This window comes from Myodes glareolus, chromosome 12, assembly GCF_982192425.1.
Source record: "Myodes glareolus chromosome 12, mMyoGla1.1, whole genome shotgun sequence".
Taxonomy (NCBI): Eukaryota; Metazoa; Chordata; class Mammalia; order Rodentia; family Cricetidae; genus Myodes; species Myodes glareolus.
In genome coordinates, this window is record NC_142037.1 from 40,860,219 (window position 1) to 41,148,576 (window position 288,358).

Genomic DNA, 288,358 nt, shown 5'->3' on the forward strand with positions numbered 1-288,358 from the left:
AAATTGGAAAAGAAGTCAAACTTCCACTCTTTGCTGAAGATATGATAGTATACATAAGTCACCCAAAAAAATTCTACCAGAGAACTCCTACAACTGATAAACACCTTCAGTAAGGTAGCAGGATACAAGATTAAGTCAAAAATATTCATCCAGTGGCCCTTCTATATACAGATGATAAACAGGGTGAAAAAGAAATTAGAGAAATATCATCCTTTACAATAGACAGAAATAACATAAAATATTTTGTGGTAACTCTAATCAAACAAGTGAAGGACCTTCATGCCAAGAACTTTAAATCTTTGAGGTAAAAAATCAAAGAAGACATCTCTTGGATAGATAGGAATAACATAGTAAAAATGGCAATCTTACCAAAAGCAAATCTACAGATTCAATGCAATACCCATAAAAATCCCAACAAAATTCTCACAGACCTCCAAAGAACAGTACTCTAGTGCAGGAGAATTGCCTGTGTTCTGTCAATCATGTTTTAAATAAACACTGATTGGCCCAGTAGCCAGGCAGGAAGTAAAGGCAGGGCAATGAAAACAGGAGTATTCTGGGAAAAAGGAAGCTCTTCCCCAGTCCTGCCCAGATCACAGAAGAAGTAGAATGTGACCTGCCCTGCTGAAAAAGGTACCAAGCCATGTGGCTAACATAGATAAGAATAATGGGTTAATATAAGCTACAAGAGCTAATACAAAGCCTGAGCTAATGGGCCAATCAGTTGATAATCTATGGAGACCTCTGTGTGATTTTTTTGGGACTTGCTGGCTGTGGGAATTGGGCAGGACGGAAACCCCAACAAGCAGCCCCTCATGTTATAATACTCAATTTCATATGGCAAAACAAAAACCCAGGATAGCTGAAACACAGGCTACCGAAAGCTGAGACTATAGAAGGATGGAACACTTTGCTGTCTCTTTCTCCTGTCTCACAGATCAATCCAGAAGAAAACAATGACAGAACTATGCAGACACAATGGTCTAAGCTGCTACCCCCACCCCAAATTTGTATGTGGGGCTTCAATACCAGTATAATAGTAGTAAGGAGCCAGGGACTGAAGGATGGCTCAGTTGACAAATACTTGCCATGTTACCACGAGGATCTGAATTTGGACCCCAGCATTTACACAAAAAGTCTGGGCACAGCAGTGCACACCTATAATCCAGGGCTGGAAAGTGGAGACAGGAGGATCCACGGGACTGGCAGCCAACCAATCTAACCAAATTAAGGAGCACTTCATTTAGAGACCCTGTCAAAAAATATGGTAGAGAGTGATGGAGATGGATACTGGGTGCAGAACTCTGGTCTCTGCATGTAGAAATGTGTGTGTGTGTGTGTGTGTGTGTGTGTGTGTGTGTGTATGCGTGCACACACACACGTGCATGTGTGCACGTGTACACACAGCCTCTAGGAAAGCAATTAGTCATGATTAAGGGATTTGTTCCCTTTTAGAAGAGGTTGAAGGCAGCTGCCTTGTCCCTTCCAATACATGACGGTGTTATAGGAAGGTATTCTCTTCAAAGCAGAAAGCTAAATTTCCCCAGACAGTGAATCTGCTAGTGTCTAGCAGGCTTCCCAATCTCCAGAACTTTGAACAAGGGTTCGTGTTGTTTACAGGCTACCTAGCCTGAAGTATTCTTCATAGATGCCTGAACAGGTTATGACAACATCTCATGTCTTAATTAAGAAGCCTCCAAGAGTCCTCTCCTGACGATGCTATATGAAATTGTCACCGGCACTCACAGCTCAGTTCTTCCCGTGACTTTCCTGAGATCACTTTGTGTATGTGCCCACTTGTCTATCACCTGTCTGCCCCATTAGAACGTAAATGCCTCGTCTGTTTTGTTCTTCAACACTCATAATGAAGCCTGGACCATGGTAAATGTGTGGTAAGTAACTGAATAACTAATCAATACAGACTCACTGGTGTGGATCTCATTGGCTTGCTTTTCTCATGAAGTGTAACTTAAGTAGATTGTTTTATATTTTTGGACAGTCTGAAGACAGTATTTTAATTTTTCTTGAATATGTATATATTTATGTACTATACACATACACATATATATTATATAAGACTATATATAAATGAATAGTTCAATTTACTCTAACTCTGTACTCTAAGAATGATGAGATAGGTAAGTGCACACTTACCAACAAGACCATTTCCGTATTGAAAGATGTCAGCCAAGATTACTGGGCAGTCCCCTCTGGCACATGATCATGGAGAAAAACAAATTTGATATATAGGTACTCTTTAGAATTCCAATACAATTTGGAGTAATTCTCTCCACCAGCCCTTTTTCTTTTATCATAGTGCCCTGCCCAGCTTTATCTTACAGTTTCTCTCCTTCCTCCCCTCCCTGCTTCATTGTAATATATCAGGCTTTGATTCATTTGGGGTATGAATATTCATTAATGGTGGAGAATAATTAGCTAGCACAGCAGCAAATCCCTGGAGTCCCTGAAATCAGACAAATGAGCTTAGCTGCAATGATCCTATCGTTCTCCTCTACACTGTGTGACTGTTCATTTTATATGTGAAATTGGCTGGGCCATGGGACTCCCAGGTAGCTGGTAAAAGCGTTCTTTCTTGCTGTGCCTACAAAGAAAGAAGATCCGTGCAGGTGAGTGACATCCGGTCTACTGCGACCAGACACAGCAGAATCCAGAGGTGGAGGAGGCGAGGGTCTTCTGTCTGATCTTAGACTTGCATCATCTTTGCCTCTCTCTCTCTACCTTTTGGCCACTTCTCAGACCTTCAAATGGAAAGTGGATTGAATAAAAATGGCCCCCATGGGCTCATAGGGAGGTAGCATTACTTGAAAGGATTAGGACATGTGACCTTGATGGAGGAAGTGTGTCACTAGGGGCGGGCTTGGAGGTTTCAGAAGCTCAAGTCAGGCCCAATCTTTCTCTTTCTCTCTCTCTCTCTCTCTCTCTCTCTCTCTCTCTCTCTCTCTCTCTCTCTCTCTCCCTCCCTCTCTCCCTCTCTCCTTCCCCCTGATGCCTGCCAATTCAGATGTAGAATTTCCAGGACCATGTTTACCTATGCACAACCATGCTCTCCACCATGATGATAATGGACTAAACCTCTGAACCTGTATATCCAGTCCCATTTCAGTGTTTTCCTTTATAAGAACTGCTCTCTGGTTACGGTATCTCTTCACAGCAATAGAAATCCTAAGATATACAGCCAGTTTCTTGGTTCTCCAACTTGAAGATGACAGATTCTCAGCATGCCTAACTCCATGAGCCAGTTCCTGCTCCTTCTGGTTCTGCTCCAGAGGATAACCCTGTGTTCACTGGAAGGATCAGGGTACCCAGCAGATAGTGGGGGGACACTCCAGCTCCCCACGCTGTGTTACATACATCACTTAGAAGCTCATTCACCTCAGTCAGAAAATCGCCAGCCCAGTTTTCCCGTTCTCTTTTCACTCTGATACCTGAGATGCGGCAGCCATCTTTTCTCACCACGCCCCCACCACGCCTCCACCACGGATGATTAACAACGACAACACTGGAATCTACCAGTGTTGTGCTGTTTAGGACACAGATGTCGAGCATCTGTGGAGACCTCTATCAGCACAGCGCCCAGGTAAAAGCTTCTTTACTTATTGAACTCCAACAAATTAGATTTCTAAAATTGCCACGTTCTCTAACTTCCGCTATGTGGGAGTGGCAGGCGGGGGTGGGGTATCCAAGAACAAAATGTGAAGTCTTTCATAAGCTGACCGTTGGTTGTAATAACTGGTAGCATTGTTTTCTAATATTGATTCTATACCAGCCTAGTTGTGCACATATGATCTTGAAAATGGTTGTTGGCTACCAACTAATAGTCTACAGACTCTAAATAGCTAAAATAACATTAAGTCCTTGGGACCATGGAGGTGGGATAGAGTCACCCCACATCATATAGTACCAGCATCATATAGCACCAGCACTGCATAGTACCAGTATCGTATAGTACCAGCATTGTAGAGTACCAGCAAAATAGAGTACAAGCATCATAGAATACCAGTTCTAACACAGCAATCCTTGCTTCCCTGTCTCTATGTCTAGAGTGCCACACTTCTTCACATCTGCTGTTGTTCAAAAATTCGAAGACAGCTAAGAATTAGAGAATATTTTTTCTTCATATTGATGCATGGGACTTAAATTTTTAGCAAGCAATGCTGATGAAATGTAAATAAGATGCAGGAGCAAGCCTCGAGTTTTTAGCTCTGCCAGCACACATGTGAGCGTTGTACCCTAGCTCCAAATGTTCTCCCGAGTTTCTAATTTACTGAGTACTAACCTGTTCTTGGCATGATGCTGGGTAGAAGGTAACTAATTTTGTCTTCAAGGAACTCTCAGTCTTGAAGGATACACAGATGCAAAGAAAACTGCATCTTGGCAATATTGTCAGGGTTAAGGTAACAGAAGACCTATCCCTAAATATATCCCCTAACCTCTAACCTTAACCGTAACCAACTCCTAACCTTAGCATTAACCTCTAACCCCTAACCTCCAACCTCTAGCCCTAACCCCTAACCTTACACTAATCTCTAGCTCTAACCCCAGAAGAGATGAAGGAAAAGAGCAAATGTGTCATCCTTAGCCTTGAGCTTCTAGATAGATTCCTGAAATAAATGATTTCCAATTGAGCCTTGAAGGATAATTAAGAATCTAAACACATAAACAAGCCTGCTCAAAGGATATTTTAGATACAGAGAATTACAAGGGTGGAGAGTGATACCCAGGGAGCTAGCTGTATTAGTACTGCACAAGGCAAGCTAGCAGATGACAGACCTTCCATGAGGAGAGTGGTCTGAGCATCTTGGAGTCTCTTCTATACATCTTTCCCACATCATGGCACCTGCAACAATTGATGCCCACACGGGATGGGAGGTCGGGAGTGAGACAGTGAGTCTGCTCACAGCGTGGACACTCTGAGCCAAAGGAATCAATATGCCTACACAGCTGTCACTGAACCCATTGTACTAGTGGGAAAGCACACTGAAAGCAATAATGAGCTGTTAAAAGTTAAAAGTACCGAAGAAAGGTTGTGGAATAGCCAGGACTATGTTTTAAATTGCTCACCTAGAACAGGGTAAAAAGAAAAATGGATTAACTTAGGATTTGATCATCATCATTCAGACAAGAGGGGATGAGACCCTAACTGGGTCAGTGACCCAAAAGGAAAAGGACGTGATGGGGAAGAGGGAGGGAGCAATGGAGGGGCCTCAGTTTGTAGAGCGCTTGCTTAGAGTCTTAGGGCTTTCTATTGGTGTGATAAAGACTATGACCTTTGGGGAGGAAAGGGTTGATTTCATCTGGTACTTCCAGGTAACACTGTATCACGAAGAGAAAGCCAAGACAGGAATGGAAGCAGAGTCATGAAGGAATACAATTTACTGGATCGCTCCCCATGGCTTGCTCAACCTGCGTCCTTCTACCACTCAGCCTAAGCCAGTGTGAGTGTTATAGCTCTGGGGCTGCTCAGAAACCCTGGCTTATCAGGAAGCCAGGTTATCCGCAGAGACGCAATAGAAGAGCTCCAAGCCGCAGTAGGGCGGCTCAGCCCTGGAGAAAGAGGTATCAGGAATTGTCAGGAATCCAGGCTACCTGAAGCTGAGGTGCAGTGGGGGATGTGCTCCCCACAGGATGTAACGATCTTGCTCCTGTCCTAGAGAGCCCTTGCAGCTGAGCTCTGCTGTGTTCCCCTACAGGAACGTCCTAGCAGAGTTGTCCTCTTCTCCTGTCACACTCTTCTAAAGGGGAAGCCCCTGTAGACGTGTAGCAATCTCCTCTTTTTTCTGCTCATTCTTTCTATCATTTTGAGGTGACACAATCCAGCGCTATGGCTGTCCCTTCTCACTCTTTCCAGCACATCTTCCTCAGCCCTCCGGCTGTCCTTAGAAGGGAAAAAACCTCTGTGCTCTCTAGTCTCTAGTTGTCACATCCATGAGTCAGGAGTGGCATCTGGAACCATCTACTAAAGAAGTCTAGTGGCACCCCGAGAAGCAATGATGTCAGCGAATTCAGAAAGTCAGGAGAATGTGAGTAACATCTACACTTAAGTCAGAGACCCACAGGAAAGTTTTCGCCCAAAGACATGGACAGAGAATAGTGGGTTTTAAGGAGAGAAGGACCATGATTATATTTTCACACTTATAAGACCAGTCTGGTTACAAGATGGAGAATGTGATCAACTCATAGCTGCAGCTGTCACCCAACAGACACTGGCCAGAGCTGGATTTGACAAGTGCAAATAGATAGACGTGGAAGGTTCTAGGGCTGTCTGGGGGAGATCCTGGAGATGATAATCAGGTGACTGTGTGGATGAGGAGGAGATGGCAAAGGTGAGGATCATCCAAACAGACCCACAGAAAGTAACTGATCACCAAGAAATTCTCTTGTGGTGCATGAGACATTCCCTGGGTAGCAAAGGATCCAGTTCTTAACAAACAATTTGGACTTGGTGTTTCCAAAGGAAGAGTTTCTGAATGGGCTGAGCTGTCTGCAAAGAATAAAGACAGGCTTAGAAAGACAGTGCCATAAATTAAACCACCACTTGTCTTGATGGCACAAAGAATAATGTCACTCGCCCCCAACTCTGTTCTTGGTCACAAAGGCCTTTGCTGGAGTGAACAGATGGGAAGGAACTGATAAGAGCTCAGGTTGGAGAAGACCTGTGTGTGAATGAGGCGTTGGGAGATCCAAGCACACACTTTAAGTTTGCTGAAACCCAACCCATCCCATTGAGAGGTTCCAAAGTGTGAGTGGGAAGAAAACCCATTTCCATCAGCGACTCTCAGCATGGCGTGAAAACAACTGCTTCGCACTGAGTCCTTTCCCATCCGAAACTCAACTGTGCATTGAGAAGCACTGGGAGATCACTCGGTCTCCTCTGTCAGGCACGCTATCCCATCAGCCTCTTCTTTCCTCTGCTTCCCATACTTCCCAGCATACCTCTGGGTAAGCACCAAGTCTGTGGAGACTGCAGTCACTCTGATTTACAGAGACTCCAGAGTGAAGAGAAGAGTGCAAGAATAGAATTTAATCGCCCAGGGCTTCCCTAAGAGTCTTTCTGATATTGATTCTCATTGAGGACTAAAGCTCAAGACGACTGTTACCGTTTAAATGGAGCTTGAGTGTTTTATCCAAGGGGAGGTTTGGTGTTTAGGGTGGCAGTGTTAAAGGGTTGTAGGGCCTTTAAGAGGTAGGAATGTTAAACACTAAATTTGACATGAACATGTAAGGACAAATTCCTATGCTAAAGCACGTTCAGAGGACCATTTCCTTTTGTTTTAGATATAAAATTTTAAAAAGACTTTTTGGAGAAAACTGAGCATGGCCACAGGCATTCCTGCCTGACTTTTAAAGTCACAGGCTCAGCATGTGTCAGAGTGTTCCTGTCCAACATCTTAACTTTTTCAATATGTAGTCCATAACCTTGAGCTATGCATGCCAAGATATAGAACTTCCATATTTCTGAACTATGATCTTAAATTGAACAGGTCCAGAAATAAACTCTTTAACTGAGCATGCTTAGTAATGTGCTTGTCCCTAGAGTGTGTTCCCGTACATACAGACTCCCAGGAAACTGTCCTCATGCATGTTTTATGGGGCCATGGGCTTGGATTACTTTGCAAATAATCTCCATATTCTCCTTTTCAGCTAAAGGTCACAAATCTCTTTCCACTCTTTTATTTCCTGGCCATGATTGTTTGGGTTTTGCCCTCACCGAGATGTGACTTCATGTCTTGTTATAGAACACAGAGAAAGAGTCTCAGGTCATTGGGACTTGTGGGTGGTTTGAATGAGAAGTGATGCCCATAGTCTCAAACCTTTGTGCACTTGGTTCCTAGTTGGTGGCGCTGTTTGGGGAGCTTTGGAGAGCTTTGGGAAGTGCGCCTTGCCTGAGGAAGTGCATCACTGGGGAAGGAAGTGGAGAGCTTAAATCCCCGAGTCACTTCATTTGCTTTGTTTCGAGATGTGTGCTCTCAGCTTCCTATGCCTGCTGCCTGTTGCCTACTGCCATGCTGCTCTGCTATTATGGACCATACTCCCCTGCAACCACATAAACCAAAATACATGGTGTTCTATCACAGCCACAGAAGAGATACAGGACCCCTGGGAAAATTCAACTCTTGTAAGACCTCTTGTAAGACCCTTTGATTAGGTCTCAGGAAAATGAAAGAACAAGCAGGCTGGGCCTCAGCTTCTTTGGTTTGCTGCAAAGTCATTTGATCTCTTTGTATGTACTTCTACCCCTGAACTGTCACCCACCATGAGTTCTCATCCGAGCTGACCCAAGGCTAGCTCCATGCCCCAGGGATTTCTACAGCACTAATATAAACTTATTTTAAATAAGTGCACAGTTTTGTGTCATTATAACAGAAAAAGCAACTCAATGGCGTACCTTACACAGACGGTTTACCTGTTAGAAAGGCCCCCATGAATTCGGGGGCCGTTTCTGTTCTTAGCTAGCTGTTTCAGACTGTAAATATTTCCTGTTGACCCTGACCTTCAACTTATAGCTAGATAAGCCCATGGACAGAACCCAGTCGACTCAGCAAAGCATCGTAGTTGACTGTAGCAACCAAGAAAGCCAGCCAAGCCGATGGCCAAATGATAAAAGAACAGGAAAGGTGGGATGTTCAACTCTCCAAATGCAAAACTTTGAGGCTCAGCTCCAAGACCGACCTTGCAAAGAGAAAGCTTCAGTATTCAATAAGGGCCCAGAGCTGGACTAGAGGCAGACCTAGAATTGGGATGCCTCAAGGAAAACTTCCTATTAGATTGAACAGAAAGGGGCTGGGGAGATGGCTCAGTGGTTAAAAACACTGACTGCTCTTCCAGAAGACCTGGGTTCAATTCCCAGCACCCATACGGCAGCTCACAACTGTCTGTAACTCTAAGATCTGACACCTTCACATAGACATACATGCAGGCAAAATACCAATGTACATAAAATAAAAAAAGTAAGAATATTTTTAAAAAGAATGAACAGTGAGCTCTCACACTGTTCCACCAGGAGTTAGATTCCGCTAGACAATCTGACAGATTGCACTGTGCTGTACAACGAAGCAATGTTCTCAAATAAATCTCCCCTATGCCATAAAAATGGCATCTTATGGCTTGTTTGGCGTGTTTTTCATCCATTTAAGATTCTGCCCGACAGAGAAAGTTGACATGGCTAAATAGTATTAAGTTCTCTGAGCAGTCTCAGTTCATGAGACCATATTCAACTGCTGTATATAGATTAGTCCAAGTTAGATACTGGGGACACAATGCTTAGGAAAGCATGCCTTTTGTCTTCCTGTTGTGTAGGGTAACAGGTTCAATTTGGTTTCATCAAAAGACAAAAGTAACCTCTTCCCAATACACACACACACACACACACACACACACACACACACACTGGGGTTATGTTATTACACTCACTTAAACAGATGTGCTATTTTATGATACCCTGAGTGATGAATTAATTTAACAAACAGAGGAGGAAAAATGACTAAAGCCCAGAGACTCATCAACAAGCAGTTCCCATGTTCAGATTCTGGCGGCGAGAGAAGAACAATGACTGGCTGCCTCCCATCCATCCTTCACTGCCCCCACTGTGTGCAGAGCAAACATGTCCCTGACCAGTGAGAGGAAAACCTCTCCTATGGTCCCCCCTCCTCCGGGATTTCTGATGCTGCTGTGGGGAATAGTACTTGTCAAGTTCTCAAATCTGGAAAACAGGCACCAAAACCACCTTTTGGAGACTAGGAACCTGGCCGTGAGTCTCACAGAAGGAGCCTGACCTGCTCTGCAGTAGAAGGCCCCACTCGGCTTGCCTATCGGTGAGTGTCTAGAATTCCTGTTTCCACGTCTGTTAGAGATGAGAGTGCCCACCACACAGGGTCCTTAGGGTGCCGAGGGTCACAACATGCCAAGGCTTCCAGGAGAGGGGTGGGTTATAGTTCTTGGCTCAGTGTCTAAGGAACTTAGCCAGATTAAAAAAAAATCTATGGACTTTGCAGGCTAACAATGACTCCATGTAGATTCATCAATTTTTATAAATTTTGCTAGGGGACGTTTATGAGTGTGGGCAAAGGTCTACAAGAACTCTGACTTTAAGCTCAATTTTTCTCTAAAGACTAAAGTGTGCCTCACCTCAGCCCCTTGCTTTTTTTCTGTGGTAGCCTAGGTAAGTCCTTAAGTTCACAATCCTCCTGCCTCAGCCTCCCGAGTCCTAAAAATACAGAAATGTACCACCATACCCAGATAAGTCTGTAGAAAGGAGAAAAAGTGCAGGGGTTGAAAGAGAAAGGGGGATTGAATAATAAGGAGGTTGATGAGGAAGGAGGAGAAACGGGGAGGACAGGAGGCAGAAGAGGAAGTAGGAAGTTAAAAGAGTAAGGAGGGCAGAGGACGAGAAGAAGCCCAAACTCGACACTGGGGATGGCTGGCCCCAGCCGCTGCCTTTATTGAGTCTCTGGGTGTAGGATGACCCTTTCTTTGCTGTTCCACAGGCATGCTCTGGGGGTCGCTGAAGGTGAGGAGACAAAGAAGGTTGAGGGGTCTCTCTGGCCTCCTGTGCTCTGCTTGACTGATCTCAGTGTCCACTGCCACGGCCTCAGACCCTGGTGGGCTTCTTGGGGTCTTTGTTGTTCTTGGCTGGCATGAAGGCATACAGCTCTTCAATAAGCATCTCCATCCGGGCTGTGACCTCAGTCACTGTGTCGATGACCAGCCGCTGCTGTAGTTTCAACTTGTTGTTCTCCCACAGGGCCTTGTTCTCCTCCTGGAAGACGCGGTGCACGTGCAGAGCTCGGTTCTCCTCCTGCAGCAGCCGGTTCTCCTCCCTCAGGGCCTGCAGGGCCTGGTTCATCTCCCTCAGCAGCTGCAGAGACTGGGTGCTGTCGCCTAGGTTGGGGGCGACCTTGCCCTCCTCCTCCCCAGATGATAAGTTGTTAACCATCTCCCTCAAAGAACGCAGTGTCTTAGAGTCCTCCTGTGTTGCAGGGGGCCCTTTGGGTTCCTCAAACGCGGCCGAGAGGCCTGGGCTCTGATCTGGCAGAAGCCCAGGGTTATGGGGCTCCTCTTTGGGTGAGGAAATGGGCTTGCTTTCCTCAGCAGAAGTGGCATTGTCTTCTGCCTGGGCCCAGTAGGCCTGCCTCTGTTCCAGCAACTGCTGGAGGGCCCGGTTCTCCTCTCGAATGAGCTGCAGGGTGTTCTCCTTGCTGCGCTGGGCAGACAAGCTGGCGTTCTCTTTCTTCACCGCTTCCTGGGAGGCTGCGTCCTTGTGCAGCAGCGGCGCTGAGGACTGACTCTCCTCTTGGCCCAAAGTGACCTTGTGCTCCTCCCAAAAGACCTGCAGTATCTTGTTCTCCTTGCGGAGGGCCTTGTTCTCGTCCCTCAGGGCCCTGTTCTCATCCCGTAGCGACTTGTTCTCCTCTTGCAGCACGTACTCCTTGGCCAGCCTCTTGTGGTGCAGTTTGTGGTGGAAGGAAGACGAGGGGGAGAAGTATGGGGACTGTAGGCGGCAGGTCTCATTCACCCACCGCCCATCCTGGAAGACAAACATCTCGTCGCTGAGCTGCACTCGGGGAGGGTTGTAGTCCAGTTCCAGGTCCGCCTGGGAGGTGGGGCGCTCCATGGGGTCAAAAGGCACAGAAGAGAAGCGGTTGAGTGGGTAGGAATGTTGGCTGACTACCCTGCGGCTCATCCGGGGCAAGGCGGCCTGCCGGGAGCATCGAGGGGTGCTGTACAAGTTGTGGAGCCTCAGGAAGGGTTCGGTGGTGCCCCTCTGTGGGAGAGAGCGGGAAAGAGTTAACAGAGGAACTGGTAAAGGACCTGCTGGTGGAATACGAGGCCTAGAGGCCCCTCACCTGATCTCCGGGATCCTCATAGGAAACTATAGCCAGCCTTTGTTAGTCGGGGTACCTTTCTTCTTGAACTAATGGATGGATACTGAACCATGACTCCTAGGGGAAATACTGGGCTAACTTCCCCGGCTAAGTGAAGTTGGTGCAGGTAGAAACATAACCAGAGAACTTTAAGGCCATCCTGGTCTGCATAGTTAGGACTACTGGAGTTAGAGAAAGACACTGTCTCTGAAAATGAAAACTCACAGCTAATAAGGTCCAATCATATGGTAGAAACTAAAGGCATGGATTTTAGAATCAACGTTTTTCAAAACCCCTGTCCTTGCTACTTATCAGTTTTAAGAATTTGGGCAAGTTGTGTGACTTTCCGTTTCTAAAATTTGAACTTGGGATAACCACACCTCCGCGAAGAGGGTGTCAGATCCCTCAGAGCAGGGAACTGAAGGCATCCTCAGGCTGCCCAGCTGGTTATCTGGTTGCATTTGGCCTACATAATTCACTTAATTCTCACCACACTGACAAATACAATATTTTTCCAGCTCAAACATCCCTAACCTGAAGAATCTCAGTTCCAAAGTGCTCCAAACTCTGAAGCTTCCTGAGCATCCACGTGATGCCACAAGAGAAAATTCCACACCTGCCTTCCTGCAGAGACACAGGTGCACTAAAACAAGTGCCTGGAATTATTATGATTTGTAGACGACATCCAGATAGATATGGATTTAATGTTTCTGCATGGGCTCCATTCCTGAGAACCTCCCTCCCTTCTGTCTCCATCTAAATATTCAAATATTTTGAAATCCACCCCCCTTTTAGTGGCTTGCCTCCTGAACATAGCATCCATGATGGGTGGTTTTAATCATCAATGTGGCACAACCTACAATCACCTGGAGGGAAAGGATCTCAGTGAGGAATTATCTGGATTGGGATGTCCTGTGAAATACCCATAAGGGGTTTTCTTTTCCTTTTCTTTTCTTTTTGAGGGATTTTCTTGCTTGGGTTAATTGATGTGGAAAGATCCAGACCGTGGTGGGCCACAACTCTCAAGGAGAAATCTTCTTAGATGGAGTTACTGGGGTTGCCGACCTTCCCCCTAAAGAGTTTGGGAACAGGTCTGGACAGCGAGCAGCCAGGCTTAGCTGACATGCACTGCTGTGGTCTGAATGTGTCCTTTATATTTCACAGGCTGGAACTTAATCCCAAAGGTGCGTGCTAATGGTGTTTGAGATGTGAAACCTTTGCAAGGTGGACTGGGTCATGAGGCAACGGATGAACCCATTCATGGGTCAATGGGTTGCTATAGTGGATGAACCCACTCATGGGTCAATGGGCTGTTGTAGGAACATCTTCCACAAAGTGAGTTCTCTGTGGCTTGCTGTATCTCACCAAGTGAAGCCCTCCACCAGGCTGGGACACAATGGAAGGTCCTTGCCAGAAGGTGACCAGCAGCTAGGATAGTGTCACGTCTTGCTCTTTATTCTGTGTGAACTGTCTGGTCTTGGGCACTTTGTTCTAGCAACACTGAAGTCCCTCCCTCCTTCCATGAAAGACGTAGCTGCTACCGCCCAGGCGAGATGTCCACCTGCCCAAGAAAACCCAAGCTAGTTGAACAAGCTTTTAAAGTGACTGCTTTGCCAACACTGTTGAGGGTTAACGAGTAGGGCACGCTCAGCCAGTTGAAGTGCTTTTAATGCACGTGAACCTGAAGGGGACCAGGGTCCTAGAATGAAAAACCACAGTGCTAACTTTCACGGCTGAGTCCCACTGTCATAAAAAAAATAAATAAATAGATAAAATAAACCTCTCACCTCTCTGATGATATGCTAAATAGCTAAATACAATGTTTGCTTTAATAAATGCTAACAGATGAAAAGATAGTTCACAAGGTAAAAGTGATTGGTTTTGATAGACTGTTAATGCTAATAGCAAAGAGAATAAAGAAGATGCCAAAATAAAGAAGATGCTAATTGACAGGCTGTCGTACAATCTTGCTCTGAAGCTATTTCAGCTGGTCTTGCTGTGAGCCAAAGAGGAAGGAGAAAAAAGACAAAGGGAAACTGAGTGGGCACTGGGAAGTAGTGCCAGAGCGCATTCTGATCCAGATGTATTCTGATCCAGATGCATTCTGATCCAGATGTAGAACTCTCATTAATGACCTAACACTAGTCTTTCATTGGTGCTCTAGCACTGAATAACTTAATGAAATGCACGGAGAGCTCACCGGGAGGCTTGAATACCTGGAAGAGTGAGTCTGTGTGTAGAAGGAAATCAGTTGCTTGGACAGAAAATAACACTATGGCCTTCTAAGCTAATGTGCTAGAAGAAAATAGATGTGAAAATGCTCGTGTTCAGTGTGAGGAAGAAAAACGTGAAATCAATAAGACCTGAAAAGACCTAAAGGTGATAACTAGTGAATCATAGCCTTTGCAGTGTGATTGAGAACTCCAGCCACCCAATAGGGTTGGGAGGTGGGAGCCAGAGGTACTGTCATAATTCCCTTCCAAAGGGAATGAACTCAACTCAGGACAAAGCTACCTGGGGCAGAAACATACAGGCAGCCTGGGGGTTAGCGGTAACAGTTCTGGTGAGAGGAGAGGATGCAGACTTCCAGAAGCAAGAAAGAATTAGAGCTAAGACATCACCTGGCCCCACTAAGTATCAGTCACAGGCATGACACTGACCTGGCTTCCATCTCAGCTCTGTCCTTGTGACTAAGCCTCCCATTTCCCAGAGCTGTGAAATCTCTGCTTTGTACTTGTGTGGCCCCTGTGGCCAGACATGACACCATCAACACTCTCTCAGTATCCTTCCTCACCTAGTTTCTCATAGCAATCCTGCTCCCCCCACCCCCAGCATCTCATTTGGGGAAGCACATGAGCGTACAGGCTTCTCTCACAACCCTACAGGTAGGATCAGTTAACATCATTGAGTAATCCATGCCTACCTCCCTACCCAAGACCACCAGTCTAGGGTACCCTGGCAGGTTTCCTGGCTTGTGCCTGTAGCCATCCTGGCAGGAATGAAGATGTTTTAAAGAGATACCTTCCATCCTTCTAGATATCCAATGATTGAAGCAATGGACCCCAAGAAATTTCTCTAGTAGTCTTATATTTGGAGAAGGTAAAGACTGAAGGCTGGTGCCAGCCAGAGAGGAAGACTATCTCTCAGAAGGAGATTTCACAGAGTCGTGATAATTTTTCAGACCACCCTGCAGAAGAGACTTGGGATGACACAGTGATGCTGGGCTGGACCACGCCCAGACCAGGGCTACTTAGCTACACAAACCTCTGTGACTCTAGTTAAACCCAAACTTCCTGTCCAAGATGGACTCGGAGGATCACTAGACCTCCTCGTTACTCCTTCCAGGGTTGCCAAATTGAAGAAATCTCCTCTTCCTGCTTTTCAACACCAGCTGATTGCTTAAGTGACCTTTACGTGACCACTAAGCCTAAGCCTGGCTGGCATACTCAAGGCCACATCTGGCCATGAAAACATCTCCAGGCCCTATCCCATATCCCTCTGTCATCCAAGATCCAAGACCCAAGGTCCCACAGCACAGGAAGTAGGTCTGAGGGGACCAGAACAAACCCAAGACTTCTCAATCCACCTTTTCTCCTTGACCGCTAAGCTGGTGTTGGGAGCTAGGGACAGAAAGTTGCGCCAGGGGTAGATGGATCTTTCTAATCTTTTTATCACGTGACAGTAAGGAAAGGGTGGGGACTTTATGGTGAGAACTGACAGAGGGGAGGACCATACTGAAGATGGTTGGTGTTCATGATCTAGGATCCTGGACTGAATAAAACAAGTTGATCTTCCACGATGTGAGGCAGTGGCCCCACCCCCACAGCTTCCGCTTCACAATGGGCTTATCCCCTGAACCAAGAACCAAAATGAAGACTTCCTCCCTTAACTTGCTACTTGCCAGGTCTTTGGTCACAACAGTGTGAACAGCCATACAACTACTTTCAAATGTTATCTCCAACCCCCTTCCCACTTCCACATCTAGGCCGCTATCTCCTGTCTGCCGCTATGTGCCCAAGGGGCCATGTCCACCCTCATTTTGTCTACTAGGGATCAGATCCAGCCTGGTTCCTTGTCCTCCTATAGGATGGCCAGGGCATAGTTACCTAATGTTCTGGCTTAGCTTTCACGAGCTGAAAGAGGTGTAACTAACAGTGGTTGCTCACCACAATGCTGTAAGGAAAACAAATACCTAGGTTGTCCCTTTCTCCTATAGTTTTGCCTCCTCCTGACCACATTTGCTGAGCCTGCTACAATCACACCAATACAAAACACCAGCTCGAGATCCTTCCTCTTCCGTATGTACCTCCCTAGACCAAACTCTTAGGTCAATTACCTGTGCCTTGGGTCCCTCCATCCTACATTTCACCTCCACTGGCTGCATGACCCTGGTCTTCCAGTGAGCTCTTGGGTGACTCTGGAGAAAGCAAGGCCACCCCTTTGTGACATAGCAGCAGAAGGAACAGTTAACTAAAAGGGGTCCCCCCAAGGCAGCTGCTGTGTGCAGGAGACCTGGGAACCACAAGCTGTCAGGGTTTTAGCCATTCATTTGCCTCAAAAGAAACAAGTTAATGTCCCTCCCCAGTAAACCATCTTGGAGCTATAGCAGCGCTGAATTCTCTTGAGGGCTGCAAAGGGGCCACACGCTGGGGTTTCAACCCCTGGGTTCATTCCCAAGCATTTGGATTCAAGGTCAACTCTAGTTCTCCACAAATACCCAGAGTGGTTATATGCCACCATGCAATGGAGGTGCTCCTTTGGTAAGGTTAGAATTTTCTCATGGTATCATCAAACCTTGAAAGGCTAGCACTGGAGAACCTGACCATCTAACCCAGTCCCCTCATTCAAGACCAGAGGTTCCCAAGGTCCAGAAAGCCCATGTATCTTCCTAGACACATAGCCAGGAAAAAAAACCAATATGACAAGAATTTGAGCAGCTGACTTCTCTGTTCATTCTGTAAGGTTTGGAAACAGGGTTATGCTAGCTAAAATTGGCTAAGTTATATCCTTCCGTGGTTGTCCCTACCTGAGGTAGAATCACATTGATTGGAATCTCTAGGCTTTCCGATCTGGTATCTCTCTTTCTTGTAAAATTTGGCCTGGAGTGCTGAGAAAAAGAAACAAAAAATTAGATTTCTCCTTCCCAACCCATCCTCAGGGCCTCAGTGGCTCACCTGAAATCCATAACTACTCTCTACACATTTATACCCTTCTTACCAATTATATACCTTATAAAAATCTCAGCCCAGTGTATGTGTAGATGTGTAGATGGTACCTGTCCAGAAGTCTTACTGATCACTGAACAAAAATCAAGACAGGGATTAACAGATATAAAAACCTTCCTGCAAGTCTTTGAAGCAGAGATCACTTCAGCTCTTCCTGGTTTTAGACTATCACTTCTATGCCAAGTAAAATTCCATACCAACGTGAGGTGCCAGGTATAGGTCCTATGCATAAACTGGTCGCCAAAACACTCGGAACATTCCAGAGGTGACATCACAGAACAATACGGTGCTTTTCTGAGCTCATGGCTTCCCTCTGAGCATCTCAGGTGGGAACGGGGCTTCTGCGGGAAGGAAGAATCACTGCTGCTGTCTAGCCCGGGTCAGTGTGACACGCAGCAGCCCTAACACCAGCCTTTGTTTGGTCAGCCTCGCTGCCATGCACACCTCACTGCCAGGCTGGCTTGAAACTCTCCACCTCCATTCAAAGGTGGTATCTACTTCAACCATATTACTTAGGAAAGGAGAAACATTAACTGTCCAGACCTGGGGAGGTTTGTTACTACTAAGGGAGTCTTCAGTTCAGTTCCTCTCCAATACTAGGTACATGGACTTAGTATCAGGTCCCAGAAGTTAGGAGCTCAGCCCTGCAAGATGACCTTTACTTCAGGTACCAATCCCAGACCATGGCTACCTATACTTGTAACTGGCTAGCTGTGCAGGGGCTCCCTTGTCCTGCTCCACGGGTTCAATAGTTGTCTCTCAGAACTCAGAAAAGTGCTTTACTTAGGATCACAGCTTTATTATGAAGCATGCACTTCGGAAACAGCCAAATGATAGTGATAAAGAGTGAGGCATTGGAGGGTGATGTTGTAAAGCTTCAGGCCTTCTCTGGACTCACCCACCTCCCAGTATCTTCACCAGTATCTGACTCCTGTTGTCTACAGGAATTTGTGGAGTTTCATTATGTAGACAAATTTAATTAAATCATTGCCTTTGATCATTTAACTAAAGCCAAGTCTTTCCTACTTCCCCAGAGGGGGAAATTTGCTGAAAATTCCAACCTTCAAATCACCTGATTGGTTCCTCTGGCAACCAACCCCATCCCCACCCCCAACCCTGCCGAAGTCATGCACCTAGCATAAACTGATGTGGGTTCCAATGATGTCCTGTCAGGAAATCCCATGGGTTTAAGGAGCCCTGTTCTGGTACAATTATACAATTATATCACATTAAGGCCACAACACCTGGTCCCTCCATCCTTAGTTCTATCAATTCCACAACTTCCAGAGCCCTTCGAGAGAACTCTCTTGTGTTTCCAGAGTCCCAGTTCCATGAAATTTTGGCCCCTTGGGGTAGAAAGAGAGTGATGACCCAAGATGAGCAGCCCCCAGAGATGCTAGAACTGACCCCTTGAGTTCCTAACACCTAAATTACAAGCAAATCTTGGTGTAAGAAAATTCAAATGTACAAAAGCTGAAAGCTACACCTGGAGAAAAATCCAAGTGGCTGATTCCGTTGCCAAAAAAATTATGTCTACAAAGAAATGTCGAGGAAGTTTTTTAAGTGTGTGTGTGTGTGTGTGTGTGTGTGTGTGTGTGTGTACGTACACTGGTGACAACCTTGGGTGTCAGCCCTCAGCTGCCATTCATCCTATATTTTAAGACATTGGCCCTGAACTTGACAAATAGATGAGGTGGGGCCAGTGAGCCCCAGGGATCTTCCTGTATCCACCTTGCCAGCTCTGCCAGACAAGACCAGGAATTTTAGGACTTTTTCTTTTGGGTTTTATAGGTTTTTCTTTTTTGGTTTTGTAGGATTGGGTGACCAAATTCAGGTCCTTAAAACTGCATGGCAGGTACTTCACTGAGCGAGCTACAAGACTTATTTAGCTGATTATGAAATTGTGGTTATAAATGCAGAGCGCTGAATTTGCCATCTTTGCCATTTTTAAGTTTCTCGTTCAGAAGTTTTGAGTATATTCATGTTGCTGTGTAAGAACACTCTAGAATTCTCTCCTCTTGGGAAACTATGACTTCTGTTAAGCACTAATTCTCCCTCTTCCTTCTCACCAGTCCTTGGCAGCCACATTCCTATTTTCTGTTTCTATGATTTAAACTACATTAATGTCTAAGCTAGGGTTTCTATCACTGTGATAAAACACTGTGACCCAAAGCAATCTGGGTTTATTTTATCTTATGCTTTCAGGTAACACTTTATCACTGAGGAAAGTCAGGGCAAGGACAAAGGCAAATCCAATGGAGGAGTGCTGCTTAATGGCTTGCTGGGCATGGGTTCTTACAGCACCCAGGATCGCCAGCCCAGGAGCAGCACCACCCACAGTGAGCTGGGCCACGCCACATCTACCATCTCCACAAGCTTGCCCACAGGCCTGTCTTAGGGAACAGCTTTCTTAATTCTGTTTCATCGTCTTTGATTGTGCAAAGTAGAAAACCCAAACAAACAAACAAACAGCTACCCGGCACAACGAGATGTGTTATGTGCATGGAATTACAGCGTATCGGTCCTTTCATGATTTACCCAAGTTGAAACAAATGCCAAGGTTTCCTTCTTCTGAAAGGCTCGGTGACGTTTCACGGTGTGCAGGTGTCATTTTGGGTAGTGCCTGTCCCCCAACTGCTGCAAATACTTCTGCAGTAAACCTGGGTGTGCAAACATCGCTCTGAGATTCTGCTCTGGATTATTGTGGGTGCATGCCCAGAAGTAAAATTGCTCAATGACAAGGTAATTCCATTTTTACTTTGGGGGGGTACCTCCTCACTGTTGTGCACAGCACCCGTTTTATTTAGCCTTCGCACCAACGGGAGACTTCTCATTTCCCCACACCCTCACCAACACTCGCTGGTCTCAGCGGGCCATAGCTGTGCTGCCTGAAAGCGTGATCCCATTTCTCCTCATGCACATTCCCCACAGAAGCTCCTGTACACCGTTGGATGCTGAAGAGTCTAAAGTCACCGGAAGAACTAATGCCACCAACAAACTGAGGCCTGGAGGAGGCTCCCTGATACAAAATTTGCTCCCATCCCCTTGAGTGGAATGTCTACCGGCTGACACACAATTGGTACTTCTGTTGTGAACGGTCAATAAAGGGTTGTGCCAGAGCCTCTGCTAGGGTCTCTTTGTCTGCTCGCTGGATGGATTGATTTTCACTTTTATTTTTAAAGAAACAGACATTTTACCTGGGCCATTCCAGTCACAGCCTTTCCAGTTGCCCCAAATGCCTGTTATTACTCAGGTTAACGCAACCCTCAATCACACGTGTTCCGCAGACCTCCCAATCAGAGGGCACGACACAGAGGGCAGAGGTAGGCGGGTTTCTAATCTGGACATGTTGAAGAGAGACAAAAGGCAAGCAGGCACCTTAGACTCCCAAGGCTCCTCTGGCCGGCGGCTATCTGATAATCTATTATATGGGGGTCATCCAGCAGCAAGAAGGCTATCAGCAAGCCCAGACTCCTTCCCTTCCTCCAGAAAGCTACACAATCTGAAGTTCTTGGCCAAGTAGCCGGAGGTGGTGGTCAGGTTTATGTTCTGTCTCTTTGTCTTCTCATCTATGGAGAAAGGCACAGGAAGCTCGGCAGGTCTGGTAAGCTTACCTGACACAGTGTACCCCTGGCCTAGGCTGCTCTTTCTGTGGTAAACACTGTGCCCAAAAGTAACCTGACAGGAAAGGGCATATTTGAATTACAAATCCTGATCACAGCGAATTGTTTAGGACAGTCGGGGCAGGAAGTGTGGAGGAATGATGCTTACCCCTTGGCTCACTTCCCCTGGCTTTCTTAACTTGCTTCCTTACACAACCTAGGATTACCTGCCTAGGGGTGGCTCCCACAGTGGCCTGGGCCCTCCTGCACCAATCATGAATCAAGAACACACTCAGAGAAGCACACAGAACAACCTGGTCTGATAGGGACAATTGCACCGTTAAAATTCCCTCTTCCCAGGTGACTATACTTTGTGTCAAATTGATAAAACAACAACACAAACACAGCCCAATTGGCTCCTGTAATGGTTTGGGTAACCCCCATAGGCTCGTATATTTGCATGCTCAGTCCACAGATGATGAGCTATTTGGAAGAATTAGGAGGTGTGACCTTGTTGGAGGAGGTCTGTTGCTGGGGTTGGTCTTTAAACGTCAAAGGCCCACGCCAGACTCTCTCTCTCTCTCTCTTTCTCTCCCTCCCTCCCTCCCTCCATCCCTTTCCTCTCATCTCCTTCCCTCTCCCTCTTCTTCTCTCTCTCCTCTCCCTCCCTTTCTTCTCCCCTCCCCTCCCCTCCCCTCCCTCCCTCCCTCTCTCTCTCTCTCTCTCTCTCTCTCTCATTCTCCTCTCTCTCCCTCTCCCTCCCCTTCCCTCCCCTCCCCCTCCCCTCCCCTCCCCCCCTCCCTTCCCCTCCTCCTCTCCCCCTCCCCATCTCCCCCTCTCCCTCTCCCTCTCCCTCCCTGTCTTCCTCCCTCCCCCCCCTCTCTGATTAGGTTATTAAGCTCTGGGCTACTGCTCCAGCACCATGCCTATCTGCTCCCCACCATGATGAAGATAGATTCACCCTCTGAAACTGTAAGCCCCCAATTAAATGCTTTCTTCTATAAGTTGGCTTGGTCATGGTGCCTCTCCACAGCAATAGAACAGTCACTGAGACAACCCCTGTCAACTTGACACAGCATACATCACTACTTTTTATGTCCATTGGTGTTCTGTCTGCATGTATGTCTGTGTGAGGGTGTCACATGCCCTGGAACTGGAATTACAGACAGCAGTGAGCTACCATGGAGGTGCTGGGTATTGAACCCGGGGCCTTTGGGTAAGCACCCACTGCTCTCAACTGCTGAGCCATCTCTCCAGCCCCAGTGCATCATTATTAAGCCACAACATTTTTAACATGTCCTTTCTTGTTTATCCCCCAAATCTCGTGCCACTATCATAGTATAAAACATGGTTTAGCCTTTAAAGTCTCACAATCTTATAAAAAAATTCACCACTTAGAAATTCAATATTTCTTTAAAATATCTAATATCTAAACCATGGACTCCTATAAAACCAAAAACAAGTGAATTGTTTTTTCCAAGAGGGAAGAAGCAAGGCACAGTTAACAATCAGATAAAAGCAAAACCAAAATCCAACAGAGTTAAAGGGCTCATTGTCCAGTGTCTAGGACCCATTATCATTTATGCTTCCAAGGACTTGGGTAGTTCCACCTCTCTGGATCTGTCAACTGCAGTACAGACAGCTTGCCACACAGGCTCAGGATAGCTCTACTCCATGGACCTGTCATTGTTGGTGGTGGTCACCCCAAGATCCTGGCATCTCATACTCTGGAATTTCCATTACAACTAGGCTGCATCTTCTCCAAGGGCCTCTTTGGGGACTTCGACTCTGCCACACATGCCAAGCCCCAGCTTCTCTCAATGACTGCTTTGCTCCTACAGTGTTCATGTTGCTAAAACTAGTACCACGTGGGAGACATTTAGACATTATCAAGTTTGGTTGCCAGATAGAGATGTAGTCACGTCCCAGGACCACCACCACCGCTGCCGCCACCACCACCCATCACCACCGCCACCGCTGCCGTCACCACCCCACCTCCATCACAGCCTCTGTGTGCTACCCCTAAGGAAATGCAACCCGGAAGACCTTGCCTCAATGATAGTGACCTCTTATTAATTACAGTTGGTTCTTCACTTCCAGCCAACCAGCATCAGTTACCCCAATAAAGCAAAGGGTTCCCTTCCATACATTTTTAATCTGAAATATCACAGAAATGGTCCGGATAGTCATTATTTTCCGCTGAAACATCACAAGCCAGGCCTCCATCATTTGCATTTCTCCCCATATTCTCATCTTTCATGTTCCCACAACAACAGTGTCTTTAGCACTGAACACTTCCAGCCCAAAGTTCCAGAAGCTTCCACAGGCTCGTTGCAATGTTTCATTCTCAGTCTTTTGCCCCTTGGGGTGTCCTGTGCCCTCCTCTTCAGCTGCTTTCTTCAAGACAAGACCCCACCGAGCCTCTTCTTCCTCATCTTCTCCATGCCCTTCATCCCCTTCCTTCATTCTCACCAGCTCCTTCCTCATGCTCCCCGGTTCCTTTCTCTCCTCTTCTGCTTCGTTCCTTACGACTGACTCTTCCTTCTGCTTCTCCTCAGGCCTTTGGCACTCACTCTGACTGCTCCTCCATGCTCGTCTCCAATGTGCTGTGAAGCCAAGTCTGGTAGGAAACTGGGGTCCCAAAGGGAGACTCATAGAGGGAGGACCATGGAGGGTGACGAGGCAGAAACTGGCACAGTGACAGCAGCGACAGTGGTAGAGGCCAAGGTGACTATGAATTCCGAGAGTCACATGTGTGGGAGTATTGGGGAGGTCAGTGGAGGGAGAAGGAGCTCAGAAGTGAGGGGGTGACACTCTCACATCCCAGAAGAAGAGAGACTGCATGCTGGATGTCACCACATGTGACATTCAGACTTGAAGACCTCCATGTACAGCCCTCACGTAACTTTCCAAACCCCCAGATACTAAAAATTCCAACTCTTTCCTGAAATTGATCTGTCTCCTCACTTGACCCAAGAAAGGGGACTTTGATCCAAATGGTGACCAGTGCAGGGGCTGGAGAGATGGCTCACTGCTTAAACACACTGGCTGCTCTTCCAGAGGACCCAGGTTTGATTTCTAGCACTCGCGTGGCGGCTCACAACTGTCTCCGGTTCCATACATACACATATTGGTGTCTTGGGACTGTCCACTCCCCTCCTATCATGGTCCCCTTTTTATTCAGCCAGCAGGACTGATGAAAACACGCAGAGAGACATACAGACAACAATAAAGACAAACGGGGTGGCCATCACACGGACTTAAACCAGGGACTTCTGTGACATCTCACCTTGATCTGTACGTGGAGATTTGGGCTGCACCCAGTCTTTCCTAAGTGTCCTTTCTAGAAGGTATCATACACAGGCTCACCTCCAGAGAAGAGAAATCCAGGAGATTTTCTGGAATCTCCTATTTAGTGTGGAGGTGGTGGGATCCTCTGGGAGTACAGGACTTTCTGGGACCCTAGAATGTCTCAGGGTGTGCACCCCCTAGGAACTGTCTGTTCTCCCTACTGCTGCCCTAGAGGCAGTTCGAGAACCTTGGTCTCAGTCTTTGGTAATCTGACGGTGTCTCTAGAATGTTATAAATCAAGTCTACCAAAGAACACACATGGGCACTCTTGTTTGTTTCTTGTTTGGTTGGTGTTGGTTTTTCCAGACTAGGTTTCTCTGTGTAACAGTCCTGGCTGTCCTGGAACTAGCTCTTATAAACCAGGCTGGCCTGGAACTCAGAGATCCGCCTGTCTCTGCTTCCTGAGTGCTGGGATTAAAGGCCAGCCTGGCTGGAGAGATGGCTCAGCCATTAAAGGCTAGGCTGTACTGGAGGGGTCCAGGGTCTGATAGTAGACCATAGTATGGTTGGTGATAATTCTAGCAATAGTGATAATCTATCATGGGAGAAGTTGTACAAGGCAGGAAGCAAGCATCAAAATAAAATACAGCACAATTAGGGGGTTAACAAGAGGTAGGAGCAAAGAAAAGGGGTTATTGAATCAACCTAATTGTTCAGTGGGTTGGAATTGGTTTCCACATCATTTGATTTTTACATAAAAAGCAACATTCTTCTCCCAATACTACATAAGAGCCATCATGTACAACAGCTATCTAATCTAGGGCCCAGATATTCTCACTTTTTGGAACCACAGTGCAATTACATGTGCTTCCAATCCTTCATATGAGCCAAGTATCAGAGTAAGTTCAGTTTAGTTGAATTCTGAGTTAAGTACCTACCATCCCTGAAGAGGCTACTCAGAAAGATCTGAAGACCTAAATGAAAAGGTTTATTATTGACGTGACATCCTTTGCTGGGCAGGGGTGGCACACGCCTTTAATTCCAGCACTCAGGAGGTAGAGGCTGGTGGATCTCTGAGTACAAAGCCACAGTTACACAGAGAAACCCAGTCTCAAAAATAAATAAGTAAACAAAATATTACTGATTGTAATTTCTAAATCATAATAATCAATATTCAAATTTATGCCCAAAGGATGCAAAAGATTCTGGTAAAGCTTCCCTGTGGAATTTCCACTTCTCCTTGTGTTACTCAGTCATTCTCAGTGGCTAGAAAGGTGAAACTGTTGCACTTGATAATGACAGTGTGTGTGCAACTCTACAAGCAACTAAAAATTACTGCCATATGCTTTGAAAAGAGGAAACTTACACAGTAAAAGAATCTCAATTTAAAAATTACTCATTAGAAGATTTTTGACCCAAAATCAAAACCTACCTAAATGTTCTAGAAAAACATTTTAGACTAAGAATCTTGACATTCTCATCACTGTCAGACCTGGCCATTTCGTAAGGACTGAGGGCAATGTGTGCATCGATCGACAGAAATATTTTTTAGAACTATTTTCAGATTGCCCTCTTCATTGGATATGCTTCTTTCAAAAGCTCTTAGTTACTCATTGTTAAACCACCATCTCTAGCAAGAAGAAGAAAAAGAAAGACTGTGTTTTCTTTCTTTTCAAATGGTTCCAAGATAACACATTGTAAACAGCCACTTGCCAACACAAAAGCCAGCAAGCGAGATGACTGCAAAACTCTCAGTGGCACCAGAGACTTCCAGATCATTCTCTGTATCAATACAAAAGAGACGCTCAAATTTCATGCAAGCCTGTTACTTTTAAAGAGCAGGTCAGCTCCATCTGCATGGTGTTCTGGTGTGTTATCCATTTCCTGCCACGACTTCTCTGTGGCAACAGTTTGATCAGACATAAATCTCTATAACTTTAAATAAATAAATGCCTTGCAAATAAATTTCTCGCATGACACTAACACCCCCCATGCCTCCTGCCTCCTCTTTTAATTCTAGCCAAAGCAGCTACTCCATCAAAAGTTATCTTCAACCACTGCCCCTCTGCGTATCAACTCTAGTAGAGATGTTATTTACAACTGAGAGCATATTTCTCCTGGCATGCTTTCTATAGCTCATTCATAAATTTGTACATTTTTAGTGTCAAAGCAGAAGCTGCATTTATATTTCAGTCAACAGTACAGCCATCACTTCCTGGTTTATTTCCATCGCTCATTCCTTTCCAGTTTTCTCCGCATCCACCAGCAAAACAACCTTTGCAGCAAAGGATGAGAACTCACTCCATTCAATCATTCAGGAACAGCTTATTGAGGGCCTCGAATGAGCCAGCCACTGTCTGAGGAAGTAATGAACACAATTAATTTTTTATAAAGCTACACTCCTATAAAGAAAGGCCAATGATAGACAAGGTCTAGAAATCAAATACAAATTAGTCTGTAGAATCTGCTGAGGTTTGCTTCCAGGACACAAATGCCTTGCTTGCTTAATCAAGATAATCAAAAATAGTAGCTTATAAAATAAAAATGAATACAAAATGACATAGTGTGTGAATTAATCTACCTACATCTTTTATGGTTCAGTCATCTTTAAGTTATTTATAATATCCACCAAACAATGGAAATAGTGATTAGATTAGATTGTTTAGGGGATGGCAAAAAAAAATTCTGTACATTTTCAGTACTCACTCAAAATTTTCCAAATATGTTGTTCTGTGTCTCTTGAGTCCACAAATGTGGAACCAGTATAGGTGGAGGACCAACTTTATATGTCACAAATGTATACCCACAGGCAAATTCAGCCGCCTCCTGAGACAGTGTGAGACAGTGAAGAGGCCTCTGAGCATGTGAGTGGATTGTCTGACCTCTGAGAAGAGCTGCTGGCAGATAAGGCAATAGGAGGAAGTCTCTGAAACAGAAGCCTTACAGAATTGACTAGACCACAGAAGCTAGTCCACGTGGAGGCAGAGTAAGGGGTAGGGAAAAGTCAGAGGGTAGAGGGCAGAGGGCAAAAGGCAGCCCAGGGAAGTGACAGAGGACCGTGAAGGTTAGGGTAGGGATTGTGGTTTTTATCCTGAGTGGCAATGGGAAGTCACTGGAAGGTGTGCTTTGGACGTGGCATGAGTTGACATAGGTAGAAAAGGACTTTTCTGGCCTCAGGGGAGATTAGGCAGCAAAATGGTAAGGCAGGAGCAAAGAACCAGTTCCAATTGTCTAGACCAGACATGAATGCTCATAGTAAGGGTCAGAGGACCTGATCATCAGATTCTGGGTATGTTTTGATGCAGAACCAGTGGGACTTGCTGGAAGTTTAGCTGTAGGGTAAGAGAGAAGGGAGATGGAGGACTACGGAGTTCTAATGTAAGCACTTGAGAAAGGGAAATTCTTGGAGTGGGAGTGGGGCGGGAAGGGAGGTGAAGGTGGGCCAGGCATGGAGATGCAGAATTAAGTTTGGACATGGAGAGACTGTAGATGGGACTGAGAATAGGAGCCAAGTAAAGAGTCCTTCTGTCTGTGTGCTGCTTTCATTGGTTAATGAATAAAGAAACTGCCTTGGCCTAGTTGGTAGAGTGGAACTTAGGTAGGCAGAGAAAACAGAACTGAATGCTGGGAGGAAAAAGGACAGAGAGAGGAGACTCCATGGATCCACCGCTGGAGATAGACATACTGGACCATTGCTGGTAGGCCAGGACCTCGTGGTGATACACAGATTAATAGAAATGGGTTAAATCAAGATGTGAAAGTTAACCAATAAGAGGTTAGAGCAAATGGGCCAAGCAGTGTTTTAATTAATACAATTTCTGTGTGTTTTTTTTGGGGGGGGGGGGGGACTAAGCTAGCTGGGTGGCCAGGACGAACAAGCGGGCCCTCTCTCTCCCTACAACAGAGTCCCTTACAAGAGTCTGGAGTTACAGAAAGGTGTTTGGAATGGAAATATCAATTTTGGATTTGTTAGTGTTCAAATGGAATTAAAAGCCTTGCCTTTAGATTTTTCCGTTCTTCATTTCACATGTGCTTATTATGGAAGCAAGAACTGGTATTCCTCTGGACAAATGCCACTCTTTCTCCCCACTACTAAGTAACAAACACAGAAAAGGCTTCGAAGCACAAATTTCCATTACATTTATTGACATTTTAAAATACTGCATTGTACAGGATTTAGATGACTAAAAAATGGAGTATACCTCTTTATAGCCTTTTCAGAAATGATGACTTCAAATTCTTATTAGCGAGTGTCCCAAGACAACACAGTTAGGTGAGGTTCATCATTGCAGAATATGGAGATAAATCTGTATTTATACGAAACCTAGAAACCTCGTTGTAAAAGAAGCGGATGAGACGCCGCCACTGTGGCCTTTTCTCTTGTCCATTTCGTGTCCCTTGTGATTATATCCTACCCACCCATCTCTTCTCAGAGATCGTAAGCCACATGTCCGTTCTGGGATAAGTGGTCTAGCAATGACCAGATAATATCATTTCTAAATCTACTTTATCTAGCACAAATAAACTTCTACCCATCAACACAATGCTCAGAAAGGAAAGAGATCCTACTCAGTCCTTGCAGAATCTGCTTTTCATGAGGACACTCCCCCTATCAAACAGGGACACTCCTGAGACCTCTCGAAGATGCTAGTGTCATTGAGCTGTGGATTCACAGAGTTCAGTTTCTATTTTCGTTTATTTTTGGTTTTTTAGGAAAAATAATCAATGGAAAATGGGGTTGATGAGATGCCTCGCTACTTAAGAGTACAAGCTGTTTTTGCCTAGGAGCTGGGTTCAGTTCCCAGCACCCACACAATGGCTCACAATTATCTACAACTTCCGTTTCAGGGTATCTGATGTCCTCCTCTAGCTTCAGAGGGCACCAGGCACACCTGTGGTATACAGACATGCATGGGCAGAATACTCACATGCATTTTAAAAATGGAAAAATTAATCAATGATGTGGGATGTCTTTCTGTATATATATTGCTTTTATTGGCTGATGAATAAAGCTATTTCAGCCAGTGGCTTAGCAGAGTAAAGCCGGAAAGGAAACCTGAACAGGGATATAGAAAGAGAACAAGCAGAGTCAAAGAGATGCCATGTAGCCGCCAAAGGAGAAAGATGCCAAAGCATTACCAGTAAGTCACAGCCTCATGGTAATACATAGATTAATAGAAATTAAAATGTAAGAGCTACCTAGGAGTATACTTGACCCACTGGCCAAACAGTGTTGTAATTAATATAGTTTCTGTGTGATTATTTGGGTCCGGGTAGCTGGGAAATGAAAGCACAGTATCCACCTACAAATGGTACCCAACATGATGCTCAAACCCACAACCCTGAGATTAAAAAGTCTCATGCTCTATGAAATTAGAATCATGTCTCTTCCCACACTGGATGGAGTGCTTTGCACATACAGCCTTTGAGAAACTCTGCTCACAAACTGCTTTGATGGAGGCCCTTTCACTGGTAAAGGAAGAAACAAATGAGGCTGCCATCGAGTCAAAATAGGAATGGGCCCCAGCTTCTGAACCAACAGACTCTCACCAACACCTTGGTTCCTACACACCCATTGACACGGAACAAAGACAGAGTCAACATTTAAAACTTAAAGATGAAAACATTCAAAAGCCAAAGTTGTTCAAATTGAAGACTTGTCTGGGGGCTATTTAAAAATTAAATTAAAACTCTGCAAATTTTCTTCTCTGAAGCAATTGGTATTATGTTTTATGGCTTTTGCTGTTGTTTTATGTTCTCCAAGGACTGGGGGAATAGTTCAGTGGATAAAGTGCTCGCCATGCAAGGTCTAGAGTTAAAATCCCCAGAGCCTATGTGAAAGAAGAGTGGACCTGTTGGACAGCCTGTAACCTCAGCACCCAGGGCACAGAGAACCCCAGAGCAACAGACAGCTAGAATAACCACAATTGGTAAGTTCTGGGATCGGCAGAGAGACCCCCTTTTCATATAAGGTGGGGAGCAATCCAAGAGGACTCTCAATGTCAAGAAATCCAAACTTGATGACCCTTTGAAGGAAGCAGCCAGCACTCCATCACTTGAAGCATATTGCCCAGCAACTCCCCAGAAATTAGATTAACACTAGTCCCTTGTATCTGGGTGACTCCGCACTGTAAAGTAGAATTTGTTGACCTGTACTGGTAACACTACAGTGAATGGCTCAGGGTCACCTGCTAATCATGCCTCTGCTTAGCCTCTGTGGAATTCTGGGGCAACTTTCAACAGCCCCAAATGTGGCCTTGAAACTGTGACATAGAAAGAAAATGAGAAACGGTCTGCATATTTTTTCAAGGAGCAAAGACATAATTCATTTAGAAGTCTCGCCGAGAGGGAAAGGAAGCTTCCAGAACCCACTGGATGACAAAGAAATGGCTTCATGCTTTCCCCTGACATAACCTCACCTCCCTAAGAGATCTTCAAGGTCTTATCACTCAGGCCTGGGAGAGTTGGAGCATCTCAGCAGGCTGGGCAGGTCAACTTTGAAAAGAATGAGGAAGCCATTCAAGACAGTCCTCCTCCTAGCTCTGTGTGTGTGTGTGTGTGCGTGTGTGTGTGTGTGTGTGTGTGTGTGTGATATGTCTATGGGTGTTTTGCATGTATGTCTGTATACTATATGGTACTTGGTGCCAATGGAGGGCAGAAGAAAATGTCAGATCTCCTGAAACTAGAGTTATAAATGCTTGTGAGCCCCCATGTGGGTGCTGGGAATCCAATCTGGGGCCTCTAGAAGAATAATTTGCAGTCCTAACCACTAAGCCATCTCTCTAACCCATTAGCTGTGGATTTTGCAGATGTTTCAAGTGGAAACTAAGATAGCTTTTGACTGGACCATATCTCTTCCATCAAGACAGCAAGATCGGCTGTCCCTGGGCTAGGACGCTGGCCTGCCATTACCCTTTAGCTTCCAAATCAGTCAGCCACCTGAAACCCTGAAACGAGTTAAGAAGGTGGGAAGAGAGTAAGCAATGATATTATTCCCTTGCTTTCTCCCTGTGGAGTCACCTCAGCTTGGAAGTGTCCTCATTTGGTCATGTCTCCTGTAGAGGTACCTAACTACCAAACTTTTTTCCTGGGTTCCAGTAGTGTCTTCCTCCTTCCCCCTGCTCCCTCGGATTCCAGGGGTAGACACCACACTGCTATATGCTCTGGGAAGCTGCACTGACTTTAGTTTCCTAGACCCAGCTTTGGAAAGTGTCTTGGTACATACCCTCCTCATATAACCTACTTCAGCCTTCACTGTGTTTCCTGATAATTCCAAAAGGATTGTCAGTATAGTGGAGATGGAGATGGCTTGTTCATTTCCCAGCCACCCAGACCCGAATAATCAAACTGTAGTAATTACAACACTGGCCTACTAGTTCAAGCTTCTTATTAACTAACTCATATCTTAAATTAACCCATTTTTATTAATCTGTGTATCACCGCAAGGCTGTGGCTTACTGGTAAAGGTTCTGGGCATCTTTCTCCTTTGGCAGCTACATGGCATCTCCCCCACTCCTCTCTCTATCTCTCTATCTATCTATCTATCTCTCTATCTGTCTGTCTATCTATCTATCTATCTATCTATCTATCTATCTATCTATCTATCTATCTATCTATCTATCTATCTCTTCCAGCAGCCTGGCTATATTCTGCCCTGCCATAGGCCAAAGCAACATCTTTATTAACCAGTGGTAATAAAACATATTCACAACATACAGAGGGGAATCCCAAATCACTGCAGTCAACATCTGGACCCTGTGATGTGACTTTATAGAAGCAGGAAGTGTAAAACCCAAGGGCTGACTTGGGAAGTCAAATTTTCCATGTTTCCTAGGTCTTTGAGAGCCTCAGAAGAAAACAAATGGCCACTCCAATTTAAGATAAGTCTGGAATGACTTAATCCTGACAGAAGAGTGGAAAGGTACAGAAAAACTATGAATTACTAACAGAGCAAAGTCTGGGAGAGAGACGGTTTTCGGAATCTGTGGGAAGAGAGTGGAAAAGACTGCCATCTTTGAACCAAGGCCGCAAACTGACCACAGCAGGAACTGAGGCAACAGTGTAGTTATCAGCAGTGTCTTCTCACCCTCTGCTCAAACTCAAGAAGCCAGAGAGGCTTCACTACAGTGCCAAGTCCTCACTACAGTGCCAAGTCCACATCTCACTACAGTGCCAAGTCCACATCTTCGCACAAAGACAGGGATGATGTCACGAGTAAACAGAAGAGAACCATCACAGTCCCCAAGTGAGGGGAATGCACAACAGCAGGACCCAGGCAAGAGACATTGATTAAAGTACCACCACCCTCCCAGTTCAGAAGTGATTCCAGGAGTGGAGTTACGTCATCTCTGTTTCCTTAAGATGTGTATCTTTTGTCTGGAGATAAGCAGTTAAGAGCACTTGCTGCTCTCTCAGTAAACGAGGGTTTGGTTCCCAGCACCCACATCGTGGCTCATAACCATCTGTAACTCTGGCTCCAGGAGATCAGATGCCCTCTTCTGGCCTCCTGGGACACAAGGTGCACACGTGGTAACAGACACACACAGATGCGAAATACTCTATCAGGTGAAATTTAAAGATTTTCAAAATTTATCTTAAAAGCTTTCCATGAACAGCCAATATATAGGATCACCCCATTTTATAAGACATTCATTGACCTTGAAGATGTCAAGGGAGGTCACAGAACCTCTTCTCAACACAGACTCAAGCCCGACGGGATCCAGTCACTTAAGAACCTCTATATAGTAATTGCGTTCTGTGCAATTAATTTTAGTATCCTCACTGAGAACGCTTTTATCAAAGAGAGAACTGTGGCCTCAAGGATTAACCCTGACGACAGTTGAGCTTCAGAACAAGATTTAAACATTGGTCATTATTGTCCTTTTACCCTGAGTAAAAATACAAGTAATCACCCCCAAAGAAAGGCACGATTCCTTGAAAACCCCCCACACAAAGCCAGACTCTCAACCCGTGCCCTGCCGTAGTGCCAGTGGCTAAGGCAGACTATATTAGCAAGAGGACTCTTCAGTGGCAATCATGTCATTTGGATATTTCACTTAAAGATCATCCTCCCCGTTATGATCCTTGAAGTAAAACCAAGAAGCGGGGGAATAACCCTGATAGCCTATGCTTGAGCATCTGAGCGTCAGACATGTCTATTAATCCAACACAGTAAAACTCACAAACTCCCGGGAATCCTCACGACACTCTTAAAATTGAAATTCCTCTCCGTGAAACTCCTTTCACCTACATCATTAAGGAAAATTCCATTTTAACTCAGCTCATCACAGAGAGGACATGAAGAAAAGTGTTGGGTCTAGAAATACATACACCAAGACTCCAAGAAGCTGCACAAGGAAGGTCCAACCTGACCCCAGCGTTTGCCTGATCCTGCAGGCTCTGGGTCCAGCAACTGCCCGTTTTCTTACATAATAAAACAGAAGAAACAACTCACACTGTCCAATCTCGTGGCACATCTAAAATCCATGTTGCTTTCTGCAAAAGTGCTTTCCCAGTTAACGCACACACCCAGGTTTAACGAAATTCTGAAAAGAAGAGAGCAGAAAGATGGCTTAGTCAGTAAAGTACTCGCCTTGCAGACACAAGGACCTGAGTCTGATTCTATATCAACCATATGAGAACCCACATGAGAAATCGGGACATGGTGTTGTGCAATTGTGGCCAGATTGTTAGCGAGACGAATGGGGTGGGGGAAGGTTCTGGGCCAAGGAGAGACCCTGTTTCAAAATAAGGTGAAGAACGCTCCTAAAGAGTGACACTAAGGTTGTACTCTGACCTCCACATGCATGTGCATATATGTGCATACACACACACGTTGAAGGTATTACTTATTTTCTTGCACAGTGTATTCATTAGATTTTTTTTTGTTAACTTGACACAAAATAGAGTCACCTTGGAAATTAATTGAGAAATTACTTCCATAAGACTGGACATTTTCTCATTGCTGATATATGCAGGAGGGCCCAACCCACTGTGGGCAGTGCCATGCTTAGGCAGATGGACCTAAGGTGTATATGAAAAGTGGTTGGGCAAGTCAGTACGCAGCATTCCTCTGGGGTCTCTACTTCAGTTTCTGCTTCCAGGTTCCTGCCTTGAGCTCCTGCCCTCGGCTTCCCTTAGCAATGGAGTGTGTGCTGTATAAGATGAAATAAGCCCTTTCCTTCTCAATCTGCTTTTGGTCAGTGTTTTATCGCAGCAGCGCAGAAGTAAGCTGGAAAATACGGGTGAGGTAACCAAAAGGCTGCATTTGGCCGCGGACGCTGGAACTGGAAAGGGTACGTTGATCTATACAGTGAATGGATTGGTGTGACTGGACTCCGGGGGCCTGTTCATTGGCAGGCTATTAATCTTCCATGTGGCCTTGAGCCAGAGCTTTTAAATGTCTCCTGCCAATTTCTTGGCATGAAGGACAGAAATGAAATATGCCTCTCTATCAGAGCGAAAAATTCCTTTCGGTTGCTGTATCCCACAGTAGCCAATATTTGCGTCCCTCTTTGCGATAAAATGTTGCTTGCAATGAGTGAGAGACCAAATGGTTGTCAAGAGGCACTTAAGTTTCGCGCAGAGAGTGGGCTTTAAAAGCACTCACACACAGGGGCTGAAAGGGCAGGTGCTTAAGAAACAGTTCTGCTTTTTCCTAATAACAAGAAAATTGGCTTTGGCGGGTTAACAATCCTTTCTTCTTAATCCCTAATAACTGTCTGTGACCCTTCTCTTCTGCCAGGAATCCCCTGCATTTACCTCTATGGCAAAGGCAGTGTCTTAGGGTTACTACTGCTGAGATGAAACACAATAGCCAAAGCAACTTGGGAAGGGCAGGGTTTATTTGGCTTGCATTTTCAGGGGACAGTCCATCACTGAAGGAAGTCAAGTCAGGAACTCAGACAGAGCAGGAACCTGGAGACAGAAGCTGATGGCAGAGGCCATAGAGGGGCATTGCTTACTGGCTTGCTTCTCATGGTTTGCTCAGTCTGCTTTCTTTCTCTTTCTCTCTTTTCCTGTTTTCATTCTTTCTCTTTCTTTTTATTTTTTTTTTTTTTGAAACAGGGTTTCTCTGTGTAGCTCCGGCTGTCCTGAAACTCACTCTGCAGACCAGGCTGGCCTTGAACTCAGAGATCCACCTGCCTCTGCCTCCCAAGTGCTGCTATTAAAGTTGTGCCCCACCACTGCTGGCTTCAGCCTGCTTTCTTACAGAACCTAGGACCGCCAACCCAGGATGGTACCACCCACAATGGGATAGGCCCCTCCCACATGGATCATTAATTGAGAAAATGCCCTTCAGCTGGATCTTATGGAGGCAGTCTCTCGACTGAAGTTCCCTCCTTTCAGCTAACTCCAGTCTGGGTCAAGCTGACATAAGACTGGCCAGCACAGGCCATCGGCAGGCATGTGCATTATTGTCCCTCCATAGCTTAAGGACACTGCTGGAAAGTAACTGGCCTGAGACTGCGTTCTTCTGTCCCTGTGAGCAGGGCTAAGGTCCTGAGACTGGCTTCCAGCCAAAGCAATGTCCTCAGAGAGACACAGGAACTGAAGATGACTGACTCTCTACTCAGCGGAGGGATCCCTGCCATCCAGCTGAGACACCACACACACTCTCTCCCTCCCGGGAGTCCTTGAACATCACTCCCTTCCTGAGACTCAGTGTGCCTAACTCCCTGGCCTCAGCCCGGGAGAGGTCACCCTGGAAATTAGACTACATGGATTCGCTACTTTTGCCTCACCCTGACCACGGCACCTGACAGAAACGACGAGAGGGAGGGATGGATCCGTTTGAGCTCGGACATGATGGAGCGGCTCAGCTGGCGGCAGTGGAAGTGCGGATGGCGGCTGTTCGCCATCCCAGCAGACCAGGAAGAGAGGCAGGAACCGGGGGCTGAGGAGGCTCGCTCGCTGATTTCTACCAGTTGGCTTCACTTCTCACAGGTCTCACAAGCCCCTCAATCGGCATCACCACATAAAGAACACGTGTTCAAAAGACGAGATGTAAAGCAAAACACTTAGTATTCACCGAACTCCTAATATGCCAACATTGTTCACGCAACAAATATTTTCTTTTCAAGGCTGAGGATCTAATCCAGGGCCCGAACATGCTAGGCAAGCACTCTACAGACCGAACTATATTCCCCTGCCCCATGCAATCTTATTCTCAAGGAAGGAAGAGTCGGCTCCATGTAGCAGAGTAAGAAACTTGGATCAAAGAGATGTGATTTGTGCAAGGTCAACTAGAATTCAGGGGTTCTGAAGATGGAAGCCAGATTTTCTGGCTTGGGTTGCAGGGATGGTGACGTGATTCCATGGATCCTTTGTCCAGACGTCGTGCCCAAAGGAAGCTCCACCTGTCATTCAGCTGTTACCCGCAACCCCAGGCCTTCAACACAGAACATGAGAGTGGCCATGTGCAACCCACCTGCCCATAAAGGGCAGCCTCCACAGGATGCTGAGAATCGTTAAAAAGCAGGAGAAGGAAAGATTTCTCCAAATTGTTTGATCTACATGAATGCATAGGCCATGGGGTATGACCATCTGTCCACTCACTCTCCTTGTGTAGCTGACCACCGGCTGCCAGGTGTCATGCCAGCCAGCCTGGATTAGGTAGTGTAAAACAAGCTCAACATAATTATTCAAATTAGAGCCTTTAATGTTTAATAAAACTAACAGCATAAACTCGGGACACGGAATACACGAATGACCAGAGAGGAAGTAAGAATAAGGTCATTAGTGATCGTGACACAAGCTTGAATCAAGTGTAGTACCTGTTTGCCCGGCAGAGACTCTGTCAACTGGCCATTGCTATCATTGAAAAATTCATGTGCCTGAACACATATGGATCTGTGATCACGTGACCCACCACAGAGAAACCTCACACTCTGTGAATACTGCCCTTCGCTGGTTCCAACCAGACCAGTAAGTACATTTCAGATCTGCTGGCCAGAGATGGGGGGGTACACTGCAGTTCCCACGGCAGCCCCAATGTCCCTCCTGAGAAGGGCCTCCATTTGCCTGTCCCTTCTGTGACAGGACCCCGGCATTTACATCACTCCAGCTTCCCAAGGGGCTCCCAGACTGTCTGAGCTATTGATTGCCTAAGCAATTTCCCACGTAGGGAATTGGAGTTATGGGTAGGTAATTTCCTGTCTTCCTTTGATTGCTGTGTTGCTTGGCTGGCCTGACGGTGATACAAGAGCTGGGTATTTATCTGCAAGATTTGTCAAAACTTGTTAATTGTCAATATGTCTCCCACCGATGTTAAATACAGGATCAGTGGCCGAAAAATCTCACTATGAGAATAAATAAAAGTTCACTTAGCAAGAAAAAAAAAAAAAAAAAAGTTCACAAGCAAGAAAGCTGGAGAAAGGTAGCTTTGCATTATTCCCCCAAGATTCAGTAGGAGTGGGAGACTCCGTGTAGCAAGCATGCACCTTGTTTAGTCCCACCTAAGAAATAGTGCCACTTGGTCTTGAGTCAAAGTTTTGTGACCTACCTTGTATTTTCCAACCTTGTTAGGTTCCAGAGAGATTCAAATGGCTAACTGTGGTGCCTATTAGCATAGCAAAGAGCATGCTGGCCTCTAGGCTCCCTCGGAGTCATTCTGACTGGCATACCCCACACCCTACCCTAAAGTTCTCCAGCCTAGTGTGTATGTGTGTGTGTGTGTGTGTGTGTGTGTGTGTGTGTTTCCTCTACTGGTCATGTTCAGTGTGCTATTTTTTCTCCCTGCTGTGGAACCTTCTAGATACTTCTGGCTGTTCTCTCCCTCATATCTACAATAAAAACCTTCTCCTCGATCATGTTTTTATTTCATTCAAACCTTATTTTCATTATTGAAATATTAGTAGCCCAGAAAGATACACAGCAACTCAACCCGGACATGAAGTGTTGGCAAAACTGTGATTGATTCATAAAAGAGAGGTTCTTGGTGTTATTCCATTGGGACACTTTAAGAACTAACCACGCCCACCCCAGCCACTTTGGACGTCCCTCACCGCCATCTTCTCTCTCTCTCTCTCTCTCTCTCTCTCTCTCTCTCTCTCTCTCTCGTGTGTGTGTGTGTGTGTGTGTGTGTGTGTTTGCGCGTGCGTGTGTTTGTTTCATGTCGTATGTACGTGTGTCTTTGTTCTATGTCTCCCTTTCTTTAAGTAATAAATGTCTAGCTTTATGTATAGCCTTATGTCGATTTACTCTCCCGTCCACCGCATCCAGCCGCCTGACTCTGCCACTCGCCCGGGGACCCTGACTCCCCCGGCCGCATGGCGCTGCCACCCTGGAGATCTTGCGGGGATCCACAGCCACTAGCAGCTGCTCCGCGAGCTGCCCGGGACATCCCAACATCTTATTATTTTAAAAAAGAACAATACTTGGACTTCTCAAGAGCCAAGTGTTGTCCTATGGGAGGAAAAGCAGAGTCTAAAATTCAGGTAAAAGTAATGGCGTTTAGTAGCAAGATCTATCTTCTGGAATAGTGAGAAGGGCAGATGGTAAGATGGACCATGAAGGAGGAAAAGATCCAGAAGAAGGGAGGGATGAAAGGACCAGAGGCGACACAGGACACACTCAGACCAAGTTCTCAGCAGAGGTTTGCCCTGGAGGGACAGAGGGCAGGGAATAGGAGACAGACAGGAGACAGAGGACAAGGAGAATGGGAAGGGGACAAGGGAGAGGGGTAAGGAGTATTTGCCTCTGAAGGACAAAGGACTGCCTCTGGATGGAGAGGAGACAGACATCGTCCTAAAGCAAATGACAGGTTATAAAGGGAAAGGGGGAACACCCCACCCCCACCCCTGTGTTAGCATGAGCTCCTTGTTTTGATTGAATATTATTAATAGGTGATCTAAGAGGAGGCATTTGGTTGCTGGACTTCACTACTGGAGGTGGTCAAATCAAGAATAGACCTTGGTGGGTTTAGGAATGCAATCTAGTGGCTGAGCAAGGAAGAAGGAATGGGAAAAGGCAAGGCCTGCCAGAGCCAGTGATTGCCATAGTCAGGCCTGCTGGCTCCAGTCAATGACCGAAGACCAATCTGTGCTTTCTATAATACTGTCAAGGACCAGACTGGATGTCAGCATCGTGGAGATAGCCACCTAAAAACAGGAAAGCTTTGTCACAACTCCTGGGTTGAGAAGTGTCAGTCCGTCTGGGATCCTGATTTTGCGGCTTTTGGTCCCCGTGGAAAGGACATTTCTTCCTGGCAGCAGCACCTCGTGTGATAAAAACCTGGTGACCAGAAGCAGTGCAGAAGACGCAGGAAGAGGAGAGGCTAGTGTCACCAACCCCCTCTTAAGAACACACCTCCAATGACCTAATACCCACCATCAGGCCCACTCCCTTAAGTGTCCCACCAGCATCTTCTAATAGTACCAAGCTGATGAGGAGCAACTGAGGAGAACCGTCAAGACCTGAACTAGAAGGCCACATTTACCGACATGGCGCCTGTTATTCGTTAGGTGGAATTAGGAATCACCTCCAGTCACACTGAGTGCTCTGCCTTTGCACACAGTTTGGCAGAAGCAGCCTCTGAGAAACTGATGTGGGCTAAGGAAAAACATCATCCTCCCAACAGATAGAGCCCTTCTCCCAACCCCTACAAAGCACCTGCTGTACCCCCACACACACTGTAACCTGGATACCCCAACTGTCCTGCAGCCTGCCACTGTGGCCTCAGCCCCTCTACGACTGTCTGTGCCAGGCTGCCTCTGAGGACCTCCTGTAATTAACCAGGAGCGTTTCAGACCAGTATTTTGACTCATCTCACGGATAGATTTTTCTAAATTATGTGTCAGCATGGAGGTGATTTAAAAAAAAAAAAAGAAAGAAAAAAAAACCACTTAACTCAGCAGCAATTAACAGCAAAGTTTTTAAAGCTTCATTTCCATTTCCCAGGTCTTTAAGAGTCAGAAGTGATATCAGCAGCACCGAAATCAAGTTGTGTTTAGTCCCTGGCTAAAAGGCAGCAAATGTCGTGAGCGGTCGTATGACTAAGGCAATTATTTGTGGGACTTTGCCTTCTCTGTCGCACTTCTGGATGCCTACATTTCTTATACATGCACATTGACTATAAAGGAAAATATATCAGGGTAAAATTTACCTGGAATGGGCCTTGTTCATGGAATACTTAGAACATTCAAGATCTCTGCGCTCTTCTAGAATGTCATCGTGGTGTTTTGAACAACACTTAGGCGTAGTTAATACACCTGCCAGGCACTTTCTAAGAAAGCTAGACATCTGAACGTATTGGCCCTTGGAAAGGTGACTTTCAGACATTTGAAAGCTTCTCTGTCTACTCAGAGAGGCCCAATTAGCAAGAAGTTAGTTATTTCCAGCAACAGAAGGCATTTGATACCACTTCCGGGTCAGAGCCCAGGGACAGACTGCACCCCAGGACAAAATGAACAGTAAAACTGCACGTCAGGGAGAAGACTGGGGTGCCTGAGCCGGAAGACTGTCCTCCATCACCTACTATCACAGGGATTTGGAGGCTGAGGCTCCCTGGTCTCCCACCTGCCAGGCACCAGGCAGGTCAGAGAGCAGGCAATCAGGACAGGAAATGTCCTCTTACACATGTCTCATGCTCATGACATTCTAGAAAAGCTCAGGGATCTTGAATATTATCTTAAATACTCCTTATGAGTAATACCCATTCAGCTAAATAATTATACAGCGTTAGCCTTTGTTCTTCCATCTTTTCTTGGATATAATTTTTATAGCAAGTCACGAGAGAGAGAGAGAGAGAGAGAGAGAGAGAGAGAGAGAGAGAGAGAGAGAGAGGAAACAGAGAAACAATGTTTCTAGAGAACAAAATAACCTTTAAATCAATGATTTTCCATTTTGGAAAAGCCAGTCTCTTACCCCTCCCTGTGTGGACATCCTAATTGAGAAATGTGGATCTGGGGTGACACTCCTCAGTGAGGTGACTAGCATGACACATCAAAGATCATAAAATCTCTGCATCTAAACCCATTCCCTGTGAATCAAGCTGTCTCCACCTCCCAAGGAGAGTTCTCCATCTTTAAAATGAGGACAGAGCCGGCTCTTCTCTGTTACACTCTTGTTATCAGGATCAATGGGGCAACATCTATGAAGTGTTTGAGCTCCTTGGGGGACAGGGCTCTGTAGCTGTAATTATCTTTATTGACAGCAACAAGGAGCTGTGACAGGCTTCTCCTCCCCCTCCCCCCCCACCCCCGTACAATCCCTTGTCTTCCTGCTTGTTCCAGCTTCTCAGGGGCGTTTGGAGCAGGTGATGGATTTCATACCTTGGCTTTGTCCTGCGCCAGGGGGCATGCTTAGCCTTGGTGCCAATAAATAGCCAAAGCTCCGTACAAATGAAGTGCTCACATGTAGAACAGGTCGAAGAAGGCTGAAAAGAACACACAATCGTCAGGGCCAGTAAAGAAACTCCTGATCTGGTGAGGGTCTCTCGTGAGTAGGCGTGCAGCTGCTCTGATCTTAAGATCTGTGTCATGCCCACGGGGCATCATTCTATAGCAACACAGCGTGAGCAGTACAGGCCTCAGACCGCTGGAGCGATTCCGCAGGAAGATAATCCCTTCCCTGGTCAGCATTGCTTGCCTGGGATTCTGTTCTTTATGCTGGCAAAACTAAATGAGGTGCCCATCACCCTTTGATGACTGGATCTGCAAAACTTACATTATCTAAAGGAGAGGCCCGGAATTCAGCCCGTCACCTTTCACTCCACCTCCTGCAGTGGCTACTCTTATTTCATTTATATGATGACTGAGGCTCATTTTCACAGGCAAATTCCTCTTCTGGGAGGTTCTGAGAGTCCCTGACCTGAAGTAATAATGCCCTTTGCAACCCAGGGGCTTTTATGTCTGAATTTGTGAAATATACTGTTGTCTCTGTTTCCTCAGAATTAAAATATTTGTTTTCGGCTGGGGAAATAAACAAAAGAGTTCTCCAGAAGCCACTGAAACATAAAAGATTCATAAAGCCCCTCACAAAGGTCACCTAAGCAGTAGCAACCACTAGGGTCAGAGACCCTTCTAACTGGCTGAACTGTCTGAAGTCCTGCAGAGAGGTCCAGGAGCCACCACCCAGGTTGGAGTGGGATTTTCAGGGGTGCAGCTGCCTTAGCTCACCCATGTTCCTGTAACCCATCACCCACACTGCTGTAAGTCACCTCAGTGTGCTTACAGGTTTACCAAGCTACTTTGGGTGTAATTTTTCTGGTTTATTGTCATTGCCCGATCTGGTGATGCCCTATCTGGGGTAAAGACACTTTTGATCACCTCTCCCCTGGATCTCTACGAAGCACATGCCCTCTGAGTCCTTCTCCAGCCCCTTGGTTTAGACTGTTTGCTCTCAAGATTTTCCAGACATTGAAGAACATTAGAATAAATCCTAAAATCAGATGCCAGTCACTCAGTTCCAGAGAAAACACCTTAGTCTGCAGTTGCAAAAAGTTTGAGCACCACTCATGAGCGATGTTAGCAGTGTTGACATAGCAGCAGAGAATGACCAAAAACTTCAAGAACCAAATGAGATGAGAAGCTTTCAAGTCCCTACCACACAGTCCCAAATAATCACACAGAAATTTATGTTGATTACTGTCTGGCCTATAGTTCAGGCTTATTACTGATGTGGGATGCCCTTCTGTAGGCTATGAATATGTGTTGCTTTTATTGGTTGATGGATAAAGCTGCTTTGGTCTACAGCAGGGCAGAATATAGCTACGTGGGAAATCCAAGCAGAGATACAGGGAGAAAGAGGGCAGGGTCAAGAAGATGCCAGCAGCTGCTGGAGAAGCAAGATGAGAGTGAAAAAGCCATGAGCATCATGGTAAAATATAAACTAATAGAAATTGGTTAATTTAAATGTAAGAGCTAGCCAGTAATAAGCCTGAGCCATCAGTCAAGCAAATATAATTAATATTAAGCCTCTGAATGATTATTTTATAAGTGGATACAGGGACCAGCAGGCAGGAGAGAAACTGATCCAGCAAGACCAGGTGGGACAACAGAAAAACTTGAGGCTACATATTGCTAACTAGCTCTTACATCTAAATTAACCCACTTCTATTCATCTATGTATTGCCATGGGGTTGCAGCTTCTACTGGTCTGCTAGTATGTTGTTTCTTAGATGGCTGCTTGTGTCTCTCTCGACTCTTCCCCTCCTCATCTGAGTTTTCAATTTAATTCTTGCACCTAACCCTATGTTGCCTGGCTATTGGCCAAACAGCTTTTATTATTAACCAATGGGAACGGTACATACTTACAGTGTACAAAAGCATCCCGTAGCAGAGATGGTTTGTAAGTCAGGTTGGGAAAGACTGTAAAGCTTAAGTCAAAAAGAAAAAAAGAAAGAAAGAAAGACACACACACACAGAGAGAGAGAGAGAGAGAGAGAGAGAGAGAGAGAGAGGTGTCTAGCTGCACAAGCAATATATATGGTACTTAGCATCTTGCTTCTAGTGGAACACAGTGAATGTCAGAATATCTGAAACTCCACCGCAGATTTGCGTTAATGCTTAGGAAAGAGGAGGGGAACGGAGAGTGACAAACGTACTTGGAGTCTCACAGACTCATATTTTTGGCTAAATTGCTGGTTTGAGACAGCTCATCGGCTTTGTGAGAACAGGAACTGCAGACTTGTCACTTTCCGCTCGGCGCTAATACAAACTGAGTGATTATCCACGTCTGCCCGCCCCAATCAGCAGCCAGGCTCCTGTTCGTGGCTGTTCTCAGAGCCAGAGAAAAGCCCTCTCCGGGGACTAATGAAAAACTGTCATCAGTCCCGTACAACTGGGTAACGGCGGAATGGCTGCTATAGGCAAGAGGCACCTCGTGCAGAAAGTAGGAGCCTCGCTAGCAGGGAACGGCGTCGGCTGATTGAAGGCCCCTCAAGCCCAGCCTGGGCCTAATAAACTGCTGCTCTTAGTTGGTTCTGTGCTGTGGACTGTGCCCAGGAATCACTGCCTTATCTCCGCCAAGACCAGACTCATTTTGACTCAGGCCATCATTTAAATTGGAAGTACGCCCCCAATATTCTCCCTAATACTTTGAGAGAAAGCTAAGACTGCAGGCCTGTGAACTCTGGTATAGAGGGTCACTGTTGACCTGACTCTATCTGCCCGGGGTAAGATAGAAAGCTGCTTTCTTAGGAATGATCCTACTACCCCGACAGCCATACTATACTGAATGTGCCTCATCCCTGAAGCTAAACTTCCTGAAGTAGGCAAGGCTAGCAGGTAGGGTGCCCTAGGAATCCACCTGCCTCCCCCTCTCCAGTCCTGGGCTATACACATGCGTCACTGTGTCCATGCTCTTTCCATACAGATGCCAGGAGTCAAACTCAGGTCCCCCGTGCTTTCAAGCAAACACTTAACCCCACATGCTCTTCTTAAAAGACTTAAAAACATTTGGAAGTGTTTATTCTTGATGTGTGCTCATGGGCACAAAACACAGCATGGTGAACTCTGTCAGCAGGTGAAACAAAGGCAGGGTTACCTTTCCACATCCTCGAAGTGCGTCTCACTTAGGTAGTTCCAAATCCCTGCTTGTATTTTGTGTCTGGCCCTGCTGTCTGGCTTGTGGAAGGTGAATAAAAGTACAGCTGGATCCCCTTCCCAGTACTGTGATGGCTGTGTTAACAGCTGCAGAACTGAGCCTTGGTCTGTGTGCCATGGACCCGTACTTAGGATACCTCCTCTCTTCTTTCTTGACTCATCACTGGGAATCATATTGATTATTGAAACTAAATTAACTTCTTCAAAATTCATTGACACCAAACCATGTTATCATCAATTGGTGATCTTACTTTTTCTTAGGTTTTTTTCCTAATGTATTCTGTATGTAAGAGCTGGAAGATGGAAGGGGTGTCATAGACTGCTAGTTTCTGGGTTTTCATGGTTGTCATACATATGAATTCCCAGTAGCCAAAGACTCTTGTGACTGCACAAGAGTCAGCCAGTGGATGAAATTAATGTATAGGTAAATTTAATGTATAGGTAAACTGAAGATTGACTGGATCAGTATCAATGAGTTTATATGCTGATTCCACTGAAACTTGACCCGCTGCTAAAACATTGCACAAGAGAAAGACAAAGGCTACATGAGATTCACGGTACACACACCACACGTACACACTCTTGCTGTTTGTGCTTGTCCTGTATCCCAGTTCTGAGCTGACTGAGGCTAAGAGCAATTTCCTTCGGATAGACTCTGTTGGCCTTCCTGGCACGGCATGCCAAATGTCAAAGGGCCAAAAGATTTGGAACATTCTACTGAGGCTTATCTAACATTCCCTGCCCACACTCACTGACTCAATAGTTTCTGGTAGAAGCTCTTAGGCTTTTTAGAATTGCTATGCTGTTCAGTGACTTGCCAATGATTCCTTCCCACGAAAAGAATGATCAATCAAGAGTGGTTTTCTTCAAAGAAAAGAAGAAATCTCACATCCTACTGAGGACAGGCCTCACAGATTCTGATGGAGCCTCCTACAGTCTATGAATAACGGCAGCAACAGCTCTTCAGAAGTTCTGGCTGTCACCGTGGGTGTGTGGTGTCACAGACAAGAGCAGATCAACCCAAAGGCGTCAGGCGGAGCAGTGAGGTGGATAGCCTTTCTATCAATAGAAAGAAGTAGGCTGTAATGCCAGCGAAGGAATGGACTTGCTAACAAGGTGAGAGCAAGCAGCCAGAGAGCAAAAGCGTCCTTCTTCCATGTTCTTATATAGGCTTCCAGCAGAAGGTGTGCCTCAGATTAGAGGTAGACTTTCCCAGCTCAAAAGATCTGGACCGAAGGTGTGTCTTTCTGCCTCAAAGACCCACAGTAGGCAGAGGCAAGAGAATCTCTGTGAGTTCAAGGCCAGGCTGGCCTACAAATTGGGTTCCAGGACATACAGGGAGGGCTGTTACACAGAAAAACTCTGTCTTGAAAATTAAAAAAATAAAATAAAATAAAAATTCTTTAAGATAAGATCTGGATTAGAAGTAAACCTTCCAATTTAAAAATTAAACAAAGATCCCTCACAGATGTGCCCTCCGTTTGGGGGGTTCATGTGGTCAAGTTGACAGCCAAGAGTAGCCATCACAACTTTTCCACAGACATAAGAGTATTTACAGCCACAGTTAATGAACATTTTCGACCTTGTCTAAGTATTGTTGAATGGATATAAGTTATTGGTTTGTGTTTAATTGCTATGCAAGCACTTCAGCAAATTCTGTAATGGTTCTAGTATTTTTCTTTTTCATTCTTTTTTTCTTTTACCAAAAACTCTTTCTAAGAAAATCATAGGGTAAGCAAAAAAAAGGGGGGGCACAGCTTTTTTATTGTTGCTGTTGTTTTGTTTTGTTTTGTTGTATATTTTGAGCCAATCAGCAATGGCACTCAAGCAAGAGCAGAGTAGCTCATTGGGGGAGATGATTGGCAGCTACCTGCATCCTCATTATCTCCTCGGGTTAGTTTCCTTTGCAGAACCGCAAACAAACAACTGGGAAACTCCGAAACCAGAGCCAGCCACATTCTACCTAGTAGCCCAGAACTGATTTAGACAGCATAGCCCAGTTCCCAGATTTCCAGCAGCCCGGCTGTACTACTGATCTCATCTCGTTAACTTACAAAAATACTAGTCCACATTTTGTGTGCCTAATTCCAGGGTCTTGTTTTCTGCCTTCCAGTGGGCTTTTGCTAATCTTTTCTTGCTCTACTTTATTTTGTAACTCTCTGGGTTTTGTCTACTTTGTCTGTTTATCTTACTCCATTCCCCCAAGTCTTAAAGAAAACCATGGAATAGTAACAGTAAGAGGGGCCAACCCATGCACTTGTTGCTTGATTTTAATTAAAGTATCTTTTGTCTTTTATCACTTAGAATAAAATTTGCTGTTGGTTTCAGATTATTGATTCTCGTCATTTTGAAAGAGCTTGGGTATAAGTCACAGACACTTGGCTGAAATTTAAACAGATACTTAGAGGCAGATAATTACTACTGCTGTTTGGCTAGGGCAACAAAATTAGAAGTGGAATATTTGTGACTACGCTGGCCTGTTCCTCCAGCTTGTTGCCACACAGTTACAAAGCGACTACTGCAGCTCCAGACACCACCATCACATTCCAGGTAGAAAAAAAGAGAGAAAGAGATGTCACCAACTGTACGGATCCCTTCGGGTCAGACTGGCAAAGCTTTATTAGGAAACCCACACATACCTCAGGAAGCAGAAGTTAGGCTGCAACGCGTATCTTCAAGAAACCGTGACTTTGCCTATCTAGGCTCACTCACGGACTAAGATAGGGCAAGGAAGATATAAATAGCTTGAAATTCACTAAGCCATGGAAACTACCATTTATTCTCAACCAGCCACACAGTTCCCTCGAGGATGGCTGTGATTCTGTCGGAGACATTCACCATGATTTGATAAGAACACTTTCCCTTTATTGATGGAATAAATTGCGGCAATTGCTTGTGTTTTAAAAAAAAGTATTTCAGTTTTAAAAGTATTTCAGAGTTCAGAGAGTTCCAAGTCTCAGTGAGAACCCCATTCAAGAAATAAAGCGCATGATGTCTGGAAAATGATACAGTTGAGGTGTGCACACAAATGCTCACATTCTTGTATGCAATTATTTCCCTCCAGATAGATAGACAGACAGACAGACAGACAGACAGACAGATAGATAGATAGTGTTCACAGAGGTTCTATCCTGCCCAGTCCCACAGTCATTCAGTCCCAAAGGAATACACAGAGGTCTACATTAATTATAAACTGGTTGGCCTAGTAGCTCAGGCTTCTTATTAACTCTTATAACTTATATTAGCCCATAACTCTTGTTTATGTTAGCCACGTAGCTTGGTACCTTTCTCGGCAAGGCAATCTCATCTTGTTTCCTCTACGGCTGGGTGACAAATGCAGACTGCATTTTTCCTCTTCCCAGAATTCTCCTGTTCTTGTCACCCTGCCTCTACTTCCTGCCTGGTTGCCCTCCTCTACTTCCTACCTGGCTACTGGCCAATCAGAATTTATTTAAAATAATACAAGTGACAGGATAAAAGACCATTGGCCCACAGCAGACAGACAGACAGACAGACAGACAGACAGACAGAGATAGAGACGCGATATAGACTCTCCTGATAGTAGAGAACATGATACTATGTGAGAAAACATCACATTTTAGCTCTGAGTGGATGAACAGTTTAGATTATCTGGACTCTAGATGAAGAAGTTGGGGAAGTGTGTTAGCAAATTCATTGCATTCAATTCTCCTTTTTATTAATGCACAAAACAAGATGGAAATTTATGTCTGAGAGAGCTTGGGAAAAAACCCTTTCAATAATGATTAAATAAAGTTTCAAGTTATTAGAGCATTACAATGTAATTTCATTGGAGCTGGGGTTTTTTCCCCCCTGAGGTGGTAAATAAAATGATGGTGTATTTTGGAATAGAATCTAAAAACCCAAGGAAATATGGTATGTACGTCGGGTGGATGGAAACCTGATTGCAAGAATAATACTGATTGAGAATATATAATCCACTCCCAGAGAAAGTATTTGAAGAAAAGAAAAAGAAGAAAATCAGAATACCAACAGGGAAGAAAAGAATGGCCAGTGGAGAGGCTCCAGGGGTAGCCAAGGAGACTCTGGTGACAGAGAACTGACCCCACAGAGGTTTGTCCACACAGGGCTCCTTTCCTGCTTCCCTAAAAATCCCATCCCTGGGTGGCGGGAGACACATTGCTCCTCTCCAGGCATGCTTTCTGACACTGTGTCTTCAGTTCCTTGCATGGTATTCAAACGGCGGAAGCCACCCCTTTCAGAAAGGTCACGGTGGAGAAGGAGATGGCTCAGTGATTAGAGAACCACCTCACCCACGCCAAGACTTCAGCTCTGATCTCCAGAGCCCACATAAATGCCAGGTGGATGCAGAGGCCTCAGTGAATGGTGGAAGCATGATGGAGGACGGATCCCAACGTCAACCTTGAGCCTTCATATACACATAGGCCCAAATGCATGCAAACCCTCCCCCTGCCCTCGCACAAGCCAACATGCATATACAGCATATGAACATGCATACACACATGCACACAGCATATATATAGACAAAAATAAATAACTAAATAGAACATAGGAAAATGATCAGACCACCCATGCCCCCCTCCTCATTCCCGCCACTGGAATGCAGCTTTTGGAACCATTGTTCCTAAGAACAAAAGGCACTCTGCCTGTGTGAGTTCCTGGGGACAAGAGGACCAGGAGGTTAAGCCTATGGTGACTTAGATATAAACCCTCCCTACCTGAGCTGACTAAGACATTCTTATAAGAACAGCAAAAAAGGGCAATTCCAGCTTCTCGGGGAAACCATGCAGAATGGGCAAGCCCAGAATAATTTAGAGAATGGCACTAGGACCTCTCAGTTCAAATTAGATTCCTCATGAGGAAAGATTAGGTGAGATCACAGAGCAAAAACATTCCATTTGGATCCCTAGCAGATGAGCCCCTCCCCACCCAGGGTAACACGCATTTTTGTCCTGCCTCTCATCTCAGCCAGCCTGTTCGAGAGACAGTTTGCACCGGCGTGCTCTGGAGGCCTTCCCAGTGTTGTTCTTGGCCATGCGTCTACCAGTGAATTCTCCAAGGCATTGCGCTCAAATGTCCCCAAACTTCTGTTGAATGTGAGGTTGCTAGCCACTGTTGCAGAGTATTATTTTAAGATGTGTTACATTTGTTTGTGGTGTGGAACATTTGTTTAATGATGCAAAGATGTGTTGCATTCTTTTATGTTACATTCGTTTAACTCCGTAAAGCTGTGTTACTTTGCCTGTCTAAAACACCTGATGGTCTAATAAAGACCTGAATGACCAATAGCAAGGCAGGAGCAAGGGTAGGTGGGGCTGGCAGGCAGAGAGAATGAATAGGAGAAATCTGGGAGGAAAAAAAAAGTAGAGAACAAGGAGAAAAAGCAAGAGAGAAGAAAAAGCAAAAGAGTAAAAAGTAAGAAAGCAAACCACCAACTACAGGCCACTTTCTCCCATGAAATTCAAGTGACAAAATGTACCTCAAGTGTTTAGGACAGCACCATACATCTACTGTTCTGTCTCTATCCTTCCTTCTCAAGCAAGTCTCAGAATCTTCAGTAGTGGCCTCCTGCTCTTCCACAGGCTTAAGCTGCCATCTTGCCAACAGGATGTGGCAGCTTCAACATGAAGTCTTAGTTTTCCCAGGGGGGTCAGTGTCCTTAGGATTTATGTTTAGCATTAAAAGCCTCATATGAAAACAATTACTTTAGCTCCCAGGGCTTCTGCTCTTTCAGAGAAAAAAAAAAACACAACTCAGGCCAGAGTTTCGGGGCACCCCTGCTACCACAGAAAGTACCCCAACAGATTAGCAGGCCTGGAAGAACTATTCAGGTTCACATCTTCCTTTGTCTAGTTAGCTTGGCTGGCAAAAGCTAAGCTGCCGGGAGACGTTATAAGTTTCAAATTGAGAAGTTAAATCAGTTCTACCCCCAAATCAATAACCAGTAGTCTGGAACTGAAACAGAACAAAGCTTTGCTTTGTCTTGGGGAAAGTAAGCTTCCCAGCTGCCCCTCAAGCAAGCTATGGCTTTAATGGAACAGTAAAAGCATTGCATGAAGAACTCGGAGAAGCTCCAATGACTCCTATGTGATCTCTGAAAGAAATCTGCCGAGGCCTCGTGGGCAGGCACACACTTAGAGAGGGTCGTTTCACCAAGCATTCCCATTCAAGACCCCACCACGTGAACCCTTAATTAATTACGGTTGTCCTAATGTGAAAAATACTTTCATAACAGAGGGGCAACCTATTCTCATACATAAGCCAACCACAAATCAGTCACAACTCCCTAAACGCCACCAAGGAGGTGCTCAATTCGTATCTGTAACGAACTTCCAACGTTGCATAATTTATATCTAAAATTCACTCTCATACATCTGCTAAAATACCCACTCTGACCTTCGCTCCCAATCCCAACTGCATTAAAAAGTGACTATAAATCACGGAGGAACAAGCCCCCCATTGCAGGCCAGCTCTCCGGAAGCCAAACAACTTTCTTCCTTTGATGAGTTCATCATCCCCTTGGATAGGTTATGGAAACCGCTTGCATCTCAGTATAATAACTCAAAGGCTCTTATATTGAGGTCCCCTGTCTACACAGGAGAGCTAAGTGAGCGTGTGGACAAACGGCACAGTTCAGGTTCCAGGGAGATTTACACTCCACCCTGCGTCGAGAGCACGACTCAGGGCCTGCTGGCACTGTGCAGTAGAAATGCCCTCTTGTTTACAGAGCTCAGCTTTCCTCCGCCTCGAAATCTCACGTCCAAGGGCAGCCTGAGAGAACTGCGAACTCGCATTGACTTTGCGTTAGGGCCAAACTGGAAAAGAACCTTACGTTTGCTCTGTTTTTCCAGGGGTATTTAAAAATACTCAGGGCTGGGTATTTTATAGATCAGTGTTAGAGTGCTTGCCTAAAATCACGAGGTCCTGGGTTCAGTCTCCAGCAGAGAAAGAACATAAAGGTTCTCAATCTGGTTGCCCTACTGAGACCGACAATAAGAAGCCATCACTCCAAGTCCCCGTGTGTGTGAAACACCAGAAGCCCTGCAATGAACAGGTACCACAAAAAGATGGAGTTTCTTCCAACAATGCCCAGGAAGAGTTTTGAAAATGATCCAAGAGGAACAATGAGAAGGATCTTCCATCAACTGTTGCCTGAAAGTGGGGCAGCTCGGGATTGTCTACAGCAAATCTGATGTCCATCCAGGGAGGTAAGAGAAGATTCTGGGAAGGCGACCAAGCTTGCTACAGAACGGGACCTCCCCCATGAGTCAGTGTCCAGAGAAAATGTTCTTAGGACGACATTGATCCCCATCAGTGATCCCTCCCCCCAAGGTGAGGAATTTGGTTGAGGTCCTGTCCCCCACAGACCCTAAGGGCCATTATGATGATTGGTTCTTTGCAAATGTAGATATAACTTGTGAGTGTCTCAGCTACAAGTCAAGTTGTTCTGCCTAAAATATTCAGTCAAAATACAAACTACATCTCAGCCACGACATGTAGCACAATTAGGTACGGCCACCAAAGAGTGAGAGATAGCCCACAGCGCTCTCTCTCTCTCTCTCTCTCTCTCTCTCTCTCTCTCTCTCTCTCTCTCTGTCTCTCTCTCTCTTTCTCCTCCTCTTGCTCCATAGTGCATCTCCCTGGCTTCTTTTCCTATTCTTCAGCGCTTACTCTTTCCTTTACATCTTCAGATGTGGTCAATGACTCTGTTTGGTAGAGGCAAGTTAGCAGCACACAGACTTGATGATCACTCTTCTGTTCCTATTGGGATCAGAAAAACATTCCTCCCCTCCTGCCTACAGGACAATTCCTTATGGCCAACTTGGGATCCAGACCCCAAGATATATAAGAGAGCCTTCCCAAATCAAAGAGGCTCTTATATTCTTTGATTGAAGAGCCACCGAAAGAGTAAGAAAAGCAGACATTCAAAATACAAAACAGAAAGCAAGCATCTCAAAACATTTTCCTCGCCTTTAGAAGGTCTAGTCAGATGATATCTGATCATCAAAGTCAACTGCCCTCTGAAGGAGAAAAGAGAAATACAGAGGAGAATCAGAATCAAGAAGCAATGGGGGTGAAAATGTAGCTAAACTCAGTAAGGGCTTGCCTTGCCAGAGTGAGGACCAGAATGAGAACCCCAGAGCCCACATGGAAGGTGCTGGGAGAGACAGCATGAGCTTGGTAACCCCAACCCTTGGGAGGTAGAGGTGGATCCCTGGGCCTTGCTGACCAGCCAGTCTGGCCTAAATAATGAACCCAGGGCCAGGGAGGGTCCTTGTCTCAAAATATAGACAATCCTCCTGGAAAACAACACCAGGGCGTGTCCTCTGGACGCCACACAAATATGCACACAAATACATTTGTACATGCACACAGTAAATAAATTCATAGATAATAAAAATGTAGGCGGGGTCCAAGGCACAAAGGCCTGTGAAAAGGAAGCTGCTAGCAAGGGTTAAAGCATGCCCTGCACCCCTTCCTTAAATGAAGGTGAAACTGGGGCCTGCTGTGTAAGGAGAAAAAAACACACCTAGCAATTGCTAAGAGCTCCTTCAAAACCATCCTCGCTGAAAGATGTTAAAAATAGATTCCGCAGGGTCCGTTTACAGTCACCTGGAGCAAGAAGTGGCAAAAAAAAAGTCACCAGCGAGGCTTAGTGAAAAGCCTTATCCTCCACGCTCATCTGGCTGTGTGGCTAAGTGACAGGCAGTCGCAAGAAAGCAATAGATGGTATCTCCGGATTCTCCATTAGGCTCCGGGTTCTCTTGTTGCCAGCAGCAACCTCAGGACTGGCCTTTGAGTGAGAGACTTGGTGGGTGATGGCTGAAGAGGAAAGAAAGTCGGCTTCGCCTTTGGGAAAGGGGCAGACAGGGAACAGACAACAGGAAGAGAAGCAGGTCAGTTCCAAGGGGGGGGAGGGGGTTTACCCAGCCTGAGTGCCTGGGAATTTGAGGCTAAGCCTTCTGGAGTCACAGGATGGGGATGGGATGGGGGGGGCTGTAGCTGAGTTGGGAAAGTGCCGATCTAGAATCATCCGATTCCAGTGCTGTATAAACCATGCACGGTGGTACCCACCTGTAAACCTGGCCCTTGGAAGGCGGCAGCAGGAAGAACAGGAGTTCAAGGTCATTTGGGGCTACATAAAGAGTTCAAGGTCATTTGGGGTTACTTAAAGAGTTCAAGGCCACCCTGTTCTGTGTGAAACCTTGTCAAAAACAAGCAGAAAAGAGAAACAAAAATAACCATGAATCCCAGAAATAACTCTCTTTGGTATCCTGCCTTTGTCTTTATCTACCACGATTCAGGGCTCCCTCTCTTTGGGTTTGAAAACAGTGCTGACTGAAGTCAATGCTGGGAGAAAAACAAAATCAATCTGTATATTTAACCCTTCTAAAGCTGAGGGCTGCCCCTAGCACCGTTGGCATCCATGTTAACTAAGAGCTCTTCTGAACCTGAAGTCCGATTAATGCCTTTTTAAACTTTCATTCTAAGTTCCTACGTTTGAATAAGATTTCTTAACGAGGAAAGCTAATATCTGTGTAGCAAAGGGACTGTATTGTCACCGTCAGTGGCGCGCATTGACTATTGCTAAAGTGTGCTTTCCCCAGCTTTCTGTAGGTGATGCCAGTGTGCGCCTTTGTCTGCACATATTCACCCTTATCTTCCCTCTTTCGGACACAAGGGCCCCAGTCTGGATGACGAATAGCAATTACCCTATCTGTGGACCACACACAGAGCTTCCTTCCTCTCCGGCTTCCCCTCTGCTAATCACCTGCTGCCTCTTCTAGACCATTGCACTGCTATCACACTACAGGTCCTTAATAATTTATTCTTTATATCGCACTCACTTCCAAACGAGATTTAAATGGTTTAGCATGCAGTTACTCGGCAAATATTTACTGGGAGCTTAAAAGGTTCCAGGAGACAGCCAAGATGGCCAGTGCTTGTAATCCCGGCACTCAGGGACTGAGGCAGGAGGATCAAAAGTTCAAAAGGCCTGGGCTATACAGGAAGACCTTGTCGCAAATAAATTGATAGTTAACATTAATACTATCCAAGGATATACACATGCACGAAGTTCTTCAAGGAGAAGTCTATAAGGTGGGCCAGTGAGATGGCTCAGTGGGGAAAGCCACTAGCCACCAGGCCTGGCTGGCAGCCTGAGTTCACTTCCGGGGACCCGCATGGTGGAAGGAGAGAAAAACAAGCGCCCTATAGTGTGTGAACATGCATGTGAATATGTGTAAACACATACACACAAACACACACACACATACACACACATGCACAAAAATTTATTTGCATGCATGTGAATAAATAAAAAAGCCTAAAGGCAGTGAAAAAATCATCAAGGCGGAAGTACTGAATTAGAGACCCTAAATAAGACAGTAATCATAACGATAACTTTACCTTTTCGATAGTGACGCCAAAAATTATTCAGTGTATATATAATCTTCGTCATGTTGCCTAAAGACATGTAGCTTTGAAATAAAGATGCCTTTCGTCCTTGCATTAGCCTCCAGAGGACTTAATTATGAACTCAGTAAATACATATTGAGTGCCTACTGAGTCCCAGGCATTGTTCTCCATGCCAGGGCACAAAAGAGCAAACACAACAAATGTCCCTGTCCTTGGACCTTGGTCCAGTCAGGTGAGACAGGCACAAATCAAACAGAGAATGTGTCATACAGTGAAATGTGCTATGAGCTCGGAGTGGGCATGTATGCAGTTTAAGGTGATACATACGGGAACATGTGAAGAGGAAGAGGGAGGAGCCATGGGAATGACTTGGGAGGAGTCTTCCAGGCACAAACAAGCAGAGAGGTTCACCCATGAGACTGGGGCATTGCCGGTGGCATAGGTGCCAGTGAGGGGTGACAAGTCAAGAATGGGGCATAGAGGAATCAAAAGGGCAGGCAGGGGGCCAGACAGCCAGAGAAATGAGGTCAGCTTCCAGGCTGCCCTGACTGGAAGTCAGCAAACAGTAACCAGTATGAGTGCCCAGGAATCTAAGGTGAAGCCTTCTGAAGTCACAGAACAGGGAGCAGGTAATAGGCAAGGAACAGGCACAGGGACCTTGAGTTTTATCTTTCCAAGGAGAAGAGCAGCCGTGGTAAGTATGACCTGACATGTTTTAAAGAGTTACTCTATGTTAGCTATAGATGGAGAGAATTGGAAGACCAATTAAGAGGCTCGTGAAATTTTCCAGGGAAGAAAGGAAATGATAAGAAAAATGTCCGGCTGTTGGATGCATATTTGGGTTGAGGAACTAATTACCTTTGGAACCACACTGTGTGTGGAGAGCCCCCAAGGTGTCTCTAGGTGCTGGTCTGAGCAGTGCAGCTGCACTTGACCCGATGGCAGAAACCAGAGAAAGGATAACTTGGGGGAAGGGCCACATGGAACAGCATATTCCTTCTGGACACCCAGGTAGAAAGGCCACGTCAAATGGACAGCCACAGAAAGGCAAACAGTGTCTTTCATGGGTACATCCTTAAGGTAAAACAATGAAACCGATTGATCGCCATTCTCCTCTCAGCCTACAAAGAAACTTCCTTGAAAGTTGAGCAGAGGCGTGGCTAGAAGCAGCCATGCGGTATAGAAAAGTCTGAAAAGATGTTTCATTCAGGAACCTAAGGGGACAGTTTACTGAACCCAGGAGGGCAGACAGCTCATAAGGACCTCCGCCTGCCTCTCCGCCCCTCCCACACTATGATGCCAGGCTTGCCTTTGACAAGAGTGGGCACTACATTGCATTTCTTCTCTGGGACAGGTGGTCCAGCAGCCAGGCTGGTAATCACTACAAAAGGAAGGGACCGATAAATTTCCACCTAGAGCAAAGAACCAATTCATTCTTAATTGAAGGCTAGGTAGTCTCTAGGGCACTTCAAAGACAACCCCCCTTTTCTTTTTATTAAAAAGAGCCATGAAGGGGCTAGAGACACGGCTCGGTGGCTGAGAGGGCTTGACCGTAGTGCAGTTCCTAGACCCCACATCCGTAGTTCCCACCACCTGTCACTGCCATGTACTCTGGCCTCCTCAGGCACCTGCACACATGTAATACACATAAACGCATCAGGCACACGTGTACACATAAGTTAAAAACAATAATTCTTTTGAAAAGAACCGTGAAAGCCTCCAATGGCAGATGAATCCAAGCTGAATGGCCAGATGGCGAGCTAGCGCCGGCAATAACTCAGAATCGCACCAGTTGAGACTTGAGCCTCGGGCGGTGATGTATCTGGCAGGTGTAAGTTAATCCCCTCCTCCAGACATAAATAAGAGTCTGCCCGTGCCTACCAGTCTAGAGAACGCGAGGAGTATGCCATTGTCAGAAGTAGCAGAACTATCAAAAGAATCGATCAGCAATAAAATGGGGAAACATTTTGCTCTTCCGCTGTGGGTCCTAGGACTGTAAAAATATGGGGCTTTTGAAATAACTTAAAATCAGAAACTTAGTCTGTCTTGCTCAATCTGTACCCCCAGCTCCTTCTGATACAATAAAGACACATAGTAGGTGTTTAAAACAATCTTCACAAAGGAATTACCTCATCAATATAAAACACTGAAAATCAAAACCTCTGGGTGCCATGTTTTGGAAGACTTCAGCGAACTATTGCACCAGGCTGTCGGTGAACCCTGAAACGGACCCTGACATGAGAGCTGAGGTCACTGTCTGAAGTGACAGACTTGGAGACATTTCTTGAAGCTGCGTGTGCACACCAAGCACGCTTTTTGCTTAGATTTGTGTAAGAGCAAGAGATGACAGGGGTCTACGGTCATTCTCCCGGGCCAGCTGTTGGCACCGCCCTTGTAGATGCCCAAGGCAGCCTAATTGGTTCTCCATCTCCTTCCCAATAAAACAGGGAGAGAGGGCACAATCCCAAGAACTCTTAATACAGAGATAGCATCCTTTTGTCTCCTGGCTTCAGCTCTGATCCCCAAACCTCAAGATCCTGGCTGGGATTTTCCCCTTCTGTTTTTCTTCCATCTTTTCCATATCCTGGCGTAGAGGGGTAGAAGTGGCCACTTGACCACTTTCTGTTTGTTGCTGTCCACGTGGGTCTATGTCCACAGCAGCTTCTCTGTTTTGCGGTTCCCAGCTCTTCCCAGGATCTGTCCCAGGTCACCAAGAGACCTCAGGAGCCAGGAACAGGCGATAAGCACACGGTCCTCACAATTCTTTACATTACAGATTACCTGCAGATTGTACGGTTTGACTGACTCTCCTTCAAACAAGGAGAGAAACAAAGAATTGCAACTGCAAAGTGAAGTCCAAAACAATTGTTTATTTAGGACGGGAAACCACTCGGAATTATCACACTTCAAGCACCCAGCTCTCTTTCTTATGAAACTTCTGTGCAAACACCAGACCCCAGCCCCAGCACAAAAATAGACTGCAGTCTCACCTCCCCACTCCTCCCAGCTCACCCTACACCAGCCAGTCCACTCAGGGACTCACAGTCTGTGAATTTCCTCTGCCTTGACTCCCGATCAGTCCCACGCATGTGGGCTTTGCTCCCTCGCGGCAACTCTTGGCCCAGGAAGGGCACTCAAAGGGGCAAAGGAGCAGAGGTGACACCTAAGTGCTCAAAGGTGTTGATCCTGGGGACCAGCTCCACGCAGGATGCCCTGAGAGTCACTCGTGCCATCTTTTCACCTCAGCAGCCACACTCCCTCCCACCTCCCCCTCCCTCATCTGGGAATGGCAAGCGGACCGTCCCGAAGGTCCGAAGTGTAGAATGCCTGAAACAGCAGAGAAGCAGTGGCGATGCGTGTTCCGTCCCCATGGTAACAGAGAACGATCCAAACTCGAGATCGGAAGGGTGCAGCTGGCTCGCGGCAGGATCCAAGCTTGGGTAAGAGCTCTGGCCCTGGGCTCCTCCAGCCTTTGGGCCTTGGAGGGGCAGAAGCTCAGGGGAGAGTCTAGAATGGCTCAGAGTCCAGGGATAGCAACGAAGAGACACCAAATACCCAGATCTCTTTGTTGCTCTTTTTCCTCTGGTCCTGTGTTGCTTTGACTTTTCTGTTCCCTGCCTTGACCCCATCCCTCCCATTTGCAAAGGCCAGGCAATGCCCTACTGCTGGAGCTGTAGGAATAAAGGAGGTCTGATCACCCAGAAACCCAGGCCCTGGGGGGCGGGGCGGGCTGGGGGGATCCTCAATCTGAAACTCCAGACTTGCCGAGACCTACACTGTGACTCTAAGCAGGTCACTCAGTTTCCTTCCACCCGCCACGCCCCAGCTCTCACCTCTATCAGGTGAGAGGGAAACAGTCCCCCTACCCAGACTAGGGGAGCAGGGAGACGGAGCTGTGCCCAAGGTTGGCTTTTGACAAGCGTTCTGTACCAAGTGCAGGCTCGAAGTCACGTCCTCCAAACACCAAATTCCAATACATTTGAAATCTTATTTATTAAGAGAGAGAGATTCCTAGGAGATATAGTCTCAACAGGGCACTGAGTGTCTTTTCTAAAAACTGTAGTGATTGGTCCACAAGGGTTCAGGGAAAGTTTGAGATTCTAGTGTTGGTTCCTGGCATGGAATGTGAATCTAGACCAATTCCAGGTATGGATCACAAAACTCACAAAAGTGGGCCATCAGTTGTTCCCCTCAAAAAGGACAGCAGCTATCTTCCACCCAGGGAAATGCAAAAAAACTAAATAAAAGGACTTATACACAGCCCCCCAAAGAAGGCAGTAGTGGGACTTCCTGGCTTTCTCAGAACGCTATAGGGCTCCCCAGTCCATTATAGAAGTGAGATTTCTTCCTCTGCTCCAGCTAGGCTTTCTAAACACCTGCTGCCAGAAGCTCAGTGATCCCCAAGGGGTCTGTGGTTCACTCCACGTCTTCATTAGCTCCCTTTTACCATCTGAGTCCATCACTCATCCCTTGGTTTTTCCCCACTGGGGAAGTTAAGTGGATGAAACATCCCAACCATTTGTAGTTGGTCTCCTGTACGCCTCCCTCTGCAGCTCCTCAGTTCGGTATACAAATCTCTGTTGATAGCTCACAGTAGGCCAGGCCCTGTGGTGAAAAAATCTCTTACAAGTGACGCAGATGTGTCACCATACACGAGGCGTGCAGAAGTACCGTGAGAGAAAGAGACACTTTCTCCACAACAACCTGAATGCAAGAGCCTGGGAGAGCAGGCCTTTTTTGCTGTGCATGCAGGAAGACTGATCATGCAACCTGGCCCTTGCTCTAACTCTGGAGTAATGGTGTCACATGACCTGTCTGAATGCCTGGCCTTTACTACTGCATACTGGCCAGACTGACTCTTAGTACCCGTGTTGGCTATTCCTGAATGTCAACTTGACTATATCTAGAATGAACTCTAATCCAGATATGGAGGGCATACCTGTGATCCTGATCCTGAGGCCGGAAGACAACAGGCCTTTGACGCAGATCTTGAGGCTAGATGACACACACCTTCAATCCAGACCTTGAAGCTGGGAAGCACAAGGTCCACACCTTCTGTTGGATTACTATATAAAGACAATGGAAGATGGAAGAGCATTCTTTGCCTGCTTGCCCTCACCTCCTTCAGCCCGTCCATCCCTTTTCCAAGACCCCAGCAGACCAGCTGGGACTCCCGGCCTCATGGGACGGAGCAGCTCCTAGATTCTTGGACTTTTTCATTCATAGCTAGCCATTGGTGGGTTGCAGCCTGGAAGTCATTCTAACAAATTCCCGTACATACATACATACATACGAGAGAGAGAGAGAGAGAGAGAGAGAGAGAGAGAGAGAGAGAGAGAGATTCATTCTGAAAGTTCCATGACTCTAGAGAGCCCTGACTAATAAATATAATACCAAATGGTGCAACATTCATAACAGAGCCTGTGTTGTGGTTTAAAGGTTAAATGCCCCCGACTTGCTCATGTGTTTGAACACTTGGGTCCCAGCTGGCAGCACTGTTTGAGGAGCTTGGGGAACCTTTGGGACATAGGATCACTAACATAGGTTTTCATTGCCTTGGGCCCAGTCCGTGTTCTCTGCTTCCTGCCAAGGACCCCTGCTGCTGCGGGACTCTCATGCCTTCTTCACCATGATGGACTGATCCCTCTGAAGCCATGAGCCAATATAAATCTTCCCTTAAGTTATATCTATCAAGTATTTTGTCACAGCAATGAGCAAAATAATGAATCCATACCCTTCTGGGCACATCAAGCCTGACAGGAAAGAGGCAGGAGGAGCTTTTAATTAAGTGGCTTGTTTGATGTTCCCAACTCCATTGAAAGGCATCCCACAATTATCCATCCAAGCTCAAGGCTTCCTTTGCACTGAGTCATGGAGAAGCCCTACCTCCCATCTCTCCTAATATGTTTATCAAGAGGGCCCCAAGCAGAAAGCCCTTCACTCTTTCTAGACCCCAGCTGATGGTGTGGATCAACCCAGCCCAGTTGGATTATTTGACTCAATCACTCTCAGGAGCTCAGACCATCCAGAAATACCTGCCTGTGTTCTTCCTGCTCCGCCAAAAATGGGAGGCTAATTTCATTCTGTTTTTCTACACCATCCCTCTTGTGGGGATTTAATTTCGGTCGTCAACTTTCCTGGATTGAAAAATACCTAGAGGTAGCCAAGAGCCCTTCTGTGTTTGTCTGTGAGGATGTTCCCACGGAAGATCTGCATGTGAACCAGTGAAGTAAACAGGAAAATCTGCCTTGAACGTGGGTGCCAGCATCCAGTAGGCTGGAGGCCCCCAGAACACGGAGCTGAAGAAGGTGAAGCCAGCTCTGCTTCTGCCTGACTTGCCCAGCAGGTGCATTTTTCTGCTGCTGTCTCCAGTGGACACCAGACTCCCAGGTCCTCGGCCTTTGAACGCAGACCCCACATACACTTTCTACTGCTTCTCTGCCGAACCCTGGCTTATACACACTCTGACCTCCAATGTGGAACTCAGGATCTATGGCCTTCTGTACGGCTGCCTTGGCCTTTTAGAAGAGGAAGGTGCTGGGTGGTCCTCCTCAAGTCCGGAGCCTGTCCTCAACCCCAAATCCATAAATCTTTTGTCCTGTGTTGTTGTAGTCAGTGGCAAGTTTCAGCTTTTGCTGGTTCACGACTTTTTGTCTTGTTTTCAGAGCTCAGCTAGGTGTATGGTCCACATTCACCCATGGCTGGGCACTCATCGCCCCAGGGGAAGGCAGTCTGCAACCATAATCCTGGTCACAATATCCATACCCTTCACCCAGATCTCATTATCTAATGTCTACAACAGGGAGGGGTTAGCAACCCTGATCAAACCAGCCGTGCAGTCAGCTTTTTTTTTTTTTTCAAGACAGGGTTTCTGTGTGACTTTGTCCTGGAACTAACTCTTGTAGACCAGGCTGGCCTCGAACTCACAAAGATCTGCCTGAAGGCGTGTGCCACCCCCACACCCCCTGGTTTATAGTCAGCTTTTTATAAGAAGCTCAAAAACAAATCCCAGGGGAAAGAAGGCACCTGGCCCAGAACCAAGTAGCTCACAGAACTCTTTGTCTTCATGGCTGCAGGTATTTATGTCCTCAGAGAGGGCCTACTGCCAAGATGGTGTCCCTCAGTGAGCAAGGACACGGAATGATGGGCCTACCAAGGTCGTTTATTCACTGTTCTTCACATTTCCAGCTCCTAGAGCTTCAGACTCTGGTCCCACGCTGAGCTATTCAGCATGCATAAACTCTTTTGCTTGGAGCTGAGAGGAGAACAGCTTCTTAAAACAGGGTCTCATGTATCCCAGGCTGGTCTCAAACTCACTGTGTAACCAACGATGACCTTCTGGCCCTAACCTCCAGAGTGCTGGGACTTCAGGCGTGTGACAGATTTTATGCAATTGGAGGGATCAAACTCAGGGTATTGTGTATGCTAAACAAACAAAATACCAAGTGAGCTACATTCCCAGCACAAGGGACCTGGGTAATCACACGTGGCAGAAGCTCACAAGCCACCCTAAATAGTGTCTCCTTGCACTCGAGTCTACCAGCCTTCCCGACAACTAAACGCTCACTCTCAGATTATAGAAGACCCGTTCCTGACTCCACCCTCCCTCCAACAGGATGATTTGTTTCTCTCTACCCATCCCACACAAACCTAGACCCTTCAACCAAGTCAGCTGCTCTTGACTCTTCAGGAAGCCACAGTCAGGCAGAGAAAGGGAGGAGGAAAGACTAGGATATTGGGCAGTAGCGGCCTAGCCCCTTCCATAAAGGAGCTTCCCTAGGGCAGCCTCTAGCAAGCTTTCAACTAAGTCGGGATTGCGCTTCCTAGGTAGGCTCAGACTCCAGAAGCCAGAGCTGGGGTTGACTGTCCACTGGTTTCCCCAGTGCCTCCTTTTGCAAATATTATGGTTTCAATTCATGATAGAATTATTTTTTCATGCATTTTATAATTGTACTTCGCTGCATTTTAATTTATATTTAATAAACATAATAATTTGAATAAGCAAGTGACTTTCTTGGTGTTCACCTGCAGGTGTGCCTTTGGTAATTGTAGAGTCCCAGAACACAACACAGTGTCTGGCATACAAAACACCTGCATAGAAATTTCTGTAGAAAGAAAGAGGAAAATAAGACAGGTGAAAAGGCTAGGAGGGAACCTGGCAGCTTCTCATCTTCAGGAGCAAGTTGTGTAGGGCCTGATTAAGATACTGAATGATACACTCCCAACTTACAAGTTTTTGAGCAGCTTGGGCGGGGAGGCAAACCCACTAAGCTGCAGTGTGAGGCCAATTCCTGGAAATACCTGTGTTGGGATCAAAAGGCAAATGTGAATGTAGGTCAGGAAGGCAAAGGGAACAGAGGAAGAGAATAAAAGCCACTCCAAGTATCTGCAGCTCAGTGCAGAGCAGAGCGCCCGTGCTGTGTGTGGCTGTGGAGTGGACCCAAGGCGGCTGGCTGCAAGCCCAGGGGGATAGCGAGAGGTAGAAGGCCATGCTGTTTGTTATTCGCTAAGTACAGAGTCTGACACATAGATGGTGGCTGTGATCTTTGTTGTCACGGTTATTTCCAGCAGCGGGGTCATTATTTATTGCTTGTTAGGACTACCTCACAGGTACTGAGCCTCCGTCTCTGGAAATGCAGTGTTTATCACCAGGGAGCCACCTGTCTGGGGTGTGTGTGGACTTGATTCCTGACCCATGGCTTCCCTTATTCTGTAATCCTTGTGATCCGGGGAACAATGCCCCTGTATGTCCCGGCGAATGAAAAACACATTGCTAGCTGAGCAAGCTGCCTTTCCATAAAGCCGTGCGCACCACCGTGCTGGCTGTCGCATGCCTCCTTCAAGAAGCCTCTCTGGAGCAGCTCTTTGATGTTGAAAAAGAAAATTGCTTTGTGCGAAAGCTCCTTTAATCTTATATAGATACAAATGCCTTGTATCTCTGGCGAGATGCCAAACTGCGCTTCATATTTCGGAATTAATCTTATTAAAGAAAGCTTGGCTTAATCCCCACTGCTGTTGCCCAGAGGTGCTGAATAATTCTGCACCTGTGCCTATCGCCGCTCTGCCACGCGCCCTTCCTGGATTCGCTATTGGAAAAAGCGCATCAGCAAGCTGAGGCTGGACAGCAGCTGTCTTGTTTATATCATAGGTATAAAAGGTTCCTTTTAAGTCTTTGTCACGGTTTCTTAAGAAAAAAATGAATGAATGAATGAATGAATGAGTGGGGGAGGGGAAAGAAACGGCAAAGAAAGCTTGCCTGGCATGGAGAATAACAATAAAATAAAGCTACGTCAGTGACTGGGCAATTTAAAGTAACTGTTTATGGTGAAACATGAGTATTGTTCAGGAGCATGGGCTTCATACATGGTCACTAATTGCTGAGTCTTGCTAGATATAAATATATGGAACTTTGACCTTGACCGAATGACCTTCTGTTTCTAAATGTGAATGTGTATCCATCAGCCAAGTTGAAATCATGGCTCCCTCCTGCCTGGTGCACCTTGGGGTTCTCCCCCTCCACCCAGCAAGTGACCCAAACAACAACCACCCGAGATAAATCCTCCCTGTTCTTTCGGACCAGTTCTTGTCACCGCCTACCTTGTTCCAGGCCCTGTTTAAATGATGGCAAGTGACAATGGCAACCAAGAAAGCAAGGCTTGTATTCCGGACCATGTGGGTCCATAAACACAACACTTCAGAGTGGTGTATGCACGTCTTGAAGAAAATAAAACATGATGAGATGCGCAGGGACTAGGAGGAGATGATCCAGCTTCGGATCAGCTGCTGAGGGAAGGCCTCACTGCGAAGATACATCTGGGCTGAGCCAAGCATGTGCAGATCTTTAAGGAGATTAAAAACGTTTCCAGGCAGTGGAGGAAGAGCAGAGACCTAATGTGGAAACAGCTTGCAGGAGAGGGGAAAGGGCTTCCAGGAAAGCAGGTACCAAGGATCAAGACCAACCTTGGCCGGCCTTGGAAGTGGAAGCCATGGGAGAGATTTGAAGTGAGAGAGCAACATGACCTAACTTTCATTTTTAAAGTCCGTGTCTGATTTGTGGAGTACAGGAGCTGAAGCAGAGAGGCCAGTGTAGAAAAGTACACTGTAGAAAACAGGAGCGTGCTGGATCATGTGGACGATCATGTGGGTGATGGGTGGTGGTGGTGGTGATGCTGGGGGCAGTGGTGAATGGTGGTTATGAGTTGTGGTGATGGGTGGTGGTGATGATGATGGTTGGTGGGTGGTACTGGGTGATGGGGAGTGGTAGGTGATTGGTGGTGGTGGTGGTGCTGGGTGGTTCTGGGTGATGGGTGGTGGTGCTGGGTGCTGGTGGGTGGTGGATGGTGGGGGGGGTGGATCCTGAGTATTTCAGAGGAAATAAGATGACCAGGACATACAAAATGGCTTGGGAGAGTGGAAGAGTGCAATCAAGGATTATTTGTGTTTCCCCATCTGCACACAGTGAATTATATCCACTGTTATTTCCATCTCAGTGAAATGTTCACAGCTACCTCTCACCAAAGGAAGAGCCTCTGTTTCTTGAACAGCTATATCCAGGGGTCGGCTCATGCTTGCAAGCATGGTAGCATGCTTGCAGGGCAAACACTAAGGCTTGAGTTCAATACTCAGAACCCACACTGAAAAGAACGGAAAATCTGGTCGTGATGGCATGTACTCATAGTCTCAGGGTTGGGAGAGGTAGACAAAGGCAAGTCCATGGGGCTCAATGGATACCTAGCCTAACTTACTCGGTCAGTTCCTGGCCAGTGAGAGGCTCCATCTCAAAAGCAAGGTGAGCAGATGGCACCTGAATAATAATAGGATCATCCTCTGACCTCTACACACACATCCCATATATGTACACGCACCCACACACATGAATATGCACAAACATACAAAGTATTTATCCCCAAGGAATCTCATTATGTGAGACCAGCTGACCTCAGGCCCACAGAATCCACCTCTCCCTGCATCCCGAACAATGGTATTAAAGGCATTAACCACTCTGGCCATACTAAAAATTTTAAGGTTTATTTTTATTTCTGTTGATGTGCACATATTTGGAGGCTGTTTTCTATGTGTGTGGGCACCCAAGGAGGCCAGAAAAGGGCGCCAGATCCCCTGGAGCTGGAGTGACAGGTGGCTGTGGGTTGCCCAATGTGGGTGCTGGGAACTGACTTTGTGTCCTCTGAAAGAGCAGTAAGGGCTCTAACCATTGAGTAATCCTGCCAGCCTTCCATACTGATTTTCCCATGATGCTTGCTTTTTCACCTCAGCCATCACCAAAACCCATCTTTGGAAAAATTTGTCATCACGGGGGGGGGGGGGGGGGTGGGGGAGATGGCATTTACCTAACACCGCTAGTTCCCATGACGGCTGGCAAATGTTGACTATTCTGCTTCTCTAAGAACCTTAAATTATGCGGTGGCATTCTCATGAATTCTCTGCAATGTCTGGGCATTGATTCTACCACTTGGAGCAAGGGATATTGACAGGGATGTGTGCACAAGAGAGCTGCCCAAGTTTTCGTTGCTTGTTGGACATTCAAAGACAGCTACTGTCCAAAGGAATCGCCTTGGTTAGTTTTCTATTGCTGCATTGAGATACCATGACCAAGGACTTATAAAAGAAACTATCTCACTGGAGCAGGGGTCCAGAGGGTTAGGGTCCATGATGGCACAGTGAAATTATGGTGGTAGGGGCAGCTGAGAACTCACATCCCTAGCAGCAAGCAGGAAGCAGAGAGCTGGCTAGGAATGGCACAGTCTTCTGAAATCTCATAAACCACCTCCAGTGACATACTTTCTCCAGCAAGGCTGTGCTTCCTAACCAGTTCCAACTGGGGACCAAGCATTAAAACACATGAACCTATGGGGCGAGTCTCATTCAAAGCACCATGGAAATTTAAGAAAGTGGTATGCAGGCTGGAGAGGTGGCTCAGCCGTTAAGAGCATTGCCTGCTCTTCCAAAGGTCCTGAGTTCAATTCCCAGCAACCACATGGTGGCTCACAATCATCTGTGATGAGGTCTGGTGCCCTCTTCTGGCTTGCAGGCATACATGCAGACAGAATATTGTATACATAATAAATAAATAAATAAATAAATAGAAAGTGATATGCACTACTAAAACAATATCCTATAGTAGTACAGAAAAATCATGTAATACCCAGTATTACTAATAAGTACAAGGTTCTCTGCCCAATTTCCTGGATAAGTAACCAGAAGGCTGTTTTCTTTCAGTTGCCGCCACTACAGAGTCTCCTGGCTTGGACACAGCTCTCTTCCCAGCATTGTGAGTACTGTGCCCGGAGCATAACTGCCTTGTGTTGGTCTAGCAATCACAGACTCCACAGCCATGGTCTTGAATAATTATCATTGTCCTCTGTGTTAGCCCCACTGGATTCCAGAAATGGCAATGTCCAAATGGTTTCTTCGTGAGGTGGATTTTATTTCCCTATGGAGAAACATTTAAAATGCAGTCCCCATCAAGAACTTGGTGTTAGATACTTAGATGTTACCACCAGCAAGGCAGCCACAGAAATGTTCATATGGAATTAAAATCCTTTATGCAAATTCAGATACCCACAAAGTACTGAAAACTGAATTTTGGGGGGAATTGGCAGCAAATCAACTGACCATGTGACCTTGACCCACTGTAGCTCACTTGGAAGCAAATTCCAACCTGAACTACACAGGACCCTGTAAAGTTCTTTTTTGATCCTATTTATTGTAAAGATTTTGCATGATTGCTGCAGAAATACAAATAAGACCCACTCAGGAGTCCTACCCTGGACCTTTCTAGGGTTGCTCCGCATTTACAATGTGTCTGATGTATTTGAATTTCACAGCACAGCTGGCCACAGGGGCTTCAGACCAGAGGAGCTAGTCTGAGACGCATGGCTAATCTATAAAATCATGAAGGAGGAAAAAGTGTAGAGTCATGTGTGGCAAAAGCAGGGAATTTGTTCAAAATTACACATTTGGATTGGAGCCCAGCCAGGATGTGTAGTTCTCTTTCCAACCCTGGCTATCACTTGTAAGGAGCCATATGTCTGCCGGGCCCTGTTTCAGCTTTGGCATCTCAGCACTCTGGTGGTGTGGACAGGGTGCACACCCAAAATCCAATCCTACCCCAGTCCAAAAGAAAGAAGTCTCAAGTTGAGTGTGCCACCTGTTGTAACATAACTAATGCCCCTGCTTTGTTACTAATACCTTGGAAAGTCTGCAAAGGTTAATTAGGAGGCTTTCTAAGGGACTCTCGAAAATTAGTCTAGCCAACCTCTAACTGAAGATATGTTTTTATGCAAATGAGTTTCGTTTAAGCAAGTAGGAATTCTGTCTACATTATTTGTCTGCTCTTTTACACACTTGCCATGCAAGCCTTCAGATAAGTGAAGGAACCGCTGTTGTGTGACTTTTCCTGGGGAGGCTCGAACAAACGTCCACTATTCTAGATAGGGCATTGGTATCAGATCAGGAAACTGCTCCACCAATGAATGTATTGGGATTACTCACAAAAGGATGAACAAAGACTTACTTGCAGCATCGTGGTGACCAAAAGGCAGCTTTGTCACTAGGAAAGACCACCTAGTGTGGGTGATGACTCCCAAAAGCTTCATCCCACCTTGCAGGTGGATCCCCCAAAGAGTCATCTTCAGAGACCACTGTTGCTTGTATAGGGAGAGTCCTTCTGAGACTTGTAACTTTCTGAGCATCCTGGAGCTTGTAAGTTTAGTGAGCTTCCTGAGTCTTATGAGCTTCCCTCTCCCCTACTGTGTCAATACAGAGGTCTTAGCAACACTGCTGTCCCTAAGAGCTCATCTACTCCTAAATTGAAGGCTTTATCCAGACCTCGGGACTGGACACAGCTAGAACAGAATCCCAGATGTGTTCCTTCACAGCTGTGGTCTATGCAGGTCAACACAACTTCTGAAAGCCTGGGCTTTTTTTTTTTCCTTCCTCATTATCGGATGGATGTAAATTTTTAAGTGAAGAAGAACAATAAAGTAGATACCTTGTTCTGTTATAGAAACATAATTTGTGTTCAGTTAAAAGACAGGGAGCTACTATTCCTGCCTCCCCTGCTCTCACCGTCTTGAACTTTATCAAGGTGGATTGTTGTTTAGCTAGGGCATGTGAAATCAGACATGTGATAACTGAAACCAGTGCCAAGGGAAAAAGAAACCCTAGCAAGAGTTCCTAAGAAGTGTCCTTCTCCAAAGAATTTATCCTCTGTTCCCATGATGACTGGTAATACTACTCGGCCACAGTAGACCTGGGTCCTCCCCCAGTGTGACCACCTGTTACTTGTTTAACCTTGATGGAGTCATTTGATTTCTCTGATCCTTAGATGCTTGAGGGGAGGTGACAGTGTTGACATTACAATAGCCATGGTACATAAAGACAATAGGGCATGTGAAAGTGTCTAGCCAATCAACACACGATATACGGACGCATCATAGAGGGGAATGGGATTGAACTCAAACCCAGAAACAAGAAAAAAAATTCTCTTTTTTTTTTCACAAAAAGAGAATAGAAGGCAAATTTGAGCTGGTCAGTTTGATACTGATGCTGGACACAATTCTAGAACATTCCAGTATAGAGACCTGGGAGAGGCAACAGACAACAGGGTTATGGAAATAAGAAATTGGAGAATTGGAGAAATTGGAGAAGGGAAACCTTGGGGGCATGGAAGTCTCAGTGAGCCTTGGAGGAGGCGCTTCAGGGAGCCCAGGAAAGGGGATTCAAAGAGCTGAGCGGAGGTCTAGAGATTCCACGGAACTTCAGGGAGGCAGGGACAGGAGCCTGAAAAGCTTCACATAGCCAGACAATCCTGAGAACTGTATTCGAGGCCTAATTTGCTCAGGAAAAGAAAACCAGCCGTGTTTTATAGTAAGACCTCCCGATATACTTCAGGGTTTTTTGCTTGCTTGTTTGTTTGATTGTTGGGAAGAAGAGAACTATTTACTCAAACTGCTTTTATCTCTGGTGTCTGTAAATAAAGATTGCAATCACTTGTGATTTCCTTCAAAACTGAACCCTATTTCTACCTCTACGGTGTGGTTACCATCAGGACCCTCAGAGGGTTAAAGGTCTCATAGCATGGCAGCCACAGTAGTGGCAGACCCAAGCCTTGTTGAGGACAACAACCAGCAAGGTGGAGGCCTGCAATCCCTGTCTTTGAACTCTATGACGTGTCCGTCAACAGTTTTAGTGAAGACACAGGAAATAAGGCTGGGAGAGACGAGAAAATGGATGCTGGGGACTGGAGAGCGAGCTCAGCTGTTAAAGGTTAAGACTCACAACAGAAACATCACAAACATGGATGGTGATGCGATGAGACGTTGGACCAGCTCAGGGAGAATGAAGTGTCTCAGTCAGATGAGGAAGGAGGGGAAGCCGAGAGCACTGGGGCAGAACTGAAGACCCAGTTCCCAGACTTTCTCTATGTGGGAGCTCAACAGTTTGTCAGCCCTCCTGCTACACGGTCACCTCCACCTGGGTTCTGGTTCTGTTCCTGACCACTGTGCTAGGAGATTCTCAGCACAGCATTGCACACTCAGAGACCAGGCAGAATGGTGGGAAGGCCTGGTGCCCACACCTCCTGCTAAGTGGGAGAGCTTGAGAAGTTGGGATCACCATGCACACATTCCACATATCTGAGAATTAGCATCACTTGACCCGTGTCAGACAGGAGTCTGAGCACTTGGGTCCTTGCCCTCAGGAACGCACTTTCTGGACAGAAAATATGTGCTCTGAGGAAAAAGAAGAAAGTGGAGCGGGTTGCAGGGATCAGAACTGTGCAGCAGGACAGGGGAGGGTGGACAGGGCAGCTTCAGGAAGAAGGTGCTGGAGGCGGTGAGGGTAGCCAGGTGGAGATCTAGAGCAGCAGCCAGGAGGACCGGGAGAGTTCAGGCACAGTATTGTGGTGACAAGGAATTGCCTCTTGGTATCAAGATACCCAAGACCCGCAACCAAGGGAAATCCTCACACTGCTTCCCAGAATCCTCAGATGATCAGGAAGGTAGACCAGAGGAGACATGGGAGGGGGACATCTGTGGCAGCCAGGTCAGTACACCACGCCCTTGTCCATCTTACTGCCCCCTTCAATCCAAGGCCACCTGAGTTGTATAAAAGAAACCTGTTCGGGGCTGGAGAGATGGCTCCGAGGTTAAGAACACTGGCTGTTCTTCCAGAGGACCTGAGTTTAAATCCCAGCAACCACATGGTGGCTCACAACTGTCTATAATGACATTCTGGGGCCCTCTTATAGCATGTGTATAATAGGTAGATAGATAGATAGATAGATAGATAGATAGATAGATAGATAGATAGATAGATAGATAGAGCAAGAAAAGAAAAGAAAAGAAGAGAAACCTGTTCACCCTTAGGAACCAGCCTGTTTTCCTTACCCCTTTCCCTTGCTCCCCAGACTTGGTTTCCACACAACTTCAAATATTTTTGTCTTCAGTTGATTTCTTTTTTTTTTTTTTTTGATTTTTGAGACAGGGTTTCTCTGTAGTTTTTGGTGCCTGTCCTGGCACTAGCTCTTGTAGACCAGGCTGGCCTCGAACTCACAGAGATCCGCCTGCCTCTGCCTCCCAAGTGCTGGGATTAAAGGCGTGCGCCACCACCGCCCGGCCTCTTCAGTTCATTTCTAAAGCATGAGGCATTCTAGCAAGTCATAGAGCTGTGGCCCCAGTGACAACACAAAGAATAGCTCAAGCGCTGCACATTCCTCCATTCACGGGGGGATTCCTATGGGCCCTGAACCCACAAAACCTCAGTCAGACACAGAGGCCTCTCAGATCATTCCACCAGAAAACAGACTATTCTTCCTCTCGTCCAGTATTGAATCAGCCCTCTGCCGAGGGAGCAGTACTCCGCTCTGTTTGCCTGCCTGTCATAGCTACTTAGGTCTTCTTCATTCATTTCAACCAAGAATGTTCACTTTAGAATAAAACATGAGATCTAAAACTAACCTTACTGGGGGGATATCCATCATCCATTTATCTACTATGCAATGTGTGAGATCTTAGGCCAGAGCATTCGCCGTGACAGCATGTCACATGCTCCCCTAAGTCTATGCACACAAGCAGAAAGCAAGTCTAACAAAGCCCCTAGCACGTGACTGATACCCTCTTTGCTCATTCATTCATTCATCTCATTCGACCCTATCACGTGTACAAAATAAATCTGCCGTGAGCATCTGTGAAAGTGTTGTATAGAAACAGCCTCCATGACAAAACATTAAATCTTAGAAAGGAGCCAAGTAGTTGTGGCGCACGCCTTTAATCCCCTGCACTCAGGAAGGTGGAGGCAGGCGGATCTCTGCGAGTTCGAGGCCAGAGCCTACAGAGCGCATTTCAGGACAGCCAGGGCTTTTGACACAGAGAAACCCTGTTTCCAAAGCCAAGCTGCCTGCAGCTGAGTTGTCTAGAAGGGGTGATTCCCCAACCTACGGAGCTGCCTGCACGTCATGCGATGAACTCCAGCTGTTGCTGGGCTGCAGCGATGCAGCTGTCTTTGAGGCATTTCTTCAAGCGTAGTGTCGCACAGCCTGGGGGGTATGCTCACATGCACGTGTGCAGAGGCCAGAGTAGGATGTTGGGGGTAAGGTCCACTTCTCTACAGGGACCAGAACTCAAGCAGACTGTTAGGAATCAGATCTCCGCATGTTCTCTTTTCTTTTCTCAATGTGGGTAGAGACATGAAAACAGGGGGCTGTGGCCGGGCACATGGCAGGACTCAGGTGATGCTCAGACTCCCTGCTTAGTCAATAAACACAAGCAGCAGTGAAGACAGAGACTGGACAAGCCGTCTCTTCAAAGAACTTACCTCCATCCGGCATCTAGTTCATGTGGGAAAGGTGGACTCCTGCATCTGAGAGAAGCCAGATCTCTCGGCTCCTCATCAGTTCTGAAACTGGAAATGATCACCCCGACTTCTAGAAAACCGTGACTTAAACTGAATGGATGCTGTTAGCTGGACAGGGTGAAGGTCGACATCTCAGGAAGCTGGTCTAGCGATCAATAAACTACAACCACCCATTATAAAATCTCTATTGTGCTGTATTGTATGGTATCGTGTGTATTGTATCGTATGGTTCTGCTGTAGTCACAGGAGTTAACCTGAAGTCTATCCAGCAAGTCAGAGCCACAGGTTGCCTCATACACCAAGCACCAGACTGCTGTTATGATTTTGTTCTGCTGTTAACTTTTATTGCACGTTTGTAAGATAATTGAAATGAAGTGTTGAGAATAATTTTCTCCCTGGCCTTTAAAATGAGAATGCAGCTGGCTGGATCCCTTCTCTCTCCCCTCCCTTTTCTCCAAGTCTTGGGGGTTGGGGGAGAATGGGACGAAAAGACTTGTAACCCTGAGTGGCAGCGTGCTGTAGATAAACGCAATCTGGTCGGTACGGGAGCCTGGCTGATTTCAATTCCTTAAGCAGCTAAGAAGAAATCTCAAAGATGAGCATCTGATGAGCCTATGTATGTGTGCTCTTCACCCATCAGGCTGGACAGACCTGCTGTCAACATACAAACCCCTAAATGAGCAGGCACTAAAATGATATAGATATTATATAGAAAAAATGCAATAAGAGTAAGGGATCTGGGTTCAGTTCCAAGTACAACAAAGGGCAAGGGAAATCCACTGTTGTGGACCAGGGGAGGACCAGGGAGTGTAGCATCATCAGGGGAGGATCAGGGAGTGTAGCATTATTAGGGGAAGACCAGTGAATGTAACATCACCAGGGGAGGACCAGGGAGTGTAACATCATCAGGGGAGGACCCGGGAGCATAACATCATCAGGGGAGGACCAGTGAATGTAACATCATCAGGGGAGGACCAGGGAGTTAACATTAGGGGAGGACCTGAGAGCATAACATCATCGGGGGAGGACCAGTGAATGTAACATCATCAGGGGAGGACCAGGGAGTTGACATCAGGGGAGGACCAGGGAGTGTAACATCAGGATGACATAAGGATGCATGAAAAGTTAAATACCAGGTGCAAGGGGTAATAGTGAAGTGGATGTGACAGGATTCTTGCTGAGGATTCAATATGGCCTGGAGAATGGTGGAGGGTGAGGGCCCAGATCTGATATTGGTGATGATGAGCGCTCAAGAATGGGGACTGTTGCTAACCTCTTAGCAGAGTTCCTGCTACAGTTAAATTTTGTAAAGACCTATGTGGATGAATCTAAAAGAAAGTTCCAGAGCCCTGCTGAAGTTTGATCAGCTAAGGATTCTTTTATTTCTGATTGCTCTCAGCATCCGAAGCTCCAGCTGGAGGCACAAGGAGCTAGTGGGTAGACACTGACAGCAATCCCAGGCAGTACACTTAGGTTTCAAGTCCAATAAAGATGTGTTGGCTTCATCAAACAGGGAGAGTTGTATGTAGATGCAGGTTTAGGTCAGGCATTTCTTGACATTCACCCTTTCCTGAATGGCAGCTGCCTCCATCACACCATCACATACATGATTCATCCCTACCTTCCTCCAAACACCTGCCTGGAAAGACATTAACCAGCGCAGCACCATAAAACGACTCAAAGCAAGTCAACTTTTGGCCGAGCTCCCAGAATCTTCCATCGTCTCTGGTTAGACCCAGGCCACAAGAATCCTCTGGTTTAACTGATGCATTTCCCTAAACACCTTCATATAAATAAGAATAAGGCAACTGTACATTAAGCTTCTGTTCTTACCTCAGCAGACCAGACCAACCATGCTCAGCTTTCATGCTAAATGCTACATAATTGAACAGAATTTTGTTCCCACTGTTGAGTGTTAAACCTAGAGCCCTACATAATCCATGTCAGCCAAGCACTTTGTCATTAACCTACATTCATAGCCTGATATTTTACTTCTTATTTTGAGACAGAGTCTCATTAAGTTGTCCAGGCTGATCCTGAACTCACTATGTAACTCACGGAGGCCTTGAACTTGTGACTACCCAGCCTCAGCCTCCCAAGTAGCTGAGATTACAGACCTGCCAACTAGGGTCCAGCTAGAAGTTAAATTTCAGGGAAGCAGATCTCTAGCGTGGCTGCTCTTTCCTGCTAATAGAGAATTCTAATGGATGGAGTTGATATAGTAAGAAAAGCCCTTCTGCTTCACTCTTACAAAAGAAAAGGAACCCAAAGTGTTGATTCACTGTTCTTGGCACCTGTCTCCCCATTGTCTGTTTCCTTGTTCTACTATAAGACTGTGGGCGGTGGGGGCAGAAGGGGGCAGTTGAGGTGGTGACAGTGGAGTTGGGGGGGGGGTCTTTCTAGGATAGAAGCTGCCCACATTCATGAATCCCAAATAAAAGTCAGTTAGATCTAAACTAAGTGTGTGTGTGTGTGTGTGTGTGTGTGTGTGTAGGCCAGAGGTCATCTTCAGGTGTCATTCTTCATGTTACACATACCTTATTTTTGGAACTAGGATCTCTCTCCTGCCTAGGACATCTACTTGGGTTGTGCCCACTGCCCAGGGAGACTCAGGTCTGGGGTTACAAGTGGACACCACCACACTCATCTTCTCAGTGTGCTCTGGGGTGGAATTCGGGTTCTCCAGCTCTTTATGGATTGAATTTTCTCCTGGTAGTTCTGTCTTTTAAGGCCGCCTATTGTATAGCTATTTCCTTGGACTTAAAACCTTCCCTCTTGAAGAGAAAGTTTTGAAGACTCAAGAAGCAAATGAAACTTAAAAGGTTCACAAGGGCTCAAGGTTACATGAGTAGCGGCGTTTCAATTATATTTTAATAAATAAGGCTCGCCTGAAGATTTGAGAGTAAAACAGCCCCACTGGTCAGCCTTACATACCAGGTAATCATAACACATATCTTTAATCCCAGTAGCCACACTGTTGCCATAGAAACCAGGTAGTGCATGCCTTTAATCCCAGTGGTGCACACCTTTAATCTCAGAACTAAAGAGGAATATAAAATGGGAAGAGATAGCTCTCAGACACAGTCTCATTCTGAGATTCCTGGAGGCAGGATCACCATTTCAGACTGAAGTTGAGGTAAGAGCCAATGGGTGACTGTTTTGCTTTTTGAATCTTCATGTTGAACCCTGATTTCTCTCTCTGAGTTTTTATTAATCGTGCTTCATACATGAACAGTCAGACATTGCTCAGGGAAAGGAGCCCCCCAGCGACTGTGCTCAGCCTGTGAAGATGCCCAGAGCCTGGGATGTAGCTTTTGCGTCATCACTCAGCCTGGAATGGGCTGTTCGGTGATGCAGTTCCTCGGAGTCACTCACTCTCCTGTGATTTATGCCTGGCCCATGATGCTATAATAATCCCCAATAAACACAGTGGCTCACCACGCTGGACTGGAGAAAAAGAGCCTCTCTGTTTTTGTTGGTTGTGTCCATCTGGGGTAAATACATGTTTGTCTCACCTCCCTGGGAAAAGTCACACATCACACTTTACCACAAATTTTTTTTTCCTATCTGGAAGACATTTGTATTTTTATATTTTACCTTACATGTTTTTAAATTTTGTGAGACAGGGTTTCTCTGTGTAGCCCTTGATGTCCTGAACTGCTTCTGTAGACCAGGCTGGCCTCAAACACAGAAATCTGCTGCCTCTGCTTCTAATGCTAGAATTAAAGGTGTGTGCCACCACACCTGGCTTAATTTTTGAGATTATAATATAATTTCATCATTTCCCCCTTCCCTTTCCTCCCTCCAAACTCTCCCATACACTTCTCTTTGCCCTCTTCCAAATTCATAGCCTCTTTTCTCATTGTTATCACACACATATTTCTAAATACATAAATATTACACACATGTTTCTAAATACATAAATACAACCTACCTAGTCTGTTTAAGGTTCTTTGTATGTATGTTTTCAGAACTGACCATTTGGAATTGTATAATCAACTAGCTCATACAAAATTCTTTTGTTGCTGGTTGTTTTTTAGGTTTTGTTTTGTTTTATTTTTATATTTTTTATTTCATTTATTTATTTTACATCCCAACCTCAGTTTCCCCTCCCTCCTCTCTTCCCAATCCTTCCCCCCACCCCATTGTTTTGTTTTTTTGAGACAGGTTCTTTCTACATAGCCCTGGATGTCCTAGAACTCATTCTGTAGACCAGGCTGGCCTCAAACTCACAGAGATCCACCTGCTTCTGCCTCCCCAGTGCTGGGATTAAAGGCGTGTACTGCCATGCTCAGCCACAAAATTGGTTTTTTTTTATTTTACATACCAACCACAGTTTCCCTTTTTTCCCTTCCTCCCCCTCCTACCCACCTACTCCCAACCCACCCTCATCCGTTCCTCAGAAGGGGTAAGGCCTCCCATGGGGAATCAAAAGACCTGGCTCATTCAGTTGAGGCAGGACCAACACCCCCATCCCCTGCATCAAGGCTGAGCAAGGCATTTCACCATATGGAATGGGTTTCAAAAAGTCAGCTCACACACTAGGGATAGATCCTGGTCCCACTGCCAGGGGTTCCAGAAACAACCCAGCCTACAGAACTGTCACCCACACACAGGATCCCCAGCTGTCATCGGTCTAGAGTCTGTAAGCTCCCACGAGTTTGGGTCAACTGACACTGTGGGTTTGCCCATCATGACCTTGACCCCCCCCCCCCATTGCTCATATAATCCCTGTTCCCTCTCTTCGACTTGACTCCTGTAGCTCAGTTTGGTGCTTGGATGTGGATCTCTGCATCTGCTTCCATCAGAACTGAATGAAGGTTCTGTGATGACAGTTAGGGTAGTCACCACTCTGCAGGAGCTTGAGGCGGAGGGCCACATTGCAAACACAGCCAGGAAGCAGAGGGAGAGGAATACTTATTCTTGCTCCTTTCCATGCTGTCGGAACGGGACGCTAGCCTCGGGAATGGAGCTGCCTACTTTCAGGGTGGACCTGCCCAGCTCAATTCATCTAATCTAGATAAACCCTCCCAGGAAAGCCTGGAGGAGCTTTGTCTGCTAGGTGATGCTACATCCTCTCAAGCTGGCATTCAGTATTAACTATCACACCTTCCCTTCTCTTTATTAATTCCTAAATTCAGTTCTCTTCCAAAATGTCATGAAGCTGCCTACCATAGTCTGGGAACAGAGTGAAAGAGGCAAAGTCTTTCTTGGGCCTGACCTCTGAGAAAGAAGGGGGCTAGATAATGCTTGTAGAACAAATTTGGGAACTTGTACCAGGCTGCTGGAGAAATACAGGGTGACTGACACCTCCTGGGCATCCCATCTGGAGCTGGCTGGGCTTCCTTAGCCACAAGCTAGCTGTCTGTAAAGGAGCCCAGCTCCAGGCAGAAGACACAGGCAGATGCTGAAGGCCCTGGAAAATGGGATCTGATTGCATAGCTGGGAAAAGTTTATCGTTTTTGTTGTTGTTGTTATTTTGTTTTTTGAGACACGATTTCTCTGTGTTGCTCTGAATCCTACCCTGGAACTCAATCTGTAGACCAGGTTGGCCTCCAACTCACAGAGATCCACCTGCCTCGGCCTCCCAAGTGCTGGGATTAAAGGCGTGCGCTAGAACAGTTCATTTCTGAGCAGGAACCTGGATGGCGCACCTCTGTTTATTGTGGCCATGAGTATTTCTTAGCAAAGAAATGCAGAAGTTCTCTAGCGGTCCCATCAGCAATCCCCAGCCACGCCTTCACTGGCCAGCCTATCCACTTCATGTTGTGCTGTGTAAATTCCCCTCCACCAGCTACAGAGGGCGAAGCCTCTGGTCCTGTGTAGGGAAGAGGCAGCTCTTCATGCCACCACGCACTTATCTGCACACACAAAGGGTCTCCAGAGACTACTGAAGGAACTGCGTGGACAAATGGATTTCTGTCCTATTCAGTGGGTTTGTACTTACTAACGGGGTTTTATTCCTTTCTTGGCTACCAGGATGGCAAAGCGACGTTGTGACATTACCTTCTGCTAAAAGGACTCGTCTGCTCGTCTGCGTAGGCTTCTCCATCATGTCTGATGACAGTTCACCATCAGAGTCCTCAGGCTCGAGCCCTCCTGTGGCTCCTAAACATCCCACGCTGGCAGCTTCCTTGGACGGAGAGGACAGCGAAGAACTGGACGAAGAGAGTTCACTGGAGGAATCTGTGGGTAGTCTGGAGGATGGTTCGGAGGGGTACGTGGATAACGAAGAGTCTCTGGAGGATGAGGAATCTATGGATGAGGATGAATCTCTGGAGGAGGAGGAGTACCTGGAGGAGGAGGAGTATCTGGAGGAGGAGGATTATCTGGATGAGAAAACATTTCTACAGAGAGAAGCGTATCTGTTTAAAGAAGCATTTGTAGAGGAGAAAACGTACTTAAAAGGAAAAGTGTTTCAGAAACGTAGGAAAAAGGGTGAGTATCTGCAGGGAAGGGTGTCTAGAGAAGCATCTGGAAGGGGGAGAGTATCTGCAGGGAAAGGTTCTAGAGAAGCATCTGGAAGGGACTGCTTAGAATGTCTGCAGCCCAGCCCCTATCTAGAGAGCGTCAGGGAGACTTCAACAGTGTGAAGCGCTTACCTGGCTTGTTTGTCCATCCCTTCTTTTGCTCCTTTGTCTATTGAAACAGGGCTTCAATTATTCCCAAATGACCTCAAATTCACCCTGTAGCCCAGGAGGACCTTGAACATCTATCTGACCCTTCTGCCTCGACCTCCCAAGTGTTGGGGTTACAGCCTGTACATCTGTGTACATGTTCTGAAAAAAACATTCTGCCAACTGAGCAAAGTTCAGTCTATTCACTATAACAGCAACAACATGCACACATGCATGTGCATACAGTTCACATGTGGGTGGATACTGAAGGGCAGCCTTGAGTGTTATCCTTATGAATCTGCTTCCTTTTCCTTTTCTTATATTGTGTATGGTTTCTAAAACACCTGTGATAAAACTTCATCCTCATTCAAAAAGGACAATGTTGTTGCAAAATTTACCACCAAAGATGACGACCATTTCTCATACTCAGTTCTATGCTCCTTAGGCTTACACACACATACATGTGCACATGTAATATACAGACTAATTGTAAGTACATACTTTACTAATAAGATCTTATCCTGTATTGGTTACCAGGATTATAGGTCTTGCCTTTTGGAAAAGGATCTTGCTCTCTGTAATAATTGCTTTCAAGGTACACTTATTTAGGTATTTGTAACTTGTGGTTACAAGTATTATGTTTCATGAATATAATTCTGTATTTTAAAATTTGAAAGCATTGATTTTTCTTTCTAATATTTTTATTTTAACTGACACAACAATTGCACACATTATTGAGTGTGGCATTACAATGCCAGTGTGTAATAATCCGAAGAGGGAGCTGAGAAATCTGCCCTTCATACATGTGTCTCTTCCTTATGGTGGGAATGTTCAAAATCCTCTGCTATCTCTGAAATATCCACCTAATTGCTGTCATTGAAGTTCTCCTACTCGTCTACAGAACATCCAAAGTCATTCCTCTTGTCCACTTGTGCCCATTAACCATCCTCTCCCCGTGGCCTCCACTCACCCATTCACATTCGTCCCAGCTAAACCACAATATTGCTATTCAGTCCCTATTATTGATTGTTCATTGATTCCAATTTTAGTGTTACCTTCTGTCTTATTTTGTTTTGTTGACAGGGTCTGCCTAGTGAGTATAACATTCACTATGTAACTGAGGTTGGCCTCGACTTCAGGGCATCCTGATGCCTCGACTGTCTGAGTCCTGGGATTACAGGTCTATCACCCCTCATTTATTATTACTTTTATAAACAGCCATTTGAGACTGGGAAGTAGTTCCTTTGGTAGAGTGCTTGTCTAGCACCCATGAGCCTTAGATTTGATCCCCTACATCACCTAAACTGGATGTGGTGGCACATGCCTGTAATCACAGCCCTTGATTACATAATAGGGCTATGTATATAGCCTAGGGCAGCATAATCAGAAATTCAAGGTCATCCTCAGCTGCATAATGAGCGTTTTCCAGAACATAGACCTATAATCTAACACTAGGCCCCCAGACTGCTTCCCAAGTCACCTGCTCTGCCCCCTAGAAGGAATAATCTTCCAGTGCTACTGAGTGATGGCTCTCAGCCAAGGACTGATATTTTTCTACAGCACTGCTCCTGTGATGGGCAGCATTGCCTTGAGTCAGGTTCTATTCTGGCAGCAGTAGCCACTGTGCTGTTTGCTAGCTCTGGCTAATGTGTCCTGGCACAGAGACCCATGTGGCCTCTTCCCATGATGTTGTGACTGTATAAGATCTAGTCAAGTACAGAAATGTAAAACCTAGGTCATCTGCAACATCTTGATGTGGATCTATGTAACATGAGGGGCCAGCTTGTTGGGGTTTATGTCCCGCCCGGTACCCCACAGCCAACAAGCCCCAAAGAAAATCACACAGAGATCTCCATAAGTTATAAAACTGATTGGCCAATTAGCTCAGGCTACTTTTTAGCTCTTTTAGCTTACATTAACCCATTGTTCTTATCTATGTTAGCCACATGGCTCAGTACCTTTCACAGCTGGGCAGGTCACATGTTGCTTCTTCAGTAGTCTGGGCTGGACTGTAGAGGGAGCTTCCTGCTTCCCAGAATACTCCTGTTCTCATCCGCCCCACTCTACTTCCTGTCTGGTTGACCCACCTATACTTCCTGCCTGGCCAATCAGCGTTTATTTAAAACATGATTGACAGAATACAGACAATTCTCCCACATCAGATCTAAATTGAGGACTAAACTATTTTTCTGGATCCAGCTTTGTTACCTTCAGCTTTTATCTTCACATCCTCCTGCATCTCATCAGACATAACATCGTGGATTCCAACTACCCTCACAGAAGTTGAGCTGCTGCATTGCAGTAATAACTGCCCTGTGGCTGGGAAAGCCTTCTCTGTGTGTCTCTACCATCAAGCTTCCTCTTGGGATCGAATATCCCTGCTGTCCAAATGCCAGGCGTAATGTTAATACTGAAAAATAGCAACTCGTGCTTTTCTTCTGCACAGTATGGATCAAGCATTCTTAGCACGTCCCCTCTGTGTGCTGGATCTTTGTAAATATCTGACTCGCTGGAGCAGGACAAATACAATGCTGTCAAGTGAATAGAACTGTGTATAAAGCACAGGCTTTGAAAATAAACAACCTGCTAGCAAAAAATCGAAAAAGCACTGAAACACTTGCAGGGGAAGGTTAGAACAGCTCTAATGCCCCGGGAAGAGCTTCTGAGCTATGTATGCAAACCCCAATACCACTCTAGATTATGTAAAACAGGTTGGGGGGGTTGAAAAGAGAATTCTTAGTTTTTTAAAAAGAATTTATATCAAGGGTTTTTAATGTAGACTATTCTTCAACTATCTTTAAGAAATAACTATTGGGGAACACAGTATTAAACAAGAATGCCATCCTGTCCCATAGCAGACATGCAGCAAATTGAATCGACCGATCAGATTTATTTTCTAAAGATACATACATACTCGCACACACACACACACACATACTTATTTTTAATAAAGTAATTGGCATTTAAAAAAAAACCTTAGAAAGAACATCTGAACTACCATCGCTCCTTCTGATTGGCTACTAGGGGTTAGAGGTGGGTCACTAACTTCAAGCAGATTGAGGGGCCCTATCTAGGCCCAGCAGGAAAGAGAACTATTATCAGCTAGTAATGCCTGCCCCTGAATCAGGTGGTAAAGATGAAGTATGAATGCCATTTGTTTATTAGTGGCAGACTGACATCAAGAAGGTTTTTCTTTCTTAGTGGCGTGACTTCTTAGGCCTGGATGACAGCCCTGTCCCACTTATGAGTTACATGAACTTGGACAAGTCCCCTAATCTCTTGTCTTGGTTGGTTTCTTCTCTTGGGGAATAACAATAGCCTCCCTTACAGGATGCATCAGACACACAGTATTCTGAGACAATGTGAAAGTTAGCCATAATCATATTTTATGCTAGTCCCCTGCCACTGACTTATGTGTGACTGATCTTCCAGGGCCACATTTTCCTGCTTTGTGAAATGGATATAGCCAAAAGACAAGGGATCATGAGGCAGGGCAAAAAGAATTGGGAGACGTCTACCCAGGGGCAAGTCACTGTCAGCAATGCCCCTGGACACCATGCCAGGCTCTGGCAATTCTTCATCACTTGAGTTAATGATGACTGTACTTGAAATTCTTGATGTCATATGGTTAAAGACAATCAGACTATTAAGTGACCCCAGTGGTTAAAATTCTGATATATTTCTTGAATCCCAGCACCCTGGAGGAAGAGGCGTGTGGGTGAATCTCTGAGTTTGAGTCTGGTCTACATAGTGAGCTCCAGAACAACCAGGGCTATGTTGAGAGACCCTGGATCCAAAAAGAAAAAAAAATATTCCTAAGCTTAAATATCCACGCCCCTGCTCCACCAGGCACCTTTGCTGCAGGGCCATCCTTTCATCCTGTGGCAGAGGGGCGCTGTGAATACCTACGATTATCAGAGCAAACCTGGATCCTTGTCTGCTTGACAGTTTAAACATCCTAATGTTTAAAGAGAACCATTAAGAGAGAGAACGCTGAGGTGAGACAGAAGCAGAACATTTCTATAACCCAAGTCATCTCGTCCTCACCCTTGGGGACTTAACAAGATATGTTTAATGTAAAGAAAAAAAATGCTGTGTCAGGACCAATAATTCCTTTCTGTTCTCTCCCCGTTTAGAACTCAAGGCAGTTGGTGCAGCAGCAGGCCAGTCCAGTCTTAAAGCAAGGTAATAATCTTTTGCATAAGCCAGGTGAAAAACTCCTTTTCAAAGATGGAGAGAAGTGGAGCAGGTCCCTGAGGAAGGACATTGAGTAAGGAGCTCCTGGAAGTCACCACAGAGCCCACTTGTGCCACAGAGCTCACAGGGGAGGGTTCCAAAGTTGAGCGTCTGAATGCCCAGGATGTCCAGCAATGACAGGACAGGACCTTCTGAGTTTGGATCAAAGTCTAGATCAGGAACAGGTACGAACCAGAGACAGGCGGTAACTAAGGTAATCAGCAAAAGGCTGATAGGCAATGCTCTCCCTGGATAGAAGAGCGGACGGCCAAGGAGAAGTTGCAAGCTATACAGAGGAAGAATCAGCTTGAGCATATTCCCAAGTCTTACTTGAAGAGTGGCTGAAATACTGCAACAGAGGCCGGCACGCCCCAAATGATGAAAACAGAAATGTCTATGGAATAAGCACGTTCTCCTATGTGCCCAGCTCTACCCAAGTGTCCTGGCATGCTATCCTTGTCTTTTGTCATATACCCTGTAATCCCCCCACGAGTGTGCTTACAGAGGCCGGAATGGGCGGTCACCTTCTCCACTGATGAGCTGAATGGACATGAGATTATGAAAACTCACAAGCCCTTTGTGGTGGGGGGCGGTGAGAAGTTGGGGTGAAATCCCTGCTTTACCACAAGTTATAGCTCAGAGCAGCAGGCTGATCCTGACAAGGGAGCCCCCCATTTCTGTTCCGCACTGACCCCTCTGGTCTATATTCCACACCTCTAGGGCCCAGGCAGGGTGGATCTTATGAGACAACACACACACCCCACAGGCCATACACAAACACACCCACAAGGAGTGGCTTGTCAAAGGCACCTCTCCTTCACTTGTTTTGGGAATCGGCTGCAAAGGGGACAGACAGACTGCCTGTCAAGTCTGTCTCACAGCTCCAGCCAGCCAGGCAGGCAGGCACTACAGAGCACCTGCTTTGTCTCCTGGCAGTTGGGTCTTCACCTGGGAGCACTGGCCCAGATGAAGTACTCCACTCACAGGACCAGTTTGGCAAGTATGAAGGGTCTTCTTCCTTCTGATCCTCGCGGGCCACTAGGAAGATGCTTCGCAGGTCGAGAGCATGAGTCATGACCCCAGGTCATTAGGTTCCAAGAGCACAGACCCATCCCATCTTTACCCATATTCCATTGAGAAAATGTTCGATTTCTGGGACCCTACAGAGAACTCTGAGGACCAGAGATGCCTGTGCGGGGTGGGGGGGTGCTTAGGTATCCAGATGTCATTAGGACTGAGTCCCTCAGAGAAGTACCCTACAATTTCTTACCAGACATAGTCACCAATATTTATTGGACCTGTCTCTTTGGGCCTGTCTCTGCCAAGTAGGACAGTGGATATTAAATAATTTCCATGTGGACTCTCCCTTTGAACTTCAGTCTGGACCCAGGGAAAATCCAGATATTCCTGAGAAAGGACATAGCACATTAGAATCGTCCTTCTTGGCCCACAGCTGTGGGGAACCCACACCTTACCCCTTACCAGCCATCTCCCTCTCTAGAGCTTCAGACAGTAGTAAGCCACCTACGGGACACACCTCCATGCTTGATTTTAAACCCCTGGGAAACCGTGGCATGCTAGCCTAGTCTTTCGACATGTTATGACGTGTATTTCTGTGGGTTTCCCACTCCTAAAGCAACTGTGAGGCAGGAGGAGACTCTAAAGACAATAAGCAGGGTTCAGAACCAGGATTGACAGGGAATGTTCTAGAATATTCTGTTGTCAGTGAAGCCATCCACGGGTTTCAGTGAAACAGCAGCTGGCTACATGGAAGGGCACACAGGTCTATTCTCTGTGATCCATAAGCCGGGGCCTCCTCATCTTCTATACTCTGCCACCTGAAACTGGTAGAAGTCGATAGAAGACAAAGAGTAGCTACTGTCTTCCCGACCCCACGGGGCTATACACCTGGGATCCTAACCTGACTTCTGAGTGGAAATTAACCAACCCTTTTGCTTCCCTTTGACAGGAGCCCAGCTCCCAGTAAGGTTCAAGACATCAATCTTCTACCTACCACTTCTTCCATGTCTGACCATAGCTTGAAGTTCGCCACATCGTCTTACTACAGTTTGGCAGGAGCGGGTATCTCTCTGAGAGACAACAGCAGTCAGACGGAATGGCCCTACTATAAGAGCAAGATGGGTAAGGGAAGCTACACCCTACCAGAACCCCAGGGCCAGGTTCCTAGGCCTGAGATGGGAGGAATGGCCTTGAAGTGCACAGGCGCGCGCATGTGCGTGCAGGTGGCTGAGGCTTGAGTGCTGTCCTCTGTCCTTATAACATGACACAGTTCTACGTGATAAGATGCCAAGCCAGACATATTTGTGTAGAAAGTGAACCTCCCTGGCAGTCCTATCGCCCACCATTACACATCCCAGACCCTCTAGGAAGTATCTGCAAAGAGCTGATACAGGCACTGCCTCCGGCCTCCTCTTTGCCCCTGTCAATCTTCCTGTCCTTTGCCCTACAAGCCCAGGCAGCATTTCCCTCAGGGACAAAGGTGCTCCCTTCACAGGTTGCGCTCTGGTTCTTTGAGGCAATAGACCGTGTCCAGATAATTATATGGAGACTAGTCAACAGGGCGAAAGCCACCTCGGACTGTGTCTTGGAATGCAGTTGAGGCTAACGCTAACACAGACCAAACCATCATACAATAAAACACACAGAAGAGATTTCAGGGAGATGGCATCAATGGTCTCAGTTCTCTACCCAACTGAGGTCAAAGGTCCTACCCTCTGGGTCCTAGGGGTGAAAAGCTAAACAGCATCTCTTACCATTTTTAATCCTTAAAGTCCAGCCTTGGTAGGATCGACCCATGGCTGACTCACGGGGTTCCTTCCCATCTGTAACCAAGACAGCAGTAAATTGGATTCCCCGTTTCCTCATCTCCCTGCCTAACCCCTGTCTGCTAAATTTTGTGGCTCAAAGGTGACTAAACAAAATCAGAACCCATTCCAGAAATGGTGGGGACATAGAGGACAGGCCCACACCAGCCACTGGACGCTGGACGTGTTTCCCCAGGCTTAAGGGACTCATTTGGCCCACACATGGATTCTCACAGACTCCCTGAAAACAGGAACTGTGCATAGTTAGTGACCTCTGCAGGAGAACACCGAGCTTTGATCTAAATATGCACAAGCAAGACTCCAAAGGGACTTACCAACTTCCTACTTGTCAACACTAAGCCTGAAAGAATGTGGGAGAGATGGGGACAGAGAGACCGTGTGGGAAGGAAAGACCCAGGATCCGACCATACCATGTGGACACACACCAGAAAGGCCCTCTAAGACCCTTGTGCCTCCTTCACCCACAATGGTTTTAGTATGCATGCTTAACAGATACCGCTCTTGCGTCCGCATTTAGGAGGAAAGCATCATGCTCCTCTGCTCTGTGTGGGCATCTTTTGCAGCTGTGCCTCTTCCCACGGCTGAGTCCTTACAACCATCAGAGGCTGAGCGAACGTTTATGAAGAGCCAGGCATTCCACAGCAAATGTCTACAGGTCAAACACTAATGACATCAGCAGCCACGGGTGCAGACTGTTCGGCAGCCTCCGATAACGGCACACCCAAATTCCTACAGTTGCTCGGAAAGAGAGTCACGAACAAGTCCTCGGGCTGTGGACTCACATATGGTGCCCTGGTTTTAAATCGAAATATCCGAAGCGCTAACAAGGACTGGCAAAGGTCCACACCCACTGCAGAAGAAAGCAATTACCTCTCATGCTTCCTCTGCATTTCCAGTCCCTACAGGAAAAGGGACCGCAACCTGTTGACAGGACGGAACAGGCTTCTGTTGCACACTCTTGTCTTCCAATTCTGTCTCTCTCGGCATTCCAAACAGAATCACTTGCCATCCCTTTTCCGTGCTGCACAAGCAGAGGACATTGTCCCGGGTCTGTCTAAGCCTCTGGGATACCCTGAAACCGCACGGTACTACTGTTCTTATAAACCAGTCTGTATTTCCAATTCTGCTCCAACCCACCCCAGCCCCACGACCATGGAAATGGGTCTAGACATTTCTGAAGTGATAACTCTTTGTGGTTGCCTCCAAGCACCAGACGTTTGTGTATCAGCTCTATTTAGTTGGTCTCTTGTCTGTTCATTCCTAAGCAAACCTTAGGAAGAGGAAGCATCTCTGTTTTCCCAGTAGTCCTGGCAGCAGACAGAGACCGAAACACAAGGAAGAACAAGCAACTGCTGAAAATTCATGGGCATTTTCTTTTCCCTTCTGTCGGTGGATTGTAATCTTTCTGGAGGACTCTGATGGTAGCAGGTCCATGATTAAAAGGTCAACGGATGGAGCAAGTAGAACAGGGCACGGTGGGGAGATTTAGCATCTCTCAGGGCTTCGTGTCCCTGCCAAATACCAGGAGCACATTTATGTCCTAAAAGGCCAAGCTGGCTGAAGAAGGCTGCCCTCTCCAGGGGAAGTCTCTTAGGCCAGGGAAACAAGATCATGTGACCAAGCTAAGCCACGGAGGCAACTTCCAGAGGCAAGCCCATTGTTCCTCCTCCCACACCATCCTGTGAAACAATTTTGAATTACTTTCCATTCTCAGCTTCATCAGAGGTTGTGCACGGACTAAAGTCCCAAATGACACAGAGATGCCCACCAGTGGCATTCCAGGCTGGTTCCATGCTAGAGAGAGAGGCTAGTGAAAGAGCTGTGGCTTCTCCAAGGCAGACGTGTGAGGACACATAGGAACCGGAAGCACAGGTCCAGGACGGTGGGGGCGTGTAAAGTGGAGGAGAGACACACAGGAAGACACCCTGGGGAGAGAAAGACCCCTGATGCCATGGTACACTTCACTGAAGGTTGCTCCACAGTACAGGGGCAGATAAGGACCCGCTTTTTTGGAAGAAAACACTTTCCACTTAATGCAGAAACATAGCAACTGGCAGAAGCAGACCATAGGGTCGAGAGCTTGGGACTGAAAGCCGGCAGTGTAGGTGGAGGTGAGTCCAGGCACAACCCCAGTGTCCTCCACACCAGGCTCAGCAAAGATGCTTATTTCTAGCCCTTATCTGAACCCTTGCCTGAGACGACCTGAAGTCTGCATTCTTAACACAATCCCTGGAAGAGTTAGCAACACGAACAGGGAGAACTGAGGACCTTTTCATTCAACTCAGAATAAATCTCCTGGGGCCAAGGGTCTTGTGTGTGAGGAACTCTTTGTTATAAGATTGTCTGGAACACAAAGGGTCAGAAACAGTACCTTGTATGGCACAGATTTCACTCACAAAACTGTTCAGATAAATCCTTGAAACTTGTTCTCCAGAGGGTGGCAAGTCTGACATGGAAAGAATACTAAAAAGTAGAAAATGCCTCCCGGTCCAGAAGGGAGGACCAGAAAGATGTTTCCATCCCCGAGAGACTGTCTATCTAGACATCCTGCAGGTCGTCAACAAAGGAGACCAGAAATCTAAACAGTGAAGGTAACATCTGTGCTCGGAGAAATCGACTTAGCGCCTGGCACATAGCTGGCAACTGTACATTTGTTAAATGCTTTGGAGAATGTGACTGAACACCACCCCTCTCCCTGGTTTAAGATTAGGTTGTGCTGGTGAAAGAGCCCACCCTACTCCAAAGAAACAGAAGTATATGCAAAGGCACTGTGTTTGAAAATGCGGATGAGCAGGGGAGTGATTCTCTAAGCCACCTGGCAAGAGAGAGGTGGCCAGGGTTGAAAGGCTCCCCAGAGCGAGAACCAGTATGTGTTCGCACAGTGTGCCCTTTGATAGACATGAACTTGAATTCTGTTTTCAGGGCTGGAAATGAAATCCAATAACTTGATCATACTGGATGTGCTCCCCCTAAGTCACTTCCCTGGTCCCTAGTCCTGGATTCCAGAGAGTCACGTGCAGAGGTTAAAAAAACAAATGACGATGTTCCTAGACTTGAACAAACAAAAGTAAATGGTTCTGAACTTGAAGAATGTGGGCAGGCAACTGGATGGAGCTAGAAAACATCATGTTGAGTGAAGTCGCCCAGGCCCAGAAAGACAAATATCATATGTACTCACTCATCAGTGGCTTTTAGACATAAAGCAAAGAAGAAAAAGCCTACTAATCACAATCCCAGAGAATCTAAACAGCAATGAGGACCCTAAGAGAGACATGCGTAGATCAAATCTACATGGTAAGTAGAAAAAGACAAGATCTCCTGAGTAAATTGGGAGCATGAGGACCTTGGGAGACTGTTGAAGGGAAAGGGAGAAGAAGAGAGGGGAGCAGAGAAGAATGTAGAACTCAATAAAAACAATTAAAAAAAAATAATGTGGCCGGGGAAACTAAAACCCAGAAGAAGCATTCCTGTCAAATAATGACAATAATAATAAAATTAAAAACAGGAACTTATGTTGGCCTATCCCAATGTCTACCCCATCTGTGATCTGTTGGAGCACAGGGTAGGGGGATCAGTCCAGCAGACCCAGGGCTGCGAGATCTCCACAACAAAGGGCAGCAATGAGATGTCCAGGAAAAGAATCCCAGTGAGGGCCCAGCATCGTCAATGGTGTCACAGAGACCAGGGACCTCGAAGCAGACCAGTGATTCTTTGAGGTGAATGCCTGAGTGTAAAGATGTATGGAAAAAGGAGTTTACTGCGTGACTCACTGTGTCACTCTGCAGCTTCCATGACAAGAGTTTTCACTTCTTCCTTTTTTTTTCTTAAATTTTATTTTGTTTTATTACGGGGGGGGGGGGGCGGGTAGATGGGTAGATGCAGGCATGATGTGAAAGACACAAGGAATAAACAAAAAATTAAGAAAACAACAACGACAAAAAACAGGAGCTCTGCCTGTCTGTCTGTACACCATGTGTATGCAGTACCCACGGAAGTCAGAGGAGGGCACTGAACCCCTGGAAGAAGACAGACTGAAAGAGTAACCAGTGCTGTGGACCACTCTCCAGACCCAGGGGCTCTGTTAAAATGTAAACTAGACAACAAAGAAGGTTCTAACAGACCTGGCTACACTCCTCTGTGCTAGGGAATGGCAAAGTCAAGTTCCACATCCAGTCTTTCATTTTTACTTCACTGGGAAAGGAAATAAACTTCAGATTAGAAAAAGCACAACAAACCGAAAAAGAAGTGGCAGAAACCAAAGTTGTTCAAAAAGCCAGAAGAGAATGATCCCTGCCACCTTCCAATCTAAACAAAACAGCCCCTAAATATAGGGAGAACAAGAATGGCTCAACCATCTTTCTGGGATCTAAGGGACTTTAAGAAATTGAGGACATGAGCTCATGGCCAATTTAGAACAGATATTGAGAGTAAAATAGCCTCCACAAACCAGTACATAGCAGGGACAATCATTTAGCGTTGGTTGTCATTTTTTGACAAAATGGCCATTGGCAAATAACAATCCCACAGAGTTAAATGCCACCAGGCCTTTAACGCCCAAAGGCTTCTCAGTGTTTGGGGACAAGACAGAGCAAAGTGAGGTGGGCGCTAAAGCAAGACGATGACACGGTGACAGAGAACTGTTGAGGAATTCAAAGCGAGGGGGCTCTTCCCAGGGCACTCTTTGCAAATGTGGAAGGGATATTTCTATTTGTAGGTGACCCAAATTTGATAATATAATCATAGTCTAGATTTCAACAGACAGAAACATAGGCCAGGAGTGAGTTCAGAAAAATACACACTATTAATTTATATCAAATCCTGCTCTGTTAAATCCCCCAACAACACACTAGGGAGGTACGGGTGGAAAGATGTTAGTTCTCTCATTCAACCATATCCCAGTGAGTAAATGGGACAAGAAAAATTACCATAACCACGTGTAACTGGAGGCCCAGCCCAGGATGGTGTGTTCACTTTGAGGGAACACTACATTCTACAAGGGATAAAAGTGTATTAGCTAGGGCTCAGAGGAAAGCTGGGGTTAGGTGAACTTGGAGACACGGTAAGCCACAGAACTGTTGAAGCAAAGCAAAGTGTGCAGTCTGGAAGGTGGTAATTGCTGACAAGCGTTTGGTGGGACACTGCACAAAGATCCAGGGAAACTCCTTACTGTCGTCCCTGTAGAGCTGAGACAGACCTGCTCGAGGCAGAGGAAAGATAACCCCTGTCAATCAAGGCAACTCTGTGGTAGGATGCTTTGCTGGCTAGTTCCATATCAGCTTGACAGGGGCTAGAGTCATTTGTGAAATGGGAACCTCAGTGGAGGAAAAGCCTCTTTAAGATCAGGTCGTGGCCCAGACTATGGAATATTTTCTTAATCAGTGATCAGAGGCAGAGGGCCCAGACCATTGTGGGTGGTTCCATCCCTGAGCTGACGGTCCTGGATTCTTTAAGAAATCAGGCTGAGCAAACCATGAGGAACAAAGCAGTAAGCGGCACCCCTCCCTGGCCTCTGCATCTACTTCTGCCTCCGGGGTCCTGCTTGGTCTGAGTTCCTGTCATGACTTCCTTCAGTGGGCTCGAGTTATGTAAGCCAAAGAAACCCTTTCCTCCCCAAGTTGCTTTTGATCATGATGTTTCACCGTAGCAATAGTAACCCTAACCGAGACAGGTGTGTTTTCTGAACTTAGTGACCTTTGTTTATGGGGGTGTTGGGGCTCATGATAAAAACTAGTAGGTGCTGGCAGTGCGCAGGTCTGAGTCTCCCATCTAAACCCTGAGAGCCTAATGCAAACCCAACCCTCCCATAAATGATGGAGCTATGTGCTTTCTTTCCCTCGTGGGCCTGTTCCTCTTCTGTTGCACGGATGGAATGCAGAGTGTGAGTGTGTATGTGAGGGAGAAAAAGCGTGTGTGTGTGTGTGTGTGTGTGTGTGTGTGTGTGTGTGTGTGTAAGAGAGATTTGTGTGTTATATGCAAATGTGTGGGTAAGAGGGAGTGTGTATATGTATAAGAGTGTTTGTGTGTGTGTGTGAGAGAGAGAGACAGAGTGTGTGTTATGTGTGCATGTGTGGGTAAGGAGTGTGTGTGTATGTATCTGTGTGTACTTGAGTGCACACCTATTTAGGAATAGGAAGAAGACATAATAGCACAAAACCCAAAGGGAGCAGAAACGGGAGTGACATAGTGTGTTTAAAGTCTAAGGAAAAGGCAGTAGAGACAGTGCGAGCTCAGCAGGTCTGCGCTGGCTGGGGTTCCTTCCCTTTATGTTTCTCCCGTGGAGCTCGGAGCATGAGAAAAGCACAGAGGTTTCCTTGCTTTGGTGACAAGAATGCCCCACTGTGCATCCCCACAGCCTGGGAGCCACCTGGCTCTCTGATTCCCACAATAGGATTTAGACCTGTGAGGCCTCCACAGCCTCCACCCGTGTGAGCCCTGTGGTGATGATAAGGGATGGCCAGGGGAGCCCACCGATTTACTGCAGTCTTAAAGCAAGTCACCAAAGCAGTCAAGCAACTATACCCTGCAGCCTCCACCCTTCCCCTCCCTCAAGCAGCCCTTGGGTGCCAAGAACAGCCGTGTACAGACTCCGTGTGTACAACATGGACCCGTTGTGATGACCAAGCCTAAAGTCAGAATGACCACTCTCTCATCTTTTCACAGGAACACCTTTAAGATCAAGATCCATCCTAGATCAAGACTCCTCCTCTGTGCTAACACATAAGAAATCTGGTTTGGAAGGTAATGATTGTTGTGGCTCTAAGCGACTGTAGAAGTTACTAGCCCGGCCACAAGAAGGGTAAGAAGTGCAAAAGTAGCCTGACCCCTGCTGAGGAGTCCTTACTTAGGGCCCAGGGCCAAGGCGTCATCCCAGGAATAGAGCACCAAAGAAAGACACTGAATCCGAGGCAGGGGCATGGATGTTTTGAAAGGAGAGTCAGGTAGGAAGATAATGGTCATCATACATAGCTCATCCAATGCCATCTTTTGTTAACTGAGCAGGACATTGTGAAATGCATAAAAACCCTCTCCAAATTCTAATGAGAAAGAAGAACTAGGGACAAGGGGAAGGGGGCAATGCTTACAGAGTGTCCACTACAGGCCCCAGACCGCGGTGGGCCGAGCGCCTCTCTGCGTGTGCGATCTCACTCTCCATCACCTCCTCTTACCCCCCAGCTTAAGAGGTGATTTTTAAAATTGATTCCCTCGGGGATTAAAAGGTCCACACACGGCAGTAATAATCTCTCCGACTCTTTTCGACATGTGAGGCCAGTAAAACAGAGGAAGGTTAGAGTAAGAGTCCAACTTAACCTATCATTTAGGGATTCCTGCAGAGTGCTGTGGGCTGGGACGGCGGCCCCGGTGAGGGTGAGCGTTTCCCTTGCTAATGAAGCTTATGTCAAGTCCTGGAGGGGAGCCTGGGGACATGCTGGCCCTCAAGCCGCAAACCTCCTGCAGAAGGAGAATTAAGCAGAAGCTAAGACTCTGCAGAGGAAGGCAGAGTGGCCGTGTGGGAAAGGCCAGAAGTCTGTCTCCATCTCCAGAAGCCTTGGTGCAGGGAGGAGCCCCACATTTAAAGTGGGCCCCGGCTGTCACTGTGTCCCTGAGGTCATGGAAGCAGCTTTTCTGAGATGTGCTGTGTCCCCTCATAGACTGACCCAGTGCCACCTTGGTGGAGGAAAGACCTGGCACATCTACATATGAGTCCTTTGTTGCTTTCCGGGTTTATTAGCGAGGGCTAAGCTGACTCCCGTGAGAGACAAAGACAGGAGAAAATCCCAACCTGCACAGCATCCCTTCATCACTTAGCCTGAACGGTGACCCGGAGCCAGGCCCACCAGAAGACAGTTTAGAGACAAAACTGAAGGGAAAGGGTTGAGGCCTGCTGATCTGAAATATGTACCCGTGTCCTGTTCAACACCCATCCACACCTGGTAGCGTGTCCAACAAACTAGTTCAGACTCTCGATGATGCACCCCACCCGCCTCTCTGCAACTCCACATTTAAACTGTTAAATGAGGTTCTTCTCCATCTTTAGTCCGCGGCCACAGCTGTTTCGGAGGAATCTGTTCAAATGTTAATGTGAGACACAATTGTGTTGGAAACAGACTCCCGGGGGAGAGTTCTTCCCTAGTAGCGAGAGTCCTGTTTGAATACAGATTCCGAACGGCTAGGACTGGGAAGGCTGGCTTTCTAACGAGCTCTCTGCGTCTTCTGATGGTCTGCGGATCACAGTCTGGGTGGTCCGACTTTCAGACAGCTTGTAGATCTGTGTCACAGTGGCCCGTCCAGCCTAGCCCTTGCCTCACCTACTTAAGCCATCAAGAAGAGCGGAAGGGTGAAAACAGATCTAAGTTTCCTCTGGGTGTTCCTTAGTTCCTGGGGCAGGGCTGCCCATTGCTCAGAGCTGGCTCTGGGCTAGATGCTGATTTTTCTCCTCCCTCCCCTCATCCGCTGTCAAACAAAACCTTCAGCAACACACCAGAGGGGCCTTACTGGGGACCAGTGCAAGGACCTTGGCAATGGGGTTTTGTGATAGGAGAGAGAGATGGGGTTCAATTGAAAACACACAGCCTTGATGAGCCAGATTCACATCCCGGAAGCAGGCAGAGGTGAGCGGATGGAAACTGTGAAGGAGGCATCAGGGGAAGTGGGGTTCTCACGGAAAGCAAGCCAGAGTAATGAAATCCCTAGCTTGGTAGATTTCCTGAACCCGTGAAGAATCAGGTCCAGGACTGAGATGCTCAGGTCTCAGGGTGTGGAGCTCCCGCCAAACAGACTCAGCGGAGCATTAGCTACAACTAGGTTTCAGAAAGAAGTCAGCAGATGGGTCAAGGAGACGGCTCAGGAGGTAAGTAAACTTTGGCCAAGCTAAGGTTTCTGTCATTGGAATATGGGAATTACTGTTTCTATTCTGTGTGGGAAATGTGGCTGCTCAACCATTTATCACATATTCAAGTGTGCAGCTCTACCAAGAAGAACCTTAATAGAGATGCCCCAAAACAAGGAGGAATCAAAATTCATTCTTAATCAGATGAGAAGGAAAACATGCTATCAGGAACTGTGTGTTGTTGGGCGTTTGGGCTATGTCAGTCCTGGCTTCCGAGCCACCTAAAGACCAGCCTTCCCTGTCCTCACGGCACAGGTGAAGGGTCAGGATGTGAGTGTCATTGCAAGTGGCACAGGTCTTCTGAGACAGGTCCACCTCTTGCTCCTGGCCTGGCACACCCCTCTCCCCACTCTCCATGGGACAGATAATGATCTCATTAGAATGGAAGCAGAGGCCACAGGAAACCCCCAAAGGAACCATTAACTAGAAACAGATTCTGTTGCTCAGTTAAGTCTCAGCCCCGCCACTGCTGTTGACGGTGCTCGGCCAGCACATTAATGAGCTTAATGACCATGCTGGACCCAGCCCTGCTGAGCATCACTGCTTGGTATTCACCTCCTCCTTGCCATAAACGTTCACATCTCCTTCAGTTAGCTCTGGATCATCCAGTAAAGCCTGTTAAAAACAAGCAGCCACTGGTGATGAGGTTTTGCTGAGCTGTCAGGCCCCGGCCAGGCTCACTCCATCTCCAGTGGCCACAGGAGTCAGTGGTGTCCCAGTACAGAGCGTCTTACCCTAGCCGCCTGCCTCGCAGTCTCTGTGTCCGTTCACTCACCTTCCCTCTTGGATGTTTGCCCCAAGGAACTCCTGAATGCTGGTTTGAACCCTGAGGGGTTCTTGTTGGGTGTTCCTAAGTGGTTTTTCAAAACGATTGTAGGAACATGCCATGTTTTTAGTACCCCAGTGCGGGTGGCATGTATGTCCCTGTAAGAGTAATGTGGAAAATGTCTGCCTGTAATTTCTCAGCCACCACAAGCTTGTCTGGATCAAACCACAGGTATGCATTGAGGTCTGCAGACAGAAGGAACCTAGTCAGTCACCCTGTCAGGAGTTTGAAAGAGTAGGAACTTTTTCTACTGAATCCAAAATTAACAGGTGGGAACCGCAAGGAATACCCATGACCCTAAAGGCATAATAAGGGGACAGAATTAAACAAACTAAGACATGCCACTGTCACTTCCCTGGAGACCTAGTTATCCATCTAGAGTCTCTTCCTCCAAGCCACGCCTTAAGAGCCACACCCTCTCAGGAGTGGGGGAGAAAGAGACCAGAGTTATGAATGTCAATTCCACAATTCAATTTGCGCCCCCATCATCCTGAAGGCTTGAAACCCTTCTCCATTTCCTAAACCTCCAGGCTAGGGTTGACCCTGAAATGCAAAAGTACATGCTTTCCAGCTTTTTGGACTGGGGAGCCTTCTTCTAGATTAGCAATGGTGAGCCATAGGCAAGTCTAGAAACCAGCAAATCTCAGAGAACCAGTGGGAGACAGATACGTTCTTGGAACGTCTGAGATAAAACCATTCAGACTAAGTCTCCCTTGCGAATCCACAAGAACCTCTGCAGCTAGCCCCTGCCCTCCATCTCCTCCGCTGGCTCCCCAGTCGCCTTTCTCATGTTCCACACCAGGTACGCAATGCTGTTGCAGTTTTTCAATATGTGTATACACACCTCTTCAGTCCCACGACTGGGCAGCCATTGGGCGGAAGGAGGTGGATAGTACCACCCAGTCCCTAGCCACCTGCCTGCTCTCCACTTTGTCAAACTGACAACATTCACCAGACACCAGGACCACAGCAGCTCCCTGAAGTCGGCCAGTGAAATTACTCATTCCATGCCTATTTTATTATGACCCCCATGGTGAATCTTATGTAATTCGATGAATTTGCATCCTTGGTGATGCTGGTGGTTCTTTTATTGAAACAAGGGTGAGATAATAAATCTATTTCTTTTCTCTCTTTTTTTTTTTTCCTCTTTTCTCTCTGGTTTGGTTTTCCCTCCAAATTTGCTTCCTTTCGGCGTTCCTTCCCAAACTGAAAGCCTCGGAGACCTTCCCTCAAGGGTCCTTTTGGGACACTATAATGAATGGGCCCTTCGACAGGCAAGATGAGGAAAGCTTGGATGTAAGTGGGCAAAACGCAATAGCGCCCTCCCTGGGAGGAGACACCGTTTTCATGTGCTCAGGCAGAGCGGGCCACACTTGGCCGCCTTCCAGAGCATTCCTTGGGACAAGTGGGCTGAGCAGGGAACTCCCATCACAAGCACCTCACCATCTCTGAGCTTTGCCACCAGAGGACATGAAACACAGCCAGACTGACTTGTTTATTGCCTTATGTAGGCTGATTCAGTCTAGATTTTTGAATACTGAAGCTACCTTGTGCACATGATTTTTAAATATTGAAATGGCAAAACAATAAGGCTGGGAAATAATTTTTCAACTCTCCTCCTTCCCTCCCAGAAATAGCTAGTATATAGTGTGCTCTCTGGGCATGTCTGGAAATTTTAATCCATATGAAATATACTTTATTACAATAACACAACTAGCCACTATGAGACCAGAATTACATTCTGTTTCTCACTTTTCCCTTGATAATATATTTTGGAAATCTGTATTTCATTACCTTTTTTTTTTTTTCCAAAACAGGGTTTCTCTGTGTAGCACTGACTGTTCTGGAACTTGCTTTGTAGACTAGGCTGGGCTCGAATTCACAGAGATTTGCCTGTCTCTGCCTTCTGAGTGCTGGGATTAAAGGTGTGCACTGCTGCCGCCCGGCTTCATTACATAGCTTAAACCTCTATTTAACTGGTACCCCATCCCCATCAATCATTGGGTACTTTCTGATATATACACTATATAATACACGTGCACAAGGTGGGGGGCGAGCGCGCATCTGCATCCTTGACTCAAAGAATAATGATAGTTGTGTGTGATAGCCCACACTTGCAACCCCAGCAGCACTGGGGAGGCCGAAGTAGGATAATGAGTTTGGATCAGTCTGGGCTACACTATAAAACCCTATGACCGAAACAAAACAAACAAACAAAACTGGCAAGTTTCCATCCAAATCATTTGTGCCGTTTTGCTTTTCCCAAGAGACTGTGAGAGAGCCCCTCCCCGAGGGTCATCGCCAGGATCCACCTGGTGGAGTAGAAATGGTAGTGTGTTGCTCCTTGCACTTAGCCAGCATGATAATGGGGGCTTTTCCCACTCATGGGCCTCATGTGTCCCTTTTGAGCACCCGGCCGATGTCTCTCGGCTGTCCTTCTCGTCTGCTGCTTACATCTTTCCCTTCCTGGTTTGTAGGGACTTCTTTAATTTATTTCAAGTATCTGGGTGTTTTGTCTGCATGTATGTCTTCATGCCTGATGCTTACAGAGGCCAGACTGAGTGAGATCCACAGGGACTGGAGTTACAGATGGTTGTGAGCCACCATGTGAGTGCTGGGAACCACACCTAGGTCCTCTGGACCTAGCCAGCACTCTTAACCACTGAGTCATCCCTCCAGTCCTGTGGGAACCTTTTAATGCCTGAAAGAATCTAATGCTTTTCTGACATCTGTGTTGTAAAGGTTTTTTTCAGTCTTTGTATTTCAAATCCTTTATGGTATTCTCCATAAAATGGTCATTTTTCATTTTTATGTAGTCTCATTGATCAATATTTTCTCTTATGACTACTAGCTATTATTATATGTTTATTAAAAGGTCTTTTCATGCTCAAAAAGTATTTCATAAATCATTTGGATGTTTCCCTACTTTTATAAGGAATCTTTTTAAAAAAGTATAACTGAGATGTATTTGAATATATATATATATATATATATATATATATATATATATATATATAATTTAGGGGATTCAGCCAGAGCCAGAATGCCCCGAAATGTTGAGAGCCAATTTTGCATTTTTAAAGTCACTCCAGCAGTTTGTAGATGGTGAGTTGCAATGGAGAACCTAAGCACAGGGAGAAAAGCAACTTCACAATTAGTCTAGATGAATAGTAATGATGTCTGGTTGCTTAGGAACATGACATAAGATGCAGTGACACTCAGTAGACAGTAAAGAGGAGAAAATCAGGCTTGCAGATTAAAGAGAACATTTCCACTTGACCCACAGTGAGTGCTAAGCGCCTGTAGGACATCCAGAGAAAGTCCAGATAAAGCGAAGGAGAAAGCTCTTGGTTGGAGAGTTTGGTGTGGAGTCTTGATTAGTTTACTACAGTTCTATAGCAAAGCTCCAAGGAGTGATTGGCTTAAACAGTAGAAGTGTGTTGCCTTTCAGGTCCAGAGGCCAGAAGCCCAAAGTCTCTGAGGGACAGCTGTGCCCCAGGCCTCTCCCCTAGGTTTACAGATGGCATCTTCTCCGGAGTCACTTCACATCTTCTTCTCTCCGTGTCTGTCCTTTAGTGTCTGTCCACCATCCACTTAGATGAGGATCTAAGTCATGTTGGAAGAAGGTTGTAGTTAACGTGGATGTCAACTTGACAGGATCTAGAATGACCTAGAAGACACACCTCAGGCTCTGTCTGTGAGGGATGCTCTCTCCCTAACTGTGAGTGGCTTAATCCGTGGGCTAGGATCCTAGCCTGAAGAAAAGGGAGAGGAGGAGGTGGGCGGCAGTGCTGTATGCCACTCTGCTGCTCAAGGACTGGACTCAGAAGCAGCACCAGGGCACAGACCCCCAAACCCTCCTGACAGGCAGGGTCTTCGGCAGCTCTGTAGCACTGTGACAAAATACCTGAAATGGAGGTTTATTTTGGTTCCCTGTTCTGGAGGCTCACATCTAAGAACATCAGGCTTCTGCCATATCCTGAGCCAGAAGCAAGACGTAGAAGAAGACATAGGTCATGCAACCCCTTTAGGTGGCGTGCCTCCAACTGTCTAACCCCTCACTAAGTCCCATATCTTAAAGGTTCCATAATCACTATGGAGCATACAGCCTTAACATGTGGACCTTTCCACGTGCATTCAACTTCCAAAGTGTGACTCCCAACAATATAACCTGGCAAAACAGGACTTCTCCAAGCAACCCGGTAGAAAGCATGTACGGGCAAGTTTAGCCAGTCTAGGAGAAGGAACCTTTTGAGGGGCTTAAACAGAGAGTGAGTTGAGTCCTAGTGGCATCCAGACACCTCAATTCACTTGTCATTTCTAGTTACTATTGCTTGTTTTTTAATTCTAAGATATGTGCATGTCCCCACAAGTTTTCCTGTGCAAGCTTTTTTTTTTGTTAATTCTAACAACCAGAGATTTACCTAAGAGGGTCTCTGGGCATAGGAGACCTCACCCTGGGGTGCCAAATAAACTTACCATCGCAGAGAGAATAAATAGCTTTGCCCATACGCGGTCACACGCCAGCTTAAATAGAGTGAAGCATCACAGCCTAGATAAGACAAGACCCTTGAGTGAGCCCATTCGCTTGGGTCCAGTACCTGGGAGATGACAGTGGACACTTAGTAAGTACAACTTGGAACATAAAGTGTGCTGAGAGACCACTGACAAGGCAAATGGTCATCCCATCCCTCAGGAAAGACCACGAACCACAAACCATAGTCTTGTAACTGCCCCACATTGTATGTAACTTTGAAAAGTTATATCAGGTTAGTTATTCACTGTAGGAGGCTAGCAAGTTAACCAATAACGTCCATAACGACCTCAGCTTGGAGATGCTCTGGGCACAGGCATGCTCAGTCCCTACCTGCTCTCCAAAAAGTCCACCTTCATCTCTATCAAAACAGTGTGAGAAAGAAACACTGTGAGGAATCACCTGTGGGTCAGCCATAGCAGCACAGCCCTGGGACAGAACAGTCCCTTCAATGAACACATACACAGAGTAAGACCACAACGAAAGCCCCTTCGGATGCCACACTACCCCATACACCGGGGGTTACAAAGCCTTGACCTTGAGTAAATCAGCCATCCCTGGGAGCTTGGTCATGGGTTGGATGCATACTTCAAACATAGAAGTGGGTCTATAACCATCTCCACAGTCAAACCATGAGTTTATGTTCCCAAAAGATTTCTTAGCCTGCAGATACTAATCACATTTCTTCAGGGAATTGGCAGCAGGCAGGAAGAGGGTCCAATAGTAGTGGGAGATTTCTTTATCCTTTGAATTTTTATGTAGTGATGGTGTGTGTGTGTGTGTGTGTGTGTGTGTGTGTGTACCACAGCATGTGTGTACAGGTCAGAGGACACGTCTTGGGAGTTGGTTCTTGCCTTTCTCTTATTGAAGCAGAGTCTTCCTTGCTTTTTCTGCTGTCGTTCTGCAGACTCCATGCTAGTTACCACAAGCTTCTGAGTAATTGTCCTCTTCTCCCATATGAATGCTGGGATTACAGATGCAGGCCACTACATCTGGTTCTTAATATGGGTTTCAAGAATCAAAATAGGGCCATCAGGCTTGGGTGGCCATCATCCTGGCCCTGGAAGATTTTTTTTAAGAGAATCCTCCTAGCCCTTCAGCAGCCTCACACACACAATTGGTATTTCTTGGCAATATATTAAAATGCTACCTGGCACAAGAGTCAGAAAAATTATTAGCTGACAAAGCATCAATCTCCACATCCGGGCTATGTCATCTGGTGATCCTTTTGTAGTCTCTTCCCAGCGCCTATCAGTCTGTGTTCAGGGAGCTCCTCAGTGAGCTGGCGTCTCAGAATGAGCTGGCGTCTCAGAATGAGCTGGAAAATGACATGGATAAGCCCCTGAGCAACCTGCTGGAAGGTGAAAACAGGAAGAAGCTGGGACTCTTGTAAGTAACGAATGAGGGGAGCCAGTCAGTGTGTTCCAGGAAACCAGATGTGGCAAACAGGACAAGTATAAACTGTGCAACCTGAGGAAAAGACCTGAACTAGGGTCAGGCTGAAGGCGGGAGTCAGGAAGCAAGCCCACGCCAGGCACAAGGACATGGGTAACACCCAGGAGTCAGATGTGCACAAGATCTGGTCGCCAGACTCAAAGTTCACAAGGAAGGAAATCATAAGGATGAGGGGCGCAAAGTAGAAGCAAAGGCAGGCAGTGTCTTTGATGTGTACGTTGACGCGAGCACGGGTAAAAGGCCTTGATCGTCGCAGAAGGTGGTGCCTGGTCTGTCTTTAAAGATAAGTCACACACTGAAATTGTCCTACCAGGACTGTTCTTAGTCTGTTTGCCACGGATATCGGTGTCATTTCGATTTGGTTGGTATGTTGGTTTTTTTGTGTTTCAAGGGCTTTCGAATGGCTCTGGTCAGTTCGTGGACCGGGCTGTTTTTCCAAGCCATGTCCAGATGTAACCCCCATGTGATTCAGATAAGTCATAGAAAAGCAGGCTGCAGGAACTTAACTCATATAGCTACCCTGGCACCCGAACCTCCATGTCTGCCTCTGACCCCTACATGAACCCCACTGGATTCATTTTGAAAGATCAATTGAAGTCGCAGGCCATGGGGGAAGAACTGAGTAGATGCCACAGGACAACCCTTAATATTTGAGGTCACTGAGCAGAAGGGAATCAGACAGCCCAGCCCTCCATTTAGCGTTCCCTGACTCTGCAGCCTCTAGGCCTGCAGCACTGTATACTGTGTTATGCCAACACAGACCAAACTTGATGTTTGATGATTGTTTACATTCCTTTCAGGCTGAAGAAAAATTTTGAAAAATACAAAAAAATAATTATGTGGATTAAAGACTACCATAAAGGTAAGCAGCCTCCACCCATGTCTGGCCTTTGTTCGCTTATTTGCTTGCTCTCCACTAGGTCTCTCCTCTCTAATACTATTCAAGACTGCCGAGCCACCCCCACACCCCCACCCCTGGGAATGGTGCCACCCACAATGGCCTGTGTCTGCCTAGATCAATTAACAATTAAGACAAGTCCCAGAACCAGGATTGACCCACAGACCTGGGGCAGGCCAACCTGATCTAGATAATTCCTCATTAAAACTCTCTTCCTGCGCGATCCTGGGCTGTGTCAAGTTGACAGTTAGAACCAACAAGCACAGCTTCTAATCTGAAAACAAAACAATGAGGCTGGGTTCACCGTCGTGCGGTCGTACACCACCATAGTGTGCCACTGTCGTGTGCCACTATCGTGCCTGTCTACGTCCTGCTGCTCTGGACACCTGAAGCCTAAAATGTTTGAGCAGCCTACACAGAAGAGCAATGGTTTTAGTTGGAGAATGACTTCCCCTTCATAGTCCTGATCTAGCCAGTCACAAGGAAACCTCTAGGCACCTTTGAAATGCTAGTCACTTGCTTCCTCTGCCTGCCCTAATGTCCCGTAGTATTGCTTCCTCTGCCTGCCCTAATGTCCCGTAGTACTGATATGTCACCCCACATTTCTGAACACTCTAATTTCCAAGCTAAGGGTGAGTTAACACACCATCATACAGGGAACCACTTCAAGAAGAGCTCCGTGCTTATTATAAAGCCCTGCTGGCATTGTCTTGAAATTCTTAGTCATTTCAGAACAAGGGTCCTGGTGTTTTTATTTTGCATAATTAAATGAGATAGCATCTCCTATCTAGAACGATCCATTCCAATGAAAAGTCACACAGTAACTAGGCGGTGGTGATGCACATCTTTAATCCCAGCACTCAGGAGGCAGGGGCAGGCGGATCTCTGAGTTCGAGACCAGTGTGGTCTGTAGAGTGAGTTCCAGGACAGCCAGAGCCACACAGAGAAACCCTGTCTCAAAAACAAAACAAAAAGGAGAAGGAAGGAGGAGAAGGAGAAGAATAAGAACAAAAACAAGAATAAGAAGGAGGAGGCGACATGTGAGAACATGATACAGCTTTACAACTTAAATTATAAACCATCAAAATGCAAGGCTCTTGGTTTTCCTGCGGCACTGGGGCTTAACCCCAAGGTCTTGTGCATCTGCCACTGAGCTACACACCTAATCAGTTCGCAAAGCTGACCTTCCACTGGGTGGCACCCTGCATGCACGGGCTCATAGCAATGTCATGGTTGTTATAGTCAGAGACAAAGTTTTTCCAGTTTAAGAAATCTGGGATTCAGACACTTTCATCTTTTCCTTGAGATTCAGTTTTCCCTGACTCCTCCCTCTCTTCACACAGTTCCCATACACTAATCTTATAACTTTTCCCTGGATCCTCATGGTCTCCAAGAAGATCTCAAAGAAGATGTCTACATTCTTCCTATACTGTACAAGGTTCTCACATTGCCTCTCCAGCCACACTTGGTTTTTTGGCCCCAGCATTACTTAGGTCAAAGTCCCCCTGCTGTAGAGCCTCAATATTTCCTGTTACTTCTGCCTGGGACACTCTTGTCTCCAGCATCCCGGGGCTTACTCCCTTACTTCAACCAGGACCCTGTTAAAGTATTAATACTGTCTTTGACTTCCCTCTAAAAAGCAGTGTTGTGCGGGGCTGGAGAGATGGCTCAGTGGTTAAGAGCATTGTCGGCTCTTCCAGAGGTCCTGAGTTCAATTCCCAGCAACCACGTGGTGGTTCACAACCCTCTGTAATGAGATCTGGTGCCCTCTTCTGGCCTGCAGGCATACATACAGACAGAATACTGAGAATACTGTATGCATAATAAATAAATAATAATAATAAAAAAGCAGCATTGTGTGCGTGCCCCTAGGCATCCTCCTCTCTCTGCATTGTAGCTCTTCACAGTACTTGGAACCATTTGGCACCTCACATGAGACACCAAGGACCATAGCTGCCACCACCCCCCACCCCCGCTCCTCCTCAGATGCTTAGGATAGCTCTTTGTGCTCAGGATGTTTACTGAGAACACAAGCAAACTGATGGTCTACAGTACCAGCCTCTACCAAGTCACCTGTCCTAACTAACCCTACCAACCTATTCCTACTCCAACCTTCAGAACCCCCACCCCGGTACTTATGTTTCTTTTGTGTGTGTTTTAAAACCTGGATTCCCTTCTTCCCCTGTGAGCTCTCATGGCAGCCTGGACTGGCCCCAGGGGTTGTTTAACTGACCACCACTGCCCCAGGTATTAGAAGTCAGGCTTCTTTTCCCCACCAAAAACGATGCCAAGCAGCAGGTCCTCAATGTGGCTCCTAGGACCACATCCAACTCACAAGGAAGCATGGGAAGGGCGCTCGCTTCTCCAACTCTGCTGTCACCGAAGGACAGAAAGATTAATATAGAAATGTGTTCCCGTGCAAACTAAGTCAAATGCTCTTCGAGATGCTCAGTACAATGGGAACCAAATATGAAAAATGTTTGGAGTATTTTAAAGATCATTAACCCTTTAGAAACTGCCAAAACTGAATAGTAAGAACTAAACTATGGAGCTGAGAATGTGGTTCAGTTGGCAGAGTGCTTGCCTTACGTGTAATAGGTCCTGGGTTCAAACCTTAGCACTGCACAAACTGGGAATAAACAAAGTTTGTGTTTGTAATTCTAGCCCTCCAGAGGTAGTGAGGTAGTGACCTCCAGGAGGTCAATGCCAATCTGAGCTACATGAGATCCCATCTCAGTAAATGAATAAATAATTTAAAACTAGATGCAGTTGAAGTGAACATAATCACAGAGTCCCAGTCATCAGACCGCAAAAGAAGAGCTTTCTCCTATATCTCAAGCAACATGTAAACAGACATTTACATTTTACATTACAATAACATGTTCAAAGTACATTTCCTTTTTTTTTTTTTTTGCAAAGTGAACCCTCGAGGCAGCCCATGTATTTATCCAGCAGCCATGAGAAGTGCAGCACCCTCTGTTGTATAGCGAGCATGCAGCTTCACCCCTGCAGCCTCACGGCTGTGCTGGCTGCACTCTACCCCTGCCCATAGCACCTTGACAGATGGCGTGTAGCTCAGGTCCACCGGACCTGATGCTGTCCCCCAACCGTAAGCCGCAATCATGCCCTCTCTGAACAGATCAGAAGATGCTCGAGGAGAGCACCACGACCATCACGTACTTTATATCAACTCTGCAACAGCCCCAGAAGCCAGGGGCGGAAGAAATCAGAAGGCGTGATTCTTCTTTCAAGAAGAGGTTAAAGCTTGACGCAGAATGGACACGGGCAAAGATGCAGGTAAACATGGTGATGCGTTGGTGTGTTCACTGTGAACAGGCCTTTTGGTTTTGCTTCCAGGTCTGGTGAGGGATGTGAATCGTCAGAGAGCTGTCAGGGCCAATATATAAAGTGGATACAAACAAGAAAAGAAAGTTCTCAATATGTTGAGATCCAGCTGCCTGTGTAGTGTTGTAGGGCGTGTGGGCCTGCTTTTCGTCCTGTCTGCCCAGCTAACTTAACCCCTCGAAATAATCACACGAAATTATATTAATTAAATCACATCACTGCCTGGCCCATTATATCTAGCCTCTTCTTGGCCAACTCTCACATCTTGATCTAACCCATTTCTAATAATCTGTATGTCACCACAAGGTCGTGGCTTACCAGGAAAGATTCAGCAGGTCTGACCTGGCAGCATCATGGCGGCTCTCCCTCTGACTCCTTCTCCCAGAATTCAGTTCTGTCTTCCCCACCTATCTAAGTTCTGCCCCATCAAAAGGTCAAGGCAGTTTCTTTATTCAACCAATGAAAGTGACACATAGTCAGAAGGACCTCCTACACCAGTGTAGTTTAGGCTGTTGGAACATGGACTGGGGTTTTAGTAGGCCTAGTTGAGCATCTTCTCCCTATAAGGCAATGAGATGTAAGGAAATAATCTTTAATAATAAACTATGTGATATAATAGGTAGTTTCCTTGGTAATAAATTGGAGTCAATACTTTAAAAATCATTATGTAGGGAATAGATACCTAAACTATAGTACATGCAGAGAATGGAGCTAGAAGGCTGAGACAGGAGGATCATGAGGTAGAAGTCAGTCTGGGTTATATATCAAGACCTGACAGAAAGAAAGAGGAGAGATGGGAGGGAGAGGTGGAAGGAAGGATGGAAGGAAGGGAAGAAGAGATGGAGAAAGAAAGGAGGAAAAGAAAGAAAGGAGGAAAGGAAAAGAGAGAAAAAACAAAAACTTGAGTTGTCATGCTCTGAAGATATGTAAGAAAGCATGAGTTCATCTTACTAAGTGGAGGAAGCCAGTATAGCAAGACAGCATGGTCCAACCGTCCCACATTGTGGGAAGTGACAGACTATGGAGAATATAAAATGAAGAGTAGCTACAGGGACTATTCAGAGCAGGGGGTGGGGGATAGGAAGAGCAGAAGATTTTTAGGGCCATGAAGCTGTTTTGTAATGAACCACAGTGACAGACACATGCCGTTGTACATTTGTCTACACCCCAACAGAGACCCTAGTGTGAACTATGGAAGTGGGGTAGCAATGGTGTGTGAGCATAGGTTCATTTACAGTAACAAGCAAACCACTTCCGGAGAGAGAGTGATGGAGCGGCTGGGGCTTGAGAATGACAAGATGTGGGACTTTTCATATTTCCACTCTTCTTTGCTTTGGCCTGCTCGACCACATGCAGTGCATTTTTGAAACGGCAGAGGGCGTCTTAATCAGGACTGGCACCGTAAAGCCACGAGTGGAAACTGTGTTTGAAATGTCAGTCACTGAGCGTGAGCACAGAAGCTGAAAAAAAAATGAGGCATCCCAAGCAGAGATCTGAAAGGTGAGGTGAGCTTTACACCTCTAGTGAGCATGTGCTCAAAGCACACATACGCCCCAGTTGCTGGAGATACTGGAGTACAAAGACAGAAACCCCGCTCCTGTAAGATTATGCCAGTTGAAAGAACCCAAACACAAAACTATTGTTCGGTGCATTGTCACTAAGCTGAAAGAAGGGATGCTCCTGTATCTAGAAGGCAAATGGGAAAGGTTGTTGGACCAAGCACCATGTAGGCAAAAACATGTATGAAGTGGGGAGAGTAACATGGGGATTCCTGGAGGTGGGGTTGCAGCAGCCTTTCCCCGGGACATCTGTAAGGAAGAGTGACAGGGACAGGGAATCAGATGGGTTCATTTCCCAGCACTATGACAAAACACCTGAGATCTTTAACTTAAGAAGAGGGAAGGTTTCTTTTGACTCAGGGTTGCAGTTGTCTCAGCCCCCAGTGGCTTGGCCCTGTGCCTTCAGGCCTGTGGTGAGACGTAATACCACAGGGGAAACTGTAGGCTGAGAAAGCTTCTAGTGCATGTGAGCAGGAAGCAGAAAAGCCAAGGAAAGGGCCAGGGTCTCAATTTAACCTCCAAGGTCATGAGTCCCCAGAACTACTACATCCAATGAAGTCCACACCAACCACCCAGTAGTACCATCTGCTGGGGACCACACCTTCCATATGCAAGCTTCTTTTCTTTTCTTCTGGGGGTTTTCTTTCTTTGTTTGTTTTTTCAAGACAGGGTTTCTCTGTAGGTTTGGATCCTGTCCTGGAACTAGCTCTTGTAGACCAGGCTGGCCTCAAACTCACAGAGATCTGCCTGCCTCTGCCCCTCGAGTGCTGGGATTAGAGACATGCACCACCACAGTCCAACTTCAATGTGTAAACTTTGGAGTAAGATCTGAACCACAGTAGCTGCTGATCGCATAGAGCCACTCTCTCTAGGTTACTGAGGCATTGAAGTCAGGACTCATTCACAACTGCAAGCAAGCAGCTTAACAAACAGACACCCATTTCTTGCCCACGTTACATCCATTTTATCTCAAAGTTCTTTGGACCGGTTTTCCTAGGAGGTGAGTCCCAGAGATCTTGGCCCTTCTATCAGCAGTCTTTATCAACCCAGCATTCTGGTGTCTACTTGCCTTGACAGAATTCCCAAAGCTAGAAGCCACATTTAAATTCCATCAAGGAGGACAACTCACATAAGCCCCACTTAGCTGCAAGGGAGCCGGGCAGGAGACTCCAGCTGGGTATCCAGAATGGAATGTCATGAGTTTGCACTCAGAGCAAAATCAACTAGCAATGTTCATATGATCCTGGTGTCTTTGTTTTTGGTGAAGTGAAGGGGAATGGGAAGGCAGCACTGTCCACCATGGTGTATCTTCTAACCTCCATACATGCCCAAAAACCTCCATCTCTTGGTCCTTCATGCAGAAGGGACATACAGACAACCCAACCCAACTTCTGTGAACAGGGAAGAGGGCTCTCTGCTTACATAGACCACAGTAAGTTTAGAAGCCCACTAGGTTGTGGCTCCCTCACTCCCCTATCCCTGGCCTCACTTCAATAAACATTCTCCAGTTAGCCTAATCAACTCACATAGCCATCCCAAACACCCATGCAATGACTGGGCGCACAATAGTCCACTAAACAAACCTCAGCAAACATCACGTAAACTAGGTACTCTGATGCATTTTAATTAGTAACAATGGTGTCACCAGATGTGTCATATTCGCTGCCATATGTAAGCACACTTACATAACTTCAACATCAAAGACAAAATCATATTGGTCCTTGAAAATATTAAGATGAAATAAAGATGAAATTGAAATGGTTTCCCTCCTGGGAAGCAGGTCCAAACAATATCTGGACCTCATTATGTTAACTGCTCAGAAAATTCAGGAAGAAGGGGAGAGGACCATGAAGAAGAAGGGTAAAAATCCAAACTGCATTCAGATCTAAGAAAGAAACTTACAAACAAAGAACTAGAATAAATAAAACATAAACCAGTGTGGAGAAAAACAAACCTAGTAAAGCCAGCAGGCTTTCAGGCAAGATTGATCCAGAGGAAAAAAATGTTTTTAAGTATAAAAAGAATGAAGACATAAGGACAGAGGAAGTTGAGATTTTTTTCTTTTAGCAAGCAAGCTTTGTATGGCAGTAAATGCAAAGTTTTACATAAAATGATAATTTCCTAGAAAAAATATAATTTACTAAAACGAATTCAAGAGCAAGGTTTTAAAAACTTAAATTTACCAATGTTACCGGTTGAGTTGTGTTCCCTTAAAAAGACATGCTAATGTCCTGACCTCCAGGGTCAGAGTATGGCCTCACCTGAAAAAAAGAGCATCCCTGGGGATGCGATCAGTCAAATAAAGATGAAGGCCTAATGGAGTACGGAATGAGTAGATAGGTCCCTACCCACTTACAAGGAACCATGAAAGGGCACTGGGGAGATGTGTGCCACAGACGGTGGGATCACCAAACAGGAGATTCCCCAAAGGTTTGAGAGACCTAACCCTCACCTTCATTTCACGCATGTTGCCTCCACAGTGGTGAGAGTATATTTCTTTTTTTTTTTAAAGACTTATTTACGTGTATGAGTGATTTGCCTGCATGCAAGTATATGTACCATGTACACGTCTGGTGCCTGTGGAGATTAAAAGAGGCTGTTGGATCCCCTGGAACCAGAGCTATAATTAGTTGTGAACACCTTGTGTGTTTACATTTGAACCTGTGCCTTCTTCAAGAGCAGCCAGTGCTCTTGATGGCTAAGCTACCTTTCTAAGCAAGATAGTAGATGGGTGCTCAGAACAAGAAGATGCAGGATCTGAGCGTGTTAGTGACCCCACCTCTCTCTGAAGGACAGCTATCACCTGCCTGCTTTCTGTGTCTCTTCTTCCCAGGTACACCAAGGTGAAGGAAAATTAATTACCTACCACAGTGGGAAGATTTTCCATATTCTTTTTCCTAATGGCACGGGCCAGATATAGTATCCACTGGGAAAGAGGGGATGCTCATGTGGACAATGAAAATGTTTGTGATTCTGGCCTAGCATATATGTTTTGACTGAGAACTGTGTCCTCTTTGGTACCTAACCTTTCTCTGGGAGCGAGGGCTTGTCCCAAGACTGTTTGTGCCTTAACCAACTTGCAGCTACCCATCAGGGAACCTGGCTCTGCTTATTACCTGCAAAGGAGTCTCCAGGGTCACATACATTTTCCTGGAAGACTGTGAAGAAATGAAGATCCGAGGCTTTGTCAATAACTCTGGCCATGCCACCTTCTACAATGAGGACGGAGAGATCTGGTAAGTTTGAGACTTCAGTCACCACCACTTGGGCCATGTGGAAGCCGTATGGTGGAAGTCTGCTCCCTGTCTCTGAACTTGTGCACGTTGGAAACATGAGAAGGGAGTGCCACAAAGGACTAGTGCAGACCCTGCCCGGTGCCACAGCAACCCCCAGAGTGAAAGAGCGACCCTGGCCTCTATGACCACAAGCCATTGACATCATCTCTAAACACCTCCCAAGAGTCCAACCTTGTGGGAACTGCCCCCAGAAGGCCCTGGGGTGCACTATTTTGGGAATCTGGAAGTGAGGCTTAGGGACACACACATCATATAACAAAATCCAGAGTCAAAAGGCATATTCTAAATATTTCATAAAGATCCAACATGTTTCTTTGATTTTTCAAGACAGGGTTTCTTTGTATAACAGTACTTGCTGTCCTAGAACTAGCTCTGTAGACCAGGCTAGCCTCGAACTCACAGAACAAACTTGTGTCTTAACTAGTTCTGGTAATGGTGAAAGTTTTCTCTTTCCAGTTCAAGGTTACAAGGTCCCCTCAAATTATCCCTCTCAACCTTTCTTGGGTGTTGAGTACTTCCTGTTCCAAATGAAGTGATTTCCATGTGGGAGAAACACATTATCTTGGGTTAACTTATTTTCATCAAAAGAAGGTGCACTTTAATTTTTAAAATTCTACTCTCATCCATCTGACCTTGGTTTTCAAATGCCATCTCCTGGTTAGTTTCTTTATTGTCCGCTCTCCTCTGACAGTCACATGTGTAGAACATGCTGTCTGCAAAGTCAGGTCCTGGATACAGGAAGCTCAGGGCTTTGAGGCAAGCCACAAACACAGTTAATGATCGCCTATCTTGTCGGTGACATGCAGTGGGGTCTCTTAACTCTAAAGTTTTAAGGACAGAAGATAACTTGAAGAAATCCAGGATATGGTCACTGTAGGTGAAGAGACTTGGACCCAAAAGATCACAGTCATTTGCCCTGAGTTGTATATAAAATTAGAGGCACGAGATCTTAGGACGTTTACTCCTCCTGATGAAAAGGGGGTCTAAAAGTCATCAAATAGCAGCTATAACCCCAAGGTCTGTCAATACCCAAAGGGCAGAGAGATGGTCAGAGCAGGGGTGAGAGCTGACCCCCATCCTCAAGATTCCATACCATGGGCCTGGGATCCACAGGGTGGAGAACAGTGCTGCAAAGCTCTCAAGGGATTACAGGAGCCAGGAGGGAGGTGCAGGAGGGGAGGCTGTGCTGCATGAGGCCAAGAGAAGTCATGACTGGATCGAAAGACAGAGCCTGGACTTGGGTGCACAATCCTTGTTGGGACCTCTCCAACCTGCTGTCTTAGTTAGGGTTACCACCGCTGCAATGAAGCCACATGACTGAAAAGCAAGTTTGAAAGTCTTTATTCCACTTATACATCGCTGTTCATCAAAGGAAATCAAGACAGGAACTGAAACAGGGCAGGAACCTGGAGGCGGGAGCTGATGCAGAAGCCATTAAGGGATGCTGCTTACTGCCTTGCTCCCCATGGCTTGCTCAGTCTGTGTTCTGGTAGAACCAGGGACCACCAGTCCAGAGGTGGCAACACCCACAATGGACTAGGCCCTCCCCCATCAACTGTTAATTAAGAATTAATTAAGAAAACTCCCCACAGGCTTGCCTACAATCAAATCTTATGGAGGTATTTTCTCAGTTGAGGGAACCTCTTAGATGACTGTAGATTATGTCAAGTCGACATAAAACTAGCCAACACACTCACCAAAACCTTATGCGCCCAGGCAGAGAAGAGAGAGTGGAAGGATCAGAGGGGACCAGGGACCCTGATCCAGGAGGGATGGCTCCCAGGACCCAGCAGCAGACATGACTTCTGACCCATCTCCTTCCCCCAGGTTGAGCCTCAGCAAACTCCTGGGCTACTATTTCCCCAAAGGTCAGCATCAGAAGGCATGGAACTGGTGGAACCTGAGCTTCCACGTGCATGCACCCCCTGTCATGTGCATCACGTTGAAACTCAACAAGTATGTCCATATACAAATAAGGAGTCAGGACAAGGTCATCTTCTGCTTCTTTGCTCCCAAACAGAGGAGGATTTGCATAAACATGGGCACCAGGTTCAAGGTAAAGTCTTCACACCCCTGACCAGAAATCAGAGAAGGGGAACACGAGAAAGGATCAGGGCGGGGGGAAAATGTACGGCCCCCAAGAATGCACTCCCGGGGGCCTATTCCTTCGGCTAGACGGCACCTCCTGCTCTTCATCACCCCCATCAATAATGTCATCATATCACAAATCCATCAAGGCATTAATCCCCATCTAAAGACGCCGCCACCCACACAGAAGTGCGCTTTAGTAATCTCCAAGGTGATTCTCAGTCCAATCAAGATGACAAGCCTGTCTTAGTGTTTCTATGGCTGTGACAAAACACCATGACCAAAGTCACACAGGGAGGACAGGGTTTGTCTGACTTCCACTTCTGTATCACTGCTCATCACTGAGGGAAGTCAGGATAGGAACTCAAGCAGGGCAGGAAGCTGGAGGCAGGAACTGACACAGAGGTCATTTGCACTCAAACTACTACTGCAACCACATATTGCCATCCTCTCCCTCGCACTCGGCCACATTCACATAGCATGCCAACACCTCAGCATTGCACACCAGAGAAACCAGCACCCCAAATAGCTCCCTGTGGAGCAGGCTCATGCCGTCAACACACACTGCTTCACTCGTCCATAGCAGCCCTGTTAGAAAATAAGGCCAGATGCAAGAGAGAGATTTATCCTTGTTGGTCCTCCCCAAAATGCACTCTTCTCACATAAACACCCCCAAAATGGCACAGAACAGCACAAATGCAAGAGCTGGCTCCCCTCTAGTTCTGCTGGAAAGCAGCAGCGTCCGCAGGTCACGTGACCACGGGAAAAGGCCAGGTGGACATTTGGGACACAGCAAGAAGGCTACGAGCAGCAGGACTAGGGAATGAGATTGGGCCTCGAGGGCAAAGCTCTAGAGACAATCATCTGGACTAAGGCCTGGGTTGGGGCAGGACATCTGGGCAGCACTGACCCTCACACAGCCTTCTGTGTACCCCCAGTTTATAAACCTGGAACTGCTTCAAGCCATGAAGAACAAGGAGGTCCTGGAGACAGAGCCCGGCCCAACATCGTGGAAGATCCGGGCTCTTCTGGGAAAAATAAGCAGGGGTCTGAATTTCCTGAGCCTGTCTGACTTGGAATACTTCACAGAGGACGTCCAGGTGGCACTCAGCAACCTCAGTGCAAGGAAATCTCAAACCTGGTTTTAGGACAGCCACCAAGTTGTCTCAGGCCTCCACTGCATGTCTTGGGAAATGGAGACCTCAGGAGCTACAGGAGACCCACCAAAACCTGTTTACGTCTTTGCGAGGCAGCTTGTAGTTATGGACCTGTACCAGCTCCTTTGTTTGTGGGGGGGGATGTAAAAGAAGGGGGGGAGATGGTAAACAGAATCTGTGGTTGGGCACAGAGAAGACTGAGTGGTCATCCCCGACCTAACCACTCAGAGACACATCATCTCAGTAAGTAACACTGGTCACCACCTGTCCCCTTGCTCCCGTCCCGGCTGTACAGGAATTCTCCTATGGCTGTCAGTACTTGCTTTCACTGAAGACATAGTCCACTGAAGACCAAGCTCTGTCCTTCATTATCTATGTGTCTGTGGGCAAGTAGCTTTATTCCTTAGTGTCTCCATCCGTACAATGGGCCCAGAGATAGTTCCTGCTATGACGGAGTGGAGAGTATCGAATTCATTCACACGGGTAGTATCCCAGGATCACTGCAATTACTAGTAGCCTGGCCCCTCCACCAGTGTGCGTCTCTTAGTTAAGGCTGAGTGCCTGCATTTCCCTTGGTTTACAGGGTCTGCCCCCATCCCCTGTCCTGGGTCTTTTTGTCATGATTCTGACTCCCATTTACCAAGCCTGTGCCATGAGCTAGTTGGGCCATGTGGTTCTGTGACACAGGCGGTATTTCTCTCAAAGATTTGGAGGCCAGCAGGGGCACAGTGACTCCCTTTACAGCCTATAGGCTACCTGTCTACTAAGTGACGTCAGCCTTGTAACTACCTGGTCATTTGCATGATTCCCCATCTGAGAGTATCTCCAAACCCCAGGTTACCCCCAGAACACTTTGACCCTTCATCCACTTCGTGGCAGGACCCATACCCACCCCAGTCCATCCTGGGCCCCCTGGAAGACTGTCCCAGCCATCAAGCTGCCGCTGACATTGGGGTCACACCTCGCTCCTGGCTTTGGCACATTGGGGGAGCAGTGCGGAACACTGTTGTTCACGCCAGGCTGAGGATGCAGTATCCTCTCAGTCTAAGACCCCACCCTTTCTGCACTGCCTTGAAGGTTGTTACCAACACTGACCCCATCACAGAGGGCCACTTGTCCACCCAGCTCCATCACAGCAAAACAAAACCTAGACAGAAACCCAACACCAGCCCGCACTTCGTTCCCGCAACTAGAAGCTGAACTCAGGCATACAGAACTCACAGGCTCACTCCTCAGATAGTTAGGGCTCTTTGGGTCACTGGTAAGTCCTTCACTCTGTAGCTAGACCGAAGCGGGAAATGTGTCGGCACCTAGCTAAACCCTCCGCCAAAGCAGTGGCCAGACGGTCCTGTCCTGGGATGCCCAGCTTGTCCTAGAGAGGCTTTCTGTATGTCTCAGTTCACAGGCTTCTGTCCCCTAACACTCTTGAAGACCCTAGTGGCCTCTGTTTCACCCTGCTTCCATTAGATACCTTCGGCCCAATCCAGTGTGGGGGGTATTGCTTAGTTACGACCAAGTGCATGTCCGCCTTGACTAACGCTTCATGTATTTGGGAAGACCACATATAGTACGGTACCTAATTTACTACTGGAAAAAACTTGGGACAATCCAGGCTTTGGTTTGTTATATAATATAGCTAGCCTCTTTAAAACAAAAGTCGAAGGAATGAAAGAAGGGAGGAAGGGAGGGAGGAAGGGAGGGAGGAAAGGAGAGAGGGAGGGAGGGAGGGAGGGAGGGAAAAAATGACAGGAGCATGGGAAATGGTTCCATAGGTCAAGTGGTCACCAGGCAAGCATGAGAAGCCGAGTTGAGAGCTCCAGCACTCACAAAAATACTGAGCAGATGTCCTGGCCCAACTATAATAATCCCAGCACTCGGGAGGCAGGGAGAGGATTCTCTGGATGGCTAGATTACCCAAATCCGGGAGCCCTGGGTTCAAGTAGAAGACCCAGCCTCAACACCTAAGATGGAGAGCGATCAAGGAAGGCTCCTGAGATAAGTTTGGGCCTCCACACACATGCAAGCGTGTGCATACACATGCATGCATACCACATGCAGGCAAGCACAGAAGAGGAGACGGGGTGCTGGAGGGTGTGACAACCAAGTAAACAGTGCAAATACAGACTTTGAAAAACCTGTAAGAGTGCAGAGGGGCAGTAAGTACGTTGACATATAGACTACATATTAGATACTGAATCTGTTTTTTAGGTGTCATGATAACACCGGGACTTACAAAAGAATATTCTTATTTAAGAGATTGATGCTAAACTATTTAGGTGCAAAATGTTTTAAGTACAATTTGAAAACATTTCAGGAAATGAATGTGTGCTTCTACACACTAATTAAACCTCAATTGTGTAAAAGAGACCAATCTGGCAAGAAAAAAAATGTCTTAAAATATACATAGAAAAAATCTGGAAGCTATATGCCAAATGCTTAATGGTTTACTCTGGAAAGGGGAGCTCATTTATGAGCCTTTTATGCTTTGTATTGGAAGCACACAGGTGACTGTAGAGAGCTTTAGTTGTGTAACTGGAAAATGTCTTTCTTTACCTTGTATGTTTTAGAGGGAAAACAATACATTGTTCAGGTCTGCACTGGTTTCTACCGGCCTCAGCCTTTGCAGAAGGGTTCCCACTGAAGCGGTGTGTGGCAGCATGCACCTGTACCACCACAGCCACGAAAGCCGGGGCCAGATGACTGCTGAGCAGGAGGCCAGCCTCAGCTACATAGTGAAGCCCAGCCTCGGCTACATAGTGAAGCCCTGTCTCAATCAAAGACACCAGAAAACAGAAAGCACCCCAGAGGGAAAAAAATCAAAGTCCCTCTGTCCTGAGTAGGTCCATCACCAACATCCACAGGTCCCTCTAACCCAGTGGTCCTCAACCTTCCTATAGTGATATATTATTTGTGTTTTAATAAATAAAGCTTGCCTGAAGATCAGAGGGCAAAGCAGCCATACTAGTCAATCATACAGGCCAGAGTGGTGGCACACACCTTTAATCCCAGGACCCGGGAGACAGAGTCTGAGGGATCTCGGTGAGTTCAAGACCACCCAGGGCTACACAAGACTGAATCTGTCTAAAAGAGAAACAGAGCTCATAGGAAGGTGATCCCAGCAGTTGGGATCACATGCCTTTAATCCCAGCACTAGGGAGATGGAGACAGGTGATATGGCTGGGCAGAGAGAGGAATATAAAGGGGAAGAGACAGAAACTCTGAAGTGTGGGCTGTGGAGTCTTAAGGATTCATGAAGACAGGATCTCACCCATTTTCAGTCTGAAGGAGAGATAAGAGCTGGTTGCTTTGCTTTTCTGACCTTCAGGTTGAACCCCAATATCTGTCTCTGGGTTTTTATTATTTGTGCTAAACCTTCCTAACGCTGCAATCCTTTAATACAGTTCCTCATGTTGTGGTGACCCACCACCATAAAATTATTTTTGCTGGGGGGAGTGGGAGGGAAATGGGAGGATGGGAGGAGGTGAAAATTTTAAATAAATAAATAAATAAATAAATAAATTTAAAAAAATTATTTTTGCTGCTACTTCCTAACTGTAATTCTGCCACTGTTATGAACTGTAATGTAAATATTTTGGGGGACAGTTGTTGGCCAAAGAGATTGAAACACCAAAGTTGAGAATCGCTGCTTTAACCAGAAGCCCCCTTTAAAAGATTGACTGTATGTCCTATTTATAAGGTACCAGCAGGAGAGAATTTAAAGATCTGGGGTTGCTAAGGCCAAGGGAAAATACAAATTTGTTTGTATTGTTACTACAGCACTACTTAATTTCAATGCAACCATCTGTGCGGACAGTACTTGGGAAACTGGCAGTTTTACAATTAAAAAAACAAAAAACAAAAATCCCTCTCTCTAGTTTGGATCTGGAATGTCCCCCAGTGGCCATGTGCTCAAGACTTGCTTGCTACCAAAGGTAGTGAAACTTGTGCCCAGATTACGACCCCCAAAGAGACCACCAGAAACCAGAGAAATTCAGACTGCAACAAGCAAGACTTATTGTTACTGTAAGCGGCTAGCTAGCACAGAACTCATCACCAGAACTCGCCCCACTAGTTGCAGTGAGGTAGGGAGGAGTTAGAACCCCTCTGTGGGGTTAGCTTTTGAAAGGTAAAAACTACAAGCCCTTCAGGGCCGTCAGGGGTGCAAGGTCTTTGCTCTTTCCCATCCTGTTTTAAGTCAGCTTGTTTGCTTTCAGAGCAAGGTCACCCTGTCCCTGAGTCAGGACACTTTATAGGTCTCCACCAGGTGGCCCTGCGTCCTTGTGTGAGGGGGAGGGGCACTATCTTTTCTGGGAACGTGAAGCTAGTCTGGGGTTTTTGATTTTAAAACACCCTGCTAGGAAATTCCTTCTCATTCCTTTGAGAATAAGGGATAAGGGTCTCACACAACGGTTTATGAGGCGACCTTCTGGTCAGAGGTGGGCCCTTGAAGGGGTTATGGAACTCCCCCATCCATCCTTGACTTCCTTTTTTGATTACCAGTCTCGAAAGAGCAGCTTTGCTGTACCATGCTCCCCTGTCATGGCATGCGGCCTCACCACGGGTCCCCAAAGCAATGGGGACTGCAGTATACATTGTATTGGTGACTATATTATCGTGTGCTGTGCAAGCCCCTCCCTCATCTCAGCGTGTTTATGTAAAGGGTCCCCCCAAACTGTCCTGGGCCAGGCTGACCCCTCTGGCTCTGTGACCGAGAAAGGGAAAACAGCAAAAAGGTCAACGTGTAAGACACAGGTTACTATTGTGTGTTCCGTGTATAAAATGCCTGCCTGGGAAGGGGTAGCTGGAAGTTCACCCATGAGGAGACATCTGCTTGGATTGGTGACCCTACCTAATTTCTGCTGGCTGTTGGAAGCCCAATTTCATGATGTTTCTTTTGTTTGCTCTCAATCAGGCTGATCCAGTTTGTGCTGGATATGAGTGTCTGATTTGATGATGCTTTGTATTATTGGAGGCTTCTGTCTGCCACGTGTTACTTGTATTTGCTGTATAATTAATAAACTCAATCAAAACCAAGAATGGCCATAGTAGATTATTCTGCAGCCTACAAAACAGAGCCAGTCTCCAATCATGACAGGAGCCAAAACTGTGAGCCAAAATGAGCTTTCGGTGTTTGAAATTTGACTTATCTCAGGTGTTACGATAACAGAACACTAACCCTCCTTCTAACTAGTAAATCATTAAGATACCTCCAAAGCTGGGTGTAGTGTGCACCTCCCCGCACTTGGGAGGCTGAAGCAAGCAGACCTGAGTTTGAGGCCAGCCTGATCTACAAGTTCCAGGACTGCCAGGGCTACACAGAAAAACCTTGCCTCAAAAAACTAAAATGAAAGAAAGATCAAAAATGTCTTTTAACAATTATTCCACAATAAAGCTAGGGAAAGCTAAGATTAGTGGAGTGCACTGACGTCAAAACCCCAGTTATATAGTAAACTCCACAGCTTTGTAAGATGCCACCACTGAGCAGAGTTAGATAAGGGGAGCTAAGGGACTACTTCTTATAAATACACACAAGTCTACAACTGGTCCCAACAAATTTTCCAATTAAAATATTTTTAAACAATCCACATGCATACCAAACACGTGACAACAAAGTAGGAAGCAAAGATCTTTATTTTTTAAAAAATTTATTTATTAAAAACAGCAATTTCTAGCTAAATAATATAAAGCATCTTAAATTAATTATTTCAAAGTATGTACACTCTGTATAAGTAAACACTTGAAACTGTACATATTTAAACAAATATTCATTCAGCAAACAAACTGGATCAGTACTACCTTCCCAGCACTTGGTAAGGTGTTGAGTGTTTTCAGAAACAAAAAAAATCAAAACCAAGAACAAGTGTTTCCTGGAGAGCGTGTCCTGCTCCGCACGCCAGACTGCTGAGTCTCAGTGCTGCACAATTACGCCCACATTTCTTTGGAAAGGCTATTTGAACACCAAATGTACATATAATACACAGAACTGGATATTACAGTTTATCACATTAGACATGTATTAAAATAGTTAAGTATAATCTTCCTAACTCATTCATTTCATAGCAAAGAAAAATATGGACCCTCTTACCTTCGAGTTTCCCAAAATATAGAGTAATATGCTCTACCAAGCAACGTCCACCACCAATTTAAACCGCATTGAAAATCAAGTGGCCTGTTGCATCAGAATGGGTCACCCACGTGCACACTGTGCAAGAAGCTGCTCCTGTCACTCCACCTGCACCGCGAGGTCACTTGTCCTATTTTAGAGTCCTCAGCACTGTCCCAGCCACAAGACTACGGTCTGAGTTAATTGAAGAAGCAGGCTACATTTACTTAATACCAGGGTCTAAGCCAATTCAAAGAGGAATTTGTAGGAAAATTCATGGATGCTTATAGTCTTTTGACTCTTGATTGGTATCTTGTTTAAGGTACGGGCAGTGTTTGCCACACTTAGGTGTTCAGTTGTGGCAGGACTGGGGACCCCAGAAGGCTGGTGTCTAGTACAACATAGGCAACCAAAGAGTATTCACTTTATAAAGAATTGCAACCAAGATCAGCAGAAGGCCAGTGACTAAGCTCCACTTCTGGGACCCACTTCCCACAGACTTCTCTCTCCACCGGTAACTCGCACACTCACCCTGGTGCCCATACTATGAAGGTCCAACTACCGAGACACAGCTGACTCGGAGATGAGGAGAGCACAGTGCCTTACACGAGGCCTTGGCTTCTGCAACTGCCTCACATCAAGTCCATAGGAAGACGATAGCCTGAGTCCAGGAAAATCAACCAATCTACTCCCAACGCAACCTTAAGATGGCAGGGAAAAACCCTGCATCGGGATACAGAAGTAAGATTTCTCCAGGTAACAGTAACCATGGAATGCCGGTGGATAAACGCCTTGCAATGTCCACAGGAGCAATCAGGACCCAGCAGCTCCAGGAAGCTGAGTTCCTACGAAGTCCACACTATTTATCGTAACTACTTTTATTGCACAGTCTCTGTGAAGGGCCGTGTACTGTGAGCCCGCGGCACCTCTTATACCTCTCCATTTCTGGAGACCATGTCACTGAGGCAGTTCCCCCTGCTGTCAATCTTTGGCATTTGGATCTTCTGCTTCACTCAGGGTTCTTTCTGCAGGCAGCACTGAGTAGCACACCCCTGTTTCTCAGGAGCTATCCCACACAGGGGTCCTGGGCACCCTGCAGGCTGCAGGACTCCTCAGGCCTTTCCCAGGGGACTGACGGTTGACACCCGTGGTCCATGGTAATTATTTAGAAACTGACAGCAGGAGATTCAGCTGAAAAGCAACAGGGAGGCCTGTGTTAGTCGCTCTAGGACTTTCCCCCTCGGAAGTCTCCAGGATGAGCCACGTGTTTTCAGCCACGGGAGGCCCTGCAGGGGGCTGCACTTTGCACCAAATCCAAGCCCCAAGTCACTTACAGTCCATGAAGGTGACAGCAAAGCAACACACAAATGCGGAAGACGGCGGACATATACACATAATCCACGCCACCTTGTTCCTTCCACCCAGTGTTTTGGACAGCACCACTGTAAGCTGAATTCTTAAAATGATGATTTTGTTTGTTTTGTCTATTTAAAGTACAGCCCAGGCTAACCCTAAAGTCAACATCTCCCTACCTCAGCTTCCTTAGTGCTGGAATTTAAATGACTTTAAAGAAAAAACAAAACAAAACAGAAACTCATGTAGTTTAGGCTAGCCTCAAACTAAGGTGACCTTCACTTTGATTTTCCCCCTCCCAAGTCTTGACTGTAGACCTATAGAACACTAGAAGCCATGACTTTTCCCAATATGACCCCAACTATCCACACATACAACCAGAAGGAAAGAAGGAGGGAGAGAAGGAGGGGGGAGAGAGGGAGGGGAGACAGAGAGAGGGAGGAAGGGAGGGAGGGAGGGAGGGAGGACAAACTGGAGGGACGGTTCAGTGGCTAAGAACACCTGCTGCTCTTGTAAAGGACCCAAGTTCAGTTCTCAGCACCCACACCCTGCAGCTCATGACCACCACTTCAGCTCCAGGGGATCTGACTGACCACCCTCTTCTGACCTCCACAGACACCTGTACATACCCACACAGAGACCTAGACATATTCAAATAATCTAAAATTAAAAAAAAAATAAATCTTGGGCTGGAGAGATGGCTCAGTGATTAAGAGCAATGCCTGCTCATCTAAAAGTCCTGAGTTCAATTCCCAGCAACCACATGGTGGCTCACAACCATCTGTAATGAGATCTGGTGCCCTTTTCTGGCGTGCAGGCATGCATGTAGGCAGAATACTGTATATACAATAAATAAACAAATCTTTTAAAAAAATTTAAAACCACATGCTGCAACATGTTTGAGCCTTGAAGGTGTGTAGAGTGACAGACCCCAGTTAGGAAAGACAATGCATGACTCCACAGGATGAAATGATCAGAATAAGCAAATCCACCAAGACTGGGGGGGGGGGGGGGGGTTGGTGAGTGGTAACTGTGAGTAATGAGAACGTTCTAGAATCAGAGGACGGTTGATGGCTGCACTGTCTTGTAAATATACTAGAAACTTAGCAGGAGTTTTGTGGCACATGACCTGCACCTCACGAAAGAAGAGCGCAATTCTGTTCAGCGTTCTTCTCCCCGTGAGAACAGTGTTCCTAAGTCTCCACACGGCTGGTCTCACGCCCTCCCCAGTCTCTCTCACTCCACTAGGCTCTCAAACCTGACCACTCCCAAGACTCTCTAGTCCTGAAGCAAGAAATAAGTCATTCTCCAAAGAGCCAGGCTATTCCTAATACATAACAGGAGTCTGATCAAAATTTCCTAGCTGAATTGAATAATAAAATAAATGCTGACACAAACTGGGCTCCAATTTAGGTTATTAAATTCAGAGAGAGAAAAAACACATAGACAGGTCCAGCATTGATTCTAGTTACTAAAATAACTTCCATTTCAGGCACTTACATGCTAGCCTGTTTCAAACAGGGCTACTTGGCAGGCTGACATACTGAGTCCTTCACAAATAGGCCAGTTATTATCAGAATGGATTAAACAAGAAACTAAAACTCTAAAGCCACTCCCAGAGTTAGACACAATTCTAATTGATGAGTAAGTCTGAATTCTTACTCATCAAGATAAAACAATGTGAAGTTGTCAAATTAAAATTAGAAATGTTTGTTCAAACGTATTATCACAAGGGGCCGATAGTCTGTGGATACCTGTTCCATGGAAGGACAAGCAATGATCTGGATGTCTTCAGGGCTGAACTCCTCTTTTAACAGAGCATGGAATTTCTGGTAGACTTGCTGAATGTTATTCTTCGAAAGAAGAAGGAAAGACCATATCAGACAGTCCAGGGGATAAATGTACACGTCATAAACAAGCAACACTAAGAGCATTAAGTCATCATGGTTCGTCGTAAAATGAGTAGAGGAAATATATTTTTATGAGATTACCAAAGACATATAATTTGTACTTTAATATTTTACACGCTAGCACAACCTGATGAAGACTTATCAGATAATTCCTAGAAACATTAAACCCTCATAGATCTTATCCCCCCAATAAGAAGACAATAAGTCTTCAGCAATTTCTTACACAAAAGAGAGTAAGTTTCAAGATACATAAAATGCACTTAAAAAAAAAAATCAACCAATGCCTTGGGTAAAGCTGTGAACTCAACACGAACTGGAAGCTATGAGTCTTAAATCCACTCTGACACTTATTCCCTTGGTGGCTGTTACAAGTCATTTATTTCCTCTGCTCACCAGTAAAACAGGGCATAAATCCTGAAATGCTGCTCTCCTAAGTGTTGGGCCACAATGCAAAGTGCAGATCTGATTCTTCTTTTTGCTTACTTATTAATTTTTACTTTCAAAATTAACAAAAGACTTAAGACAAAGTGAGCAAGGAATACGATCTAAGCTGGCAGATGTAGCTCTGGAGCCTCTAAGACCCCAGAGAGCATTGACGTCACAGGCACTGAAATGTCTGTAGGACGGGAAAGTGACAGGAAGAAAACACGTTAGTCACCAGCCAACAAGCTGCACACCACTCACCCTAACAGGCTTAAACAAGATGAACTCGGTGTCCTTATTGGACAAGTACAGTGACATGCTTCTCAACGTCAGTGGCAACTTCGTTTTTATTGTCTTGTAAGCAGTGGCCACGAGATCATTGACCTTTGCTGTGAAGAAATTACCTAGTTAGTGTTACAAAGAAAAGGACAATTTTCCATTTTAATTCAGAAGAGAACCGAAAAAATAGTAAAGGAAAGACACTTTATTTCCCCAAAGAATCTCTTCCCTAAGTCTTGTTATTTATCAAGTTTAACCACAAGCCTTGTAAACATTCATTAAGTATATGTGAATATAAACTCTGAACCCAAGGACCAGTGCAGCCAGAACTTCCCCAGTTTGGGTCAGAATGTTCACCGGCACTGCAATTTGTGCCTTTGGAACACAGAAGTAAAAGATGAGGTTTAAAACCCACTCAACTACTAAAGATTATGCCATTTAAGCATTCACAAAATACTAAGATATATAATAAAATATAACATTATATATATATATATATATATATCTGAAGAGTATATGGAAAACCCAACTGAAACATTAAATATATTCATTAATAAAATGACTCAAGGAATCACGGTGTGGCGAGGTGTTCTATGTACTGAACAGAACAAACAGTTGGGCACACTGGTATCAAAGGGGCTCCAGAACAGGCAGTGAAAGATAATGCAGGATGGTACAATCTTACCTGGACAACTGCAGTCTGCGTGTGCTAGTGTGTATGTATGTGACACACACACACACACACACACACACAAAACTAAGGGCAAGGAACTATAATCATGGTTATCGTCAAGAGAACTAGTTTACATACAGATAGAGAATAATAATTTTTTATTTTATACTTTTTCACAGGTCAAATTTTATATCATGTAAAAGAGTTTAACTGAGGGAAGTTTGAGCAAAAACATTGTAGGAATAACAATGCTCTTCTCAGGAATTATTCATTTTTCATTAAATAAATGAAGTCTCCTTCCAGGTCCTTCTTCCTGAGTTCTGGTCCTATCATCACTAAATACTTTAGGGATCACTAAATCAGACTTGAAAGCTTTCAGTAACCACAAAGTGGGTACACAGGCTACTGAATCCAGTACCCACCAACTTCTAAAAAGATGTATTTCCTAGCTTAACAAACTGACATTTAATTTATAACTCATGATATAATTTCCCCTAAGCTGAGCTTAGGGCAGAAGGCCCAACAGTTTCTAGACTGTTCTCCTTGATCCACCTAAGGAGGTCCAATGTCTCTGAAAACCAGCTCCACACTTCCCAGGTGGCCAAAGGGGCAGAAGATATTTACAAGACAGTGAATGATCCCTTTAGGAAAAAGTAAGTTAAATGACAAAGCAGAAAGCCCCATTCCAGCCTGTCCTGTTAGCTACTGCCGTACTAACGGCGACGGAAGTCCACAACACCCCCACCCTTCAACATGGAACTGTTAGAATACCTCTTGAGAAAAATCATGGGCCCTACTTCAAGAGAAAGGATCTTTCCAGAAAGGAAAGAGCTATGCATCAAGGGCCTGGGCTTAGCTACACTAGTATGCTATGCCTGCTTGCCAGTGTTATCTATTTTAAGAAAGATGTATTGCACCTCAAAGTTCCATTTACATAAACATTCAGAATACAAACCAGCTCCTATTTCTAAACAAGCACTGTAAGAGACTAAAATCTTAAGCCAAAGGTTCAAATTAATTCAAGATCAAGAGAATGACCCCAAAGTCATACTGGCTAGGGACTAGCAAGGGTCCTACTGTGAGGACCAGTGGTCGGCACAGCGGTAGCCTGCAGTGACAATTCCAACACTGACAGCGGAAGATTTACTGCCTTTGGACAAATACTACTCTATCAAGTTTGTTTTGGTTTTTGCTGTTGTTTGTTGTTTTTCGAGACAGGGTTTCTCTGTGTAGCCTTGGCTGTCCTAGAACTTGGTCTATAGACCAGGTTGGCCTCAAACTCAGAGATCCGCCTGCCTCTACCTCCTGAGTGCTGGGATTAAAGGTGTGCTACCACCGCCCAGCCCCGTGTTTTGTTTTTAAAAGATGTCACAGATGTCAACCTCAAATATAAGGCAAATGTTTGAAATAATGGAGAGATACATTGTCTCCAAGGTCGGGGGGGGGGGGCAGAAGCACATCCTCAAAGTCCACACAAAGAACCTTTGAAATAAAACTCTTTCCAAAAACAACTGGTACCTGTCTAAATGTATACATCTTCCTAAGTAAGACAGCTCTAGCTACTTCTTAGTTCAACTTCAAATTAACCCAAAGTATTTATGACTGAAAATTCTGAGACAGAACAGCATCAATCAAAATTTCTATATGGTAATAAAATTTGACCTGTGAAAAAATGTAAAATGGAAAGTACTTCTTATTCTTCACCTGTAAACCAGTCCTTCTCTCAAAGGTAACCACTGTTATACTTCTTCCCCCCACTGCTGATAAACATGCTGTACAGACTTTAAGTCACCTGCATAAGACTGTACCACCCCTATTCAAAGGAGACACATCCCTAACAGACATGGCTTTCTTACACCATGAGAAACCAATGGTGTCACAAAGCTGATTCCAGGTTAGGGACCTGTAGCTGCCAATCTCCACGGAGAAGCCAGAGGCACTCTCTGGATCTCTCATTATAAGCAAAAGCGAGCCTCCAACTCAGAAACCGTTCCTCCATGACTAAGACACTGTTCCTTTAGCACTGTCTCAATTTCAAAATATGGGTCATGGGAGGGCCAGATAGACCAATGTAACAGAATTTATTCGGGTTAATGGTAACTGAAAATGTCATTTTAAAATATGCTAAAAATAATCCAAAGGGGTGTGATCCTAAATGTCTAATGCCTAACACCAAAGACCCCCTCCGCCTGTCAAAAAGAAAAAAGCCTTTAGCATAAAAAATTTACATTTATAGAAGAGAGGGACTGGAAATATCTCAAGTGAATCTGCAAGTCAGGCACTGGAACTGCCTGCCAAATCCAACTGACTCCTTCATTTTTACACATTTCCCCCCAAACACTCTAAATTGTCAACAGAGGAAGTAACTTGGAGAAAAATCAGGAAGAAAATAGTGGCCCAACATTTCTTCATGTGCTGAAAATAAGTGTGCTCCTCCATCACTCATGCTGTGCAGCACAGTGTTCACACCAAAGCCCAACGCCAAGGAGCAGCAGTGGCACAGAAGCCTGCGGGCACAAAGCACTTCCATGTCAGTCACGGTCTATTTTTAATAGAGTAAATTTCCAAACCTTCTTCTCTCCTTGGAATGAATGTTTGTCAGATGCAAGTAATGCTGGCCAAGTAAGACCTGTCAGCTCTAAGCTGAATCTGGCTTTAACCAGCACCTAGTAACCTCGTCCCAGATGTCACAGCGAGGGCTACACATACACAGATTAGTAACTTCCTAAAAGGAGAATTCCAAGAAAGTAAAATCCCAATACCTGGTTGTGCCCACGGCTGCTGTGAGAGGGTGTACTTGGGGCCTCCCTGACTGGCCATGGTTTTTAGTGCTGACACCTAGAAGAGGAAATAAAAGCAGAGGTTTCATTTCACCAACAGCAAATAAACAGGGACTGCTCTCAGTACACAGCACCATTTAAGTCTATTAGATAAGGCACACTGGTAATCCCATGCACAATTCTAGCAAAACCGCATAGACTCTCACAAGCTTTCCCAGCTAGACTTTGTGATTTTAATGCATGTGTTATTCTGGGGAGAAAAACAAAACAGCAACAACCTATCAGGCATTCTGCATGAGACCTGTCAGCGCAGGAATCGCTGAGAGAATTTCACCAAAAAACAAACAAACAAAAACAAAAACAAAAAACCTGGCCGCTCCAGAAAGACTGCTGTGCTAATACTGAGTCATTATCATTGGGAAAGTGTCACTCCCAACTGCACACGAGGCTCCTCACAAGGACTCTTCCCCCTGCTTTTTAACCCCATCTCAGGCATAGAAAATGTCATTAAGACAAACAGTAACCAGGCTAGAGGACTGGAGTTTAGATCCTGATACCTGGAATTCCAGCCCCCAGGGCAGGACTCTGGGCTCTACAGGAAAGCACACAGATGACATACATTCACATGGACACAGGCACATGGGCACATAAGCATACAGACACATAAGACACACACACACACACACACACACACACACACATAAAGAAATTCCGTTGGTCAAGGGGAATGCACCAGCAGAGTCAGCATCTGGGAAGCTAAGGAATAAAGTACCGGAGTTTGAGGCCAGCTTGGGCTACATAGTGAGACCCTACCTCAACAAACGACAACAAATAAGATTTTCAAGTACAAGGCATATTTGTTCAAAATATGCTGAAGATACAGACCTAGAAGCCACTTTTGCATTTTTCATTCTGCTGAAGCAGCACAAAAAATAAATACAAATCTGTCAACCTAGCTGGGTTTTTTGTTGTTGTTTTGTTTTGTTTTGTTTTGAGGGATGGGAGACTGAGTTGAATATCCTAGAACTCACTCAGTAGACCAGGCTGAACTTGAACTCCGAGATCTGCCTGTCTCTGCCTCCCAAGTACTGGGATTAAAGCATGCACCACCATCCAGTGCATGAACTATTTTTTAATGGACAGACATGGGGCAAAAGTCCAAACCACAAGGGAAACTGACTCCAGCTTTCCCACAAGGGCAAAATATTTAGACAAAGGCTCAGCAGAGCAGCATACAAGCGTTAAGGCCTCACTGTGGTCTCTTTCTCCTCTCTAGCCCTGCCTCATTTCTACTTTCTACTCCAGAACCAATGCCCAGACCTTTGCTCTTGTGGCCCATTGCAGATCTCACCTCTACCTCCTTGCATTCAATTCCTTTCATGTCTTTATTACAAACAAATTATAAATGGCTGAATGTGGTGGTACACACCTTTAATTCCAGCACTCAAGAGGCAGAGGAACTCACCAATCTCTGTGAATCCCAGGCCAAACTGGTCTATACAGTGAGTCCTAGACTAGCCAGGGCTACATAGTGAGACCTTATTGCCAGTAAGTGCATGTAAATTAATTTTAAAGAATAAATTATATATATTATTATAAATTAGACAAAGCTAAAAGGGAATATTTATATATTTTCCAGTGTAAATATATTCACATATTCACTTATAAAAATAGGAGCCCAATGTTCATTAACTTTTTGCTAGAAGCTATCTATATTCTAGACCTTTTTCTGGCACTGAAAGTTTTATTTTAAAAATAATCACTGTCTACTACTCCATTGATTGTTCTAGGAGCTCACTAATTCACTAATAACATAATTTGGGCTTTTTTAAAAAAGAAAAGAAAAACAACAGTGTCATACTATATAGACCAGGTGGACCTGAAACTCTCTCTAGCCCAGGCTGGCACTGAATCCACATTGTTCCTCCATTTTTAGTCAGTGTTCTATTGCTGTGAAGAGATACTATGACCAAGGCACCTCTTAAAAAGAAAGCATTTAACTGAGGCCTTGTTTACAGTTTCTGAGAGTTAGTCCATTATCATCATGGTGGGGAGTATTGGGACAGGCAAGCAGACATGGTGCTGGAGAAAGAGCTGAGAGCCACATCCAGATCCATAGGCAGCAGGCAGACAGAGTAGAACTCTGAGCCTGGTGTGGGCTTTTGAGACCTCAAAGCCACACACTTCCTCCAACAAGGTCGCACCTATCCAACAAGGCCACAACTCCTAATCCTTCTAACCCTTTCAAATACTGCCCTGGTGACTAAACATTCAAATTTATGGCTTATGGGGCCATTCTCACTCAGTCCACCACACCCACCTTCAATGTGCGCCACCATGCCGGGCCAGCTGTTTGTCTAAACTCACAGACTTCTACATTCCCCCTGGTTACTATCTGCAGAGTTTACTTCTCTGTAAGTCAAGGCTCGTTTCCTCACAAGCTCTCCTAGATCTGAAGAGGCAAGCCCTCCTAACAAAGGCGGCCAGAGACAGAGGAAGAAGAGCTTTCCTCCACCGGCCCATCTCTCACAGAGCCTGGAGACCGGTGCGAACATACGCCCCACGTGACCACTGCTGTAAGCACTTTAATGTTGATGGAGCTTATAGCTTCATTTCCCAACCAGGTTACAACTGTTTAACCACAAGAATTAAATTTATAAGGTCAAATTCTACTATACGCACTACATTAAGAAAAAAATCTTAATTTATACATAGCAATGAAACTAACAACACTTCAAAGGGAATGATAAAATATACTTACAAAATTCTATTCAACAAAAAAATGAAGTTTTTAGCAAAGGCTGGCTCGACCAGAAGGAAATAGTATAGCGCAACCATAACCCGAATATGCTTCCTTCAAAATGCCCTGATTTATACTTTGCTGATGAAAAAATCTTTAGTTCAGTTCTGTCTTCTTTCACTATACAGCTTTTCTGAGGAGTTTCACAATGACAAAATCCTCACACACTGTCCTATGCAGTCCTCGTATCAGCCTCAGATAGGGCAGATGGGTGCTGCAGCTTTTAATAAGGAGGTTTGAGAGGGAGACTAGAAGCCACCGAGTTACTGGTGATTTCAGTTAGGAGGTAGTAGAAAAGGGTCCAGGACCACCCAGTTCCAAGTCATTATGGTGGTTTGAAAGGAAATGACTCCCATAGGGAATGGCACAATTAGGAGGTGTGGCTTTGTTGGAATAGGTATGGCCTTGCTGGAGGAAGTGTGTCACTGTGGAGGTGGGTTTTGAGATTTCATATCCTCAGACTAAGCCCAGAGAGACAGTTTGCCTCCTGTTGCCTGAGGATCAAGATATAGCACTCTCAGCTCCTTCTCCAGCACTATGTCTTGCCTGCCTGCCATCATGTCCCACCATGATAATGGACTAATTAACCCTTTGAAATTGTAAGCAAGGTCTCAATTAAATGCTTTCCTTTATAAAAGTTGTCATGTTCATGGTGTGTCTTCACAGACATAGTAACTCTAACTAAGACAGAAGTTGGTACCAAAGACTGGGGTATTGTGATAGGCCTGCCCATGTTTTTTGTTTAAAGGAATATGGACCTTGGTACTGTAGATTAGAAAAGCAATTGAATGCTTTAAGTACTGCTTAATGGGCCACACTAGTAGGAACATGGAAGACAGTGGTGCCGAGAGTGATTTGAACAGTGGAAGCCTGGTTCAAGATGTTTCAGAGGAGAAGATAATGTGACTGATTTTTCCCCTTGTCAAGACTCTGTCTGAGCCTAAAGTGAAAAGATTAAGATTAATTCTGTTTGGTTAAAAAAAAAAATCTCTAAACAGCCTAGTATAAACTCTGTCCTGTGGTTATTAGTGTTGACTCTAATGAAGATTATATAATGAAAAAGAGCAAGCTGAGCAAGGAAAAACACAATATGTATAACTTGAAGAGAAAAGGAGCACTAAAAAGTGGATTGGAACTAAGTCTAGTGTTCAAGAAAATAAACAGATTAAGAAATGGAAAAAAGCAAGTGGTGACCTCAAGACAAGATTCTACCCAACTAAGTGTCCAACTTGTGAAGAGGAATTGAAGAAAATCTTAAAGCCTGGTGTGGAAATACACACCTTTAATCCCAGCATTCCCAAGGCAGAGACAGGTAGATCTCTGAGTTTGAGGCCAGCAAATTTCAGAATAGCCAAGCTCAACCAGTGATGGAAACCAATGGGAACAGAAAAAGCTGGTGACGATGTAATTAAACAAAGGGCCATGTTCCAGTCCCAGCAAGAAGCAGAACTTGGCAGCTTCAGCCATGTGGTTCAAAGATAGAAATAAAAAGTTAGCCGGGCAGTGGTGGCACACACCTTTAATCCCAGCACTCAGGAGGCAGAGGCAGGTGGATCTTTGTGAGTTCGAGGCCAGCCTGGCCTACAAGAGCTAGTTCCAAGACAGGCTCCAAAGCTACAGAGAAACCCTGTCTCAAAAAACAAACAAACAAACAAAGTTATGGAACTTTCCTCCATGACTAAGGAAAGCTGTTGAGGCCAGTTATGTGTCAGAGGTGTCCCTGAATGGAGGCCTAGAGAGGTCATTAGGCAAAGCTGTGACACTGAAGCCTGGATTGCCTCGGAGACCCCAAGATATTGGAGATGTCAGAGTCATGGGAGACCTGCCAAGAAGAGCTGCTAACAGGGAATGGAAGCAGCCCAAGAGGAAGAAGTGTGTTGCACTCAACAAAGCTAAAAGAGTTGGAGCTCTGACGAGTGTTTTGACATTAGACTTGGAGATGCAGAGTTTAGAGTTTGCCCAGTCAGTTTTCAGTCCTGCTTTGGTCCAGTATTTACTCGCTATGCTCCCTTCCTTACTTATGGGATGGTAATGCATTTCCTGTGCCATTATATGTTGGAAATATGTGATCTGTTTTTTGATTTTGATTTTATAAGAGAGTACAGTTATGAATCTCAAAAGAGACTTTGAACTTTTGACTTTTAAGTAAGTTTGGGACTGTTATATGAGACTATGGGGACTTTTGAAGTTGGACTGAATGTATTTTTTGCTTGATTTGGCTATAAGCCTGTGAGGGCCCAATAGAATGTGGTGCTTTGAAAGGAAATGGCTCCCAGAGGGAGTGGCACTATTAGGAAGTGAGGCTTTATTGGAGTAGGTACGGCCTTGCTGGAGGAAGTGTGTCATTGTGGAGTGGTCTTTGTGGTCTTCTATGCTCAAACTATTACCAGTGTCACAGTTCACTTCCTGTTCACTGTAAATCAAGATATAGAACCCTCAGCTCTTTCTCCAGCACTACGTTTGCCACCATGTCCTGTCATGATGATAATGGACTAAAACCTCTGAAACTGTAAGCCACCCCAATTAAATATTTTGTTTTTATAAGAGTTGTCTTTATAAGAGCTGCCATGACCATGGTGTCTCTTCACAGCAATAGAAACCCTAACTAGACAGTCAAGCACTTTTTCTAACCTACTATGAGTCCTATTTAATAGTTTCAAGTAACATGTATACCAGGGATTTCTAGCATAAGAAAAAGTACTGCAGTTCTTAAAGCCTTAAAGAAAATAATCTGAACCAAATGTTTTCATACATACATCTATCTCAACATTTACCACAGTATTTATTCTCTTGAGTCACCTACATTTTTTGAGAAAAGGGGCGATGTGATGGTTATTTTTACTTGTCAACTTGATGAAATCAAGAATCACTTGGGAGACTGGCCTCTGGGGGCATGACTATGAGGGGTTCTCTTGACTGGGTTAATTGGTGTGGGAAAAGACCTGCTCGCTGAGGACGGCACCATTCCCTTGGCTGGGATCCTAGACTATCTAAAAACAGAAAGTGAGAGCTGTGCACCGCAATCCTCACTCTCTACTCCTTGACTACAGAAACAATGTGACCCGCTGCCTCAAGCACCCAGTGCAATGACATCCCTGTCACAACAGACTGTAACCTTGAATGTCCTCTCTTAACCTGCTTTTATGAGGGTATTCTATCACCTCAACAGGAAAGATAGTTAAGACAGGCAGAAAAATGAGCCAGAAGACTATCTATAATATATTATAATATATATGGTATATATTAATCTGGTTCATTTATATATTTATATTATATACACAACATACATATATATGCATGTGTATGTATGTATACATATATATGTGTGTGTATGGAGTGTGTGTGTGTGTACATTCCAGTACTTCTGAAATCAGTTGAACAAGATACAAAAAGGTTTATCCCACACACAACTGATAACTCAAAGCTTCGTTTCTCAATCTGTGAAATAAAGTCTGGGAGCCAGGGATATGTAAGAATTCAAGAAAATTAGGAGTTCGAGGTCAGCCTGGTCTACAGAGTGAGTTCCAGGACAGTCAAGCATACAGAGAAACTCTGCCTTGGGTAGTGGTGGGGTGTTCAAGAAAATGAAGTATTTCATCACGGATCTCAGGAAAGGAGCACACAAGAATAGGCTGGTCTGCACCTTGAGACGGGGACACTCTGCTGTGAAAGAAACTGATCTATCTGTAGCTTGTCAAGGGGACTGGACTCACATCTACGAAGTCAGATCAAAAACAAGTCTCCTGAATGCTGAAAATGCCCTCTATGCACAAGCATGGCTTGTTTTGTTGTGCCAAGCCATATTTGCATTTTTTTCAAATGAGTCTGAACACAGAAGCAAGCTGAGGACATATTGTTAATGAGGCTTATAATCAAACAGCGCATATTCAGATCAGAAAACAGAACCATAAGCACTTGTTAGTTGGTAGAGGGCTTGCACTAGCACACACAAGGCCCTGAGTTGTATAGTAGGTGCAGAAGCATACGCCTGCAATCTGAGTTGAGCTCTTGGGAGAGACACTGGCAGGAGGGGCAGAAATTCAAGGCACTCTGAACTTGAGACCCTGTCTCAAAAAAAAAAAAAAAGGAAGAAAATAAAAAGAAACTGACCACCGCCTCACAGACCCCAGACAGAAGCCAGAGGGGGAGATTTAGCCAACTGTGAGAGCTCCAGCCAGCACAGAGCAGACGACAGTGCGGACAACAGAACACAGGCAGGACTCAGCTATAACCAGCTCTTGTGATGGCTTCCCTAAAAGACACAGTAAGACCTGGACTCGCTCTTCTACCGCTGTTTCTACAACTCAAAAGCAAGCTCGGAAAGAGGAAAGGACTAGAACAGTCTGCACCTTTGTCATAAACTCCTCCAGCTGCTCTACAAACAGCCTGGTCTGCTGCTGAATGAACTGCTCACAGGCTGACTTCAGGTGCCGGTCTACGTCCTTCTTAGAGTCGAGGTAATGCTCTCTGATCTCAGGAGTCCCCTGAAAAAGATAAGGCAATTTCCTTCTGTTTGCAAGTGCCCAGGAATCACCAGACATGGAAAGAATATCATTTAGCTCCCACCACCAATGAAACAGATTCCTTCTCACCTCCAACAAGAACTCTATCAAGGCATTGTTGCTATTCAGCCTAAAAAATCTCGGAACAGTCATAGGGTTCAGGATTTTAAATGCTGCATCTGTGAAACAAAATCACTCATCCAGTGAACATGTACAGGTTCAACAGAGAAGCCCTGGCCACACCAGTTCCCCACTGCTGCCAAGGCCTCTTCACTAGGTCCTTCAGGAAGGGCGGAGTGAGTGAGCAGCAGAGACAACCATAAGCCCACACAGTCACTTCCAAAACTCAGCTACAAATTACTATTAATCACAATGATCTACTTATAGAAAAAATGACAAGCAGGATAACACAGAATTTCACTACTTTGTCTTTAGATGTTAAGTAGATTTTTTTAAAAAAATGCACATACTTACCCAGCTTCTTTATGATCTTGGCTGGCACAGAAATTTATTTACTTGAATGACAGTGAATAAACAAATGTGTCAGCCAAGAAGAAAACACCAAAAGGACATATTTACCCCTTAACCTCCAGACTAACTAGAATCTCTCAGAGTACTAACTGAGGTCTCATTGATGTTCAAATGCAATAAGATATACCATTAGTCATGAGAGGTTAGAGGCTTAAAAGTTAAGAGAGGAAGTATTATTTAGGGACAGTTTTTAAAAGACTATGGCTTTGCTTTTCCGGAATGAAGAAACCAAAGCACGCACTGCTCCAGCCCTGCTCTGCAATCACAAGCCACAGGCCTAAGTACTGCCTTTACCCGGGTCTTAATGAGAACGTCTATCAGATTCATTATGCAGGAGAGACTTCACAGTGAACAGAGCCAAGTCACCAACCACATGATAGGTTCGCATGACCTTCATAATACGATAGGAAAAGAAATCCTGCCAAAATCATAGTCTACTTCATTTTCTCACATCTCAGCAGACTTAGAGCAGAACCAAGTGGCAACAACACGCAGATTAGAAAGAAATGAAAGTGAACGAACAGCCATGCTTCATCCTATTCCCAAATAAAGGCCATCAGCAACCACAAGTTCCACACAGGTAAATTCCCCATTCTCATAGCTCACACCAAGAGAAGGGAGCCAACCAGGAGCAAGCAGAGAGAAGCTCCTTGTACAAATACGCCAGGGCATGCTGGGCGGTGGTGGCACACACCTTTAATCCCAGCACTCGAGAGGCAGAGGCAAGTAGATCTCTGTGAATTTGAAGACAGTCTGGTCTATAGAGCAAGTTCCAGGACAGGTTCCAAAACTACACAGAGAAACCCTGTCTTGAAAAACCAAAGAAAACAAAAATCAAAACAAAACAAAACAAAACAAAAAAACTGGACATTCTTTAAAAGCAAAGCCCAGAAAACCTGAATCCTATTTAAAAATGAAAACAAAGCTAAAAAGCGTTTACTGTGACAATTATATAATAGATCTGGAGGAGAAATATAGGGCTAACTGCTTTGATATGACTCATCAGGAGAACACGGGACTCGACTGAGTCAAAACATGTCCTCTCTCAGATGACCACAGTGATAGGGGAGCTAAAAGCCTGCTATTTCGGGATTCTTTATTAGGCGTTTATGAATCACAGAACACAGAAAATAATTAGAGTCACTATTCCTTCAATTGCCTCAAGATTAAGAGGGAAGTTAGTTCATTACACAAATGAATGCCTAAGAATAAGAGCTTAAATCTCGGAAAATCATTAAGAAGAAAAGATGAAGATCTGTAAGAGAAACAAATAATATTTATAATGTGTCCTTAACTATCTACAATCAAGAGCTTGAACTGTTTGTATTTTTATCTCTTAAAAAATCTATTAATTCGAGACTGGAGAGATGGCTCAACAGTTAAGAGCACTGACTGTCCTTCCAGAGGACCCAGTTCAATTCCCAGCACCCACAAGGCAGCTCACAACTGTCTATAAATTCAGTTCCAGGAGACTCAACACCCACAGCAAAGCACATTAAAAAAAAGATTGTTAATTCAAAAACAAAAAATTAGGAGAAATGAATCCTCTTTCCCAAGATGAGTCAAAATCCTACATATATCACATCACCTTACTTAAAAATAAGCATCTCCATTTTGATGTTTCCTTAAACACAGTGACGTCTTTGTATTCATTTTCATTCTTTATGATCTTGGTAATCAATGAAAGTACCAAGACGTCCTTGGCTACTTTTACACAGGAGAAGATGGGCTATAGACGTTAACCACCCCTCAGTTTGAGTTTACACAACAGCCAGAAATAAAACCTGACTCTTAGACACTTGAATAAATCCCAACTTGCTGACACATTCTATTTATATCATATAGGTATTTATTATACTGATTTTCATCTGATAGTTGCTTATGGTAATATGTGGAAGGGCCCAGGAGAGTTAAACTGTATTGTACATGGAAAATTTCAGTATAGCTCCTTTCATGAAGAAAATACAACAAATCAGAAGTAATTAGGATATCGAGAGTTCAGTTTAGTATAAGTAAGTAACATACTTAGCAAGCAAAGCATGCAAAAGAAATTGCAGATGAACATAAAATAAACCTGTAGCCTGTGCTGACACACCTGGACAGGTCAAACACACCCATATGTGCCAGCCAGGACAACAAAGTACCTCTAGTTTTCTTGAGGTCCAGGGAAATTTCCTTAATGGTGAATTCAGTGTGAAATGGAGCAATTTGTTCTCGAAGAATCAAAAGGTGCTTAATTAAGAAAAGTTGTCCATCAATCTGAGTCTAAATTATAAGACAAAAGAAATGGATATTATCACAGATTATATCAAAATTGGAACATATAAAATACACTAGCATTCAACATTTAAATCTATGTAGATTTACAGCCCTGAGGTGCCAGTAAACTCTCTAGGTCACCTATGCCAAAGTTCTCCGGAAAATTCAACTTGAAACTCTGAGCATGATCACTTGTTCCACTCAAGGAATCCAAGAGAGCAAACCACACAAAGGCTAGGACGAGCACTCAGGCCTGCTAACACAGTGCAGAGGTAAAAACGCTGCAACCTAAGGGTCACACCAAGCAGCAGAAACACCGAAAGGATGAGTCTAAACCCTCTCGCTCTCAGCCATCTAGTTTCTCTTAGGAGTCAAATGAGTTTCCCAATTTGGTCCACATGGTTTTGATACCTAGAACATTAGATAAAGTGGACTGGCATCCCCACCCTAGATTACCTGCCACCCACAGAGTATTGGCTGTCTCTACACAAACCCTTTGGTATCTCAGGACTGTCTGCTATGGCCCTGGGACTGAAGTGGATCCAACCAAGGTCCAGAATAACAATTACAGGCCTCATGATAGAAGTTTGTGTATTAATAAAGCAAGGCTTCTCCTCAAGGCACAACTTTATTTTGAAAACATTTCTAATAAAGTTATCCTTCATAAGCAGTCTAGAAGGATTCATAAACAAAGTGGTAGCTCCTCGATCTCTCTTCCACCGACTTCTAATAGACACAATCACTATCGCAGCAACATGGGCAAGGGGAAACTCACTTAGCTGTGGAACACAGCGGCAGATAAATATGAAATGCTATGCATTTTAAATATTTGATCTAGTTGTAAAAGGACAACTTTTGACAGCAAACACTGGGCTACTTAGACTTCATTTACTTTATTAAAGATGTTGTAACTCAAGAAAATAGTATCAAGTTCATTTACTACAGACAAGGTGTTCAATTTATGTCTGTAATAATAATTTACCTAAAAAAACTAGAAAAACTCTTATGTTGAAAGGCAAAAATAACATAATCTCAGCCACAAAAGCTAATACACTAACCATGCTATCAAGCAGAGTTCCCAGATACACATAAACCCTTATAACATGCAGGAAACAGATTACAGAAAGACGGTGACCTACAAGGAATGAGGACAGAGGCTCAGGGGCTTCAAGAGGCCAGAGCATGTCAATTAAGTCAGTCTTCCTCCTAATGAGCTGAGAAACATGTTCACTGTACGAAACCTATGGATAATAAAGGAACGTGTAGGGAATACCCCACTTGCTTCAGGGCATTTTTGCTACATAAAGCCACAGTCTGTATCTTTTTTCTATGTTATCCTTTATTTGTCTTAACATTGTTAAACATTTACTGTCACGTCTTTACATTTTTCAGCTTGCTGTGTAGTGCTCCATTATACAGAACATGCCCAGTTTAGTTAACCATCTACCCCAGGGATTTCAGGCATGAGTCCTGAATTTCACCAGTCCTAAAATGTGAGAGATGAGGCTGGCAGACATTATTTAAAACGTAACTCTGCCCCTCTAGAACTTGTGTGCTCCATGCTCTCCAGCACCGTGCACAAACGGAGACGCAGAGGCAGCACTTTTCTGGTAGCAAGACTCCAGAATCTTTATCAGGAGACTTTTCTCAGTCATGTTCAGTTTTGAAGTTAGAAATCAAATTTCTAAATCTGGAATTCATAGGCTCGAACACTTCAAACAATGGTGAAATTTTGGCTACAAGTAATACGTCTCTGCAGGGAGTGGGCATTCTAGAGAGAGCCTAGGAGCGTAACACTGCTGCCCATGCTCTCCCCTCTGAAAAGGCTGAGGGAGAAGCACAGACCACAAGTTTCCAGCCCCAGAGCCCATGCTGTTTACAAACCATAAACCATGACAAGGACTAAAACTGCCTATCCTCAGAGCCACTGGCTGATTTCCTCTGAGTAAGACCATTAGACTATTTATTTAAAACACGGTAGGGGGGACTGGAGAGATGGTTCAGTGGTTAAGAGCATTGCCTGTTCTTCCAAAGGTCCTGAGTTCAATTCCCGGTAACCACATGGTGGCTCACAACCATCTGTAATGATGTCTGGTGCCCTCTTCTGGCCTGCAGGCATACATTCAGTCAGAATATTGTATACATAATAAATAAATAAATAAATAAATAAATATTTAAAAGAAAAAAAAAAACGGTAGGGATGGCCAGGCAAGGTGGCAAATGCCTATCCCAGGCACTCAGGAGGCAGAGGCAGGTGGTTCTCTTTGAATTTGAGACCAGCCTGGGTTACAAAGTGAATTCCAGGACAGTCAGGGTTACACAGAAAAACCCTGTTTTGTTTTGTTTTGTTTTGTTGTTGTTTTAAAAAAGACCAAACAAACAAACAAAAAACTGTAGGGATGATGAACTGCAGCTTCCTTGAACACACTTTCTTGGCATTCTGGGGAAACAGCAGTGCCATTTCCTCATCATGACCTTAAAGCATCAGGCCTCAGACCACTTCTGGTACATCTGCAGACTGCACTCTCTTAGTGCAGTCGTGAGCGAGCACTACGATGAAATACCAGCTTCCTTCAAAGCGTCTTAAAATTCACTCCGACTAAACAAACAAATTTCACTGCCAAGATGCTTTAAATTCCCATGGTTCTAAATAAATGTCAAATTGCACAATACCATTACAGGCAATAAAAATTCCACCTAATGCTTCATCAAACCTTATTTTTGCTGATTGACTCCGATGCTCCTAGCAAGGACTGTATGCAGGCAGACAATGCTTCCTGTGATAAACCTTGGAACACCGCCCTCTGGTGGAAGAAGAGAGAAACATCAGCCTGCAGCCTTCACAAAACAAAAAAAGGAAAATGAGAAGCCATGAAGACAGAAAATAATGTTTACTTCCCATCATCACTGGATTAATTAATACCTGAACCGTTCTCCCTCAGATTTTTCCATGCCCATTCTTAACTGTCACATGGCTCTGTAACATATGTGCACTCATGTTCTAAAGCCTTCACGTGTCCTTTACTAAACACATATCAGCACCTACTCACAACTAGCATGTGTGGGGGGGGGGGTCACTGAAAGGTACAGAGATCTATTAGGCAGGTAGGGTTGTCCAGTGTCCACTCAAGTACAATCTGATGTCGTGGGCTAGAACAGTGCAGGCTGGCCTCAAACTCCAGACCCTCCTTCCTCAGCCACCGAGTACTGGGCTCACATAGCATGTGCACCACCACACCCAGCTAGAAGGCTGTTTATTAAGCTGAAAATTAACTATAAAGCAAACTGTCAGTATAGCTTCTAAATATATATCCCAGGTGGCTATAGAGGGTGCTTTAAGATTCGCATACGAGGCTCTTCACTGCAATGTTCTTGTAAACAGGAGGAAGACAGAACAATGCAAACAGTCAACAGGAGAAAGCTGACCAAAACCCAAGCAAATTACAGAGTACTGTGTGTAAATACAAAGAATTCTGAGGACGGTGGTTGAATTCTTAGAGATGGGGGCTGGAGAGACGGTTTAGTAGTTAAGAGCATTGGCTGTTCTTCCAGAGGACCCAGGTCTGATTCTCAGCACCCACACAGGGGCTTACAACCATCTGACTCCAGTTTCTTCTGTGATGACTTCCTCTACCCTCCTCTAGAACAAGCACACACGATTCCCAGAAATACTTGCAGACAGAACACCTACACACATAAAGCCTTTTTTTATTATTAAGTATAATTTAGTGGAGCCAGGCTTGGAGGCACCTGCCATAATCCCAATGCAGGACAATCTCTTGACATTATCAAGGAGGAAGCCAGTCTGGAGTACTAGAGACCCTGTCCATGGGATGGGGAAGAGAGAGAGAGAGAGAGAGAGAGAGAGAGAGAGAGAGAAAGAAAGAAAGAAAGAAAGACTGATTGATTTCTACTTCAGAGCTGGGCACAGTGGCTCATGCCTACAATCCTAGCACGCAGAAGGCTGGGATGGGATTGCCCAGAGTTTGAGGCCAGCCTGGGCTACACAATTCTAGTGCAGTATTGGCTACAGAGTGAGACTCAGCATCAAAAATACAACAAAACATTTGGGTATGAGGTAAGTGGAAAGAGAACAGGCAACCCTGAGGCACACGCCAGAGCACAGAGTGACCTCCCAGGACCCACCCGAGCCTTGACTAGCTTTCCTGTCAGCATTCACAAAGCTGTGTACTGAGGTCTGGGCTATAAAGGGCGTGTGTGAACATGACCTTTGCACATTTCCCTTGGGATCCTGGCTCCATAACAGCAAGTTTTGAACCCTGGTCTCATGTATTACTTCCTAATGGGAACCTAAAGAAGCAAAGATGCCAAATGCCCCCCTAGCCCAAAGCGGATGAGATCTGTGAACCAGTTTACTTCGAAGTAGTATGGGTGACTGATTGGCTGATGCCATGAAACAAATACAAGGCCTTATTTAGTCCTAAGAGTCTGAAGTATGAAACACTGTGTGTGTGTGTGTGTGTGTGTGTGTGTGTGTGTACACATAGAGAGTACACACCTCTTGAGCCATACTGTTAAAAAAGTACTGGGGTCTGAACAACTCATTACATGACTACTAGATGCAATCACTTCTCACATGCGGGTTACAGCAGCCAATTAAGAAACAGAGGGTTGAAACCACTAAATTAGTTTGTTTTTTGAGACAGGGTTTCTCTGTGTATCCCTGGATATCCTGGAACTTGCTTTGCATACCAGGCTGGCCTCAAACTCACAGAAATCCACCTGCCTCTGTCTCCCAAGTGCTGGGATTACAGATGTACACCACCATGCCCAGCTCAAAACAACCAAATTTATAAAACTACTTTGCTTTAAATGTAAACTACTGACAGCAAATATGTAGCTAAATCTGCCACTGCAGGGAATGGAAACCATATAATTAACTCAGCATGCTCAAAACAACTGTTTTCCAAAATAGTACACAGTCTAAAAGGGTGCTTAAAAAAACAAACAAACAAACAAAAACCTGCTAACTTCAGCAAGTAACTAAACTTAGTTCACTCTTGTACTACCTGTTAAGGATGGTGGCTGAAATAAGTCAAAACTGGATTTACAGGATTGGGTAGGGTGGTGCCCACCAGAAATGCCTGCACAGGGAGGCAGCAGCAAAGGGATTTGCAGGTTCAGGGTCAACTAGAGCTGGCTACTGAGCAAGACCCTGCCTCAACAACAAAAAACATTTTACAGTGGCTACATTTAGTCCTAAGCATCATGCCAGCGTGGCATTCCAATGTATTGTTCCACACTCTTTACCACATCTCTTTACTTCACATACAAACTAAAGCAGCCAAACTCATCAGTAGCTTTAAACTCATTTGTGGTCATGGACTCCTGATGAAGACCACAGCCTTGGTCCTCAGGAAGATACAAATAGAAATACAAAGTAAGACACAGCTTTGAGGAACCCCTAAATTAGATCAACCTTCAAGTTACCAGCATATCTAAAAATCATGACTTTAAGAATATCAACACTGCATCAAGACTCTTAAAGTAGATTAGAACTTAAAAATATTCCAAGGAAATTCTAGAATACGCAATTCACAGTAAAGATAAAAGAATTCACACACATACATCTATGCATCTATATAACTTGGAGAGACAGACAAGTGTTCTTCGCACTGTGGGATACCACATCCCGTGAAGATCTGCCGGAGAAATTGTGCTCTGCGGTCTAGGATTGAGGGAGTCTGTTGAACCTAAAATGCAAATAGAAAAGAACATATATTCCAGGCATGTGGGTATCTGTCATACAGTAACTTACATGGCAACTATAAACTATTCATTCTCATTGGCTATCAATGGCTGGAAGGCATCAATTTCCTCCCCCACTTCATATTTAATAAAAAAAAAATACCTTAGGAAGTCTAAACCAGTACAGGTAGGGGTTAAGACTGAGAAAAACCTGGAGCACACAAAGGCATACATATTCCAGCTGTGCACATATACATATATGTTCAACACCACTCAATACTAGTTATTTTCCCAAATATGATCAATAATCTTTATGAAATAAATCAACAGCATACTTACGGAACACAACCAGATTCTAGAAGGCAGATCTATATGCAACGGGCACCAATGAAAGTAGGAGAGGGACAAGTAATCAATTTTTTTTCAGTACAGAGGACTAGACCCGGGCCTGAGCACGCTGGGAAAGCACTTAATCACTGAGCAATCGTCATAGCCTACTCTCCTTTCTTCAACTTTTTACATTCTGAGACAGGATCAAAGCTGGCTTGCCTGGCACCTTGCTAAGCTGTATTATCACATGATAAATTGTTCCCACCATTCAGGTCAGAAAAGGCAGTTTGGGGCCAGTGGGAATGCCTGCACAGAAGGCCATCTCTGCAGAGAGTCACAGTCACTGCAGTATCCTGAGTCAGATTAAAAACAACTACAAAGGTGGCATGCGCACACTTCTCTGGAACAAGAGCAACACTTATATATGAACTATTCAAGGACATCTTAAGAAACTTTATATTTTTAGCACAGTAATAATTTGCAGTTACAGAAAAGATGTCCTCATTCGAAGAGATGCAATACTATCCAAGGCAAAGTGTCAAGCAAGGATACCAACAATGTAAACTGTCTAGCTGTCCTGGTGTACTGGCCACACCTTTAATGCCAGCACCTGAGGCTAAAGGAGAATTGTTAAGCATTCAAGCCTAGCCTAGGTTAGACAAGAAAACTCTACCAACCAAGTATGTTTGTGTGCACTGTTGCTAAACACTAAGCCTCAAAACTAGGTGGTGCATATGTGCGTTCATTTTGTCTTTCTTTTCACTTCTCTACATATTTGGGTTTTTCTTCAATAATACAGAAATAAAAGTCTATGATGAATGAGTAATGTTCCAAATAAATATCTAGATCTGCTGAGTGGTGGTGGCACATGCCTTTAATCCCAGCACTCAGGGAAGCAAAGGCAGGTGAACTTTTGTGAGTTCGAGGCTAGCCTGCTCTATATACTGAGTTCCAGGACAGTCAGGGATAAACAGAGAAATCTTGTCTCAAAAAATCAAAACAAAACAAACAAACTAGATCTGGATTGTTCAAAAAAATCTAGAGGAAGGGTTGGTTAGATGGCTGAGTGGTCAAGAGCACTCTCATATGTATGTATGTATGTATGTATGTATGTACGTACGTATGTAAGAATATGCGCGCACGCGCACACACACACACACACACACATACACACACACACACACACACACACACATACACACACACAGAGAGAGAGAGAGAGAGAGAGAGAGAGAGAACACACAGGCAGTAGAGGCCCTAGAGCTTTGTTAAAGAATCTAGCTACTATCCGCAGGATCCCTCCTTCCATATAAAGAACCCAAAGTACCAAGTAAGAGTTGCGTGCTCTGTAGCTGCAGTGTCTGCTCCCTTTTCATTATCCTATTTAACTGCCCCAGGGGAGTGTCTCCTGCCAGAGCCACCTTGCCAAGCAGGGCAACCCCTATGGTCCTCTTGCAAGTCCTCCGCCATCGTTCCCCCTCCCCTCACTTATTCTCTCACGCTGCACACACTCGGGAAGAAGGGCAATGACTACACTCATGTCTACTGCTCCTCATGCTAGCAGACCCATTCCCATTCTAATGCGGGCACCATGCAGAAGACATGCACTCTTGACCTTAGTGTGGGCTTTAATCCCACTACTTTCCCAGACAGTCGTACTTTCACACTACTTTCTTGGGACCACATTCTTACAACTGTCTCAATTCTCCTCTCTCCCACTAGCCCACCACATTACAGCAGCATCCCCCTTCTCTAACGATTTCATCATTCTCAACTGTTTACCACCTCCTCTGCTTCAATCACACTTGCCTGCTCTTTCTCGGTCTGCTCAGTTCACTCCTCTGCCCCCACTGGCTCCTTAACATGGGCAATGTCAACGTTTCCCCCTTCCAAACAACGGCTGGACTCTGCCCTGGGGTGATCTACAAACCCAAAGCATCAACCACACCCCAGTCTTTATCACTAAACCGCCCTCCTACTATAGCTCAAAAACAGAGCTTTCAGAATTGGTAAGACAACACGACCATAACATGATGTTATGACAAAATTATAAGTCAGAAATGTGGCACATTAAAATGCCACAACAAAATAATAAAAACAAATGGAATTTTAATGTCTTATTTAATCCAATAAATCTCAAGTATCAATTTAAAATAATAACTAATAAAAATTACTACCATGGTATTTTCCATTCTTTAGTTCATGCTAATCTTTGGTTCTGGTATACAATTAACATGTCTATGGCAACTGCATGCACTCGTCACATGTGGAATCACTATCCACATTTCACATGCTCAGGACGGCTGAACACTGGAGGGCACAGCTCTATCTCCCTTCCCTGCTGGGTGGCGTCTCTGTTGCTATGCTAAAACACTGATCACAATCAACTTAGGGAAAAGGGCTTCTGTGACCTCCTAACTTCTGTGTCAGCCCATCGCTGAAGGAAACCAAGGCAAAAAAGCTCAAGGTGTGAACCTGGAAGCAAACGCAGAGGTCACGGAGGGGAGCTACGGTTTCCTCAGCCTGCTTTCTTAGACAACTCAGGACCACCTTGTTCAGGGGTGGCACCACCCAACTGTACCTGACCTCCTCACACTCTCTACCCCACTAGCACTTCACTCTACCCAGTTACATCTGGGATCCATCAATCTGCCCGCAGAAAGCATGAACACACAAGCTGCTTTTTATGCCAGAGACAGTTCTCGATAAGCTTAATTAACTGGATGAATAAATGTCAGAATTAAGACATTGTAACATACCAGATTTTCTTAAAGTACTGGGCTCTCCTTCTTCTAACCGGATATCTGAAAAGGAAGCTTCTGAGGGTGCCTTCTTTTGCTCGTCTTTTAAGCTCTGAGCGATTTGCTACATGGAGAAACAAGAAAGAACATTGAAGTGTCTTTCTTCTGAATGTCTTGCAATCTGGACCAGCTGAGCAGATGTTCTGGGAAGACCTATAAATTCAAGTATCACCCTAAAGGACCCACTCATTACAAAGAGGAAATAAGCCAGGTGGCGTGGAGCACACCTTTAATCCCAGCACTTAGGAGGCAGAGGCAGGCGGATCTATGAATTCAGGGCCAGTCTGACCTACAGAGTGAATCCAAATTCTGTCTCAAAAAAAAAAAAAAAGACAAAACAAACAAACAAAAAAAAAGAGGAAATACACCAGGCAGTGGTAGCACACATCTTTAGTCCCAGCATTTGGGAGGCAGAGGCAGGTGGATAATCTGTGAGTTTGGGGCCAGCCTGGTCTACAAGAGCAAGTTCCAGGACAGCCAGGGTTTACACAAAAACCCTGTATTGGAAAAAATTAATAACAATAAAAAAGAGGAAATACATTAAAGCAATTTTTAAAAATAAAACAAAATATAAAAACAACCCCCCCCCCAAAAAAAAGAACAAAATAAACAAAAAATCATGAAAAAACAGTGAAACAAATCCTGGTCTCTTCAAAACAGTTAGTTCTAAAAATAAAATACAAAACAAAGTAGAGAGGAGTCTTAACTTCATTTTTTAGACTTTTATTTACTATTCTGTATATTCAAGTTTTTATTCATAAAAAAACTAATGTGCTTAGGAGTCAAATATCTGGGGTCCTTTGCTGGGCTGGAGCAATGACTACGAAGCTAAAACACACGCTTCTCTTCCAGAGGCCCCCCATCTGGCTCCCAGTTCCCACACCAAGGGGCCTGTTACTCCAGCTCCACAGGGATCCGACGCCCTCTTCTGGCCTCTGTAGACACATTTGCGTATACACATAAATTGAAAAAAAATATTTAAGTATTCAAACTACTTTCAAATGATTAAGCAATATACTGACAAAAATATAGGGTGAGGTGACAAAAGCATTAACAGCTGCTGATTCCAAAACACCAGCTGTCTGAACCCAGAGTTTTAGGAACTCTGCTGTGTTTAGGTGAGAAATTCTGCCATGGCTGTGTTAAAAACAAAAACTGCCCTGAGGCAAAGCCTGAAACAGTCGATGGGAACAAGGGAGGAAAGTGACCATGACACTGAGCTGGCGTCATGGACTTCACTGCGGTGTTACCTGTACTTTGCTTCTGTTTCTAAGTTCTCACTGAAAAAGCTTCAGACTCTCATAACCCTGTTATAGCACCAATACTCTATCAAGGGTCACAGAAATGTAGGTGACAACTGGAGCCTTCAAGACATAAACCCAAAGTTGGAAGCTGGGTGGTGGTGGTGCACACCTTTAATCCCAGTACATGGGAGGCAGAGGCAGGCAGATCTCTGTGAGTTAAAGGCAACATGAGATTACATAGAGAAACCCTGTCTCGAAAAATCCAAAATAAAATAAAATAAAAGAAAGAAAGAAAAAAGTTGGAACAATATATTTAGGAGTAGGACAAAGGGCCATGTCACCATCATTAACTGTGGTGGCTGCTATGTCACCAACCCTCTTATATGCCAATCACAAAGAAATAAGAGAAAATGAAGAAAGCACCAAAGCACTTCAATCTAAAATTTAAGGATGAGAAAACTATATAGTATGCCTACCAAACACAAGTACAAATTAACAATTTGTGTTTGATTCTTTAGTTTCATTTCCTATGACTTTTACGGCAAGTGCATTTTGATTTTATATTTTGAGTGACAGTTTAAAGAGTAATATTCTATCTTAACAAAATATCCAAAGCCATGTGGGATCAGGGAGAAGATGAAGTACAGGTGAAGAGACCGCACCTCCATCATGACCAGCTTATCAGGATATGCCAAGTCTCCAGGCGCTGGTTTGTAGCCTGTGATGTCCGTCTGAATGTAGATATGGGTCCGGTACACAAGCCTCTCTTGTACATCTTCCAACATCTGCTTTACTCCAGCTGCAAATGCCCCCAGTTGCTCAGCTTTAAAAAGAAACAAGGCCGTCACCCACTCTTTTAGAAGCAGGACAGTGCTCCCTTTAACTAAACTGCTCTGGCCCTGTACAAACCACTGTCTGAGAGACGGGAGCTCAACTCTTTGCAGTGTGACTCAATGATCTTAGAACATTTTGACAGTTTCTATTTCCTCAAGTTGAACATGGGGAAATAAACTGGCCCTTCCACCTTCTTTCCAGGACTGTGCACATTTATTTCTATTATTTAAATAATTAATTTAGGTTTTAAGAGTGCACTATACCTAGTTAATTTACATAGCTTCAGACCAATATTAAAAGAGAGTCAAGGCAGCTTATTAATTGGGTTACCACATCCCATCTAACAAGTAAGCTGATGTTATAACATTTTTACAAAGAAAAAGTGAAATATGAGTTTATACAGTATTTCTCCCTGATGTTAAACATGAATCAGCACTATCTTTCCAAGGGTCAGGGACCAGAGATACTGCACAGAAATGGGAAACATTCGGAGCACTTTAAAAATAACCTAAATTGGGAAGCAGTGAGACGTGAGAAATCACACCAGAGAGAACTGAAGAGCACACGGAGCCGACAATGGAAACGACAGCAGCGGAGGCCCCACCAGCACAGGGACTCTTCAACAGGACCTGTTACCGGGATCACAGTCGTGTTTCCGACTACCATCAATCAAACAGACGACAACTGGTCGACAGTTAAGGGTGACTGAGAGAAATGCTACCTCTCCCTGAGTTCATTCCTACCTGAGCATGAAAAACCATCCCCAGTTTCTAACCAAAAGCATGATGCGAGCTGACTCCAGTGCTCCAGATCCCTAACACAAGCCAAGGCTCAGCTTTCCTGAACTCCAAATGCCAAAATGAAAAGTATTTTATTACTGAATTCGGCAGATTTTAAATTTCTTATCTGTTTAATTTATAGCATTTGATAGTCCCAGGGGAAGACACATCTTGATTTGAAAAGGAGTGAGGTATCAACCCAAGTTCCAAATCATTAGCCTTCTACTTAAAATTTTAACATTTAAAAAAACATTGAGTGTTTATGAACTGAGGCTGTAGAGGAAAAAGCTCTGTTTTTTTCTCACATTCACTAAGCCACAGGTACAATTAAGAGTCCTTTAGAGTGATCCGCCTGTGTACTCACCATTGTTCTGCACATGGTCTTCAAGCACCTCGTTTTTAAGAATGCCACAAAGCTCTGACAAAGTCTCTAAGTGAATGACATGGATAATCAGTGGCCGGAACACATCATACAATGACACGCACAGCTTCTCCAAAAGCTCACTATGAGGAAGGACAAAATGCAGTCAGGATTTTTCCAATGTATTAGAAGTTTCCAGCCAGTAAAAGGAATAGCCATCTACTAGAAACTGGTAAGGGCACATTACAGAGGGAGGAGAAGGATGGGTCTGTAAACTGCTTTTGCTTGAAAAGCTCAGAATCAGTACTTAATCTGTAACAGTTCATTCAAATTAGCTGCCCCCAACCACAAGTCAACTGATTAGAACTTTTAGTTTAACAATAAATTTATATTCTTTAAAAAATAAAGATTATATCAGTAAACAATATTTCCATTTATATTCACTGCAGATCAAACCATTATCCCCACACCACCACCACTAAACATGCTCAAACCTTAAAAAAAAACAAAAAACACTAGCTGGGCATGGTGGTACAGACCTTTAATCCCAGCACTTGAGAGGCAGAAGCAGGCAGATCCCTGAGTTCAAGGTCAGCCTGGTCTACATATGAGTTCCAGGACAGCCTGGGATACATAAAAGAGACACTGTCTCAAAACAAAACAACAACAACAAAAGTTTCAAAAGCAATTTTAAAAAAAAAATGAAGTACTTTGGGCCCATACCAAGTATTTTGAGAAATTTTAGACATCTGAAAGGAAAAGGTTAGGTGCATATTTTTTCAGACTGTCAACAGTAGCCTTCTATATTCAGTACTTCACCAAGTAATCATCCCAACCAAAATCAGGAAATCCATTTTTCTCTTCCTCAACACAAGTCATAACCTTAGGATCTTTATGACTCAAAACTAGCTAACATGAGGGAATCAAGTGACTAGCAGTGGACCTGAAAGTCACCTTGAGAAAACAAGGATTATCAAATAACGTCTACATTTTTAAATGTTGTTCATTAGTTAGATGCACAAAATTTATTTTATCTTGGTGTAGATAAAGGAATCCAGGTCCCAGGACTTGGTTCTCTCGCAGACTTGAGAAATAATCACAATCAACAATATTCTGTTTCCATATACAAAAGGTCCAAAAGGTCCAGTAACTGTAGAATGTTTCTACGATATACCAGACCATGTTATCAATAGCAAATCAAATCTTACCCACAAGCACCCAGTCTATGCATCACTTACTCTAACTTTGTCGTTGGCTTTGTAAAGAATTCATTGTAAAGTTGGTGCTCATCTTGGCAGACATGGACCATAAAGGCGCAGCCACTGCGAACCTGCAATAAACAAACACATCCCGCCTACAAAGGTGCACATTCCAGCTCTTATGCAATAAAGCCTATATTTTGCTTGCAAAGTGATTATGCACATATATTCACAAGCAACTTTCTGGAAAACAAGAAATGGCTAGTTCCCAATGGATTACTGCAAAATCATTATAAAATAAAGCATTTTCTAGTTAAAAGAGTACTTTTAAAGAGAACTTTTATGTGTTTTTCTAAAGTATGAATTAAAGCCACACTAATCAAAGGCCATTTCTACATCAAAAACTAAGCTAAGGCACGGTGGCACAAACACGTCATCTCAGCATGCAGAAGGCCTTTAAGGCAGGATAAGCAAACGGCAAGGCCAATCTAGGTTGCATAGTAAGACTCTATCTTAAACAACCATAAAAACACCTAAGATTACATTTTCAACACAAATCCACTAATTCTGAAACTTCATCATTCAAGGAAGAATATAGTTGTAAATCTTCATATTTCAAGAAAAATGAACACGAGGCTATTTTGCAAAGTTGAACAGAGCTAATTTCCACTATCATAACTAGAAAAAACATTGATTTGGGAAACAGAACAATAACAACCTGCTGAGGCAGGTCTGACTTATTTTGTTCCCCAAAACTGGGTGCTACAAAAACAAGGTTAGAGGCAACTGCTCAGAAAGTAACAGACACAGCCAAACTGGAAGGAGTGCTGCCAAGAAGGTAAGCAAGCAAGTACCAAACAGCCAAGAGGAGGCAGGACGTGCCCATCAGCAGGCGCTTACCAAGGCACAATGGTCTCTATTATTTTGGCTGGTTAGCTCCGCGACAGTACAGGCAATGCTGGGGCCCAGAAGGAGCTCCCGCTGATCAAGGTAACACTGGTGGATATCATTGAGCAGGTGCTGGTATCTGATGGAAGGCAAGTAAAAAACAAGACAAATATTGCATGATCCCTCTCCTGTGTAGAGGCTGGATTTACACATACACACACAGCATGACAGTAGAGGGGACTATTAAGGAACAGAGAAAGGGGAAGGGTATGGAGCATGAATAAGGTCAAAGCACATGAGATGCCTGAATTAAAATGTCTTTATGAACTGGACAGTGGTGGTGCACCCCTTTAATCCCAGCTGTAGGGAGGCAGAGGCAGGTGGTTTCAGGACAGCCAGGGCTACAGAGAGAAACCCTGTCTCAAAAAAAAATATATATATATATATATACACACACACACATATGTGTGTGTATGTGTGTGTATAAAACATCTTTATGAGCCAGCCCATCCCTACAGACAATGACTATACAACACTTTTTTTAACTAGAAAAAAATAGAAAAAAAGGACTGGAATATACATTTTTTATTTCAAATGCACAAATCTGATCTTAAATTCCAGAACAGATTGCCAGGCTTCTAAAGCCATAATGGCTGCCTCTCATTTACCCACATTAAACACTTAGGAATGCAGACTTAGAACAAAAGCCATGAAGAAGTGATACAAAAAAACCTGGTCTTTTAAGGACGGGTTCTCTTCAATAGAGACCTCTCACATCTACCTACCTGAGGAAGACGGATACACTCTGTCACATAAACTTGCTGAGTCAAGCCCGAGACTCTGCTCTCTAAACAGACCGTGACTAGGAACAAAGGGAGGCAGCTGCTCAAAATGGCCAAGGGCATAAGCACACTGGGAAGGACACGACAAGACCACAGGGGCTACTGAGTACTCACTCCGGTATCTTTTCAGATCGCAGCTCTATCTGTTCAATAAGAGCCTGTGGGATAAAGAAAGACACAGGTGTCTCCCTCATTTCAGAAACAATGTAAGCCAGGTGGTGGTGGCACACGCCCTTAGTCCCAGCACTTGGGAGGCAGAGGCAGGTTGATCTCTGTGAGTTGAAGGCCAGCCTGGTTTACAGAGTGAGTTTCAGGACAGCCAGAGCTGTACAGGGAAACCCTGTCTCAAAAAAGAAAGAAAAAAAGAAAAAGAGAGAGAGAAAAGAAAGGAAAAAAAAACCACCAAAAACAAAAGAACAGTGTGAAAAGGCTTTAAAAAATCACAAAAATGACATATAGGCAATAATACCACAGTGTATATTTTTTAGTTTTTTTATACCCAGTTATAAGCACATTTTGCTTCTTCCTTCCTCTCTCTCCATTTTTTTTTTAATTTTCTTTATAGGCATGGGTGCTTTCCCTGCATGTGTGTCTGTGCATGTGAGTGCCAGTGCCCATGGAGGTCAGAAAGGGCACTGGATCCTGAGACTGGAATTACACATAGTTGTGAGCTGCCATGTAGGTGGTGAAATCAAACCTGGATTCTCTGGAAGAACAGCCAGTGTTTTGACCAATGAACTCTCTCCAGCCCCACTATTTTCTTTTCAATAAAAGCTGGAATTGTACTATTCATTCAACTCTATAATCTACTTTCTAAAAACATTTCATAAATACTTTTCTATCATTAAAAACTTTTCAATAATAGATTAAAATACACAAAAAGCCTTAAACATCACCTAGTACATAGTAAACAATAAATTATTAAAAACAGCATTTAAAACAACACATAAAGTTGGGTGTGCCTACAATCCCAGTACTTGGGAAGGTAAAGAAAAGGATCATTGGAGCGCTCCAGATCAGCCTGGGCTCAATGGTAAGTTTGAGGCCAACATGGACTACTATATATGGCAGCAGCAGCAACAAAAATTCAATAAATGAATGTAAGATCATATGAAGTGGTTGTATATTATCCTGTGGGTAGATGTACTCAAAATCAACTATTCTGTTCAGCATTTGTTTCCAAAGAATCACAACCACCAGTTCATAGTCTGGAGTAAAACAGCTTTTTAGCTACAACAGAGCCCAGGCAGGAAGGTTCACTTCTCTGAGACTACACAAAGCAAACCAGTATGAGCAACTACCTTTCTCTCTTTTGTTTTTTCCAAAAATTTTATTTATTTTTATGTGTATGGGTATTTTCCCTGTGTGTATGTCTGTGCACCATGTGCCTGAAGAGGACAGAAGAGGGCATTGGGTGCCCGGGGACTGGAGTTACAGACTCTTGGTTAGCCACCACCAAGGGGCTAGGAATTGGACACTCTGGAACAGCAGTCAGTGCCCTTAACCACTGCCCCTGGTGCTACACAGATTATTAGAAATGGGTTAATCAAGATGTAAGAGTTAGCCAATAAGAGGCTAAAACTAATGGGTCAGGCAGTGTTTAATTAATACAATTTTCGCATGGTTATTTTGGGGATTAAGCTAGCCGGGTGGCGGGATGAGGCCACAGCCCACTCTCCTCATACAACAGATAGGTGCCCAACATGGGGCTCGAACCCACGTCCCTAAGATTAAGAGTCTCATGCTTTACATACAACCTTCCCTTAAAATAGACTACTGTTCTCTATATAAGCCCCTCAAGTCCCCTAGAAATCTGAGCTTGATTTATTTTTACATTTATTTAGTGTGTGTGCTGGACAGCTTTATGTTAACTTGACACGAGCTAAAGTCATATGAACAGAGGTAGCCTCAATTGAGAAAATGCCTTCATAAGATCAGGTTATTAGCCGGGCAGTGGTGGCGCACAACTTTAATCCCAGCATTCAGGAAGCAGAGGCAGGCAGATCTCTGTGAGTTCAAGGCCAGCCTGTTCTACAAGAGCTAGTTCCAGGACAGGCTCCAAAGCTACAAAGAAACCCTGTCTCAAAAAATTAAAACAAAACAAAACAAAAAGATCAGGTTGTTGTAGGCAAGTCTGTAGGTATTTTCTTAATTAGTGACTGATGGGGGAAGAGCCAGCCCATTGTGAGTGGTGCCATCCCTAGGCTGGTGGTTCTGGATTCTACTAAAAAGCAGGCTGAGCAAGCCATAGGGAGCAAACCCGTAAGCAGCACCATCCACGGTTTCTGCATCAGTTCCTGCCTCCAGGTTCCTGTCATTTGAGTTCCTATCCTAACTTCCTTTGATGATGACCAGTGATGTGTACGTGTAAATGGAATAAACCCTTTCTTTTCCAAGTTGCTTTGGTCATGATGTTTCTTTCCAGTGATAGTCACCCTAACTAAGGTGTCTGTGTTGTCTACACACCCTGCAGGAATCAGTCCTGTCCTTCACCATGTATATTCCAGGGACTGAACTCAGGTCATCGAGCTCAGTAGTAAGCACTTTTACATCTGAGCCAGCTCCCCGAATCTACAGTTTCATCAAGAAACTGCCCGGAACATCACAGGAAGGGCAAAGAGATTCCTGCTCTGTAGACTTTAATTGCTGTATCATGTAAAAGGGGCAGCACTTTCCTTTCATTCAAGTTCATTCCCTGGAATAAGCAAAAAACTGAGGCATAGGACAACTCCCAACGGGCTGGCTGAAATTTGTCCTATCAATATTCAATATATGTCAACAGACTTACTCTGACTTTAGGGGCAGCAGCTCGAAATTTCACATAAAATAGTGTGAAGGCATTGTCTGCATTAGGTACTGATGAGGGATCCTGAAGAAACAAGAGGGGATAGGGAAGAAAGATATTAGCAAACACATAGTTACTCAGAAAAGAAATATTAACCACTTCATACACTGTTGCTTGGCCTCCATTCCCACCAAAAGCTTAGGAAAGAAAATCTCAATGAGAGGTTATATGTTAAAATTGTTATAGCTGAGAATCATCTCTCTCCTTTATAGTTAAATTTATCCTGTATTAATTAAATGTATCCTTTAATTTTGGTAGTAAGTAGAACTGAATCCAGACTTAGACTATTACTTATGGAGTATAAGACACTGGCCTTTTGACATCTCTGGCATTCAGCACACATCCTTGAGAAAGTTTTTAAATTTCCATTACCTCTTTTTTCTGCGCTAGTAGAGACTGAATCTAAGGCACACTCTAGGCACCACTCTATCTCAAAGCAACATCCCCAGACTATCTTTAGTTTGGTTTGGTTTTCCTTTACTTTGAGACAGAACTGAGTTACACAGACTATCTTGAACTCACTGCGTACACAAAGTGGCCTTGAGCTACTTATCCTCCTGCCTCCATCTCCCAAACAGCATAGGTCATAGGTAGATCCAGCTCAAGAGTGAGCTTAAAAATAAAATATAGCCTTTATGGTTTTTTTTATTGGGAAAGAAATATGTTACTGACCACCCTAGACAGCTCAAATCTTATTTCCTAACCTACTCAGTATGTGTCACTTTTGTACCTAACATCTACCAATTTGTAAATAATCTTTTCATCATTTTTACTAGTGGCTATTTTTAAATACAATCACTATGACAGCAAGGACATCACGAGCCCCCTTTTCTACCCTACGGTTTCTAATACAATACTAAGCATTAGGTCACACTCAACAGAAATATGCATGCTGCACAATATGGTGGTCCATGTCTGTAATCCCAGCATCCAAGAAGCAAGAGAACCACAAGTTCAAGGCCAGGCTGAGCAACACAGTGATACCTTATCTCAAACCCCATGGGCTGAATGTGTAACTCAGTGGCAGAGTGCTTGCCTGGTGTGTCCAAGGCACTGGGCATAATTAAGGCATTGTAATAGTTATCCATGGCCAAAGTCATGGATTCTAAGGGTTGACTATATTTTCATGACAAATACAGACAGAAAAAAGTCCAAGAAATAGGAACAGAACCCAGTACTATTTTATAAAGTGTAAAATGAGATAAAAGCTATTCATTACCTGAAACATTCTTTTTAGCTTTTTCATAAAAAGTATTGATAGAAAATTATTCAAAAATAGTAAAATTAAGTAAGCCTGAGTGATAATTAAAAAGAACGTTCCTCCTTTTAAATATTTCCCCTGGTGCTAGGGGTTAAAACCAGGACTTTATAATATAACCAGGACTAGGTAAGGGCTCTCTCTACTAACTGAGCTATATAGGATAATCATATTTCTCTATTATAAAAACTTCAGTATATACTTATTTAATAAGGGTAAAAATTTAACCCTATGCATTAGTTCAGACAAAGGTTGTGGAAGGCAAATCAATCAACATCGAAAGCAAGCAGTCATTAGGGTCTGTTAACTCACCCTTTTAAGTAACTGATTTGTGAGAGTCTGAAGAGTGTTCACAGTGTATGTCTTCATGAGGTGCAAAGCTTTAGAAAGACATTGTTTAAACTTCAGTAAGTATACAGGATAATCTTTAAAATTAGGCTGTAAAACAAAGAAATTTACAAAAGGAATAAATATTAACAACAAGCAAACTTTCAATGAGAACCACGGTGTCCTCTATGTAAAGCTCTGGAGATCATAAGCTCTGTGAAGAAGACACTTGAAAGACTTGGTCGCAGTCAATACTCTGTGCCTGACACAAAGCAGACTCAGTCAGCAACCCCAACTGCAAACAAAACCAATGTCAGAGCCCCACTAGCCCGAGGCTGGTGTTAAGTAAGACTTACTAGGAACAGAAGGGAGCAAGCGAGAATAAGAAAGCAGTGCATCCTTGGGAGATCAGGAGAGGGCTAAAATGAAAGGACTTGTCTTTCTGGGCTCCCCTGGACCCCCACCCTAGTAACTACATTTCCAAAGAGTATCTTGCACATCCATCAGTGAACACCTTAAATGTCACACCCTTTCAGATAGGATACAGCCTAATCAAAGAGCCCTTTCCACTCTAGGAGACACTCAGAAGTCGGAAGTACTTAGTACACCACTAGGAACAGCAAACAAAAGAGTACTAGTTTCCTTCAGAATGTACAGATACACAGTCACCCTCAGTATTCGGACAGCACAAGTTCCAAGACCCCAAAGGATACACCGAATGAGCAGTCTCCCTTACACATCATCACCAAGTTACTTATGAGACTAATGGAATGTAAATGCTATAGAGATAGCTATTATGCTATATCATTCAGAGAACAATGGCAAGAAAAACAGGCTATATATGTTCAGTACAAACAAAACAATTGGTTCTTTATGATCTTTGTGATGCACAAGGGGTTGAATCCACCTAAGAAAGCCAAGCAGAGAGCTCATTATACTTTTTCCACTGAAAAAAAAATAACTGTGTAAGTGATATAGTAGAAATGTTAGTATTTTAAAATATAAAAGTGTGACTTACATGAGATGAAATATATGTTATACAATCATCTAGCTTGGCCAGCATAGGGATAAATCCTTCACTATTCACAGACAACGTGGGAGAATTCAATTTCTTCAAGCAAAGGAAAAGAAACAATTAACAACAAAAAAAAGGAAACATTAAAAATTATTAACTACAATTAACATATTTATTTTTAAATGTAATAGGCTACTGAAACAGCCTTTTACAATCACTAAAATATCCTCAACTGTATTCATATATACCAAACTAGCAAAAAAAAAAAAAAAAAGGCAGACAAGACCCCAGAAGTGTTTTTACTACACTGCTATGCAACACTAAACTGAACTAATACATCACAGTCCCGAATGACCCACTTTCTACCACTTCACAACATATACCTTGTCTACACTGGACACAGTCTTATGGTTAAGGGATTAACTAGCAGTCACAGCCTTTGCTGAGCAAGCTTACAGGGGCCTGGGTTCAATTTCCAACACAAAAAAGAAAAGCCAACTATTACTAGCCATTTACTCTGTCTTGATACAGAAGTGGTTTGCCAGTGAACCAATTCCCACAACATACCACGTCTAAATGGCTGCTAGCTTTACTTTTATGTCTTTAATATTAAGCTATAATAATTACAATTATTTTAACAATTTAATAACATGATTTACAAATAATTATGACTAACTTGCAAGTCAGAAACGTAGAAATACAGTTTGCCCAGAAGCCTTTATTATCTGCTTTATGAGGACTATATGCTTCTTCAAACTGAACGTCAGAAGTGGCTTAGGAATGTGTGGACAGTATTATAGGAATGCAACATAGCAAGACTTAAACTGAACATTTATTATCCTATTTTTCACAGCTTATAGGGAAGATTCTAAAATAGGAAATCTACAAAGAGATCCAGTAACAACAACACAACTGAAGAAAACCTTCTGAAATCCCACGTGGAAAGTTCTGAACTGATAATGTTACCCTGCTGAAGTCAGAGACTCCATCAGCAAACAACTATTAAGTTTGAGCATCACTTTATATTCTTGAAGATTACCACAAAAGGGAAATCAAAATATCACTAACTCTACAGAAAAGCACAAAGCACTTACTGTGTTAATCGTCTCCAACTCATTAAAATAAGACAGCTTCTGTTGGATGTGCTCAGCAAGGTCAGCAAGTTCCGACTCACATATTAAAGAGAAAAGTCAGTTATTATAAAAATACACCAACTGGTATCCTAAAGTCAAAATTACTTTGAATAGAGTTATATTTGACACTGAAGTTTAAATCAGATCTAAGACTTCAGAATCATGCTCAAGTATTTCTGTACCCGTGAACAAAAGGAGACAATAATTAGTATCATATGATCTTTTATAAAAATAAGTGCCTGCCTTTTAAAAACACACAAAAATACAGAGAAAACTCTGAAATATAGTTACTTCAATGTTCTATCTGCAACTCACAAGTTTAAGTACAACATCCTCACACAGTTGATTAAAAACAAAAACCCTTCAAGGACAGCCTGCTCTATAGAGTGAGTTCTAGGGTAGTCAGGGCTATACAGAGAAACCCTGTCTCTAAAACAAACAAAAAAAAAAGCAAAAAAAAAAAAAAAAACCAAAAAGGAAAACCAGCAATAGTGCAGTCTGCTTATCTGAAAATGTCAGCAATAGTGGACAGAGCGGCACAGCCGCTCACTCTGCAGCTGCTCTAGCAGACCAAAGCAAGGGGTCTGCCTCTGGCTCTGCTCCCTATCAGCACAGTCTAACACAGAGCAGCCTTCAGCATCTACCCAGAGAAATTAAAGAAATTAAAATTAAATAGTATTCATCTATTTAAAATTAATCACCAATCCTCTCTCTCCCTCATTCCCAATTACCTGCTCTTTTAGGAGCTGTTCACAGGCTTCATGAAGAGTTCCTGTCTTATTGGACACAAAAAGGTACTGCTTCTGCAGTGACTCCAGATGCTGAAGGGCACTGTTCACATCATTCAGGATAGCATCGCACTGCTCCTGAAACCCAGACAAGTAATCCCTCATCTGTCTAGAAAACAGAACCGAGAGGGGATTGGCAATAATATTTCCCCCAATGGGTAGAGTTAATAAACAATACGGTCTCAACTTTTCCAAAATCATAAATTCTGGTGGAAAATCTGACTTACTCTTTACTCAGATTTACAGTAAAAGTTAGCCCATAAACTATTCCAATGCTTAGGAAGATGAGTCACTGACACCATAAGCAATAAAAGGAATTAGCCTTAGAGCCACAGCCTGGTTTCCTGCATGAGAGTCAATAAATTATAGGCATCAACCTTCAAAGACACCAGGATATCCCAAGGCAGCAAATAAGGTTACTCCTTCAGATACTTGCCACCTCCAAAGACCACAGGATGCGAAAAGATTTGAGACTAGAAGACAATGGTCCAAACCGCAGCTCTACCAAAGTCCAAATGACACTGGTAGTTAATGTGACCAAGCCTCAAGCTGCCCATTTGTAAAACAGGAATGATAACGTTTCCTTGAAGATCTGCTACAGATAAAGTAGGATTATACATCCATAGCACGCTGCCTAGCAATAATGGCCATGACTATGTCAGGCAATGCACATCTTTAATCCCACCACTTGGGAGGCAAAGACAGGCAAATCTCTGTGAGTTTGAAGCCAGCTTGGTCTACACTGTGACTTATAAGACAACCTATCTTGAAAAAAGAAAAACAAAAAGTAATAATGGCCCTACATAAATGTTAACTGAACATCAATGCAGAACCCCATAATCTAAACCTGGAGAGAAACTATATATGGTATCATTCTTCCCCTATCAGCATATGTTAGCCATACTCACTCTACATGGCCACCCCTAAGGTCCTCCATGGATGTTTCCCTGATATACAAACACCACACTGAATTCCCATACAACTACTTGATCCAAGTTCTTTCTGCAGTTCTTTTTCTAAAATCACTTATAGCCCCAATCCTCACTCTGGCTAGTATTAAGGAAAATCTGACTGTTAAGTTTTCTTGGTAACTTGAAATGACTATGATGTATAAATCAGGATATCCAACAAATAAAGGACCCACACATACCTATATTTGGTTCCTTCATCCTGATCCATCTGAGTTTGCAGCTTTGCAAACCATGAGAAAAACTGGAAAATAAAGAGTATTATTCTATCAATCAAACTAAAACAGGTTAAGTGGAAAGTGATTACATGGTAGAGTACAAGTCAAAGGGCAGGCATTACCTAACTAACTCTTATTTCTAGGGGACAGCCACAAACAATTAGCTTTGAGTTTTAATATATACATACAAAATATCTATATACCAGGAAAAGCAAAAGATATTAAAAGCACCAGTCATTTCCGGTCAAGTAAGGAGGGGTATCAAAGACACATTTGAAGAAAATAAATATTTCTTCTTAAGAAACTAATACCTCACTCTTAGTTTTTCAAATTTAAGGAATTATCATAGGGCTTTGGGTAGGTATTAATATTAATGTTACCTAATAAGAATGGTGAGCATATGAATTTGAAAATCACATAGTGGATTAAGAATATGGACTTTGGGGAGGCTGCAGAGATGGCTCAGTGGTTAAGAGCACTGGCTGCTCTTCCAGAGGACCTGATTCAATTCCCAGCATCCCCATGATGGTTCACAACTGTCTGCGATTCTGGTTCCTGGAGACCCAATGCCTTCTGGCTTCTGAGGGTACTAGGCACATAGTGGTACACAAACATACATGCAGGCAAACAAAACATCTACTCACATAAAATAAAAATTAAAAAGAATATGGATTTGAGGCTGTTACCTGCCCCTACACCAATGTTATAGAAATCTTCCATTATTTAAAAAGAGATAAAATCTGGCATGGTCATACATGCCTGCCATACCAGCACTTAGAAAGCTGAAGCAAGAGGATCATAAGTTCAATTCTAGCCTGGGCTACATCACTAGGGAAAGGAAGAGTGGGAGGGGAAAGAGAAGAAAAACAAAACAAAACAAAAAACAGATAAGAGGGTTAATTTACATGAGAAATTTTGGGGATGATAAAAATATTTTATATTTTAGCTAGGTATGGGGACACACACCTGTAATCTCAGCTCAGCACTTGGGAAGTAGAGATTGGAAGTTAAGCTCCACAACCAGCCAGGGCTACATCATAAATATAAGTCAGGTGGTGATTTGAAAGAAAGCGGCCCCTCCAGGCTCACAGGGAGTGGCACTATTAGGAGGTATGGTCTTTCTGGAGTAGATGAAGCTTTGCTGAGGAAATGTGTCACTAGGGGGTGGGCTCTGAGATCTCTGCTCAAGCCAGGCCTAGTGGCCCACTATCTCTTCCTGCTGCCTACTGATTCAGATGTATAATTCTCAGATACCTCTCCAGCACCATGTCTACCTGCATTTCTGCCGTGCTTTCTGCCATGATGATAATGGGCTAAACCTCTGAACTGTAAGCCAACCCCAATTAAACGTTTTGCTTTATAAGAGTTGTTACAGTCATGGTTTCTCTTCACATCAATGGAAACCCTAAGACAGTCGGCCTATACTACACAAGACTCCATCTCAAAATACGAAACAAGAACAGCACAGCACTTGGGAGGCAGAGGCAGGCGGATCTCTATGATTCTAGGTCAGTCTTGTTCCAGGACAGCTAGAACTATTCCACAGAAATACCCTGTCTTGAGAAAAAAAAAACAAAACAGGTTTATATCAAGTTTATATCTTCATAGAAGTAGTTATAGCAGTACGTACACTCATCAGAACTCATCTGGCTGACACTTAAAGTGAGTAAGTTTCATCATGTATATAGATCATAACCTACATATTAGGTACTTCAAGCTGTCACAGAGATATGCAAGTGTAAATGTAATACAGAAGCTTGTGTTTTCACAGGAGACTATTTTAGTAAGAGAGACTAATCAGTAAGAGTGGAGGAAGCAAGGTGGGGAGAGAAGGGAGGGAAGGAAAGGGAGAGCACAGTGCAGTGGCATCATATCAAAGCGCCGTGCTGAAATCTGCTTGTAGACTTAAGGTAATGTGGAAGGGAAAAATGGCATTCACAGACACAGAACATGATCACCATCTGTCAAAGTGGAAGTCAAGGGTGTGCAGGCTTGTCATCTAACTTGGCTAATATTTTCTAATCATTTATTGTGTGCTTGCTATATCTGCATGTGTTATTTAATTCTCGTAAAAATCATAAAATATAAGTATATAATCATCCTTGTTTTAAAGACTCAGAAACTAAAGACCCGAAAGGTAAGTAATTTGCTGAAACTCACAATGATGGTAAGTAATGGAGCAGACAGCAGGAGCAGATGTGGGTTGGCCTAACTACAGCAGGAGCAGATGTGGGAGCAGATGTGGGTCAGTGTAACTACAGTAGAATCAGCCTAACTATACCAGGATCAGATGTAGGTCAACCTAACTCTACAACAGGAGCAGATGTAGGTCAACCCAACTCTACAATAGGAGTAGATGTGAATCAACCTACAGCAGAACACACAGGTCAGCCTAACTCCAGCAAGAGCTCTCCTTTGCTTTTCTTACTGCCTCTTTTGACTTATAGAGCATGCAATTCAGTATATCTGCTTTATGTTTCATTTGGAAATGCCTCACCTTTAACTCCTTTTTTGTCTTACAGACACAGCCTATGACTATGTAGCCCAGGACGCCCTTGAACTTGCTATATATATCCAGACTGGCCTCAAACTAGTGATCCTCCTGTCTCAGGCAGCTCTAACTCTCATCTGCAAGTACTAACCAGGCCCAACCCTTCAGAGTTCCAAGATCAAATGAGATCAGTGTGTTCAGGGTGGTACAGACATAGAGAGCTCGAACTCTCTTAACAAATCAGAAAGAATAAACAGGGAAGCATCTATAGAAACTGTTACACATTAAGGTTTGTAATTAGCTGTAAGGAAATAGCAAAATGCAGGCTAAATTACTAATTTTCATCTAAAGAAAGCATTTAGGATTTTAAGAGAATTACAGCAACAAAGTAGAGAAAGATGTTTATATGTGCATCTAAATGTATGCATTTTTATAAAGATTTATTCTTTATCTTTTTAAAAATCATTTTATCTGTGTGAGATTTTGCTGTGTGTATGTCTATGTACTATGTGTATGCCTGGTGCCCATGGATGTCAAAAAGAGAGCTTCAGATCCTCTGGAAATGTGAGAAGCTGGATGGTGATGACACACACCTTTAATCCCAGCACTCGGGAGGCAAGGGCAGGCAGACCTCTGTGAGTTCAAGGCCAGCCAGAGCAAATTCCAGGACAGTCAGGGCTACACTGAGAAACCCTGTCTCAAAAAACCGACCAACCAACCAAACAAATAAACAAACAGCTCTTAGAAACCCAATGTGGGTGCCAGCTGGTACTTTTAACCACTAAGCCATCTCTCCAGCCCTGTTAGTTACTCTATTACTTTTTATCATATTTTTATCTTATTGCCAATATAATTAGACAATGCAGTGGTCTGAATAAGAATACCCCCCCAGACTCAAAAATTTGGTCACCAAGGGGGTAGGGGACCAGGAACTACAATCAACCTCTCTAGAGCTCTAGAATGCCAATGCTTGTGCTGTGACAGACATTTTTACTAAGACATCTAGAATAATCCAATGTCCCTAGAAAAGATGGTACAATTTACCTGCTGTGCAGTCTCAATTCTTTCCTCTTTCATTTCTAAGGAAGCGAAGCCCTTCAAGAGGATGTCTTCTGTAGATTCGGGCACCACAGCAGTCAGTTCAATGGGCAGTGACTGGGATGCTAAGCTGCAGATGTCTTCAATTGGGAGCTTGAGAAAAAAAAAACCACAAGACATTTAACTTGAAAAGTTTCCTAAATCAACTCAATTGTTTCTGTCTTGTTTTCAAAGAGAAAGGAATATTTCCTTGAAATCCTCTGAGATCAGGAGATGCCACACAATCCTAAGAATCTCCACTAGCCCTCTTTGGGATAGACGCCACTCTCAAGATGTAAACAGGACACCAGTGTCGCTCAGTAGCAAGGTCTGACTGTTGAGTCAGCATCTAACAGGGGAGTGAGCCTATATAGAACCACCTGAACCTGTTTAAACCACCATTCGACAGAACGAGACCTGTGTGCTGCTGCAAATAGTGTGTTCTCTGCAGGAGCCAACACAAAGGGCCTGACCAACCAACAAAATTAACAAATCATACTCCTTAAACAACAAACTGCCTCCTCCTACCACCTCGCCTACACTGACACACTGTGAGATTCAATGATAGACAAGAGACTCGGAAGAATCTCAGCGTTTCATTGGTTCCAGAGGAGCCCAGGGACAAGGCCTCCCTGTAACACCAACACAGCACTCTCTGTCCCCACCACTGATACTTGAGCTCTGTATTAATTCACCTGAAGTCACTTATTAGACAAGCTGTTTTTAGAATTAAAAGAAACTGGAAGCCGGTGGTAGGGAAAGCAACAGGGCCCACTGTTAGGTTCAATCCTACCTTTCAGTCCTCAGCTCATGGCATTTAAAGTCTCCCAACATAAGACATGACACAAAGCCTTAGGAAATTGCTTTCTCTCTAAATGCAGACATTCCATCTGAAGACAGGGTTTTTTTTTTAAGTTGAAATAAGCTCAATGCACAAATATCCCACTAGTAATCTAGAAACAAGGTTACATCTGTGCTCACACGGGGCTACACTTCACAGTAAACACTAAAGTGAGGCCTGGTTGAAAGCCTCTTGCTAGTGTACAAGCTGGTTGGCACCAGGGAAACTCATGATTCTATCCCTCCACTTCTCCTCTTACACACACAGATCCAGTAGCCACACCACGACTACCGTGAGGATCAGAGAAGAAAGCACTGGCTTCTCCAAGTAACTGCAAACAACAGCCAACAATAGCGAACACGATCAGGAGGGTCCTTGTACACAAATGAGTCAGACCCAGAGCCAGGAGGGGCCCAGCCAGATGCAAATATCTTACTTATCAGGACATCACAATGCATATAAACTCTTCCTGTAAGTAGTACACCCTGATGTAAAAGTGCTATGGCCCAGCAAGGATTAAGGTTCTCAAACTCAGGGAAATCTATCCTGAGGCTAAAGTGTCACCAGCAACTGTGTGCTGCCATTAAGGGTTCTGAAGACAGAACTGTAACTGAGATAAATAGCATCTACACCTGCACTGTGGAAACACCCAATTAACCAAGGCGTCATCACACACACACACACACACACACACACACACACCGAGACAATGCTGCATGTAGAACACTTAACATAAGACCTGCAACATAGTAAATATTCAATAAAATTGAACTAATGGCATTAGAAGTACTTTTTTATATTTCCTATTAATAGCAATCATAGTTCTTTATTACTCTTATTTAGGAGCTGAGACAGAATAAATGTATTGATCTGAATCTACACTGCTCTTGAGAACAGAATAGTAACTAAGTGTCTTCGCAGTACTGTGTTAGTAGTGAAGTTAGTTCTGCAACAAGAGATCACAGTTAAGGTAGGTAAGAGGTAAAGGGGAAGCAGTTACGTAAGTAGTAGCAGGTCAGTAAGATGTAAAGGGAAGATGCAATGCTGGGACAAACATCCCAGCAAACATGCAGGCCTATACCTGGATAAAGAGACCGAAATCCATGTTGCTTGCACACAAACATGCAAAAGCCAAATAATTCACAAAAGCTAAGTATTCTTTTTTAATTATTATATTTACTTAGCATTTGTGTGTGACCTCATGTGGAGGTCAGAGGACAACTTAAGTCAGTTCTCTCCTTCCACCGTATAGGTACAGAGACTGAACTCAGGTTCAATCAACTTGACCAAAAAGACTTTTACACACAAAACCATCTTGTCAGCAAGGATTAAATATTCTCAAATACATCATAGCTCAGGCTCCAGGATAACCATGCAAACTAAATCCAGGGGGAAAGGTTGAAGAGATGGCTCAGTGGTTACAAGCACTTGTTGGTCTTGCAGAAGACCTGGGTTCAATTCCCATTACCCACAAGGTGGTATACAACCTTCCATAACTCCAGTTCCAGGGGACCTGGTATCCTCTCTGGCCTCCGTGGGCACTGTGCACATAGTACACAGTATACATGCAGACAAAGCACTCACACACATAAAATAAAATAAACCAAACTGGAGAAAGATGGATATTTCAGTGATAGTCAAATATTGACTCCCTTGTGGGAGACCAAGGGGAAAGGGAATGACAAGTACCATGCAAATGGCTAAAAAGAATTCTAGAATTAATTTGTCACCAACCACTAAGAACTAGAAGGTAGGTGAAAGCATCTGGAAGCCAATGACTTACGAAGAAGCCACACCTACTCACACAAACTCCACTAGAGAGCCGTGGGCAAGTACATGAACAAGGTGGTACCGACCTAGTTACTACTTCATAAAAGAAAGGGCACAAAGCCCGCCTAGCCCTTTCTCCCCAAAAAACAAAAGCCTTAGGCCACTGGATGGGGTAAGGGGCAGCAACGTCTGTCAGCTACGACACACAACACTCCATTATAGCAGGAAAAAGGGGAAAGAAAAAACTTCCATTCTGGACAACAGACAAGAAACCATACAGGACCCAGGACATCAGGGGAGTCTCCTGCAGCTAAGAGAAGCATACTCAACAGCACAGTCCCACCTCCAAGGCCCAGGGACAAAGGACCTGCCTAAGACTGAGGCTGGACCCAGACCGCAGAAAACTCTCAACTATTCAAACTATCAAAATTCTAATATTTATATCTTGTTTGGTTGCTAAGTCTTTACATTGATACTTTTAAGTGTACCATGCATTAATTTCTGTCATTTCAAATGGACCCAAGGAGTCATACACATGTGTTCAGTTTAAACTAAAAATGTTATTTTCTAAATTACTTTACCAGATAAAACTCTAGATCTATGAGAAGCTACTCAGGATAATCCAGACACATTCTATAATCTAATCATAAATAAATAGGTCATATTTATCCAAGAGCAATCAATTTGATTACTTCAAGCACAAATACTAATTAATTTTCAGTCATAAGACCTTTAATTATGGGTCTGGAGAAATGGCTCAGCAGTTAAGAATAGCAGTTCAGTTCCCAGCACCCATGCCAGGTGGTATACACCCAGGAAGCGTACAGATTCAGATCAATAAATTTAACTCCAGTTCCAGGAACTCCAACACCATTAGCTAGCCTCCATGAGCAGATACTCTCATGCACAAACCCACATGAACACACGTATGTATATATAATTAAAATATACAGTCAGGCATCGGTGCTGGCAATTGCCTTTAATTCCAGCATTTGGGAGGCAGAGGCAGATGGATCTTGAGTTCAATGTCAGCCTGGTTACTGAGTGAGCTCCAGGACAGTCAGTGCTACTAAGAGAAACCTGTCTCTGAAGACAAAACAATAATAATAATATCTAAAAATATCTTTAAAAATTTTTAAAACTTTAAGTACAAAAAGCGGGAAAGTCCTTGTCCCTTTACTCTTTGTTATTTTGTTGTTGTTGTTGTTGTTTGTTTGTTTGTTTGTTTGTTTTTCAAGACAGGGTTTCTCTGTAGTTTTGGAGTCTGTCCTGGAACTAGCTCTTGTAGACCAGGCTGACCTCGAATTCACAGAGATCTGCCTGCCTCTGCCTCCTAAGTGCTGGGATTAGTGTGCGCCACCACTGCCTGGCCCCTTTACTCTTACTTATAAGAAAGAAACTATTTTTTCTCAAACTAAGTAGGAAAGAAATTACAATACAACCACTTTAAAGAAATAATAATTTTAAAGAGAAATATTTTAAAGAATACTTAAAGAAAACTTCCTTAAAAGTAATTTTAAATAATAATTTTAGCAACTTGCTTTTAACAGCATAAGAGAAAAACTTATGTCCTGCTAGGCTCTTTTCACAAACAGCAGAACTAGAGTGCCAAGTCAAAGGGGGTGTGGCGGTGTCCCCAGCATGCTGCTTCTGACTCCTCAGAGTGAGCTGACTTAAGAAGGGCTCCCTCACTCACTGCCCTGGCTTCGGGAGAGCAGACACACCACCAGACAGACAAGAGCACAGAAGTTGCTGGCCATGTTGGAAAGCTACTGTAGGGCCTGCACAAATGGGCATGGGCATACTAACCAGAAGTTACAATAAAACACCCAGCACTGCTTCACCAGCTGAGCCAATCCAGGAAAAGACAAATGTCCTTTCCTCTCCTCAGCCTCATTTCTTAGAAAAGTCTGGACTGCAGAAAACGACTCTTAGAATCAATGCATTGCAACTGAACGGACAATCCTTTCTCTACTGAGAGCATATCACTGGAGGCTCAGAGCCTTCCAGGGACCAAACACTTTCTTCCTATCTTCAGTCTTAGTGACGCCTAAACTGGCTCAAGATTCTAATCTATGCTTTTAAAACATTCAGTGTTTGAAAGAGATCACATGAATAATGTAAAATTAGCCAGGAGCTTGCCATGCCCCGCTTCTGCACATGATTGCCTTCCATTTTCACAACTCCCCATAAGACAAGTGTCTATTTTATAACAGAGAAAACAGAAGCATTCAGAAGTTAATTATCATGACCGAAGTCACACACCTACAAGAACACAACAGTTATGGCAGTAAATTACAGACAAATTTCAAGATAAATTAATTTAGCACTTCAACAAATACTTAGCAAAAAGAAAAAGATTCTCACTGGTTTAAGAAAATTTGCCTCAATGACAAGAAACCACTCTAACTGCAAATTCTTTTATCTAATGCAATACACATACAAATATCTCCTTTTTAAAAAAATGCAACTTTCTAAGGTAAGGAATTTTATTACATACTTTTCACTTTGTATGTGTGTGTTTTGCCTGTTTGTATGTATTTGCACATGCATGTTTAGTGCCCAGAGGTCAGAAGAGAGAACTGGAGTTACAGGAATGCTGTGAACCACTATAGAAGTGCTAGGAATTGAACCTGTGTCCTCTGCAAGAGCACCAAGTGCTTTTAACTGCTGGGCCACCTCTCCAGTCCCAGGAGTGCTTTTTTATAGGTGAGAAGGCTGCTTTCTAAAGATACTAACATCTTTATGATGTTTACTGAGCATTAGCTGAACACCAACTAGACCACTAAATAACAGAAGTTTATGGAAATATGCCAGTTAGACAAATTAAAACAGATGCATTTTTTTTCAACAACGAGGTTATCCCATCAGACAGAGAATACTTTAGTATGGGGAAACAAAAGCAATGAAGACATGCTCCTCCAAGATCCCAAAGTCAGTGTAAACAGACTCTTTCTAAAACTGAGACCCTCCTTGAATACTTGGACTTGCTAAGTGCATCCTCTCGCCATGATCTTAGGCTGCTCTTTCCAATGCTAGAACGGTACTGACAGCCTTTCCCAGGCTGGCTTCATGTTTCCATGTCAGTTCTCACGCTAGGTGGTCATTTCCTTTAAAGGGCCTCCTCTTCACTTTTACAGCTGCCCTTACTTTAGGCCTCCCATAAAAGGGCATACCCTAACCCGTTCTGGTTCCACCATCCTATTTTATTTTCCTGATATAATGAATGGATCACCATCTGAACCTTCTTGGTTTGTTAGTCTGAATTTTTTTTCTCTTATGATAGGCTCATGATCTCCATAATTATGTCAACTCCCCAAGGCTGGAAATTTCACCTTACCTACTTTGTTTCTATCCATAATTCCTACCACAGTGGGGACGCATGTGGCAAAATGAGTTAAATGACAACATGAGATCATAAGTATTGATGCATACATAAGAATGGTGCAGAACAATAACATTCCCATTTACTTCCAACCCTCTCCGTATTAAATAAGGATGAAACTTAGTTTTCATAACCCATGGCAATAACAATGAAGTTTCTTGTCCTGTACATCTCACTCCCTGATTCTGTGACGTCTAGACACACAGCTTCAATAAGGGGACACACGGATTATAAACAGACTGGGAAATACATAAACCAGTTTCTGGGCTGAGGATATAAGCCTGTGATACAGTGCTTAGCCAGCAATGGTAAGATCCTCGGTTTAATCCCCAGCAACACACACACACCACACCTACCTATAATCCAGGGCATAAAACACAGCCAGGTCAAAGAACTTTCCACTGGCTCCCTCGTTTACTCAGATCTATTTCCTGCAAGACATCCTGGAGGCGGGCAGGTAAACGCACCTATGAACACCAATTTTTCCGGCACAGCACACAAAGGTGCCGAGACCATTTCTACCTCACACCTCTATACAGTGTGAGGGCAAAGGCGAAAATGCCAAATTCAGTCTGCGTTTGGACAGAATTCCCAATTGAATGGAAAGTAACGCCTCCAGCATCAAAAACAACCACCACTGTTAATAAAATAACCCCAAATCTAAGCATCGAAACAAGAAGAGCCTGTCGATTATCTAAACAATTCGCAAAAACTACTCTTACCGTTATTAACTATACAGAATCCCACAAACGGTACCACGCACACTGCCCCAGTGGTAAGTGAATTAAAATGTTGACACTAAAACCCAAAAGTACTACTTAACAACCGAGTCAACTTGCAAAAAGAATTGATTTTTATTGCTTTGCTATAGGTTAAATAAATCTCATTTCCCATTACCTACACCAAGAGTTCACGGCTTGGTGCGTGATGAATGAAGCTGTCACTCAGAGCCAATTCTGATTCCCTCTAAGTGTCCCTTCGCCCCCGGGAACCAGATGACTCCAGACGCAGTAATACAGACTAGCTGGATTCCAGAGCACAGCACCTCAGGCTCATGGGAAGCGGGGTTACCCTGACACTGGAAGATCTGGAGCAAGACGCTCGGGGCAAGCAAGGCTCAGGCCAACCGTCCCACGCCTCGGCGAGGGAAGGCGATGCCCTCGCGTGGACGTCCTGGTAGGGCCAGCCGGGGTGGCCGGCTGACATCAGGGGACACGTAGGCCCCTCCCGCAGAATCCGCCACGGTGGCTTGGGAGGACAGGTCAGATCCCCGCACGGGGCGGCCGGCCGGGTGCCGCCCTCGCCTCACTCACCTCGGCGGGCACCGGCAGGTTCTCCACCGCCGCCTTCAGCTCCAGCACCGAGTCCGTCTGCCTGTCTGTCAGCGGCGCCACCGAGTCGGGTCTCCAATCCCAGAGGGACAGCTTCTCGCGGGCGTCCCGCTCGGCCGCCGACTCCGGCAGCAGCAGCAGCGCCGCCTCCGCCATCCCCGCCGCCCTGGGCGCCTCAGCAGCACAGAACCGGACCCCGACAGGCAGAACCGGGCACTTCCGGGAGGACCGAGGCTTCCAGCGCCGCAGCGGCGGCGGGGCGGACCCGAGCGCCCTGACCCCGGAAATGCTTCCCCGGCGTGGGGGCGGGACCGAGGCCAGGGCAGACGTGGCTTTCGACCGAGTGTAAACATTTCCGGTTGGAATGTGCCTGAAGCTAGGGGCAAAAGACTGGCGTGGGTGGAAATTGATTTGCCCCTACCGGAAGTTGATTCCTCAACATCAATAACTTTATTGTTTTGTGTTGTTGAGAGTTTTTGGTTTTTTTGTTTTGTTTTTTTTTTTGCCTCGTGTGGTAAGTCACCCAACAGATGGGAGAATTGATGAACTTCAAAGATCTACCGCTTCTTGGCCGTCAGATGGGTAGTGGGTGATTTCCATGTTGACATAGCAACCAAGAGCACAAATTTTTCGAATATGCAACTTCCCTTTTAGAAAACTAGTTGTGGAGACACAAATTCAAAAACATACATATTAGGCTTCATTAATAGTATCGAACAACGAAAAAAAAATCCTAAACAGTCAACATTGAAGAACTGGATCAATAACTGACGATCCGAAGATAAACTGGGAAAAATCTGCCGTTTAAATCCTAATAAACATTGGGGCAGCTAAACAAATATTATTGGATCAAATCTACATAATTGAATAAACACACTTCATCAGTATATAACCTGAGTATATACTAATATAAACAAAATTGGGCAAATAAATGAAAAAGGGACACTTTCTAAATTACCAAAGAATTTTTTTTAAAAAAATAGAAAAATTAGGAAAATACAAAGTCATCATTAGGACATCACAGTAATAATTGTAGCAGTTAAGATAATAGGGTGGACACTAAGAGGAGCTGACAGGAGTTCCAGAAGAAAATGGCAATTAGCATAGTTAGATAATCTCTCCAAGGTATTTACCAATAAAAAAGAGGAAGTCGGGCATGGTGATACACACCTGAAAGCTCAGTATCTGGAAGACTGAGGCAGGAGGATTGCAACATGTTCAAGGACAACCTGGGCTAATAGGAAGACCTAGTCTTCAAAAAAGTGGGGAAGGGAGTTGGGGAAATAATGGCTTACAGTAGCAGACACCATTTTAACCATGTGATCTAACTCAACATCATTTTCATGAAATTCCTGGATGGATGAATGTCCTTCTGTGACAGTCTTACCTAAAATACAAACCTAATTCTTGTTGTGGAATATTACATTAACTATGTAAAGATATGTTACGTTTGTTTAAGTTGCATTTGTTTAACTATGTAAAGATTATGTTATATTAGTTTATGCTGCATTTGTTTAATGACATAAAGATGTGTTGCGCTGCCTGCCTAAGGCGCCTGATTGGTCTAATAAAAAAAAATCTGAATGGTCAATAACTAGGCAGTAGAGGGGGCTTGCAGGACGAGAGAAAAGTATGAGGAGGAATTTAGGCTGGAGAAAAGAAGAGAAAGAGGAGAGAGAACAAGGGAGATGCTCAGAGCTAATCAGTCAGGAGCTGCCAGCCAGACAACAAGTAGGACATACTGAATGAAAAAAAGGTAAAAGCCCTGAGGTAAAACACAGATGAAGAGAAACAGGTGAAGTTATTAGAGTAAGTGGGACAAGCAGAAGATAAGGCCAAGCATTCATAACTAATAAGAAGTCTCCATGTCATGATTTGGGAGCTAGTTGGTGTCCCAAAAGAAAATGCCTGGTACAAATTCTAGACCTAGAAAAAAACACATCACAAATGGACAGACATCCTACTAAACACTGAGAAGAGCTCATCAAAAGTGTCAAGATCAACATTGGAACGATGGCTCAGGCTAAGAGAGCTCGCTGCTCTTTAGAAGACTCCAGTCCTCAGTCCCACATTGTACAGCTCACGACCACCTGTAATTCTAATTACATGAGATCCAACTCCCTCTTTTAGCCGCTCTAGATACCCACATACACACTGTAGTAGGGGACAGTTTGTTTATTCCCGCCTGCTCAGCCCCGAAATAACCACAGAGAAAACTGTATTAATTAAATCACTGCTTGGCTTATTAGCTTCTTATTGGCTACCTCTTACATCTTAATTTAACCCATTTCTGTTAATCTGTGCATTGCCATGTGGCTGTGGTTTACCAGCAAGGTTTCTGCATGTCTGTTCCCAGTGGTAGCTACATGGCATCTCACTGACTCTGTCTTCTTTCTCCCAACATTCAGTTTAGTTTTCTCCACCAAGATAAGTTCTACATTGCTATAGGCCAAAGCAGTTTCTTTATTCATTAACCAATAAAAGCAACACATAGACAGAAGGACCTCCCATGCCATTTCCCCTTTTCTGTTTAGATAAAAAGGAAGGTTTTAACTTTTAACCTTAACATTGTAAAATTACATATAACATTGACTCTTATAGATGATTATCTATTAACCTATATTTCTTAATTATACATTACATTTTAAAATGAGCAGCATAAACACAATACCTTAATCTAGAGCAGAAATATACACATAATAAAATTAATCTTAACTTTGTATCAATAAACCAAGACCCATACCAATGCAAATCTCTATAGCATATCCCCTTTTAAATGTAAACAAACATTTATAAACAATCATTTAGGGAATTTGGGCATAGTTCCCTCCAAACTGCTTCCTGCTTTTTGTTGGGCAAAGTATTTTGGGGGGCGTTTGTGATGATATTTTAGGGGGTCTTGGTCCATCAAACCACATTAGTCTGAAAGCAATCCACAGGTTCTCATCTTCTGTGGAAACAAAAGCAGAACCTCTTTTCCAAAGCAACATATCCTTAGACTCAAATTCTGAAGTCAAGATACCTTTATTTTGGTTTAACTTAGAGGTCCATACAGTGAAATGTCTCTCATTACATAGCTCCTTAACAGTCAAAAATTCAAAGAAAACACAGTGCTGTGGGGCAATGGTCTTGTACCCTGTCACTTACATTGTATTGCTTTAATAAAATGCTGATTGACCAGTAGCCAGGCAGGAAGTATAGGAGGGGAAACCAGGTAGGAAGTATAGGTGGGGCAATGAGAAGAGAATTCTGGGAAGAGGAAAGATGCAGTCTTTAGTTGTCACACAGAGGAAGAAAAATGAGGATACCTTGCTGATAAAAGGTATCAAGCCACGTGGCTAATACAGACAATAATTATGGGCTAATGTAAGTTAATATGAGCTAATAAGAGTTAATAAGAAGCCTGAGCTAATGGGCCAATCAGTTTATAATTAATATAGACTTCTGTGTGTTTCTTTTGGGACTAAACGGCTATGGGACCTGGTGGGACATAAACTTTTGTCAATAACACATGTCATACATAAATAAAAATTTGAAGTAAAAAATCAATCTAAAGAGTTACAAAGTAGGGCTGGAGAGATGGCTCAGTGGTTAAGAGCATTGCCTGCTCTTCCGAAGGTCCTGAGTTCAATTCCCAGCAACCACATGGTGGCTCACAACCATCTGTAATGAGGTCTGGTGCCCTCTTCTGGCCTTCAGGCATACACGCAGAAAGAATATTGTATACATAATAAATAAATAAATAAATAAATAAATAAATAAATGAGTTACAAAGTAATTTAAAAAAAAAAAGGATGGCTGAGGAGCTATGACATATCAGAGACTAACGAGCCAAGACATTTCAGTGCAACACGGTGTCCTGGACTGATTCCTGGAACAGAAAAGGGATAACTGTGGTTAAACTATAGAACAAAATATGGTTCTATTTAAATAAAATGATTGTGATATAGTTAAGAAAAATGCAATTGCATACAATCCTATTGACCAAAGAAAATACTCCAAAGCATCAGTGGACCATGATGTTACAGCCATGAGGGGGAGGGTAAGAACCTGAGGCTTTCTCTATTGTCACAGGTTGTAAGGGAGAGAACAAATATGTAAAGTCATCGAAACAATGCAATCTTGGCATGTGCCTCCACCAGAGGCTCTAAATCCTTGGTCAATGTGTCGTTTCCCCTGCTGACAGTTTAATGGGGCCAAATGTGTACTAGAGCTGCTACCATCCTGTAGAGAGCCGTCCGGAGAAATAGCCATTACAAGATGGCGCCGGCGTTCCTGCAACTTGGAGGTAAAAAAGTCCTTATTTGGTATTGCTGTGTGGGGTTGAGCACCCTTTGCCTACACATGCACAATTGAGCCTTGTCCCTGGTCAATCCCAAGGCCCTGGGCATCAGCAGACTGGTATTCACTAATCAGGACAGTGCCCGAGTCCTTTCAACCTATATAAGCAGATGCCGCTTGGCCTTCGCTCTCTCTCGCTTGCTCTCTCTCTCTCTCTCACTTTCTCTCTCTCTCTTCTTGTTCTCTTTCATTTCTTGCTCTCTCTCGCTTCCTGCTCTCCCTTCAACCAAGAGGCTCCAATAAAGTGTGATTTGAGAAGAATCCTCAATTCGTGGTCGTTCTTCCTTGCTGGTCAAGGGGTTCGCCACACCATCCAAGCGAGAATTCCACTGTTTGGCGACATCTGAGAGCCACCAGCAGACAGCTGGTCTCCCTGACCTTTACAGCAAACCAAGGATGTGAGAGCCTGTCATCTCTCTCTTAGGTGGGAGGAAGTCCTCACCCCCACCCTTTTACAAAGCAGTGACGCTGTCAGAGATGTTGGAGAAGCACAGTAAGCATTGCCACTCGGTAGCCAGGAGGGCACCCCTAATGAATGACCTCCAATAAATAGCCAGGAGGGTACCCCTAATGAATGACCTCCACTCAGTAGCCAGGAGGGCACCCCTAATGAATGACCTCCACTCGGTAGCCAGGAGGGCACCCCTAATGAATGACCTCCACTCGGTAGCCAGGAGGGCACCCCTAATGAATGACCTCCACTCAGTAGCCAGGTGGGTACCCCTAATGAATGACCTCCACTCAGTAGCCAGGAGGGTACCCCTAATGAATGACTTCCACTCCAGTAGAGCCAGATCCTTGACTATACAGAAAAAGAATTTCAGGACAGCACAGAGTGAGTAAGATCGCCACCAAGCCTATGATGACATAAACTCAGTCCCCAGAGTCCACCCTGGAAGAGAAGTGACCTCCACGAGCTGTCCTCTGACCTCCCCAGGTATGCTGTGGCACACAAGCTCCTCTCCCACACAACATACACACATAAAATAAATGGATGTAAAAAAAACCTGGCAAAGGAAATCATAAAGTGCTTTACTGGAACACTGGGTTTAGGGGTGAGAGTAGTACTCACGCAATTGAACTCAAGACCTCCACCATCCTGGCCCTAAGCGAGGATGGTTCGCGTTTAACATCTTGAGGTGCTGTTAGGAGAATAAACATTCTCTGCAGTCAAGGCTGACTTAATCCATTGTGCTGTGGTCTCTTGACGCTCACATGGCAGGAAACACTAACCAGACCTGAAGATGAAGGGTTTTCCCCCCGCCATGTCTACTTCTTACTCATCTATCTGGCCTCTAGTCTGTGTCATGTGACAAGGATGGATGTAAGTCATTATACATACGTGTGTGTGTGTGTGTGTGTGTGTGTGTGTGTGTGTGTGATGCACACTGCACAACACCAAGAGTGAACCCTAAGATGATAGGCTATGGGCAAGGGTAACTTGGGGTACCAGTGCAGGTTCACCAGCTGTAATAAGCACACCTCCAGTGGGGGATACACGGCGGAGGGGAAGTACAGGGACGTGAGTACCTTCACTAGCTTTCCTGTCAAACCAAATGCTCTAAGAAATATATCCATTAACTAGCAAAGCTCCCCTCTTTCACCCAGTTCTTACTGAACCATTGTATGTAGCTCAGATGTTAAGAAAAATGAACATCTGCAAAATCCTTTTAAGCAACCAAAAAGCTGGCCAACCAAATCTATACTTAGTTTTGTTGTTTTCTGTGAAACAAGTGTCCCTGTCTGGTCCAGCTAACCAAGCTCCTGCTTCCAGCAGCACCTAGCACTGGATGCAGGACCAGCAGGTTGTGAGTGGCATTGTGAATGCTGAGCCCGCCTTACCAAGCCAGCCTCGGGACCAAGTTCACTCCCCTCTGCTAACCTACGGAGTACTTCACAAAATGACGGGGGGGGGGGGCATCTCGCAAATACAAGGCCAAGAGTAAGTTGATCCGATAACTTCTCCATGCAGACAGAAGTACCCATGGCCGCTTTCACAAACACAGCTCCTCCCCCAGCCTCTGGACCCTCTGCGGCTTGTCTTTGTCTGTCTAAAGGTGTCTATGTTTCTGAAATAACCATGAGCCATCGTATCGTTATATATTATTTCAGTTTATTAAATAATGAAACAAGGTTTATGCCACACAATCCAACCATGTATAAAGAGCTTGAAATAGAAAAGCTTGTGGGAAATGTATATTCTTTACATAACACTTACTATTTACAGCACATGAATAAATACAGAGAACGGGAACCGTTTTCACATTCCAGATCACAGCATCAATAACACAATTTCCTTCAACTTAGTTACAAAAACTCGAAATAGTTTTCACCATACATAAGCAAAATGCCAAGCAGAAGTGTTACGGCCACATCCACATCACCAAGTGCTTTAAGTTGTCTCTGGGTTAGGGGCATCAACGACTGTGTGAACTCCAGGGGACAGGAAAAGCAGGTGAAGACACTGTCGTATAAGGCACTTAATTTAGTAAGTTGACAACCCCCTTGTCTTAAAATACTGCAATCCTGCCTGAAAACATGCTGAAGTTTACAGTGAAGCTTAAGTTCCTTTTCATCCAGGTACAGACACATACATAATTTGAATAAATTGATAATGCTATCTGACATTTACTCTTTACATGATCTTCAAAATGGACCTGTTACTACTTTTTTTTTTTTTTTTTTTTGCTTTTTCCGCCAGTCGGTGGTGGTACACGCCTTTAATTCCAGCACTTAGAAGACAGAGGCAGAGTTCCAGGACAGCTAGGGCTACCTGTTTCGAAAAAACAAAAATAAACAAACAAAAAAAGTGGTTTGAGAAAAATGCAGCCCTTTCAACTCAAAGCCTCTGTGGAGTCTATCACTTATGGGAATGTTCAGGTCAGAAGGGAAACAGCTCTACTACACAGCGGAGGAGCCAGGCCAGCAGCAGCGTGGGTCCTCCACTGCCATCTAGTGGCGTGCTGGGGAGTTGTGAACTTTCTTCATCTTTAAGCCATCTGCTCTCTGAGACGATTTCGTCTTAGCTTTTACTTTTAGAAATCAAACCCAGCTTCGCTAGCTGTTTTCCAAAGGAAACATTAATAAAGAAGCCAATGTGAAAATGTACGAGAGAAAAAAAGCACTCAGCCATCAGGGGAAGGAAATCCTGCACGCTTCTGCCTCGTGGTCCTAAGGGAGAGGTGAGGAACACACCTGGCATCGGCCCGGCTTGGTGTCCCAGTTAGCACTGAGACTTCCACAGGGTACACCTGAAGGGACTGGGCTCCCTTCTAGAAATAGACAGCTCTTGGCTCTTAGAGACATCTCCTGCTTTGAAAAGTATAAGAGGTTTTTATCAGTCTCAGAAGAAATAAAAAAAAATAGGTAGCCGGGCGCTATATACCTGTTATCGGAAAGGAGATAAACAAAGGCGCTAAAGTCATCAGTTTGGGTTGGGGCAGGGCTCAGTGTGCAGCAGATACCCAGAATGCACAAGGTTTGATTCCCAACATCACAAAAATTAAAGGGGAAGAAAGAAAATAAGTCTTTTTTTTTTCAATTTCAAGGAAATTAACTAGGAAATCTCGGATAAAGGCTTTGAAACAAACCCACCCTGAGCTAAAGGAAAGGCTAGAAGCCTGGAGGCACCCCTCTTCCGATCATTAGCAACTAAAAACCACCTGCAACAAGGCCTTCGGTCAGGAGAACCCCATGGGACCGCAACTGTTTACGTAAACACACTCCCATTTCATGTGGCAGCCTCAGTAGTTTTCCCTTCATCTGACACCGACTTCACTAAGCATGATTAGCCCCATGTGATCAACATGGAAAAAATAAACTTTGCTAAAAAATCACAGGGCAAATGGCTAACGTTACCTCACAAAGGTCGAGCCTTCGAAGGCTTAACTTCACTTACTGTAAGAGAAGGATTCTGCCCGATCAGAAACTATAAAGCAGTGGATGTTCTAAAAATTTACATCCTGCACTGACAAGGTCAGTGCACCGCACAGGTCTAGACCTTAAAAGTCCAAATGTCAAATCTCTTCAGCTGACGGGAAACTAAAGCTCTCAACGGTCAAGGAATAATACTAGCCAAGGTGTGTGTGTGGGGGGGAGGCACTCATTCACTCCAGAGCGTTCACACCACCCTCCTGGGTCTCCATCACAGCTGAAGTCCAGAGGCAGCAAGGCGGCTCTCCCAGAGGAGAGCTGCACTCGGTCCTGATTTCCCTGCAAGTTTTCTACAGCAAGAAACATGTATTCTGTACATTATCTCGGATGTCAAAGGGCACTTCCACGGTAAAAACCATTACACGCGAGGACATGTTACGGTTTAGTCTCTGAACACGGACGAAACAGCGCCCGGTGCCAACGCATGACAATCTGAAGACCCGGTCTTCACCGTCCTACTGCTCCCTCAACCTAGAAGCCGTGATGAGCTGTGCGGTGAGAAGCAGCCAGAGGCACAGGAGGTTCTACCATCGCGGATGCCGGCGTTTCAGAAGAATGTCTCACGTAGCACAGACTGGTCACAAGTCCAGTTTCTTCAGCTGCTCATATGTCAAGAAGAACTATGGTTATGGGTTAAGGATGCCAAGAAAATGCCATGTTACCAAGCCCGACACATAGAGCGGACAGACAACTTCGCTTCTCTGCTGGTCAGCATCTGCAGACAGCTTGCCAAAGGACACCATCCCACTTGAGTTCCATGCCCAGTCTCCGGCTGCCTCCCCAGGTGTTGTCCAAGGTCAGCTCAGGACAGAGAGAGCAGAGTTGAGACCTACAAACCCCTCAGCCTCAGGCTCCTCAGGAATGATATCCACTCTCATCAGCAAAGACCTCACTGGGCAGAGTACAACAGAGCCCCAGGAAGCTCTTCTCTGGCATTTTTCCATCAACAAAGAAAGCAGAAGCCAACCCCAGCACCCCTACCTCGAACGTCTTTCCATGTCTGCTGACCTGCCCCTCCTGATCTCATACCTGGATGTCACTTCTAGACCTAAGTCCTGCCCATGTTCAGTAAGTGGCCTACAGTAAACATGCTTACATACTGACGGCACCACATCCTTCCCCGGGAGAGCAGGAGACATAGAAATCGCAGCACTCTGGAATTACAGATGGCTGTGAGTCACCATGTGGGTGCTGGGACTTGAACTCAGGTCCTCTGGAAGAGACGTCCATGCTCTTAACCACCCATCCATCTCTCCAGTCCAGAGTGGCTATTTCTTAGAATCAGAGGAACTCAAAAGGACAAGAACTTACTTCTACGTTTTAATTTATAAACAAAACAAACAATATTCTTTAGCTATAGCCCTTTTTAGATCAACCACAACAAAAAAGGATACAATGATATTCCAAGGACCAAGGCGCAACCAATTTGGCCAAAAACCTTTATATAGAGCAAAAAAACCTTCATTCTTCCATGTCTATTAAAAAGAAAACAAAAAAGCATTAACTTCCCATTTTTCAGTTATATCAAAAACATCAATAATGTGTCAAACTGATATACTCTTTAGCTGGAATTAAATCCCAAAGTTGAGGATGCCACCCCACCCCCAACCTAAATGGTGGAAAAGAACTGAATCCCACAGTTGTCCTGACTGAGCCTGGGGAAACCCAAGCCTGCCAAAGTGGTCTTTCCCCTCAGTTGTGGCAAAGAGCAGCAGCCCACCCTGCCCCAGCACAGTCCACTGTAAGGTTGAGAGTGCTGATGTACAACCAGCTTGTGTGTTGTGCCCCTAAAGGCCATGTGTCACACAGGAGCTGCAGTTCCTAGCGGAATGACCCGCTGGCTGCTGGCTGCTGAAGGTAAGGGATTCAGAAGATGGGGAAATGCAGCCACTGGTCTTTCCAATCTAGATGCAAGGATACAGAGAAACCAAATGCTTCAGTGGACTCAACAGGCTTTGGGTGATGTCATTTACAAACTACAATTTTTGTTTGTTTGCTTTTTGAGACAGAGTAAATAGACATAAAATAAACGTAATTTTAAAAAAAATGTAAAGCAGGGAGCTGAAGAGATGGCTCAGTGGCTAAGAGCACTGGCTGCTCTTCCAGAGGTCTGTGTGTTCAATTCCCAGTAACCACATGGTGGCTCACAGCCATCTATAATGGGATCGATCAGACGCCCTCTTCTGGCCTGCAGGCATACATGCAGAAACAGCATCTCACACACACACACACACACACACACACACACACACATATAGTTTATATTTACATAAACTATTTTTAAGATGCAAAGCAATCCTTAAAGACTACGAAGCATTAGCATCATTGCCGAGACCTGGAGCAAGCGTCCCTGAGCTTTGGCCGCTGGTGACCGAGTGGGGAAGCTGAACACTTTCCTCTGCTAGAACCAGTACTCCAAGCTGTGGTCGGATTGATGCACTCCTGTGAGTAACATCTGGACGGGACACTTACTCCAGCTGACCCAAGCAGGAAGCGGTCCACTTTGGAAAGGGAGAGTTTTGTGACCACAGAAAATATTACTATTTTAGCAACCTTCCTAGCAGGGAAAAAGTATGTGGAAATTTATAAAAATTCATTTAGCTCTTGGACCCTAGTGTGGTTGAAACCATGACAACCAAAAATGTCATGTCATACCAGGCATGGTGGCACATGCCTTTTATCTCAGTAGAGGCAGGCGGATCTCGGTCTACACAGCAAATTCCATGCCTACCAGGGCTGCATAGCTAAGACCCTGTCTTAAAAATTAAAAAAAGAGTATATGTTATATGTGTTATATGTATCCCCAAGGGCTCTATGGCCTTACCCATCATCATAGCTTAGTTACTTCAATGTGTGGGGAGGTGTGGGGGGTGAGTGTGTGTGTGTGTGTGTGTGTGTGTGTGTGTGTGTGTGTGAGTAGCTCACAATCCTGCACAGACACTCATTCTCACCTGCAATAGGCAATCCACGGTACCTTTGTAGCCAGAGCACCCGCCATCGCGGAGGACCCTCTGATTCATCATGCGTGTCCTCACAACATCAACAGGGTTGGAGGCCAGAGCCCCCACCAGGCCACAGGTGAAGCTTGACCTACGGAGAAAACAGTATTGGAAACGACAAGGGCAGCTACACAGGCGGGAAACAAGACAGCTTCCTCCCAAATGACCTTCAAGGAAATACAGAGCTACCTGAGCAGGACCAAGAATGAGGTCCGCGGGACTGGAGATGGCTCATCCGTTAAGAGCACTTGTTCTCACAGAGGAACCAGGTTCAGATCCCAGCACCCACATGGTGACTCACAGCCACACTAACTCCAGTTCCAGGGTACTGAATCCCTGATCTGTGCAGGCACCAGGCACATACACAGTGAATACACCCCCCCCCACACACACACAGGTAAAACACTCATACATGTAGAAAATAAGTCTAAAAATCAATAAAGCACAAGACCCCCTCACTGCGTATCCCCCACAGGGTCTTACGTTCTAGTAGACTGTCAGTCTCACTAGACCAGGCTACCACAGGCCGCACTGAGTTTTGTTGCTAAACTGAGTTGTATCTAGCCAATACCTGTCTGTGTACCTAAGTAACTACAACTTAATTTATTTAACTTACTGAGTTGCATAAAGCATAAAACAGAATGGTTACACTCTCATTTTCTTGCTGAAAAATCCTAAACTGAACTGGAGATCATCTATAGGCCATTTCCTCTTATCTGGCCTAAACACTCCTGCACACACTGCAGATGTGGCTCTATGAACCACTTTTCACTGTGAGGGCTACTCTGTTCCTCAACAGTTCCTTTTCTTTTTTGGCTTTTTGAGACAGGGTTTCTCTGTGCAACAGCCCTGGCTGTACAGAGTTGCTCTGTAACTCACAGAGATCCTCCTGCCTCTGCCTCCCAAATGCTGGGATTAAAGGCGTGTGCCACCACGGCCTGGCTCCTAAATGTTTCTTCTGTTCAAACTAAACACCACTGAACTGAACTCTGCTGCAGTTTTATTTTATCAGAATCAGTCAGCTCAGAGATTTCCCACCTCAGCGTTCCTCACTTGCTGACTCGATCATTCTTTGTTGTAGGGGTTGTTTTGTTTACACTAAGGTTTGTCCATATTTGCAGCATACAAACTCTGCCCACTAGATGTAAATAGTGCTCCCCCTAGTGGTGAAATACAGCACACTGGCCACACTTGCCTAAACGTCTCTGTAGAGATCAAGTCCCTGAGTCCACCAATGGATTAAATGATCTATGCTGTGTTCGTATAAGCGTGATATCCTGTAGTTATTAAATACAAGTGAAGGGCAGAGAGATGGCTCAGCAGTTAAGAGGGTATAGTGCTCCTATAGAATCCAAGTTAGATTCCCAGCACCCATATCTGAGTTCATGACGGCCTGAACTCCAGCTCTGGGGCTCTGACATCATCCCTCTGACCTCCGCAGGCCTTTGCACCATGTGCACAGACACAAACACATACATGAACAATCAGAAATAGCTAAAGCTGTAAGAATAGACATGGAAATATATTTGGGATGTGCTGTCACACTTTTAAAAGCAATGTAATAAAAACATTATCTTACTTACTTATAAACTACATGGGATGTTTGTGTGCAAACGCACTGTTTGCATACATACAGTTACATATCTGTTAACAATAGCTACCTATGTGAAGGCATAAAGACTTTTATCTTGTTGTGTTTGACTTCTGTATTACGATTTTTCAAATAAGAAAGTACAATACTATTAAATACTTTCTCTAAAACTTCCATAAATTTATACAAAAATTTCACCCTAAGGTAATGCATACCTAAAATATTAATTTTTATTTTCTTTCAAGACAGCATTTCTCTTTGTAGCTCTGGATGTCCTAGAACTCACTCTGTAGACCAGGCTGGCCTCAAACTCACAGAGATCCACCTGCCTCTGCCTCCCTGGTGCTGAGATTAAAGGCAAGTGCCAAGACCGCCCAGTTAAAATATTAAATTTTAAAATCCATAAACATACAGAAAATGCGTAGAGACGGTGTCTCCCATCAGGCCTGAGAGTATCAGGTGCTTCTTGGTGATGTCATAGACTGGAAGCTCCACACCAACAACAATGGCAGCCCTCTGAGCTGTGAGGGACACGCCCTGGGTAGAAACATGAATAGGAAAATGATTTTCACATCCCTCCAGGGAACGCCAGGGTACGGAGCTCTATCCCACCCGTTTCTAGTTCTGTCATCAGGTAATAGAGGGGAGTAAGAGTAAAGCACCACCAAGTCAGAACTCAAGAGGCAATTCCTGGCCAGACCGTGGCTTGGACAGACCATTCTCAAAGCCTCCAGTTCCTGCCACGCTGAAGGGTCACACCCATGAGTCAGGACTCATTGGGCTCCTAGGAGATAGTACTCTACATCGGCACTTGCCTGAACACAGACTTCACCTAAGCCATGAAACTGTGTAGGTCAATCACCAGTGGGATGGGGACCCGGGGACATCTAAGAACCCAAATAAATGAAAAGCAAACATCCAATAAACAAAAAGTGCTCAGCTTTCACAAAACCCCTTGTGTGCACTATCTGAGGGGTAGCTGGAAACTTTCACGTACTCCTCACGTTCCATTTTAAAGGTAAGTTAAGAAGGAAGGCCTCTTCAAAGGGAGAAAGTGGCGTTCTTACTCCATGACGACACTCAGATTAAAACGGTGAGGAGGAGGGATGGGAAAGTCAGCTGTGGCTTCGGCGCTCCAGGCTCACCTTCCACAGTCCTCTGGTCCCTTCCTGCTGGTAGATGTTAATGAAGTTGCCTATCATTCCTCCTTGAACAGCGCTGTTCTGGGCTTGCATTCGGATCTACAGATCATTGGAAGAAGTAACATGAGAAGGAGACTGGCCTATTCTCCACCCCTCAGCACCAGAGACCTAAAAAACCTCCCATCAGGTGCTTAATAGTGCATGGGAAAACCAGTATAAATGTGACTGTGATGCTCCCTTCAAATACCCTCGGCAGACCAATGGCATAGGTCCTTGTGATGCTCCCCCCACACACCTAGGCAGACCAATGGCATTAAGTCCCTATGATGCTCCCTTCATATACCCTCAGCAGCCTAATGGCATAGGTTGGTCCTTAGCAACTCCAGTGCTAAAAAGGACTAAGCAGCATCACTAAGTATTATCTAGGATTTTGTTACGTTTTAGGTCTTTTCTGTTTTTTTTTTCTATGTCTCTGTCTCTGTCTCTCTTTTTTTTTTTTTGGTTGTTGTTGTCTTTTGGGAAGGTCAGGTATAGCCTATTTCTGTCTAGGAATTAATAAGAAGGAAAAAGAGAGAGGATTTTTTTTTTTTTCTGACACAGGGCTTCTCTGTGTAATCCTGGCTGCCCTAGAGCTCACTTTGTAGACCACTCTGGCTTCAAACTCAGAGTTGCACTAGCTGGGATTAAAGGCGTGTACCACCACAGCCAGCTAGAGAGAGTGATGTTAATATTAAAGATTTACTATAACCAATGAGAGTTACCCAGTGCAAGCCTAGTTCTTAAATTGCTCCAAGCCACAATTATTTCCAACTTGTCAAAGGTATGCAAATAAGTCATCGACAGGATGCTGTTATACTTTCTTACACTGAACTTTCACAGTTCACAGAGCCCAGGAGAGCCACGTAACTGACTGAGACTCCACAGTTATGTGGAATGTTCAATGGAATCCTTTGTCTTAGGAGTAAAGAGGTGGGCTGGGGAGGTGGCCCAGTGGTTACAAGCACTGACTGCTCTTCTAGAGGACCCAAGTTCAATTCCTAGCACCCATATGGTAGTTCAACTGTCTGTAACTCCAGTCCCAGGGAGGGGTATCAGGCATCCAAGTGGTGTACAGACATACATGCAATACCCATTAAGTAAATCAGAGGGAAAAGCAGAATGAAGGACTTCTCACTTTAAAAAAAAAAAATCAGTATCTTATATTTGTTAAGGGAACAAATATATTGACACTAACTTCAAAAGGAACTGTTCCTGCCTCACTAACTTGGCAAAACTAACCAAAATACAGATACCACCTTCCCTTTTTAAGAAATTAATAGGAGCCGGGCAGTAATGGCGCACACCTTTAATTCCAGCACTGGGAGGCAGAGGCAGGCCGATCTCTGTAAATACAAGGTCAGCCTGCTCTACAGAGTTCCAGGACAGTCAGGACTGGCCCACAGAGAAACTCCGTCTCAAAAAAAACAAAAGAAGTTAATAGGAGAGCTGGGCAGTGGTGGCACATGCCTTTAATCCCAGCACTCAGGAGGCAGAGGCAGGTAGGTCTATCTCTGTGAGTTGGAGGCCAGCCTGGTCTACAGAGAGGACAGCCAGGGCTACACAGAGAAACCTTGTTGGGGAAAGAAAAAGGAAAAGGAAGAAAGAAATGAATAGGCATATGAATCTACGAGCTACCCCTTGCCTTTATGGCAGGTATGAAGTATTGTGCACCCAACATGTCATAGTTTGATGCTTGTCAGCACCTATCAGAGTGAAGGTTTCCAGAAGGCAGGGTCCTCCCCTGGTTCACTCAGGATGCTATCACACAGTCCAAAGCATAGAATCTTGTTAAATCATGGGACTGGAAAGGGGAGCTTAAGACGGCATTCATGTGGGATTTTAATTACTCATCATCCCTTTGCCTTAATCCCTTAATAGATCAGTGTCTATTCAGTGTGTCCTCAACAGTTTGTTAATGTGTTGCTTCTAACTGTTATAGGTGACATATTTCCATTCGTATTTCCTGGCATAAAGGTAGTAGGAAAGAAAACATGTTCAGAAATATTAATGAGGGGTCTGGAGAAGCAGCTCAATGGCAGAGAGCACTGGGGGCTTTTGCAGAGGACCTGGGTTCGGTTCCCAACACCTACATGATGGCTAACAATGATTTGTAGCTCCAGTTCTAGAGGATAAGATGCCCTCTTCTGGCCTCTGCAGATGCTGCACACATGGTACACAGTCATGAATGCAGACAAAACACCCACACAAATAAAATAAAGAAATAAATACATCTTTAAAAAATATTAACATGAAGCCTAGATTTATGCAATTTTGTATAGCTGGTGCATTTTTTCAATGAACCAACACAACAGAGGAAATTTTCTGTAAAAAACAAAAACAAATATATATAGACAAAAGGTTTCTTACTGCTTAATCACCAAAATTTTTATCTTTAAAATGAACTCTATGCAATAGCAAGCTCGTCTGTATCAGTGGAAATCCACTTAGTGACTTTTTAAAGGTTTGAAATTTAAGACGCATAGTGTAGTGGTTTGAAGAAAGAAAATGGCCCCTATAGGATCACAGAGAGTGGTACTATTAGGAGGTGTGGTTTTGTTGGAGGAAATGTGTTACTGGGGCAGGCTTTGGGAGTTCTCAGAAGCTCAAGCCAGGCCTAGTGTCTCAGTCTCTTCCTGCTGCCCGCAGATCCATATGCAGAGTTCTCAGCTTCTTCTCCAGCATGCCACTATGCTTCTTGTCATAATGATGGACTAAACCTCTGAACTGTAAGCCAGCCCTAATTAAATGTTTTCCCAGTTTCAAAAATAAAAATGTGGAATGTGCCTCTATGATGCAGCCAGACTTACTTTCAAAACGTCAGTTGGATTAGCAATAGCTGAGGATATGACTCCAGACAGAATTCCACACACAACATTGACCAGCAGGGTTTCATCTATAAACAAAGAAACAGTGGTTGGCTTTTTGTCCGCAGAGTTTTCCCTGTAAATGACTCCAATATAAATTAATCCATTATACTCTATCTGCTCACCTAAACATAATGTATGCTGTGAGTCAAGCAGTTAATTTAAATAATGATCTACTACTCCTCTTTGTTTTTCCAAATGGGCATGTAGTGCAACTGCCTTGTATATTCACGCCGATCCCACAGGCACGCGCCGATCACAGAGACGCGCTGATCTCACAGAGACGCGCTGATCCCACAGACACACGCCGATCCCACAGGCACGCGCCGATCCCACTGACACGCGCCGATCCCACAGGCACGCGCCGGTCACAGAGACACACGCTGATCTCACAGACACACGCTGATCCCACAGACACACGCTGACCCACAGACACACGCTGATCCCACAGGCACGCGCCGATCCCACAGACACATACTGCTATCACAGCTCTTAGAGTAAGACACACACTCATTTAGTGCCTTCCTGAAAATGGTTGATAATTCAATTTCAGAAAATTTCCAGTTGACAAGTGGAAACGGTACGGCATGTAACTCAGCATTTGAACATCAAGACATATGACTGCTCCCACCCCTAGCAAGGGAGCGCCTGACAACTGAGGACTTCTGGGGTAGGGAGAAGGCTGCTTTCCTTTAAGAGAACAGATGGTCTTTGGTAGGTCGGCCACACCCCAGTGGATGGTCTCACACCCTTGAGTACACAGCAGCACAAATTAGTCTCTGGGTCATAAAGAAATGACCATGATGTTGGGAGAGGGTGAGGAGGCGGGGGTGGGTCTGGGAGGAGGATATTTCAAACACAAGTGATTAAAACACTTGTACAAAGGTTCTTTCTCTCCGCTCAGGTCAAGCACAGTTTGTTTACTCTTCGTATCCAGTCTTTTCCTGGTTGGAAAAGTCGGAAATTAACCAAATAATTAAAACACCTTCCAAAATGTCCAGACTAAAGCAACTACGAACCCCCTGACTGTCCCCAGGAAACGGGTTGCCACCCACCTTCTGGGCGTTCCACAGCTAATCGCTTCAAGCTCTGGTAAGTGCCAATCTTGATGGTGCCGTAGGAAGCCTGGCGCAGCATTGCAGGGGCAATCCTGTCCCATCCGCATGCAGGCAGACAAAAGCCAGCCTACACGTCAGAAAATCTCAGAAAGACTCAAGCGCAAAGACAATCTACAGCTAAAATGTCTCAGGTGTCTCTATGTAGTCTTCCTTTCCTAGGAGCTCAATAAGTAGACCAGGCTAGCCAGCCTTAAACTCACCCACCTCTGCGTCCCTAGTGCTGAGATTAAAGTCATGTGCCACCACACCAGTTTAAGATGGATTTCTTAACATCAAAAAGGTAACAAAAACACAGTGGCTCTTGAAATCAGAGGCAATTTTAAGATCCCTGAATGAAATCCTGAGACCCCACACTTACCTTTGATGAAAATTAAATATGGAGCTAATATGCCCACTCAAATTAAAATGTGTAGTCATTCCCTTCTGAGCACAAAGAACCCAGGAAGGCAGGTACACGGTCAGGTTATTTCTTCTCTCTCTTTCTCTCTCTCTCTCTCTCTCTCTCTCTCTCTCTCTCTCTCTCTCTCTCTCTCTCTAAGTTGTTCCCAATACAATATCAAGTTCAAGCCAGAATCAGCAAACACAAACCAAATTTCTCCATCCTAGGCACCACCCTCCCACGCTCTGGGCAACCAGCTGTGTTATGTTCATAGCCCCAGGCTCTTTCCCCAGCTCTTCCTGGATGCCCTATCTCCTCTATGATTACAAACTGAGCCCCGCCCCCCTCAAGGGGACAGACAGATCACGTGGCAGTCTCCACGGAACACCTCGTGTCACCTCTGCTGCTCCTGACCGGCTTTGCTATCACTTCTCTACACCACAGCATCCCACGGACTCCCTCTGGGAGGTCCCCCAGATCCTCCCTTCTTCCTCCCACGGTTCCGTGATCATCCTCACACAGGATTCCTACATCCACCTTCGGTACAGCTCTACAGCGTCTCCAGCTGCTGCCTTGGACGGTGTGATAGCATCCTGAATGAGCAAGGGGAGGACCCTGTACCCACGAGAAAGGGCCCACAGTTAAACACAAACACACAGAAGCAGACTCACCCAGAATACAGCGCCCTCAACCCTTCTTCTCGACCTATCCTCATCAGCGCGTGCAACATCCCGCGATACCTGATTTCTCGGAAGTTGGCATCGTTTGTCTGGCCTTGGATCTGGAGCCGGGTCTTGGTTAAATCAATTGGAAACGTGCCTTAAAGTGTTAAAGAAAAGAGGTTGGTGATTTAGCTCGATGATCGATGATCGGTGGTAGAGTGCTTGCCTAGCAAGCCCAAGCCCCTGGGTGGGTGGGGTCTTAAAGAAAAAGAAAAAATATCACCCTGAAAAAAAGAGATCTCTTGCAAAGACACTTGCCTTATAAGCATAAAGACCTGAATTTGATTCCCAGCCTCCACATAAAAAAAGGTGGGCATGGTGGAACACTCTGGGGATGTGAAGACAGGGGCTTGCTTGCTGGCCAGGCAGCCTAGTGTACTTAGCAAGTTCAGGGAAGTGAGAGACTTGCCTGAGTGGGGGGGGGGGGGGGTGAGGGGAGAGGAAGGGAGAGGGGGAGGAAGGGAGGGAGGGAGGGAGGGAGGCAGGCAGCAGGCAGGCAGGCAGAGAGGGAGGAGGAGGGTGGCCCCAAGAAACAACTCCCAAGGTTGCCTGCTGGCATACAGACACACACACATACTTGCACACATGATATCAGCAGCCAGGCACATGGTATGTACACTATAATTCTAGAATTCACGAAGCAGAGAGGAGATTAATTTGAGACTACACAGCAGCATCATGTCTCAAACAAACGAACAAACAAATGAAAAGACAAACTATGTAGTCTTTTATATTTAAAAAAGGGGGGAGGGACCAAAATATTAACAAACCCCCAAAATGAATAAACATCGTTTGTTATTTTTGTACTGAGACAAGGTCTTGTGTTGCCCATCCTGGCTTCCAACGTGCTATGTTGCTGAAGCTGACCTTGAACTCCTAATCAGCTTGCCCCCACCTCCCAAAATGACAGGGTTACAGGTGTGTGCTCCCACACTCAGTTAAACATCTACTTTTATAGAAAGCTGAGGAGGCTGTACCGCTAGAACAGATAAGCAAAATCATTCACCCAAAGAGGAAACCCACTTACAACTCCAAATAACTGTATTGTTTATGTAAGAAAAGGCTAAGATTGGGTTCGGTGATTAAATAGAGGTTTATAAAAGTCGATGGAATTTTCACTTACCAAGAAGAGTTTATAGTCTAAAATGAAACCTGATGAGGCGGGTAAGGATGCTTGCCACCCGACCTGACCATCTACCCACAAATACAGAATCCATCCTCACACGGCAACTCTGGCTCAGTAAGTCCAGGCTAAGTCATTCAGGGAGAAGACTCAGTCTCTCAAACCCTTCCGTTCATTTGCAGAACGTGGGTAATCAGGCGCCCTGCAAGTCAAGGGAGTCAGGGACATGTCTCGGGACAAGCTATCAACTCGGGAGCCAAGCTATCAACAGGTGCTTGACAGAGCATGGACACAGGAGCAATGAAGTCAGAACCCAGCTGATGATGTCAGAGCGGAATGCAGGCCATGCAAAAGCTAGAAAGTGCTGGAGCACAGTCAGCCTGCTCTGGTTCAGAGAAGTCCCTGGAGCGTGTCAAACTTCTCTGCAGCCAAATGGGTTAATAATGGCAATGTGGAGGAAAGGGCACGGTAACAGGGCCAAACACTCCAAATGGGAGTCTTGAAACTATCTGGTCAACTTTCTCCCTCCTGCATGTTAAATCCCAAACTGCTAATAAGTAGCCAAAGACCAATCTGTCTAAAAACATATCCTGAGAACACATGTCTCCAGACTGAGGTCATTATTTCACAAGCTTGCATTCTGCACTTGAACGCCAAGCACACCACACATCAAACTTGACATCAAGGCAAGGCTTCAGCGCCCAGGGCTCCTTACCGCATTCGGCTGTGATGGAGGCCAGCCCTCCATACACAAAGGGCTTCCAGTTGAGGGCTGACATTCTCCTCGTCTGGTCTTCTTGGAGTTACGCAAACATTGCCTCCCACAGGTCTTCCTCCAGGTTTTGTCCTGAATACAAAAGAGAAAAAGGTTCAAAACCAAAAGTCTTAGTCACTGTTCTCTTGCTGTGCAGAGACACCATGACCATTGTGACTCTTACAAAGGAGAACATTTAATTGGGGTTGTTTGCTTGCAGGTTCAGAGATTTAGTACAGCATCATCACGGTGGGGAGCATGGTAGAATGTATAACACTGGAGCAGTAGCTGAGAGCTACATCCTGAATTATAGGCTAAGACAGAAAGTCTTAGGTGTGTGGCAGGGGCTTTTGAAACCTCAAAGCCCACCCCCAGTGACACACTTCCTCCAACAAGGCCACACCTCCTAATCCTTCTAATCCTATCAAACAGTTCCATTCCCTGATGAGTAAACCTTCAAATGCAGGAACCTATAAGAGCCATTCTTATTCAAACCACCACACATAACTTCCCACACAGCTTCTGTTTCAAACTCTATCCAAGGGTTTTATTCAGAGAGCCCCCAAACAAATGAGGGAATCTTTGCCCATATTCTAGGCCCTGTGTGGTCTGAATGAAAATGGCCCCATAGCAGTTTCTCTGAAAATTGGGAGTCAACCTACCTCAGGATCCAGCAATACCAACCACTCTTGGGAATATACCCAAAAGATGCTCAATCAAATACACAAGCATTTGTTCAACTATGTTCATAGCAGCACTATTTGTAATAGCCAGAACCTGGAAACAATATAGATGCCCCTCAACAGAAGAATGGATAAAAAAAAGTGTGGCAATCTACACATTAGAGTACTACTCAGTGGTAAAAAACAATGACATCTTGAATTTTGCATGCAAATGGATGGAATTAGAAAACACTACCAAGAGTGAAATAACCCAGACCCAAAAATATGAATATGGTATGTACTCATTAGTGGATACTAGCCATGAACAAAGGACATTGAGCCTATAGTTTATGATCCCAGAGAAGCTAAGTAATAAGGTGAACCCAATGAAAAACATATATAGATCCACCTGCAAATTGGAAGCAGACAAGATTGCCTGATAAAATTTGGGAGCATGGGGCTGGAGGGTAGAAGGAAGGGGAGAAGGAGAAGAAGAGGGGAGAAGGGGAGGGTTGGGGAGAGCTTGAAGGAATGGGATAGTTGAGATGGAGGAAGAACAGAGATGAGAGCAAGGAAAGAGATATCTTGATTGAGGAAGCCATTTGGGATTAGTAAGAAACCTGGCTCTAGAAAAATTTCCAGGAATCCACAAGGATGACCCCAGCTAAGACCCTAAGCAATAGAGAAGAGGGTGCCTGAACTGGCCTTGCCCTCTAGTCAGACTGATGATTATCTTAGATATCACCATAGAACCTTTGTCCAACAACAAATGGAAACAGAGGCAGAGACCCACATCGGAGCACTGGACTGAGCTCCCAAGGTCCAGTTGAAAAGCAGAAGGAGGGAGAGTACGAGCAAGGAGGTCAAGACCATGAAGGGTTTACCCACTGAGACAATGCGCCTGAGCTAATGGGAGCTCACCAATTCCAAATGGACTGGGAATGAACAAGCATGGGATCAAACTAGTCCCACTGAATGTGGTTGACAGTTGGGGCAATGTCAATGGCACTGGGCTTTGTATCTACTGCATGTACTGGCTTTTTGGGATCCTAGTCTATTTGGATGCATACCTTGCTCAACCTGGGTATAGTGAGGAGGGCCTTGGACTTTCCACAAGGCAGGGTGCCTTGCCCTCTCTTAAGACTGGAGGGAGGTGGGGGGGAGGATGTGTGAAGGGAGTGAGAGGAGGGGAGTAAGTGGGAATTTGGATTGGTATTTTTTTAAGTAATAAAATAAAATAAAAAAGAAAAGAAAATGGCCCCAAACGTTCATAGGGAGTGGCACTATTAGGTGTGGCCTTGTTGGAGGAAGTGTGTCACTAGGGGTGGGGTGTGTCAGTAGGTTTCAAATGTTCAAGCCAGACCTAGTGGGGCTCTCTCTTACTGCTGCCTGTAGATCCACATGTAGAACTCTATGCTCCTTCTCCTGCACCATGTCTACCTGAAAGCCACCATGCTGATAATGTGCGTGCTATGATGATAAATGACTTCTGAAACTGTAAGCCAGCCCCAGTTAGATATTTTCCTTTATAAGAGTGGCTGTGGCCATGGTGTCTCATCCCAGCAATAAAACCCTAAGGCAGGTCCCAAACGAGCACTCTCTAATCTTACTTCTTCAGGGGCCTCCGCCTACATTCTGCCAGGCTGACACCCTGATATGTGTGTGCACTTTCAGCACAGCTCAGAAGAGACTGCTTTCTTATTTTACCTTAGACCCCTAATTCCTCATGCAATAAAGATTTGCTATTCATTTGCCATTGTCTTAGTGAGTCTCTAAAGGGAAACATTGTATTTCCCTCGGGAATACGAAAATTAGAAACCGCTATAAACCTAGATCAAATAAAAACGCCTCATCATGAACAAAATCCTCTTGAAGCGTGACTCGGTAAATGCCCGCTCACTCCCTCCAGACTGTGTTATAAGCACAGAGGCATGAAGGAAAATAGACGCAGACCTCGGTCAGAAGTACACTTGGTTCCTGCTGACCTCCTCTGCTAAGTATTTTCTACACCAACACCATCACCAGAGCAGCCAGTCCAGCACAGTGTTACTTAAATTTATTTTTGAACCATTTCATACATACATACACACACACACACACATAATGTATTGTGATCCTCTTCCCACCCTTTATCCTCTGAACCCTCTCTTCCCACCTAATTTCCCAGTGGCTACATCACTTCCCTTCTAGCACCTTCCCTTCTAGCAGCTATTAATAGACACTAGTTCTTCAGAAAGGGAAGGGGCTTCAGTACCTCCTCCTCTATGCATGATGGGAAGTTGAGAATCTACTGTATCCATAAAGGCTAAATGTTTATGGCTGCAACAGCAATGTCATATCTGGATGGCTGTGTTCTGTGATATTCTTCACCATCTGGCCCAGAATTTACTGGTCCAGCCAGGGAGGTTGGCCATCGAGTCCCAAGGATCCACCCGTCTCCACTTCCCCAGCACTGGGCCTGCACGCATGCATCACTCCATCTGCCTTTTCACACGGGTCTGGGATGCAAACTCGGACTCTTGGCAAGCATTTCACCAACCGAGCTGTCTCCACAGCCCTCCCCACTGTAAAACAAGCATCTCTGAAATGAACTGAAGGCCCTTACTCTAGTCGCCAAAACTCTCACTATCCCAAAAGGCTGCTCCCACTCCTGCCCAGCTTCTCCATGACTGGTTCCCAGGAGAGCGATGCATACATCCATCAGGCACCTGTGTGGAATACAGGCTTTCTTAGAAGTTCAGCCTTGGGTGCAGACCAAGCATCGTGCCATTCCTGTAAACCAATAATTCAAAGAAAACATAGCCTCAGGGGACCCTGTGATTTACATTCTGTTACAATAGCTGTTTTTCAATAGGACAATATAGTCGAGTCTTCATTCACCTAATTTACGAGTCTTTTTCTACTGTTAAATATGTAAACACGGATCTACGTGGATGGGTTTATCTGCACATTCCGGCGCACATGCATGCATGCTCACATAATATCCTCCAAAGTCCCAGCCAAAGTGTATGGTAAAGAGATACTTACTTTTAATTTTTAGCTATACTACCGCCATCCATACCCTCACGCTGCACCGCGAATTAACTGCCTAGCTTTCTGTTGCTATTTTTGAGCTATCATTAGTTCTGTAAGTTTTCATATTAAGTATTTTTTTCTTGGTTTTTGCTTTTGGCTCATTTTGTTTTTGAGCAGTCGCCTATGCCAAGCAGACCTGGAACTTACTAAGCAGATAAAGATGGCTCTGATCTTCTGATCCTCCTGCTTCCTGGAATTATAAGTATGCATCACTACACCTGGCTTTATGCAGGGCTGAGGATCAAACCCAGGTTCCTGCATGCTAGGCGTGGTGGCTAATCTTAGCTGTCACCCTCACCCACCTGGGAAGAGGAAACCTCTACTGGGAATTGGCCTGTGGATATGCCTGTGCAGCATTTGACTAACGGATGCAGGATGGTCCAGCCTACTGTGAGAAGCAGTAGAATCTCAGGTGGGCCTGAGCTACGTAAGAAAGGTAGCTAGCTGAACATGAGCTAGAAGCAGGCCCGCAGCAGTGTTCCTCTGATTTCTGCCTTTACTTCCCTTGATGGTGGCGTGTAATCTGTCCTCCGTGTTTATCTCATAACAACATACAGGAAATTAGCACGGTAATTGGTACCAGGAATGGGGTGTTACTGTGTCTTACCCTACCATGGTTTTTGTGGGGAAGACTATAGAAGTGTTTGGAACTTGGGACTGTTGAATACTCAGATTTTAAAGAGTGGGTGTTGTGAGAGCTTTAGAAGATGATGTAGACAATGAAGGCCTGGCTTGGGGGCATTTCAGAGGGAAGCAAAGACTCTACTAGGGTCACTCGTGTGATATTTTGGATTAGGACTCTGGGTGCCGATCAGCCAAGGCTAAAGAAGCACCTTGATTACCAAGAGACCAACCCTGCTGGAGTGAAACCTTCTGTGCTTTACGGGGACAGCAGATGCTGGTCATCTGGGGCTGAAGAGTCAGCTGTGATTAATAAGAGATCAGCCTCACTGACGTGAAATAGTTGAGGAATTACTTCTCTAGGGTCAACACACCAGCTGCGGTCCGGAAAGGCCACGGCTGCTGCTCAAGCAGCCAGCGGAAACCTGACAACATCTAAGGGTCACCCACATGGTACAGGCAACTGACAACATCTAAGGGTCACCCACATGGTACAGGCTCTGAGAGCAAGAGAGGCAAGGTTGAAGGGGACTAGAGAGCAGCTGAAGCTAAGCAACATCCAAGAGAGGCCACTGGTAAAGGTCTAATCTCATTTTCAGTGGACGCCGGGATACTGGAGACCTCAGGCCTGTGGAGTACCTGCCAAGGTCAATGGCAAGTGTGGAGCAGAGCTGGCCTGCGCCTACAAGGCAAGCTGTGTGTGCCGCAGAAGGCACAGCTGGGGGAGCGGGGCTGCCCAGGCTTTTGGGAACAGAGGATCATGAATGAATGCCAAATATTGGGTCCTGAGCTCCACAATCTAGATTCTGGGTTTGCCTTGATCTGACTGTAACGATGCCCCAGTTCTCTTCGAATAAGAAAGTAAATAATTTAGTTTTTGTTTTACTGAAGCCCACAGTTTTATGTTAATTGCCATTTCTTTTCTCCTGACTTTATTTGTACAACTGTAAAGAGAGGTCATTAAAACACAGAACTTGGAAAAGGACTAAAACTGCACACAAAATAAAACAAATAGGACGATATGAAATTAAAAGACTTCTTTTCAAAGCCTACAGAATCAGAGAGGAAAATCTGCGCCAACTACCTATGAGACAAGGGATTGATATCCAGAATATAAAAGGAACTACAAAAATTAAAAACCAAATTCAACCAATAAATGAGCTACTAGACTGGATAGTGGGTTCCAAAGAATTACAAAAGACCAAGAGACACGTAAACAAGCATTCAACATCCTTAGCCATCAGGTAAATGCCAATTAACACTGCTCTGAGATGAGTCCCTTTAATTCCAGCGCTCTGGGGGCAGAGGCAGGTAGTGAGTTCTGTGAGTTCTGGTCTACATAGTTCCAAGACAGCCTGAACTACCTAGTGAGAACCTGTCTTAAAGAAACAAAACAAAACCAAAAGCGAACTAAAACCTCAGTCCCATCTCAGACAGAATGGCTGCCATCAAGAGGACAAATGAGGACAGCAAGAAGGCTTAGTAGGTGAAAGCCCTTGTCATGGAGCCTGAGAACCTGAGCTTGGTCCTGGAGATCTACAGCAGACCTGAATTCTAAGAGCTGTTCTCCAGCTCTGCACCTGCACTATAGGCTCTCTGACACACGAGAGGTCATGTACACACACGTACACACACGTACACACACGCACACACACACACACACACACACACACACACACACACATTAACTTTAAAAAGACAACAAATGCTAGCGAGCATGTAGCTAAAGGGCAAATCTTACTCCCTGCTGGTAGAAATGTAAATCTGTGTAGCCACTATGGAATTCAGTATGGAAGGAGGTCTTTAAAAAAAAAAAAATAGTAGAACTACCATTTGATCCCGCTTGGGTCTACAACCAAATGACTCCAAATTAACATAACACAGAGATACATGTACATTCATGGCCATTGCTACTCTGTTACAATAGCCAGGAAATAGAACCAATCTAGAAGTCCATTAGATGAATGGATATAGATGTGGCCCATGCCTGACACGAGGTGTGCACCTTTAATCCCAAGCCCTTGAGAGACAGAGGCAAGTGGATTTCTGAGTTCAAGGCCAGCCTGGTCAAGTTCTAAGCCAGATAAAGCTACACAGTGAGATCCTATCTTAAACATAACAAAAATAAGTGGAAAAGAAAAGAGAAAGAAAAAAAAAAGAGTGATCCACATATACCGTGGAATTTTACGCACCCAATAGAAAATATATAATCATGCCATTTGCAGGAAATGCATACAATTGGAAATCACCATATTAAACAAAATCCAAGACCCAGAAAGACAAATATTCCAAGTTTTATAATTGTATGTGTTTGTGTGTGCATATGTGTGCATACAGTTCATGATACTAGAAAGAAGATCATGAGAGGGGAGGAAGAGACCCTAAGGGAGACAAGAAATCGGGTGAAGGAGTATGGGAAACAAGAAAGCAAAGGGGTTCTAGTTAGGGAAGAAAGGGAGTCAGAGAGAGAGGGAGTCAGGGGCAGCTGAATGAATGACAGCAATGACGTCATCGAGAAACTCACTGCTTTGTATGCTCATTTTAAAAGTTGATACTTGCTGCAAGCCCTTCTAAGAGCTTCCCAAGTTTCTCTAATATAATTAGAAATCATTTTCATTTTGGTGTGTCCTTTCAGTCTACAGCCTTAAGGTGTAATCACATACTCTACCCTTTCCTGTTCTCATAAATCTCTCCCGTTACACTGTCTTTTCTTAAGCATTTCCTATTCCCTATCCTTTTTTAAAACCACACAGCAAGGAACTGAGATAACGGCTCAACGGTTAAGAGTACTGGCTGCTCTTCCAGAGGACCAGGGATCAATTCCCAGCATTCATATCAAGACGCCCACACCTGCTTAAAACTCCAGTTCCAAGGATCTGATGCCCTCTGGCTTCCTGCACACATGTGGGGCACATAAACTCACGCACAAACACATAAATAAAAATGAGTAAATCTTTTTAACAAAAAAAAAAGCGCACAGAGAAAAACAAATTCAGCACAGACATATGGAAATGGGGTTTTAAGAACACTTTAGAAACCGGTACCATTTCACATGAGTTTAACTGAGCCCGTGTTACAAAAGTTGGCAGCGCCAATGCCAAGATCAAAATTCATGCCTTTCGACTTTACGCTACGCATCTCCGAATGTAGAATCTGCAAGGACGTTCCAGCATTGTTTTGCTATTCTTAGGCAAGAAGAATCCTGACAATTGCGAGTGTTTAGCCTGAAATTACACCCAAAAAGACTTTAAAACGCATTAACACGTTGTAATAACTTCTCGAAAAATTCATTTGCGAACCCGAGAAGCAACCCTGGCTTGTTCCACAAGCAATTGCGTGTGTGTGCCTTAAAGGAGATGGAATTGTTTATTATCCGTCTATTTAGTAACGCTGAACATTGAACCCGGGACCCTGAGCTAAAGAACTCAACCACTGGGTTACATCGCCAGTTCTCCACCAGCAATTCAATAGGTAGTGAGCCCTTTCCCGGTACTGCACTCGCGGGTGCTGAGGCTGCACAGTCTCAGTCCACGGGATGGGAGGAAGAAGTGCCGCAGCCTCCCGGACACCCTCCTCGGCCATCCCATGCGGCTCCGGCAGAACCACCCGAACCCCGGAGCGAGCTCGGGCCCGGGAGCCTCGTACCCACCGAGCGCAGCCCGCGAACGCCAACGCACTTCAGCCCGGTGCAAACCCGCCACAGCGGTTCTCCGGCTGGGTCCTCTAGGCAGCAGCGTGGCCGGGAACTCACCCAGCGGCGGAGCTTCTCCTCCCACTCCTCCGAGCCGGTGCAGCCGCCTGGGAGCAATGCGGGGCGGGAGCGGAAGAAAAAGGCCGCTGAGGGGCGGGCGCGGCCCAAGTCCTGGTGAGGCTCCGCCCATATCTCGCCGGGCACGCCCACATCACGTTCTCATTGGTCGGTGATGACACCGGCCCCTCAAGGCCACGCCCCCGCCGGCAGTCGCCCCTGCCCAGGAAGAGAGCCGTCTGTGTAGAAGCTTAACTGGGAATCTTAGGCTCTCACTCGCTGCCACCTTAGAGCCTGCGGTCTGTGAAAGAGAAACCGGGAAGTCACAGAGCCAAAGAACTCTTTTCCAGAGGCGTTTCTCTGTGTCTCCTGGAGCCTCCGCCATCGCAAAGACATCATCTTGCACTTACTATTTCTACTCTTGAACTTTATAATTTGAGACGTGAACTGAGAACCCTTTACTCAGAGTCACCAAACGCTAGCGTTTCGCAACACTTGAGTTCTTTCTGGCTGTCTATTCCTCCCACACCGAACTCTTGAAAAGTTGCCACTTATCACATACAAGAAACGAAACTGAACACGTTTTCCGTCATATCCCATATAATACCACGTTTATATCTCCTTTGCTGTCTCAAAAGGTCGTAGACACATGCACACATTAAATTCAGGAACTACTGAAAATTAGCCCAATGCGTTTGAATTCACCCCTCGTAAACGTCTTAGTCTAGAACTGTGCTCTAACTTTTCTAAGTTCTTCCTGACTTTGGCATATTTGCGGTCCAGAACAATTGTCTTGTCATGTTCTGGATTCACGGGATTATTTTCTCATGATTACAGTCAGAAACATTTAGAACAAAGGCGGGTACTCACATCACTTCCTTCACTTCCGGACATGCACACAGCCAGTTTGACATAATTGTCCACCAGACCAAGATGCAAAAAGCCACCACTTGCTCAAGACTCCTCTCTCCTCAACAAAGCCAGTGGAGATAAATGTCTCCCAGAATAAGCTGAACCCCGGTGAATATTTTCTCTCCAACAATACCCTACCCAATAGATACAGCACACACTGATGAATTCTTACCGCAACAGTAATAACTATATTGCTTTGCAATTCTAGCACCCTTTTCTGTATTTTCTGGCTGGTATTCGTGTCTACAGAGCAAGTACCTACCTCTGCCTCCTCTAATCCTTCCTTTTCCAATCATCCTCCTCTTTGCTTTGAGTCGTGCGGTATGAGGACTGGATTTGTTCTTAATTCAACTGCAAAACCAGATACCAGTACAATTCTGGTGCTCAGATTGCTCACCTCTGGACATTGGGAGCCCCCTCACTTTGCTCCTGTGTCCTGGGGATGTTTTGTCTTTCAGCGCTTCTTGCTCTCTAGTACAAAGTCCACCTACCAGTTCTCACATCATCTCCCTTTCTATCGCACTCGGAGACTGTAACATCATAAAGTCCTTTTACATTGTCCTTTTCCCTTTTATATTGTATCACGTGACATAAAACAGTACGGTTGGGTTCTCTTTAGGAATAGAGCCAACATAATGAGTATATATTAAAAGGAAATCTATTCAACCACCTGGGTAGTCCGAAGCCTGAATGCCTCAGCCCACCAGCCTGAATGCCTTAGCAGTCCCAATCGAACACCAAAGGTCTGGAAGGTTTCTATAGACACAGTCTTTCAGTCCATGTTGGAAAGCCAATGGAGCTGGGCTCTGGTGCCAGCAAAGGCACTTAGAAGCAAAGGCAGAAGCACTCACCAACAAGAGGTTAAGGCAAGCAGGCAAAACGTTTTTCCCTTGGGGCTCCTTGTATCCGGACTGATGCTGAAATGTGTTGCTCACATTCAGGGTAAGTCTTCCCCCTTCAGTCTCCCTACCCAGAAACATTCCTCACGGGCACCCTAATCTAGAGAATGCCTCACGAGTGTCCAAGGAGACTTGATTCTAGATCTGTCAAGCTGACAACCAGTATTAATCTCAAAAACAATGTGCCTTCTAGTCACATATTTTAAGATTTATTTATTTATGCATACAGATACCGGAAGAGTACACCAGATCGCAATACAAATGGTTGTAAGCCACCATGTGGTTGTTGGGAGTTGAACTCAGGACCTCTGGAAGAGCAGCCAGTGCTCTTAACCTCTGAGCCCTCTCTCCAGCTCCACCAAAGATATTTATTTTAATTATTTTTAGATCTATTTTTCAATGTATGTGCATGAGCTTTTTGTTTACGTGTGTCTGTGCACCACATGGATACCTGGTGTCCACAGAGATCATCAAGAAGACATGAGATCTTCTAGAACTGGAGCACAGACGTTTGTGAGTGGCTGTGCGAATGCTGGGAACTGAGCCCAGGTCAGTCCTCTAGAAGAGCAACAAGTGCTCATAACCACTGAGCCACCTCTCCAGCCACCCTGATACTTTTAAATCATGAATGATAGACATCTCTAATGTAGACACCTGTACCACAGGCTTCATTCTGAGCTATAGAGATTTGCATTGGTATGAGTATTGCTCTATTTATACAAGTTTTAGGTCAATTTTGTGATATGTATATTTCTGTTTTTGATTAAGGTATTGTGTTTGTGCAGCTCATTAAAAAATATAATGTATAATTAAGAATTATAGGTTGCCCAGCAGTGATGGCACACGCCTTTAATCCCAGCACTCAGGAGGCAGAGGCAGGTGGATCTCTGTGAGTTCGAGTCCAGCCTGGTCTACAAGAGCTTGCTCCAGGACAGGTTCCAAAGCTACAAAGAAACCCTGTTTCGAAAAAATAAATATAAAAATTAAAAAAATAATAATTATAGGTTAATAGATAATCATCTATAATGCTCAAGCTTGTAGTCATGTTAGTTGTGTTTTCTAGATGTATAGAGATATATTTCAGATGAATAGGCATTTTTCAAACCTTTCAAAGGCTACAGAATATGGCATTTAAAACGTTTTTAAAACTTAGGGCTCATCATGACAATGAGACACATCTGCTCCTGGCAGCTTCAGTTCCTTCAAGAGGAAGATGGGTGTAGAGAGCTGCGTAGTGCCGCGCCTTAAAGATGGCACTGGTTTTGGCCTTTCACCTCCCCGATGGTGAGTGCTCTCGGTCGTAAACAACTCCATATATGGCTAAGGCTAAGGATCTGGCTTGCTTCCGCGTTTCTGGACCTATCTGCATTTCCCACGTAGCATGCTGGGGTTGGCTACCCGGAGGCTATTTAAGCTGTGGGCTGGCTTTCCCCAGGGTCAGAAGATTGTTCAAGGTTCCTGAATAAACCGCAGTTAGAAGAGTCTGTGTTGCATCGTCCTTGCTGGCAAGGCGGTCGCTACAGATAGGCATCGAAGAGGCTCCTTATGGAGTTGGTTAGCTATTTGGGCAAGAAACTGTGCTTGCCTGAACTGCTTGACTGGACTTGCAAAACCCACAGAAAAAAATGACTGCTGAACTTGTCTAAAGGTGAGAAAGTCCTTCGGGGTTCCTGCTTCATAAAAGAGTCTGCCAGACATTATGCAGGACACAGAAAAAAAGTGACTGACAAACTTCCAATATAACTAAACTGTCTTTGAAATTTCCTGCCTCATGGAAAAGTCTGCCAGATACTGTGGGTCTGTAGGCTGAAGATGGATGCCCCAATGGTACAGAAGAACTTTGGGTGACTGTCCAGGCAGCAAGATCTCTCTGTCAATTCTAGAGTTTTGGAAGTTGCTTACAATGAACTTATTGTTTACTTAGGTAATATTATAGCCTTCTGGAGTCTTTGATGGAGTTGAAGAATAGGTAGATAATTACAGTTACAGTTTTTCTTAGTTATGATAAAAATTAAGTAGATATAATATTGTAACTGTAATTATTGCATGATACCTGTTTTGTTATATGTAATTTTACTATGTTAAAGTTAAAACCTTCCTTTTCATTTAAACAGAAAAGGGGAGGTGATGTGGGATTCCCCTCTGTATGCTGTGATTACCATTAATGAATAGAGAACTGCTTTGAGCCTATAACAGAGCAGGGCGGGGTGAAGCAGAGCTAGGCAGGGAGGACTGTACTGAATGCTGGGAGAAAGAAGGGCAGAGTCAAAGAGAAGCCATGTAGCCTGCTGGAGACAGATGCTGGTACATTACCAGGTAAGCCGCGGCCACATGGCAATACACAGATTAATAGAAATGGTCTAAATTAATATATAAGAGTTAGCCAATAAGAAGCTACAGCTAATGGGCCAAGCAGTGACTTAATTAATACAGTTTCTGTGTGATTATTTTGTTTTTGGGTGACTGGGATGAACAAGCAGCCTCTTACTACAGTTTTGGCCTTCTCTCTCCCTCTGTGTCTTTCCTCCAACCATAGTAAATTCTCTCATTCCACCAGCATTAATACATTTATTGATTTGTTATATTCTTTAATATACACGAAATACTTGATTCTGTGCCAGGAGTGAAATTTAACGGGCTGGTGGCATGTAGGCTGTGAATGAATTCATCAAAGACTGAAGGCAGAAATAAAGTTTATTCAAACATACTTCAGAGAAGCCACTGCAGATGAGACAGTGGGGAGAACTTCCTCCACAGAGGCTTTCTAGGCAGCTGATCCTAGAGACAGGAAGTTGTCTGCAGGTGACCAGGCGGTGATTCAAAGTCACAGTGCAGGGGAATAATTGCAATAGAGGCTTACCATGGTTTGCAGTAACCTGACCTTGAAGTTGCATTGGCCTTGCCTGAATCAGCTAGCCATACTCACCAGTCCTAACCGGCATCCTCAGTTTGCAGCTAAGGCTTGTTATGATTAACTCTTTCTGCCAGAATAATAGCCCTGCTTGGAGGCAGCAGTGACCTTGTCCCAAGTTCAGCCTGCTCCGTGGCAAAACAGCCTCATTCTGAAGTTAGAATTGCCCTCATCTGTCTCAGAATGAACACAACCGAGACACACGGTAGCACCACCTGCCACAAAGTCACTAGATTTGAGACTTCTTATTTTAGTCTTTATAATCCTTTAACTATGATTCAATTAATGTACAGTGCTCCAAAGTTCTTGAAATAATATACTTTTCTCCTAAAACTTTTTTACATTAATTTCTGGTGTGCGTATATGTTCGTGTATGCATGCGTGAGTGTATGTGTGTGTCTGTGCATGCACGTGTATCACAGGAAACCTTAAAGAGTCAATTGTCCCCTTCCTTCAGGGCTCCTAGGGCGTCAACTAGGTCATCGGGCTTGGTGGCAAGTGCCTTTACCTGCTGAACCACATGGCAGGCCCCAGTGTGCTTTTCGGTATGTTTAAGGGCATCCGTTCATTTCTTTGTTTTTAACTATTTTATGTGTATGTGTGTGCACCACATTTGTGCAGTACCCAAGCAAACCATAAAATGGCATCAGATCCCTGGAACTGTAGTTACAGATAGTTGTGAGCTGCCCTATGGGTGCTGGGAGTTAAACCTAAGTCCTCTGGAAGAACAGCCAGTGCTCCTAACTCCTGAGCCATCTCTCCAGCCCCTATTGTGTTGGTTTTTATAGTGTTATTTGTCAATTTTTACATTTGCAACCATTTTAGAGCTGATGTATGACTCTGGTTCTCGTTCCCTGGTCTCAGTTCCCTTGCTCCTGTCAGAAAGCACCAGTATCAGGCACAAACCATCATTAACTCCTAGACTACTCTCCTGATGCTGGGGAGGAGGAGAGACAGGAGCCCATAGATTGATAGATTGAGACCTCAGATCCAAGTGGCTCACACACACACACACACGCACACGCACACGTCTGCAGTTAGGGGTCACATGGAGATAGGGCCATCTCGAGGCTTGTCCCCAAGGTGAAGATGGAATACTTACAAGCCCACACAACCTGGCTACTGGCAGACCCGAGAAGATCTTCTTTCAGGCTCACGCTTTCCTGTTGGCAGGCTTCAGGTCCAGGCTGATTGACAGCGTCACTTTTCTGGGACTTTCTAATGAAGTACCACAAAAAGGATTGATTTTTCTCCCAGTTCAAAAACAAGATAGCAATAGAGTGGTAATCTCTATGAAGGCTCTGGGGCACAGACTGATGATGCTCTAGGAGCAGTCTGATGATGCTTTGGGATGCAGGCTGATGATGCTCTGGGACGCAGGCTGATGATGCTCTGGGGCACAGCCCAATGATGCTCTGGGATGCAGGCTGATGATGCTCTGGGATGCAACCTGATGATGCTCTAGGATGCAGGCTGATGATGCTCTAGGATGCAGGCTGATGATGCTCTAGGGCGCAGCCCAATGATGCTCTGAGGTGCAGCCTGATGATGGGAGGCCTTTCTCAGGTGTGGCGTCCACTTCGACCAGCAAAGAAGATGCAACACCGAACTGTTGTGGGAGTATCTTCCGCTGCCTCAGCCAATAGTCGCTGAAGCACGAGCCCACAGTGCAGCGGGGAGCGACTTCCGCTCCGTCAGCCAATAGCCGCTGAAATACCAGCCCACTGGGGTGTGGTATATTTCTCTTTTAAAAAGAGACACAGATCCGGATCAGGCTCTCTTGGTTCCGGCGCTTGGTCCCGGCTCCTGCTCCCGGCTCCTGCTCCCGGCTCCTGCTTCAGCGACTAGGCTCTCTTCCTGACGGTTTATGGTGTATGTAAGTTTTACCCCACAAAATAAATAACCCCTTAAAACATAACTGGTGTGGGATTGATTCGCCGATAATTGGCGCCCAGCGTTTGGTTTAAGAACCGCCCCACCCTCCCACCCCCAGCTCGGCCTCCCAGGATACACAGGTCCGGACAGTCTCTGCCAGCTTACTTTGCCCTGTTCGGCACGGATTTTTAAAGTTTTCCTTGCAACATGAGTCAAAGAGCTCACAGCGCAAGCTCCCTTTGAAGTTCCAGGAAACTGTTTGAAACCCCTGCCATCCGCCATAACTGATTAGGAGTGCTGCAAGCAGCTTGACCCTTAATCCCAACACAGGGACACGGGGCCCAAAGCACTAGGCCTCTTTAGCAACAGCGCAGTGGCTGTGTCACGACCCTTTGCATCGGGTTGAACAGAGCAGCAGGGCCTTGTTTATTGGCCACTAGAAGCTCTCTGACCTTTTGTGATCTGTGGATTTAACCTCTGGATTTGAGTGTATATATTCTAGAGTTTACTTCCTGAATCAACACCACTGCCACGTGGATTCAGGTGCGCCCCACCTCCTACTGGCAGGCAACGGTCATTACAGGTAAGATTTTTCTTTTCGGTTGAAAATACATACATACATACATACATACATACATACATACATACATACATACATACAAGTACAATTTCCTTTGATTGAAAATGTCAGAAAATATTACTATCCAAAAGTTCAATGGTTTTTTTAATTGCGCTATGGAGGATATTCTGAAGGATGTCTCAGATATTCCTCTTACTTTGTTATTCCTGGGATCTGTTGCTTTTCTGGTGTTTGGCTATTTTATAAGAAAGATACAGTCCGTACAGACTGAATCTACAATGCTGAGGGCAGAGATTAAAACCTTAAGAACAATTCAGACTGATACCAACCTCCTCAAAAAAAGAGTTTGGAGATTTCAAGGAAGAAACTAGATCAGAGTTTGGAGATTTCAAGGAGGAGACTAGATCAGAGTTTGGAGTTTTCAAGCAGGAGACTAGATCAGAGTTTGGAGTTCTCAAGGAGGAGACTAGTTCTTTGTTTGATATGACTCGGTCGACTGACCAAAATATCAAGAAGGTACAGTCTGATATTGCTTCTTTAGAAGGGAGCTTCACTGCTCTGGAGGAGGGGACAACCAAAATGACTCATAACCTCCAGTCCATGACTGTAAGTGCTGAAACATTAGCTGAGAGGATTATAACCATTGAATGTGAAAATCGGACTTTATCAAAAGGGTGTGATAGATTAATTGACAGGATTTCCATACAAGAAGGCACAGTACATGCCATGAGGATTATGTCCAAGGAGGAGATCGTATCTCTAACGGACAAGCTCCACGCCTTGGAATTATCAATGAAGGCGATTGTGTCCAAGGAGGAAATAGTGTCTCTGACGGACAAGCTCCATGCCTTAGAATCATTAATGAAGGCTTTGGAGCATAATACTGGACAGGAGATTCAGGACTTACAGAAGGCAATGGTGAGCAGATTTAATAAGATTGGGGAAATCATAGACTCTGATGAACAGGAGCAAAAGGTAGAAAGGCAACCTTTACCTCAAAAAATTCTCAGTCTACATAGAGTTATACCTGCCTTTCCAGTAATAGCATCAGAAAAGATAACTGGCTCCAAAACCAGTATAGGCGGGAAAGCCAGACAGGAAGTAGGGGTGGAGCAAAGAGACTGGGAGTATTCTGGAAGCAGAAACTCTCTCGCCACTCCTGCGCAGACCACCGAAGAGGCAACATGTAAGCTGTCACACTGAGAAAGGTACTGAGCCATTATGGCTAACATAGATAATGATAATGGATTAATATAAGTTACAAGAACTAATAAGTAGCCTGACCTAATGGGCCAATCAGTTTATAACCTTATGGAGTCTTGTGTGTGATTTTCTTTGTTGCTTGCCAGCTGTTGGGGTACTTGGAGGGATGGAAACCCCAACAAGCCGGCCCCCTCATGTTACACCGAACTCTTCTCACTGTGGTTTATTCAGGAACCTTAAACAATCTTCTGACCCTCTCGCCCCGGGGAAAACCAGCCCATAGCTTAAATACCCTCTGGGTAGCCAACCCTGGCAAGCTACATGGGGAATGCAGATAGGTCCAGATACACGGAAGCAAGCCAGATCTCTAGCCTTAGCCTTATATGGAGTTGTTTGTGCCAGGGAGCGCTCACCTTCGGGGAGGTGGAAAGTGGAAATCGGCGCCATCTTTAAGGTGTGGAACTACACAGCTCCCTACACTCAGGCAGCTTCCTCATTCGACCTCTGCCGGGGTCTTTGGATGGTAATTCTTCCTTTGTGTCTCTACTCCTAAATTTCTTTCTAAAGTCCCATGTGTTAGACGCTTAGTCTAAAATTTAGCACCACTTGAAGGAAGTGAGGCATCGTAGGGAGTCTTCCACTCTTAGGGATGTGCTTTTCAAGTGGATGTGCTTTTCAATCCATTCTCTCCTCTCTTTAACTTCCTGGCTGTAAGGTGAGTGGTGGTGGCTTTGCCACGTGCTTCCCGTGAACTTGTCACCAGACAACAGCCTCCAAAACCATAAGTGCAAGTGAAATATCTCTTTGTAAGTGAAGTATCCCAAGGGTTTGTCTCAGCCACCAAAAGTTGACTAACATTTCCAGTATGACCATACCTAACTTTATTGTGTTAGCAAAACAAAACACTGTTTCCCAAAACGGTCACAGACTGTGCCTTTAGGGCTGGGAAACACGGTTGAACCCACAACAGCTGAAGATGCCAGTTTCTGGCATCACAGACCTCCCTCTAAAACTGTTCTAGACCTTTCTCCCTGCTCCACTTGGGGGGCGGGGTCCAAGGCAGAAGCCACAATCTTTCGCCTGTGAATATCACAGTGACATTCCGTTACCTCTGCTACATTGTTTTGCAGAAGCAGATCAATAAATCTACCCCTCAGTTCAGGAGAAAAGACTGAAGACACATACAAATGCCAGTAGGCTAGACTCCTCAGGTGCCATCTTCCGGAAAGCATACCACAACACACACTCTGTGCTTCCTCTTCATACATGAGCGGTAACACACTTTATTCCACTTTGGTCACAATCTGTCACTGAGGGAAATCAGGGCAGGAGCTCATTCAGGAACCAAAGCAGAAACTACAGAGAAGTGCTGCATGCTGGCTGCCTCTCTCTGGGTCTTGTTACACACTGCTAGCTTTGCTGGACAGCCTAGGGCCACCTTCCTAGGGATAGCATCACCCATAGTGAGCCGGGCCCCACATCTATCATCAATCAGGATAATTCCTCACAGACGTGATCGAAGTTCAATCTGATTGAGTCGCTCTTAATCTCTGAGCCATCTCTCCAGCCCTAAGTCAATCCTTCTCTTGAGGTTCACTCTTCCCAGATGTCTGGATTTTGTTAGGTGAACAATAAATCATCAACCAGAATGACTTTTTTCATTGCTATAATATAATGCCAGATGTTAAGTTAATTTATAAAGAAAAGGAATTCACTTTATTCATTTTCTAGCAGCTGGGAAGTCCAAACTCCATATTGTCTGGCAACGCCCCTGGATCTTCAGATTGGATGGTATAACATGTTGAGAAAAATAATCTGCAACTCATGAGCGCTCATATGTCTGGGAGGAAACAAAAGAGACCAATTCCACTACATCATAGCCTATTTTCAGGGAACTGAAAATAGTCTCCTGATCCTGTCTTTCCTGAGACAGAATCGCTTCACAGGGGTGAGACTCCCGTGACCTAATCGCCCTCCATCAGGCCCCATCTGAAAGATTCCACCACCTTAGATCGTAACATTGAGACCCATGCTTTGAATATCCGGGACAAAGCGTATAGACTTACCTTGTCAAGGGAGCCTTAGGAAGGTCAAGATTTCTTTCTAGGTAAACAAAAGGGGAATCAGAACATCGAATCATGAGAAGGCTCTGATGCACTATTGATGATGTGAGCCAGAGAGTGGTTGCCTACATTCCCACAGCTCCCCAGACATGCCAGTGTGTGTGTGTTAACTCTAGTAAACATAGCCAGGTAGCAAAACAAAGGCTTTGCTTCAACCCAATCCTGTCTTAGTTCTCTGTCTTTGGCTAACTGTTTTCATTAATGAAAGTCTTCAGTTGCACAATAGAAGCAATATTCACCCTACAGGATGTAACATGTGTCAAAGTTTTCCATCTCTATCACAATACCCCAAGGGAATCAGCTTGTAAAGAGAGAGAGTGTGATTTGGGATCACCGTTTTGGTAGTTTTGGTCCATGATGAAATAAACAGGTTGCCTTCAGGTCTCCAGCGAGGGACTGGAATATTGCAGTGGACCATGTGGAGCCAAACTGCCCCCACTCAAGATGGGGAAGGGAAAGAGAAGAGAAAAAGGCCAGACCCCCTCCCAGTGGCCTGAAGACCCCATGATAGACTCGCCTCTCACAACTTCTTCAGCTTCCTCGCAGCACAAACCTGGGGACTAAGGATTTAACATGTGGGCCTTTGAGGGAGATTCCGGATCTCCCAGCAAGAGCGGTGTGCATGTGTGAGGGCTGGAGGAAGACCTGTGTTCATCTGGCTGTGTCCCTTACCAGCGTCAAGTCCTTCACTGCTTCCCTCCAGTGCTCAGGGTTACAGGTATAGGCGACTAAAGAAAGCCCTGACCCTGTGGGTCCAGCCAGAGACTCAGTTCCTCCTCCTCCTCCCCATCTACCTGCCTTTCAGCCTTCCATTCAAAGACCCATTTTCTCAGGTAGCTGGACCCTTAGTCGCATCTGCATTTAGGCTTTGTATTAGCATGGTGTCCAGGTCACTGTTTGGTATGGTAAGGTCCATAAGACTGTAAACCAACCCTATGTGATGAACCAGACTGCCGTCCCCTTAGGCTTAAAAGCCACTTTTTAATAAAGACAAACTAGGCTTATTCCTGTTTATGATTAAATCTATTTCTCAAGGATTAGGCTATGCCCCACCTGTAACCTGAACTACAAATGGTTCTGCACTGCCTGTTCCAGGAAATAGCAACGACAGCTTTGTTCCAAAAAAGTTATTTTCATCTTGCAACCCTACTTTGGTTTCAAATGGTTGTTATGACTACCTTGTTATGACTACCTGTTGGTTATGACTGCCTTGCTACAACCACCGGCAATCCTGTTTGTATTTCAGGACGCTGCTGTGACTAACTTGCTATGTTTCTGTTCTGCTCTTGTAACCCTGCCTATTTTCCCCACCAAATCTCCCATTTGGAAACCCTCTACTCCTGAGCTATAGAAACCTTGTCTGCCTCACATCCAATGCTGGACTCTAAAACCCTCTCCTTAGAAGGAGGCAGCTCGTATACACAGAATAAAAAGCCTGATTTAATTAATTGTTTACTTTGATTAATTTGGCCATGATGATTTGGATCAGTAGTCTTCCTCCTTGAATCTTTGGGATTAGCGTATGCTCCTAAGGTAGACAATGGCCACTCTCCTTATTTTTACTCTTTCAAAGTTGTTGACAACAGGTATGGCTACAAACAAGATATCCCTGACCTTTAGTCAAGGTGGAACAGGACTCACATCTGTGGGCCCCCACAAACATTAGTTGTCCTCTCTGTAAACTGTCCTGGGCATCACTGGACCCCTGAGCTCTCTCTCTTGCTAATGCGTTCCAGTCTTCAGGTCTCAGCTTGGGCTTCCCCTCCTCTAGGAAGTCCCTCCGAATCCCTAAAATGGGGTGAGGCAGGAGACTGCATCCAAGTTGCTATCAGAAGTCATTGCACCAGCCATCTTCCTACTACACCATGAGCTCCGTGGGGGAGACTCGGCAGAGCGTCTGCTGGGGTCTGCTCCTGATAAATATAATCACATTGGAAAAGCCCACCCCTGGAAAGGGAGGGCCCCGATGCAGGCTCTTTCAAATGGTCCCTCCCTTCCCCACTCCCATTACCTGATTTGAGCCCTGTTGACAGTATACCCGCTCCCTCCAGCAGATGCTCATAGAGCAAACGTGTAGGGCCAGAGCGCCAGGGTTCTCCCATTAAGTCTCGTGAGCTGTACCTGGAAATCTCGTCTACTTAGCATTTGTTACTATCTGCGTGCATTTGTTGTTTATTGGTTGCCAGGAACACAATGCCACAGACCGAGAAAGTTGTAAGAAAGGAAATTTCTTTTTGGTGTATGGTTCTGGAGATGTGAGGTCGAAGAGCTGCATCTTGTGATGGCCTCGGTGGAGTTCCCAGAAAACAAAAGCTGCCCCTGTGTTACAGGTTCCACGAGGCTGGTGGGTTGGCTGGAATTTCTGTGGTTGCCGAGGACTTTGGAACGTTGCTGCTCTGAAGTTAAGTTATCTTGAGCCGCCTTTAAATAGCCATTCAGGGCCCACCTCCTGGTTGACCTAACGTTCCTCCTTGTGACTAAGAAGTAAATCGTTCTGGAATGTGCAAATGAACAGCTCTCCCCCAACCCGCCTCCACCAACCCAAAGGCCATCACCAGCACCTGAGGACTACAGCCGAGATTTCCACGCTTTGCTGTAGAAACTGCCTGCCGGAGAGTTCCACCCATCAATGTATTTTAATTTTTCATGCGGATGTGTACGTGTGCACATTTGTGTATGCACACAAACATGTGTGTATGCGCATGCGTGTGAACGTGTGTGGAGGCTCGAGACATCCTCAGACGTCATTCTTGGGAATGCTGTCCACGTCTCTGCCTTCTCAGTACTGGGATTATCAGCAGGTGCCACTGTGGCCAAACTTTTTTATATGAGTTCTGGAGACTGAACTCACTTCTCATGATTCCAAAGCCAACACTTTACCAACAGAACTATCTCCCAGCCCTGAACAATTTTAAGTGTCTTGATTTTTTTTTTTACTTTCTTTGTTCTCTGACTATAAAGACTTGGTGGAACTGTTACCATGCTGGAACTTGGTATTTACTATAACCTGAATCTGTGTGTCCCAGGCCATGGTTACTTATATGTGGCTCCAAAGAAACACGACCTCCCCTTCCCTTTGAAGTAAGAGCTGTGCTTGTCCCAAGGACTCCTTGCTGACAGAGCTTGGAGGTTGCTCAAGTCATCACATGACAAGACACGAGGAGAGTGAGGAGGATGGGTGTCTTTTGTTCTTCCTCCCTTTTCTTATGGAGCCACCAGGATTATTTGCCTGGCTCTTCCCCTTGACCTTATCTAGAACATAAGGTCCCTGCTGATGTATCAGATACAATTCCTCTGTAGAAAAAGGGACACAGAGTGTATCCCATGTCCTTGGCCTAGTGTCTGATCTGTGTGTTCCCAGTCCTTGCCCCTACTTCACACTTTTTTTAAAAAATCTAATCACATTAAAAAAATACCCACTACTAAATCTCAGTCGGTTCCCATTCTCTCTTCAGAGTGAGGATTAGACTACAATACATGGAGCCTTGAGAGTACACTCCAACCTGACCCAAACCAGAACACATAATCTTTTTGTTTGTTTGTTTGGTTGGTTGGTTGGTTGGTTGGTTTGGTTTTTGAGACCTGGTTTCTCTTTGTAGCTTTGGAGCCGGTGCTTGAACTGGCTCTGTAGACCAGGCTACCCTCAAACTCACAGAGATCTGCCTGTCTCTGTCTCCTGAGTGCTGGGATTAAAGACATGAGCCACAACTGTCTGACATATAATCTTTTTGTTTGTTTGAGACAGGGTCTCTCTATTATTTAGCTCTGGTTGTCATGGAACTCACTATGTAGACCAGGCTGGCCTTGAACTCACAAAGATTCACTTGCTTCTGCCTCCCAAATGTTGGAATTAAAGGTGTGTGCCATCACACCCAGCTATAATAGATAATCTTACTTACATATTACATAATTAAGGGGTCAACCTACCATAATTTAGGGGCCAAATGCAGTTGCCTGTTATTGCACAGAGCTAAGGATAGTTTTTAGACTGGAAGTGGTACATACTATTCCAGAATTGCCTCCTGGCCTCAAAGAATACTGTGTTTGCAATGGGTTCCTTTACTGCAAATGTTTGCAGTTCCCCGACCCAGCCTTCAACAAACATCCCTCTCAAGGTTCCCATCTGCTCTCTGCCCTTCTTTGATTACAGCCTTCTTAGTCCATTGGGACACAGTCTTAGAGGGGATAGCACAGCTTTGTGACAGTCAGTGGAAGCAAGCTCAGTATCCTGAGACCTCCAGGAAGGCTGCTGGCGTCTTTCAGGACAGACCAGTAACCCGATTCTCTTCATGAGATCAGTGTAGTCAATACATTTAAATTCTGTGTATGTCTCCGTTTAAAATCACAAGTACAAAATCAGTTACACATTCAAATAGTAACATATCAGTTTCTCTAAAGAGTTTAATTTCTGTCTTTGCTACCATATGTTATGTGCATCCCAAGCCCATGCAGATTGGCTTATGTTGGATGGTTAATACTAAAAATATTAGTTATGAATTTACCTTAGCTCATCATCTCTATATTTAGTTCTGAACCTTTCTGGGAGTATACAGTTACATAACGAACAACAGGTTTGCCAGCTGAGATCCACTGAGAAATTGGAGGGTTGGAGAAACGGAGACATAGATGAGACTGCTGCCTTCCAGAGATGTGCCTGCCGGACAGGACATGGTAGACACAATGCTGTGTGTCCCTCTTCTATAGCAGAGCTGCACCTGACAGAGCAGCAGGAACCTAGAAGCCTGGAACTTGGAGGATGACTTCTCTGCCTTCATCCCTGAGTATCCTCTCCCTGCTTACCCAATTTGTTGGGGTATTTTAACTTTGAGAGAGAAAGAAAGACACATAGAGACAAAGAGACAGAGAGCACAAAGAGAAACATCATATTTAAAGGACTAAAGATAAAAGTTGCTCCAACAGGCAGATAGTAGAACTCACTGGCCAGTTTACCCAATTTGTGAGCCCCAGGTTCAGTAAGAGATCCCATCTCATACAATAAAAATAGTTATAATAAAGTGGAGAGAGATAATAACATCTGATATTGACCTCTGGTCTCCCACATATATGCCTACAGGCATGCATACGTGTACACACACACACAAGTACATATATATATACACACATATACATATATATACATACCATACACACATGCAAATAACTCAAAGTTATTGTGCATGTTTGTGTCTCCCTTTGGCTATTAGTCAAGACTGACAAGCTACAGTGACAGATGATCTCAAAATCTCAGTGCTTTAGCAGAGTGAAGTTCATTTATCGCTCCCCCTCACCCACACCCATCAGCCGCCATGGAGCTCTGCTCCATGGTGCGACTTGGACACCAAGAGGCATCTTCCTGCATTGCATCTTCATACATGGCATCCAAGAACTCCACAGGGGAAAAGAAAAGAAAAAAAGCAAGAATGAGGCACTCCTCGTATTTCTCCACCTCTGGTCACAAGTTGGCAAGAACTAGTCCCAAGGCCACACCTGAGGACACGGTACTGGCAGGCACGACTTCACTGTGCTAGCGATCTGGGTGAAGATTCAGCCAGCCTCTGCCTTTGTGGACTGTGTGACAGTGAAGGCTCCAGGAGACCCAACGCCCTCTGCTGGCTTTCACAGGTACTGCATGCACATGATACACAGGCATACATGCGGGCAAGACACACATACACATAAAAATGCTTTTAAAGACTATTACTTGGCTAAATGTGTCATCTCTAATTTCCTGGGTTGCCTTCGTGTAAGTCCTGCCAGCAGCTAGTCTTCAGCTTTGTCCATCTGGAACAAAGTTTAGAGCAAATTGCAGCTGCCAGCCAGTGGGATAAAGGGCTTTTTCCATGCTGAATCAGAGTCAGCGTGCTGCGGACAGGCAAGAGTGTGACCTGAACTAAGCCATGGCTCTGGGACATAATCTCAGGTGTTTTATGCATCCTAGCTCAGGTGTGGAAGGGAGGTCATCATTCTTGGCTGTGGCTTTGAAAAAAACTCCCTGCAACGTTCAAGCCCTTTTGTAGGAGAGTCAGGGGCAGCGTAACCAGAACTGAATGCTGGTTTAGCAATGGAAGACTGAAGGGTTAGAGGACCCTGTGTGAGCCACCGCCTCAGGTCTTGGAATTTGCTCTAGGAGAGTAGTCAGAATTTTCTGTTAAGTCAAGGCTCCCCGAGAAACTGTTTCTCATAAAATGGCAACACTTGTCCTGCCTGCTTCATGAGATTGTGGCTGGGGTCCTCTGGAATGACTCGATGAAGGTACCAGGGAAGTAAAGGACTTTGCAAATAAAAGTTGCTAAGAAGTGAGGGGTGATGGTGCATGTTTGCATCCACAGCACTGAGAAAGCAGACGAGTTGTGAACTCCACATCAGCCTGAGCTAGGCTAGGTATATAACCTGTCTTTTGCTTGCTTGGTTTGGTTTCTACCTTTTTTTTTTTGAGACAGGGTCTCTCTATGTAGTTCTGACTGTCTTGGAACGCTCTTTGAAGACCAGGCTGTCCTCAAACTCACAGAAATCGGTCTGCCCTGCTTCCCAAGTATGGGAAACCACAACCAATCAAAAACAGAGTTGTGGAGCCCAGTTGTAGAGCATTCTTCCGATAATAACACCCCCACATGTAAGGTTCAGGGAATATTGTGGAAGAAGGGGCAGAAAGAGCCTGAGGACCAGGGAGTTTGCTGTGAGACTGTGTCTCCTAGTAACACCCGAAGCGGTACCCATAGGTAGGTCTCAGCAACATGACTGTCCAAATGTGAATTAACAAGGATGGTATTAATGGACATGCCAATTGATGGGGAAAATCCCATAAGGCCTCCACCCTACAAGAAATCTAGGCAACTGAGGGAAATTGGGAGCAGGAGACATGATCTTCCCCAAGGAAGGGCTCACCAAATAGTTGTCCATCGCTGTAGGGAGCCACCTGGAGGCACAGGTGGTCCTGCAGTTTGGAGGTATACAAGTCCATACCTGGCTTAGCCACGTGGGGCTGAGCACCCTTGCCTGCACATGCTCAGACTAGCAGAATGGCATCAACCAATCAGCACTCAAGCCTCTCCACTGTTTAAAAGCAGCTGCCTCTGGGCTCTACTTGCTCTCTCTAAGCTTTCTCTTGTCCCTGCTCTCTTCCCCTCCCCCAATTTTCCTCAACGGAATGCTCCGAATAAAGACGTGTACAGAGAAGGAATTCTCGTTTTTAGTGGCGTTCATTCCTGCTGGTCAGGAAGCGCGCTGCAACTGGTGCTGAAACCCGGGACACCGAGGGACCCTGACAACTACGCTGGGGGACCCTGAGAAGGAAGCGCCCAGCAAATGGTGCCGAAACCCGGGAGAAAAGGCCGAAATCAGACACCGGACAGAGAGCCGTGAATTTCAGAACTCTGCCACGTGGAGCGGTGAGTGACGTCAGTTAAATCCTCCAGAAAGGGGAGGAAAAAGAATGGAAAGGATATAGGCCTAAAAAGAAAAGAAAATAGAAAGAATCAAAGTTAAGGTATCTGAAAGAAGGTACAGAAAGCAACGGGGAAGAAAAACCCCTCAAGTTCAGTGCAGGTGGAGCTGAGAAAAAGCGAGGTTTACAGTTGGGAGATCCGCGGCTTCCTCCATCCGAACTCGCTGTTAGAGACTGGAGGCAACAGTCTCGTAGGGAGGCGGGCTTGATCATGCTTGAAGACTGCCTTCCCTGTTCTTAAAGAGCCACAGAACTTTTGGAGGTGATTTTCGCCTAATTTTGATAAGAGAGCTCAGTCTCTGGCTCTCACGTACAGAAAACTTTAATTTTGATTGAGGAAATGGGCTGGCGCGGTGGCGCACGCCTGTTGTCCCAGCTACTCAGGAGGGAGACGCAGAACTGCACTGGAGAATGCTAACCAGTTGCTGGCGGGGCTGTGGTTTTCGGAGGACTTTTCCAGCACCTCAGCGGACTTGCCCTGACTGAGGCGGAAGCTGCATGGTGAGCAGCAGCGCCACTAAAGACCTAAAGACGGAGAGGGGTCAAACTCTGAACCGCGTTTCCATAGCAACATGGGCGGGCAGAGGAAGCTCATCGGCGGGGCCACGTGCTGAGTGCTCGTCACTCCCCGGCCCCTGGGAAGTTCTGAGACTGGGGCCCCCCGCGGCCCTAACCGGGCCCTCCCCGAGCGGGGAGGTGAGTTCCCAGAGAACAGGGCTCCACGCGCGGGCAGACCGGGCAGGAGAGGCCCCCCCCACGGGTGGGCGGATGCCCCCCCTCGCCGGAGCTTGGAAAAGACTCACAGCCGGCGGTGCGAGTTCAATGCCTGAGGTGAGGCAGGGTGCACAGTTCACAGGTACAGGATAAACGGCGAGCCCGCGCACGGCCCGGGGCGGGGCCATGCCTTTGTTTGGGCCACAATGGGCCACAATGGGCCATGCCTCAGCCGTGGCTGCCAAAAAATTTAGTCAGATAAAAACATTTGTAGCCAAAAATTCAGTCAGATAAAAACATTTATTCCCCCCAAAAAAATGTGCATCGTCCCTCCTTCAGCAGGAAGTAGTCAGATTGATTGTCGACGCCCATTTTCCCTCAAAGAACTGGTCGTAATTATCATAATAAAGGCGTGTCAACCTGGTTACTGTTACCTATTGCCTCAGGCAGCGGGTGGAATAAAACAATGCTACCTAGAGGTTTTTTTTGCATTTGAAAAGGGGCTGGAGAGATGGCTCAGTGGTTAAGAGCACTGCCTGCTCTTCCAAAGGTCCTGAGTTCAATTCCCAGTGACAACTGTTTTGGTTTTAGACAAAAGAGGGGGACTACCAGTGACAGCTTCCCCCAGAGAAAGGATTTCTCTTGCATTCTTTACACTTAATTTTTAAATCAAAATTTTGCTGGAAAAACAGCAACAGACAGAGACGCTCTGTTTGAAAGCAATTCCATCTAATTCTAAGGCCTGCTTTGATGGCACAGGCAAACGAGATTTGCTCTTTGGAGCAGAGACATGCAAGTCTCTAAGTTCAAAACCAGCCTACTTTCAGTACTGATTGTGCTGAATTTTTACACTGAGATTTTTAGTACTCTTAAATGTTAATTTGGGAGGAGAGTTTTGTTTATGTTTTTCTAGAAATGCTGACATACATCTGGATGCCAGCAAGACTGACAAGAGAAATAAAGAAGAAAGATGACCCAGTGGATGCTGAATGTCCTGCTGTGGAAGATTCGTGCGGAGGCAGCAGAGATGACCTTCTGGGCAGTGTCAAGAGCAGCTGTTTCACACCATCGACTTGAGCAACACCCTGTGCAACCTCTTAACAATTTAATCTCTTAACAATTTTCTGACTGACTCTATTTTGCCTTTTCCTTCCTTAGGAATGGGTGGGAGCAGAGATATTCTTGGCATGCTGTGTCTAGGTGGAAGTGCTGTATGTCTTTGATTGGTGTGCTACCTGCTAGCCCAAGTGAGGAGGGACAAGGTCTTTGTGGCACAGGCCTTGGCAGCCTTGGAATGTGTATCCTCACCCCAGGTTTGGCTCTCAGCCTTAAAGAGCTCATAGGCAATTAGCCATGCATAGCCTTAGCACCCTCTAGGGACCAGATAGTCCCACGGCACAGAGGAAGGTATGCATAGGCAGAGGGTGTGCAGATACAGCCCTAGCACTCCCAGGGTAGTTGTCCCATTGCACGGGAAGGGTGTGTCTTGTTTTTCTTTTCTTTAATCGGTCCACACATCATGAGGTGGGGACCAGATTGGAAAATAGTTTTGCCTTATTGCTCTTAAAGACATTAATAGGGGGAGCTGTAGGGAGCCACCTGGAGGCACAGGTGGTCCTGCAGTTTGGAGGTATACAAGTCCATACCTGGCTTAGCCACGTGGGGCTGAGCACCCTTGCCTGTACATGCTCAGACTAGCAGAATGGCATCAACCAATCAGCACTCAAGCCTCTCCACCGTTTAAAAGCAGCTGCCTCTGGGCTCTACTTGCTCTCTCTAAGCTTTCTCTTGTCCCTGCTCTCTTCCCCTCCCCCAATTTTCCTCAACGGAATGCTCCGAATAAAGACGTGTACAGAGAAGGAATTCTCGTTTTTAGTGGCGTTCATTCCTGCTGGTCAGGAAGCGCGCCGCACAGCACCAAATGGTCAGCCCTAAAAACATACATACAAGTAGCAATATACGGACTCAACAGGTTATATTTAGCAATATACATGTGTATGTGTATACATATTAATGCAATAACAATTAGGGGGAAAAAGAACATGAATTTGAAGGAGAGTGCGGAGGTACATGGGAGAGTAAAGAGGGAGGAGAGGGAAGGAGAAATGTAATTCTAATCTCAAAAAGAAAAGAGAGAGAGAGAGAGAGAGAGAGAGAGAGAGAGAGAGAGAGAGAGAATGTTATCACAGTTGAATCACAGTAGTCCCAGAGCTGTAACTAGAAAATTCCTTCCCCAGCTGGTGACCCACGGAGTGTATCTATGGTCCTGTTGGTCCCAACACCCCCAGTAACCTGGGCTGGCTCTGGCTTGTTTTTTGGTGAATGTAACTGTTATCTAAGCTGCCATAAAATCGTTAACCAATGAAAGCTACAGCTTGCCTCCAACACTCTGCTTGGACCCAATTTTGGCTCTATAGTTCCGGGATAGAAGAGGAAGAAGAACGGGAAAAACAAAACACAATAAAAAGAACCTCAGCAAACTCAACTCAAACTGTCCCACTCAAGTCCAGGGGTGTAGGAAGGTTCTTACCCAGTTGTATTTTACTCAGAAAGACGTGCTTCTCTTAAACCCATAAAGAAGGCCAGTTCTACAAACCCGTGGCTCCAGGGATCAGCCTGGCACATAATCTATTCCATTAGAAAACAGGGCAACCCCCACTGTTCGCCGGCATTTGCTCAGTGAGAGGTGCTGGCTGCACAACAGGAATGCACCAAATGCCACCCAAGTGTGTATTTCAAAACAGTTAAAGTTTTAGCCAGGCATGGTGTATAAATGTGGAATCTCAGCGGTGGGAAACTGAGGCAGGAAGATTTACAGTTTGAGGTCAACCTCAGCTAAAAATCAAGATCTTATAAAAAAAAAGAAGAAGAAAACGAAAAAGTTGATTTTAGGGGGTTGGAGAGATAGCTCAGCAGTTAAGAGCATTGACTACTCTTCCAGAGGGCCTGGGTTCCATTTTCAGCACCCACATGGCAACTCACAACCATCTGTAACTCCAGCCACAGGGGTTCAACACCCACTTCTGACCTCTGCAGGCATCAAGCACACACATGCAGGCAAATCACACAATAAGTAAAAATTTCAAAGTGAATTTTATTGTATACGAGTTTCACTTCTATTTTTATTTTTATACTAATATTTGCTTATTTATTGTGGCATAGTCTCACTCTCGCGGCACAGGCAGACCTCAAACTCATGGCAATCCTCCTACCTCAGTTTTCGGAATGCTGGGTTTACAGGTGTGTACCACCACGCTTGGCATCAGCTCAAATGGTAACATCAACAAAAACAATTGAAGACTATTGGAGCAATGAAAATGTGGGATTTGTTGGCGGCAGTGTTTTTATTTGTTCTGGTTTCTGGCACTCTGGAAAGCTGAGGACTTTAATATGAAGGAATAAAGTTGGAAAGGTGAACAACTCTTTTCTTTTTAAATAAGTGTTTTAATCTTTATTTCTTTTTTATGGTGTTTTGCCTGCATGTATGTGGAACAGTTGTGGAGGTGACCTCGGCGGGTTGGAGCTAAGGAAAAAAAAGTAAGTGTTTTAATTTTTATTTCTTTTTATGGTGCTTTGCCTGCATGTATGTGTAACAGTTTAGTGTGGAGGTGACCTCGGCGGGTTGAAGCTAAGGGGCACCACAAAGACACACCATGCAACAGAGCTCACATGGGAGGTTTATTGCGGGGAGGTGCAGTAGTGACCTCTGAGCAAGACCAGAAGGAAAGTGGGGGCGGGGGTGAGAAGGGCTTGTCTTTTATAAGGGGTATGGCACATGCGTGTAGGGAGAGTTTTACTTCGTGGCTGCAGCAGCTACAGGGTCAGATCTTGGCTACTACTGATGATGCGCCCTGATAGGTCCCTGAGAGCAGGCCAGTGTAAATGCTTGGATGCTAACACTGTGTCTGTGCGAGAGTTTGGATCCTCTGAAACTGGACTGACAGACGGTTGTGAGCGGCCATGCGGGTGCTCAGAACTGAACCTGGGCCGTCTAGAAGAGCAGCCAGTGCTCTCAGCGGCTGAGCCATCTCGCCAGCCCTAAATACTTCTTTGTAAATAGTGAAGCAGTTCAAATAAAGCTAACTGATGGGCAGATGGCTGACAAACAGGTACCCAGGGTTTGCTCACCTTGGCTTCATTTCCTCCTCTGAAAAACCTCAGGAAGCCTGTGTCAGCACAGGTCCCCTCTAGTAGTGACCAAGAATGTTCAGACCTGAACTACCAGACCAGTCACTTAAAGAGAACAAGGAAGCCACTGATGGGGAGCTGAGGGTGGCCCTGCCTGGGAGGGGTACTTCTCTAGAGAGCAAAGATGTTTCCCCAGAGATGACTAAGGGTTAGTATAAGACACGGAGAGAAAGTCTTCTGCTGAAAGCAGTAATGATCAAGAGGCCAAACACTGAGTCCATGGTGGAGCAGGGCCCTGTGGTTGACTAATTCTGAAGGGTTGGCCAACATCAACAGGATACTGTCGCTGAGCTATAATTGGCGCCACAGAACACCCCAAAATCTAACTCGTGTGGCGGGACCGTGTGACCAAAGACAATGCCCTGTCTCCTGTATTTCACTTTGTAGCCTTACAAACTGGCCTTTCCTAGTAGATATAAATTGAGGGGGAACTCCTGAGACCCAGAAGAATCTAATTTACATATAAATGTCACAAAAGGAAACAACTAATGAGCTGTTCCCTGGTTTCCTGGGACTGATTGGGGCAGCTCCTCAAATGTTATGGGTAAACCAGTTCATTCCGACCTTTCCCTATGCTGCCGGTCTCCATCAGAGAACAGGCAACACTCAGTGCTTCTCTCCCTGCCCCTCTGCAGCTGAGCGTGGCCAAGGCACAAGTTCTGCAAAATGCTACAAGAGTAAACTACTGTGGGAATCAGAGTGTGTGGGAAAGGTTTGACACCCCCAGTCGGCCTTCAGGATTAGGGAGTGTGTGGGAAAGGTGTGACACCCCCAGTCGGCCTTCAGGATTGGGGAGTGTGTGGGAAAGGTGTGACACCCCCAGTTGGCCTTCAGGATTTGTGATTTCGGTGTCCTTGGCTTCCGTTTCTGCAGATTCAGCCGCCCTTGGATCAAAACAGTCTGGAATAAGATTCTGAAAGGCTCCGGAAAGCTTGCTTTGCTGCTTGCTGAGTGCTATGCTGAAGTCAGACAATGAAGGGGTGTCTTCCTTTCTGTTGCCTCTTCCACTTACCGAGCTTTGCAGATATGTTGCTTTCCCTACTGATAACACTGTCGACCTAAAACTAATAAAATAACTGCACAAATGTATCACTTCCCTGAGTTTAACTAGCAACAAAGCCCATGCTATTCGTTCTACCTCGGGAGTCACTACCATGCCAACTATTTTTTATACACTTGAAATTTAAAAAAAAAAAATCCCTCCACAAGAAAGAAACCATGCCTGGTACTGGAAACCTGGATAAATGATCGGTGTTAGTGAAGCCATAGTTATTGAAGGAGAATCTACAACCATTAATTTCCTAAACCAGCATCATTCCTAAGAACAGTCTACATTTGTCCTTGTACCCACAGATAAGTGTAGTCTTCACCTCTCGTCAAGGATACTTCCCTTACAACCACCACTGAAAACCACAACCAATCAAAATGCAGAATTGTGGAGCCCCGTCCTTGGGATACATCTATAAAACACTCCTGCACCTAAGGATCAGGGAGCACTGAGGAAGAGGGGCCAGAAAGGTTCTAAGAGTCAGAGGATCAGAGAGTTTGCTCTGATCTTGTGTCTCCTAGTAACATCGGAAACCACACGCTTGAGGTCTCACCAACATGAACCAACATGAGTTGGCACAAATGTGAACTGAACAAGGATGGCACCACTGGGCAGGCCAAACTGGGTGAAGAAAAGCCCACACGGCCTCCACACTACATAAAACTACAGGCAACTGAAGAAAAACTGGGAACAGAAGTGGTCTTCTCCAAGGAAGAGCACCCCAATTGATTGTCCAGTGCCAAACAGTCAGCCCTGAATACATACATACAAGTAACATTATATGGATTCATCAAGTTATATTTGGAAATATATATGTCTGTGCAAATATATACATGCGATAACAATTTTAAAAGCCATAAATTTGAAGGAGGATGGGGAGGGGCCTTTGGGCAGGGCCTCTGGGAGGGGCCCGTGGGAGGGGCTTATGGGAAGGGCCTATGGAAGGGGCTCATGGGAGGGCTTAGAGGGAGGAAAGAGAAGAGAGAAATGTAGTTAAATTACAGTCTTAATTTGCCATGCGGTGGTGGCACACGCTTTTAATCCCAACACTCAGAGGCAGAGGCAGGTAGATCTCTGTGAGTTTGAGGCCAACCTGGTCTACAAAGTGAGTTTCAGGACAGCCACAGCTGTTACACAGAGAAGCCCTGTCTCAGAAAAAAAAATTACAATCCTAAACATATGCAAAAATGAAAAATAAATACTACACTTACATTTTTGAAAAAAAAATCACTTTAAGTTTGATGAGGAGCAGCAGAAGACCTACCTTTGCCTGTGTTAATGTCCAAGCCCCAGAGACAGGCCTGGAAGGGGGTGATTTCCATTGGAATGCACCTTCTCTCCAACTCAATTGCCGTGGTGTCCATTGTTTCATGCAGTAAGAATGTGAGGACCTGAGTCATGCACACTGTGAATCGTGAGGCTTGGACGGTCACAGAATCAGTACAATTCCGCATGGAACTGTCAGAGATGATTGGCAGCCGTAGATGTGGATCAGAGAGACGCGATGCAGGTGAAATGATCAAGTACAGAAAGACCAATTGCATGAAAATCGAAAATCACCAAGCTTGCAAAAGCGGGGACAGAGGCTGCCGTGGCTGGGGCTGCGGAGCTCTGTAAAGTTACCCTGCCTCTCCTCTTGGTACTTAGGACGCTGAAGCAGGAGGATTATCATGACTCTGGGACCAGCCCAGGGCTAAAAAGTAGGCCCAAGCACCAGCCTGGGCTGCAATGTTGAGACTCCATCTCAAAGCAAAGCAAAACAAAACAAAAACAACAAAAAGTCTGAGGCTGTGACTTTAGCTCGGTTGGCAGAGTGAGTGCCTGAGTAGCAGGCTTGAGGCCTGTGTTCCCTGCCTGGGACTGCACAAAGCAGGTCTGTGGTGCAGGCCTAAAATCCTGGCCCTAGAGTCAGGACTGGGGGTCCAGGACAGCCTGGGCTAGACTGTTATTCTTTTGGTTTGGTCCCTTTAAGGGCAAGCCACGCCCACTCCCAGCCACTTCTGACCTCTCTGTCGCCATCTTAACACGTGTCTCTATGTCTGTCTCCATGTCTGTCTGTCTGTCTGTCTCTTCTTTAAGTAATAAATGTTTGCCTTTATGTTTAGCCTTACGTCTATTTATTATGTCCTGTAAGCCTTTTATCCGCCGCACCTGGTCACCCGCCCACCTGACTCTCCCAGCTGCATGGCTGGTACCAGCCTGTCTGGGATGAGCCCTCTGCTGCTCGCTGCAGGTTCGCTCTGGCGGCAGCCTCTGCCTGGCTCACAGGCCGCTCAGGGAACACGCCATTATATTTTTAAAGAACAAAAGACTGAACTACAGGAGGCCCTGACTCATACAAAACATAATTTGTTGTCCATTTGAGATTTTGCTCAATCCAGGTGGATTGGCACACACCTTTAATCCCAGCACTTGGAGAGCAAAGGCAGGCAGATCTGTGAGTTTGAAGTCAGCCTGTTGAACAAAGTGAGTTCTGGGGCAGCCGGGGCTACACAGTGAAACCCTGTCTCAAACAAACAAACAAACAAATAAATAAATAATAAAAAAGACAGAAAGAGAGAGATTGAGAGATTTTGCTAAGAAGATAGCACTCACAGAAGAAGGGTTCTAACTCATATACAACAGGAGACTCACAAAATAATTATAGAAAAAGACAGGAGCACTGGAGAAGCAGGAGCAGGCCGTTACCTCCATTGCGGCAGTGATGTGTACTTCAGGCATGTGCGTTTTGTTCAAACCCCTCAGACTGTGTGCACAGGCAAGCACCTGATTTAACACTCGGAAGGTGAGCCAGAATGGTAGTGAATTCAAGACTGGGTAATATAGTGAGATTCTGTCTCATAACTGAAGGAGCAGAACAAGCTCCATTTTGAGAAAGAACTCCATTTTAGACAGGACCTAACTAGGTGAGTGAATGCAGCCCAGCAAAGTCATAAACATTTCCAAGAAACTATGCCAGCCCTGGTCAAAGTGACCCACCAGGGTATCCGAACAACATCTGCTTGTTTCAAACGTTCTTATAGGTACTTGACCTATCACTGTTTTGAGACTGTTTGAAAATTTTCCTATACCCTAATACGTTTAACCAATCCCGAAACACCAAGGCGTGTGCCATCCTGTTTGCGGTTTTTCCCTTTTAAACCGCCCTACCCTGAAGCTTCAGGGCTGTTCTCCCCCACCTGCTGCGCGGTGTGTTGGGTTACAGTCTGAGTTAGCTAACTTGTAATCAATAAACCGCAGCGTGTTTGTGTCTGATGCTGGCTCTGTGGTGGTCTTTGGGGGCCCCATGACACGGATCAATAAACCCCAGTGTAGTTGTAGCAGATGCCGGCTCTATGGTGGTCTTTGGGGGGGGGTCCCGTGAGACGGGCATAACCATAACGACAACAAAATATCATACACCTTCCGCATGTACAATTTAGGTATATTAGTTCTATCCCAACAAAACTGTAAGGACATTAGAACACCACAGGTAATGGGGAAAGGAACTGCTCAGAGTCTCTTATGGATATCCTAGGGAGACTGGAGGAGGGCTCAGCAGTAAGGGTACTTGTTCCTGCAGATGACCTGGGTTCAATGTCCAGCACCCACACGGTGGCCCGCAACCATCTGTGACTCCAGTTCCAGGGGCACCATTGCCTTCTTCTGACCTCCCCAGGCACCAGTCACGCATGTGGTACACATATGTACATAACAGGCAAAACACTTCATACACATAAAATTAAAAAAAAAAACCTGAAAGACTTTAATAGTGAGAAAGAAAGAGAGAGAGAGAGAGAAACATAACAAAAAATTGTTATGGATCTCTTTAAGAAACACACAGCCACAGACTCCATGTCTACCACAATGCTTAGTATAATCTCAAGAGCTTAAACTGAGAGGCGGTGGCGCACGCCTTTAGTCCCTGCCTTTAGTCCCCGTACTCAAGAGGCAGAGGCAGGTGGATCTCTGTGAGTTCCTGGCCAGCCAGGTCTACAGAGCAAGTTCTAGGATAGCTGGGGGCTACACAGAGAAACCCTGTCTCAAGAAGCAAAATCAAAACCAAACCAAACCAAACAAAGACCCAAACTAACAAAGAGCTCCTTCTTAGCCAGCCACGTAGCAAGAGCTCTGAGTGGCTGAGACCCTCAGCCAATTCTGGTGACCAGCAAACTCCTCAAGCTGCAGAATTCAAACTCTGTTCCTGCTGGAGCTGCCAACAGCCTGTGGTGGGTGTTTCTCTTCCACAGCCTGTGCTGGGTGTTTCTCTTCACAGCATTCTTTCCCCTGCCCCTCCCCCCCCCCAGCTCAAGGTCATTGTTCAATTGGTGGCTCCCGGCACCTGGACCTGCATTCCTCGTGGAGGAGATAAATTCCAGACTCGTTCTTCAAACACCAAGCACACAGAGGTATTTGCATTGACAGAGGTCTCTGTAGGACCAGAAGCTCCCTGTGCTGAGTTTGGATTTTCCAACAGGCTGGGAAAGATCCTGCAGAGACCTGTGTGGACCCAGATACCACTGCCACCCTTCCACGTGATCACCTAAGAGACAAGGCCTGGCCTGGGGCGTATTGATCGGGTCCTGTTTATTTCTCGAGAGTAAAAAAAGTCTATGAAAAAATAAACAGGATGACCTTTTCCCCAGATACATTACCTTTAACCAGAGTTCACTGAAAGATAAAGTCGACAAGGACAGGTGTGTGCTCCCTGTCTCTTGCTATGTGCCCGGAGCCACCTGCTGCCTCTGGCAACATCTTCCAGGCACCAGAACCTGAAGTCCAAATGAGCCTCTTCTTTTCATAAGTACAACAGACCAAAAGATAAAGAGGATTTGGCAAACTGTTCTGTACATGGTGTTCATTTTGTTGTTGTTTGCTTTGATTTTTGTCTTTTGTTTTGATTTTTCTAGACAGGGTTTCTCTGTGTAACAGTCCTGGCTGTCCTGGAACTTGCTCTGTACACCAGGTTGGCCTTGAACTCAGAGATCTGTTTTGCCTCTGCCTCCCTGAGTGCTGGGAGCCAGTATGATGGAAAGAGCTCACAGCTGGGGAGGATTGGCCAAGACATCACAGACCAAAAGACCATTGTCAATAAAATGACTGTGTCCCTCTCCAGTTCCCGTGTTGAATCCTCAGCTCCAGTGGGATGGGACGGGATGGGAAGGTGGGGCGCTGGGGGACATGATTAGGTCCTGAGTGCTCTGCTCCCAGGATGAGATTAGAGCTCTTTTAACAGAAGCCAAAGGATGCAGGCTACTTCCTGTTGCCCTTCCAGCACGCGGGGCACAGCAATCATCTCTCCCATTGGATGCAACCGAGAAGAGGCTGATGAAACCTGATGTCTTGTTCTTGGATTTTTAACGCCCAGAACCATGGGCAATAAATTTCTGTTGTCTGTAAAATGCCCGCGTTCTGTTATTTTGTGATAGCAGCAGCGGCGGACTAAGACAGGTGCTGGTTGGGTTTTGAGGGTGGAGATCTCATGATTGCATCTTAAGAACTAACGGGACAGAACTTGCCTTCTTCTGTTTCTGTCGAGGAGAGAGTAGCTATCTGTAAACCAAGGTGTGGGCTCTCATCAGGAATCCAATGATGCTGGCACTTTGGTCTTGGACTTCTAACCTCCAGAGCGACATACAAGAAATAAGAATTTTATATTTAAGCCACCCGGTCTGTGGTAACCCAGACTAAGACAGGACACACAGGACAAACTTTTGCCTGGAGAGTAATATCATCTCTTCCATGAAAGAAAGACAAAATAGGATGTGGAAAGGAGGGAAAAGGCAAACAATAGCTCTGGGGCACATGGGAGATCGATGACTGAATTTACTAGGTTAGGAGCTAACCACCAACATGTTTGCTGCTGTGTAAGCACTTGACCAATGAGCTACATCCAGGAGATTTTTGAAAGCTGCAAGTTCCTGTGTGGACCCATGTACTACTGAGAAAGACCTTGGTTCTCTGTCAGTGGCATTGTGGAAATCTGGGTAAAAAGAATCCAGGGTTCTCTTGTCTGCACAATGAGGCTCAGTCTCTCAGTCTCAAATTGCATTCGAATTATTGTATCACGATTCCTGAGGTTGGGGGAGGCTGTCCCATCACTACAGACAGGGTGATCCTCTCTGTGTGACCTCTGCCTTCCCTTCTTCGTCTCAGAGGTTAGATTCCACACTCTAATACGATGCTGCCCCAGCCTGTTCTCTGCTAGCTCTAACAGAACCCCAGAAAATCATCTCACCAGGCACCAGGCCAGTCCTGACTGGGAGAAGGCCATCCAAATGAGTTTCCCGAAAGACTCAGAACTGCTGATGTCCTGGTTATAAAGCAAGGCATACCAAAAGCTCAGTAGGGCCTCCGAGTCAGCAGAGGTGCCTGGGAGTGTGAGCCATGTTGGCATAAGCCCTGTGGAATCCCTCTACAAAACTGAAAGGGGCCTGGAATCAGCTTCTGTGTGGCTTTCAGCTTTTCTAACGGCGCCCCAAGCTTGCCCCAGACCTTTATCCCAGGCATCCTGCCAGGCTCCAGCACAGCAGAGACCTTATCTAACCAGAAAGTGAGAGCTACTGACCTTCCTTTGGAGAGTTCAGAACAACGTCGTTGGAAAGGAAAGCCTTTCGCCCAGCGTGGGGGTGCACACCTCACACCTATCATCACAGTCCTTGGGAAACGGAGGCAGGAGGATCACTGTAAGTTTGAGGCCAGCCTGGGATACATAGTGAGTGCCAGGTTAGCCTGGGCTTCAGGGTACATCAAAACCAGACAAACAATGATGATGATGAAGTTCCTTAGCAATTTCCTTCCGTTTTTGCTGTTTAAAGGCTACAGGTCTTGGGGTTGGGGGGAGGGAGATGGAGTTCAGCAGGAGAGCACTTGGCTGCCATTCACAAAGCTCTGGGTCCAGTCCCTACTATCAACATAGGTTTGTTTTTTGTTTTTTGTTTTTTGTTTTTTGTTTTGTTTTTGTTTTAAGATGGAAGAGGATAGAGGCACAGTTGACCTGTTTGGAAGAGATTCAAATAAATGCTTTACCCATAGTCCTATACATCTGAAAGCTCAGTGCCTTGTCCATGCTATCGTTTCTCCCTTTTCTCCTTTTGTTTCTCTACTTTTATAAAGTCAGATCAAGCCTCTTCCCCAAGGAAGCCTCCCCAAATGGTTTGCACACTAAGAAATGCAGGTAAAACTAAGGGCAACCTTAGACCATGTCTGCAATGAGTTCGCAAATCCGACTGTATTTGTTAGTGTGACTATTGCTGTGATGATCGCCGTGACCCAAAGCACCTGGAGAGGACAGGGCTTATTTATTTTTTTTTTTTTAAAAAGATTTATTTATGTATATGAGTGTTCTATCTTCACCTATGCCTGCAGGCCAGAAGAGGGCATTAGATCCAACTATAGATGGCTGTGAGCCACCATGTAGATGCTGGAAATTGAACACAGGACTTCTGGAAGAGCTTCTGGTGCTCTTAACCACGGAACCATCTCTCCAGGCCAAGAAAGGGTGTATTTTGCTTACAGCTCCATATAATAGTGCATCATCAAAATCAGTGAGGGCAGGAACTCATCCAGGGCAGGAACCTGGAGGCAGGAGCTGACTCAGAGGCCATGGAGGGGTTCTGCTTGCTGGCTTGTTCTCATGGCTTGCTCAGCCTGCTTTTTTATAGAACTCAGAACCACCAGGGCAGGGATGGCACCATTCATGCTTAAGTTCCTGTCCTGACCTCCTTTAATGATAAACTGTGAGGCGGAGGCATAAGCCAAACAAACCCTTTCCTCCCCAGCTTGCTAATTAAGAAATATCCTACAGCCAGATCTTATGGAAGCATCTTCTCAATCAAGGTCCCTCTTTTCAGATAGCTCTAGCTTGTGCCAAGTTGACATAAAGCCAGTCATCACCCTGACCTCATAAAAGGTTCCGCTGATGGTGCCATCTACCTGACTGTTCATCCCATCCCCAGGTCCTTGAGATCAGGTCTCATGCTTCACCTCAGCATCAACAGCACAAAATAGCCGCCCAGTAATGTTTGCTTAATCAACAAGGTGGAATTTCGCCAACGGCTTTCTTCTGGATCCAGCCTGTTTATTCTCTGATCTTAAACACAACCTTCTACAAAAACTCCTCCGCTCTAGAAAAGCCAAGAACGGTGTGGAGAAGACAGCCAGTTCCAGAAAAGGATAGTTAAATTGAATGCAGATTCCCTTGGGAAACAGTCTGAGTAACTGAAGAAAACAGCTTGAGAATTCCTTGCGAGCAAAGCAGACCTGGGGCTATGTGACTTCTGACTGTAAACTACCTGACTGTAAACTCCATCAAGAGGAGCTGGCCATTGGAAGGTGACCTTGACAGAAGCAGTCAGCGGTGTCTAAGGCACTGAAGTAGTGGAATTTGTCTCAGGAAACAGTTCTAACGTTTTCCAAGGGTTTAGAAAAACAAAGCGAGACCACGCAGTTTTGAAGGGGTGTTGTCAGTGGTATTTAAACACTTTATTAAGCTGAATATTAAAGCAACGAGGACTTCACAGGCTAGTTTTAATCTTTGTTGGCTACTTCAGAGTTAACGCTGGTTGGGATCCTTTCTTTCTCACGTCTGAACAAATCAGATCTACTTGTCATGAATGCCTCTAGATGGGGATATAGCTCACTGCTAGAGCCCTCGCCAAGTATCCATTAAGGCCCTGGGTTCTATCTTTAGTACTACCCAACCCCCAAGTGCAGTTAACTCATATGGCAATTAGTATTGTTATCAGTTATAAAGAATATATACACATATATATGCATACATACACATACATATTTATATATATAGACATATATAGGGAGATACATACATATATATATATACACATACATATCTACATGCTACATATATTATCTACTTTCTTCTGCTTAGTCTTTTAGACAGTTTGCCATACAGCCACACACCTGAAATTCCTCCAGGAGGCTGAGGTAGGAGGATTGCCTAGAGTCTGAGGCTAACCTAATTTACAGTATGCAGCTCAGATTGGTCTAAAACTTAGGGTAATCCTCCTGCCTCAGCTTCCCAGTTGCTGGTATTACAGGTGTAAGCCACTATGCCCAGTCTTTTCCATACTGTTATTGAACATAATAAAAAACATATTGAATATAAATAAAAAAGCATCTGGATTTCCAAATGTGAGACTCCTATGAGATTGTTTAGTGTGAATGAGTTTCTTCAACTACAGGACCCAAATCAGTTTTCAAAACACGTAAAACAGGAAGGGGTGACATGGAAGAGCCGGACTCCAACATCTACCCTACCTTTCCATTCAAAGGGCCAGAGGACTCTTAGATCTACTCAAACATACCTTGAATTGTGTTCAAGATCATTAACATTAAGAGGATCTGGGAAGAGATGGCTCAGTTGTTAAGAGCATCTCAGCCTAATAGGAGATACCAATGAACTGTCTTCCCACCGGGACTGCTCAATAGCTCACCTTGTGCCAATGCTTTGTAAGTCAACCATTGGAAATAAAATGCAAGCAGTTTCCTAAGTCTATAATTTACCATTACATGGACAACATTTTGTTATCTGACTCAAATGCAGATACTTTAGAAAGAATATTTGAAGAAGTAAAGAAAGTTTTGCCTAAATGGGGATTACAAATTGCTCCTGAAAAATACAAGGAGGAGATTCTGTCAATTACCTAAGTTACAAAATAAGTTTACAGGAAATTAGAACACAAAAGGCACAAATTAGGGGAGACTGATTGTGGACTCTTAATGAATTTCAAAGATTGTTAGGAGATATTTCCAGTCTATGACTGGTTGTTGGGATAACACCTGATCTAATAGTTCATTTAAACAAAACTTTAGATGGTGACAAAGACTTAAATAATCCCAGAATTAGTAGTTGAAGTGGAAAAAGAAATTATGGTAATTGAAGAGAAATTACAGGAGGCACATGTAGATAGAGTGGATCCAAATCTTAACTGTATTCTAGTCGTATTGCCTTTTAGAATTTCCCCTACAGGAATTTCAATGCAAAGGGAAGATAATATCTTAGAATGGATCTTTTTGCCACATAAACCAAGTAAAAAATTAAAAACTTATGCGGAAAAAGTCTCTGAATTAATTATAAAAGGAAAATTGAGACTTTGTCAACTATCAGGTATAGACCCAGCAGCCTTTTACTGCTGATGAAATTTAAAAATTATGGGAAGACAATGAACCATGGCAAAGAGCTTGTGCTAATTTTTTAGGAGAAATTAATAGTATTATCCCAAAAGTGACAGACTTAACCTTATAAAGAGAACTACTTGGATTCTTCCCCAAATTGTATGTGACACATCAAGAACTTGAGCCCATATATTTTATACTGACACAAATAAGTCAGGAAAGGCAGGTTACAAATCAGAAGAATTAAGTAAGGTGGAACAAAGCCCTTATAATTCTGTCCAAAAGGCAGAATTATATGCTATTCATATGGTACTAAGGAATTTTAAAGAACCTCTCAATATAGTTACTGATTCACAATATGCTGAAAGAATTGTCTTGCATATTGAAACTGCTGAATTTATACCAGATGATACAGAATTGACATCATTATTCATGTTCAAGATATAATCAGGAATAGGCTTTATCCCATATACATAACACACATCCGATCCTATATGGGTCTACCAGGTCCTCTAGCACAAAGTAATGCAGAAATTGATCAATTATTGACTGTAAGTGTGCTGAAGGCCTCAAAATTTCATTAAAAACATCATGTCAATAACAAAGGTTTAAAGAAAGAGTTTTCTATTACATGGCAACAAGCTAAAGAGATTATAAGAAGATGTCCTACATGCTCTTTCTATAACCAAACACTCTTCCCTGCAGGGAGTAACCCAAAGGGTACTCAAAGGAATGAGATCTGGTGGATGGATGTGTTCCATTTTGCAGAATTTGGAAAGTTAAAATATGTACACCATACCATAGACATTTATTCAAGTTTTCAATGGGCAACTGCCTTGAGCTCAGAATAGGCTGATTCAGTAATCACACATTTATTAGAATATGGCCATCATGGGTATACCTGCACAAATCAAGACAGACAATGGTCCAGTATATGTCTCTAAGAAAATAAAACAGTTTTTTGTTTATAATAATATAAAGCATATTACAGGTATACCAAACAATCCTACTCATCAGGCAGTTATATAAAGATCAAATCGAACTATAAAGGATATGTTAAACAAACAGAAAGGGATGAACAATATCCCCAGAAATAGATTGCATAATGCTTTACTAACCTTGAATTTTCTTAACGTTAATGAGAAAGGAACAACAGCATCAGAGAGACATTGAATAATAGAAAAAAACTTCTGAATTAAATCAGCCAGCGTATTTCAAGGATGTGCTGACCTCACAATAGACACCAGGAGATATGCTACATTGGGGAAAGGGTTTCACTATTGTTTCCAAAGGAGAAGAAAAGCTATGGATACCATCAAAATTAAAAAAAGATTTGGTTTGAAATAGAGAAATCTCTTGAGAAAGAGAAATGACAACTCATCCACAGAGGTAACAATTATACATGCGATAATAAAAGGTCTTAAGGGTTGGGGCAGGTTTCTGTTCTTGTCTTTACAGGAAAATACTCATCTTCAAAGAGTTGAGAAACCTTGGACATCTAGATGCCTAAAGATGAAAAGATAACTCTCTAGGAAGGATCACCAAGCAAAGAGAAATCTGACTTATGATGCTGCATTATCTGCATGGTAAAATTTGATTATCTGCACATGCATACATCTCTACTTAAAAATAGGAGCTAGCTTTGAAGTTGGACAATGGCTATCCTTCTCTAAATCTACGCATGTTGTTAAAAGAAAAACTCAGAATTTCTGTTGTTAGAAATAATCTTAAGACAAACCTCTCCGCCAACGCAAACAATTCCAATCAGACCAAATTAGACCGAATAAAAAATTCCAACATTTAATAAATGTTGTGCTCCTGGGTGGCTAGGAGCCTGGTGAGAGGGAGAGAGAGACAGGGAGGGGGAACCACACAAAACCCAAAAGCCACATGTTCTGGCAGCCTAAATAGTCTTTGGGAGTGGTCCTGACCCTCCCTGGGGAGAGGTCAACACTTGGTGGGCATTTCCAGAGGAGGAGTCCAGACCAAGGCAATTTCCAGGGGAAGGGGGCTTGAGATGGAGCCTTCTGCACTCCATTGGCACCCCAAGAATGAATGCCAGGGGTTGGGATGATACTTCCAATCCAAACATCCCAGAGTCCTCGGATATAGGGGCATCGACTCAAGTCTGACTACTTCCGGGGGCAATGTGGGAGAGGGGAGAGCTGGGAGGTGGGCTCAAGCTCAGTGAGAGGGGGGGCTGGAGCAGCATCTGGTTTGCTGTCATCCTATAGTCCTCAGTCAGCTGCTTTTAGAGAGAGATAAGAAGGCACCCCAGCCCCTGCCACCAGGCCTGCCGCTGCACCCCAGCCCCTGCCACCAGGCCTCCTGCAGCACCCCAGCCCCTGCCACCAGGCCTGCTGTAGAGCCTCTGTTATTGGGGTGTCACAGGAACCCTCAGCCAGGGGACATTAGAAGAAGCTCACAGAAGTTCATGCTGAAATGCTGGTTTGTTTCAGAAAGTTGCATATGATATTTGAACATCCTAAGTCAATGTCCTAATTCAACAAATAGGATGGGCAAGAGCCCAAGGGGGCTGCTTCCTGAGTCGCAAGACTTTTTGGTTTGTTTGTTTGTTTGCTTGTTTTGGGAGACACGTTTGCAGATGAGATCTAACTGAGAGCGTCTGTGTATGAAAGCTGCCTTGTCTAATAGAAGTGGATTACTTTAATCGGCAAGGCTCAGACCTTTCATCTCTAACGTGGGAAGAAGGTACCTGTGAGCTAAGTTCCCCCTGAGCTTGTGAATGTGGCGCAGGGCTGGCAGGCACACAGTGAGCGACCACTGGTGATGAACACGCATGAACATCACAGGCCGAGCTGCGCAATTCTGGGGATTCCTTGTGGTTTCCCAAGCATGTTCCTTCACACCCCCCTCACACTGTCCCCCTGGCTTGGAATATTCCTTCCCTACCAGAACTTTCCAAGCAGCTAGAACGCCACACTGATGCAACCATTTCATACCCTCCACAGAAGAAAACTCGCTGCCTCTTTGGATCATCTCCACGTGTCTACAGAGCAGGTTTACTTGTGGCGGGGTCCGAGGGGGACCTCTCTTCTGCCACCCTACCAGTCATAGACATCACCACTGTGATGAGAGTCAGTCTATCAAGGAAAAGGCATAGCAAATGTATTTGCTTATAGTTTTATATGATGTGGGATAACCAAGGTGCACCATCCATGTTATCTTTAGGGAATGAAGCATGAACAACCCTGGAGAAATGGACCTGGGGGAGGGGGGAACAAGCCTCTGACCTAATAATAATACACCTGCTGGGAAAACCCATGACAAGACCAAATACTCAAATTCTTTTCCGCCTCTGTGGCACACCTTCCTCCTGAGGAGAAGACAAGGCTTTTTCTGAAATGGGGAAGAGCAGTGTCATGTGACATATAGCCAAAAAGGTAGGTAAGAAATTTTCTCTATGGATAGCTTGGGGAAAGTCAGAGCAATGCTTTTATGTTTTAAAAAAAATGATTTTGGTTTGTTTGACCTGTTCTGGGGTAATAATTTAGTCTCAGTGGCTTTCTTGGTGGTAGAATGAAGAACAAGAAATAGGAGGACCTGGACAGGGGCCCGCAGGCTTGGGAGGTGCCCAAGTACTGCCAAGACACTTCACCTGCACTCTCGGGAAGTCCCGTGGATGCAATGTGGATTTCCCGTTCCTGGCCCTAACTCTGTCACTTCCCTGTAACTGAGATGCTGCCCTGTCGGGCTTAGTTCCCAGGCTAAAGCTGGTTTGGCTTCTGGTTTAAAAGTGCTGTTCTGTGCTTCTCTTCCCAGGTTATGTCCTGTGGGGTTCAATCCAGGGCTCTGGGTTTCTACTGATAGACCCTGTTCTGTGTTTAGACATATATAAGTTTATATATTAACTATTTCATATATATTATATATAAGCATCTGTTTCTGCTAACGCCCAGTTGCATATATATGTATGTATGTGTGCATATATGTGTGTGCATGTATGTATATATATGTATGTATATACATAGATAGGTGTGTGTATGTGTGTCACATTCACACACACATATGCAGAACTCTCCCAGTTCTGCAGGGAGCAGGGGACTTTCCATCCAAAGTGACAGTTACTGAGGAACACACATTTTTGCCCTCCCTTGTGTATTTTCTGTCCCATCTTCTGTTGCTTTTACAAGATAATTTCTATCCAAGGTCACTGACGTCTGTTGTCTTACTGGAATGCGACATTCTGTAACCTAGGATTTTGTGAAACTCCCAGCTGGCCTTAGTCCAACGGCTGGGTGAGGCTTCAGCTTTGGATTCCATGCTGGGAAAGACAACAGATTTGTGGAAGAGCCTAAAAGCAGAATTGAGACTCTTAAAGATCCGTTGCTGGCCAGCCCTGATTCCCACGAGTTGGGGGAAAGCCATTGTTTTTAATTCCCACTTAATATGAAAACATTTTAAAAATGCTTCTTGGGGCTGGAGAGATGACTCAGTGGTTAAGAGCACTGGCTGCTCTTCCAGAGGACCCAGGTTTAATTTCCAGCACCCACATGGCAGCTCACAACTGTTTGTAACTCCTGTTCCAGGGTATCCTACACCCTCACACAAACATAGTTGTGGGCAAAACACCAATGTACATGAAATACAAATAAACATATACTTAAAAAATGCTTCTTGCTCAGGAGTGCTAGCACACACCTTTAATTCTAGCACTTGGGAGGCAGAGGCAGGCAGATCTCTGTGAGTTCAAGAACAGCCTGGTCTACAAAGAAGGACAGGCAGGGCTATTACACAGAGAAACCCTGTCACCAAAAAAAAATGGTAAAAAGAGTGTTTTTAGAAACCAAAACTAAACAGATTCAATGCAGTGCCCAGCAAAATCCCAGCAAAATTCTTCAAAGTCCTTGAAAGAACGGCACTCAACTTCATATGGAAAAGCAAAAAACCCAGGATAGCCAAAACAATCCTGTACAATAAAATAACTTCTGGAGGCATCACAATCCCTGACTTCAAACTCTACCACAGAGCTACAGTACTAAAACACCCTGGTATTGGCATAAGAAAAGACACAAGGACCAATAGAACTGAAAAGAAGATCCAGATATCAATCCACACATCTTCAAACACCTGATCTTTGATAAAGAAGCAAAAAAATATCAAATGGAAAAAAGAAAACATATTTAACAAGTGGTGCTGGCATAACTAGATAGCAACATGTAGAAGAATGAAAACAGACCCATATCTATCACCATGCACAAAACTCAAGTCCAAATGGATCAAAGGCCTCAACATAAAGCCAGCCACACTGAACCTTACAGAAGACAAACTGGGAAATACACTTGAACACATTGGCACAGGGAACCACTTCCTAAATAGAACCCCAGCAGCACAGACACTGAGAGAAACAACTAATAAATGCAACCTCCTGAAACTGAAAAGCTTCTGTAAAGCAAAGGACATGGTCAACAAACAAAACGACAGCCTACAGAATGAGAAAAGATCTTCGCTAACCCCACATCAGACAGAAGTCTGATCTCCAAAATATACAAAGAACTCAAGAAATTGGACACCAAAAGATCACATAATCCAATAAAAGAAATGGAGTACAGACCTAAACAGAGAACTCTCAACAGAGGAATCTAAAATGGCTGAAAGACACTTAAGGAAATGTTCAACATCCTTAGTAATCAGAGAAATGCAAATGAAAACAACTCTGAGATTCCATCTTACACCTATAAGAATGGCCAAGATCAAAAACACTGATGACAACTTATGCTGGACAGGTTGTGGGGTAAAGGGAACACTCCTGCATTGCTGGTGGGAATACAAGCTGGTACAATCCCTTTGGATGTCAGTGTGGCCATTTCTCAGAAAATTAAGAAACAACCTTCCTCAAGACCCAGTAATACCACTTTTGGGTACATATCCAAAAGATGCTCAATTGTGCCACAAGGACATGTGCTCAACTATGTTCATAACAGCTTTGTTTGTGATAGCCAGAACCTGGAAACAACCTAAATGCCCCTCAACCGAAGAATGGATAAGGAAAATATGGTACATTTACATAATGAAGTACTACACAACAGAAAAAATGACAGTTTGAATTTTGCAGGAAAATGGATGGAGCTAGTAAACATTATTTTGAGTGAGGCAACCCAGACACAGAAAGGCAATTATCACATGTACTCACTCATAGGTGGTTTTAAACCTAAAGTAAAGAAAGCCAGCCTACAATCCACATTCCCAGAGAACTTAGACAACAATGCAGACACTAAGAGAGACTTATATAGATCTAATTTACATGGGAAGTAGAAAGTAGAAAAAGACAAGATCTCCTGAGTAAATGGGAGCATGGGAACCTTGTGGGAGGATTGAAGAGGGGAGGGAAGAGGCAGGGAGGGGAACAGAGAAAAATGTAGAGTTCAATAAATATCAATAAAAAAATGTATTTAAAAAAGCAGGGCTGGAGAGATGGTTCAGAGGTTAAGAGCACTGGCTGCTCCTCCAGAGGTCCTGAGTTCAATTCCCAGTAACCACATGGTGGCTCACAATCATCTGTAATGAGATCTGGTGCCCTCTTCTGGTCTGCAGCAGACATGCAGACAGAACACTGGAGGGTGAGTGGGGGAGTGGGAGGGAAATGAGAGGAGGGGAGGAAGTGTAAATTTTTTGAATGGAAAAATAAAATAAAGAGAAAAATAAGAATATGAAACATACTTCTATTCTGCCTAGTAGGATAGAAAACCTAATCCAAACTAAGGTTAATGTACAGGAATTCCTGGGATACTTAAGGAAATGAAGGATTGCTTCCCTGTCACTATGGGAGTTTGAATTGGGGACCAGAATTCTCATCATAGCCCATATGAAAATAAAAGGATTAACTAGGTTAAAAAAATAATTAATAAATAAATCTTTAAAAAAAATAAAAAGCAAAACTAAGCTCTCTCTTGGTCTGAGAAGTCAACAGTATGACAGGTGTGACCGTAACATGCTGATGTCACGGGAATCAGTCTATCAGGAAAAAGAGAGGAAAAAAAGAATTTGGTGAAACAAAAAGGAAAAAAGACATGTGAAGGAAGCTTTAAAAAAAAATCCAAGTTGGGAAAGCAATCCACGGAGTAGGAGAGAAAGGTAAAGACCGGTGTGAGTGTGAGGGTATACTTTCGGTAAGAAAGGAAGAAGAGGAGGAGCAGGAGGAGGAGGAGGAGGAGGAAATTTTTGATGAGAAAATAATTTTATATGGCAAAATGTGACCCCCCCCCACTAAAATAGACTGACTCGATTATTCTAAAATGGAAAAGGAAAGATGAAAACAAAACTCTTTAGAAAAGGGCAATTGATTTAGCACAGCCCTTGATAAACATTTTCAGGAAGCAGAAATCGATGCTTAAACTCTGACTTTGTTGAGGCTCAGTTTCCTAAGCAGCTAAAAGCCTGGCAAACTTTGCAGAAGTCACGGGTGAATATCTTAATTAAACAGAAGCTATCAAGATCCTTTGGGCCCCTTTCAGCCCCAAGGCCCTCTTCAGGTTTCAGCCTGGACGCTACAGCAAGCAAAAGAACTTTTTTTCTTAGGGTATCTGAGGGCAAACAAACTGTCTCACACATTGCTTTTCCAAACCAGTCTTCTTATTGTTCTGCTTCTATGCTAATTCTCCTGTCCTACTTATAATTCCTCCCAGCTTCTTCTCCTCTAGCCTAAAACCTCTCAATTCTTTCCTTACTGGAGCCTTGAAGTGATAAAAAAAAAAAAAGTTACAAGATACCACTCATTGATCAAAAGCACATTCCTAGGGTAAGCAAATAAGGAGCTGAGCCATTTACCGTGGGAACACAAGGTTCCAAGGTTACAGGAGTAAGACCGTGATCAGACAGGGAGGGGGGATATGGGGAGTGGCAGTGCCTGGTGACAAACTTTGAGACACAGGTCTACTGTCAGCAGCCTTGGCAAGTGAAGAACTGGCTTGCTTTTCTTAGGGTGCTTTGTGTTGCATCCTTGGTTGGACATCTGCGACTCTGACCTTGTGCACAGTTGTAGTTTTGAACTTATGATCTATTTGTAAAAAGCCTTTAGTCTAGTTTGAACTTGCTCTGAGGTAAAAGTGAGCTAAGTGTGTGCAGTTAGTCTGAGCAGAAGGAACAAGACAGGCTTTTAAGTGTCTACAGTCCTCGTGGGACAAATAGATCTAGTTATGAAGCATATTCTAGTATATTTCCTATATATCAAAATTATATAGCGAAACGAAGTCATCTTCCTGACTATTCATAGATATATGCGCCCATAAGATTGAGATGCAATCATGAGATTACAATTACACATCACATGAAATTACACACTACAATGCAGGTATTGGGGAGACACCAAGCTGCGTTAGCAAACGTGAGCAACAGTTTCCAGAGTCGATGTCCTGCAGGCCTTGTCTGGACAGGATTAACCTCCATCAGCCGATCACCCCTCTGGTGGGTTGACATCTGAATTATCAACTGCCACATGCTGTATATTTCCGCGGCCTCTGACAATAAGCTTTTTGTTTTAAGCCAGTTTTGGCTAATGTTACCAAGAGCTTAAGAAAAGCTCGCGGTTTAACAGAGTCCTACATTTACTTTTGTGTCGCTGTACCGAGGCTAAACTTGGGGTAATCATTGTACACCCTGCACCTGTAAGTTTCCCTGTAGCTCTTGTGAAATGTGTTCCCTTCAGAGTTTGTTCCATGGAGCTGGAGAGCGGCTCAACAGTTAAGACAGTTTATGATCTTGCTGGTTTTGTTTCTGTTACTGTGTTAAAGTACCCTACAAAAGCAGCGTAGGCAAGAAAGGGTTTACCTGCGCTCCCAATCCCTGTTACTGTAAGCAGAGATTTCTCTGTCCCACCCTGACCCACAGCCACTTCTAAATAATCACTCAGAAACTAAATATTAATTCCATGCTGTTTGGTCTATAGTTTAAGCTTATTACTAACTAGTTCTTACATTTCGATTAACCCACTTCTATTAATCTATGTACTGTCATGTGGCCATGGCTTTTATCCATCTGCTGGCATCTTGTTCCTCTGGTGGCTGGCTTGCATCTCTCCCGACTCCACCTTCCTTTCTTCCTGTATTCAGTATGGCTTTCCAGCCTCATTATATTCTGCCTTGCTATCGGCCAAAGCAGCTTTTCTTATCAACCAATGAGAGCAACATATATTCACAGTGTACAGAGGGTTACCCCACAGCGTGTTACAGTCCTTACTGAAAGGGAGTCACACCACAGTCGAGAGCAGAGAGAGCGCATGCGTGCTTTGTGCTTGCCTCGCTGTCTCTGCTCTTAACCAGTTCAGGTCCCAAACCTAAGGAGTGGTGCCGCCGACCTGTGAACGAGGTCTTCCCGCATCAACCTCATAATGAAGACAATCTCTCACAGACGTACTCCTGGCCAGTCCTTTCTGGGACTCGCCCCAGGTGAGTCCAGATTGTGTCAGGTTGACAAAATTCACCACTGACTGCTGTCTGTTGACTGTCTGCAGAAGTACAGCTACTACTGATACAACTAAACCCCAGAGCTGTGCCTTTTCAGATGCCAGACAGAGAAAATTAAATTCTGCTGCTCTTCCAGAGGACCCATTGCTCATAGGATAGCTCACAGCTGTCTGTAACTCCAGTGGCAGGGAATTCAGCACCCTCTTCTGGCCTCCACTGGTACCAGACATGCACGTGGTACTCAGACATACTTGCAGACTTCCCTTTAGCAGTTCGATACTGGTTTATCAATTTGTGCGTTCCAAGTTCACTCTTTGGGGGTGTGGGGGGGCGACAAAGTCTTTCTACACAGCCCTGGCTGTCCTGGAACTCACTATGCAGACCAGGCTGGCCTCAGATTCATAGAGACACCTGTCTGTGCTCCCCAGTGCAAGGATTAAAGGTGTGGGCCACTATGCCTGGTTCAAGTTCACATGTACCCTAGCCCAGAGGAGGAATACAAGGTTCATACTGATAGACAGGACTGAGAAACTTCAAGAAATGCTTAAGTTCAGATATTCAGAGGATTGAGAAAGAGTAAAAGGGGTGATACAGAGAGAAATATCACAAGTCTCAAAAATGGCTGATCATCTGGGCAGAAGGACAAGACTGTCCTCTAAAGTGACTGACTAGCTTTTGTCATCCATTGTTGTACCGTCTCCTAAAACACGTACACACAGAGAAACACACATTCGCATACACATGCACACACAGAGAGATACATGCACATACAGAGAGATACACATACAAATATACATATGCATGCACAAAGACATACACACTCACATAGATACATGCACATACACGCACACACAGATACACACATGCACACACACATGCCCACTCAGGTAAAGTTCTGCTAGTTGGCATGTTGTTCTGTAAAGATGTTCATTTGGGGACGGTCAGGTGGCTCAAGGGGTAAAGTGCTTGCCACATACACATGAGTGCCTAAGTTCAAACACCTGGCTGGGCAGGGCAGGGTGCATCTATAACCCCAGTGCTGGGAAGTAGGGGGAGGGTCCCTGGATTCACTGGCCAATCTAGCCAGCTGGTGAGCTCCAGGTGCAATGAGAAACACTCTCCAAAACAAACAAACAAATGAGGTGGAGGAGCCCGAGAGACAGCTCAGTGGTTAAGAGCACTTGCTCTGTCAGCATCCACAGCCGTCTCTAACTCCAACACCAGGGTATCCAGTTATGCCCTCTTCCCATCTCCATGGGCAGTGGGCACACACATGCAGGAAAACACTAATATGCATAAAATAAAAAGAGAAAGCAAGCCAGAAAGTCTGCTGATATTCACATGCACACACACAAGCAAAGAGAGAGAGAGAGAGAGAGAGAGAGAGAGAGAGAGAGTTCTGCTGCTCCCTTGGATTCCCGGCTCTCTCTGAATAAGGCACAACTTAAAGGTTCAATCTCTGTGTCTAGCCCTCGGCTTTTGGAGTGACAGCCCAAGCTCCATATTCCAGTTAAAATTCCAGAGGGAGAAAACGAGTGTTAAAAGGCCTAGGCTAGACCCAGTTTTCCTGGAACCACCAGTGTGACCTGAAACACAACGCTTCCCTTTTCAAAGCAGACAACATCACAGAGCCCTTTAGCCACCTGCCTCCCTAGGATGTGATGAAGACCAAACCGGTTCATGTGTGGGAAGGCTTTACGGAATCTGACAGTGTGTTTCTGTTGTGACTTCCTGAAGTTCAAAAGTCCGTGATCTCGGTGTTTGGCTCGCAGTAGGGGCTTATGCAAGCACATGAACGGAAGGAGCAGGTTTGTCCAGATTCTCTTGCAGGTAGTGTCCAGTCTGCTGCTGTGATGAAACACCATAGCCAAAGCAGCTTGGGGAAGAAAGGCTTTGTTCAGCTTATACTTCCACATCGTACTCCGTCACTGAAGGACGTCACACCAGGAACTCAAACAGGCCAGGAACCTGGAGGCAGGAGCTGATGCAGAGGACATGGAAGGGTGCTGTTTCCTGGCTTGCTCTCCATGGTTTGCTCAGCCTGCTTTCTTATAGAACCCAGGGCCACCAGCCCAAGGATGGCACCACCCACAATGTGTTGTGCCCTCTCCGCATCAATCACTAGTTAAGAAAATGCCCGACAGGCTTGCCTACAGCCCCATCTTATGAGAGGTTCCCTCCTCTCAGATGACTTTAGCGTGTGTCCAGTTGACATAAAACCAGCCAGCACAGGGCTTCTGCAAGGGCTTGGATGAAAGGAGCAGACTGGGCCAGACATCCTTCCAGGCAGTGTCCAGGGAGGTGTGTGAGGGCTAGGGTCAGCCAACTGAGTCCCGAAGGGAAGACGGTCTGCTCTTTCGGGACCTGAAGTCAAAGACATTGATCCCCCCAAATAAAATATAATCTTAATTTACGTGTGTCACTGAATATCTGCTCAGGACACTTCCCTGGTCCTGGGGAAGTCTTTTAAGGTGAAATGTTGGCTCAAATGTGGCTGGAAAGCCCTGTTAATGTCATTTAATATGCAGAAGGAAGAGGCACTGGGCGTGAACTAGAGATGGCCTTTTACGCAAAATGCAAAACGAAACTGGACTCTAACTTCACAGGGACTAGAAACCTGAGAACTCAGGCTGAGGGCTGCCACAGAGTTGCCCAGAGAATTCCCTGCTGAGCTGGGAGGCTGATGAGAGGAGACGGGTGGGGGAAGACCAGGGAAGAGCAGAACTGGGTAGAATGGAAAGTCCTAGGTGGGCGCTGGGGTGGGAGCGGGAACAGTGACAGAGCTAACGGCAGGGACGGGTGCAGGGACACGAGGGAGAGACCGTCGTTCAGGCTGCCTTGCCTCAGCAGCCAGCGCACAAAGCCAGCGATATCACATCCAGCGTTAGGGGTGCGCATCTGTTCTCCAAAACTTTCCGTCTCTGCTCCAGAGGCCGACTGTCACGTGACGTTCCCCCCCCCCCCCGGGAAGGGACAATAGCTCCTGTGTCAGGGTGAGGTCAGGATAGAGCTGGACAAGCAGGCTTGACCAGTCCAGTCTGAGGTCCTCCCTTCAGACACCCACTCTTCCAGCTGTTGGGACTTGGTTCCTGCTCCACCTGCCCAGCACCTACCCAGGTCGGGCCTCTCCCTCAGTACTGGCAGCATCCGCCTCTGCCCAGCTCTAACCTCACTCCTTGACTTGAATGCACCTTTGCTTACTGTAGTATCCCTGATCCCCTAATCCTTAGGATCCGTTGAGTAACCGGGTTTTTTTCTGTTTGTTTGTTTTTCGAGGCAGGGTTTCTCTGTGTAATCCCGGCTGTCCTAGAACTCACTCTGTAAACCAGGTTGGTCTTGGACTCAGAGACATTCGCCTGCTGTTGCCTCCTGAGTGTTCAGAGTAAAGGCATGCCATGCGCCATGACACCCGCCTTGAATAACCCTTTTAATAAGGTGAAAGGCTTCCATGAACATGTGGAGCGTTCCAGGCAATTTAACAATCCCATCAAACAGTATACTCTGAATATTTTCCTTATCTGCTGGGTAAGATGGTGACCCCAAAGGAGAGCAGGAATCATTCCTCTCACCCCACTCCCGGCCAAGAAAGCCATTTTATTTTCCTCTAGGTTACAAAAACAAAATCTAAAAACATTCACCACCACACCTTTCAAAGGCTGTAGTGTGTGCTTGCGAGACACCTGATCCAACTTCACGCAAGTCTCTCAACCTTCCTGAACTCAAAATCCTCTAGTTAAGAAAAATGGGGGAGGGGAGCTAGAAAGATGGTCCAGCCATCTTTAGGAGTACTGGCTGTTCTTCTAGAGGACCGGGGTTTGAGCCCCAGCATCCATGTGCGTTGGTAACTGTAACTCCAGTTCTGGAGACTCCAACACCTTCTGATTTTTGCCAGCACCAGGCACACACGTGGTGTACTAATAAACACGCAAGCAAAAACACCTATGCACGTACCAAAAAAAAAAAAAAAAAAAAAAAAGAATGTTGATGTTTGCCTTTTTTTTTTTTTTTTTTAAAGGAACTACTCTGGACTCAGTAGATACTGTAAGAACCCTTCAATTAGAAGCTCCCACTGTTCACGCCTGCCTCCTGGAAGAACAGCGGTGTAAGCAGAGATAGCAGTACCGCACCCTGCGCCAACTTCTAACATTGCCAGTTCCCAAATCACGAGATTGGACGGTGTTCCGCTCCACCGGAACGGAGAGAACTCTCTAATAGGCACACTTGCCTTTGATTCAGAGTAGATGATGCTTAAACCCTCTCTGTCAACAGCCCCAAACCCTTTCAGCCTTGAAGCGAACTTGGACAGCAGACGCGGCCCACGTCGTCTCTATCACCTGCGTTTTACAAGTGGTGGTGGAGGCGGGGAGACACGGAAAGGTCACACAGCTAAGGAAGGAACAGGCTGGGAGTGGAACCCAGTGCATCTTTACGTCAACAGTTGTCTGCTGAATCTACACAGAAATTTCCGCCAATGAGCCCCAGACCTCTTAATTTGCAGGCGCACCCTCAAAAGGCAGCCCAGGGACCGCCCGATTCCTGCGGGGCCAGAAACTTTGACAGTGCCGGCCAGAGATACTTCTTTTTTTTTTTTCCCCAAAATCTCTCTAGATCCTTCTGACTTTCTTCGCGTTCTGCTGGGCTTTTCCATCCAGCAGTTGGAAAGCATCCAGCAGATGTGCTCACTCTTCCTACCTTCAGCTCTGAGGCCCGCATTAGGCGGTGCCAGCCCCATCCTGCCCTGCGCCTGCGTCTACGGCAGCCGGCGGTTCAGCATCGCCCTCTGCTGGACACACTGCGAAACTGCAAGCTCAGCCCTCTACTCTGCGACTAGTGCTTCCCTCTAGTTAGGCTCCCCCACCTCTTTGGAATACAGGAAAGGAAAAGTGGTTTCTTGTAGCGATCTCAGATCTGCTGCCCAGAGAGTGTTTGGCGATCGAATCTATTAATACACGAACACACAAACAAATGAACTAAGTATAATTCTGGCTGGGGCGTAGCTTCATAGCATGTTATCTGGATAAGGGGCCCTTGGTTCAATCACCAGCATAAAAAATATGCCTTTAGAACAATAGTAAGCAAGACACTTAACGACAAAAGGCAAACATATGGTCGTTTATTAAAATATGAGACCACAAGAGGGGGTACAGTTGCCTAGACTCACTCCATTTATTTATTTCCCCGTTCAGTTTTTTTAAAAGTTGTGTACGAATGTGTAGTGAAAACAAGTCGCGTTGCTGTGTTAGTGGTTCTGAAGATGAACCCCAAGGCCTGTTACATTCTGCAAGTTCGAGGCCCGTGCTCAAGAGAGTTATATCCTAACACCAATAGAAGCTGAGGAGAGACCCAATAGTAGAAATTTTTCCTGCTGGAATGTCTAGTGATAATAATAGATATTAAAAAGGCCAGACAATGGTGGTGCAGGCCGTTAATCCCAGCACTTGGGAGGCAGAGACAGGCGGATCTCTGTGAGTGTGAGGCCAGCCTGGTCTACAAGAGCTAGTTCCTGGACTACACAAAGAAGCCTCGTCTCAAAACAAAACAAAAACCAAGCAAGCAAGCGAACAAACAAATTAGTTAATATTGTGATTCTGTGAATTTTCTAGATAACTGAAGTGAGGCGTGGAGAGGTTATTTTGCCCCGAGCAGTCCAGAGAGTAGCTTCGGAACCAGCAGCACACCAAACAGTGCAGCCTCAACCCTAAGTTCAAGTTTTCCTGGGAAGTTTGGGCTTTACTCTACAGGCACTGAATGACCCTTGTGAGGGAGGCAGAGACAGGCAGCCAGGTTCAGTACACTGAGTTCTGCTGGGGCCACTGGCAGAGATGTTTGGGGATCAGGTTTAGGAGTTTGAGCTTCATTTTGGTGACACGGGTTGTTGGGTAAATGACTGTCTTTGCCAACTTTAATGACCTCTTTCTTTACCTCACTCCGAAGCTCAGGAACATCAGCTCGGAAATGGTACCACACTGTATTTAACAAGAGGAGCTATTTAAAAAATACAGAAAAAAACCAGGTAAGAGGGCTCACTTCTGTAATTCCAGCCCCCAAGAGACAAAGGCAGGAATGTCTTGAGTTCAAAGCCAACCTGGGCTATCTGCAAGGTGAAATTCTGTCTCAAAAGAGAAAAGAAAAAGAAAGAAAGAAGGAAGAAAAGAAAGAAAGAAAGAAAGAAAGAAAGAAAGAAAGAAAGAAAGAAAGAAAGAAAAAAAGAAAGAAAGAAAGAAAGAAAGAAAGAAAGAAAGAAAGAAAGAAAGAAAGAAACCCAGGCTGATCTCACACTTCAGATTTTCCTGCCTCAGCCTCTGGAATGCTGAAATAATATCTGTATTCCACCATACCCAGATCAAACATTTTTTCAAGAGGGAAGAGAAACGTTTGGGGGTTTGTTTTCAGTACCACAATGTCTTAGGGTTACCATTACTTTGAGCAAAATGCGAGGAGCAAAAATCAAGTTGGGGCAGAATGGGTTTTCAGCTTAAGTTTCCACATTGCTTTGTTCATCATGAAGAAGCCAAGACGGGAAGGAACTGAAGCAGGACAGGAACCTGGAGGTCGAAGCTGAGGCAGAGGCCATGGAGGAGTGCTGTGTACTGGTTTGCTCCTTATGGCTTACCCAACCTCTTTTCTTATAAAACCCAGGACCACCAGTCCATGGATGGAGCCACCCACAGTGTGTCTCAAACAGACAAACCAAACAAGGCCTTCCTCAGTTGTGCAAGCATGGGCCACGTGAGATCTGTCTTCAAAATTAATAAAGTAAAAAAGAGCCAGGTGTGTTTTGCATCATGCTAGTAATCTAAACTCTTAGGAGGTAGAGGCAGGAGGTTCAGAATTTCAAGGCCAGTTCCAGAGCATGTTTGATGCCAGTGCAGTAGTACAGGAGAACATGTCTTAAAAGGGGTAGCAAGGAAATACACACAGTATTCCTTATATTACTTAACATAAGCCTTATGGTCTTCAAAGAATTCAAGTTCAAATCCTGGCTCCCTAACTTGTAGTTATAGGAACCAAAATGTATTTAACCTTGTTACATCTCCAGTTCACCTGTAAAGTAGAAACAAAAACGGTGGCTATAGTATACTATACACATAGCTTATAGACATTAGTTAACTTAAGTCATACAATGACCATACGATTATTGATTAGACAAACATTAAACATTCCATTCTTGTTACAACAATTGCCTATTTTTATACTGTTTATAGTGAATGTCTAGAAGCATGAGTCAGAAAGGCACTGTGATGCTTAATTTTAATTGCCAAACTCGAATGGGTTATAAAATGCCCAGAGCACCAGGGGACCACACTTTTGAGTGTGTGTAAATCTTCCAGAGTGGATAAAATAGTGGGTAGGAACACTACCTGGTTCTAATATAGGCGGTCCTGACATGTGAACGAGCACCCTCGTGTTCCCGCCACCGTGGAACCACTGGGCACCACGCCTTCCTGTGATGATGGACAGTGTCCCTCCAGCTTCAAGCCAAAACAGCCCTTCTTCCTTCAAGAGGCTTTAGTCAGACACTTAATGAGAGCGTCTGGAAAGGAAATAATACAGGTATGGGAAAGTAGGAGCACTGCCATAATAAACTTGACCACACGCCTTCTGGACTGGTGTGTGCAAGGGATGCTGAAGAGCCTGGAGCTGGAGGGTGAGAGAAGTCCTAGCCCTCTCTCTCGCTCTCTTTCTCACAGAGATCCACCTGTCTCTGCCTCCCACGTGCTGGAATTAAAGGCATGCACCAATGCACCACAGCCCGGCGCTCTCTTTCTTCTTTCTCTCTCTTTCACTTTCACTTTCTTATTCTCTCTCATTCTATCTCTTCTCTTTTGTTTCTCCCTGTGACTCCTTCTCTTTTTCTCTCTTTCCCTCTTTTACTCTCCCTCACTCTCACTTTTTTTTTTCTCTCTTGTTCTCTCTCTTTCTCTTTTGCTCTCCCATGGTCTCTCTCTCCTTCTTTCTCTCCTTCCCTCTCTTTCCCTCTCTTTCTTTTTCTCTCCCTCTTTATTTCTTTTGGGTTTTTCTTAAGATTGCCCTAGCTGTCCTGCATCTCACTTTATAGACTAAGCTGACTTCGATCTCAGAGCTCCACCTGCCTCTGGCTTTCAAGAGTTGGGATTCAAGGTGTGCGCCATCATTACTCAGCCCCAGCCTGGGTTTCTTAATGAGACACCTTACCTGCAAAAACTGAAGGAAAATCCTGTGTGCAAAGATACGTTATTTTTTGAAAATAAAAATAAAAATTGTCAGTTTATTATGCTATGCTTGTAACAAGACTACTACCAACCAAGCCAGTTGAAACTTGAAATCCCTTATCTCTCCCTATGTAGCTGAAAGTGTAAAATCAGACTTGTTGAGCTGCAATAAGGAATTTTGAGAGAGATGTAGCAGCACACACTGTAATCCCAGCATCTGTGAGGTAGAGGCTGGAGAATAAAGATTTCAAGGTCATATTGGTCACACAGCAGGGTTAAGGTCTCAACAAATCGAAACATGAAAATAATTTTTCTTTCTGCGCTTGAGTGTAGCATCTAGGATCTGTCACCCCCAGGAACTCTCTGGCTGTTGGATAGTTCAATAATGGCATAGTGGGTAAGGTCACTTCCTGCCAAGCCTGATGATCTGATTTCATCTTTAGGTGCCATATGGTGAAAGGAGGGAAGTACACTTGAAAGCATCAACACAGAGAACCACTTCCTAAATAGAATCCCAGCAGCACAGACACTGAGAGAAACAATTAATAAATGGGGCTTCCTGAAACTGAAAAGCTTCTATAAATCAAAGGATGCAGTCAACAAGACAAAAAGACAGTGTACAGAATGGGAAAAGATCTTCACTAAACCCACAACAGACATAGGTCTGATCTCAAAAATATACAAAGAACTCAAGAAATTGGACACCAAAAGATCACATAATTCAATCAAAAATGGAGTACAGACCTAAACAGAGAACTCTCAACAGAGGAATCTAAAATGGCTGAAAGACACTTAAGGAAATGTTCAACATCCTTAGTCATCAGAGAAATGCAAATCAAAACAACTCTGAGATTCCATCTTACACCTGTAAGAATGGCCAAGATCAAAAACACTGATGACAACTTATGCTGGAAAGGTTGTGGGAAAAAGGGAACACTTCAGCATTGCTGGTGGGAATGCAAACTGGTACAGCCCCTGTGGATGTCAGTGTGGTGATTTCTTAGAAAATTAGGAAACAACCTTCCTCAAAACCCAGTAATACCACTTTTAGGTATATATCCAAAGGATGCCCAATCGTGCCACAAGTGAAAATAGTGTTCAATATTGTTCATAGCAGCTTTGTTTGTCATAGCCAGAACCTGGAAACAACCTAAATGTCCTTTGACCAAAGAATGGATAAAAAAAAAATGTGGTACATTTACACAATGGAGTACTACAGAGCAGAAAAAAATAATAATGACATCTTGAATTTTGCAGGAAAATGGATGGAGCAAGAAAACATTATTTTGAGTGAGGTAACTCAGATACAGAAAGACAATTATCACATGTACTACTCATATTTTATTAAATATAAAGCAAAGAAAGTCATCCTACAAACCACAATCCCAAGAATTTAGACAACAATGTAGACTCTAAGAGGGACTTACATCTTATATAGATCTAATCTACATGGGAAGTAGAAAGTATAAAAAGACAATATCTCCTGAGTAAATTGGGTTCACGGGTACCTTGGGGGATGGTTGAAGGGAGGAGGGGAGAGGCAGGAAGGGGAGCAGAGAAAAATGTAGAGCTCAACAAATATTAATAAAAAAATTGAAAAAAATAAATAATAAAAAAGAGGAATTTATTCTTTTTTATGTGTAGGTGAACATACATGTGTGTGAGAATATGGAAGCCAAAGAGTGTTCTTTGGGTGCTGCTTACCTTCAGTTTTTTTTCTCCCTCTCTCCCCATGTTTTGTTTGTTTGTTTGTTTGTTTTGTTTTGTTTTGTTTTTCAAGACAGGGTTTCTCAAGTAAAAACCCTAGCCATTCTGGAACTAGCTTGAACCCACAAAGATCCACCTGCCTCTGTCTCCAGAGTGCTAGGGATTAAAGACCTTGTGGTATCACTGCCTGGCCGGTTTGTTTTAAAGAATTTATGTGGATGAATGTTTTTCCTACATATGCACTATGTTGGATGCTTTGGAAATTGGGTTATGGATTGCTGTGAGCCACGCTGGGTGCTAGGAATTGAACCTGTATCTATTACAAGAGCAATAAGTGCTATTAAGCCATTTCTTCAGTCCCTTAGATTTTTTTTCCTAATTGATTTATTTATTAAAAATTTCCACCTCCTCCCATCCTCCCATTTCTCTTCCACTTACCCCCTCCCCTCCCTCTCCAGACCTAAGAGATGTCAGGATGCCCTGAACTGCGGAAAGTCCAAGGCCCTCCCCCCTCCATCCAGTTCTAGGAAGGTATGCATCCAAACAGATTAGGCTCCCAAAAAGCCAGTACATGCAGTAGAATCCAAATCTGGTGCCATTATCATTGGCTTGTCAGTCCGCCCTCATTGTCAGCCACATTCAGAGAGTCCGATTTGATCACATGCTCGTTCAGTCTCATTCCAGCTGGCCTTGGTGAGCTCCCATTAGATCAGTCCCACCATCTCCGTGGGTGGACACATCCCTCGCGGTCCTGACTTCCTTGCTCATGTTCTCCCTCCTTCTGCTCTTCATCTGGGCCTTGGGAGCTCAGTCCAGTGCTCCAGTGTGGGTCTCTGTCTCTATTTCCGTACATCGCCAGATGAAGGTTCTTTATCAATGGCTTCTCAATCAGCCCCCTATTTCAGTCATATTCAGAGAGTCCTGTTTGGTCGCATGCTCATTCAGTCCCGGTCCAGCTGGATTTGGTGAGCTCCCTTTAGAACAGGCACAATGTCACAGTTAGTGGACCAACCCCCTCTTGGTCCAGATTTCCTTACTCATCTTCTCCCTCCTTCTGCTCTTCATTTGGACCTTGGGAGCTCAGTCTGTTGCTCTGATGAGGGAATTTGTCTCTATCTCCAGCTATCGCTGCAGTCTCTTACTCTTTGAGGCAGAATCTCTTATTGATCCGGAACTTGACATGTGGGTGTGGCTGGCAAGCTCTCAGGATCTGCTTCTCCAGGGCTGGTTTTATAAGCATCATTTCTAAGGCCTGACTCTTTTGTAATAGAGGTTGTATGAACCTAATTTATTTCCTCACAAGATCACTTTGTGGCTGAGCTATCTCCATAGCTCCCACTATTCATAAAAAATTAGGTTTAAGAGCTGCCTCAGGGCTGGAGGTGTAGCTCTTGGTAGAGTGCTTGCCAGGTGTCTGCTTTGCTTCTCCTTCCTGTGTTATCTTGTGACTGAAAGCAACGTAGGGTAAGTGAATTTAAAACAGCCCAGGGCCAGCTGCTGACTAGGAATGGTACTGTGTACAGTGGACTGGGCACCTCTAAGTCACTTAGTCTCCCCGCCTTATAAGAAAAAAAAAATCCCACAAAATCTCCACAGGCCAACCTTTTTTGTTTTTTGCCTTGTTGAGACAGAGTTTCTCTGTGCTTTGGACCCTGTCCTGGATCTAGCTCTGGTAGACGAGGCTGGCCTTGAACTCCCATACATCCATCTGCCTCTGCCTCCCAAGAGCTGGGATTAAAGGCATGTGCCACCACAGCCCGGCAAGGCCCATCTGATTTAGGCAATTTCACAGTTGGGGTTTCCTATCCCAGGTGACAATAGTTTACTGTAAACTTGACAGAAAGTATTGCTGTGTATATATGAATGCACCTATAAGGTTCAGAGCCCAGTTTCATGGATTTGGCTCTCTCTCCTTTACATGGGTCCCAGAGATCAAACTCGGGTTGGTACGCTGGTGTGGCACACAGTGCCTTTACCCAACCTCATTGTCTTGCCCACCTACTCAGAAAGATTCTAAGGTATATGGAAGGGCTCCCTTGAGTCCTGACCTTGGATTAATTGGTCTTTGAATTTTCCAGAGATGGTCAGGAAACACAAAGTTTTAAGAACAAGGCAGGCTGGGCCGGGCAATGGTGGTGCATGCCTTCAATCCCAGCACTAGGGGGCAGTGGCAGGTAAATCTCTGTGAGTCTAAGGTCAGCCTGATATACAAGAGCTAGTTTCAGGACAGGTCCCAAAGCTACAGAGAAACCCTGTCTCAAAAAACAAACAAACAAAAGAAATGAATAAATAAATAAAAATAAAAAAAATTAAATTTCTGGGTTCTGCTTTCACTTATGGAGACCAAAGGACAATTACTAGAGTCTGGTCTCTCCTTCTACCATGTGGGTCGCTGGGGATGAACTGAGGTTGTCAGACTTGGCTGCAAACACCTTCCCTCACAGAGTCACCTCACCAAGTTCTTGCTCTATTTCTTTCTTTTTTTTTTTTTCTCTCCACACTTCTTGTCGGTTTAGAACTCCCTGTGTAGGCTGGCCTTGAACTCATTGTGATTATACCTGCCTCTACTCCCTAAATATGAAAATTAAAGACACGTGCAACAAAGCCTAGCCTGATCTATTTAATTTTTTGATTTTGGGAGAGGATTTTTCTTAATAAGCCTGTGTGTTCTCGAACTGTGTAGACCAGGTTGACCTCAAACTCACAAAAAACTCCTGCCTTTGCCTCCCGAGGGCTGGGCACATGCAATCACTGCCCAGCTTGCCTGCTTTGTTCGTAAAACTTCGTGTTTCCCAGCTGTATCTGGATAATCCAAGGGCAGAGTAATGCAAGGTCAGGGATCAAGGGAGCCCTTGGTTATTCTTTAGGATGTTTCCATGAGTAGTGGTCAAGACGAGGACAGGACTGTGAGGTGGGGTAAAGGCACTGAGTGCCCCACCAGCATGCCAACCTGAGTTTGACCTCTAGGACCAATGTAAAGGAGAGAGAGCCAAGTCCAGGAAACTGCCCTCTGAGCCCCATAGGTACATTCATATATGCACAGTAATAATATCTTTAAAAATGAGGGAAAGGTCCAGGCAGTGGTAACACACTCCTTTAATTACAGCACTCGGGAGGCAGAGGCAGGTGAATCTCTGTGAGTTCAAGGTCTGCCTGGTCTACAAGAGCTAGTTCCAGGACAGGTTCCACTACATTCTCCATTACACCACACATTGCAGTTTGGGGACAGAAACAGGTACTCAGTGAGAAGCCACCTGTGAATGGGCACATACAAACCAGGCCTGGGAGTCATTTCCAGGAAGGTCCAGGGCCTGGTTTTATGCACACCACAGTCTCGCCAAACGTTGGTTGTCATTTGACTTCCTCTTTGAACTTCAGAACACCCTTTCTAGCCTGGAACCCAGCAGCTCTCAGTCCCATGCCCACAGCCTTGGGCCAGAGGATCTGTTCCTTCAGGGCCCCAAGGTCTTGTGGAGTGACCTGTAAGAACTTGTAAGAAGGATGAGCTAGATGAAGCGTCCATCCGAGGCAGTCTTCTCATTCCCTCTGGTGTGTGCGCGCGTTCCCAAGGCATCTCCCTGTGCAGTCATTCCCGCGCCTCAGCCAATTTAAAATAAAGTGGCTTGGTCTCACTGGTGTGTTTTCTACGGGTCTTCACCCACATGAGATCGATTCTGCTGTCCATTTCCTTCTCACCTAACTGCTTCCTGTGACCTCTGCCGCTGGTTTCTGACATTTAGAGATACACGTTTGACTCCAAGTTCAGGTGAACTTGCAAAGCAATGATTTCCCCCATTGTGGTGAGTAGAATGGGTTCAGATGCTGGTCTGAGGCAGGCAGTATTGATGAGATCGCAGAGGAGCGTGTGGTACCCTGGTGGGCACTACATCTAGGCAGTCACACTGTCAGACGGCTTATTGTAGTGATATTTCATTTGTATTTTCGTAAATCAAGCTTGCCTGAAGATCAGAGTGTAAAAAAAAACCACCCTGGTTAGCCTCACGTGTCAGGCAGTGGAGTCACACACCTTTAATCCCAGTAGCCAGACTAGTTTGCCATAGAAACTGGGCGTTACTGGTCCACGCCTTAATCCCAGCCCTAGAGAGGAGTATAAAAGAGGAGGAGACAGCTCTCAGACAGTCTCATTCTGAGGATTCCTGGAGGAAGGATCACCATATTCAGACTGAAGTAGAGGTAAGTGGTAGTGGCCGGCATCTTTTCCTTTCTGGTCTTCATGTTAAACCCCAACATCTGTCTCTGATTTTTGTTAATTGTGCTACAGTTTATTGAGGCTTACTCCAGATTCTCTATACCTCCACATGCTTAACAGCTCAGCCTGTATGATTGCAACAGGCTTCTCAGTTTCTCTGAAATTGAGTCATCTTCAAAAACAGAGACAACCCAAAACCTTTCTTTTTCTCTTAAACTGTTTTGCTTTATTTTTTGGTTTTTGAGACAGTGTTTCTCTGTGTGACAGCCCTAGCTGTCCTAGAACTCACTTTGTTGCCCAGGCAGGCATCAAATTCACAAGAGATCCGCCTGCCTCTGCCTCCCGAGTGCTGGGATTAAAGGTGTAGGCCACCACCTCCCAGCCTTTCTTTTTCTTAAATAAGATAAATATGTTTCCTATACATTCCTTTCTACTTTAAACCTATGACTTGTGTAAGTTAAACTCTTTTAAAGTTCCCATAGTGCTTTGTGACGTTAGTGTGGGATAGAAATGCTCTTTGGACCGAAATCTGGAGTGGAACAGCAAAATAGTCTGAGATTCTGCAGGCTTGGCTTGCGTATTGGTTTGCTGTTTATTCGCCGGACGGCTTTGTGTTTTCTTGGCTTGCACATGCCAAGTAACTCTTATGTTAGGAATAGACTTAAGAAAAAGACTGAAATTTTTCATTTTAAAAAAGTTTTAATCCAGGGCTTGAGGGGGGAACATCTTTAATCCCAATATTTAGGAGGCCAAGACAGGCGTATCTCTGTGAGTTGGAGAACATCCTGGACTACATGGACCAGGAGATCCTGTCTCAAAAAATAAAAAGCAAAACAAAATTTTAGAACGTAAGAAAATGCAATACTCAGAAAAAGTATTTGTCAAATACCAAAGAGACCTGAGAATCTCATCATAAATAATGATTTTATTTTAAAATTAAATTTATTCTTTTTGAGACAGTGTCTTGTATTATTTGCATTGCACTATATTGAACTTTTAAAATTTGTAGGTCAGGCCGCTGCTGCTTGCACTCCTCAACTCCCGGTGGACTCGGAATCGCGGCAACCACGGCCCTGATGGCGATGTCGAGCTCCACGCGCAAGCGGCTGCTCAAAGAGGAGGACATGACCAAAGTGGAGTTCGAGACCAGCGAGGAGGTGGACGTGACCCCCACGTTCGACACCATGGGCCTGCGGGAGGACCTGCTGCGCGGCATCTACGCCTACGGTTTTGAGAAGCCTTCGGCAATCCAGCAGCGCGCTATCAAGCAGATCATTAAGGGGAGAGATGTGATAGCACAGTCTCAGTCTGGCACCGGCAAGACGGCCACCTTCAGCATTTCAGTCCTCCAGTGCTTGGATATCCAGGTTCGAGAAACCCAGGCTTTGATCTTGGCTCCAACAAGAGAGTTAGCTGTACAGATTCAGAAGGGTTTGCTGGCGCTGGGGGACTACATGAATGTACAGTGCCACGCCTGCATCGGGGGCACCAATGTTGGGGAGGACATCCGGAAGCTGGACTATGGGCAACATGTTGTGGCGGGCACCCCGGGCCGTGTCTTTGATATGATTCGCCGTAGAAGTTTAAGGACACGGGCTATCAAGATGTTGGTTTTGGATGAGGCTGATGAGATGTTGAACAAAGGTTTCAGGGAGCAGATCTACGACGTGTACAGGTACCTGCCGCCAGCCACCCAGGTGGTTCTCATCAGTGCCACGTTGCCTCATGAGATCCTGGAGATGACCAACAAGTTTATGACCGGCCCCATCCGCATCTTGGTGAAGCGTGATGAATTGACTCTGGAAGGCATCAGGCAGTTCTTCGTGGCGGTGGAAAGAGAGGAGTGGAAATTTGACACTCTGTGTGACCTCTACGACACGCTGACCATCACCCAGTCTGTCATCTTCTGCAAGACCAAGAGGAAGGTTGACTGGCTGACAGAGAAGATGAGAGAAGCCAACTTCACTGTGTCATCCATGCACGGGGACATGCCCCAGAAGGAGCGCGAGTCCATCGTGAAGGAGTTCCGCTCAGGTGCCAGCCGAGTGCTCATTTCTACAGATGTCTGGGCTCGCGGCCTGGATGTCCCTCAGGTATCCCTCGTCATTAACTACGACCTGCCCAACAGCCGAGAACTGTACATTCACAGGATCGGGAGATCAGGGCGATATGGCCGCAAAGCTGTGGCCATCAATTTTGTGAAGAATGATGACATCCGCATCCTCAGGGACCTAGAGCAGTACTACTCCACCCAGATAGACGAGATGCCCATGAATGTGGCTGACCTGATCTGAAGCTGCTGCTCGTGCATCAAGGGCCTGGATAGGGCGCCTATCTTGTGCTCCTCCTCGGAAACGGGGAGCCTCTATTTAATGGGACTTAAATGAACTGTCTTCTCACAGCCCTTGGAAGACCCTTGGGCGCTGCCATCTTTTCTAACCCACATGTAAATAATCCAATGCTTTGAGCCTTTTACATTAAACACGGAATATTGCTATGAGAAACAAAAATTTGTAGGTCCGCCCCTCCCTCGTTGCTGCCATGGTGGCAGATCCACTGCTCTCCAAGGCTGACTATCTGAAGCGTTACTTGTCTGGGGCAGATGCCGGCCAGGAAGGAGGTTCAGAGTCCCTTTGGAGGAGGTACAAAGAAGGACTGAAGCCACAAGGCACCGCTGGCAAGGGATTGCGTATTGTTGATGATGACGTGGCCTGGGCAGCTATCTCTACCACTAAGCCAGGAAAGGAGGAGGAAGAGGATGAAGATTTGTCTGTGGTGGCTGAGCTTGTGGATGAGCATCCAGAAGAGGTAAAGCAGATGGAGGTCTTCTGCCCCAGGGCCAAATGGAAGCTCCTGGGAGATCACCGTGGAGATGGACATTTTCATCATGATGAACGAGGTCCATCTTCTCCTAGGAGTACCGATCACAATACCCCAGATCCATCTCTTCCCTTGAGGGCCGGTCATGACACCCCAAATCCCTTTCCCCCAAGGAGATTCTGTCAGGACTCAGACACATCAGACCAGGCTCGCCAGCAAGAAGGCTGTGGAGGAGCTTGTCTACATGTGGAGTGTGCGGGACATGTAGCTTCTCCGAGGCTGTGCGGTGCTGTGGTGCTGGTGGCACAGGACAGCCCGACATCCAGCTCTAATGCTTGTCTTGCTAGACACAGACTAGCAACTCGCGGTCAGTTCTGACCTTTGGACTGGGCACCTGCCCTTGGCTGTGTCCACGTTGTCTGTTGACTGACTGACAGGGATTTCTCTATCTCAGGGTTTGTTCTTAGCCAGTGCTTTCCTTTTTATTTTTAAAAATCAACACCTATTTATTTTTTGTAAAAAATAAGTAATAAATAAATAAAATTTGTATGTTTAAGATGTGCGTGGTAGCGATGCCCTTAATCCCAGCACTCAGGAGGCAGAGGCAGGTGTATCTCTGTGAGTTCGAGGCCAGCCTGGTTTATAATTTCAATTCCAGGACAGCCAAGGCTGTGCAGAGAAGCCCCAGGCCCCCTAGGAACTGTCTTTGCAGTGGATCTGTATGTGTCCTTTGTGGCTGAACGTTAGAAAAGAGCTTCTCAGTCAGCCATTTTCCAGCAGGGTACCCCGATGGCTGTCTTCTCAGATGCTCTCATATGAAATTTGCTCTCTCACTCCCTGGCACTCTCAGTGGGTGGTGTCTTGTTTCCTGCTGTGCTAATGCAAAGTCTGAAGTGTCTCCATAATGGTGCTGGCTGTAACTTACAGCTGCTTTGTCTCACTGCCCATTCTCACGTGAATTGCGTTCAGGTTCCTTTCCTTACTAAGATGCACAATCTGTCCATGACTTGGACAGGGTTCCCACCCTTTTATTTATTTATTTGGTTTGTTTATATATTTGTTTTATTTATTTATTTTACTATTGTCCCCATCTTTTAGTCTTTCTGCTTTCTCTCTCTTTGTACGACTGGGTAAATTCTGTAAGCAATAAACATGGCATAGTTCCTTTTTGTATTGTCTTGAAATTTCCTCCTTCAACTTATCCGTCCCCACGTTTCACCCTCGAAACAGGGTTTCTCAGTGTAGCCCTGGATGTCCTGAAAATCATTTATAGACCAGGCTGGCCTCAGACTCAGAGATCTTCCTGGCTCTGCCCTCCAAGTGCTAGCATTAAAGGTGTGAGCCACCTCCTCTGACCATTAGCCCATTGGTTTTCTTCTTTTTCTTTATCTTTTTCGTTTTTGATTTTTTTTTAGACAGGGTTTCTCTGTGTAGCTTTATGGAGCCTGTCCTGGCACTAGCTAGCTCTTATAGACCAGGCTGGCGTCGAACTCATTGATATCACCTGCCTCTGCCTCCTGAGTGATGGGATTAAAGGTGTGCACCACTACCACCCCACCCATTGATTTTTAAATTCAGTCTCACTTCAGCTTTCAGGATATGGTCAAATGCAAGAACCAGATTCTTTACCAAAGTATAATGTGAATGGCCTCTAGGTCAATTCTCAGTACAGTCCTTCTCTCTGAATCCTCACAGAGAATAAGGGAGGAGGATGAGAGAGACAAAGAGAAGCGAGAAACAGAAGAGAGAGAGGAGAGTGAGAGAGAAAAAAGAGAAGAGACAGAAAAAAGAAAGAGAGAGAGAGAGGAAGAAAGAAAGAAAGAAAGAAAGAAAGAAAGAAAGAAAGAAAGAAAGAAAGAAAGAAAGAAGCAAGCCCAGGCTGATCTGAGACAACAGAGTTTCCTGCCTCAGCCTCTGGAGTGGGTGCTGAAATAATATCTGTATTCCACCATACCCAGATCAAACATTTTTCAAGAGGGAAGAGAAAAGTTTTGGGGATTGTTTTCAGTAACACAATGTCTTAGGCTTTTAACGAAATACCAGGAGCAAAAACCAAGTTGGGGCAGAAAAGGGTTTTTCAGCTTACATTTCCACATTGCTTTGTTCATCATGAAGAAGCCAGGACGGGAAGGAACTGAAGCAGGACAGGAACCTGGAGGTAGAAGCTGAGGCAGAGGCTATGGAGGAGTGCTGTGTACTGGTTTGCTCCTTATGGCTTACCCAACCTCTTTTCTTATAAAACCCAGGACTACCAGCCCATGGATGGACCCACCACAGTGGGCCGGTTCCACCCCCATCAATAACTAGTTAAGAAAATGCCTTACACCTGGATCTTATGGAGGTTTCTTCTCAGTTAAGATTCCCTCCTTTCAGATAACTGTGATTTGTGTATCAAGTTGATATATGACTAGCCAGTACACACAATTAGCCAGTTATAGGGGCACATATTCATAATCCCAGCACTAAAGAGGCTAAGAAAATGTGGGTCATGTATTCAAGGTTAGCCTGAGCTACGTAGCAAGCATGTGTCAAACAGACAAACAAAACAAGGCCTTTCTCAGTTGGGCAGGCATGGGCCTTGTGAGATCTGTCTTCAAAATTAATAAAGTAAAAAAGAGCCAGGTGTGTTTTGCATCATGCTAGTAATCTAAACTCTTAGGAGGTAGAGGCAGGAGGTTCAGAATTTCAAGGTCAGTTCCAGAGCATGTTTGATGCCAGTGCAGTAGTACAGGAGAACATGTCTTAAAAGGGGTAGCAAAGGAAATACACACAGTATTCCTTATATTACTTAACATAAGCCTTATGGTCGCCAAAGAATTCACGTTCAAATCCTGGCTCCCTAACTTGTAGTTATATGAACCAAAATATATTTAACCTTGTTACATCTCCAGTCCTCATCTGTAAAGTAGAAACAAAAACGGTGGCTATAGTATACTATACACATAGCTTATAGACATTAGTGACCTTAAGTCATACGATGGCCATACGATTATTGATTAGACAAACATTAAACATTCCATTCTTGTCACAACAATTGTCTATTTTTTATACTGTTTATAGTGAATGTCTAGAAGCATGAGTCAGAAAGACACTGTGTGAGGCTTAATTTTAATTGCCAAACTCGAATGGGTTATAAAATGCCCAGAGCACCATGGAAGCACACTTTTGGATGTGTGTAAACTCTTCCATAGCGGATTAACTGGTGGGTAGGAACACTGACTGGCCCTAAATATGGGCGGTACTGACATGTGAACGAGCAGCCTCGTGTTCCCGCCACCGTGGAACCACTGGGCACCACGCCTTCCTGTGATGGTGGACAGTGTCCCTCCAGCTTCAAGCCAAAACAGCCCTTCTTCCTTCAAGAGGCTTTAGTCAGGCACTTAATGAGAGCGTCTGGAAAGGAAATAATACAGGTATGGGAAAGTAGGAGCACTGCTGTAATAAACTTGACCTCACGCCTTCTGGACTGGTGTGTGCGAGGGATGCTGAAGAGCCTGGAGCTGTAGGGTGAGAGAAGCCTTAGCCCTCTCTCTCTCTCTCTCTCTCTCTCTCTCTCTCTCTCTCTCTCTCTCTCTATCCTTCCCTCTCTTTCTTTTTCTCTCCCTCTTTATTTCTTTTGTGTTTTTCTTTAGATTACCCTAGCTGCCCTGCATCTCACTTTATAGACTAATCTAACCTCAAACTCAGAGCTCCACCTGCCTCTGCCTTCAAAGAGTTTGGATTCAAGGTGTGCGTCATCACTGCCCAGCCCCAGCCAGGGTTTCTTAATGAGACAGCTTCCCTTCAAAAAAGGAAGGAAAATCCTGTGAGCGAAGATACGTTAATTTTTGAAAATAAAACTGAGAAATTGTCAGTTTATTATGCTATGCTTGTAACAAGTCTACTACCAACCAAGCAAGTTGGAATTGAAATCCCTTATCTCTCCCTATGTAGCTGAGAGTGTAAAATCAGACCTGTTGGGCTGCAATAGGGAATTTTGAGAGAGATGTAACAGCACACACTGTAATCCCAGCATCTGTGAGGTAGAGGCTAAAGAATAAAGATTTCAAGGTCATATTGGCCACACAGCAGGGTTAAGGACTCACAAGTCGAAACAAGAAAATACTTTTACTTTCTGTACTTGAGTGTAGCATCTAGGATCTGTCAACCCCCAGGAACTCTCTGGCTGTTGGATTATTGGGTGGGGACACTTCCTGCCAAGCCTGATGATCTGATTTCATCCTTCGGCACCACATGGTGAAAGCAGGGAACTGACTGATCCATGTGCTGTGGCACATGCCCGTAAATAACTTAGTCAGTAAATATATGGCTATAAAAATGAAGACGGACTTTAGTTACACTGCCTGTGTACTTTGTTACCATTCAGGCTGACTTCATCTCGTAGGGCACTCAATAAACTTTTTGTTCTAAAACGAGGTTGTTGACAACCCCTTACAGTATTTGAAGTAAATTTTAAATGGCAGATTGCTCAACTTAGCTAACATAGGCGGCAGTTACATCTAAGTGAGATAATAATAGTAAAATTCCTAGTGCATGAAAAGAGCGATTTCCTCTTCAACATCCTTAGTCATCAGAGAAATGCAAATCAAAACAACTCTGAGATTCCATCTTACACCTGTAAGAATGGCCAAGATCAAAAACACTGATGACAATGTATGCTGGAGAGGTTGTGGGGAAAAGGGAACACTTCTGCATTGCTGGTGGGAATGCAAGCTGGTACAGCCCCTTTGGATGTCAGTGTGGCGATTTCTTAGAAAATTAGGATACAACCTTCCTCAAGACCCAGTAATACCACTTTTGGGTACATATTCAAAGGATGCCCAATCCTACCACAAGGACATGTGCTCAAGTATGCTCATAGCAGCTTTGTTTGTCATAGCCAAAATCTGGAAACAACCTAAATGCCCCTTGACTGAAGAATGGATAAAAAAAAAATGTGGTCCATTCACACAATGGAGTACAGCACAGCAGAAAAAAATATAACAACAGCTTGAATTTTGCAGGAAAATGGATGGAGCTAGAAAACATTATTTTGAGTGAGGTAACCCAGATACAGAAAGACAATTATCACATGTACTACTCATAGGTGATTATTAAATAGAAAGCAAAGAAAGCCAGCCTACAAACCACAAACCCAGAGAACTTAGACAACAATGCAGACACTAAGAGGGACTTACATCTTATATAGATCTAATCTACATAGGAAGTAAAAAGTATAAAAAGACAAGAACTGAGTAAATTGGGAGCATGGGGAACTTGGGGGAGGATTGAAGGGAGGAGGGGAGCGGCAGGGAGGGGAGCAGAGAAAAATGTAGAGCTCAACAAATATCAATAAAAAATTTTAAAAAATAAAAAATAAAAAGAGGAATTTATTCTTTTTTTTAAATTATCAAAACTTGATTTTATTGGGGGTTGGGGAGATAGCTTTAGCAAATGTGAAAACGTTTTCTTTGTTGATTCTTCATGAGAAAAAAAAAGATGTATTCTTCTATAGGAAAAAACAAAACAGTAAAGGAAGGGAGGTTTGAGAAGAGTTCTGAAGGGTAACACTTCACAAGGTTTGTCGGCCACCTCAGTGAGGAGAGTACAACATCTCAATGCAGTCAACTGCTGACCTGCTCTGTAACCCCAACTGATTTTCAAATTGGGAGGCAAATTACCGGCAACGAGTTCATCAAATTTAGATCTGTCTTGAACTGATGGAACATTATAGAAGTCAAGAACATCTCCGACCCTGCACATCTGGTGAAGCCTGGAGTTAGGCACTACATGGCCCAACTCATCAGCTAAATGTGACAAGAGTCTGAACTCACATGGAACCATCATCCAGGGAGATGTCTTGCCAATTACTAGGAAGAGATGAACCAAGAACTTCTTTAAGACAGGATTCCAAGCGACTCTGCAGATCGTCAGGAGGTGTGTACGCTCGGCTTCGTAAGGGTGGACACACCAAAACAGGTTCTGTCTTCACTTCTTCCACTGCCTCAGCCACCACTGGCTCCTTTTCCTTTCTGAATCGAGACCAAAAGTCCCTGCGTGCAGCCAAGGCACCCTTCCACAGCCAGCCTCTTCTAACAAATCGGCACACACACAGCGCCGCCATCTTCGACAGGAGTCGACACGCGCCGAATTTATTCTTTTTTATGTGTAGGTGAACATGCATGTGTGTGAGAATATGGAAGCCAAAGGGTGTTCTTTGGGTGCTGCTTACCTTCAGTTCTCTCTCTCTCTCTCTCTCTCTCTCTCTCTCTCTCTCTCTCTCTCTCTCTGTTTCTTTGTTTTCGGTTTTCAAGATGGGGTTTCTCTGTGTAACAACCCTAGGTGTCCTGGAACTAGCTCGAACCCACAGAGATCCACCTGCCTCTGTCTCCAGAGCGCTGGGATTAAAGACCTTGTGGTATCACTGCCTGGCCTGCTTGTTTGTTTTAAAGGATTTATGTGGATGAATGTTTTCCCTGCATATGCACTTTGTTGGATCCCTTGGAACTTGGGTTATGGATTGCTGTGAGCCACGCTGGGTGCTGGGAATTGAACCTGTATCTATTACAAGAGCAGTAAGTGCTATTGAGCCATTTCTTCAGTCCCTTACTCTTTGAGGCAGAATCTCTTATTGATCTGGAACTTGACGTGTGGGTGTGGCTAGCAAGCTCTCAGGATCTGCTTCTCCAGGGCTGGTTTTATAAGCATGGTTTGTCAGGCCTGACTCTTTTGTAATAGAGGCTCCATGAACCAAATTTATTTCCTCACAAGATCACTTTGTGGCTGAGCTATCTCCATAGCTCCCACTATTCATAAAAAATTAGGTTTAAGAGCTGCCTCAGGGCTGGAGGTGTAGCTCTTGGTAGAGTGCTTGCCTGGTGTCTGCTTTGCTTCTCCTTTCTGTGTTATCTTGTGACTGAAAGCAACTCGGGGTAAGTGAATTTAAAACAGCCCAGGACCAGCTGCTGGCTAGGAATGGTACTGTGTACAGTGGACTGGGCCCCTCTAAGTCACTTAGTCTCCCCGCCTTATAAAAAAAAAAATCCCACAAAATCTCCACAGGTCAACCTTTTTTTGTTTTTTTTCTTTTGTCAAGACAGGGTTTCTCCATAGCTACAAGCCTGTCCTGGAGCTAGCTCTTGTAGACCAGGCTGGTCCTGAACTCACAGAGATCCGATTGCCTCTGCCTCCAGAGTGCTGGGATTAAAGGCATGTGCCACCACAGCCCGGCAAGGTCTATCTCATTTAGGCAATTCCACAGTTGGGGTTTCCTATTCCAGGTGACAATAGTTTACTGTCAAGTTGACAGAAATGATTTCTGTGTATATATGAACGCACCTGTGGGGCTCAGAGGCCAGTTTCATGGATTTGGCTCTCTCTCCTTTACATGCATCCCAGAGGTCAAACTCAGGTTGGTACGATGGTGTGGCACTCAGTGCCTTTACCCCACCTCACAGTCCTGTCCTCGTCTTGACCACGTACTGAGAAAGATTCTAATGAATAACGAAAGGCTCTCTTGAGCCCTGATCTTGGATCACTTGGTGATTGGATTTTCCAGAGACAGCCAGGAAACACAAAGTTTTAAGAACGTAGCAGGCGGGGCTGGGCGGTGGTGACACACGTCTTTGATCCCAGCTCTCAGGAGACAGAGGCAGGTGGATCTCTGTGATTTCAAGGCCAGCCTGGTCTACAAGAGCTAGTTCCAGGACAGGCTCCGAAGCCACAGAGAAACCCTATCTCGAAAAACCAAAAAAAAAAAAAAAAAAAAGAAAGAAAGAAAGAAAGAAAGAAAGGAAAAAAGGAAAAAAGTAAGGAAAGAAAAAGAAGGAGAAAGAAAAACAGGCCAGGCAATGGCACGCCTTTAATTCCTGTACTTGGGAGGCAGAGGCAGGAGGACCTCTGTGAGTTCAAGGCCAGCCTGGTCTGCAGAGCAAGTTCCAGGACAATTAGGCCTTCTCACTCGTTTTCTGCCAGGTACGTCCTGACATTCATGTGAAGCACGCGCATTTAATAACTGTGCTGATGCAGGAATTCTTAAACCAGGTTCATGGATGCACATCAGCACATAGGCATTTAATGGTGTGTGCACAAATGTGTGAGTATTTGCTGTTGGAAGGTCTGTATCTTTTTTCATACTCTCAAGAGTGGTAAGGGCTTGGCAAAATCAAGCTCCATGAGGGGAATCTTCCCAGAAGAGCGTCCTGGGCACCCTGAGCTGAACTGAGTAGCAAAAGAACAGGGCTTTACCCTCTATGCTGCCTCCTCACCTCGATTCCTCTCCCTCGTGAGAAGCACATGGTTTTAGGAATATCCTCAGTTACTCATTTAGGCCACGATTGTTTTGTTTTGCTTTGTGTTTGTGGTACTAAGGAGCTTTGAGAGCGTGCTGGGAAATATTTAGTTTATTTGCTTTGAAACAGGATTTCTCTGTGTAGCTCTGATTGTCCTGAAATGCATTTTGAATCCGACCTGAAACTCAAGGAACCAAAGGGACCAGCCAGCCTCTACCTCCAGAGTGCTGGGATTAAAAGGGAATGCCACCATGACCAGTGCTGGGAAGTGCTTTGCCACTGGCTCTCATAGACCAGGCTTTTTAAAGAAAAATCTTTTAGATTTGTTTATTTTGTGTATACAAGTGTTTTGCCTGCATGTATGTATACCATGTGCACCCAAAGAGGTGAAGAGAGAGTGGTGGATCCATCCCCTGGAACTGGAGTTGATTATGAGCCATCATGTGGGTGCTGGGAACCAAACCCAAGTCCTCTGTAAGAGCAGCAAGTGCTCTTAACCGTTAAGCCACCTCTTCAGTCAGTCTCGTGTACCAGGTTTTAGAGGGCCCTTCCTGCCCAGATACAAAGATCAAAACACACAACACACTAAGGTAGAAATCTTCTTGACATTGCCTCTGATAACTTAAGCCAGGAGTCTTAATCCAAGGAGTTTTGACAGTAGGACATAGCACAAGTATCACTAGTAGAGAAAACCAAAGAGATCTCTGAAAAATTAAAAACTAAATTGTATATTGAACCTAGTGAACTCCATAAACCAACTGTATACATTTCTTTCTCTGTGTGTACATGTGTGTACATTCACATGAATTTCTTTTTATTAAAGTCTATGAGGAACATAGCAATAGTATAGGTGTTAAATCTCTGAGTCTTCAAGCTGGGTGGCAGTGGCACACACCTTTAATCCCAGTACTTGAGAAGCAGAGGCAGGCAGATCTCTGTGAGTTCAAGGCCAGCCTGGTCTACAGAGTGAGTTCTAGGACAGCCAGGGCTACACAGAGAAACTCTGTCTTGAAAAATCGGGAAAAAAAAATCTCTTTGAGTCTTCTAATAAAAACAGACTGGAACTATTACAAACCAGATCCTGAGATTGTTCAACAAAACTCCATGGCCAACTGAATACTAGAAGAGCAAGCCTTTGAGAGCCCCAGATGGTGAGGGGTTGTCATCTAAGCTGAAAAGGGGAACAAGAAGCATTTTGCTGTCTATGTCCATTTTCTGTTGCCATAACAAATGCTTGAATTGAGTATTGTCTTAGTCAATTGATGACTGAAGTTACAAAATAATCCCACACTAGTTCAGAATTACATATAATAAAAGGTTATTTATTTAGGGAAGACTCATAGATCACTGTCCTAGATCACAGTCCTCTGCACAAATGGGGAATGGGAACAGAGTCTAGCAGCCGGAAGTGAGAGCCGGAAGCAAGAGAGCGAGCACAGGTTTTACAGTGGCATTTGTAGTATAAGAGACCATGCCCAAGTGGGCTGGTATCTTAAAGGCTATTGGCTGAAGGAGCTGAAGAAACTTCCACAGCACCTCCCTCTTTTGTTTAAATAAGAGAGTTCTAAAACCAATTCAAAACTATATACACTAGGAACAGATATCAAGTATAAGATTAGAATTACAACCAACATAAACAATATTAAGCAAAGAACATATCCTAATGTTTTAATAAACATTCTATCCTAAGGAGCCTAAGTCTTGTAATGGAAAAGGCTTGGCTAGATCATGTTTAAGACTTATATGTTAGGACTTCATGACAGTGAGACACATCTGCTCCTGGCAGCACCAATTACTTCAAGAAGGTGTGAGTGAGCTACAGCCTCATAGCAATACAAAGATTAAAGGAAATGGGTTAAATTAAGATATAAGAGTTAGCCAGAAATATACTTAAGCTATTGGCCAAACAGTATTGCAAACAATATAGTTTCTGTGTGGTTATTTTGGAGCTGAGCAGCTGGGAACAAACAAGTGGCCTTATTACAACAGTCAATGTTTCCCCCCCCCCCCCCCAAGATAGCCCTGGCTGTCTTGGAACTCACTTCATAGACCAGGCTGGCCTTGAACTCAGAGATCTGCCTGCCTCTGTCTCCTGAGCAAAAGGCATGGCCACCATGCCTGGCCTTAGCCAGTGTTCTATTGCTGTGAAGAGACACCATGACTACAGCAACTCTTATAAAAGAAAACATTTTACTGGGGCCGGCTTACAATTTCAGAGGTTTAGTGCATTGTCATCATAGTGGGGAACATGGTGTCATGCAGACATGATGCCAGAGAGGCTGCTGAGAGTTTGACATCAGCAGGCATAGGAGAGACACTGGACCTGGCTTGAGCACTTAAAACCCCAAAGAAAGAGGAAACTGACTCCCACAGTGATCCTCTAATCTCCACATGAACCCCATGGCTGGCACACACACACACACACACACACACACACACACACACACACACACACACGTGCACGCGTGCAAGAAATCAATGTTAGGGGAAAAATTAAGAAGAAAGAGAAGATCCAGATAAGCGGGAGGGAAGCAGAGCCAGGAAATCCCAGAGCAGATACTGCTGCCATGGAAACAGTGGGAGGAGCCGGGAGAGTAGAGAAGCCGTCCTCCTGCTCGGGGAAACTCTGCCTTAGTCAATAATGGAGAGAAGGGAGACCTGAGGTTAAACCCAGTGCAGCCTAACTGGATGCTATCAAAAACTTAAAATCGAGGAAGAGCCAAAGCCGGATAAGGCAGGCCTCCTAATGGAAAATCCAACCTATCCAAGAGCCAAATCTGAGTCTTTCTGAACTTCTGAATCTAGCAGGAAACCCTGGCCGGAAAACCACACAGTACACAGGGACGTGACCCACACACATCCGGACTGGGGAGAGGCAGGTCATGTGATCTGCATTCTTTCACTTGGGCATTAGTGGAAAAGAAATGGAGGAGATCCATAGATGAAAAATTCGCAGCCGGGCGGTGGTGGTGCACGCCTTTAATTTTAGCCTTCAGGATGCAGAGGCAGGTGGAGCTCTGTGAGTTCGAGGCTAGTCTAGTCTACAGAGTGAGTTCCAGGACAACCAAGACTACACAGAAAAACCCTGTCTCGAAAAATTTAAAAAGAAAGCAAAAACAACCAAACAAAAAACCACGAAGATAGTGATGGTTAGGGATAGGTTTAAGAAAGGACCAATGTCTACAGAGATGACAAGGTGAACAGGTCTCCAGTCCCACCGACCGGCACCTCCCCAAAGCAGGGCAGGAAGGCGGGAGATCGGTCCTGAAGGCAAAGTGGGCGCTTCCGGTGAAGAGAGGCTTCTGTTTCCTCAAAGCCACAACACTTAGAAGCCTCCAAACTAACTGTGAGGTTTGGTGAGACAAAGATGCCTCAGTGACAGGAGTCCAGTTTTGACCCTGTGTATGACACAGGGTACCCCCACCCCCCCCCACCCCCACCCCCACTCCCGCCCATAGCAAGGATCTATTGCTTGTAACTGAGCTACCCCGAGGTCCTGAGACCAGAACAGGGAAATAATCCAGCCATAAGATAGCCCAAATTTAACCATACATACATACATAAATCCATCCATCCATACATACATACATACATGCATACATACATACAAGCTCCGGGAGTGGAAGGGTGGGACACAGACAAGCCCGAAAGTGCAGGTTGGTGGGAATCAGAAACTGAGCGCATAGTGGGAATGAACTTCGCCCTGGGCTGCTGATCTCACCAGCTGAGAGCAACCCCTGGAGTCAGGTCACCCTATAGCTTAGAGTCTAGAGTCACCTGCCTGCTGTCCCTGCTATAGAACTGTTCTATAGATGAAACTTCGGCGAGCTCCCTGTTATCCACAGCTGCATCCCGCAGCAGCATGACCTGCGCTTAGAAGCCCCTACTCTGTCTGCGGTTGCTTTATTTCGTCCTCAAAGCAGCTGGGTGCCTCGACAGCTACTTTAGTCACCGCAGGCACAGAAGCTAACTAGAGAGCCCTGGGAGAGTGGGAGAGGTTGCCCAGTCACATACTGCAAAGCCAAATGTGGCCAGCAGAGGCCCCTAGTGAGCAGACAAGAGAGTAGCAAAGACCTCAGCACAGTTTAAGCCTTGCCTTAGCAAAGACCATCCCGAAGCTAACTTGTCACTCCCCTGCCAGGACCAGCGGTACTCAGTTTCTGAAAACATGAAATAAGCATCTCTGTTCCTCCTTTCTTCCTCTTTCTTCTTCCTCTTCGTCTTCGTTTCTTCTTTTTCTTCTCTTCCTTCCCCTGTGTTTCTGCTTTGTGTGTTCCCATTTTTCCTCTTTTGGTTATACCTTTAACAACATCTTCATAGCTCCATGAACGAACCACATCTACAAAATCCCCACGGACTTGCCCAGAGGTTTATTTCCATGGTGATTCTGAGTCCCATTCAATTGACAGTCAAGTTTCTCCTTCACAGGGGCACAGAGGGATGAGCGAGTGCGGAGCGGAGGACAATTAGAAGGACAAAGTAAAATGACCGATTGCGTACGAAAGCGTCATAATCAAACCCAACACCTTGATTGCTAACTTAAGAATAATCAGTGAATTAAATTAGAATGGAGAGTATCTGCCGGTCTATGAAGCCGCTTTAGGCATAACCCACCTAACAATTGAAGAGCTACTTCAATGCTTTTCTAGGAGCACAAGGGTGGCTCGGAAGGCTCGTGATTACCTGTAGATCTGGTTGCATGTGTTGTGTTTATGAAAAATTATAGACTACCCTTTAAACATGTAAACCTTCATATGAATATTACACTGCAATGTTTTGTTTAGAAAGGTTTTCTGTTTTTGTTTTTTTGTTGTTGTTGTTGTTGTTTGTTTGTTTGTTTGTTGGCTTGGTTTTGGGTCTTTTTCGAGGCAGTGTTTCTCTGTGTAACAGCCCAGTCCTGTCTGTTCTGGAACTTACTCTGTAGACCAGGCTGGCCTCTAACTGACAGAGATCCTCCTGCCTCTGCCTCCAGAGTTCTGGAATTAAAGGTATGTACCACCGTTGCCTGTCTTCTTTAGAAAGTTTTAATTTGGCCTGGCATGGGGACACAGGCCTTTTAATCCCAGCCCCCAGGAGACAGAGGCAGGTGGATCTCTTGAGTTAGAGGTCAGCCTGGTCTATAGAGCAAGTTCCAGAACAGGTAGAACTAAGCAGAGAAATCGGTCTCAAAAAACAAAAACAAAAACAAAAAAATAATAACAAGGAAAGTTTTAATTTAAAACTTAAAAAAAACAGACAGGCGGTGGTGGCGCACACCTTTAATCCCAGCACTCGGGAGGCAGAGGCAGGTGGATCTCTGTGAGTTTGAGGCTATCCTGGTCTACAAAGTGAGTTCCAGAACAGACTCCAAAGCTACACAGAGAAAAACTCTATCTCAAAAAAACAAAACAAAACAAAACAAAAAACCAAAAGAACAAACAAACAGAAACCTTAAAAAATTCCTTTCAGTTTAAAACTTAAAATCAATATCCATTCTGCTCAGATTGTCCTTTAGAGCACTACCCAGCCTTGTTAAGGTAAACGGGGCACATGGATGCGTCAAACTAGATTTCCGTCCTTTCCACATATTAATTAAGCATGAAATGTAATTAGACCTGACTCATTGGCTTGCCTGCTCTCAAGTGGATGAGTGCCACCAACATGGTGACTGTCCTCTGTGTGCTGGCCTGGGAGGCACTTAGTTCAATTATCCCTGCCGGGTTCCACTGCACGGAAGTCAAGAGTAGCCACAGCTGCTATTGGCTCCAATATTCCTACAGAATAAAAGTCAACCTAGGGCCTGACATGGTGGCACACACCTTTAATCCTAGCACTCGAGAGGCAGAAGCAGGCAGATCTCTGAGTTCAAGGCCAGCATGGTCTACAGAGCAAGTTCCAGGATATCCAGGCCTACAGAGAAACTCTGTCTTCAAAACAAACAGAGAGAGAGAGAGAGAGAGAGAGAGAGAGAGAGAGAGAGAGAGAGAGAGAGATTATAGTGCTTTGGAAAAGCCCAGCATCCGAAAGGTCTTCTCTTGGTCAAATGCCTTCTAAGAACTCCCTAGCTATGAAGTATTGCTATTCTTTCTTTTTCACACCACATTTGTTTCTTCATATGTAAGTAGACCTGTAATTACATATTAGTTACATGGATGTCTCACAACCCTGGTGCAGAGGCCTGAGGGCGCCTTGTGGTTCTCTCCTGCCATGTGGGATTCTGAGAGCCTTTACCCTCTGAGCCGCATCTCCAGGTCTCCCTGCATTCTGTAACCAGGAAGCGTTTTTGTCACAGTGCTTCCAGGACAATGTTCTGGAAAGCCATTCTACTGAAGGAGTGGGCAGTGTTGGCCCAGAGAGGGAAGAAGCTGTGGAGATGTCGCCCCGTTGGCGCTTCAGGACCTGTGACTTTGCAGAGGAGTTTTAAGGAGGCAGCTTGCTGCTGATTCTTGCTTTTTGGAGGAGAGATTCCTCCACGGGATAAAGCGCTGGGTGTTCCAAAGGGCACACTCACAGGGATCAGGAGGGAACATGCGTTGATGGTTACACACAGGATACGACTCTGTGAGAGCCGCTTTTTGTCACTGTGGGAGATTACACATACCATAAAGTTGACCGGTTTAATATACAATTTAATGCCATAAAGCCCATCACAGCCATTACCACCGCCTGTTTCCTGAGGAATCTGCTTCTCTTTCCTCACGACGACCCTGCACGTCACACTGTGCCTCCACATGAGGACACCACGGCTAAGACAGGTTGGTAGGTGACTGAGCTACACAGAGCGCGCGATCATGGCCTGACTTTCTCCAACACTCTAGCGAATGGATATATATTCCCATAATGGCATTTCCTTCCACAGCTGCACCCGGGTCTCAGGGAGTAACTGTGACCACAGGTAGGGGTCAGGAAAAAAGTGTCACCGTAGATCTGACATAAAAGCATGGGTTCCAAAGTCAACAGCAACACCTAAGTCCTCTACTTCTGTCAGCCAAGATCACATGTAGCTGGCAGCTTCCCGGCCATGCAGACAGACTAATGACTTCCCTCCACGGAGGGCATAGGCCACATGCTTACCCTTGCTCCTCTGTGACCATGGGCCCAGGAAAGAGACCAGCAAGTTCTCTCCAGCCCAGAGTAGAAATCCCCGTTTCATTTATTCCAATGCATTCTTTTCCTGTACAGATTTGTGTTTACATTTATGTGTGTGTGTGTTGTGAGCTCATGGGTCCCACACAGGTTGAGGTGCCCAAGGTGGCAGGACTGGAGTGACAGGCAGCTGTGAGTCACCTTCTGTGTTGTTGGCAGCCGAACCCGGGTCATGTGAAAGAGAAACCGGTTCTCTGACCCTCTGACCCGTTTCTCCAGTCCCCTTTCACCAGGAATTTGATTCAAACCCAAATGAAAGCTGAGAGATCACCTTTCTTTTTCTTTTCTGTTCTTTTTGTTTGTTGGCACTAGAAACTGAACCCAGAGCCTCTCGCGTGCCTCCCACGAGGTCTTCTGTAAGGGACAATATGCAGAGACCTTCCTTCCTCCGTGGCCCTTTGTCCCTAGCATGAGATGAGTTTGCAAGGACAAAGGAGACACCTGTAAGCTGTGGCCCAATCTCTTCTCTCCTTTCTATGTAGGAAGATTTGTAGGCCCATCTGCCTCATACGGGGGTCAAGTATTAAATATTAGGAGGGGGCTGGAAAGATGGCTCAGTGGTTAAGAGCACTGACTGCCCTATCAGAGGACCAGGGTTCAATTCCCAGCACCCACATGGCAGCTCACAACCATCTGTAACTCCAGTTCCAGGGGAACCAAATCCTCAACCAGACATACTGCAGGCAAAATACAATGTATATAAATTTAAAAAAAAGAAAGAAAGAAAGAAAGAAAGATTGGGAAACAAAGCGTTCTTATCAGCTGGTGGTAGTGGTGGTGCACGCCTTTAATCCCAGCACTCAGGGCAGAGGCAGGCAGATCTCTGTGAGTTAGAGGTCAGCCTGGTCTACAGAGTGAGTTCCAGGACAGCCAGGGCTGTTACACAGAGAAACCCTGTCTTCAAAAACAAAACCAAATAAATATTAGGAAGTCACTTGCCCACGGAGAGGAAGAAACTCAGATCTTTAGTGTGCCCCTTGTAATTAACAATGGTGATAGCTTAGTCTCTACCTGTGGACAACTTACTCCCCTAAATTGTTTTAGAACCAAAATGACAATGAGGGGTACAGGAATGACATTCCTCAAAGATCCAACATGGTCACTGGTTAAGTATCAGCAATTTGAGATCACTGTTAAGAAAGCAGTCATTAAGTTTGGCAAGGCAACACACGTCTGAAATGTCAACAGTAGGATGTGAAGGCAGGAGGATTGCTGCAAGTCAAGGCCAGTCTGGGCTACCTAGGGAGATAACTGTCTGTCCTGAACCGGCTAGGACTGGTCTACAATTATCTAGTTTCAGGTTTGAACCAGTAAGCTTAAAGTATATAGCAAGCTAAAGAAAAAGAATAAGCAACTAGTAATAGAGATGGTGATAGACAGACAGATGATAGATTAGATAGACAGACAGATAGATGATAGATTAGATAGATATAGAGATAGACAAACAGATAATTATCAGACCAGGTACTCAGAGCATCCAGATACTGGGGAAGCCCCGCTGAGGCAGTCGGCTGGAGTTCCCCATAGAGAGGCCAGGCAGAACATACTGTCCCCTCTTGTGAAGCTTCTAAGTAACAGAACAAATAGCAATAGGTAGAGATAAAGCTATCAAATGGTAATATCCGGCAGTTGAGACTGTCAGCGGGAACCTGCACTTGAGCCTTCCCTCTGTGGCTGAACGTTTTTGGCTTTGCTTCCCACCTCCTGCACTCTTAAATGGCCCGATAAATAACAACCTTGCAGGAAGTAGGTATCTTCCTGCTCTTTTCAAGAACAGGAAAGGTTTTTGTTTGTTTGGTTGGTTGGTTGGGGTTTTTTGTTTTTTGTTTGTTTGTTTTCGAGACTGTCCTGGAACTCACTTTGGAGACCAGGCTGTCCTCAAACTCAGAGATCCACCTGCCTCCTCCTTGCATGTGCTGGGGTTAAAGGTGTGCACCACTACCTCCAGGCCCAGAACAGGTTGTTTTTACCCCAGATGTTTTGCTGTTCTGTCCCCTCCATGTCACCCAGTTAGGTGGGCAGCTCAAACCTAGAGAAGTAGCCTTGATGGATACTTTGAGACAAACAGGTATGGGTCTGAAATCCAGGTCATTGGAGCTGGAATATTTTTGTTCTGCCAGCCAGCTCTCCAAATAACCATGTAGAGACTTATTAATTATAAATGCTCAGCTGATAGCTTAGGCTTATTACTAATTGACTCTTACATCTTAAATTAACCTGTATTTTTATCTATATTTTACCACTTGGCTTAGTACCTTATCTCAGTACTGTGTGTTCATATTGTATTTCTGCATCTCCTAATGACTCCTGAAACTCCTGTGACCCTGCCCTTCCTCCTCCCAACATCCTCTCTCTCCCCAAATCTTTCTTAGCTATAGGCCATCAGCTCTTTATTAGCCATTGAGAGTAATATATATTCATAGTATACAAAAGGTTGTTCCACAGCATTTCCCCCTTTTAGTTTAATTTTTAAAAGGTAACTTTAACATGATAAAATTATATATATATATACATATATGTGTACATATATATAAATCAAAAACCATTAAGTCAGAATTACATTATCTAGTTTATTTATATTTGGCAAAATTAAAGAAAATACCCTATTATTTATCTTTGTAACTCTAAAGTTTTATATCTAATTTACCTTTTATCATAACTAAGAAAAACTTTAAGTCTAATTATTTAGTCTGTAATTCCATCAAAGAACCCAGAAGGGTGTAATATTACCTAATGACAGGGGCATCTAGCTGTTTGTATAGTCACTCAAAGTTCTTCTGTAACATTGAGGCATCCATTTTCAGCCTACAGGCTTAGTATATTTGACAGTGTTTTTAAGAAGCAGGGAATTTTGACGGACAGTCCTAACTTGTTTTGGCAAAGTTTGGCAGTCACTTCCTTTTGCATCCTGCTGGTCCAGTTTGGACAGTATACTGTCAGCAATTGGGGCAAGGGCAGTTTCTTAGCCGAAATGAATAGCTTTCACCATAAAGAAAACAAACTCCATACTGAGGTTCTTTGTTGTCCATCATCTTTTTTAAAAGTAGATTGGTGCTGTCAGCAGCAGATGTGTCTCACTGTCAAGAAAAGCCTATGCTACTAAACATTTTAAATACCATATTTTGTATGTCTTTGAAGGTTTTTTTTTTTCGAGACAGGGTTTCTCTGTAGCTTTGGTGCCTGTCCTGAAACTAGCTCTTGTAGACCAGGCTGACTTCGAACTCACAAGTGCCAGGATTAAGGGCATGCACCACCACCGCCCGGCATCTTTGAAGGGTTTAAAGACCACCTATCTACCTAAATATATCAGTTTAACCTTGAAAATGTTGGGCCAAAATTATCACAGGGCCTGTACCTCGAGGCCTATAGAATGGAAAAAAAGCCTGACTCAAATTCAGGGCCTGAACTTCGGGGCTTGTAGAACAGAGAAAAGCTTGGCTCAAGTTTGAGTGAAGATGAGACAGCAAAAACTAGGTAGACGCCCCTCCAGCCAGAGGGAGGGTTTGTCTGTCTCTCATTGGATGGAGGTACTCCCACATCACACCATGTCACTTAAGCTATATAAGCTGACTCTCACAGTAATAAACCGAGTTCCTGCTTTGACTTGACTCCCTATCGCTTCTGATTGTCCTGTGTCGTGGGGCTGTGGAATGGCTGTCCTGCATTGTGGGGCTGCAGAATGGGCATATAGTGCACTTACCTTTCCCTGGGTATGACTATGGAGGCTCAATAAGCCTGGCAACTGGAGGCTCAAAAAGCCAGCAAAAACCATACTTAATATGATTGATTATAAGTTTGATTATTATAAAGGACTAGCTATTAATCTGTATTTCTTAATTATATATCATACTTTAAATGAGCTGCATAAGTACTGAAGTGATAACCCACAAAGTCTGGTCAACAGTTTATTAAGGGATGCAATGGGAAAACAAACTCACAATACAGAACAAGGTAGATGCTGCTGCTGATCCAGCTGCCATGGTCCTGCCATTCTGCCCAAGGGCGATGAGAAATAAGGCTTGCTCCTGCTCTGACAACCCAAGGGAGAGCTCTTGACCCCTCTCCATTTTATCTGGTCACATATCCAGAGAAAGTCATGCCCAAAGGGCTAGTCACCCCAAATGTCATTGGCTTGTTCAAAATGTTTTCCTTTCTAGAAAGAACTGTTTGGGAGAAAATATTTTGATGTCACCTTTTAACTAAAGCAAGGAACCTTGAAGACAGAAGCAAGAGAGGATAAAACTGTCAATGAATGAGATGCCAGATGACATGGATTTGTGTGTCTCTGTGTGTGTTTTAAAGATGTATTTATTATGTATACATTGTACATATTATTTATTATGTATACAGTATTCTGCCTGCATGTATGCCTGCATGACAGAAGAGGTACCAGACCTTATTATAGATGGTTGTGAGCCACCATGTGTGGTTGTCGGGAATTGAACTCAGGACCTTAGGAAGAGCAGGCAGTGCTCTCAACCACTGAGCCATCTCTCCAGTCCTCTGTACAAAGCTTTTTACTAAATTAGGGTTTTTGTCAGGAACAATCATGTAGAGCTACATGTACTCCTTTAACCTCAGCACTCATGAAGCAGAGGCAGGAGGATGTCTGAGTTCGAGGCCAGCCTGGTCTACAGAGCAGGGCTACACAGTGAAACCCTGTCTTCAAACAAAAACCCTAACCACATAATGGTGTGTGGGGGGGACTCCTTATGTACCTCATCAGACACTAAAAAAGAGTTATTCTAGAATATTTGCTTTTATTCAGAAATTACTTTGAATTTTTTTTTAATTTAGAAGCAGGGTCTTGCTAAATTACCCAGGCTGCCCTCCTTCTGCTTCAGTTTTGTAGCTGGGATTACAAACTTGTGCCATCAAACTCAGCTCTGATAATGACTCATAACGAATTATATTCCTCTCTTTGTCTTGTTGCTAAAAAATCCCACTTAAGTCTAGAACCCACCTCTAGTTATGAAGACTTACTGATACCTGCTGGACAGTGGTGGTGCACACCTTTAATCCCAGCACTCAGGAGGCAGAGGCAGGTGGATCTCTGTGAGTTTGAGGCCAGCCTAGTCTCTAGAGTGAGTTCCAGGACAGCCAGAGCTACACACAGAAACCCTAACTCACCTGTCTCAAAAACAAAGAAGCAAACAAAAAGACAACAACAGCAAGAGACTTACACCCTTTTCTGGCTTCCTCTTATCTCATTTCCTTTCACACAGCAACATATTAGCAGCAACATATTAGCTTTCTTTATCCACAACTGTGTGTTAAATGAAGGGACAAAGGCACAGGCTTTTTTGGTACCAGTTATGGTGCACTTTCCTTTTGCACCAATTCCTCCACTAATTTAAGGAAGTGGTGCTTATAGAAACAAGAACTGCTACCAAACACGGCAGAGTAGCATCCCACTTCAGAACACTCTTGATAGGAGAGAGTGGAGCAGAGAAGATAAGTTATCTTCCTCCTGCAGCAAGGTGACAAGCATGCGGCTCTCCATTCTTCACTGCTCCCCAACAAGGACTTATTGCCATTTTTAGCACAGTAATTTATGAGTTCATTTTCCAGATCAAAGTGGTACTGGAGTATCCTCACAGGCTCCTCGTTTATGCAGGCATCCGAAAACCCTTCACCTCTCAGCCACACAGTTCAGATGGGACACGCCTTTCAACCCTCTTAGGTATCTAGGGCCCTTATTTCATGAACTTTTCTCACACATTGTCAACATATAGTAGCTCCATTCTCTGTGTGCACTGTTGTTCAATACCTATGGGAAAGAACATAAATGTGCAAACAGCTTTGACACCCGGATGTTGCAATCAATATGGGTGTTCCCCCTTTTCCCCAGCCCAGCTGCCTCCCCTAGTCACCCAGTGTTATTTCTTGATGCATGTCCTTCAAGACTTTTGGGTTATCTCTGCAAAGATCCGTGTGTGTTTATAGCCATGGGTTTGCTTTTGAGGCAAAGTCGCACTCTATAGCCCGGGCTGGCCTAGAACTCGCTATGTAGACTAGGCTGGCCTCAGACTCAAATCTGCCTGCTTCTGACTCCCAAACACTGGGATCAAATGTGGACACCACCACACACAGCAACATATTAGCTTTCTTTATCCACAACTGTGTGTTAAATGAAGGGACAAAGGCACAGGCTTTTTTGGTACCAGTTACGCCCGTAACCTAAGTCGCTGGCTGTACAGGAATCCAGAAAAAAACATCTGATTCTCCGCTAGGACAACCTCCCAGGGTGCTGCGCTGGAACATAGCTTCAGCTTGCTGCCAGTTGCTATTATTAGTTTTGCTCTCAAATTTATTCATTTAAGTAAGTCACTTACTGGCTTCCTAACTAGGCACTGTTCCGGGCACTGGGGACAGGCTGTGGCAAATCTCTACCTCCCTGGGTTGTCTGCCACCTTGAAGGGGAAACAAGATTATACAGGATGGTGATAGATGATGCACTCCAAGGAAAAGTGAGGGAGAAAAGAATAGGGGATTCCAAGAGGAGACCAGAGGGACAAAGAGAAAAGAGGCAGCCAGAGATTGTAAGTTTGTTTTCTTTTAACTAGAGGATATAATTTTAGAAATAGATAATGAAGAAGGTGAAAAATCAAGACGAGTTTATGTCTTTGATTGGTTAGTGTGTGTGTGGTGTTGGAGGTTCATTCAGGTGTAGAGGCCAGAGGTCAACAGCAGGAGTGTTCTCTCTCCCTCCACCTAATTCTGTCACTGTTCTAACTAGACTAGCCGTGAGCCCCAGTCTTTCTGTGGGCTGCCTACATCAGAGCTGGGACACGGGAGCCATACTTGGCTTTTATGTGGTTGCTTAGGTCCTCATGCTTGCCAGCAAGTACTTCCCCAGCTACGCTGCCTCTTCCAACACATGCCTTTCTCTTTCTTTTTTCTTTCTTCCTTCCTTCCTTCCTTCCTTCCTTCCTTCCTTCCTTCTTTCTTTCTTTCTTTCTTTCTTTCTTCCTTTCTTTTTCTTTCTGTTTTTTGCTTGTTTGTTTTTGTTTTTCAAGACAGGGTTTCTCTTTGCAGCCCTGGCTGTCCTGGAACTCACTTGGCAGACCAAGCTGGCCATGAGCTCACCGAGATCTGCCTGACTCTGCCTCCCAAGTGCTAGGACGAAAGGCTGCACCACCACCACCTGGCTCTTTCTTTTTCATAGAGGGCATGAGGTCCTCGTGCTCACAGATAGCACTAAAGAAACTAGGAACGTTAAATGCACAGACTTTTCTCTTCGATGGAAAGATTTACACCTGTTTACACCCGGAAAGCTGGGACTGGATTTAGTTAAGAACCTGATAATCTTTGCTCTCTATTGGAGCAGGCCTCACCTGAATCCCCAGCCTGCTATGTTTATTCTGGGCTTTTCAGCATTATTTCACTAAACAGAGCCCATTCTTATGAAAGATGTCTCATGGACTTTGCAAGAGTTTGATATTATTTTTATCCTAGACCCTTCCTCCCTAGACCCTTATCCTGAGCATGGTTTCTCAAGAATGGGTTCCATTCTTAAAGGACAACTGTGAAAAAAATCTCCTCATGACAATAATCACAATACTGTTTAAGCCCTGAGTACATCCAAACTCCTTTGTTCTGGGGTTAAAGGTGGTGTGGGCGCATGGCTTTATTTGTTTTTTATTTATTTTTATTTTTTGGTTTTGTTTGTTTGTTTTGAGACAGGGTTTCTCTGTAGCTTTGGAGCCTGTCCTGGAACTAGCTCTTGTAGACCAGGCTGGCCTCGAACTCACAGAGATCTGCCTGCCTCTGCCTCTGAGTGCTGGGATTAAAGGAGTGCGCCACCACCGCCCAGCATAATTTTTTGCTTTCTGTGTTTTTTGGGGATGGTGGTGCATGGCTTTAATCCCAGCCCTCAGAGCCAGTCTGAGTTGAGGCCAGCCTAGTCTACCAAGTCCCAGGACAGCTAGGGTTACATAGGGAAACCTTGTGTGGGGGTGTGGGTGGGTGTGGGTGGGTGTGGCGGGGTGGGGGAGGCAGCAGAAAAAGAAAGACTCCTTTGCAAGGTACATGCTTTTTTGTAAAATACCTAAGACCTCTTTCATATGAATGTGGTTGGGTTTTTTTTTTGTTTTGTTTTTGTTTGTTTGTTTGTTTTTCGAGACAGGGTTTCTCTGTAGCTTTGGAGCCTGTCCCGGAACTAGCTCTGTAGACCAGGCTGGCCTTGAACTCAGAGAGATCCTCCTGCCTTTGCCTCCCGAGTTCTGGGATTAAAGGCGTGCACCACCACTGCCCGGCTTTGCTTTTTATTTTCATAGGCAATTAGAAGCTTTCTTTTTTATTTATTTACTTATTTATTTTCTCACCCCTACTTCACCCCCCCCCCCGCTTCAAAGCTTTCTTTTTAAAGGGAGAGAGGAGAATTAAGAAAGCTATTTTTCAGCCAAGTCTCCCTCACTCCAGCAACACTCTCTCAGCTGGTCCCATGTGCCAAAAGTCAGTCCCACACATAAGGGCTGATCCCAGCTTGTGGGGTTCCTGACTTTTAGACACACCTGCACTTTTAAAGGGTATCAAACTCCTTCTCTTGGCTATTTTGAAAAGTTCTTTTCTTACTCGTGGGCTTGGCTGTGCATTGACTTTCTCCAAAGATTAAAAAAGTTCAGATGCCTGAGTCCCACTGCAGAATTTCAAACTCTCTTCATCTTGTGTGTAGGCTTGGCATCTTCTTATTTTCCCCAAGCTCCTACAACCAGGAATGAGGACTATGGTTCTACTGACCTCTAGACCACAGCCCCGCTGTCCACATGCCAGCAGGCCTCAATACTGCTACACCTTGGCTCTCCATTAGACCATACAGTTCCACCGACCACTAGAATACAGTTTCACCGGCCATTAGACTACAGTTCCACTGACCCTTAGACTACAGTTCCACCGACCACTAGACTACAGTTCCACCGACCACTAGAATACAGTTCCACCGACCACTAGAATACAGTTCCACTGACCCTTAGACTACAATTCCACTGACCACTAGACTACAGTCTAGGCCTGTTGACCACCGGTGATAGAAATGCTTGTCTAGAACTTGCCACTGCAAAGCCTTAGACTAGTTCCCTAATAGTGTAATACATAATGACTACTCTTTTTTGTTTGGTTGGCTTTATTTTTCCAGACACGCTTTCTTTGTGAAGCCTTTGCCTTTGCTGTCCTCTAACTAGCTTTGTAGAGCAGAATGGCCTTGAACTCACAGAGATCTGCCTACCTCTGCTCCCGAGTGCTGGGATTAAAGGCGTCCAGCAAAGTGAAGGTTTTCAAACTGCTAGGACTAGTCCAGTTTGGCTGGCTCCTTACCCATTTTCTGACCCAGTTAACAAAAAGCATTCCAAATTCATTGACCTTCTAACTCGTCAGGCCACATCCTACCACACACCAGCCTGTTAGACATTTCTTTTTCATTATGAATGATATTGAGAAAAGAATGGTGGGCTCGCACCTGTAATCCCAGCCCTGTTGATGCTGAGGCAGGAGAACCTTGATTTCCAGGCTTATCTGCTATACACAGTCAGTTCAAGACCAGTTTGGACTACACAAGCGGATGAGTAAGAGGAGAGCTAACTGTCAGGTCCAAAAGAAACTCAGGACAAATGGCTTTTGGACCTGATAGTAACAACTTCAGGTATATTTTGAAAAAAAAAAATGTAAAATAAAACTTGGGGAATCACACACATATCCCACATATATTTATGACCTGTTAAACATACCAGCCAGTTTGTCTTGTTTAACTCATAGAAATTCCATTTAATGCTGAAACGCAAAGAGGTAGACTTTCTCAAGATCACAGAGAAAAGATTTCATCTTAGTTCAGTTTGGAATCTTCAGCTCTTTCCCACCATAGCATGATTTTAGCTTTTTTTTTTAACTGATGTGAAAAAATACTTTTATTTGGGCATAAAACTGGAGAAAACATAAAAACCTAGAGATGTTTGAGATTTTATATCAACACATGTTTTTGAATAATTTGAAAATGCTAAATGCCTGGGATAATGTCTATCTAACAATTCACATAACCCCGAGATATTTGTGTTTTGAGAGTGCCAACTCACTGACCATCAGTTATATGTCCACATTTTCTGATCCCCTTTACTCCCTTTTTAGTTCCAATCACCCTTGGCTTTTAGTGTTTAGGAAGCGCTATTTCTTTCTTTCTTTCTTTTTACTTTCTTTTCTTTCCATGATATTTATTGAGCTCTACATTTTTCTCTGCTCCCCTCCCTGCCTCTCCCCTCCTCCCTTCAATCCTCCCACAATGTTGCGTCCAATTTACTCAGGAGATCTTGTCTTTTTATACTTTCTACTTCCCATGTAGATTAGATCTATGTAAGTCTCTCTTAGTGTCCGCATTGCTGTCTAAGTTCTCTGGTATTGTGGTTTGTAGGCTGGCTTTCTTTGCTTTATGTTTAAAAACCATCTATGAGTACATGTGATAATTGTCTTTCTGTGTCTGGGTTACCTCACTCAAAATAATGTTTTCTAGTTCCATCCATTTTCTTGCAAAATTCAAGCTGTCGTTATTTTTTTCTGCTGTATAGTACTCCATTGTGTAAATGTACCACTTTTTTTTTTTTAATCCATTCTTCGATCGAGGGGCATTTAGGTTGTTTCCAGGTCTGGGGAAGCGCTATTTCTTAAGCGGCCGTTTTGATTTCATCCTTCCAGTATTATCCTGATCTTCCGCAAGGGTTTATTCCTGGAAGCGTTACTACTGTATTTATGACAATTTCTTAATGTGTAAGCCTGCTCCTTTGACATACTAGGATGAAGTTTCCTACGAGGGCAGGCAGGGTTGGCTGTGTCGTTCTAAGTGGGACCAGCGAGAAAATCGCCAACACTACGA

At 44.9% G+C, this 288,358-nt stretch overlaps 4 protein-coding genes, 1 long non-coding RNA gene, 1 other non-coding gene and 2 pseudogenes across 13 annotated transcripts; 4 read left to right on the forward strand and 4 right to left on the reverse strand.

The window, feature by feature from the left end:
• Positions 1 to 10,435: 10,435 nt before the first annotated feature.
• Positions 10,436 to 17,477, reverse strand: Cby2 (chibby family member 2). Of its 4 annotated transcripts, none has more exons than XM_087912233.1 (3): positions 17,305 to 17,477; positions 16,909 to 16,989; positions 10,436 to 11,782 (listed from the first exon to the last, which is right to left on the reverse strand). In XM_087912233.1, the coding sequence occupies exons 1-3, from the start codon at positions 17,377 to 17,379 to the stop codon at positions 10,610 to 10,612; spliced, it is 1,329 nt and encodes a 442-aa protein (XP_087768359.1). In that variant the 5' UTR covers positions 17,380 to 17,477; the 3' UTR covers positions 10,436 to 10,609. The 4 variants fall into 4 exon arrangements, with proteins under 4 accessions (XP_087768359.1, XP_087768362.1, XP_087768360.1 ...); XM_087912236.1 differs by lacking the exon at positions 17,305 to 17,477 and adding an exon at positions 17,111 to 17,279; XM_087912234.1 differs by lacking the exon at positions 16,909 to 16,989.
• A 35,869-nt stretch (positions 17,478 to 53,346) lies between these two features.
• Erich6b (glutamate rich 6B) lies at positions 53,347 to 114,932 on the forward strand. Its single transcript, XM_087912237.1, has 14 exons — positions 53,347 to 53,443; positions 67,203 to 67,254; positions 78,819 to 79,277; positions 83,593 to 83,641; positions 85,662 to 85,834; positions 93,199 to 93,276; positions 97,465 to 97,547; positions 102,020 to 102,174; positions 103,041 to 103,102; positions 106,278 to 106,435; positions 110,876 to 110,961; positions 111,126 to 111,278; positions 113,166 to 113,394; positions 114,365 to 114,932. Exons 3-14 carry the CDS (start codon positions 78,893 to 78,895, stop codon positions 114,572 to 114,574), a joined length of 1,821 nt encoding a protein of 606 aa, XP_087768363.1. The 5' UTR covers positions 53,347 to 53,443; positions 67,203 to 67,254; positions 78,819 to 78,892; the 3' UTR covers positions 114,575 to 114,932.
• Positions 114,933 to 120,196: 5,264 nt separating this feature from the next.
• Cog3 (component of oligomeric golgi complex 3) lies at positions 120,197 to 172,899 on the reverse strand. The gene is made up of 23 exons (XM_048421786.3): positions 172,613 to 172,899; positions 165,271 to 165,417; positions 161,700 to 161,761; positions 160,493 to 160,658; positions 159,723 to 159,797; positions 158,632 to 158,724; positions 157,599 to 157,724; positions 155,972 to 156,052; positions 153,298 to 153,341; positions 152,354 to 152,480; positions 151,493 to 151,584; positions 150,258 to 150,397; positions 148,943 to 149,103; positions 146,995 to 147,100; positions 143,786 to 143,910; positions 140,911 to 141,000; positions 138,082 to 138,202; positions 135,497 to 135,585; positions 135,254 to 135,388; positions 128,087 to 128,162; positions 124,634 to 124,761; positions 123,794 to 123,892; positions 120,197 to 121,877 (listed from the first exon to the last, which is right to left on the reverse strand). Exons 1-23 carry the CDS (start codon positions 172,784 to 172,786, stop codon positions 121,848 to 121,850), a joined length of 2,487 nt encoding a protein of 828 aa, XP_048277743.1. The 5' UTR covers positions 172,787 to 172,899; the 3' UTR covers positions 120,197 to 121,847.
• Positions 172,900 to 179,062: 6,163 nt separating this feature from the next.
• Positions 179,063 to 201,850, reverse strand: Slc25a30 (solute carrier family 25 member 30). Of its 5 annotated transcripts, none has more exons than XM_048421870.3 (10): positions 201,745 to 201,850; positions 193,597 to 193,728; positions 191,708 to 191,855; positions 190,595 to 190,689; positions 189,483 to 189,568; positions 186,640 to 186,735; positions 185,907 to 186,031; positions 183,856 to 183,994; positions 182,299 to 182,379; positions 179,063 to 181,524 (listed from the first exon to the last, which is right to left on the reverse strand). In XM_048421870.3, the coding sequence occupies exons 2-10, from the start codon at positions 193,658 to 193,660 to the stop codon at positions 181,483 to 181,485; spliced, it is 876 nt and encodes a 291-aa protein (XP_048277827.1). In that variant the 5' UTR covers positions 193,661 to 193,728; positions 201,745 to 201,850; the 3' UTR covers positions 179,063 to 181,482. The 5 variants fall into 5 exon arrangements, with proteins under 5 accessions (XP_048277827.1, XP_085554868.1, XP_048277826.1 ...); XM_085698742.2 differs by having other exon boundaries at positions 201,671 to 201,816; XM_048421869.3 differs by having other exon boundaries at positions 201,643 to 201,816.
• Positions 201,851 to 220,266: 18,416 nt separating this feature from the next.
• LOC146892312 (Nuclear RNase P) lies at positions 220,267 to 220,566 on the forward strand. The gene has a single exon (XR_015734659.1).
• An 11,301-nt stretch (positions 220,567 to 231,867) lies between these two features.
• Positions 231,868 to 234,782, forward strand: LOC146892313 (uncharacterized). The gene is made up of 2 exons (XR_015004705.2): positions 231,868 to 232,303; positions 233,576 to 234,782. It is a non-coding gene; the product is annotated as an uncharacterized LOC146892313 (long non-coding RNA).
• Positions 234,783 to 260,345: 25,563 nt separating this feature from the next.
• LOC146892316 (eukaryotic initiation factor 4A-III pseudogene) lies at positions 260,346 to 261,633 on the forward strand (annotated as a pseudogene).
• A 5,800-nt stretch (positions 261,634 to 267,433) lies between these two features.
• On the reverse strand, positions 267,434 to 268,217 carry LOC125392233 (large ribosomal subunit protein mL50 pseudogene; annotated as a pseudogene).
• Positions 268,218 to 288,358: the final 20,141 nt, after the last annotated feature.

Coding starts and splice junctions, on each gene's coding strand:
- Cog3 (XM_048421786.3), bottom strand. CDS start 172,786: ATGGCGGAGGCGGCGCTGCTGCTGCTGCCGGAGTCGGCGGCCGAGCGG. Junction 156,053..157,598: donor CAAATCAGTTACTTAAAAGG/GTGAGTTAACAG, acceptor TTGTTTCTTCAG/GATCCCTCATCAGTACCTAA. Junction 123,893..124,633: donor TCTTGTTTAAGCCTGTTAGG/GTGAGTGGTGTG, acceptor CTTCTTTCGAAG/AATAACATTCAGCAAGTCTA.
- Cby2 (XM_087912233.1), bottom strand. CDS start 17,379: ATGTCACCTCTGGAATGTTCCGAGTGTTTTGGCGACCAGTTTATGCAT. Junction 16,990..17,304: donor ATACCTGGCACCTCACGTTG/GTATGGAATTTT, acceptor TCTTTTTCTCAG/CACTCCAGGCCAAATTTTAC. Junction 11,783..16,908: donor TCAATGTGATTCTACCTCAG/GTAGGGACAACC, acceptor TCTCTCCCACAG/AGGGGCACCACCGAACCCTT.
- Erich6b (XM_087912237.1), top strand. CDS start 78,893: ATGTCTGATGACAGTTCACCATCAGAGTCCTCAGGCTCGAGCCCTCCT. Junction 79,278..83,592: donor TCAGAAACGTAGGAAAAAGG/GTGAGTATCTGC, acceptor CTCCCCGTTTAG/AACTCAAGGCAGTTGGTGCA. Junction 110,962..111,125: donor AATGGCACGGGCCAGATATA/GTATCCACTGGG, acceptor ACCAACTTGCAG/CTACCCATCAGGGAACCTGG.
- Slc25a30 (XM_048421870.3), bottom strand. CDS start 193,660: ATGTCAGCCCTCAACTGGAAGCCCTTTGTGTATGGAGGGCTGGCCTCC. Junction 190,690..191,707: donor TTGAGGGCGCTGTATTCTGG/GTGAGTCTGCTT, acceptor CGGATGGGACAG/GATTGCCCCTGCAATGCTGC. Junction 182,380..183,855: donor CCGTGGATTGCCTATTGCAG/GTGAGAATGAGT, acceptor TCTTTTTAATAG/ACATGGAAGAATGAAGGTTT.